Source organism: Oncorhynchus masou, chromosome 31 (genome assembly GCF_036934945.1).
Source record: "Oncorhynchus masou masou isolate Uvic2021 chromosome 31, UVic_Omas_1.1, whole genome shotgun sequence".
In the NCBI taxonomy this organism is placed as follows: domain Eukaryota; kingdom Metazoa; phylum Chordata; class Actinopteri; order Salmoniformes; family Salmonidae; genus Oncorhynchus; species Oncorhynchus masou.
This window is the reverse complement of record NC_088242.1, coordinates 74,092,751-74,381,108: the sequence shown is the minus strand read 5'-3', so window position 1 is coordinate 74,381,108 and position 288,358 is coordinate 74,092,751. Positions and strand designations below refer to the sequence as shown.

Sequence of the window (288,358 nt, the reverse complement as noted above, 5' to 3'; positions counted from 1 at the left end):
TAAGGGTAGAGCTCGAAAGTTCAAGCCCCTTTGGGTGCTACCATAGAGATAGATTAGAAGTGCCCATCCAAGAAGGCTCAAGGTCATTGGCCACAGATAAAATTGTCAAATCATGTGATATCTACAGTAGCTAGGATAGGACTGATCATGTCAAATCAAACTTTATTTGTCACATGCGCCAAATACAACAAGTGTAGACCTTACCATGTAATGCTTACTTACGAGCCCTTAACCAACAGTGCAGTTCAAGAAGAGTTAAGAAAATATTTACCAAATAAACTAAAGTAAAAAATATAATAAAATTATAAAAAGTCACACAATAACAAGGCTATATACACAGGGTACCGGTACCGAGTCAGTGTGCGGGAGTACAGGTTAGTTGAGGTAACTTGTACATGTAGGTAGGGTGAAGTGACTATGCGTAGATAATAAACAGTGAGTAGCAGCAGTGTACAAAAGAAATGGGAGGGGGGGGGAGTGGTCAATGTAATAGTCCGGTAACTATTTGATTAATTGTTCAGCAGTCTTATGGCTTGGGGGTAGAGCTTGGGGCTTCGGTATTACAGACTCAGTCAGGGAGAGTTTGAAAATGTCAGTGAAAACACTTGCCAGTTGGTCAGCACATGCTTTGAGTACACGTCCTGGTAATCCATCTGGCCCTGCGGCTTTGTGAATGTTGACCTGTTTAAAGATCTTACTCACATCGGCTGTGGAGAGCGTTATCACACAGTCATCCAGAACAGCTGGTGCTCTTGTGCATGCTTAAGTGTTGCTTGCCTTGATGAGAGCATAAAAGGCATTTAGCTCGTCTGGTAGGCTCCCGTCACTGAGCAGCTCGCCTCTGGGTTTCCCTTTGTGGTCCGTAATAGTTTTCAAGCCCTGCCACATCCGATGAGCGTCAGAGCTGGTGTAGTAGGATTCAATCTTAATCCTGTATTGATGCTTTGCTTTTTGATGGTTAATCTGAGGGCATAGCGGGATTTCTTATAAGCATCCGGATTAGTGTTCTGCTCCTTGAAAGCGGCAGCTCCAGCCTTTAGCTTGAAACAGATGTTGCCTGTAATCCATGGCTTCTGGTTGGGATATGTACGTACAGTCACTGTGAGGAAAACGTCGTCGATGCACTTATTGATGAAGCTGATGACTGAGGTGGTATACTCCTCAATGCCATTGGATGAATCCCAGAACATATTCCAGTCTGTGCAAGCAAATCAGTCCTGTAGCGTTGCATCCGCGTTATGTGACCACTTCCGTATTGAGCGAGTCACTGGTACTTCCTGATTTGCCAAATGGAGGGCGGGGGAGAGATTTGTATGCATCTCTGTGTGTGGAGTGAAGGTGGTCTAGAGTTTTTTTCTCTCTTGTTGCACTTGTGACATGCTGGTAAACATTTGGTAAAACTGATTTGTTTGCCTGCATTAAAGTCCCTGACCACTAGGAGTGCCGCTTCTGGATGAGCATTTTCTTGTTTGCTTATGGCCTTATAGAGTTGGTTGAGTGCGGTCTTAGTGCCAGCATCGGTCTGTGGTGGTAAATAGACAGCTACGAATAATATAGATGGGAACTGTCTTGGTAGATAGTGTGTTCTACAACTTATCACGAGGTACTCTACCTCAGGCGAGCAATACCTTGAGACTTCTTTAGTATTAGACATTGCGCACCAGCTATTATTCACAAAAAGACACACCCCCACCCATCGTCTTACCAGACGTAGCATCTCTGTTCTGCGGGTACATGGAAAATCCCGCCAGCTCTATATTATCCGTGTTGTCGTTCAGCCACGACTCGGTGAAACATAAGATATTACAGTTCTTAATGTCCCGTTGGTAGGATAATCGTAATCGTAGGTCATCAATTTTATTTTCTAATGACTGCATGTTAGCAGGGTAGAATGGATGGCAGAGGGAGTTTACTCACTCGCCTACGGATTCTCTATACGGGCTCAAGGCGAGACCCAGATGCAGACACACGAGGCAGATGGTTAGAGTCTTTGTAGTTTATTTATAATCCAAAAGGAGTAGGCGAGAGAATGGTCGTGGACAGGCAAAAGTTCAGGAGCACGGGAACAACACGCTGGTTAACTTGAAAACATAAAAGACGAACTGGCACAGAGAGACAGGAATGACGGCAAATGGCGGTGATTTGGGCATGTTCCCGTGAGAGCAGTATATACTTCTCATCAGACTCGTTAAAGGAAAAAGCTTCTTCATGTTCGTGGTGAGTAATCGCTGTTCTGATGTCCAGAAGTTATTTTTAGTCATAAGAGACAGTAGCAGCAACATTATGTACAAAATAAGTTTTAAAAAAGGCTAAAAAACAAACAAAATGGCACAATTGGTCAGGAGCCTGTAAAACGGCAGCCATCCTCTTCGGGGCCATCTTAGTCAACATCATACTTTCAAAATTCAAAAGGCACTCGCACATCTGAGCTACCTTTTGTTGCAGGTGCATGGTAACAGTTGAATAAAAAGAGAAAAAATAGGTAAATAGGTTAATAGGTAAAGCCTATTAAAGAGCAGTAATACTATCGGCCTCACGGCCTTCGACAGAGCTTTTGTCATTTTTATTAATTAGCACCCTTATGTAGACCTAGCCCCACCCACATCTGTTCGATGCATCGAATGGGGTAGGAGTCGAGGGAAAACAAATAAGTGCTACCAAATATAACAATATGCATTTCATAAATATTTTAATAAAGTGTGCATATAAAACGTATTAAATACACATGTAAAACCACAATGAGGACATCGACCTACCAAGAAACATCTTATTTAAAAAAATCTTACCTCGCAGTCATCATCGTGAATCAAGTCGACAATCTACTGTCAAATCCTTTTTAATCCTTGTCATATGAAGAGAAATAATGAAGAGAAATTATAGATAAATGAATCAGTGCTCATTGGCCCTTGGACATAAACCTTACACAACAAGTTGAAAATTCAACAATGAGTGGTTTGGAAGGAATCAGTTGCTAACTGCAAGCACTGCAAAGCAATCATTAGTTTGCTATTCAGTGGAGTCTAAGATTAAGGGTCTCTTTTCCTAGTTTAAAATGATAAACATTCAACATTGACCATGCTGTCAATGAAGCATGATTTGTGCTGCACTCAAAACAACTGTTAACTCGGAACTGCAAAATCTAACTTTAGTGAGTTCAAGACAACTGGGAACTCTGGAGAACTGGGAAAATACAACTCAGAATTGTAAATCCAGAACTCGAGCCTCTTTCTAGAACTACGACCTGAAGATCACTGACGTCATCATGATTCAACCTTTTTTTGTGAGTTCCCAGTTGTCTTGAAAGTGCCGTAAATCCAGAGAATGGCAGACTTTGATGACAAAGTTTGATGACAAATTTGCCCACAAAGGACCGCTGCGCCACCTTCCTGTTCAAGTGAGCACAGCACAACAAGGTGAGTCCAAAATGTCTTGTATGCTGCTGCATAAATGATGTAATATGCCAGGGAGATATATATACTGTAGCTAAGAAAGTAATACTAAGTGTATGTTGTGTAGTAAGCTGTTAGTAGTCCATGTGCCTCACCCTGATAATTTGGTATATTTTCACCTCTTAATTTCGCCTACTGTTCTGACTTGGTGGTGCACAAGTAGCCTATAACCTGTTTTTGAGAAATGTAATCATCGAATATTGTAAGAGCTTTCATTGTCTTGCTTATATGCCCCCTTCATTTACGTTTCTGACTTTGTGTACAGTGAGAACACTGCAAGATCGGCCCATGTTCTGAATTCTGTTGCTGTACATTTCAAAAGTGATGAACAAGTAGGTATATTGACTACGTCTGTCCTAGCTCGCTCATTAATGTGTTCTCAGCTGATGTAAGAAGGGCTTTATAAATAGATTTGATTTGATTAATCAAAATTACGGATTGCTTCTTATCCGCTTCTCGTCCCCTTATGCCATAGTTTGTACATCTCAATTGTCAGTAGAAACCAGATTTGTTTAAAGCAAGTCAGCCAAATCAGCTATTTTTTTTTTTAACTGTTTCGCTGCCAGACAAGGCTCCGCTGATAGCCAGGTGTAGCAGTGGTAAGGTGTTGGGACTCTGCTATTGGGATAGCTTTATGTAGGCCCTAACAGTTTGTGGGCAGCGTTTGTCACCATTATAGTGCAATGAATGTATTGTTTAGTGTTGTCTAGTGGCTTTGCTGGCATGCATCCCACTTTTTTTTTGTAGCCCCACCAAGATTTACATGCGAAAATCACCACTGTACTGCGTTGCGTTATGGGCTACCAACTCAGTTCCATTTGCATCTGAAACTTGATATAGAGACATTGACATAAAGCTTAAAATGAATTTACTTTTTTTTTTTTAGTTAGTTATAGTGCCCCCCCCACCCAGTGGTCAAATCTGGGGTGATTCCACATCTATATCTTTTGAGGGTACATACTGTACATCTACCTCTGCAAAATTTGGTGCTTATATCACAAAGTCCACTTTTGAGCCAACATTTTCACCACTAGTATATAAAAGCAAAAAAATAAATTCCTCCATATTAACATTGAAATCATGGTATTTTGTAGGGGGGTTTGTCAGTAAATAGTTGTGCTTTTAGGGTTAAGTGATTTACACTGCTCAAAAAAATTAAGGGAACACTTAAACAACACAATGTAACTCCAGTCAATCACACTTCTGTGAAATCAAACTGTCCACTTAGGAAGCAACATTGATTGACAATCAATTTCACATGATGTTGTGCAAATGGAATAGGCAACAGGTGGAACTGATAGGCAATTAGCAAGACACTCCCAACAAAGGAGTGGTTCTGCAGGTGATAACCACAGACCACTTCTCAGTTCCTATGCTTCCTGGCTGATGTTTTGGTCACTTTTGAATGCTGGCGGTGCTTTCACTCTAGTGGTAGCATGGGACGGAGTCTACAACCCACACAAGTGGCTCAGGTAGTGCAGCTCATCTAGGATGGGACATCAATGCGAGCTGTGGCAAGAAGGTTTGCTGTGTCTGTCAGCGTAGTGTCCAGAGCATGGAGGCGCTACCAGGAGACAGGCCAGTACATCAGAAGACGTGGAGGAGGCCGTAGGAGGGCAACAACCCAGCAGCAGGACCGCTACCTCCGCCTTTGTGCAAGGAGGAGCAGGAGGAGCACTGCCAGAGCCCTGCAAAATGACCTCCAGCAGGCCACAAATGTGCATGTGTCTGCTCAAACGGTCAGAAACAGACTACATGAGGGTGGTATGAGGGCCTGACGTCCACAGGTGGGGGTTGTGCTTACAGCCCAACACCGTGCAGGACGTTTGGCATTTGCCAGAGAACACCAAGATTGGCAAATTCGCCACTGGCGCCCTGTGCTCTTCACAGATGAAAGCAGGTTCACACTGAGCACATGTGACAGTCTGGAGACACCGTGGAGAACGTTCTGCTGCCTGCAACATCCTCCAGCATGACCGGTTTGGTGGTGGGTCAGTCATAGTGTGGGGTGGCATTTCTTTGGGAGGCCGCACAGCCCTCCATGTGCTCGCCAGAGGTAGCCTGACTGCCATTAGGTACCGAGATGAGATCCTCAGACCCCTTGTGAAACCATATGCTGGTGTGGTTGGTCCAGGGTTCCTCCTAATGCAAGACAATGCTAGACCTCATGTGGCTGGAGTGTGTCAGCAGTTTCTGCAAGAGGAAGGCATTGATGCTATGGACTGGCCCGCCCGTTCCCCAGATTTGAATCCAATTGAGCACATCTGGGACATCATGTCTCGCTCCATCCACCAACGCCACGTTGCACCACAGACTGTCCGGGAGTTGGCGGATGCTTTAGTCCAGGTCTGGGAGGAGATACCTCAGGAGACCATCCGCCACCTCATCAGGAGCATGTCCAGGCGTTGTAGGGAGGTAATACAGGCACGTGGAGGCCACACACACTACTGAGCCTCATTTTGACTTGTTTTAAGGACATTACATCAAAGTTGGATCAGCCTGTAGTGTGGTTTTCCACTTTCATTTTGAGTGTGACTCCAAATCCAAACCACCACGGGTTGATAAATTTGATTTCCATTGATAATTTTTGTGTGATTTTGTTGTCAGCACATTCACCTATGTAAAGAAAAAAGTATTTATTAAGAATATTTCATTCATTCAGATCTAGGATGTGTTATTTTAGTGTTCCCTTTTTGAGCAGTGTATATAGTATATTTTAATTTACTACTGTTTGTTTGAGTGATTATGCCTCGGACCTCTCCCTATAGACGAAAGAGAGGAATGACAGGAAGAAACTCACATATTCACAGAGGATGGTTCCCATAAAATTTTAGTTCAGTGCCCTTGCTTTGCTTGGAAGTTTAAATTAGGGCAGAAGAGCGATCAGCCCAAAAAATGCTCCTCTGTTCCTCTGTCTGCTTCGCAAGGGAAGTCGCCAGTGCCATTGGACAGGACAGGAAATAGGATTGGAGAGCAGAAATAGAAGCACACACACCACAATGAGATGAGGGGAAGACAGAAGATGACCAAATCTACCAACTCTGTCTCATATTCATTATATTCCTAGTGCTGTCCAATTGCCAAAAGACAGATACACAGAGTAAGAATGATCATCATGAAAATAATTGAGCGAGAGACAAAGAGTCAGTTGAGCTTTTAATATAGCTGCTTCTCTATCCATGTTGATAAATAATGCAAAGGAGTCAGCAAATTCGGATTTAACGGATGATATTGACCTTTTTGGAGTGGAGGGGAGTGGTATAGACAGAGGGAGAGGGAGGAAGTCAGAGCAAGACGGGGGAGGATGTGGTGGTCTGGTGGACATTGCTATGCAGGAGAGGGAACAGGAGTGGTCAATACTTTTGGGATTGAGCAAAGAATCTTTGTCAGGCGGACAGGAGCAATCAATCAGAATTTTAAAACTGTAAACCATCCATCTATTATTCAGGTCTCTGACCACATCAGAACCTGAGAAACACCAGGGAAAAAAACAGGGTAAACTATTCACTCTCTCTCTCTCTCTCTCTCTCTGCAGGATGCTGTATGGGTTAAGATAGGACATTTATCGTTAGGGACTGCAGTCTCATTTCTAATGTCACATCAGATTGTTTGTGCCCTTTAACAGGCTGTTTGTCAGTGCCGATGGTTTACCACAAGTCCAACACAATTCATAACATTCATTGACCCTATAAAAATATAGGCTTTGCATTGCCTTACCCAGTTGGATGGGAAATTGTTTATCCAAAAGTCACTCATGTAGCCAGTTGAACAACAGCTCAGCAAAAAGCGTGAAGTATAAAAAAATCTTTAATTTCATCCTAAATGTTTAATAGGAAAACCACAGATGAAGGTTTAGTTACCATACTCTTTGGGAAAACCTTTAGCGATAGTGGTCTCAACCTAATGTAGCACATGTATATAGCGCCATTCTGTGGATCTGTCTGGTAAAATTAAAAACCATAGCAATGTTATTAGGTTATAATTCCCAATAAGCCTAATCAACATGTCGGCTTAGCTAACCTATTCTGGTTTTGTTGTGCAACATTCGGAGTTATAGGCTATAGGTCTTTACACCAGATCACATTTCAAGTAGCTGTGACATTTTAGGTCCTGTGTGGCTCAGTCGGTAGAGCATGGCGCTTGCAACGCCAAGCGTCGTGGGTTCGATTCCCGCTGGGGCCACCCATATGTAAAAGTAGTGGCCCCAGCCGACTTGTAAGTCGCTTTGGACAAAAGCGTCTGCTAAATGGGATATATTTATTATATTATTATATTACATAGACCTTGCAGCATGAAGAGAAAACAAAATTCAGAAATAAATGGAATTACCCACATCAACACTTAATAATGTAAAATATTATAAGAGTTAGTTAGCAAGACAAGAACTTCAGGTATGCCTCTGTAATTTAAGAGCTATTTATTATAAATTACCATATCCACTGAGTGTACAAAACATTCAAAGCTCTTTCCATGATAGACTGACCAGGTGAATCCTGTTGAAAGATATGATTCCTTATTAATGTTAAATCCACTTCAGTGTAGATGAAGGGGAGGAGACAGGTCAAAGAAATATTTTTATGCCTTGAGACGGATTGTGTATGTGTGCCATTAAGTGGGCAAGACAAAATATTGAAGTGCCTTTAAACGGGGTATGGTAGTAGGTGCCAGGCACACAGGTTTCAGTGTGTCAAGAACTGCAACGCTGCTGGGTATTTCACGCTCAACAGTTTCCCGTGTTTATCAAGAATGGTCCACCATCCAAAGGACATCCAGCCAACTTGACACAACTGTGGAAAGCATTGGAGTCAACATGGGCAAGCATCCCTGTGGAACGCTTGACAAGTCCATTCCTCGACAAATGAAGGCTGTTATGAGGGCAGAGGGGGGTGCAACTCAATATTAGGAAGGTGTTCCTAATGTTATGTACACTCAGTGTATAGAGCTTTTCAAGGATCCAAAGTCGGTTTACAATCGTGATTTACATTTTAAAAAACAGGAGTCAAAACAAAACAACATCAGACTGAACAACAACATGAACAAAAAGAGGTGTGGGCTCAAAGAAGGGAAAGAGTGTGATGTATCAGTGTATGGGGAGGGGAGGGTTGGGGTTTGGATACGAACCTGGTTTAGGGTAAGGGGCGATATTGGGGTTAGGATACCAACCCGGTTTAGGGAAAGGGGTAGGGTAAGGGTTTGGGTTAGGTGGTGCTCAGTATGGTGCAGAGAAGAGAGTCTTTGTAGTGTATTGCTTTGCTTCTATGTGTGTGTTTGTGTGAGGGTGCTGGGGACTCAGGGTCACGGATAGATGGAGGAAGGGACTTCCTGAGTGTAGGAGCAACCTTGGAGAAGAAACTGTCGCCGAAGGTCCGAAGCGTCATACTGGGGATGACAAGGTGGCCTGCTGTAATGAAACGGAGTGCACGTGTGGCTTGGTAGGGGAGAAGAAGGTCAGAGGTAAGGGGGGGGGGTGGTGAAGGGCTTTGCAGGTCAGAAGGAGGATCTTCTAATCAATACGTTAGGAAACAGGGAGCCAGTGGAGTTCACAGAGGATAGGGTTGATGTGCTGCCAGGACTTAGTGAGGGTGAGGAGTTGGGCTGCTGAGTTTTGAACTATTTGGAGCTTATAGAGGGAGCTTGAGTTGAAGCCGCTAGAGAAGTGAGTTGCGGTAGTCAGTAGCGACCGTGGATTTGGTGCCTATGAGGAGGTGTTCACTTTTTATCACTGTTGAGCTTGAGGAAGTTTTGTTGCAATCTTGTTTTTATTGCAGAAAGGCAAGATTCAATGTGGGTTAGAGGTGGTTTGAGGGGGGATTTGGTGCATCTGGGAGTCATTGGCTTCCCTTTTTCCACACTTTGTTAAGTTACAGCCTTATTCTAAAATGGATTAAATAAAAAAATCCTCATCAATCTAAACACAATAACCCATAATGACAAAGCGAAAACATTTTTTTTTATACCCTTTTCTCCCAATTGGACCCCCTTTTATCCCCAATTTCGTGGTATCCAATTAGTAGTAATTACTGTCTTGTCTCATCGCTCCAACTCCCGTACGGACTCGGGAGAAGGTGAAGGTCGAGAGCCATGCGTCCTCGAAACACAACCCAACCAAGTCGTACTGCTTCTTAACACAGCGCACATCCAACCCGGAAGCCAGCCGCACCAATGTGTCGGAGGAAACACCCGGGACTGACCCGGTCAGCGTGCACTGCGCCCGGCCCACCACAGGAGTCGCTTGTGCGCGATGAGACAAGGAAATCCCTGCCGGGCCAGTCCCTCCCTAACCTGGACGATGCTGGGCCAATTGTGCGTCGCCCCATGATCCTCCCAGTCGCGGCCGGCTGCGGCAGAGCCTAGGCTCGAACCCAGAATCTCTGGTGGCACAGCTAGTACTGCGATGCAGTGCCTTAGACAGTTTTTTAAATAAAAAAAAACGAAACCCCTTATTTACAGAAGTATTCAGACCCTTTGCTATGAGATAATAAAAAATAATATATATATATATATATATATATATATATATATAAATTATGGAATAAGGTTGTAATGTAACAAAATGTGGAAAAAGTCAAGGGGTCTGAATACTTTCCGAATGCACTGTATAGGATATGTTTCTTTATGTGTAGCATTGTGTGGCAATTTCCCTCTATCCATATGGCGGAGATCAGCACTGCGTGGCAAACGGAAAACATGTAGCTTGCATTTGTCCAAGCACTTTTGATATGGCTTAATGTATATTTTTTTTACACAAAAGCATTGAAAAGATGGACAAAGTGCTGTTGTTTAGATTGATTTGCTTCATGATTTGTCTACTCGTGCACAATTAATCTGTCCTTCAGTCTGATTAACTGTAGCAACCACAGCTTCAGATAGCCTAGAGAAGCCTATGCACTCTAATCCCCTCTGGCCAGAGGAAACAAAACAGTAACGCCATGTATTTAAAGCCTAAACTATGTATTTCTAATCTAAAATGGGCCCATTTATTTGTTTTACACAGGATCATGGTAGCTACCAGGTTTTCCGTCTACTCTGGCCACACCCTTCCCTGGCTAATTACTGCACCTGTTCCCACTGAACTAATTGACATTCCTGAACTATTTTGGCTGCAGTTTTCCCCTTAGCTTTCAGTTTTGCTGGTGATTCCATGGGGTGGCCATCTTGCCTTTGTTGCACGACTGACCAAGTAACTGCCTTATCACAGAATGTAGACTGTTTGGTATGCTGCTGTCATCCTTAGCACACTTTCCTTATTGCAAGTACAGTTTGCAGTACATGTGTACATGTGTTTCTTAGCCTTTACATTTCAGTTAATTATCTTATATAGTTTGGCACGGTCAGTCAATCAATCAAATGTATTTATAAAGCCCTTTTTACATCAGAAGATGTCACAAAGTGCTATACAAAAACCCAGCCTAAAACCCCAAATAGCAAGCAATGCAGATGTAGAAGCACGGTTGTAGATGTAGAAGCCATGCTTGTATGCAGTGTTGTGTTCGAGACCACCTATAGAAAATCGAGTCAGAGTCAAGACCAAGACCGGAGGGGGGTGAGACCAGTAAAGACCGAGACAGGGAGGGGGACAAGGGGTCCGAGGCCAAGTCAAGACAGAGACCAGAAAAAGTCAAATTCAAGACCATGATTGTAATTTTGTCAAATCACCACCATAATAAGAGGTGAAAATGTCCAGTATTTCTGTGTACATATTTCAGAACAACATATGGATTCTTTAAACATTCAGAACAGTGACAAAATGCATGCTGAGGGAAAATAGAGCCACTCTACAAATTATTACTAACCCAAACACAGTGGGGAACAGTGGGCCTTCTACACCTTAAGAGAAGGGCTAAGGATTTTTAAAATAATTATTATAATAATGATAATTATATTATAATTTTCAATGATGTTCTGATTTAATCTCTTCAGTTTTTGTTGGAAAGGAAAGGGTTAACACGGAAGAGAAAAAAGATCCAATCAGGATTTTTCTTTGCTAGTCTCTGTGGAGATAAATCGAGCTGGCTAAATCCGCCATTAGCTCGGCCATCAGAAGATAGATAAAGGCGTCTGCCATTCAACTGTATTAGGGCAACATTTCTGAGTGACAGTGGAATCAACCAATCTCATTTTGACTTAAAGGTTGGGACCGTTTTTACAAAAACGAATGGAAACTTCTGCCTTCTAGAAGGCCTACAGATCACTGTGCAATAGCGAACAGTAGTTTCCCCACGGGTCTAGCTAGCTAGCTTTTGTTGCACCTGATACAATTGCAATCAGTCGATATAATTGACAACTATCATCAGAAATCAAGCAATATGAATCAGACAGTGGGGCGCCATCTGACCCACTAGTGGATCAGAAGGTTCAAATCAACGTTTCATATCGTGGTATAGATGTACTGTAGATCGAATTGCACTAAAGAAATGTTCTTCCCTACTATGGGTCATATTAGCAGGCTATCCCGGGGTAAAAACACTTTTAAAAATCCATTACGCACCTTTGACAAAGGGAAAGGGCATCAGAAGATCTTCTAGTTTCAGTTATAGCACAATATAAATCATCGTTACCGCCTACTCGGAAATAAGATATGAAACGTTGATTTGAACCTTCTGACTAACTAGTGGGTCAGGCGGCAGCCCACTGTCTGATTCATATCGCGGGATTTTTGATGATTGTTCTCGATTATATCGACTGAATGGTTCTGTATGGGGTGTTTTGTCGTCGGCTAGTTTGCAGTTGCTTCAGCAGGTGTTATCAAAAAGGATGTTGTTGCTAATTTGTTAGCTTCTTCCTTTTCAAGAATAACTTTCAACAAGAAATTGAGTTTCAAATTATCATCATCTGGGGAGTGGAACTGTGTTTTTTTTATTGCAACATGCTTGCTGTTGTTAGCCATCTCTTTGAAAATTACTTGTGTGTGAAACATTATTGCATTTAAAGTGGAACTGACAGCATTTTAGCAACATGAAATGTTATTAATATCTGTTAATATACACCCCCAGGAAGAATATTACACTTTTTAAAACATTTTCTGACGAGCGACTACTTAGATATGGTCAATTTCATATTTTAATAAATTCTTTGAATATTTGGGAATTATTTACACTAAGGCATTTGTGAAAATTCTGTAGCAATATAGAATAGGAAAGCGGCCGTGCGTTTGGACAATTAATAGACACTGCGGTAAATAAAACCATCCAGGATCGGTGTACATGCTATAGCCAATCAGAGCTACAGTAGGCCTTTATACAAACAAGCCATTTCCCACATGGGCCTGCCATCCTTCACTATAAACTGGACTGTGTGTTTACAGGCAGTTGCAACAGTGTGACTTAAGATCATTAGAACACATACTCCAAAAGCCACAAAATACACCTGAATAGATTTCTGCAAATATGTAAACACCACAGGAGTCATCTTACATTTGGGAACTTTACAGCCCTATTGATCAAACAACCCTGAAAAGGTAAGCTCTCTCTCCCTCAGCTATGAACATCAAGATCAACAACTAATGCTTTGTGATTGTGTAGGCTACTTTGTGCATGATTTCTCTTTTGATAAATTGAGTAATGGTATACCTCCACTAAACGACTTTGATACGCATCAGTCGAGATTAAGAAGTGAGTATACGCAATGCCCACTGAAAAAAAAGTTTATACTTGTGTATTGCCTCCACTACACCACTGACCCTTTGTGTTTTACAAAGAGTGCACTTTCTTACATGAGTACGCTGGTATTATGGTTCCTGTTCTTTCAGAATTCACAACCTGTCACACACTAGAGGCCTATAGGTTCACTACTGCGCAAACATGTCTATAATAGATGTGAAGGCTGTTAAGCTACTGTTTCATTATTTTTTAAATTAATGTTTCAAGAAAGGAGTGTAGATATTTATGTGCTGACTGAATGGAGAGTACATATGTATCAGGCACCAAAACAAGACCGAGACACCCTATGAGCTCTCCAGACCTAATACAACACTGCTTGTATACTAATGTCTGTCTCCCTTGTGTCAAAACCACAATTCCATAACCTCCAAACAACCCAATGGACTCTGTATCTGTGCGTGTGTAATAAAATCAAGTATTGGGTTTCTGCTCCACCTCCTCATTCCTCTAACATTCTGACTGATATACCATAGCGGTAGCAACAGTCCTGAGCCTAACTTACAGTCCAACTTAGGTTAATCCTTTTCTTCATGGTCCTTCATCGTGGATAAGACTGCTGCCATGGAAGCAAACAACCTACCAGATGTATATGTAGGATTCCCCCCCAAATGCCTTCAAAACACACGCAGATCAGAGGTATGAAGAACTCTTCACCCTCTTTCAATACCAGCTACTGCTAGAGATGTTAACAGACATCAAAAGTAACATACGACAAGACCCAGCATGCAAGCAACCAGATAATACAGGCAAACAACACAAGCCTACAGAAAAATGGCGACTTACTGGAGTAGCAGGTACAGTGGCCATCACCCCCATCAAGTTCCCATCCTGTTTAGCCTTTGGTTCCTCCCAGCCCCCCTCATGTAGCCAGCGAACCAAACTCTACCAAGCATGATTCTCTTGCACCGATCCAGGGAGCCACCAATCTGGGCCACCTATCAATGTCCGGTCTAAGATGTCATCCCAGCTCCAGCAACCAAGCAACCCCCTTTAGTGGCCAGAGAGCCATGACCTCCAGGCCTTTCTCCTGTGGCAAGAGTGCCACCAACTCCAGGTCTACCAGCGTGCCACCTCCGGTCCTCCACTCTCCAGTGGTCAGCATGCCACGCCCTGGCCTTTCCTCTACAGTGACCAGTGTGCCCTTCAGGCTCCTCTCCTGTGGCAAGTGCGCAACCTCCAAGATGCCCTCTAGTGGCCAGCATGACAACCCAGGCCTTCCTCCTCCTGCTGGCAAGACAAACGCTTCACCTTCCTTCTCCTGTGAACATTGGAGCATGCCGCCCTACACCGGAACCTCCACCCTTGATGTTTTGTGGGACAGCCAGGGACTATCGACCAACTCTCCCTACGGCTCCCTGATGGGGTGGCCTTTATAGCCTTAGACCCGGTAACCAAGACTTCCTACCCCATGTCCGCCCAGTGGCTCACCTGCTCCGTCTTCGAATCCATCCCAGACCTTCCATCCACCCTCGGTTCCATGACCCTTCTATAAATAAGGCCTGACCTCTGCGATTTCCCTTCAAAAATAAAAGTCCTGCAATGAAGATGGTAAATTGTACAAATCGTCGAAATTCATAACATTTTGTTAGCAGTCTTAGAATTTTATTTAACAATATCAAAAAAGGAATAAAAGTTAATAGGCTTAATGACAAAAATAATATTATAGCATTGATTATATTTTTAACAGTGTTAAAAGTAATGTTAATTTTAGATGATAGCTCCTTGAATCTCTCAATTAATCAGAGACGATTACTGCTGGCAGGCAGCACTGCCGCAAAAAAAAAGATGTTGGCTCTTATATGGCAATTACTTCACTCTCTCCCAATTCACTAGGGGATACAAGTAGTATTACACGTTATAACGTTAGAATTAGACAATGAGAATGAATGGTGCTAGTCAAGGAAAAACTGAGGACAAATACACTTGACTCTAAAGTATAATCTCAGCTAAAGCCCAAAACATACAAATCAACAACCTATAAATGTACTGATAAAAGTTAGTTTGTCCTAGAGAGATTTAAACAGTTATCAAAACGTCACGCCAGGGTAAGCCTACACGAAAGTGTTTCTAAAATTCCCAATGGGAAAAATGAATGGTGTAAAAACTATTGGAACCATTTCCCTGTTTGACTGCTAGGTTTTACGGATATTATGACTCATAATGTGGTACTCTATAGGCCGTTGTCATTAAAAAATAATGATAATAACAATAATCTAATGATAATAATATTAACAGTCATAACCATATTCATAATAGTCTTATTATTATCTTTAGAAAGCACATTTAAATTCCATTGTTATTTACCCCATTCGTATTGCATGATGTTCTGTACGTTTTTCATATTGGACATAATTGCCTGTACATTGTATCGCATACTCAGGAGCACTTCTAGTTTCCAAATCCACAGAGTTTACACCCGGAGGAGCGCCGCTGCTCATTTCGTGCCCCTTAAAGAGTGGCCAATCAGCTTAAATCCAATCATTTTTTCAAATTGGACATACATATTACACCGTACACAATTTTCTGTACGTTGTGTCACAGTAAAAGGGGGTCCATTCTACTCAGGAGCACTTCAAGTTGTCAAATCCACAAAGTTTACACCCTTACAGAGTGGTCAATCAGCTTCAATGCAGTAAATGTTTCATATTGGACATAAATATTGCACCGTACATAATCAATTGTATGTCTATAAAACCAGGGTCCAGCCTATTTACTAGAGTCCCTAGCATACAAAACAGATGAGTTTGAACAAAACGTTTGCTTGGGGCCCCTGGACGCTATATCCCTGGACACTATGGTACAAATACAGCATTCTACAGGAAAAACTATTGATTGTGTCCATAAAACCAAGGTCCAGTCTGCACTTTTGTACTGTCTGTCACTTTAAGTCTCTGCTGAATGACTAATTCAGGACTATATCATAATTAATTACAAAGGAATAAATTAAATATTTTAGCTTGCTCTTTGTTTTCTTCCAGTAGTAAATAAAACGCCATTGCATACCAGGCTTGCACTCTTGGCTTGGCCTATTATAGAGGTGCCATAATACCAGGTGATTAGGCACAAAACTAAATGCAAAACAAAGGAAACAATGTGACCAGTAGTGTTATTAACTGACCGGCATGGCTATAAATGACCTAAATGATCATAATGACTATGAGCAGGCAACCACGTGACGCAAAATAACAGAGTAAACGCGATTGGTCGACAGTCTGCTGGGCGGCACGCTAATACATGATATGTTTCTCCATTCATTTCCCGCTGGGATTCTTATCTCCTCCTTTTCTAACATCTCTGCTTGATTCTACCCGAGGTAACGCGGTTGCTAAACTAGTCGTCACGCAATGGAGTCGAGAAAACGGCCCATTTTTCTCGAAAGTACGTAATGTCACGATTTGAACGCTAAACACTATATTACAGAGTACAAGTTAATTATCTAAAATCCTGGAAAATATTTGTATTGTTGAGTTTTTTTTGTTCATGTTGGGTTTTTGTGCTAACTCAATTTGACTCCTTGAAGGAGCGCTTTCCTTGTCGGTGTGTACCCAGAATGCATCGCGTATTCCATTGACAGTGTACGGGCAACATACACAGTGTGCGTTATTAGGATTCCCAATCTCCTGTTGCAACCTGGTCTCAACAGTATTTCGTATTGTTCTGTAAATCGGAGATGCCTAAATTCGTACGATATGTTACGTTTCGTATGGTGTATATATTATTTGTGGGTATACATCACCCATTTCATATGATACTTTTGGTCATGTAGTGTATGTGGACACCTGATCGTCGAACATCTCATTCCTAAATCATGGGCATTAATATGGAGTTGGTCCCCCCTTTGCTGCTATAACAGCCTCCACTCTTCTGGGAAGGCTTTCCACTAGATGTTGGAACGTTGCTGTGGGGACTTTGTGCACGGGGGCATTGTCATGCTGAAACAGGAAAAGGCCTTCCCCAAACTGTTACCACAAGGTTGTAAGCACAGAATCATCTACAATGTCATTGTATGCTGTTTTAAGATTTCCCTTCACTGGAACTAAGGTGCCTAACCCGAACCATGAAAAACAGCCCCAGACCATTATTCCTCTTCCATCAAACTTTACAGTTGGCCCTATGCATTCTGGCAGGTAACTTTCTCCTGGCATCTGCCAAACCCAGATTTGTCTGTCGGACTGCCAGATGGTGAAGTGTGATTCATCACTCCAGAGAATGCATTTCCACTGCTCCAGAGTCTAATGGTAGTGGGCTTTACACCATACTCCAGCCAACGCTTGACATTGCGCATGGTGATCCATTCTGTGAGCTTGTGTGGCCTACCACTTCACGCCGCTGTTGCTCCTAGACGTTTCCACTTCACAATAACGGCACATACAGGCCTCTCAAGCTCACAATGGATCACCATGCGCAATGCCAAGCGTCAGCTGGAGTGGTGTAAAGCTCACTCCAGCTAGGCTCCTTATTCCATAAAAAATCTGCAGTTTCCAGCTACAATAGTCATTTACAACATTAACAATGTCTACACTATATTTCTGATCAATTTTGTTATTTTAATGGACAAGAAATGTGCTTTTCTTTCAAAAACAAGGACATTTCTAAGTGACCCCAAACTTTTGAACGGTAGTGTATCTGGGATCTAACCCAGATCTGTAGTTTATGCCTATAGCACTGCGATGCAGTGCGTTGTGCCACATTGAAAGTTACTGAGCTCTTCAGTAAGGCCATTCTACTGTCAATGTTTCTCTATGGCGATTGCATGGCTGTGTGGTTGATTTTATACGCCTGTCAGCAACGGGTGTGCCTGAAATAGCCAAATCCACTAATTTTAAGGTGTGTCCACATACTTTTGCATATATGTTGTATGTTACGAATTACATTTTGTATTAGATTTTGCTAAATGTATGATATGTTACGAATTCTAGCTAGGTGGCTAACATTAGCTAGCTTGCTAACATTAGCTAGGCTCGGGGTTAGGATTATGTTTAATAGTTGGCTAAAAGGGTTAGGGTTAGCTAACATGCTAAGTAGTTGCAAAGTAGCTAATTATCTAAAATGCTGAAGTTGTCCATGATGAGATTCAAACTCGCAATTTTCGGGTTACTTTTAAATTTCCCGGAATTACTTTAGTATACTACGTTTAGTCTATGAGACCAGGCTGCCTCCAAAGTATATCTGAAACAAGCCGAGGAGGTCGTACTTACAAAGAAGTTTACAGGGGGAAAAGGTGGTCCCACAAAAAAAAAAAACAGTTTTATGAAGCAAACTACCGAGCACTTCAATCTGCTGTTTTGCCACCGCCTTTACCCGCGAAATAAAGCCATAAACTTGTTTCAATTTACTCCGAATGTTATCAGAGACAGACGATTGAGCAGTATGCTATGTTTATTATCAACTGGATTCAACTTTGAAAAATCCGAACCAAAAAAATGGAGAGAACAGCTGAGTCCTGTTGTGGAGTCTTGCTGTCGTGTGTAGCTAGCTAGCTAACTTGGATATAGCTACGGTGAGATTTTGTTGTTTTGATGCTTCAGAGTCCAGAACAATATGAAATGTAGTAATACATGGGTTTTGTTAACCAACAGTTTATGATAAAGGATAAATGTCCCTTTTTAAAACAATCGATCAAGATAAAGTGGCATGGCTGTCAACTTTCTCTCGACCTTTTATCTCGCAAATTGTTTAGATTCCTACCACAAAAAAAATGTACTAAAACAAAACTTTTCGGCCTATAGTTTTAGGTTATTCTACAGAGGAATAGGCAACTATCGTCGGCATTTAGGTTTGCTACATTCATCATGGCCGACAAAGTAACCTTGTTGGCTACACCGCCCCAAATTATACAATGCTGCCACAAACTGCAACAATGTAACATTTTCTCAAATTGGGTTGGATTATAGATTTTATATATGGCGGCTGTTGCCAATGGCACTATTTTCCTAGTTCGCAAGGCCAGTATATGATGTAGCCAGGCCATAGAGAAAGCTAGAAGACTCTGGTGCCCAGAAGCTGTAGGAACCTAATATGCCACAAATTACTTTTTAATTTCAATGACAGTTATATGTATGAATCTGCTTTTTATATTAAACACATGTATTTATAGGGTTATGTATTAGTTTCTAGGGAACAACGTGCTTCAGAAGTAGCTAAAATTCATATAGGCTGTTTCTCAATCATTTTTAAAAATCAGATTTTCTGGTACTCCTAAATTGTATGTTGTGCTTTTTAACGTTGGGAGCACCAGTGCTACATATGAAAAATGTCCATTTAGAGCCCTGCTCGTGAGTAAACCATCCATAACTGCAGATGGCAGTAAATCGCCAACCTTGGCTTTATACCTGTTCGAAGAACACACTACAGGTGTCAGTATGCACCCGTTCAGTTTGTTTGTCAACTCATTGAAGTAGTAGAAGAAGAAAATGTACTACTTCAAAATCGAGATGTCCTCAATGGCGCTGCCGTGCTCTTACAGATGCTATAGTGGGACAGATCCAATAATGTGACGTCTGAGACAAACCTAAAGCATAAATGTAAATTAAGCTGGGGGGGCCAGTTGGTGGGATGCCTGAACCGTTATTTAGCCGTATGTCAATACATGTATGCAGACTTTCTTATCGACATTCTTGGTATGCCCAATTTTTATTTAGAATCTTTACCAGAAAAGAGTTGATTCTACTAACATAATTCTTCTTTTTTTTCTTTATTTTACCCCGTTTTCTCCCCAATTTCGTGGTATCCAATTGTTTAGTAGCTACTATCTTGTCTCATCGCTACAACTCCCGTACGGGCTCGGGAGAGACGAAGGTTGAAAGGCATGCGTCCTCCGATACACAACACAACCAAGCCGCACTGCTTCTTAACACAGTGCGCATCCAACCCTGGCAACCTTGGTTAGCGCACACTGCGCCCGGCCCGCCACAGGAGTCGCTGGTGTGCGATGAGACAAGGATATCCCTACCGGCCAACCCCTCCCTAACCCGGACGACGCTAGGCCAATTGTACGCCGCCCCACTGACCTCCCGGTCGCGGCCGGTTATGACAGAGCCTGGGCGCAAACCCAGAGTCTCTGGTGGTACAGCGCCCTTAACCACTGCGCCACCTGGGAGGCCCTAACATAATTCTTGATTTAATTTTTCATGCCACACCACTTCTCAGTTTAGGTAGGAAATGTGATGCAATTCCACAGCACACAGAATAGGCCTATGTGCTAGGCCTATATGCTACTAGGCTATATTTGGTCAAATCAGTCATCTTTTAGGGTGTTGAACTTGGTATTGAACAATGATTTATTTAAAATGTATCATAAAAAATATATTTTACTTTGTATTCTTTCTTTCAGAATTTCCCCATTTTCATCAGTCCACTTCTGTGTGGAGAAGCTATTTCTGAGTGGCCTGCCACACTGATTGCCATTGATAAAGTTGGTTCAGTGGGCTACTGCAGAATTTTGTCAAGAGCATTGGCTGTCTGCTGTGTCTTGATGCTCTTCAGTGCCTGGTTGTTACATGGGTGATGAGGATGTCCTGCTGGTCAGGATTGTGATATGATGGGGTGCAGGACGAGCAAGGTCCTCCCTGAGCCACCTGGAGATGTCCAGCTCGACTTGGTCAAAAAGGTGGAGCCTCCTGAGACCGACATCTACAAACATTTCATCCGAGACGACGGCAGTGGGAGTAAAATGGGAGGGGAGAAAACAGGCTCTCTCTCTCCACAGGCCCAGGCAGCTTTCCCAGCTACCCGGGCATCCCCGGGTACAGGCCAACCAGAGGCCTCAGACCCACGCAGAAACAAGGTAGCCAAGTACAGAGCCAAGTTTGACCCACGGGTCACAGCCAAATATGACATTAAGGCCCTGATAGGTCGCGGTAGCTTCAGCCGGGTGGTGCGAGTGGAGCACAAGAGCACACGTCAGCCCTACGCTATCAAGATGATAGAGACGCGCTATAGAGAGGGACGTGAGGTATGCGAGTCAGAGCTGTGTGTCCTGCGTCGTGTACGCCACACTAACATCATCCAGCTGATGGAGGTGTTTGAGACAGCTGAGAGAGTGTACATGGTGATGGAGCTGGCTACAGGAGGAGAGCTTTTTGACCGTATCATCGCCCGTGGCTCTTTCACAGAGCGTGATGCTACACGTGTCCTACAGATGGTACTGGACGGGGTCAAGTATCTCCATACACTTGGCATCACCCACCGTGACCTCAAGCCCGAGAACCTGCTCTACTATCACCCTGGGGCGGACTCAAAAATTATGATCACTGACTTTGGGCTGGCCAGCACTCGTAAAAAGGGGGATGAGTGCTTGATGAAGACCACTTGTGGGACACCAGAGTACATTGCCCCAGAGATCCTGGTACGGAAGCCATACACTAATGCTGTAGACATGTGGGCTCTGGGTGTCATTTCCTACATTCTGCTGAGTGGAACCATGCCCTTTGAGGATGACAACCGCATGCGACTCTACCGCCAGATCCTCAAAGGGAAGTACAGCTTCTCTGGGGAGGTAAGCATCTATGACCTCACACACTCTCTTCATCCATTTAGTTTCTGATTCTTACTAATTTGCTGTCCTCTCTGCTTCTCAATAATTCTACAACCCCTATCGAGCACTCCTCCCTTGATGTGTTGAGTGCACACTATCTCTCAAAAACCCCTCCTTTTCAGCGGTTACATTTGCTTACGGTTGGCTCCATGTGAACTATAATTCTGATGCTGTGTTTTAACGTTTAGAAACGTCAATAGTCATTCCTTTCAAACTGGTTTTCGAAACAAATGTTGATATTCGGTTATTTGTTGGTTTGTAATTATTTGAATTCCATTTTTTTCTGTGGGATAAATGCACAGTTTATTTAGAGATAAATCGGATCAAGACGGAACTGTGCGGAATATGGCTGAGCGAGCACATGGATAATATACAGTTGGCTGGGTTTTCCGTGCATTAGCAAGACAGAACAGCTACCTCCGGTAAGACGAGGGGTGGTGGTCTGTGTCTATTTGTCAACAACAGCTGCTGCGCAATCTCTAATATTAAGGAAGTCTCCACACTATTTACCAAGAGAGTTTTCATCTATATTTTTCGTAACTGTCTATTTACCACCACAAACTGATGCAGGCACTAAGACCGCACTCAACAATGCTGTATAAGGACACAAACAAACAAGAGAATGCTCACCCAGAAACAGTGCTCCTAGTGGCCGGGGACTTTAATGCAGGGAAACTTAAATCCATTTTTACATCATTTCTACCACAGGAAGAAAAAAAACTCCATACCATCTTTACTCCACACATAGAGATGTGTACAAAGCTCTCCCTTACCCTCCATTTGGCAGATCTGCATAATTCTATGCTCCTGATTCCTGCTTACAAGCAAAAACTGAAGCAGAAAGTACCAGTGACTCGCTCTATACAGAAGTGTTCTGATGACGTGGAAGCTAAGCTACAGAACTGTTTTGCTAGCACAGACTGGAATATGTTCTGGGATTTATCCGATGGTATTGATGAGTAACACCACATCAGTCTCCGATTTCATCAATAAGTGCATTAAAGATGTCGTCCCCACAGTGACTGTACGTACATATCCTAACCAGAAGCCATGGATTACAGACAACATCCTCACTGAGTTAAAGGCTAGAGCTGCCGCTTTCAAGGAGCAGGACATTAAGACATGGGACATTAAGACATCCCGCTATGCCCTCTGACAAACCATCAAACAGGCAAAGCGTCAACACAGGACTAAGATTTAATCGTACTACACCGGTTTTGATGCTCATCGAATGTGGCAGCCCTTGCAAACGATTACGGATTACAAAGGGAATCCCAGCCGCGAGCTGCCCAGTGACATGAGCTTACCAGACGAGCTAAATGCCTTCTATGCTAGCTTCGAGGCAAGCATCACTGAACCATGCATGAGAGCACCAGCTGTTCCAGATGAGTGTGTGATCCTGCTCTCTGTAGCCGATGTGAGTTAGACATTTTAAACAGGTCAACATTCACAAGACTGCAGGGCCAGATGGATTATAAGGACGCATACTCCGAGCATGCACACATACCACCCCAACCAATCCACAGATGACGGAATCTTTATTGCACTCCACACTGCCCTTTCCCACCTGGACAAAAGGAACACCTATGTGAGAATGCTGTTTGTTGACTACAGCTCAGCGTTCAACACCGTAGTGCCCTCAAAGCTCCTCACTAAGCTAAGGACCCTGGGACTAAACACCTCCCTCTGCAACTGGATCCTGGACTTCCTGACAAGCCGCCCCCAGGTGGTAAGGGTAGCCAACAACATCTGCCACACCTCAACACGGGGGCTCCTTTGGGGTGCGTCCTCTCCTGTAATCCCCATTCACTCACAACTGCGTGGCTACGCACGACTCCCAACACCATGAAGTTTGCCGATATCACAGCGGTGGTAGTCCTGATCACTGATAACGATGAGACAGCCTACAGGGAGTTTGTCTTAAACCTAGCAGTGTGGTGCCAGGACAACAACCTCTCCCTCAACATGAGCCAGACAAAAGAGCTGATCATGGACTACAGGAAAAAGGGGGCCGAGCACGCCCCCATTCACATCAACGGGCTGTACTGGAGCGGGTCGAGGACTTCAAGTTCTTGGGCGTCCAAATCACTAACAAACTATCATTCCCCCTCAGGAGACTGAAAAGATTTAGCATGGATCCTCAGATCCTCAAAGTTCTAAAGCTGCAGCATCAAGAGCTTCCTGACTGGTTGCATCACCGCTTGGTATGGCAACTGGTTGGCATCTGATCGCAAGGCGCTACAGAGGGTAGTACATATGGCACACTACATCACTGGGGCCAAGCTTACTTTCATCCATGACCTCTATACCAGGTGGTGTTAGAGGGAGGCCCATAAAATTGTCAGACTCCAACCACCCTAGTCATAGACTGTTCTCTCTGCTACTGCATGGCAAGCGGTACCGTAGTGCCAAGTCTAGGTCCAAAAGCCTCCCTATTAGCTTCTACCCCCAAGCCATTTGACTGTAAACAGTTATTCAAATGGCCACCCGGACAATTTGCATTGACACCCTTTTTTACAGTGCTGCTACTCCCTGTTTATTGTCTATAGTCACTTTACACCTACGTCCATGTGTGTGTATGCATATATATATATATATATATATATATGGAGCACATTGACTCTGTACCGGTTACCCCCTGTATATAGCCTTGTTATTTTATTGTTACTTTTTTCTTACCTTAATTTATTTTTCAAATTTAGCAAATATTTTCCTCCACATGGAGCCTCTGAATGAGTCCTTTGCTGCTATAACAGCCTCCACTCTTCTGGGAAGGCTTTCCACTAGATGCCACGAGCATTAGTGAGGTCGGGCACTCATGTTCTGGCCGATTAGGCCTGGCTCACAGTCAGCGTTTCATTTCATCCCAAAGGTGTTCGATTGGGTTGATGTCAGAGCTCTGTGCAGGACAGTCCAGTTTTTCCACACTGATCTCGACAAACCATTTCTGTATGGACCTCGCTTTGTGCCCGGGGACATTATCATGCTGAAACAGGGAATAAATCCATTAGACTGTCATTGTATGCTGTAGTGTGCAGATGTTTCTTCACTGGAACTAACAGGCCTAGCCCGAACCATGAAAAACAGCCCCAGACTATTATTCCTCCTCCACCAAACTTTACAGTTGGCACTATGTATTCGGGCAGGTAGTGTTTGAAGGGGTGTTCACATGCATACATATATGTATATATGTAGATAATTTAGTGCCTAAAATACGCGGTTAAATACATTTAAAATAATAATCCTAATCTTTTGCATCTCTCAAATATTGGACAAAAACTTCAGAACAAACTTCCTTTGTAAAACGTTTTCTTTTTTACTATATGTTGTTTTATGTAGTGGACCTGTTTTTCAATGCGTTTCTATGGGCTAATAGCAGTAATGCCAAATTCAATTATTTATTTGTTTATACCTTAAGGGGTCTTACAATTCCAAATCAAATAATTTGGTATGACCATCTTAAAACAATTCCATTTGATATAGTATTTCTCGCTGATATGAAAGATACGTTCCTTTTGTTTCCAAAACCGAATCGATTGTAATGCGTTAAAACGTTCTGAACGAGCGTCTGGGATCTTAACAATACTCGCCGACCACTGTTGTTCAATTCATACTGGATGCATTGCATACAGTTGCTAATGTTTTAGCCTGGGTTTCATTTGAATCGAAAACATGTCTATGTGTTTCTGGACTGTGCACAATTATTTCAAAACAAACCCCCAACGTTTCTTTGTGATGTGAGGCTGGAGTTCCTGGCAGCAACTGCAGTATGCTCAATGTGTGTGCGCGTAAGGGCCTTCTTTGAATCAGACAAGTTCAGCTTCTCCCAGTGGGGGTAACATACATGGGTGTAGCTATGCTTCATTTTATAAAGGCCAAACTTTAATACACATAAGTGAATTTGTCCCAGTACTATTGGTCCCCTAAAATGGTACAAAAAGTGCTGTAATTTCTAAACGGTTCACCCGATATGGATGAAAATACTCTCAAATTAAAGCTGAGTCTGCAATTTAACCTCACTTTAACCTAATTCTATAATTTCAAATCTAAAGTGCTGGAGTACAGAGCCAAAACCAACAAAACATGTGTCACAGTCCCAATACCTTTGAAGCTCACTGTATAACTATGTTGTATGATTTATGAATGGCAAGGATATATGAGATCGACTTTTCATTCAGTTCGACACCTTTTGTAAACAAGTCAAGCTTGCTGTTCGTCAGTCAAAGCACAGTAAATAATCTATGCGCCACCACTCCGTGGCTGCATATCAAACATGGCAAGGTCCAATGGTAGCCTTTTTTTCTCGCTGGCCCACTACTGGCTCAGACATGGTGTAGTTCTTAAATGCAATGGGGTCATGCAGTGCCGATAGGTTGGCACGCTTTCTCTATATATTTGGTTATTAGGATATGTATTAAAAAGTATGGATGGGCGCGTTCATTCAAAAATCTGAACGGACATTAGTATTCATTTTTTAGAAGAAATACAAAATATAGGACTATTCTAACAATGAAAAGGCTTTGTCTAAAATGTAAAACAATTATGTGACATTGCTACATAGCCTACAACAATAGACTATTCCATTCCACATTTTTATAAAACAACAGTTTTATGACAGTTTATTATGAGTAGCCTACACACGTTTTGCAGGGTATGGCTTGTTATTGTCGGTCAGTCATTGCAGCACTACAGTCAGATGCTACATGTGTAGCAGTTAAGTGGGAGATCTATAATCAATGCAAAATGGAATTAAAATTCCGGAATTAAATTGGCTAAATGAGAATGTGTAGTCTTCAATGATCAACCAACGGTTAGGCTGTTTAATGTGAATGGAGTTGTTGTAGACAAGGATGGGGAGTGCAGCAAAATAGCCTCAATTAGCTAGCCTAGCCTAATCTAAGATCTAAAGAGGAATCAACTGGCACGGGTTACTAATATAGCTAGGATTATACCTTTGGCTGCTGGACAATAAAATAAAGTTGATTTGATAACCAATGTAACATGAGAAAAATGCTGTTTTCAATGACATATTAAAAGTGTTTATAAAATCATTCCCTCAACATGTATATGGTTGTATTTTGGCTAGGCTACTTTGAAACGAGTTAAGACGTGCTTCATGGTTAACTAGTTTCAAAATGCTGACCACCTCCGCTCAGGTTCAAGGATGAGTGGTGTGCGGAACAGGCATGGTCCTTCGCTCTCCACTCTTGTGACCATTTGAGCTGAACGAACTGTGCATAGAGTATGTCGACAGAATCAAGCCTTTAGATGTTAATATTTATTATCTTTTGTTATAATTGTCAAAAATGACTGGCGTTTAGCCTATATTAATGTAATTAAAAGTCTCATTAAAGTTTGGCTCCATTGTCTGGCGCCTCCCTCATGTCAGCATAAGTTTGGACATAAGTAGGTAAAATGCGCACATAGGCTTTTTATTTATTTCATTTTAATAGTTATAAGAACAAATTCTTATTTACAATGATGGCCTACCCCGGGCCAAACCAGGACAGCACTGAGCCAATTGTGCACTGCCCTATGGGACTCCCAATCACAGCCGGATGTGATACAGCCTGGATTCGAACCAGGGACTGTAGTGACGCCTCTTGCACTGAGATTCTGTGCCTTAGACCGCTGCGCCACTCAGGAGCATTTTGTGACTTAAAAAAAAAATACAAAATGTACTTGTCCATTTGGACATCTTATATCTATATTCTTCTTGTCCAACAATGTATTTTACTTGTCCCGGACAAGCGTTATTGTCGAGCCCTGTTATGGGACATGGAAATGTATGCTCTATCCCACCGTGTAAAGAAATTTGACTGCTCATACACTCAGATACAGAGGTACTGAGCGGCGGGACAGACAGCAGACTTCCCTGTCATTGCTCACTTTGTTACTGATAGGCGCCTGTCCTCCTATCAATAGAACACTAGAAGATGCATATTGTTCATTCTAGCGGGGGAAGGCTCCACATTCTTTTTTCTGACTACCGAATTGAAAAGTAGCATAGTTCATTTAAGTAGAAAAACTGGCGAGTCGGCTGTAAAGCCAACAGCCGGCGCTAGTGGAAAACACTGCGTACAGTATAGCAATGTTCAACCGCAGCTGCTTTACATTCTGTTGCCCTCCTGTATGTATTGTTCGTTATAGTTATGTCCTAAAATTCAGCAGGTATCCACAAGTGTGCTAGAGAAATGGACTCTGCCACTTGATTACTTTCACTGAAAATGGATTTGACCCCCCACCAGTGCATCATATAAAGCCTTAATTCAAACCATAACAAATTTTGCAGTTCCTCAACATTTAAAGCTCTTTTTCCGTCTCTTCCTCCCTGCTCAGCCATGGCCCAGTGTGTCCAACCTGGCGAAGGACTTCATTGACCGTGTGCTGACAGTGGACCCCAGCGAGAGGTTGACTGCAGGCCAGGCTCTGAAGCACCCCTGGGTCGTCAGCATGGCTGCTTCATCCTCCATGAAGAACCTGCAGCGCTCTATCTCCCAGAACCTCCTGAAGAGGGCCTCATCACGCTGCCACAGCACCAAGTCTGCCCAGTCCACACGCTCCAGCCGCTCCACCAAGTCCAACAAGGCACGCCGTGCTCGGGAGAAAGAGCTGCGTGAGCTCAACCGCCGCTACCAACAACAATACAATGGCTGAGTAATAGTTACTTGGGCTGTAATTTTGACAAACTCGTAATGTTGCAGGTCTCATTGAGACCACAAGCAGGGACTTATCAGCAGCGGCCTAGAACAGCACTTCAGCTCAGCAATAACTTCAACATCCATCCTAGGCCATTGTGCCACAGGCAGTAAACAAAACATCCTCAGATTTCACTATTTTTTCCAAGATTCCTATTTCCTCAAGTTTCTTTCCTGTCCTTGTGTGTCTCCTCATATTTATTTATTGTTGTCATGATTATATTGTTTCCGTAGAAATGGTCACTTGAAGCTGTCCATCTAAACGGATCTGTTGAACAGAATTCAAGGTAATGAAGGTTTAGGAAGGGATGTTGAAATGCTTTTCCAACACTGATTCCTGATTATTTGCTGTGAATTTATTATGTTACAAGAACAGTGAGTTACTTGTTTTGGTGGAGATCTATATCTGATTATATCTTGATTTGGACAAAAAATACGATGATACTTTGTGCTAAAACACAAGTATGTCAATGAAGGCCAAAATAAACATTGTTTATTTAATTTTGGTTTAGAAGTCGTATATCCAATCTTATTGTATTCCGACCAGTTGCTTTCATGGATTGCAAATTAAGTCTCTTTCTTGCCAGGATTCAGATTTTACAACCTGTCCATTTATGATGTTTTTTCCCAATTCGTTCTGGGATTCTTTTTTAACTGTGAGCTTGAAAGGCTGAGGGAGGTTGACTGGAAACTAAATAAGGACAGATGATCCAGCGCTTTTGCATCTGTCGTCGTGAGGATTGATTAGGCTGAAACCTAGTCCTGTCTCTGCACTCTCCTGCTCCTGCTGTCTGAGATGGACAGCATTGTTGTAATGAAGTATACACGTCAAGTGATGTGTAATTTAACAAACTGATGGAGAATAGTCCAATGGTTGAAAGCTCAGTATTCATTTAATTTGTTGTATCAAATATTTCTTTCCAATTTGTTCTGAGTAATGCAGACATCTCATGGTTGTACTGTATTTTTTATTTTTTCAAAATATTTTTATTGAACAAACCGTGTAGTTTGACGACAACTAAATTTGTGCTGTGGTGGATGCTTTGCCAGTCGTAAAACCCACAGACGGCTGTTGGGAGGAGAGACCAATTCAAATCTGGCCTTTCTTAATCAAGAAAAATGACCATAAAATTATAGGATTGAAAATAAATCTTATAACTATTGCTTTAGTCTTTTAAATGGAACTGTTCAATGTTTCAGATATTTTATTATTTTCAGTGTACCTTGTTGTAGCCTGTGAATGAACTTATTTAAGTGGTGGTTCAAGGGACTGATCTCATTTAACCCACAGTACCATTTTGAGGGGTCATCCAATAGTGTTTTGAAGTGATTAAACAAAATACTTATACCTCTGTTTTTTTGTTGACAGGCTTAATTGTAGGTTTTGTATATTAATTACACATGCTCTTGTTAGTTAGCTCCTTTTGTAGTTATCTTTTTGTACTCCCCAACCAAGACACCCATAGTAAGCGATGGGTTTGATTTTGTCATATAGACTATGTACTTTTGAGCAATTTCCGGTGAGAAGCGCTGGTATTTTAAAGTGAATTTTTCAAAGATACTGGAAATCCAACAGAGCCGTATCAGTTTACCTCAATCTCTCATTTGGTAATTCTATAATGTTACATTATTCTCCATCTTCACTCAATCGGTCCTACTGCTGTTATTGTTTTTTAAAATTGTTGCACAGTAATGTGCAGTGGTGTCTTCCCCCCACATACTTGGCCAACTGCACCCTCCCCCTCCCCCCTTTTGTCCTCTGAACAGCCTCAAGTTGTCATGGCATGGACTCTAAAAGGTGTTGAAAGCATTCCACAGGGATGCTGGCCCATGGTGACTCCAATGCTTCCCACAGTTGTGTCAAGTTGGGTGGGTGTACTTTGGGTGGTGGACCATTCTTGATACACAAGGGAAACTGTTGAGCATGAAAAACCCGGCAGCGTTGCAGTTCTTGACACAAACCAGTGCGCCTGGCACCTACTACCATACCCTGTTCAAAGGCACTTAAATCTCTTGTTATGCTTATTCACCCTCTGAATGGCACACATACACAATCCATGTCTCAAGGCTTCAAAATCCTTCATTCACCTGTCTCCTCTTCATCTACACCAATTTAAGTGGATTTAGCAAGCATCATCAATAACGGATCAAAGCATTCACCTGGTCAGTCTAATGGAAAGAGCAGGTGTTATTAATGTTTTGTACACTCAGTGTATGTGAACTGCAGCATACATTGGTACCATGCATTTTCAACCCCACAGAACGAATAATGCCATGGTTTCAGTCACTTGTTGATTGATTGTTTTTGTAACATCAATGCCTTTTATTTTTAACAAAGGTTTGGTTTTAATGCAAACATGGAATTCAAAATTCCTTTTACATCCTGAAAAACTGTCTCGGCCTGAAGAGAATATATTACATTTTTTAAAATGGAGCAAATTGTAAAGTGTGTAATGTGTGCCAAGTCAATGATTAACCAAATAGTATTTGCAAGAGATCTTGCGGAATGTAAACATATTTTCCGAAAGTGTTTTCTTTCACCTGTTCTATCTGTATGACACATGCTGTTGTCTTTTTCGGAAGTAGCCAATTCAACACTGTTTCCCGAATGCAATTGATTTTTATGTATTTTTTTTATGTTGTTCATTTGTGTTTAAATGAGTGATAACACAATGATTCTTGTACATTCACTTTTTAAATGGTGAACTGGTTCAGTGAGTCGTCATGTTTTATTTGAATATGACAAATAAACAAACTCGAACCTGACAACTTTTTTTGTACTAATTTAAAATAAAGTTTCAGCTCTAATGATCATTCTTAGTGATACATCCTTTCAAAAAGTACCAGCCATATGTTCATACCAATTTGAAAGGAAAGGTCCCTTTTTTCCACTGTGTATCATATGCTTTGTCATGTTTCCCAGTGTTTTGATAGATTTGGCATCATTATAGTCTTTCCCCTATGTGAGTCCTATGCATTTTTTGTTTGGAAGTCCTAGTAAAATACGCTACATGACCAAAAGTATGTGGACACCTGCTTGTCGAAAACAGCCCCAGACCATTATTCCTCCTCCACCAAACTTTAAAGTTGCCACTATGCATTCGGGCTGGTAGCTTTCTCCTGGCATCCGCCAAACCCAGATTCGTCCGTCGGACTGCCAGATGGTGAAGCGTGATTCATCACTCCAGAAAACACATTTCCACTGCTCCAGAGTTCAATGGCGGCAAGCTTTACACCACTCCAGCCGCCGCTTGGCATTGCGCATGGTGAACTTATGCTTGTGTGCGGCTACTCTGCCATGAAAACCCATTGCATGAAGCTCCCGACGAACAGTTCTTGTGCTAATGTTGCTTCCAGAGGCAGTTTGGAACTTGGTAGTGAGTGTTGCAACTGAGGACAGACGATCTTCAATAACAGAACTTACAGTTGATCCGGGGCAGCAAATTTGACGAACTGACTTGTTTGAAAGGTAGCATCCTATGACTGTGCCACATTGAAAGTCACTGAGCTCTTCGGTATGGGCCATTCTACTGCAAGTGTTTGTCTATGAAGGTTGCATGGCTGTCTGCTCGATTCTATACACCTGTCAGCAACGGGTGTGGCTGAAGTTGCCGAATCCACTCATTTGAATGGGTGTCCACATACTTTTGTACACACAGTATAGTGTAAATGCCACCAATATGACAAAAGGGTTTTGCTGCAAAGTATGAGTAAGTGTTTTCCTTATGTGTGGGTCTTGTTACATGCTTAATTCAATTAACTGAGCATTTTAAATACTTTTCACAGACACCAGGTTCTGTTTTCATTTATCCAGTTGTGTTGATGGGTATCGTATTTGGTAAAGATATTTTACAAACGGGCTCCACCACAGTCAATAGGCTGCTTACAGTGCAGGAAATTGAGCCACTGGTGTGTTTAAAGAGGACAGACTATAGACTCTGGTAACTTGTTATTCAACAACCCTGTCCTTAGATAGCCTTCTAATCAGGTCAGATTTAACACCTACTGTCTCTTACTCAATTCCAATCCATGCACTATTGAGAGAATTCTGTCTAGCTGCATCACCGTCTGGTAAAACGATGACATGCCCTTGACCGTAAGGCTCTACAGATGGTGGTGCGGACGGCACAGCACAGCCATCGAGGACGTCTACATCAGGCAGTGTCTGAGGAAGGCCAGGAAAATCTGCAAAGACTTCAGCCAGCCCAGCCATGGACTGTTCTGCCCACTACTGTCGGTACCGGAGCATCAGGTCTCAAACTAACAGGCTCTGAGACAGCTTCTACTTCCAAGCAATAGGACTATGAACAGCTCATCAAGAGCTGACTACCTCACCCATCTGTACTGACTACCTGCACTGACTATATACACACTACCCACACATCCACAAACACATATACTGATACTCCCGCACCCCTCTCCACACACATATACTGATACTCCCACACCCCTCTACACACACACACAGGACTACATTACACAAATGCCACCAGAATCCCTTTCATTGATTGGTCCTGATACTGACCTTGCATATAGTGTATATTCTAACATGTATTTATTGTATTCTCATGTGTACTTTTTAATTGTGTGTATTTCTTTTATATGACTTAGTATAACTGGATTGTTGAGGATCATTGCATCTAAAAATCCAAGATGCTGTGAAATTGTGAAACTGCTTTTATCTCATTTACCAGTTGCTGTGAATCATGCTGCATGTTAACTTGATAGACTAGTGTTGATAAGTAGTTTAAATGTAGCCAATAAATAATTTCGATACTGTATGTGATGGTGGTGGACTCTGCATTCTGCATCCCTGATCCCATCGAATATGCATAAATAGTATACAGCTGTAGCCCCGCTGCAGTCTGTGACTAGAACTAGCCTGTCCCGAATATCATGGATATATTGGAACTAGTGGATATATGGAGGCTTAAATAAACTGACCTAGTGAGATATACATGGCGGAGGCTCAATCACGCTCGTCATCTCGACTACTTTCTTATGTCATTCTCGCCGGTATCAAACGTTTAAAAGTGTTAACAGGGGACAAAATGCGGTTGGACCATCAAATAATTGGCATATACATTACGCTTACAGAATTTTTACATGGGAGAGGATATTGAAAATGTAATCAAAGCCTATTGGATGATAACTTGTTTTTAAGAAACACATATGGAACGGATCTCGTCGGAATGAGAGGACCAAAGCGCAGCGTGGTAAGTGTTCATGATTCTTAATTTACTCAGAAGACAAAACAAAAGACTAACGACCGTCACGTTCTGCAGGCTTCACAGAGCTAACAAAAAAAAACAAGAGCCCAACAAACACCAAAAGGAGAATGACAACTTATATGTGATCCCAATCAGAGACAACGATAAACAGCTGCGTCTGGTTGGGAACCACACTCGGCAAAAACAAAGAAATAGAAAACATAGAAATAAAGAAACTAGAATGCCCACCCCAGTCACACCCTGGCCGAACAAAAATAGAGAATAAAAGCCTCTCTATGGCCAGGGCGTGACAACATAAGAATAACTGACTTTTTCCAACATAACATAGGTACAGCAGATCCCCTTATTGTATGGGACAATTGTGCCTTTAGAGGCCATGCAATTCAATACTCATCTTTAAAACAAAAGCAATTTTGGTCAAAAGAGTTCATATTAACAAAAGAAATAGAAGGACTAACAGTACAGATACAGTAGATCACAATAAAAACTGTGCCATAGAGGCACAGAATAAGTTAGAGGGAAAACAAAAACAAATGGAGGAACATATTCAAGAAAGATCAAGTGTAATATCTTATTCAAATAAAATGAACTGGATGGAATATGGGGGAAAATGCACCAAATAGTTTTTTAATCTTCAACAAAGATATGGCACCCAAACATTATTTATAGAAACTTGTTACAAATGATGGAGTCACTCATGATTCACCAAACAATATTTTGAAAGAGTACTTGAAGCATATATTTTTCGTGAATTGTATGAATTTTTTTCTATTTATAATGTAAAATTAATATCTGTACAGAAAGACTCATGTGAAGGTCAAAACTCCAGGGTTGGATGGCATACAAGTTGAGGTGTTCCAAACCTTTTTTGATGTACTTAGAGGACCGTTATTAGCATTTTAACCACTCCTATAAACATTTTAGATGATCAGATACTCAACAAGAAGGTCTGATTTCTTTACGACTGAAACCGGACCCAAGTGGTAAATATAAAGACCCATTTAAAAAATTGGAGGCTCCTTACACTTCAGTGTTGTGATGCAAAAAAATCTGGCAAAATGCATAGCGCATGGAATTAAAAAGGTACAGTATTGTCGGATATTATTCATCCTAATCAGGCAGTTTTTTTTGCATGGACGATACATTGAAGATAGTATACGACAAGTACTGGAAACAATAGAACACTATGAAAAATCCAGGAAACCAGGCCTGGTATTCATAGCTGACTTTGAAAAGGCTTTTGATAAAGTACAACTGGAATGTATTTATAAATGTCTGGAATATTTCAAATTTGAAGTTATGTATAGTAACCCTAGATGTAAAATATTAGTATTCAACTGTCAAGAGGAGTAAAACAAGGTTGTTCACTATCGGCATATATATTTATTATGGCCATCGATATGTTAGCTATTAAACTCAGATCTAACAATAATATCAAGGGGCTAGAAATTCAGGGCTTAAAAACAAAGGTGCCATTGTACGCTGATGATTCATGTTTTCTTTTAAATCCACAATTTGTATCCTCCCACAGTCTCATAGAGTATCTAGATACTTTTTCTAATGTCTCTGGATTAAAACAAATGTTATGACAAGTGTACTATATTACATATTGGATCACAAAAAAATAACACTTTTACATTACCATGTAGTGAAAGAAAGAAATGATTTCACTATAATACATTTTAATAGAAAGTTTGATACCATCTTGATACCACCTTGCTACGGTGGAAAGGAAAATACCTGTTTATTTGTGGAAAAATCACCCTGATTAACTCTTTAGTCATATCCCAGTTAACCTATTTGCTTATGGCCTTGACTACACCTAGCAACTTGTTTTCTAAATTATATTTTGAACGGCAAGCCAGACAAAACTAAACGGGCCTATTTATGTAATGAATATGAGTTTGGAAAGTAGAAATTATTAAATATTAAAGCATTAGACCTCTCACTAAAGGCTTCAGTCATACAAAAATGATACGTTATAACTTTTGTAGCATATTAGTAAGAATGTCTCACCCCTTGTTCAATAATTACCTTTTTTCCTCTATTCAGATGCGAACCTCTCACTTTCGGTTATTTGAAAATGAAATAATCTCGAAAATAACACTGTTATTTAGAAGGCCAGCATCCCGGAGTTGCATCTTCACTGTTGACGTTGAGACTTGTGTTTTATGGGTACTATTTAATGAAGCTGGCAGTTGAAGACTTGTGAGGCGTCTGTTTCTCAAACTAGACACTCTAATGTACTTGTCCTCTTGCTTAGTTGTGCACCGGGGCCTCCCACTGCTATTTCTATTCTGGTTAGAGCCAGTTTGCTAGGCCAATAAAGAGTGATACAAATGTGTGCTTCAGTTAAAATTGGCATCTTAGCATTCATTCCCATGGTTAACAACTGTACTGCAGAAATATAACTTAGATCACAGAGAATAGGTGTGGTGGTGGTAATATATCATAATATAATAATAATATAATAATATATCCCATTTAGCAGACGCTTTTGTCCAAAGCGACTTACAAGTCGGCTGGGGCCACTACTTTTACATATGGGTGGCCCTAGCGGGAATCGAACCCACGACGCTTGGCGTTGCAAGCGCCATGCTCTACCGACTGAGCCACACAGGACAGGTATCTGCAGAGAAGGTTCTATTGCAGAAGAGTAACAAAGTGTGTTGAGCAAAGAGTCCCTTCCCCCCAGGCATTCAGCCTGGAGTAGGATCAGTTAGGGTCAAAGAAGTGGAATGGGGTGGTGTTTTTTATTTAAATTTTGTATTTTTATCAAATAGTGGTATATAGGCGTAGGGTTAGTTGGTGGTGCAATAGCCCCCCTACACATTTTGTTTTTGTATCACAAAATGTAACGTGATCGACCACACACTCCCGCACAGTAGGTGGCAACATGCACAAACAAATGTGCGAACGCCATGATGTGTTGTTGCAGAATGACGATGGTTAGCTAGCGGAAAAAAGATGGTTAGCTAGCTAGCTGAACGTTAGTGTTCTGCGGCCGTGAAGTTATTGGTTTTGTTTGAGACCAAGCTAGCTACCTCACCACAACACGTCATACAAGATTATATGAAATTGCATTATTCATGCTGGCGTCAAGCACGTTAAAGGTGAGAAGCTATATCTGTCTGCCAGGTAAAATGATATCTAAGCTAGCAGGATACTGTCTGGCGTACGCATGTGTTGACATGTAACGTTAATAGCTAGTCTTTTAACGTTAGGTTAGCTGCGTTTCACAATACGAGATAAACAGTGGTGTGTTGACACTGTCGGCTACTGTGGCTAGACAACTTGCTAGTTAGTAATCTAATAATTGCGAACAAGCTAGGCAATTTGAGGTATTTTATCAACATGCTACAATAGCTGACTAGCTATACAGCATAACACTACCAATAGCGTGTTTTTTAACGAGTGCGTTTAGCTAGCTAACGTTAACTGGCTAGTTGCTTTGTTAGCTAACTAGCTAGCTTTTTGGGGGAGGGGGCTGTCTTGAACAGTACCATTATTAGCCAGCTATCCATTATCATGATGCTAACTAACGATGATGCTAATAGAGCTAGCTAATAAACAACAACAAAATATAGCTAGATAGCCTGTGTTGCTTAACAATATATTAAGGAAATCTCCCAAAACGTTTGAACTAGACAAACAACACATTGTTTGCTAGCCTAATGTTAGTTATACTCACACTTGCCACTTTTTATTTACATCTGCTTCTTGTTATAGCTAGCTCGCTAGTATATCAAAGATTGACGTTGATACAGGTAACATATAAAATGTCATCACATTGGAAAATGCTCAACTAAGCTGTACGTTACTAGTTGCCCCTCAATGTAGCAATCCATTTTTTTTTATCGAACAACTTCACCATAGTTATGTTGTTGAAAATAAGATTGGTGTCCCGGTTCATTTGCTAAGTAAAGTTCGGAGTCATATGGTTTATATATATATATATATATTATACACACACATTTCTTTTTGGTCACCATGTTAGAGGGGGTTGATGTGCTGTCCAGAGAGGTTTGGTGGCGTTTTCTCATGTCAACGTTATGTTGACACAAGTGGTCCTGTCAGACTTTACAGCCCTAATTTACATCCGCAGACCATGTTCCCAGTCGGAGTCAGAACTAGTGGTTTGGTTTGGATCTCAGAAAGGCCCGTGGTGTGCACAATGGGAGGGAGCTGTCCATATTTTTCTGGAAGAGAGGCTACCTTAGTGGCACTATCTAACTGGCGTGTATTCATTACGGAAAACGTTGGGCCAGTTACTGGCGTTGGGCAAGTAACCGAAAGGTTGCTGGATCGAAACCCCAAGCTGACAAGGTACAAGTCTGTCTTTCTGCCCCTGAACAAGGCAGTTAACCCACTATTCCCCGGTAGGCCGCCATTGTAAATAAGAATTTGTTCTTAACTAACTAAATAAAGGTTCAATTTAAGAACCAAATGTTAGCAAACAGAGTGAAACGAGAGTTTCTATGGGACAAATTCAGGTGGAAACCTGACATTGAATTGCATAGAATTCTACATCGGTCAGAAATGAGATTTTTATAGGTCGACCTCTACAAGCCAGAATGTTGAATAATGTACACAATATAAAAATAAATGCATGCATACTTGTTTTTACATGGTTTCTGTGCAAGCTTATAAATCTGAATGCGCTTTGAAAAGTTGATGTAATTATACTTTCCTGTGGATATATTGTCTCACATTCCTACCGCCAAAGGAACAACTGCACGGAAAAGAGGTGAAATATACTCTTATTCAACATTCAGGCTTGTAGAGATCATGAGAGGAAACTTTCCTGATTCAAATGCTCATTTCTGCCTGATGTAGAATTCAATGCTATTCAAGATAGGTTTTCAGGCAAGATCTCTCTTTGTTGAGTTCCTTGTTTCCTTTTAAGAAATGTTTTGCAACAGAATCTGCTGAATGAATACACCACTGGTCCATGCCTCAGGCCGTCGAAAGGAAATTATACCCCACCTGTCCAGGGTCTGTTATTGATGGGGTGGGGTTTTAAGGCTGCCCCTGACCTATCCCAATGATGGCTGATTTTCCCCCTTGGGGCCAAGCCTTTGTGGCTGAGTTTGCGTGTTTCGGCATTCCTCCAGATTTATAGTAGACTCTGTGCGAGAGTGGAGGTCCTCTCCCTGAAAACGGCAGTGAAAATGGTTAAGGTCCATTTGACCAACCCATTCTGAATTTATGTTGCCTTGTAACTCAATACTGAAATTACATTGTAGATGCTACTTACCTTCCAAAACGACATAGAATTGAAGTAGATGGATTTGATTGGGGAAGGGAAAGCATCAAGTTGCTGAAGTATGTGTGCGTTAGGCTAGATTTGATTGTCTTGTTAATACTACAGTGTCTTCCATTTCGTTCCAGATATTTGAGTAAAATATCTGCAGTGGAACTCTAAGCCAAACACCCACCTTCCTCATCAGCCTTTGGATCTCCTCAGTGTGTAAAAATGTATCCTTTGATAGTCGCCTGGCTGAAGGACTGATCTACACGCTGGACTTCAAAGATGGAGAGGAAACGCAGAAAGAAATGAAAAGATCAGGCCGTGTGCAATGAAGACATCTGTGAGCTTTGGGCACGAACTGCTCTGTTGATGGATGATTGCCATATCAGCGTTATTTTTGTCTTGTCATATGATAAACAATTGCCCCTGGCTGCTAGGAAGCCTGCTCTGGGCTTGGAGGGATAAAGACTATTTCTGATGGGTGGTGAACAGAAAATAACTGCTTGGACCATGACCCTGGTGCGTATATGTTTCACGCTACTAGTGGCCCTGCTATGTGGCAGGTTGCCTCTAGTGGGGACAGAGGGAGGAGATGGGACCGCATCCACCTCCACTTCATCTCCCAACCCTGATGGGAATCACAGTTCCAACTGCTCAAGTCTCACTGTGAAGCTGGAATTCTCCACCAAAGTAGTTGAACATGGTAAGTGCTGTTGTCTATTTGTATTTATCAAGCTTTTACTAGAACACATTTAAAGCATTGTGAAAGTGTAAACAATAATTGAAACAGACTGATGAATGCATATTTCCTCTGTCAGCCACATTATGTTTGAGAGATTTTCAGGTCACATATGATTTGTTTAAGATGATTGCCATTTATGACATGCAAGTCAAGTGTATTTTTCTCTTTTATGGTGTTTGTGTTTAATGAATTGCCACCCATTGACCATAGACCAACAACACAATGTGAGCCTTTGCAGGACGATCACAGTCAAGCTTTTCTACACTACTCTACCTGGCTGGAGATTCCAGGCTTGGCAGGCAAACAGTATTGGGGTATTCAATGGCTGTTGTCCCAACACCCCTTTTCCCCTCCTTCCTCTTAAAGGTCCAGTCAGAGTAGTCTGTCTGGATGCTTGTCTTTGCAGCCCTGCTGTGGACAAGGCTGACAAAACGCCATGCCAGAATATAACGTGATAGTTATTGTCCCCTTAATATTGGCCTGCGGCTGAATGTGTCCTTTGTGCTACAGCCCTTTTTACGAATTCCTAGTGACCCAGTGAGAGCAGTGCATTGTGAAACAGGGCGAGAGGTCATCATGACAGAGTGGTGGGGCTAAGGGGTCAAGATTATTTGAAGGACCTTGTGCAGAGTCAATAAGGAATTGTTTTATGTCTCTGCTGTGCCAACATACAGTACCAGTCAAAGGTTTGGACACACCTACGCATTGCATGGTTTTTCTTTTCTTTTTTTAACAATTTTCTACATTGTTGAATAATAACGTAGACATCAAAACAATGAATCATGTAGTAACCACAAAAGTTTATTTTATATTTAAGATTCTTCAAAGTAGCCACACTTTGCCTTGATGACAGCTTTGCACACTCTTGGCATTCTCTGAACCAGCTTCATGAGGTAGTCACCTGGAAAGCATTTCAATTAACAGGTGTGCCGTAACCTGTGAAACCCCGTTCCGCTAGCGGAACCCCTTGCCAACAGCCAGTGAAATTGCAGGGCGGCAAATTCAAACAACAAATCACATAAATCAAATTTCTCAAACATACAAGTATTAGGCACCATTTTAAAGATACAATTCTCATTAATCCAGCCACAGTGTCTGATTTCAAAAAGGCTTTACAGTGAAAGCTCCACAAACAATTGTTAGGTCACCACCAAGTCACAGAAAAACACAGCCATTTTTCCAGCCAAAGAGAGGAGTCACAAAAAGCAGGAATATAGATAAAAATGAATCACTATCCTTTGATCTTCATTAGATGACACTCATAGGACTTCATGTTACACAATACATGTATGTTTTGTTCGATAAACTGCATATTTATTAGAGGTTGACCGATTTTAATCGGATTTCAAGTTTTCATAACAATCGGAAATCGGTATTTTTGGGCACCTATTATTATTATTATTATTTTTTTTTTTACACCTTTATTTAACGAGGCAAGTCAGTTAAGAACACATTCTTATTTTCAATGACTGCCTAAGAACGGTGGGTTAACTGCCTTGTTCAGGGGCAGAACGACAGATTTTTACCTTGTCAGCTCTGGGATTCAATCTTGCAACCCTACGGTTAACGCGTCCAACGCTCTGACCACCTGCCTCTCATTGCACTCCACGAGGAGACTGCCTGTTACGTGAACGCAGTAGAAGCCAAGGTAAGTTGCTAGCTAGCATTAAACTTCTCTTATAAAAAACAATCAATCAATCAATCAATCATAATCACTAGTCAATCATAATCACTACAACACATGGTTGATATTACTAGTTTATCTAGCGTGTCCTGCGTTGCATTTAATTGATGCAACGCTGGGGGATGATTTAACAAAACCGTATTTGCGAAAAAAGCACAATCGTTGCACGGCTGTACCTAACCATAAACACCAATGCCTTTCTTAAAATCAATACACAGAAGTATATATTTTTAAACCTGCATATTTAGCTAAAAGAAATCTAGGTTAGCAGGCAATATTAACCAGGTGAAATTGTCACTTCTCTTGCGTTCATTGCACGCAGAGTCAGGGTACATGCAACAGTTTGGGCAGCCTGGCTCATTGCGAACTAATTTACCAGAATTGTACGTAATTATGACATAACATTGAAGGTTGTACAATGTAACAAGAATGTTTAGACTTACGAATGCCAACCGAACAGTTCCGTATGTCACTGAAATAATGAACATTTTGTTTTCGAAATTATTGTGTCCGGATTCGACCATATTAATGACCAAAGGCTCGTATTTCTGCGTGTTATGTTATAATTAAAGTCTATGATTTGATAGAGCAGTCTGACTGAGCGATGGTAGGCAGCTGCAGGCTCTTAAGCATTCATTCCAACAGCAGTTTTGTGCGTTTTGCCAGCAGCTCTTCGCAAGCACAGCGCTGTTTATGACTTCAAGCCTATCAGCCTAATGGCTTGTGTAACCGATGTCAAATCAAATTTTATTTGTCACATACACATGGTTAGCAGATGTTAATGCGAGTGTAGCGAAATGCTTGTTCTTCTAGTTCCGACAATGCAGTAATAACCAACAAGCAATCTAACTAACAATTCCAAAACTACTACCTTATAGACACAAGTGTAAGGGGATAAAGAATATGTACATAAAGATATATGAATGAGTGATGGTACAGAGCGGCATAGGCAAGATACAGTAGATGGCATCGAGTACAGTATATACATATGAGATGAGTATGTAAACAAAGTGGCATAGTTAAAGTGGCTAGTGATACATGTATTACATAAAGATGCAGTAGATGATATAGAGTACAGTATACGTATACATATGAGATGAATAATGTAGGGTATGTAAACATTATATTAGGTAGCATTGTTTAAAGTGGCTAGTGATATATTTTACATTTCCCATCAATTCCCATTATTAAAGTGGCTGGAGTTGAGTCAGTGTCAGTGTGTTGGCAGCAGCCACTCAATGTTAGTGGTGACTGTTTAACAGTCTGATGGCCTTGAGATAGAAGCTGTTTTTCAGTCTCTCGGTCCCAGCTTTGATGCACCTGTACTGACCTCGCCTTCTGGATGATAGCGGGGTGAACAGGCAGTGGCTCGGGTGGTTGTTGTCCTTGATGATCTTTTGACGACCCTCCCACTCTGTCTGCCGTATTCTGTCTTTGTTCTTGTTTCCTTATTAGGATGCCGGTGGGCGGAGTTTGGGAGGGTCGTCAGCTACATGGGAAACACCTGGGCCAGGTGTGTCCCAGGATAAATAGACCTCTTCCACATTCATGGAGGAGACTCTCTCCATGCAGACACCTTTGTAGATTGTGTTGTGGTTCTTGGTGGCCTTTTGTTTGTTTGCATTGGCACCTTTCAACACCCTGCATTATCACATTCATGCATGCAAAACACTCACTTACATTACTGATTACACACACCATTGTATATTTTCCTTAGTTGCTTTGGTTAATAAATATATATTTTGTTACTCCTTATCTCCACGTTGTCTCCCTTTGTTACGGGCTTTGAGCCGGTTTGTGACAATCTTTATGGCCTTCCTTTGACATCGGGTGGTGTAGGTGTCCTGGAGGGCAGGTAGTTTGCCCCCGGTGATGCGTTGTGCAGACCTCACTACCCTCTGGAGAGCCTTACGGTTGTGGGCGGAGCAGTTGCCGTACCAGGCGGTGATACAGCCCGCCAGGATGCTCTCGATTGTGCATCTGTAGAAGTTTGTGAGTGCTTTTGGTGACAAGCCGAATTTCTTCAGCCTCCTGAGGTTGCAGAGACGCTGCTGCGCCTTCTTCACGATGCTGTCTGTGTGGGTGGACCAATTCAGTGTGTCTGTGATGTGTACGCCGAGGAACTTAACTTGCTACCCTCTCCACTACTGTTCCATCGACGTGGATAGGGGGGTGTTCCCTCTGCTGTTTCCTGAAGTCCACAGTCCTCTCCTTAGTTTTGTTGACGTTGAGTGTGAGTTTATTTTCCTGACACCACATTCCGAGGGCCCTCACCTCCTCCCTGTAGGCCGTCTCGTCGTTGTTGGTAATCAAGCCTACCACTGTTGTGTCGTCCGCAAACTTGATGATTGAGTTGGAGACGTGCGTGGCCACGTAGTCGTGGGTGAACAGGGAGTACAGGAGAGGGCTCAGAACGCACCCTTGTGGGGCCCCAGTGTTGAGGATCAGTGGGGTGGAGATGTTGTTGCCTACCCTCACCACCTGGGGGCGGCCCGTCAGGAAGTCCAGTACCCAGTTGTACAGGGCGGGGTCGAGACCCAGGGTCTCGAGCTTGATGACGAGCTTGGAGGGCACTATGGTGTTAAATGCCGAGCTGTAGTCAATGAACAGCATTCTCACATAGGTATTCCTCTTGTCCAGATGGGTTAGGGCAGTGTGGTTGAGATTGTATCGTCTGTGGACCTATTTGGGCGGTAAGCAAATTGGAGTGGGTCTAGGGTGTCAGGTAGGGTGGAGGTGATATGGTCCTTGACTAGTCTCTCAAAGCACTTCATGATGACGGAAGTGAGTGCTACGGGACGGTAGTCGTTTAGCTCAGTTACCTTAGCTTTCTTGGGAACAGGAACGATGGTGGCCCTCTTGAATCATGTGGGAACAACAGACTGGGATATGGATTGATTGAATATGTCCGTAAACCCACCAGCCAGCTGGTCTGTGCATGCTCTGAGGGCGTGGCTGGGGATGCCGTCTGGGCCTGCAGCCTTGTCGAGGGTTGACACGTTTAAATGTTTTCCTCACGTCGGCTGCAGTGAAGGAGAGTCCGCATGTTTTGGTTGCAGGCCGTGTCAGTGGCACTGTATTGTCCTCAAAGCGGGCAAAAAAGTTATTTAGTCTGCCTGGGAGCAATACATCCTGGTCCGTGACGGGGCTGGTTTTCTTTTTGTAATCCGTGATTGACTGTAGACCCTGCCACATACCTCTTGTGTCTGAGCCGTTGAATTGAGATTCTACTTTGTCTCTATACTGACGCTTAGCTTGTTTGATTGCCTTGCGGAGGCAATAGCTACACTGTTTGTATTCGGTCATGTTTCCGGTCACCTTGCCCTGATTAAAAGCAGTGGTTTGCGCTTTCAGTTTCACGTGAATGCTGCCATCAATCCACGGTTTCTGCTTTGGGAATGTTTTAATCGTTGCTATGGGAACGACATCTTCAACGCACGTTCTAATGAACTCGCTCACCGAATAAGCGTATTCGTCAATGTTGTTGTTTGATGCAATACGAAACATCCCAGTCCACATGATGGAAGCAGTCTTGTAGTGTAGAATCAGATTGGTCGGACCAGCGTTGAACAGACCTCAGTGCGGGAGCTTCTTGTTTTAGTTTCTGTCTGTATGCAGGGAGCAACAAAATGGAGTCGTGGTCAGCTTTTCCGAAAGGAGAGCGGTGCAGGGCCTTATATTCGTCGCGGAAGTTAGAATAGCAATGATCCAAGGTTTTTCCAGCCCTGGTTGCGCAATCGATATGCTGATACAATTTGGTACAATTCAATTTCCAAACCCCCCCAAAATACTGTTTTTTTTGGGAGGGGACTCAAATCAGTTACTGTAGAATACACAAGATGCAATTTTGAAATTTGGATGTGTATCAGCAGTTTCTCTCATATCATTCACTGATGGTCACTTATTTAGCCCATGTCAGCTAAACATTTTTAGATTGGTCAGTTAGTGTAGCCAGCTATCTAACCTTTTAGTAATCATGGTTGAATTACGGATTGGGGCGTCCCCATTGATTTTGTAAAGGTGTCTGCAAGCTTCCCAGCCGGAAGAGTTCGTGCATATATTATGACAACATTTTGATGTTTTTGTTCGTTTTTCTGGAGGCACCCTGAAGTCTGGAGCCAAAGTCTACGCCCCTTTGTCAGTGATTGGTCAACAGTAGGGATTCTTCAATAAAGTCTGTCATTCAACGAGAGATGACTTGTTTTTGTAAAATTGTGCCACTAAGATCTCCTCTGCAAAAAACGTCAAAATTAATGACAGATTTCTTGAGTTATCTTAGATTAATTCTGACCATTTTGAGGAAGTGTATGCTGGCTATGGCGTCTCAATTGACAAACGGTAGTATTGCCACTTTTTCTCGTGTTTCAAGCGAATGTCTTTTGACTCTAGAACCGCCTGGCCTTTCAGCCTATAAGTACCCACTAGAGAACGTTCCTGCATATCCATCAGATGCATATCAACCTGCAAGGTGTAGCAAATCTAAGCATCAATGCTTGATAAATGGTGCATGAACTATTATAAAAGATTAATTACATATTTGTGGAAATGTATAAATAACAATAGTTATTTGTTTCAATAGTCAAGGTTTGGTTTTGTATAATTCTACGAAGTCCTAGAAAAAAAAGCCTATAGCCTATTTTAATTCCGCTTACAATAAAAACATTACAGTGTAATTAATTTGATCAACTTTATTTGTGGGTTTGATTTAGTAATTAAAGTCCAGTTTCAGCTTCTTTTGACAAAGTAGAAATGAAAAAGATATGATCAGCCAGGTGCGTAGGTGAAATTATTTTCTGTATTCCTAAAACAAAGGCACCAGTGCATGAACAATTGTAAAGGATGAATTGTGTAAATAAATAGCATATTTTAAATATGTTACTAGTTTTTGCTTAGTAGCTAGAGCGATGCTGCTGCACGAGTGGTCATGTGCTGAATTGATGGACAGCACTGATATTCTTGGAAAAAGTCAAATTTGGAAATAGAGCTGCACCTCTTGAATTCAGTTATTTGACAAAGGTAGGTGTAACAAACTGCACAATATACTATTTCTGAGACCTATATAGAAATCTAAATTTTACCTGCATGTGACCTGAAGGAGGATTTGATAAAAGTCCTTTCCCTGCATCTGTAAATTACAAGGTGCGCTCGCCCATCTCTTCATGTACAATTTAAGAACTGAGGCCTAATATTGTCACTCAACAGATTGTCAATTTATTCTTGTCTATAGGCTAACTTGTATGTGTGAGATTAGTTCCAGTGTAGTCTCGATGGGCCTGCTGAGTCAAGGATATGTTTTGCGTTATTCTGAAGGCCTTTTGCAACACAGCATGTTTGTTTTTCCATTACAATACATTCCATTAGTAAGAGTTACAGTAAATAGAACAGTTCTGTAACAGCTTCTTTTTACATAGTAAAACATAAAAGAGAATGGTATCAACCTCCAAAGCGCACGGTCAAATGAACAAGCGCAACGCTGATAGGCATAACACAAACTCATCATTACACTGTCTTTCTAAATTGACTTAACCTCTTCACCCTCCTTATCATTCAGTTAGGCCTAAATTTAAATACAATTTTGAAGTACGGTGCACAATTTTCGACCATTTGTCAGAGAGAGACACATTAGCGCCTGGCTGGGTACTTACATCCTACAGCACATTGTCTTGACGGGTTAAGTTTGGAGTAGGTGTGAAAAAACAGCTAAAGACTCTAAATACTTGTGATTTGAAAAATTCTGACATGAGCAGTGTAAAATACAAACATTTAGGAATAGTCAGGAAAAGAACAGGACAGCTTTTTTGAGGTGGGCTGATTTAAATGTTATTTTATTTACAAAATCAAATGTCAGTGGCCAATGCTGATTCTAGTGTTAAGGGAGTATGCGAGCACACTCGTTCGGTTCAGCTAGCTGACTTCGGCTAGGTGCCAGCCAATCTGAAGCATGTTGACGCCTTAAGTCTATCTCACTCCGATATCATATTAATATGGCATAAGTAATGGCAAAATGTGTAGAATTGCAAGGAATTAGTTTTAAAAAATGGCAATCTTCTCGCCGCCCTATGGCAAAATTTGTACAATTGTGTTAACCTTGTTTTAAAAAGGCAACATTTTCTCTATGGGGGGGCCAAAAGGCTTGGGCAGGCCCTGACTGCATGTGTAGGTACACAGCCCTGTGAGCCACTGGTGAGTAGAGATTTTTTTTTTGTGGCCCCCGCCGCCATCAAAGTTGCTCATCACTGTTCTAGAGACAAGAATATTACTGTGATTGCAATGTACAAAAATCTCAGGGACTGCCAAGTTAAACCAATGGCGTTATTCCAGCTTTACCTTTATCTCTCTCCCCAAATGGCAATGCCACATATAAATCTGTTGACATGGAATCTCCCACAGCCGAAAGCGCAACTGCCATGGAGATACTTAACGGTTACCATGTTCTCTCCTCTTTCTACAGAATACATTGTGGCGTTTAATGGCTACTTTACAGCCAAGGCACGCAGCCACTTCATCAGCAGTGCTCTGAAGAGCTCCGAGGCCCTGGACTGGCGCATTGTGCCCCGGAAGAACCCAGCCAGTGACTTCCCTAGTGACTTTGAGGTGGTGCAGATCCGCCAGGCCTCTCACAGCAGCCTGCTCACCCTGGAGGACCACCCTTACATCAAGAGGGTCACGCCCCAGCGCAAGGTGTTCCGCACACTCAATTATACACCCGACTGTGAGTCTCTGTCTTTGCCTCTTATAGTCAAATATTTCCACATGTTTTGCTCAGCCCTGCTTTTCTTGTTTTAACTGATCCACATATTTTATGCTTTTGTCTTCTAGATGGGTTGGGTGTTTAGAAACAAACCCGACACATGCGCAACTATGGGGCAAAACAGACAGGACTGGCTTAGATTGTAAACTATATTTTGCCTCCAATGTTTATTGAAAACATAAATAAAGTTGTGCAATAAGCACTTGTCTCTCAAATACATCGTTAGACATTGGTTAGCCAGCTAGCAAATTTTTGCCTTATTAGCATATGTGACATCAGTCAAAACACCTCAAAACAAGACATGGATCAAATGAGCTGAAACGAGCCACTTATTATTCACCACATGGCAGTTTCTTGTCATCGTTGCTAGCTATCAGACCATTCAGAACCATAACACACGGCCTTCTGCCCTTTGGAAGTGTGCATATAATTTTTTTGCCGTTGTCAGCTAACCAGTCTCTGGACCATCTCCATATCCCCATACGTGTGTGTCATATCGTATAGCTGCCTTTCAGTCACGTTTGACCACTCCCCCCACTCTCTCCCCCTTGTAAACTCACCATCTTATTGTCCCTCGATTGAAACTGTTTCATGAAACTGTTTGATCTCACACACGTCTGCTCACCAAACTGAACCCCACACACTGACTGCTTTGTCAGAGGTAAATGTAGGTGAATATTTTATCCCCGCTACACAATAGCTGTAGTTTAGTCAGTGTGTCTTTGTAGTGTTCCAGACCGTTTCAGTGCTCTGTTCTGTCCTTCTGTGTTGTTTGGACGCGTTAGACGCTTAGTAGGGATCATATATCTTGCAACACATACCCCCTGAGTACTAACCAGCAGTAGGGCAGCTCCAGACTGGTGGGGGGCTGGCAGAAAGGAGAGCTCTGTTTGTGCCTGCGGGTTGGTAGAAGTCTCTCTGCTAGGATGAAAGAGTGCTATGTCTGGGCACTTTGGAGCCCCCCCTCCACCCCAGAGTATTTTTTGTTTAACTAGGCAAGTCGGTTAAGAACACATTTTTATTTAAAACATACGGCCTACACCGGCCAAACCAGGACGACGCTGGGCCAATTGTGCGCCGCCCTACCAATAGTACCACTCACTGCCACCAATTTAAACATTATCTAATTGATTTGGGGTATTGGAAATTAACTAACTTAAAATTATCTGAATTTTACAGCTTGACTGCCCGGCTTCATTTGGAGGTGGTAATAAATATGATTGGCCATCACTATTGGAGTGACTGTAGGAGAATCGCGGAGTTTAATGTACACTGATCAAAAATGTAAATGCAACATGTAAGGTGTTGGTTTCATGATCTGAATTAAAAGATCCCAGAAATTTTACATACGCACAAAAAGCTTTCTCTTATTTTGTACACAAATTTGTTTATATCCCTGCTAGTGAGCATTTTTCCTCTGCTATAAGACAATCCATCCACCTGACAGGTGTCATATAAAGAAGCTTATTCAACAGTGCGATTGTTACACAGGTACATCTTGTGCTGGGGACAATAAAAGGCCACTCTAAAATGTGCAGTGTTGTCACAACACTGCCACAGATGTCTCAAGTTTTGAGGGAGTGTACAATTGGCATGCTGACTGCAGGAATGTCCACCAGAGCTGTTGCCAGAGAATTGAATGTTAAATTATCTACCATAAGCCACCTCCAATGTTGTTTTAGGGAATTTGGCTGTACGTCCAACCGGGCTCACAGCTGCAGACCACGTGTAACCAGACCAGGACAGGACCTCCACATCAGGTCTGAGACCATCCACCCAGACAGCTGATTAAAATGTGGGTTTACACAACCGAAGAACGTCAACGTTGTGAACAGAGTGCCCCATGGTGGGGTTATGGTATGGGCAGGCATAAGCTACAGACAAGGAAGACCATTGCATTTTATCAATGGCAATTTGAATGCACAGAGATACCACGACGAGAACCTGAGGCCCATTGTCGTGCCATTCATCTGCCGCCATCACTTCATGTTTCGGCATAATAACGCACAGCCCAATGCTGCAAGGATCTATACACAATTCCTGGAAGCTGAAAAATTCCCAGTTCTTCCATGGCCTGTATACTCACCAGACATGTCACCCATTGTGCATGTTAGGGGATGCTCTGGATCGATGCTCCGCCAATATCCACCAACTTCGCACAGTCATTAAAGTGGGGCAACATTCCACAGGCCACAATCAACTCTGGTGGTCACACCAGATACTGACTAGTTTTCTGGTCCACACCCCTACCTTTTTTTTAAGGTGTCTGTGACCAACTGATGCATATCTGTATTCCCAGACATGTGAAATACATAGATTAGGCCCTAATTTATTTATTTCAATTGACTGATTTCCTTATGAATTGTTGCATGTTGTTAATTTTTGTCAATGTAATTAGACTTCATAGAGGAGCCATCAGCATCTGCATCTGTCAGTGTCACTGAGCAGTTGCCAGCGAGAAGAGGACTAACTTACTGCCGTAGGGCCATTTCACATGATTAGATCAGCGGTGCTTGTTAATTGCCCACCACCATCACCCTTCTCTTGACTCTGATTATTGTAGTGGTCTGGTCGCTGTTGAGTGAGCTATCTGCTTTTGAACCCAATCATGTTCAACAACCTCATGTATTCTGCATGATAAACTCAGTACAGTAGCTAATCATCATCCAGATTCAGTCGGAAATCACGGTTTGGCGTATTCTGTAGATCTTTGATTTGAAATGAAAACAGCAGATTGCTTCACTGCATACAGAATCAAGATATTACACATCACATTGGGAGCTATCCATCTCTCTCAATATTGAGCACACACCAATGTATAACTGAATGTTTGTTTTGCGCTCCTGGGCTTTTCATTGATTGTGTTTTTTAAAGATCTTGTTCTTGATGTTTTCCTCTCGTCATCCCTTCTTTTCAGTGCCGGATCCTGGGGCAACCTGCAACAACGACACCCGCTGGACCCAGAAGTGGCAGTCGTGGCAGTCGTCCCGTCCGCTGCGCCGGACCAGCCTGTCTCTGGCCTTCGGCTTCTGGCACGCCACGGGCCGTCACTCCAGCCGGAGGCTTCTGAGGGCTATCCCCCGACACGTGGCCCAGATATTGCAGGCAGATGTCCTCTGGCAGATGGGATACACCGGTGAGGACAGACACTGTGTGTTTATTTAGTTGTCTATTAGTGTATAAACACTTGTGGACTGCAGGTAGCCTAGTGGTTAGAGCGAAAGGTTGCTGGATCGAATCCCCGAGCTGACAAGGTAAAAATCTGTTGTTCTGCCTCTGAGCAAGGCAGTTCGACAGGTGCCCACTGTTCCCTGGGCGCCAAAGACGTGGATGTCGATTTATGGCAGCCCCCCGCACTTCTCTGATTCAGAAGGGTTGGGTTAAGTGCAGAAGACACGTTTCAGTTGAAGGCATTCAGTTGTACAACTGTACAACTGAATGTACAACTGTACAACTGACCTTTCCCTTGTGTGTTTCTGGGTTTACACTAACATGTCTACTGTAGCCTGCATGTTTCTAAATATCTGTATTCTTTGTGTGTAGGTTCCGGGGTGAAGGTGGCCGTTTTTGACACAGGACTCAGTGAGAAACATCCACATTTTAAGAATGTGAAGGAGAGAACCAACTGGACCAATGAAAAGACACTTGATGATGGTAAGATAATGCTCTGGTCAAGATTTCTGGTAGTGCTTAGTGATGGGATCTGCTTTTGAGGAGGAGTGGATGGCTATTTGTGCTACATTGCACTACACTACATTTGGTATCTTTCTCTCTGCAGGGCTGGGTCATGGTACCTTTGTAGCAGGGGTCATTGCCAGCATGAGAGAGTGTCAGGGCTTTGCCCCAGACTCTGAGCTTCACATCTTCAGAGTGTTCACCAACAATCAGGTGTCATACACCTCTTGGTTCTTGGATGCCTTTAACTATGCCATTCTGAAGAAGATTGATGTCTTAAACCTCAGCATCGGCGGTCCAGACTTCATGGACCACCCCTTTGTTGATAAGGTGATTAAAAGAAGATGTCTGAATCTGTCCGAAGCCGTTAACGTGTTTCCCACTCTGAATTTATCAAAATGTGTGTTTGTGTGTGCCAGGTTTGGGAGCTGACTGCTAACAGGGTTATCATGGTCTCTGCCATTGGGAACGATGGGCCACTTTATGGGTATGTTCTGACCTTGGGAGGAGAGGTGATGGCCTAGAGGACGTAGTATTGATTGGTGCAAGATACTGATTAGTTTGAAGAGCTATTATGAACCAAATATATGTAATCATAGAGTTTTTACTGATGATACTTTATCCCTGTGTATCCTAGCACCCTCAACAACCCAGCGGATCAGATGGATGTGATTGGGGTCGGTGGGATTGATTTTGAGGACAACATTGCCAGGTTCTCCTCCCGGGGGATGACCACTTGGGTACGTCTCCATCACAACCCACAGCATAACCCAGAGTACCTTCTCACATGTCTATCTCAGTGTATTCTTACTTTTCCCAGTCAGAGTAAACTGAACTCTGTTCCCCAGCCTTCCTGTTATCAGTCCCAGACTAGACATCTAACCCTTGATCTGCAGCCCCCGTCTCTGCCATAGAAAAACACTGAGATGGAGGAGTTCAATGTGCTCTGTGCTCAGACCTTGAAGCATGTGGCACTTCATAGCCTGTATTTTGTGGGACATATACTGTAAATGAGGAATGCAAACATTGTAGGATTTGTCCCATGTTCTCCTCTGTCACTCTTTCTCCTATACTGCCTCTCTCCCACTCTTTATTCAACATGATTCTGTCTTGTGTTTTAGGAGCTGCCTGGGGGGTATGGCAGAGTGAAGCCTGACATTGTGACCTATGGCTCTGGGGTGAGGGGTTCAGGGATGAAGGAGGGCTGTCGCTCTCTCTCAGGGACTAGCGTAGCGTCACCTGTGGTGGCAGGAGCTGTAACCCTACTGGTGAGGTAAGTCATTTCAATGACTACCCTTACAGCTGCATCAGCGTTGTTAAAAAATATATATATTCCATCAGTCACCTAAGCCATATGACTCTGCTTTTGAAATGGAAGGAGCAAAGGACCCAGTTCCCAGGATGGCTGTGGAGGTGCAATGTTTACATAACCAGCAAATGTGTAACCTTGAGAAAACTGTGTTGTTGCTTGCTCTAACTCCACCACCCTTCCTGGCTGTCTACACCTCCCTTTTCCCCTGGCCTCTCCCTATCATATGGTCTTATCTCACCTCCTACACAAGCACGCACACGCACTCACTGGAGATAACACTGTTGTTCCAGATGTTTTTCATGGTCTTAATCTCAGCCATCTTTGAGAGAGTTTCTGCTTTTTATCTGGGAGCAGAATAACGTCACCCCATAAATTACACACCTGATACGGTCTGCCTCAGGTATGGAACTCTCAAAGTAATTTGCTGTCTTAAGGATTGGCTGTTGCCATTATTACTTTAAGTGAAATGCTGAGACCTGGCCAAAGGGTGAACATTCTTCTGTAGTCTGCCAGCAGTTTACTGTTATGTTGAACAATAATTACCATTAAGACGTACATATCTCAATGGGTTTTCATACATTTTCTGTGTTCAAACATTAGCTAGCTTCAGCCCAGTAGCATTAAAGCATCCAATTGATAAGGTGGTCTAGTTCTGCAGTTTCTGAAATAGACCTTACTCAGCAGCATTTTTCTAAGAGACCATGAAAACCTAATTTGCAGTGTTAGTGACAGACTAAGAGTCCGGAAGGGCTGATAAATTGCAATAGTCTTCAGGTTCGATATGCAGTTACAGTTTAACGGCCAGACTGTACTGTCTGTGTATAAGTGGTCTGATGCTGTTGTGTTTCCCGTGGACTCTGGGATAAATGAAACGTCAATAGATATCCTTCACTTCAAAACAAGGACACAGACATTTAACAATCTACTTTCCCTCCAGGAAAGGAGCTGACACACTTTCACTTTCTCTCTACACTTTTTATGTAGGTCTCTCTTAAGATCCAGACAGAGTTTAATCCAGACTTCTCACGTCTCTTACAAATTGGTTTATTACACCTATCTCCATCTCTCTCTAAAACATCATCATCCCTCTCTCTTTCTCATAGCAAGCTGTTGAGTCAGATGGTCGCTCTTGCTTCATATGTCCTATCTTCATTGAATCATAATGTAAAGCTAATGTAATAGTTAACCCAGCCGTGTCCCTCCTACAGCACGGTGTTGAACAGAGAGCTGGTGAACCCAGCCAGTATGAAGCAGGCTCTGATCGCCTCAGCACGGAGGCTCCCTGGAGTCAACATGTTTGAACAGGGCCACGGAAAACTGGACCTCATCAGAGCCTACCAGATCCTCAATAGCTACAAACCCCAGGCCAGGTATTACACACACTCTGCACGCTCGTCATCATAACACGCACACTCTGCACGCTCGTCATCATAACACGCACACTCTGCACGCTTGTCATCATAACACGCACACTGCACGCTCATCATCATAACACGCACACTCTGCACGCTTGTCATCATAACACGCACACTCTGCACGCTTGTCATCATAACACGCACACTCTGCACTCTTGTCATCATAACACGCACACTCTGCACTCTTGTCATCATAACACGCACACTCTGCACGCTCGTCATCATAACACGCACACTCTGCATCATAACACGCACACTCTGCACGCTCGTCATCATAACACGCACACTCTAACACGCTCTGTCATCATAACACGCACACTCTGCACGCTTGTCATCATAACACGCACACTCTGCACGCTTGTCATCATAACACGCACACTCTGCACGCTTGTCATCATAACACGCACACTCTGCACGCTTGTCATCATAACACGCACACTCTGCACGCTTGTCATCATAACACGCACACTCTGCACGCTTGTCATCATAACACGCACACTCTGCACGCTTGTCATCATAACACGCACACTCTGCATAACACGCTTGTCATCATAACACGCACACTCTGCACGCTTGTCATCATAACACGCACACTCTGCACGCTTGTCATCATAACACGCACACTCTGCACGCTTGTCATCATAACACGCACACTCTGCACGCTTGTCATCATAACACGCACACTCTGCACGCTTGTCATCATAACACGCACACTCTGCACGCTTGTCATCATAACACGCACACTCTGCACGCTTGTCATCATAACACGCACACTCTGCACGCTTGTCATCATAACACGCACACTCTGCACGCTTGTCATCATAACACGCACATAACTCTGCACGCTTGTCATCATAACACGCACACTCTGCACGCTTGTCATCATAACACGCACACTCTGCACGCTTGTCATCATAACACGCACACTCTGCACGCTTGTCATCATAACACGCACACTCTGCACGCTTGTCATCATAACACGCACACTCTGCACGCTTGTCATCATAACACGCACACTCTGCACGCTTGTCATCATAACACGCACACTGTCATCATAACACGCACGCTTGTCATCATAACACGCACACTCTGCACGCTTGTCATCATAACACGCACACTCTGCACGCTTGTCATCATAACACGCACACTCTGCACGCTTGTCATCATAACACGCACACTCTGCACGCTTGTCATCATAACACGCACACTCTGCACGCTTGTCATCATAACACGCACACTCTGCAAGCTTGCATCATAACACGCACACTGTCATCATAACATAACACGCACACTCTGCACGCTTGTCATCATAACACGCACACTCTGCACGCTTGTCATCATAACACGCACACTCTGCACGCTTGTCATCATAACACGCACACTCTGCACGCTTGTCATCATAACACGCACACTCTGCACGCTTGTCATCATAACACGCACACTCTGCACGCTTGTCATCATAACACGCACACTCTGCACGCTTGTCATCATAACACGCATAACACTCTGCACGCTTGTCATCATAACACGCACACTCTGCACGCTTGTCATCATAACACGCACACTCTGCACGCTTGTCATCATAACACGCACACTCTGCACGCTTGTCATCATAACACGCACACTCTGCACGCTTGTCATCATAACACGCACATCTCTGTCATCATAACACGCACACTCTGCACGCTTGTCATCATAACACGCACTCTGCACTCTGCACGCTTGTCATCATAACATCTGCACACTCTGCACATCATAACTGCACGCTTGTCATCATAACACGCACACTCTGCACGCTTGTCATCATAACACGCACACTCTGCACGCTAGTCATCATAACACGCACACTCTGCACGCTTGTCATACTGCACGCTTGTCATCATAACACGCACACTCTGCACGCTTGTCATCATAACACGCACACTCTGCACGCTTGTCATCATAACACGCACACTCTGCACGCTCGTCATCATAACACGCACACTCTGCACGCTCGTCATCATAACACGCACACTCTGCACGCTCGTCATCATAACACGCACACTCTGCACGCTCGTCATCATAACACGCACACTCTGCACGCTCGTCATCATAACACGCACACTCTGCACGCTCGTCATCATAACACGCACACTCTGCACGCTCGTCATCATAACACGCACACTCTGCACGCTCGTCATCATAACACGCACACTCTGCATCATCATAACACGCACACTCTGCACGCTCGTCATCATAACACGCACACTCTGCACGCTCGTCATCATAACACGCACACTCTGCACGCTCGTCATCATAACACGCACACTCTGCACGCTCGCCATCATAACACGCACACTCTGCACGCTCGTCATCATAACACGCACACTCTGCACGCTCGTCATCATAACACGCACTCACTTTACATAGTATTCACTTTACAGTCAAGTCACATCTAATGTTAAATGTTCACTCTTTTTTTACTTTGAAAGGTTCTAGCAATGTCCAATAATCAGAACTCTAACCTGATCTCATGTTGATTTGATCCTGTTTTGTCTTTAGTCTCAGTCCCAGCTACATCGACCTGACTGAGTGCCCCTACATGTGGCCCTACTGCTCCCAGCCCATCTACTACGGTGGCATGCCCACCATCGTCAACGTCACCATCCTCAATGGCATGGGTGTGACTGGCAGAATTTTGGACAAGGTACTTTTATATAGAAGGCTTTGTGTCTCATGTCAAAACATGAATATACATTTATCTGACATGCTGTTTCTTTCTTGTGCTCTCCAGCCCATCTGGCAGCCTTACCTACCGCAGAATGGTGACCACATTGATGTTGCCGTCTCCTATTCGCCAGTCCTCTGGCCCTGGGCTGGATACCTGGCCGTCTCCATCTCTGTCGCCAAGAAAGCTGCATCATGGGAAGGGATTGCCCAGGGTCATGTGATGGTAACCGTGGCCTCGCCTGCTGGGAATAATGTGAGTAACAACAAGGATCTGTTTCACATAGTTACCTTCTCACCTTTCACTGTTTTTATGGGATTTCTGTAATATCACACTGACATCCTCTTATGTAGATTTGTAACCAGAGAGCATCATACAGTTAAAAAAAAAAAAGCTATATTTGGATACTACTGTTAGAGTTAGCATGTGTCCGGGGTCAAAGGTCAATGTTCTGACCCTCATTATTTTCTAATTCCTCAGTCTGAGGTGGGTGGGGAGATGACCTCTACGGTTAAACTACCAGTCAAGGTGAAAATAGTCCCCACTCCTCCTCGTAGTAAGAGGGTTCTGTGGGACCAGTACCACAACCTGCGCTATCCGCCTGGCTACTTCCCTCGCGATAACTTGCGCATGAAGAATGACCCGTTGGACTGGTGAGTTCTTCGGACAACTATTTACCTCAGTATCATTTTAGTTTTAAGAAAGAAGATTAGGCTATTTCAGGTGTACTGGCTGTTTGGGGTAAGATGCCGTCTGTAGTGCAACTCTTAAAACGTGCCATAAGAGCAATTGGTGTCTTGATGTTGGTTTTGTCTGAATCATTTGTAGGAATGGAGATCACATTCACACCAACTTCAGGGACATGTACCAGCACCTGAGGAGTATGGGTTATTTTGTGGAGGTCCTGGGTGCACCCATCACCTGCTTTGATGCTAGTCAATATGGTGAGAGTATTTTTGCTCTTTGTCAGTTGTTTCTAATCTAAAAACAAGTTAGATTGGGATATGGGAGAGCAGCACATGAATAAATGGCTTTTCTGTCATTGCTTACAGCAATAACTCTAGTGTCTCTGCATGCATAGCTTATTGTTTTTCTCTGTCTGGTCTCGGCTGACATCTCCTGTGTGTTTAGGGACATTCATGATGGTGGACAGTGAAGAAGAGTACTTTCCAGAGGAGATAACCAAGCTGCGGCGAGACATTGATAAGGGACTGTCTCTCATTGTCTTCAGTGACTGGTACAACACCTCTGTCATGAGGAAAGTCAAGTTCTATGATGAAAACACCAGGTAGGTATTTCAACCCCACTGTGTAGCTCCTATTATATCCCCCTCCTGATCTAAATTCGTCATTCAAACATCAATGGACAGATGGGGCATCATGCCTTGTGACTATAGGGGGAGGCAGCAGGCTTGAGATTAGAGAAGTGGACCAGCAATTTGAGGGTTGCCGGTTCAAATCTCAGTGGGATTCGGCCACCCACTGTCGATGTTCCCTTGTGCAAGGAACTTACCCCCTAAACTTCTCATTGGGTGCTGCCCTCTGCTCTTGCCTCTGCAACCTATTGTGTGTTAGTGATGCGTGGGTTGACTCATAACCCACAGTCCCTGTAGTTATAGTATTTCAACCACATAAAATATTCCCCTCAGGCAATGGTGGATGCCAGACACAGGGGGCGCCAATGTGCCAGCTCTGAATGACCTGATCTCTGTATGGGGGATGGCCTTCAGTGATGGGCTCTATGAGGGAGACTTCACCATGGCAGACCACGACAGTAAGAACACACTCTGACACTCTTACACACCCTCATTCACTTGCTGTGTCACTCATTTTGAAATACATTGTGTAAATCTAGAAATTAATCAGATTAGATGGATTAATTCATGATATGTTATTTAGTGTAATGTTTAAACTCTTCTCTCTCAGTGTATTATGCATCAGGGTGCAGTATTGCAAAGTTTCCAGAGGATGGGATTGTGATTGCCAAGACCCTAAAGGATCAAGGTATATAACACACACTCACTGCCACAACACACCTGGCAGCTGTTACCATGAGGATGTTGCTGAATATTCCCCCACCCCTCCGCTCTCAGGGTTGGAGGTCTTGAAGCAGGAGACTGCAGTTGTGGAGGGCGTTCCCATACTGGGAATGTACCAAACACCATCTGAAGGGGGAGGTCGGATAGCCCTTTATGGAGACTCAAACTGTATAGATGACAGTCACAGGCAGAAAGGTAGAGAATCCACCTGCTGTTTTCCTTGTTCTCTATAAAACTGTTTCTGAAATAAAGGTTTGAACTCCTCTTCTGTGATCAGTTCGTGTCTGATTTTGACCGTTGATGTGTGTTCCCCCCCATAGACTGCTTCTGGCTGCTGGATGCTCTTCTGCAGTACACCTCTTACAGCATGACTCCTCCCAGCCTCATCCACTCCAACAGCAGGGTGACTCCTCCCACTGGCACCGACCGTCCCTTGCCAGAGAGACTGGAGGGTAAAGGCTAACACTAGAGCTTTAGTCATTATAAATAAGAATTTGTTCTTAACTGACTTGCCTAGTTAAGTAAAATTAAAACTAAATTGCTATGATGGCTAATACAGTACCTTTATTCCTCTCTTCCACAGGTAATCACCTATATCGCTACTCAAAGGTATTAGAAGCTCACTTGGGAGACCCAAAGCCCCGCCCACTCCCTGCCTGCCCTCACCTGTCATGGTCCAAGCCACAGCCACTCAATGAGACTGCACCCAGGTGTGTGCCAAATCACCTGTCAAAGTCCCTAACTCCTGTAGTGTTAATTTCCTTCTCCCGACTTTCCTCTCATTCTCTATCAAACAGATGGAGAGATTATGTTGAATAATGCCACTCTTTCTTAACTGGTAATCTCCTCAATAATGTTTAACCATGTATTTGTACTTTCCCTGGTTCTATTTGTTATCAGTAACCTATGGAAGCACCAGAAGCTGCTATCTATTGACATGGACAAAGTGGTGCTGCCTAACGTCAGAAACTATAGACCCCAGGTCCGGCCTTTGTCCCCTGGGGAGAGTGGAGCCTGGGATATCCCTGGAGGTAAGAATATATACCAATCAGAATGATCACTGACTCCAAATCACCTTACTGACCCAGTTTGTTTAAAGGGGAAGTGCAGTTAAAAAGGTGATTTTTCTTGTTTTTTATACTTTTTTTCACACCGAGGTCGAAGTAATACTTAGAAATTGTGAAAATGATTATGCCCTTTTTGTGTAAGAGCTGTTTGAAGAAGGTGCCTGGAATTTCAGCCTGTTCAGGCGGGATGGATCATGACATCCCAATCTGATCTGGTTATTCTGACCAATGACCAGTAGTCTTTTATATCCATATGTATCCTTCTACTTTGGAGGGGTAGGCAGTCTGTACCACCAACGGAATTTTGCGCTGCCCGGAGTACTCCTGAAGTACCCAATCATGTGCATTTTACCAGTAGACCTATGGTCTCATGAGTCTTCTCAAGTACCTCCTGTGGATAGGCCAAGTACCCCCAGGGGTCCTAGTACCTCTGGTTGGGAACAGCTCAGACAATCCTATCCACCAATCAGGGCTGTGTTTGTAAATGTATTTAAATGTAGAAAAGTAGGCTCAGGAAAATAACAAATTAATTTGCAGTTATTTTCATGAAATAAACAGTGATTCATTAGACATAGTGATGATTTTGTTAAATAAAATGAGACTGCACAGGGGCTAAAATGCACACACAAACAGTTCAAATGTCTGAGGTCTGTTTCTTCAGTCTTGTCACTGTTAATCATTTTTGACAATCATTATGTACCGCGTGATGCCTCTGTGTGACTGACACTCCTGTTTTCTCCCCAGGTATAATGCCAGGCCGCTACAACCAGGAAGTGGGCCAGACCATCCCCATGTTTGCCTTCCTGGGAGCCATGGTTGTGCTGTCCTTCTTTGTGGTGCAGCTCACCAAATCCAAGAACAAGCCCAAACGACGGAAACCAAGAGTCAAACGTCCAACGTACCTCCAGCAGCAACAGCAGCAACAATTGGCACCAACAGGCAAAAATCCTACAGTGTGAGGCTGCCTTCCCAACCACCACAGACTATTGGGCCACAGCACACAAGGCCCAGAACTCTGGAAGACTAGCCTCCACTGAGGTGTTGACTGCATGTGTGCTTCTGCCTTTGAGTTGGGGCTGGTAGATGGCTGATTTAATGAGCAGTGTTTGTCTGACTTTGAAATATGCAGCCCACAAAACAGACAAGGATGTTTCCCACGGGACCTCACCTCTTTCGCCTCTACTTTTCACAAGAGCTTTTCATTCCACTGACCAAATGGAGTTTGAATGAAACGTGTCTGTCCACTTTTTGTATTTATTGAATCTGTGCGTCATCCCCTGATTGGTTTCATCTTCCTCAAGGTCTTTTGAAGTCAGATTAGATTAACTGGATTGAAAACAAATTCTGATGGTTTGAAATACTTATTTGGAACTTGCTTTTTTCTCTTTCTGTTCAGGTGATTAAGGGTTGCTTAATTTGTTAATTCTTTGTTTTTATATTTTATATAATGAGCCCTGGTGAGGCATTCTGTTAAAGTCCAACTGTCATTGAAGTAGCTTTGGCAAACTTTTTCAAATATATCATCAATTAAAAAGCGTTAGCCTTGGGTCCCTTGTTTATTGTTGTATTGTGTGCCATGCAAAAAACACACAGCTTTCTCCATACTCTTCTAATGTAATTAATCTGTTAAAGTATATTGTGGAAAGCCACGGCATGCAAGACGATATGTCTAAATCTAGCAGGCGTCAGGCTTTCAACAGTGTTCTAATGTCGAGATGACCCACACCATCTATTGCCTTCACCCCAAATGAATGGGAAAAATAGGCAGCATCTGAAATGATAATTCGATGGTGTATATCTTTCACATTCATTTGGGATTGAGCCGTGTAGCTGGGTGACTAGGATCTAATGTAGCATACAACAGATGGCTATGGACCGGGACCAGGCTTCACACTTGGGGTGAACTATTACACATTTGTGGCAACTGAAGATTTATTTGGGACGCTGTTGTTGATGGAACTGTTCTACAGCTAAAACACAGGATTAGCATGAGTGGTTCAGAAACTAACCTGATCAAATAGAGGTATTCTAAAGTGGAATATTCTTGATCAATGATCATATCAAATATTTTACCTTAAAGTAAGTCATAGTCAGACACTATTCAAAGGATAACTCAAGTTGGGGTCATTGTTAGATATGAAAAGAGTGAATTCACCTGTTCTGACTTTCTACAGTGCTGCATTTTGATGAGTGTTTCTCATATCAGAATTTCAGTGTATGATCTTAGCAGTTTAATGGTATGGTAGTAATGTCATACAAGAGTTCCCACTATAGCCTCCCTCAAATTCAATTAGTTTTCTGAGGATCAGTCTCCTTGTCGACCATTTTGTCACCTCCTTGGTTGTGAAGTGAAATAAATCCATAAAAGGTGAGGGCCGAGCGGTCCTGCTAAAGACCCAGCCTGATCCACTTTTTAATGGGGGTGAACAGCCTGTGAAAATGTCACTGATCCTTCTGATGACAGACCACAATGTATGCTAATTGCCTGGAGAACATGGGAACTGACCCTGTTACCAGTTATCTGTGGTTAAATGGATTTTTTAAATATTTTCTTCAACGAGGTCACATGCCCTCTTTTCCCTTGGAAAGTTCCCAGCAGCCAGGAAAAGGAGCCAACGATTTCTCCTCCTGACATTGCCGAATGTGACAGTCAGCAAACCTGTACCTACAGGCTTCACCACCACCACAGACCTGGCTACCCACACCCACCCTAGTGATGTATGTTAGGGAGAGTGGGGTAAGTTGAGCCATCTCTAGTTTCTAGGAAACTATACAAACTGTATGTGACCTAATATTTAGGAAACCATCGCATGAAGTCTGAATGAAACCACATGGAAAAAGTGGTAAGCAATTTGGGGCCAAAGATCGGATTTTCACAAAGTCAAATGAATTTGGGTTATAGGTTTCATGATGCTTGTCTATTTTTATTTAACCTTAATTTAACTAGGCAAGTCAGTTAAGAACAAAATCTTATTTTACAATAATGGCCTATACCGGCCAAACCTTCCCCTAACCATTTATTTAATTTCACCTTTATTTAACCAGGTAGGCCAGTTGAGAACAAGTTCTCATTTACAACTGCGACCTGGCCAAGATAAAGCAAAGCAGTTCGACACACAGCGACACAGTTACACATGGAGTAAAACAAACATACAGTCAATAATACAGTAGAAACAAGTCTATACGATGTGAGCAAATGAGTTAAGGGAGGTAAAGGCAAAAAAGGCCATGGTGGAAAAATAAATACAATATAAATCAAATCAAAATCAAATCAAATGTATTTATATAGCCCTTCATACATCAGCTGATATCTCAAAGTGCTGTACAGAAACCCAGCCTAAAACCCCAAACAGCAAGCAATGCAGGTGTAGAAGCACGGTGGTTAGGAAAAACTCCCTAGAAAGGCCAAAACCTAGGAAGAAACCTAGAGAGGAACCAGGCTATGTGGGGTGGCCAGTCCTCTTCTGGCTGTGCCTGGTAGAGATTATAACAACATGGCCAAGATGTTCAAATGTTCATAAATGACCAGCATGGTCGAATAATAATAAGGCAGAACAGTTGAAACTGGAGCAGCAGCACGGCCAGGTGGACTGGGGACAGCAAGGAGTCATCATGTCAGATGGTCCTAGGGCTCAGGTCCTCCGAGAGAGAGAAAGAAAGAGAATTAGAGAGAGCATATGTGGGGTGGCCAGTCCTCTTCCGGCTGTGCCGGGTGGAGATTATAACAGAACATGGCCAAGATGTTCAAATGTTCATAAATGACCAGCATGGTCGAATAATAATAAGGCAGAACAGTTGAAACTGGAGCAGCAGCACGGCCAGGTGGACTGGGGACAGCAAGGAGTCATCATGTCAGGTAGTCCTGGGGCATGGTCCTAGGGCTCAGGTCCTCCGAGAGAGAGAAGGAGAGAATTAGAGAACGCACACTTAGATTCACACAGGACACCGAATTGGACAGGAGAAGTACTCCAGATATAACAAACTGACCCCAGCCCCCCGACACATAAACTACTGCAGCATAAATACTGGAGGCTGAGACAGGAGGGGTCAGGAGACACTGTGGCCCCATCCGAGGACACCCCCGGACTGGGCCAAACAGGAAGGATATAACCCCACCCACTTTGCCAAAGCACAGCCCCCACACCACTAGAGGGAAATCTTCAACCACCAACTTACCATCCTGAGACAGAGCTGAGTATAGCCCACAAAGATCTCCGCCATGGCACAACCCAGGGGGAGGGCCAACCCAGACAGGATGACCACATCAGTGAATCAACCCACTCAGGTGACGCACCCCTTCCAGGGACGGCATGAGAGAGCCCCAGTAAGTCAGTGACTCAGCCCCTGTAATAGGGTTAGAGGCAGAGAATCCCAGTGGAAAGAGGGGAACCGGCCAGGCAGAAACAGCAAGGGTGGTTCGTTGCTCCAGAGCCCTTCCGTTCACCTTCCCACTCCTGGGCCAGACTACACTCAATCATATGACCCACTGAAGAGATGAGTCTTCAGTAAAGACTTAAAGGTTGAGACCGAGTTTGCGTCTCTGACATGGGTAGGCAGACCGTTCCATAAAAATGGAGCACCTTAGGAGAAAGCCCTGCCTCCAGCTGTTTGCTTAGAAATTCTAGGGACAATTAGGAGGCCTGCGTCTTGTGACCGTAGCGTACGTGTAGGTATGTACGGCAGGATATAGTGAAAACAATAGTGGTCCTAAAACGGAACCTTGTGGAACACCGAAGTTTACAGTTGATTTGTCAGAGGACAAACCATTCACAGAGATAAGATCTAAACCAGGCCAGAACTTGTCCGTGTAGACCAATTTGGGTTTCCAATCTCTCTAAAAGAATGTGGTGATCGATGGTATCAAAAGCAGCACTAAGGTCTAGGAGCACGAGGACAGATGCAGAGCCTCGGTCCGATGCCATTAAAATGTCATTTACCACCTTCACAAGTGCCGTCTCAGTGCTATGATGGGGTCTAAAACCAGACTGAAGCATTTTGTATACATTGTTTGTCTTCAGGTAGGCAGTGAGTTGCTGCGCAACAGCCTTTTCTAAGATTTTTGAGAGGAATGGAAGATTCGATTTAGGCCGATAGTTTTTTATATTTTCTGGGTCAAGGTTTGGCTTTTTCAAGAGAGGCTTTATTACTGCCACTTTTAGTGAGTTTGGTACACATCCGGTGGATAGAAAGCCGTTTATTATGTGCAACATAGGAGAGCCAAGCACAGGAAGCAACTCTTTCAGTAGTTTAGTTGGAATAGGGTCCAGTATGCAGCTTGAAGGTTTAGAGGCCATGATTATTTTCATCATTGTGTCAAGAGATATAGTACTAAAACACTTGAGCGTCTCTCTTGATCCTAGGTCCAGGCAGAGTTGTGCAGACTCAGGACAACTGAGCTTTGAAGGAATATGCAGATTTAAAGAGGAGTCTGTAATTTGCTTTCTAATAATCATAATTTTTTCCTCAAAGAAGTTCATGAATTTATCACTGCTAAAGTGAAAGTCATCCTCTCTTGGGAATGCTGCTTTTTAGTTAGCTTTGTGACAGTATCAAAAAGGAATTTCGGATTGTTCTTATTTTCCTCAATTAAGTTAGAAAAATAGGATGATCGAGCAGCAGTAAGGGCTCTTCGGTACTGCACGGTACTGTCTTTCCAAGCTAGACGGAAGACTTCCAGTTTGGTGTGGCGCCATTTCCGTTCCAATTTTCTGGAAGCTTGCTTCAGAGCTCGGGTATTTTCTGTGTACCAGGGAGCTAGTTTCTTATGAGAAATGTTTTTAGTTTTTAGGGGTGCAACTGCATCTAGGGTATTGTGCAAGGTTAAATTGAGTTCCTCAGTTAGGTGGTTAACTGATTTTTGTCCTCTGGCGTCATTGGGTAGACAGAGGGAATCTGGAAGGACATCAAGGAATCTTTGTGTTGTCTGTGAATTTATAGCACGACTTTTGATGTTCCTTGGTTGGGGTCTGAGCAGATTATTTGTTGCAATTGCAAACGTAATAAAATGGTGGTCCGATAGTCCAGGATTATGAGGAAAAACATTAAGATCCACAACATTTATTCCATGGGACAAAACTAGGTCCAGCGTATGACTGTGACAGTGAGTGGGTCCAGAGACATGTTGGACAAAACCCACTGAGTCGATGATGGCTCCGAAAGCCTTTTGGAGTGGGTCTGTGGACTTTTCCATGTGAATATTAAAGTCACCAAAGATTAGAATATTATCTGCTATGACTACAAGGTCCGATAGGAATTCATGGAACTCAGTGTGGAACGCTGTATATGGCCCAGGAGGCCTGTAAACAGTAACTATAAAAAGTGATTGAGTAGGCTGCATAGATTTCATGACTAGAAGCTCAAAAGATGAAAACGTCATTTTTTTTTGTAAATTGAAAATTGCTATCGTAAATGTTAGCAACACCTCCGCCTTTTCGGGATGCACGGGGGATATGGTCACTAGTGTAGCCAGGAGGTGAGGCCTCATTTAACACAGTAAATTCATCAGGCTTAAGCCATGTTTCAGTCAGGCCAATCACATCAAGATTATGTTCAGTGATTAGTTCATTGACTATAATTGCCTTTGAAGTAAGGGATCTAACATTAAGTAGCCCTATTTTGTGATGTGAGGTATCATGATCTCTTTCAATAATGACAGGAATGGAGGTGGTCTTTATCCTAGTGAGATTGCTAAAGCGAACACCGCCATGTTTAGTTTTGCCCAACCTAGGTCGAGGCACAGACACGGTCTCAATGGTGATAGCTGAGCTGACTACACTGACTGTGCTAGTGGCAGACTCCACTATGCTGGCAGGCTGGCTAACAGCCTGCTGCCTGGCCTGCACCCTATTTCATTGTGGAGCTAGATGAGTTAGAGCCCTGTCTATGTTGGTAGATAAGATGAGAGCACCCCTCCAGCTTGGATGGAGTCCGTCACTCCTCAGCAGGTCAGGCTTGGTCCTGTTTGTGGTGAGTCCCAGAAAGAGGGCCAATTATCTACAAATTCTAACTTTTGGGAGGGGCAGAAAACAGTTTTCAACCAGCGATTGAGTTGTGAGACTCTGCTGTAGAGCTCATCACTCCCCCTAACTGGGAGGGGGCCAGAGACAATTACTCGATGCCGACACATCTTTCTAGCTGATTTACACGCAGAAGCTATGTTGCGCTTGGTGATCTCTGACTGTTTCATCCTAACATCGTTGGTGCCGACGTGGATAACAATATCTCTATACTTGCCAGTTTTAGCTTTAGCCAGCACCATCTTCAGATTAGCCTTAACGTCGGTAGCCCTGCCCCCGGTAAACAGTGTATGATCGCTGGATGATTCGTTTTAAGTCTAATACTGCGGGTAATGGAGTCGCCAATGACTAGAGTTTTCAATTTGTCAGAGCTAATGGTGGGAAGCTTCGGCGTCTCAGACCCCGTAACGGGAGGAGTAGAGACCAGAGAAGGCTCGGCCTCTGACTCGCTGCTTAATGGGGAAAACCGGTTGAAAGTTTCTGTTGGCTGAATGAGCGACACCGGTTGAGCGTTCCTACAGCATTTCCTTCCAGAAACTGTGAGAAAGTTGTCCGGCTGCGGGGACTGTGCCAGGGGATTTATACTACTATCTGTACTTACTGGTGGCACAGACGCTGTTTCATCCTTTCCTACACTGAAATTACCCTTGCCTAACGATTGCATCTGAAGCTGGGCTTGTAGCACAGCTATCCTCGCCGTAAGGCGAGTACAGCGACTGCAATTAGAAGGCATCATGTTAATGTTACTACTTAGCTTCGGCTGTTGGAGGTCCTGACGAATCGTGTCCAGATAAAGCTTCCGGAGTGAAAAAGTTGGGAGGGGGAAAATATATATATATATACAGTGCCTTGCGAAAGTATTCGGCCCCCTTGAACTTTGCGACCTTTTGCCACATTTCAGGCTTCAAACATAAAGATATAAAACTGTATTTTTTTGTGAAGAATCAACAACAAGTGGGACACAATCATGAAGTGGAACGACATTTATTGGATATTTCAAACTTTTTTAACAAATCAAAAACTGAAAAATTGGGCGTGCAAAATTATTCAGCCCCTTTACTTTCAGTGCAGCAAACTCTCTCCAGAAGTTCAGTGAGGATCTCTGAATGATCCAATGTTGACATATCTTTATGTTTGAAGCCTGAAATGTGGCAAAAGGTCGCAAAGTTCAAGGGGGCCGAATACTTTCGCAAGGCACTGTATATATATATAAACAGTAATTAAAAAGTAAAAACCGTAAAGTTGTCAGGTAGCAAAATAGGTTGGCAACAAAATGCACAGCACAGCAACTCGAAAACAAGTCTGCAATATAGCAAGTAAAACACTGGAATGGTAGATTTGCAGTGGAAGAATGCAAAGTAGAAATAAAAAGAGTGGAGTGCAAATAAAATAAATACAGTAGGTAAAGAGGTAGTTGTTTGGGCAAAATTATAGATGGGCTATGTACAGGTGCATTAATCTGTGAGCTGCTCTGACAGCTGGTGATTAAAGCTAGTGAGGGAGATAAGTGTTTCCAGTTTCAGAGATTTTTGTAGTTTGTTGCAGTCATTGGCAGCAGAGAACTGGAAGGAGAGGTGGCCAAAGAAAGAATTGGTTTTGGGGGTGACCAGAGAGATATACCTGCTGGAGCGCGTGCTACAGGTGGGTGATGCTATGGCCAGCGAGCTGAGATAAGGGGGGGCTTTACCTAGCAGGGTCTTGTAGATGACATGGAGCCAGTGGGTTTGGCGACGAGTATGAAGCGAGGGCCAGCCAACGAGAGCGTACAGGTCGCAATGATGGGTAGTATATGGGGCTTTGGTGACAAAACGGATGGCACTGTGATAGACTGCATCCAATTTGTTGAGTAGGGTATTGGAGGCTATTTTGTAAATGACATCGCCGAAGTTAAGGATTGGTAGGATGGTCAGATTTACAAGGTTAATTTTGGCAGCATGAGTGAAGGATGCTTTGTTGCGAAATAGGAAGCCAATTCTAGATTTAACTTTGGTTTGGAGATGTTTGATGTGGGTCTGGAAGGAGAGTTTACAGTCTAACCACACACCTAGGTATTTGTAGTTGTCCACGTATTCTAAGTCGGAGCCGTCCAGAGTAGTGATGTTGGACAAGCGGGCAGAGGCAGGCAGCGATCGGTTGAAGAGCATGCATTTAGTTTTACTTGTATTTAAGAGCAATTGGAGGCCATGGAAGGAGAGTTGTATGGCATTGAAGCTTGCCTGGAGGGTTGTTAACACAGTGTCCAAAGAAGGGCCAGAAGTATACAGAATGGTGTCGTCTGTGTAGAGGTGGATCAGAAACTCACCAGCAGCAAGAGCGACATCATTGATGTATACAGAGAAGAGAGTCGGTCCAATAATTGAACCCTGTGGCACCCCCATAGAGACTGCCAGAGGTCCGGACAGCAAACCCTCCGATTTGACACACTGAACTTTATCAGAGTAACCTAGATGATGCTGGGTCAATTTTTCGCCGCCCTATGGGACTCCTGATCACGTCCGGTTGTGATACAGCCCGGGATTGAACCAGGGTCTGTAGTGACGCCTCTAGCACTGAGATGCAGTGCCTTAGACTGTTGTGCTACTCGGTAGCATACAAAACCAAATTAGATCGTTTTAAGATTGTTTTTACATAATTTGGGGTCTATAGAACCAGGTATAAACAGAGCTTTAACATGCATCCTTTGTCCTGATCTTATCCACATTCTGATTGTGCCCACATTTTCAGACCGGTGTGGTCACATTTTCGCCGACCAGTTTCTTGGGCTTAGTAGCCTCATGCAGAGAACTTGTCTACCAATTGGCACATCGAAACAACATCCTTGTCCCAGACATCTGGTCATCTAATGGAAGACAAAAGGATATTGAACAGAGATCTACTGTATATATCCGAATCAGTGGAGGCTGTTGAGGGGAGGACGGCTCATAATAATGACTGGAACGGAGCGAATGGAATGGCATCAAACTGTTTGAATTTGATACCATTCCACTGATTCCGCTCCAGCCATTACCACAAGCCCGTCCTCCCCAATTAAGGTGCCACCAACCTCCTATGATCTGAATGTAGGCATACATTTAAGATATACAATATATCACACCCATATTCCATTAATTAAACTTTGACCTACCAGCACTTACCCCAAAGCCACTTACCCTGCCTCTATGCTCAACTTACCACATACCCGGGATAAGTTAACCTCTTTTTCCAGGGGGGACAAGCTATGTTTTCATAACTGTTATGAATTCTGATTATTTTCAGGGATACACAACATCCTGAAATATACACTATCTTTGTTAGAATAAATACTGTATTTCCCTAGTCATAGTGACGCTAAATGCAAAAAATGGCTCACTGTCCCCTGTCTGTAGTGCTCAAGGACAGGACTTACATTCCATGAGAGCAACATTACTTTTTAAACCATGATTTGAAGCTATACAGTTAAACAAAAGCATGATATTTATAAGTAATTCTTCAAAATCAAGGAGCATATACTTTACTGGACAAATTACTGGATATATTAGACTGGCTGTAAGATCATCACAACTTTACAACATTTGGTTATAGTTTTGTATTTTGAAAAACATCATGGGCTACTTGTTGCTGCCTTGATTTACTTGAGGCCACCATTGCAGGTCATCTTGGGTCACTCAGGTCAACAAGCTCTAAATTAGATGTTTATTCATTCTTCTCCAAATATATAATTTTGAAGTTGCTCCAAATGTGAAATGTCAGTGTTTTTTGACACCCCGGGTTGACAAATGTTTTTAAAACAAGTGTCCACCACTGGGATCAAATATACAGCCTTCTGGGATTACACCCATTCACCCTCCCCACACATAACGCCCTATCGAAACCCAAACCTACTTGATGGTAATAGTGCTCACTGTTGCTCCTTGTGGAATTTCCCGACGTCCTCCGGATGTGAATAGGCGTCCAATTTCGAAGTCACTCTTGAGCCGATCTACCTGACTCATATCACCTATCTGAATGAAGTAATGAATATTGAGCGTTGACAGTTTGTTCACGTGGTAATTCATAAAGGGTAGACTCTTTTGAAATTGGAAACAAGTGGAGCATGGTTATCATTGGTTTGAAAACTTGGGAGACACCTCCACTTTCAACCCTCCCTGCTCCAGCCTACTTTCCAGTTCATGTTGAGCATATTCATGTGAATACCACCTGGTACGAGTTGCATAGGTTTTTCAAAGAGTTTGGAGCAAATCTGACCAAGCATGGAAGAGTTGGCAAGAGAAAGCATCAACTTGCTGGCCAAGCCCATGCTCGATACAGACGGCCCAAGACTTGCATGTATGGGAGCAGTGTTCCTCATGCTCAAATCTGCGCTTGGTGCGGGACTTCTCAATTTCCCTTGGGCTTTCGAGAAAGCCAAGGGAATTCACACTGCAGTCGCTGTGGAAATGGTTAGTGACTTTAGTGACCCCAACCTGGTTTCAGAGCATTTCGTATTATTCTGTACGTAAATCCGAGACATTGTATTTTGTAAGATATGTTAAGTTTGATATGGTTACATAAGACAAAACGTTACTTAAGGCAAAAATGAAAGTAGGGTGGTTGGATGGGTGGGCGTATAACACGAACGTCTAGCAACCCAAAGATTGCAAGTTCAAATTTAATCGCAGAGAACTTTAGACTGTTACCTAATTAAGAACTTTATAACTACTTACTACTTTTTACCTACTTTCCAACTACTTAGCATGTTAGCTAACCCTAACCCTTTAACCTAACTCATAAACTTATATTGTATGTTTTAAAAATTTGTAACATATAATTCGAATTGTAATTCGTAACATATCATATGAAATGGGTGATGGACATCCACAAATTAATACATACCATACGAAACGTAACATATCATATCATACTAAATGTACTGTCTCAGATTTACATACAGAATAATAATAAATGCTCTGAGACCAAGTTGCTGAACCTGGTAAACAAAACATGTATAGCCTATATTCCTGTTCTTTAACTCATTTACAACCATCACTAACCATTTCCTCCTGTTTTTAAACTTAATTCAAACCAATTTAAACAATCCAATCTACTCTATCTCTACTAAATCCCAATGACTTACTTGACATGTAATTTAATGCGCTGGTGAACCTTCTGAAATTGGGTGTAGGTGATTATTTTTGGGAAAGGTCAAATGATTTCCAGTTTTTGCATTTTATATAGAATCAATATAAAGAACGCCAGTCATTCTTTAGACTAGTGTAGTAACTGATATTCACCTCTGACATTCCCTCTGGTTATCCCTTCCTCTCATCACTTTTATCCTTCATAGGCCTACTCTCTAATTCACTGATCAATAACATCTCTCTTCTCCCACTGAGCAACCTCTTGATTGTATTTTTATCCCTCCTCTGACCCTGGTGTCCCCGGTTTTCCTCATCAGTGGCCTGGTAATCCTGGGCTATTCCTCCTCCATCAGTGGTCATAACACATACCAAGCCGTGGTGAAGGATGTGTGTGGGCATGCGATCGGGAAACTCTGTGAGGTCATGTTCTCTTCAACATCTTCATGATCTCTGTGGCTTTCCTGGTCATAGTAACGGACCAGCTGGAGAAATGTGAGTCGTCTCCGTGACCACATGACTCCCTGAGATCTCTTGCTGAATTATGTTATAGAAATTCCTTCCTGAACTATTTCTTCTGGAGCCTTTGAAATCATCTGAGTTTGTTTTCCCCCATCCTTCTCATTATGTAATGATGCTCATAGGAAATGGGTTATTGATATAGATTGTCAACATTATATTCTGATACATGTTTCATGATGTCATTTATGTGTTTGTGTTGATAACTGGATTGCACGAAGCAGACATGCCGTTCCACTGCTAAACAGACCCTCATTTTATCCTCATCCTCCTGTGTGTCTTCCTCATCCTCCCTCTCTCCATCCCTAAAGCGATCAGTATTCAGAAGTACATCAGGTGAGGTATTTATGGGCAGTTTAATACGGCATTGCAAAGACTACTTGGTGCATAACATTGCAATATTGACATGTCTGTTGCTGCCATATTCAAAATCATGTTATACTCAAGCCTTTCCCCCTCTTTGAAGTATTTTAGGTACTCTGGCCGCTACATACCTAACAGTGGCCATCGTTCTGAAATATCACACAAGAGAGGAACGTGAGGTGCACATATCCACCCTCTACAGTAGTGGGTGAGTGCTTGTAATCCCAATTAATATGAGTCATTTCTATCTTTGTTATATAATCTGAGGTGAACAATAGATAGGAGTTTATGATAGGCCTCTATGATAGGTCTATGTGCTAGGTAGAAAAATGCTGTCAAAGTTAAATGTAGCCTTTTATGCATCTAGGTCTGTGAGATCAGGATATAAGATGATCTTTTAATAAAAGTAACTTCTAAACATTCTGCTCTTATTACAGTTAGTTTAATTTTCAACAACATTTTGACTGATTGGGATTGAAGTCATGGCCATCAGCCGCCCACACATTGTAATTTGTCAGTGTGATTGACACACGAACTGTAAAAGACTGACATTGCCTCAAAGGTCAGACCAGGTACTTCAGAAAAAGCCTTTCCATTGTTTTGTTGTTGGCTCTCTGTAGAATAAGCTCTATGCCTTCGATGTTCAGCGTTATCCCGACCATCTGCTTTGGCTTTCAGGTGAGTACTGCTTAAATCATGTCTGGTTTTCAATGAGGTTACTAGTGAGGTTAGATTATTTTCTTTATGAAGCCAATGTTTAAAGGTCTGGCATTTACCACAAATTCTGGTCAATTGAGGAGCTGTCTGGAGACCCATCACAGTCCAGTCGAGCCTCAGGCTATCCTGCTCTTTAAAATGGCTAAGGAGAGATGGTTCTCTGTTCAATATTTGAAGATTGAAAATAAGTGTTATTTTCCACTTTTCTTCCAGAGGTAGTTTTTTTGTAATCTTTTGAGTAACCAAGGGAACACAGGAGGATGATCAGAAATGCAATTAAAGGGCAGTGGGAGAGAGAACTAGTGTTGTACGAACCATCCTGATCTCTCAAGCTTACATTCTGTTTAGCTATCCGTTTAGCGAAACAGAACTTAAGCTTGCGAGATCAGGATGGTTCATACGAAGCTCAAAGAGGCCCACAAAGCCCAGCCAGCTGAGCCCCTGCACCCTCAGGCTGATTGATTACTTAGCTGGAGAAGAAAAAGGAATGATGGAGATCCTGAAGGAAGGTGGGATGGAGGAATGTTGGAGGAACATATTGATGAAACCTGGGAGAACTTTGCTTATGCAATGTTGAATTGGAAGCTTGTCTCAGCTCATGACAAAGGCTCTGACGTTCTATGAGCATTAACAGCTTTGGAGCCTCATACTATTGATTGCTTCTCTGGCTCTTACATTGAGACTAACTGGACACCAGAATGATTCAAAGGATTAAGTGTTGGGGCTCTTTCTGCTGTGAGAACTGTCTGTGAAAATTAGAGCTATATGAGTGACACAAGTCTCAGTCTCAGGTCTATGTAGCCATGTTTATCTGTGCTTTGCATTCTGAATCTGCCATGTCCTGTTCTGTATCATTCTGTGCTCCAGTGTCCCGAGGCTTGCACAGCCATCTACAGCAGCATGCAGCAGCATGGAGAACAAAAGCCTGTCCCACTGGGTGTTCATCTCTGTGTTGTCCGTGTTCTTCTGCCTGGTCATCTACTCCCTAACTTGTGAGGCTCATCCTTTCAATACTCTATCTGATAGCACCAAGTGATTGTAGTGAACACAACAACTATACAACTGCACATTCTTAGAAAAAAGGGTTCCATAGTAGAACTCTTTTTGGTTTCAGGTAGAACCCTTTTGGTCTCCATGTAGAACCCCCTGTGGAAACGGTTCTACCTGGAACCAAAAAGGGTTCTTCAAAGAGTTTTCCTATAGACCCAGTCGGTATTAGATATAACGTTGCGGCACTGCCCGCCTGTGGGGAAAACAACCTGTGGTTACCTAGGTTACTAATTTGACTCACAGCAAAAACATGACCTTTTTCAAACTCAATTTTCTTGTTGTCTAATTGTTTTACTAAATTACAAAACTACATTTTAGAGAAGTACCACATATCTAAAGGTTACTTTTCAACATTTCCTACTCCCTCCTGTTCTCGCCACTTAGAAAAAGGTAATATTGTAGGGCTTCCCTCATGCCCCTTTTCATGATAATGCTAACAGCCAAGTGAGTGAGTAAAAACAGTTTATGCAAAAAGGTTCAATGCAGATGTGGGTAGCTATTTCGTTAACATCTTTAGCAGTTGTATGGTTTGGGGTTAGATGCTGTTCAGGGTTCTGTTGGTTCTAGACTTGGAGCAATTAGGGTTAAGTGCCTTGCTCAAAGGCACATCAATAGATCTTTTTTTTACCTAGTCGACTGGGATTCTTAACAGCGACCTTTCGGTTACTGGCCTTCTGTGAACAGTATATCGATATTCATCATTGTATTGACATGTTTGTCAGAAGTTTAAAAAAAAGAAAGTTTAATAGGAAATATGCAGGGGCACTTGTTTCGCTTGTCTTCATACATGTCGACTGCATGCTTTCCCAGAAATGTAAAGCAATCAAGCAACAGATTCATGGTTTATTTCAGTATTACCATTTTATTGAGTTGCATCACTCTACATTATCTAGAATTTCAACAACGTTAAGACTAAATATAGTACTTGCATCCCTGGAATAAGTCTCTACACTCAAAGAGAGAAAGCCATTTTACTGAAACATATAAGTAAGTATAAGAATTAGTATTTCATTAAACATTGCCATAAAAGTGAATGTTCATTCTGTATGGCATTTTCTATTCATATATATTTTAGTTTCGTCTGTCCTTTATAGGAATACTATAAAAGAAAAATAAGAAACGCACAAAACCCATTGAAAATAGCATGGCTAAATACTACAGCAAATAAGTTACTGGACATTCATTTGAACATGCACGCAAGTGAGGGATAAGGAGAGAAAAAATTGATTGCACAGTTTAGGGAACAGCCAGGAATGTTATAGAAATAGTATTGGCATTTTTTTTGTCTGGCTGGCTCTGACCTGTTCATACAGAACCCAACAGAAACAATGGATAAATAGAAAAGCTTTCCAGTAGAATTTCCCCATGTCTGTCAACAAGGGATCCATGCACTTGCTCCATTCTGTAATACTGATGCTGAGGCTAATATAAAACCCAAGGCGTGCTATTCATTATTGATTAATATCACAGGTGCATTAACACTGAGAAGTCCAGGGTTCTCTCAAGGTAAAGTGTAATGTGGCCTAGCACCAGAGATTGAACTGGACATGAGTTCATTCCATTTCAGTGGTGGTCCTAGTTATGATCAAAGGCAAGTAAACAAACCGTTTGATTTATTTTACAGTGCACAAGGACAGTATTTGTTATTACTTGATATTATCTGAGAATGTTATCCTGGGGAGGGAGAGTTTGATATTCCCCCATTGGTTAAGGACAGGCTTGCCATGACCTTCATGTGTTTACAGGACAAACAAAAAAAATTCAATGGCGAAGTAGGTGAAATATTCCGCCCTCTAAAGGTTGATCAAGATGAGTGATTCATACATTATTCTTTATAGATAACATTCATATTTTAATCATTTCTAATACTCTCATACTTTATATATCTTAATCGCTATATTCCATTTATGTACATTGTGGTTTTTGACTAGGTCTCTGTTTGATCATGTTGATTTCAGGTTGGTGAAATTGGGGTTGGACAAAGTCGTCATGGTCCTAGATGTGCACAAGAGGTTCTTCTCTAACTGGGCTGGTGGGTGAACATTCTGATATATTTCTGTTACTATCATTTTGCTTGATAGGTGTGTAAACATCTCCTTTTTGCTCAATTGCAATGAACATTGTGATTGTAAGATGGGGCTGTGCGTTAGATGTTTAAAATCTAATTAGTGTGTGTTTATGGGAAATCCTACCTAGGTACCCACTTACAACCTCAACCATATGTTGATGTTTAAGGCTTGAGATTGTGTTGGTCAAAAAGGGAACTGCTGCAGCAAACCAAGTTTTGCTACTTTTGTAGTAATTACTTTTTCTTCATAATTTTGCACTGTATCACGAAAGACATCAATACAAATATAATTATAATATAACATTTTTTTCATATAATTTTACTAGACTTTAACAGCTAATATATTCAGTGCTGATTCATACATGTACTTTTAACACAACGGGAAAAAACAACCTTAACTGCTTGATAGAGACGAATGTTGAGCGTTCTATTAGTCTACCATTAGCAGTAGCAGGTTCATGTCTTTAGTCAAAATGGATGACATGCACGAGAGCCCCAAAAGCAGGTTAACAGTTCACGTCATTTCTACCATGACTTGAGGGTGAATGATATGATGAAGAAATGCATTGGATGGAGGTAATCTCGCTTTAATGCACTGTTCAATATTCACTGCAATTGACGCATTCCATTTTGCCTCAATATCAAACAGACACTGTGTAAACATGTACTTACAAAAGAGAGAAAGAGAGGGGTTGTGAGGGTGAGAGAGAGAGGGTGAGGAAGGTTAAGGGGGAGCTAAGGATGGTGGGTGTTGCAGACTCAGGCAATCTGGCCCCACCCCCGTCAGTCTCTGCTCAGGCTGCACCAGGCGGCTGCAGGGAGAGAGACAGAGGGGGAGTTCAGTTAAGACACAAGCAGCTCAGGAATACAAAAAAACAAGTCTATCATTAACACACTCACACATTGACACTCACATCTACTGTTTCTCTGCTCAAATGTGATAATACACTGCGTAATATAATTCAAATTTAATGTCATACATTTTTAGGTTTGTCTGGGGTAAGTCTATGACATAAGGCCTTATGCATTCATGCCAATAACAATAAGTCCACAACAATAAATATCAAGGTATGTGCTTTCCCTGACTGTTCCTGCTCTACATTGAACATATCTCTCCCCAGTAGGTTCCCTTGCATTAAGGGCTCCCCATCCATCCCAGACACATGGCACTATGCCAGCATCCCTCTCCAACCTGGACTCAGAGCATTTCGTATTATTCCTACGTATATCCAAGACACTCCATTTAGTACAATATGCTACGTTTTGTGTGGTATGTATTCATTTGTGGATGTCCATCACCAATTTCATATGATTACAATTCGTATGATATGTTACGGATAATAGCCAGGTGGCTAATGTTAGCTGGGTTAGAGTTAGGGTTCAGTTTAGGAGTTAGGTTAAACGGTTAGGGGAAGCGTTAGCTAAAAGGGTTAGCTTTAGGTGAAGGGTTAGCTAAAATAGTTAACGTTAGGAAAAGGGTTAGCTAACATGCTAAGTAGTTGGAAAGTAGCAAAAAAGTAGTACCGTAATTGCTGGACTATTAAGCGCACCTGAATATATACCGCACCCACTGAATTATTCAAAAATTTGTATTTTGTACATAAATAAGCCGCACATGTCTATAAGCCGCAGGTGCCTACCGGTACATTGAAACAAATGAACTTGGTCACTATCTTCCTCCTCCTGTGCACTGAAACCACTGAAGTCATCTCCTTCGGTGTCGGAGTTGAATAGCCTCAGAATTGCTTCATCCGATGTTGGATCGTTTTCATTGTCGCTCTCGTCACTTTCATCCGGAGGCAAATACCCCGCTGAGCTCATGCTGCCCCTTCAACACACGCAGCAGTCCAGCCTTTCGAAACCCGTTGATGATAGTGGATTTTTTTGACAATGCTCCACGCTGTCAGGACCCACTGGCAGACTTGACCATAAGTTGCTCATCGCATGCAGCCCGTTTTAGTGAAGGATTTCTCCCCACTTGTCATCCAAGCCTCCCACTGAACAAGGAGCGCCACCTTAAATGCACGATTTACACTGATGTCGAGTGGCTGCAAATACTTTGGGCCATCTGCTTTTCTTCCCTCTGAAAGCTTTTGTTGTCTTTTTGCACTGAGTCAGTTCCTCACGCTGCTGTTTCCAACGTCTTATCATCAACTCATTAAGGCCAAGCTCCCGTGCAGCAGCTCTATTTCCTTTTCCAACAGCCAGATCAATCGCCTTCAACTTGAAAGCTGCATCATATGCATTTCTCAGTGTCTTTGCCATGATGAGGGTGACAAAATTACTACCGTAATAAGAATGATGGGAAGTTTGAGCGCGCTCGATTTACGTCACATTATGTGACGGTGCTCTGTTTTTTGGCGACATGAATCTTGTGAAAGCGGGAAAAATCCATAAATTAGCCGCGTCATTGTATAAACCACGAGGTTCAAAGCGTGGGAATAAAGTAGCGGTTTATAGTCCGGAAATTATGGTAAGTAAGCTAAAATGCTAAAGTTGTCTGTGATGAGATTCGAACTAGCAACTCTTGTGTTACTATGCCCACCCATCTACCCCGACCAACCACCCTCCTTTTGTTTTGCCTTATGTAAGCATCTGGCTTATGTAACCATAGCAAACATAACATATCATACTAAATCGAGTGTCTCAGATTTATGTACAGAACAATATGAAATTCTCTGAAACCTGGTTGCCCTCTCAGGAGACTAACCTGGCACAGCGACAGCGGACACAGCCTCGGGCTGGCAGAGAGTGTCCACTTTAACATGTTGAAAGGCCTTGGAAGATGCAGTCTGGAGGTGTCTGAGGACAGAGGTGGAGGGCATAAGATCACACAAAGACAGATGAGGACATATGCACGCTCACTCACTTCTTCAGTATGCCCCATAGATTATATTGTGATTGTGAGCAGTAAAATATTAATGAGAACATACAAGATAAAGACGCATTACAGCCTCAGCACATCCCTAAAATCATCAGTAAGTAATTATGTCAGCCTTATTCTAGCTGTAGCTAGATTACGCTACTGCTACTCTCTGTTCATCATATATGCATAGTCACTTTAACCATATCTACATGTACATACTACCTCAATCAGCCTGACTAACCAGTGTCTGTATGTAGCCTCGCTACGTTTACAGCCTCGCTACTGTATATAGCTTGTCTTTTTTACTGTTGTTTTATTTCTTTACTTACCTATTGTTCACCTAATACCTTTTTTGCACTATTGGTTTGAGCCCATAAGTAAGCATTTCACTGTAAGTATACCTGTTGTATTCGGCGCACGTGACAAATATACTGATTTTAATTGATTCTTGCTGCTGTAGAGTCACATACTGTACATCTGGTGGTCTGTGCCGTTTAAGATGAGGGAGGACGATTCTTTTTTGTTTTTATTACAGCATATTGGATGACTGTCATTCATATTCCATTCACCCAGCTCAATGTAATGTCGATAGGTTTAGGCTACTACATTATATTCAAATTTTCCCAATAGCCATCATGAGGTTGTTACAACCTAGCCTATGAATGAAAGTTTACAATATACTGTAGGTGCACACATGTCAAGATAATTTTTTTAAGTGACAGACAGTGACACATGGACAGACAGTGACATATTCAATACTGCCTGGCACACTCTTTCTTGCCTGCATCTAGCTGATCTAGGGTGTAATCATTAGTACAACCATTGCAAACTAGAGTTTCTATTGGACAAATTCAGGTATATTTATCCCTGTTTCATTCTGTTTGCTTCTGTTTAAGAAACGTTTTTCAACAGAATTGGCAGAATGAATACACCCCTGATCACACGTAAACACAGTTCACTTTCATAGCAGCCATGTTGTATTCCTTCTCGCATTTACGCACACTCCTCCTCTCACCTTTTCCCTTCACTTTTGGACTTCAATGCACAACACATCAGCTGCATGTGACCAAGCGAAAAAACCTTTCCAAGCCAAACCATATAATAACCGCTACACACAGCCTACATTGTTGTCACCATATTAGCTAAAGTAACGTCATAGTCAACATAGCTAATGGAATTCATGTGTTACTAAACATGTTACAGTCATTTGTAGAGTATACAGTTAGTAAGCAGTTTAGCAGTTACACCGGTGGGCCCCGGTGACAATAAATGAATAAAACCAAAAGCTTACCCTGACTTGGAAAAATCATAGTATTGTGTTGGATAGTCATAGTTAGCTAGCTAACATACATCGCTCTGTTTGAGCCGGGTGTTTGTGTAGGCTAAACTGTTTAGCTGCATTTGCTAGCTAAGTAAGTGAAAGTGAAAAAAAAGACTAAATGTCTCTCTCTTGCTTCTCCTTCATTTTTTCAGAAATTAATTACTGTTTTTCTCTCTCTTTGAGTCAACTACTCACCACATTTCATGCACTGCAGTGATAGCTAGCTGTAGCTTATGCTTTCAGTACTAGATTCATTCTCTGATCCTTTGATTGGGTGGACAACATATCAGATCATGCTGAAAGAGCTCTGATAGGTTAGTGGATGTCCTCTGGGAAGTTGTCATAATTACTGTGTAAGTCTATGGAAGGGGGTGAGAACCATGAGCCTCCTAGGTTTTGTATTGCAGTCAATGTACCCAGAGGAGGATGTAAGCTAGCTGTCCTCTGGCTACACCATGGTGCTACCATACAGACTGCTCGTTTTTTCAGTGTTTATCTTCTTCTATTTAACCATTATTTAACTAGGCAAGTCAGTTAAGAACAAATTCTTATTTACAATGACGGCATAGGAACAGTGGGTTAACTGCCTTGTTCAGGGGAAGAATGACAGATTTTTACCTTGTCAGCCATTGAGGCTACTGTAGACTGGAATAGCAGAACAGTGTATTTTATCAGTTATTTTGTGACGTGAATATATTTAATATAGTTTTATCTAAAAATGATATCTTTTTAAATGTTTCACTATTTTTATTTTTATAAAATTCACTGAGGATGGTCATCCCCTTCCTCCTCTGAAGTCTCCACTGACCTCTACTTAACCAAAGACTGACTCCAGATGTTACCTTAGTATGAACAACAAAAACACTAAGCAACGATGGCTCTTCTGTATTCCTCTACCCAATCATGTAAGAAATACAGACACAGGGCATAGTGAGTCTACACATCCCTTGCACAGTCTTCAAATTTCACTGCCTTAAAATAAAAAATAAATAATAATTAGGTTTTTGTACTCCACACTTCCAAAGTTTTAAAAAAGTACAGGATATTTTCCAAATTAATGATTTACATATTTTTTTAAAGGATGACTTGATTGCATATGTCTTCACACCCCAGAGTTAATACCTGGTGGAAGCACCTTTGGCAGCCATTACAGCTGCGAAACATTTTGAATAAGATTCTACCAACTTTGGGTGGTGGACAATTCCTGATACACATGGGAAACTGTTGAGCGTGAAAAACCCAGCAGCGTTGCAGTTCTTGATGCAAACCGGTGTGCCAGGCTACCATACCCTTTTCAAAGGTACTTAAATATTTTGTCCTGACCATTCACCCTCTGAATGGCACACATACACAATCCATGTCCCAATTCTCTCAAGGCTTAAAAATCATTTTTTAACCTGTCTCCTCCCCTTCATCTATACTTATTTGAAGTGGAATAAACAACTGACATTAATAAGGGACCATAATGTAGATTTCATCTGGATTCACCTGGTCAGTTTATGTCATTGAAAGGGCGGTGTTCATAATGTTTTGTACACTCGGTGTATATCTATTGTTTTTGTCAAAATTGTTCAAGGTCAGTAAATTTGTTTGGGAGTCGTTGATGGATAGAAATATTCAAACCTTGTCTCTGGAATGAGACTGGACCATTCAGGAACACACAACACCTATTGGAAAGCCATTCCAGTGTGTCTTTGGCATTAAAATGTGTGTAATTATCACGCTAAAAAAGAAAACTATCCCAGGGGATAGGTATCTAGAAGTCTGAGGCAGGGCTTCCTCTAACCTTTTTATCTGGCCTTTGCTCCTTTGATATGTATTTCAATCCTGACACCCCCCCCCAACCCCCCAGTCCCTGCTGGGACTGGGGGGTTGTCCCTGGTGACAAGCATACCCATAACATTATGCTGCCACCACAATACTTGAAAATACATAGGATAAAAAACATTCCATTCATGCCATATTCATGCCAAATATTACATATTTGTCTGTATGACAAAGTGAAAATAATTAAGCCTGTAAAAAATAAAATAAACAACAAAGTCATCCATTCTGTTTCCAACAAGGCCGCTAAGTAATACTGCAAAACAACCCGGCAAAGACACTTTTTGGCCTAAATTAAAAACCGCAGGCTTGGGGCACATCCAATACAACTGCATTTTCCAGTATTGTGGTGACAGCATCACGTTACGGGTATGCATGTCACCTGCCGGGATTGGGGAGTTTGTCAGGATCTAAAGAAATATGAAAGCAGCAAAGCCTAGTCAAAACATTAGAGGAAAACCCGCCTCTGTCTTCTAATGCCAAAGACAAACCAGAATGGCTTTTCCAAGAGGTGTTGAGTGTTCATGAGTAGTCCAGTCTCAGTCCTGACTTAAAATCTGCTTGAAAGTCAGAGACAAGGTTTGAATATCCATCATTCATCAATGCGCTTGAGCAATTTTGACAAAAACAGTGGATAAATGTTGCCCTAAGAGTTGTGCAAAGTTGGTCAAATCTTATTCACAATGATTCACAGATGTTATGGCTGCCAAAATATTAACTCTGGGGTGTGAAGACATACACAATCAAAACGTCTTTGTTTTGTTATATTTATTCCTTGTTTAATGTTTAATACTTTTTCTTTAACTTTGAAAGTGTGTAGTAGGTTGTGTAGATCGGTAGAATTTTTGTATTTATTTTTTTATCCCTTTTGAGATTAAGTTTTAAAGCAGAAAAATGTGAAGACTGAAGGGCTGTGTAGACTTTCACTAGAGACTGTATCTCATAAAATAACCGTGCATACAAAATAGTTATTCACTAATTCAGATTGGATGGAGATAATGATACAAATATATCAAATTATTGTGCATTATTGATTCCATATTTTCTGGGAATTGGACCTATGGGATTATAAGAACACCAATGAGTCAAGGTTCAGGAGATGTGGGAGAGAGAGGAACGAGGTCAAATCTGACACATATCTAGGTCTTACTTTTTCCACTCCTCCTCTCCATCCCAGAACTCATACACCACGAAGGAGAGTCCATCTGGCAGCCGCACTGCAGTCACACTGAGAAAGAAAGGAATAAAAAAAGAAAGAGAGTAAGACAATAATCAATAAAAAAAGTCAATAATGGGCAGTGGACATTGGAGGACTATGAAATATTCTAATATAGTTAATTGCCAATAAGCATATGTGGTAGTAGTTATGTGTGGTAGTTAAGCAAAGAAACACTTTCACACCACATAAACCATAGCAGTAGACACCCATAGTCACTTGGCTTCAGCTCCACTCACTTCCCACCCATTATCTTCCACTGGGGGGCAGTAGTGGTTCAGATGGATGAGTTGTGCCTCGGATTTAGTGCAGTAGAACAGTTCTACTGTATGAGCTGGGTTTTATAATGGCTTCCATCACAGTGGAGCTCACAACTCCACTGGAGAGACTCCTGACATGTCTTGTTGACCCGCTGAATGCTTCCATTATGGCTAGCAGCTCTCTGTTGGAGTTAACATCTATATTAGACCACTACATTGTTTCATTTGACGGGCAGATGCTGTGCAAGGCTCAACAATCACATTAATCAAACCAAAGAAACATTATGTCCAAGTCAGTGTGTGTCCATCTAAAACAAAGCTGTGGACAGTGGGAGGTTGATTGAGTATGCGTCTGTGCATTCATTTGTGTGCTGCCTTCCCATAACTTTGCCAGCGTTTGTGTGTATCTGAGACTGTGAGTTAAATGACTAAAAAGGAGGACATATTCTTATGGAGTTTGACAGGATGTATTAGTACCATATATAAGCACTTATAGGAACCAAGAGTAAAGAGATGAGAGGGAGGAAAAGAAAGTGTCAGACCTAGATTGTGGTGGTGTGAGTGAGACTAGAAAAGAGACAAGAAAATAGCCTATTCAGCAACAGCAGTAGAAGCAGTACAGACTCAGAGCCCAATTCCTCAGTGATAAATTATTCACCGTCCCTACGTGCATTATGATGAGATTACAAAACGCTGCTGACAACATGCGGCCCATTTCCTGGACTTGGCTCCAGGGAGTCGCTCTGAAACGAACTGTAGAGGAACTAGTCCTTTTGAACGGCCTAAGAATCTGCTGCTACATTGATTAGCATGATAGGAAATAAGATACATTTGTACATTTGAAGTCGGAAGTTTACATACACCTTAGCCAAATACATTTAAACTCAGTTTTTCACAATTCCTGACATTTAATCCTCATAAAAATTCCCTGTCTTAGGTCTGTTAGGACCACCACTTTATTTTAAGAATGTGAAGTGTCAGAATAATAGTAGAGAAAATGATTTATTTCAGCCCATTTGCGACCAAGCTTTAACTTCCTGAATGATGTCTTGAGATTTTGCTTCAATATATCCACATAATTTTCCTTACTCATGATGCCATCTATTTTGTTAAGTGCTCCAGTCCCTTATGCAGCAAAGCACCCCCACAAAATGATGCTGCCAACCCTGTGCTTCACGGTTGGGATGGTGTTCTTCGGCTTGCAAGCCTCCCCCTTTTCCTCCAAACATAACGATGGTCATTATGGCCAAACAGTTCTATTTTTGTTTCATCAAACCAAAGGACATTTCTCCAAAACGTATGATCTTTGTCCCCATATGTGCAGTTGCAAACCGTAGTCTGGCTTTTTTATGGCGGTTTTGGAGCAGTGCCTCCTTCCTTGCTGAGCGGCCTTTTAGGTTATGTCAAGGTACTTTTGTACCTGTTTCCTCAAGCATCTTCACAAGGTCCTTTACTGTTGTTCTGGGATTGATTTGCACTTTTCGCACCAAAGTACATTCATCTCTAGGAGACAGAACGCGTCTCCTTCCTGAGCGGTATGACGGCTGCGTGGTCCCATGGTGTTTATACTTAAGGTACTATTGTTTGTACAGATGAATGGGGTACCTTCAGGCATTTGTAAATTGCTCCCAAGGATGAACCAGACTTGTGGAGGTCTACAATTATTTTCCTGAGGTCTTGGCTGATTTCATTTGATTTTCCCATGACGTCAAGCAAAGAGGCACTGAGTTTGAAGGTAGGCCTTGCAATACATCCACAGGTACACCTCCAACTGACTCAAATTATGTCAATTAGCCTAAAGCCATGACATAATTTTCTGGAATTTTCCAAGCTGTTAAAAGGCACAGTCAACTTATTGTATGTAAACTTCTGACCCACTGGAATTGTGATACAGTGAATTATAAGTGAAATAATCTGTCTGTAAACAATTGATGGGAAAATTACTTGTGTCATGCACAAAGTAGATATCCTAACCGACTTGCCAAAACTATAGTTTGTTAACAAGAAATTTGTGGAGTGGTTGAAAAACTAGTTTTAATGACTCCAACCTAAGTGTATGTAAACTTCTGACTTCAACTGTACATGTCATCTTCTCAACAAAGCAGTTATTGATAAAGAAATATCCTCACTATGACAGCAGTGCTGTAGTGTACTTGGAGGTTTTGTAGTAGGCTTCCTCAGAGCAAAAGATCAGAGGCTCTGTCCAACTAAACCCAGCTTTCTCTAATCTGCTCAACCCTATTTTCCACTCCATGGTCCCTTGTCACATGGAGATTCCTCCTGGTTGATGATGGTTGTGGCGAGGCAGAGGAGAATAGCGTGTCTAACAGGTTTATCCAGCGGCCAGACACCTTTCCCAGGTCTGATTGCCTCTTCAGCCCATATGCAGCACATCCTTTCTCTGTCAGATGGATTCTCAACCATTACTAACCTGCACACACCAGCACTCATCTCCCTCAACCAAGGTCACTGTAATGTTGACTTATTTGTCCTCTTTATTTCCTCATATCTATTCATGTTCTCTCCCCTGAGCTTCCTGCCATTATACCGGGGGATGGGTTTAGTACCTTGCTGAGCATTGTGACAAAACAAGCATTCTGAAGGCACAGCCCATCACTCCAGAGATGAATATGAGGATTTGTAAAGACATGACACAATCGTGTTAATAGAGAAATGTGTCAGTGCAGAAGTCACTAGAGTCAAGAATCAGTCTCGCATATTAAATTGTGTATTGAGGATTGCTAAAGTACTTGAGCAGGGTTCCACAAATAACCAGTTAGGTTGGGAATAGATCAGCCATAAATAAAACACACACAGCAGACAAAAGCCAACTATTATGAAAGATTGACAATGACAGATAAAGGGAAATAGGTGGACCCACTGGAAGCAGTCTCTTTGGGCAGAGACATTCTTCAGGTACTGCTTCAGGGCCTCGCAGAACTCTCCCAGCTGCTTCTGGGATACCGCCATCTCCTGACGAATCAGGTATAGGGACTGGGAAAGAGAAAGACAACGGAAGAGAGAGGGGTTGAGAAAAAGAGGTAGATAAAAACAGAGAGAGGTAACAAAATCCATTATACCGTGTGATGGGAATGCTTTATGGAGTGCTTGCAGTGTGCCATATAACCATGGTATTGCAGATTACCATTTTTGCCAGGTCAGTTGCCAAAAGAAAGTAATGTTTAAGGCTAATCCAGCAATATCAAGTAGGATATTCCCACTGAATATCAGCATTAGGAAAGAGTTTAGGCATATGAAAGATAACTGATTATTGTCATACCCCTCTCTTACTGTATAAACAAAACTAATTTCCATAATGTTTGTGCTATCTTCAGGTTTAATATGTTATATCTAGGGACAGTTCATAATTTACTGGGGTGAGTGGGGTCCAAAATAGGGGAGGGTTGTCTAATATCCGGGTTTGCTGATAGCTAATTTATTGATGAAAAGTGTACTTACTTTGCCAGTAATATTTGGTTGTCCCACCTAGCTATCTTTTTTTATTTATGGGATCAGCAGTTTAATACAGGTATTCAAGTGTTGTACAGTTTGTCCACAGTAAAGGAACTCCTCACTACTCCTCTTTGATTGATATTGTCTCTGACAACAAGCTGCTGCTGTTGAAGCTGGTTGCCATGGAGTCATTTCCGGGGTCAGCAAGGCTGGATAGGGTAAGGGTCAGCGTGGCTGAGGTCTTAGAGGCCTGTTGGTACAGCTGGATCTTCTTGGTAATCTTTCTCTCCTTGGCTCACCTGTTCTGGAACCAGATCTGTACCTGTCTCTCTGAGAGGCTGAGGCCCAGGGCCAGCTCTGTCTTCCTCCTGGTGGTGATGTAGCGGCTGTTCTGGAACCAGATCTGTACCTGTCTCTCTGAGAGGCTGAAGCCCAGGGCCAGCTCTGTCTTCCTCCTGATGGTGATGTAGCGGCTGTTCTGGAACCAGATCTGTACCTGTCTCTCTGAAAGGCTGAGTCCCAGGGCCAGCTCTGTCTTCCTCCTGGTGGTGATGTAGCGGCTGTTCTGGAACCAGATCTGTACCTGTCTCTCTGAGAGGCTGAGGCCCAGGGCTAGCTCTGTCTTCCTCCCGATGGTGATGTAGCAGCTGTTCTGGAACCAGATCTGTACCTGTCTCTCTGAGAGGCTGAAGCCCAGGGCCAGCTCTGTCTTCCTCCTGATGGTGATGTAGCGGCTGTTCTGGAACCAGATCTGTACCTGTCTCTCTGAGAGGCTGAGGCCCAGGGCCAGCTCTGTCTTCCTCCTGATGGTGATGTAGCAGCTGTTCTGGAACCAGATCTGTACCTGTCTCTCTGAGAGGCTGAAGCCCAGGGCCAGCTCTGTCTTCCTCCTGATGGTGATGTAGCAGCTGTTCTGGAACCAGATCTGTACCTGTCTCTCTGAGAGGCTGAGGCCCAGGGCCAGCTCTGTCTTCCTCCTGATGGTGATGTAGCAGCTGTTCTGGAACCAGATCTGTACCTGTCTCTCTGAGAGGCTGAAGCCCAGGGCCAGCTCTGTCTTCCTCCTGATGGTGATGTAGCAGCTGTTCTGGAACCAGATCTGTACCTGTCTCTCTGAGAGGCTGAGGCCCAGGGCCAGCTCTGTCTTCCTCCTGATGGTGATGTAGCAGCTGTTCTGGAACCAGATCTGTACCTGTCTCTCTGAGAGGCTGAGGCCCAGGGCCAGCTCTGTCTTCCTCCTGATGGTGATGTAGCAGCTGTTCTGGAACCAGATCTGTACCTGTCTCTCTGAGAGGCTGAAGCCCAGGGCCAGCTCTGTCTTCCTCCTGATGGTGATGTAGCAGCTGTTCTGGAACCAGATCTGTACCTGTCTCTCTGAGAGGCTGAGGCCCAGGGCCAGCTCTGTCTTCCTCCTGATGGTGATGTAGCAGCTGTTCTGGAACCAGATCTGTACCTGTCTCTCTGAGAGGCTGAGGCCCAGGGCCAGCTCTGTCTTCCTCCTGATGGTGATGTAGCAGCTGTTCTGGAACCAGATCTGTACCTGTCTCTCTGAGAGGCTGAGGCCCAGGGCCAGCTCTGTCTTCCTCCTGATGGTGATGTAGCAGCTGTTCTGGAACCAGATCTGTACCTGTCTCTCTGAGAGGCTGAGGCCCAGGGCCAGCTCTGTCTTCCTCCTGATGGTGATGTAGCAGCTGTTCTGGAACCAGATCTGTACCTGTCTCTCTGAGAGGTTGAGGCCCAGGGCCAGCTCTGTCTTCCTCCTGATGGTGATGTAGCGGCTGTACTGCCACTCCTTCTCTAGCTCTAGGCACTGCTGGTCTGTGTACACCACACTGTACTTTCCTTGCTGGGCGTCTTCCCTCCTGTACTGGATGAATGTACATTGTGTCTGATTCAGCCGTACGAGTTTCTTCTCGTGAGTTGAGTGATGGAAGAGCTCCCGGCCCCGGAGGCAGGATGGATGTCAGATCTGGGGAACCACACGGTGACCACTTCTCCAGTGGAGATGCGAAGTAAGTGGATTTCCCCACTTCCCTGTCGTCTGGGAATGCGGGTCATTGATGAATGTGACGTCATGATAACCACTGAAATCTGTATATTGCATTAAGTTCTGACTGTTCAGCATTTGAGTTGGGTGTGTCACAGAATTTGAGTACTTTCCTGTGTCTTTATCCAGCAAGTAACTCATGTACATCTCAATGAATGAACTCCTCTGCGCATGGTAGTCAAAAACATTATAACACCAATTCTTTCGAAATTCCTAGAAATCTATCTATGCGACTTGACCTCCTGTAACCTACGACACACCTGTTGACGCACCTTACCCCACTTTTAATTATTATTATTATTTATTTTTTAAACAACTAGTGGGTGGATCAGCTTTAATATTGTAAATAGATTGTGGCTTCTATCAATGTAATTGTCTGCATAATTTCAAATGATTTGATTTGATATATTTATATACAGTACCAGTCAAAAGTTTTGGTTTTTCTTTATTTGGACTATTTTCTACATTGTAGAATAATAGTGAAGACATCAAAAAGACGAAATAACACATGGAATCATGCACTAACCAAAAAAGTGTTAAACAAATCGACATCTATTTTAGATTTGAGATTCTTCAAAGTAGCCACCCTTTGCATTGATGACAGCTTTGCACACTCTTGGCATTCTCTCAACCAGCTTCATGAGGTAGTCACCTGGAATACATTTCAATTAACAGGTGTGCCTTTGTAACGGATGTGAAATGGCTAGCTAGTTAGCGGTGGTGCGCGCTAATAGCATTTCAATCGGTGACGTCACTCGCTTTGAGACCTTGAAGTAGTGGTTCCCCTTGCTCTGCAAGGGCCGCAGCTTTTGTGGAGCGATGGGTAACGATGCTTCGTGGGTGTCAGTTGTTGATGTGTGCAGAGGGTCCCTGGTTCGAGCCCGGGTATGGGCGAGGGGACGGACTAAAGTTATACTGTTACACCTTGTTAAAAGTTAATTTGTGGAAATTCTTTCCTTCTTAATGCATTTGAGCCAATCAGTTGTGGTGTGACAAGGAAGGGGTGGTATACAGAAGAAAGCCCTATTTGGTAAAAGACCCAGTCCATATTTTGTCATGAACAGCTCAAATAAGCAAAGAGAAACGACAGTCCATATCATTACTTTAGGTAATGAAGGTCAGTTAACATGGAAAACTTTGAAAGTTTCTTCAAGTGCAGTCTCAAAAACCATCAAGTGCTATGATGAATTTGGCTCTCATGAGGTTCGCTACAGGAAAGGAAGACCCAGAGTCACCTCTGCTGCAGAAGATAAGTTCATTAGAGTTACCAGCCTCAGAAAATGCAGCCCAAATAAATGCTTCACAGAGTTTAAGTAACAGACACATCCCAACATCAACTGTTCAGATGAAACTGCGTGAATCAGGCCTTGGTCGAATTGCTACAAAGAAACCACTACTTAATGAAAATAGCGCAGACAGAGAGGGCTGCCTCGCTTCTAGTCCTTAGGAAACTTTGCAGTATTTCTTTTTTTTACATTGTTAGCCCAGAAAATCTTGTGTTATTACATACAACCGGGAAGATCTATTGGATAGCAGAGTGGCGTCAACTTACCAGCACTACGACCAGGAATAGGACTGACCTACAAGTCCTCAAAGAGGAGTCTTGTTCGCACCACCCAGGGCATTTGAACTGATTCCAGAAGCCGACCTAAAACAATGCCGCTGGAGGAGAGGGAGTCGTTTCGGTCTTCTAGTCAGACGTCGCTTCCGAGTATATTACTCGCTAATGTCCAGTCCTTAGATAACAAAGTTGACAAAATCAAGGCACGGATTGCTTTCCATAGAGACATCAGAGATTGTAACATACTCTGTTTCACGGAAACATGGCTTTCTCAGGATATGCTGTCGGAGTCGGTACAGCCTCCGGGATTCTCAGTACATCGCGCTGACAGGAATAAAAATCTTCCTGGGAAGAAGAAGGGCATGGGTGTATGTTTCATGATTAACGACTCATGGTGTTATTGTAACAACACCTGACCTGCAATTCCTTACAATCAAATGCCGACCATATTATCTCCCAAGAGAATTCTATTAGTTTATTGTCCCAGCCGTGTATATCGCCCCTCAAGCCGATACCAAGACAGCCCCCAAGGAACTTCACTGGACTTTATGCAAACTGGAAACCATAAACAGTTGAAGTCTGAAGTTTTTTAATTTATAATTTTACCTTTATTTACAGTGCCTTGCGAAAGTATTCGGCCCCCTTGAACTTTGCGATCTTTTGCCACATTTCAGGCTTCAAACATAAAGATATAAAACTGTATTTTTTTGTGAAGAATCAACAACAAGTGGGACACAATCATGAAGTGGAATGACATTTATTGGATATTTCAAACTTTTTTAACAAATTAAAAACTGAAAAATTGGGCGTGCAAAATTATTCAGCCCCCTTAAGTTAATACTTTGTAGCGTCACCTTTTGCTGCGATTACAGCTGTAAGTCACTTGGGGTATGTCTCTATCAGTTTTGCACATCGAGAGACTGAAATGTTTTCCCATTCCTCCTTGCAAAACAGCTTGAGCTCAGTGAGAATGGATGGAGAGCATGAGCTGAAAGTTTAGAGGGACGGCCAGGTCTTGGTAGATTTGCAGTGGTCTGATACTCCTTCCATTTCAATATTATCTCTTGCACAGTGCTCCTTGGGATGTTTAAAGCTTGGGAAATCGTTTTGTATCCAAATCCGGCTTTAAACTTCTTCACAACAGTATCTCGGACCTGTCTGGTGTGTTCCTTGTTCTTCATGATGCTCTCTGCGCTTTTAACGGACCTCTGAGACTATCACAGTGCAGGTGCATTTATACAGAGACTTGATTACACACAGGTGGATTGTATTTATCATCATTAGTCATTTAGGTCAACATTGGATCATTCAGAGATCCTCACTGAACTTCTGGAGAGAGTTTGCTGTGAGTCCAGTGAAGGTCCTTGGGGGCTGTCTTGGTATCGGCTTGAGGGGCGATATACACGGCTGTGACAATAAACTAATAGAATTCTCTTGGGAGATAATATGGTCGGCATTTGATTGTAAGGAATTGCAGGTCAGGTGTTGTTACAATAACACCATGAGTCGTTAATCATGAAACATACACCCATGCCCTTCTTCTTCCCAGGAAGATTTTTATTCCTGTCAGCGCGATGTACTGAGAATCCCGGAGGCTGTACCGACTCCGACAGCATATCCTGAGAAAGCCATGTTTCCGTGAAACAGAGTATGTTACAATCTCTCAGTTTTATATCTTTATGTTTGAAGCCTGAAATGTGGCAAAAGGTCGCAAAGTTCAAGGGGGCCGAATACTTTCGCAAGGCACTGTAACTAGGCAAGTCAGTTAAGAAAAAATTATTTACAATAAGGGCCTAGGAACAGTGACTTGTTCAGGGGCAGAATGACAGAACTTGACCTTGTCAGCTAAGGGATTTGATCTAGCAACCTTTCAGTTACTGGCCCAACAACTAGGCTATCTGCCACTTAGGTTGGAGTCATTAAAACTTGTTTTTCAACCACTCCACAAATTTCTTGTTAACAATCTATAAAGTTTTGGCAAGTCGGTTAGGACATCTACTTTGTGCATGACACAAGTAATTTTCCCATCAATTGTTTACAGACAGATTATTTCACTTATAATACACTGTATCACAATTCCCGTGGGTCAGAAGTTTACATACACTAAGATGACTGTGCCTTTAAACAGCTTGTAAAATTCCAGAAAATTATGTTATGGCTTTAGAAGCTTCTGATAGGGTAATTGACATAATTTGAGTCAGTTGGAGGTGTACCTATGCATGTATTGCAAAGCCTACCTTCAAACTCTTTGCCTCTTTGCTTGACATCATGGGAAAATCAAAAGAAATCAGCTAAGACCTCAGGAAAGGAATTTTAGACCTCCACAAGTCTGGTTCATCCCTGGGAGCAATTTCCAAATGCCTGAAGGTACCCCGTTCATCTGTACAAACAATAGTACCTTAAGTATAAACACCATGGGACCACGCAGCCGTCATACCGCTCAGGAAGGAGACACGTGCTGTCTCCTAGAGATGAATATACTTTGGTGCGAAAAGTGCAAATCAATCCCAGAACAACAGCAGAGGACCCTGTGAAGATGCTGGAGGAAACAAAAGTATCTATATCCAAAGTAAAACGAGTCCTATATCGACATAACCTGAAAGGCCGCTCAGCAAGGAATAATCCACTCCAAAACCGCCGTAAAAAAAGACAGACTACGGTTTGCAACTGCACATGGGGACAAAGATCATACTTTTTGGAGAAATGTCCTCTGGTCTGATGAAACAAAAATAGAACTGTTTGGCCATAATGACCCTAGTTTAGTTTGGAGGAAAAATGGTGAGGCTTGCAAGCCGAAGAACACCATCCCAACCGTGACGCATGGGGTTGGCAGCATCATGTTGTGGGGGTGCTTTGCTGCAGGAGGGACTGGTGCACTTCACAAAATAGATGGCAACATGAGGAAAGGAAAATTAAGTGGATATATTGAAGCAACATCTCAAGACATCAATCAGGAACTTGAAGCTTCCCAAAAATGGGACTTCCGAATGGACAATGACCCCAAGCATACTTCCAAATTTGTTGCAAAATGGCTTAAGGACAACAAAGTCAAGGTATTGGAGTGGCCATCACAAAGTCCTGACCTCAATCCTATAGAAAATGTGTGGGCAGAACTGAAAAAGTGCGTGCAAGCAAGGTGGCCTACAATCCTGATTCAGTTACACCAGCTCTGTCAGGAGGAATGGGCCAAAAGGCTACCCGAAATGTTTGACCCAAGTTAAACAATTTAAAGGCAATGCTACCAAATACTAATTGAGTATATGTCAACTTTTGACACACTCGGAATGTGATGAAAGAAATAAAAGCTGAAATAAATCATTCTCTCTACTATTATTCTGACATTTCACATTCTTAAAATGAAGTGGTGATCCGAACTGACCTAAGACAGGGATTTGTTACTAGGATTAAATGTCAGCTATTGTGAAAAACTGAGTTTAAATGTATTTGGCTAAGGTGCATGTAAACTTCCGACTTCAACTGTATCCTGAGGCTGCAATTATTGTAGCTGGGGTTTTTAACAAAGCAAATTGTGTCCTCAGAGCATGCGCAGGCCAGCTGGCTGGTGTGTTTACGGACATATTCAATCTCTCGCTATCCCAGTCTGCTGTCCCCAAATGCTTCAAGATGGCCACCTTTGTTCCTGTACCCAAGAATGCAAAGGTAACTAGTCAAGAGAGACTAGTCAAGGATCATATCACCTTCACCTTACCTGTCACCCTAGACCCACTTCAATTTGCTTACGGCCCGAACAGGTCCACAGACGATGCAATCGCCATCACACTGCCCTATCCCATCTGGACAAGAGGAATACCTATGTTAGAATGCTGTTCATTGACTATAGCTCAGCATTCAACACCATAGTACCATCCAAGCTCATCATTAAGCTTGAGGCTCTGGGTCTGAACCCCGCCCTGTGCAACTGGGTCCTGGACTTCCTGACGGGCTGCCCCCAGGTGGTGAATGTAGGAAACAACATCTCCACTTCGCTGATCCTCAACACTGGGGCCCCACAAGGGTGTGTGCTCAGCCCCCTCCTGTACTCCCTGTTCACCCACGACTGTATGTCCATGCACGCCTCCAACTCAATCATCAAGTTAGCATACAACACAACGGTAGTGGGCTTGATTACCAACAACGACGAGACAGCCTATAGGGAGGAGGTGATGGCTCTCAGAATGTGGTGTCAGGAAAATAACCTCTCACTCAACAAAACAAAGGAGATGATCGTGGACTTCAGGAAACACCAGAGGGTAGCACCCCCTTGTCCACAGACAGGTCAGCAGTGGAGAAGGTGGGGAGTTTTATGTTCCTCGGTGTGCATATCACTGACAAACTGAAATGGTGCACCCACACAGACAGTGTGGTGAAGAAGGCGCAACAGCGCCTCTTCAACCTTAGGAGGCTGAAGAAATTTGCCTTGTCACCTAAAACTCACAAACTTTTACAGATGCACTATTGAGAGCATCCGGTTGGGCTATATCACCGCCTGGTACAGCAACTGCACTCCCCACAACCTCAAGGCTCTCCAGAGGGTGGTGAGATGTGCACAACACATCACCAGGGGCAAACTACCAGCCCTCCAAGATACCTAAATCACCCGATGTCACAGGAAGGCCAAAAGTATATAAGGACAACAACCACCCGAGCCACTGCCTGTTCAACCCGCTACCATCCAGAAGGTGAGGTCATTACAGGTGCATCAAAGCTGTGACTGAGAGACTGAAAAACAGCTTCTATCTCAAGGCCATCAGACTCAAAGCCATCACTAGCACAGAGAGGCTGCTGGCGACATACAGACTTGTAACCATTGGCCACTTTAATAAATGGAACACTAGTCACTTTAGCAATGTTTACATATCTTGCATTACTCATCTCATATGTATATACTGTATTCTATACGATCTATTACATCTTAGCCTATGCCGCACTGACATTGCTCATCAATATATTTACAGTGCCTTGCGAAAGTATTCGGCCCCCTTGAACTTTGCGACCTTTTGCCACATTTCAGGCTTCAAACATAAAGATATAAAACTGTATTTTTTTGTGAAGAATCAACAACAAGTGGGACACAATCATGAAGTGGAACGACATTTATTGGATATTTCAAACTTTTTTAACAAATCAAAAACTGAAAAATTGGGCGTGCAAAATTATTCAGCCCCCTTAAGTTAATACTTTGTAGCGCCACCTTTTGCTGCGATTACAGCTGTAAGTCGCTTGGGGTATGTCTCTATCAGTTTTGCACATCGAGAGACTGACATCTTTCCCATTCCTCCTTGCAAAACAGCTTGAGCTCAGTGAGGTTGGATGGAGAGCATTTGTGAACAGCAGTTTTCAGTTCTTTCCACAGATTCTCGATTGGATTCAGGTCTGGACTTTGACTTGGCCATTCTAACACATGGATATGTTTATTTTTGAACCATTCCATTGTAGATTTTGCTTTGTTTTGGATCATTGTCTTGTTGGAAGACAAATCTCCATCCCAGTCTCAGGTCTTTTGCAGACTCCATCAGATTTTCTTCCAGAATGGTCCTGTATTTGGCTCCATCCATCTTCCCATCAATTTTAAACATTTTCCCTGTCCCTGCTGAAGAAAAGCAGGCCCAAACCATGATGCTGCCACCACCATGTTTGACAGTGGGGATGGTGTGATCAGGGTGATGAGCTGTGTTGCTTTTACGCCAAACATAACGTTTTGCATTGTTGCCAAAAAGTTCAATTTTGGTTTCATCTGACCAGAGCACCTTCTGCCACATGTTTGGTGTGTCTCCCACGTGGCTTGTGGCAAACTTTAAACAACACCTTTTATGGATATCTTTAAGAAATGGCTTTCTTCTTGCCACTCTTCCATAAAGGCCAGATTTGTGCAATATACGACTGATTGTTGTCCTATGGACAGAGTCTCCCACCTCAGCTGTAGATCTCTGCAGTTCATCCAGAGTGATCATGGGCCTCTTGGCTGCATCTCTGATCAGTCTTCTCCTTGTATGAGCTGAATGTTTAGAGGGACGGCCAGGTCTTGGTAGATTTGCAGTGGTCTGATACTCCTTCCATTTCAATATTATCGCTTGCACAGTGCTCCTTGGGATGTTTAAAGCTTGGGAAATCTTTCTGTATCCAAATCCGGCCTTAAACTTCTTCACAACAGTATCTCGGACCTGCCTGGTGTGTTCCTTGTTCTTCATGATGCTCTCTACGCTTTTAACGGACCTCTGAGACTATCACAGTGCAGGTGCATTTATACGGAGACTTGATTACACACAGGTGGATTGTATTTATCATCATTAGTCATTTAGGTCAACATTGGATCATTCAGAGATCCTCACTGAACTGAATAATTTTTAATAATTTTGCACGCCCAATTTTTAAGTTTTTGATTTGTTAAAAAAGTTTGAAATATCCAATAAATGTCGTTCCACTTCATGATTGTGTCCCACTTGTTGTTGATTCTTCACAAAAAAATACAGTTTTATATCTTTATGTTTGAAGCCTGAAATGTGGCAAAAGGTCGCAAAGTTCAAGGGGGCCGAATACTTTCGCAAGGCACTGTATATATTCTTATTCCAGTTCTTATTTAGATATGGTATTAGGTATTTATTGTGGAATTGTTAGATATTGCTGCACTGTTGGAACTAGAAGCACAAGCATTTCGCTACACTCGCAATAACATCTGCTAATCATGTGTATGTGACAAATAATTGATTTGAGTTGATTTACTAAAGGACACCAATATGAAGAAGAGACTTGCTTGGGCCACGAAACACAAGCAATGGACATTAGAGCGGTGGAAATGTGTCCTTTGTTCTGATGAACCAAATTTGAGATTTTGGGTTCCAACCGCCGTGTCTTTGTGAGACGCAGAGCAGGTAAACGAATGATCTCCGCATGTGTGGTTCCTACCGTGAAGCATGGAGGAGGTGTGATGGTGTGGGGGTTCTTTGCTGGTGACACTGTCTTGTGATTTATTTAGAATTCAAGGCCCACTTAACCAGCATGGCTGCCACAGAATTCTGCAGCGATACACCATCCCATCTGTTTTGCGCTTAGTGGGACTACCATTTGTTTTTCAGCAGTACAATGACTCAAAATACACCTCCAGGCTGTGCAAAGGCTATTTGACAAAGGAGAGTGATGGAGTGGTGCATTAGATGACCTGGCCTCCACAATCTCCCAATCCAATTGAGATGGTTTGGGATGATTGGACCGTAGAGTGAAGGAAAAGCAGCCAACAAGTCTTCAGCATACGTGGGAACTTCAAGACTGTTGAAAAATCATTCCTCATGAAGTTGGTTGGGAGAACGCCAAGAGTGTGCAAAGCTGTCATCAAGGCAAAGGGTGGCTACTTTGAAGAATCTAAAATATATTTTGATTGTTTAAAACTTTTTTAGTTACTACACGATTCCATATGTGTTATTTCGTGGTTTTGATGTCTTCACTATTATTCTACAATAAGAAAAACAAAAGAAAAACGCTGGAATGAGTAGGTGTGTCCAAACTTTTGACTGGTACTGTATATGCAAAGGTATGTGGACACCCCTTCAAATTAGTGGATTCGGCTATTTCAGACACACCCGTTGCTGACAAGTGTATAAATCGAGCACACACAAAGACAAACTTCGGCAGTAGAATGGCCTTGCTGAAGAGCTCATTGACTTTCAACATGGCACCGTCATAGGACCTGTCCAACAAGTCAGTTCATCAAATTTCTGCCCTGCTAGAGCTGCTCCTGTAAACTGTAAGTGCTGTTATTGAGAAGTGGAAACATCTTTGAGAAGTGAAACCTTTGTTCCCGGTTGCAACACTCATTATCGAGTTACAAACTGCCTCTGGAAGAAATGTCAGCACAAGAACTGTTCGTCAAGGGCTTCATGAAATGGGTTTCCATGACCGAGCAGCCGCACACAAGCCTAAGATCACCATGTGCAATGCCATCACGCTACACCATCTGGCAGTCTGATGGACAGATCTGGGTTTGGTGGATGCCAGAAGAATGCTACTTGCCCCAATGCATAGTGCCAACTGTAAAGTTAGGTTGAGGAGGAATAATGGTCTGGGGCTGTTTTTCATGTTTTCGGGCTAGGCCCCTTAGTTCCATTGAAGGAACATCTTAACGCTACAGCATACAATTACATTCTAGATGATTCTGTGCTGATAACTTTGTGGCAACAGTTTGGAGAATGCCTTTTCCTGTTTCAACATGACAATGCACCCCGTATACAAAGCGAGGTCCATACAGAAATGGCTTGTCAAGATCAGTGTAGAAGAACTTGTCTGGCCTGCACAGAGCCCTGACTTCAACCCAATCGAACACCTTTGGGATAAATTGGAACGCCAACTGAGAGCTAGGCCTAATCTCCCAACATCAGTGCCCGACCTCACTAATGCTATTGTGGCTGAATGGAAGCAAGTCCCCGCAGCAATGTTCCAACATCTAGTGGAAAGCCTTCCCAGAAGAGTGGAGGCTGTTATAGCAGCAAAGGGGGGACCAACTCCATATTAATGTCCATGATTTTGGAATGAGATGTTCGACTAGCAGATGTCCACATACTTTTGGTCATGTAGGTTATTAACACAAGAAATGCTGGGCATCTAGAAATCCTGTTCTGAGCCAATGCATTCTCACAGTCAATAAATACATTTAATATAAATTGCCTTCAGACAGTATTCACACCTCTTTGTTATGGCAAGCCTAAAATGTGCTTAACAAATCACATAATAAGTTGCACAAACTGCAATAATCGTGTATAACATGATTTGTTAATGACTAACTAATCTCTGTATGCCACACATAATTATCTGCAAGGTGAATTTCAAACACAGATTTAACTACAAAGACCAGGAAGGTTTTCCAATGCCTCGCAAAGAAGGGCACCTATAGGTAGATGGGTAAAAATGTAAAAAGCTGACACTTAATATCCGTTTGAGCATGGTGATGTTATTACCGTCACTTTAGATGGTGTGTCAATACACCCAGTCACTACAAAGATACTGGCATCCTTCCTAATTCAGTTGCTGGAGAGGAAGGAAACCGCTCAGGGATTTCTCCATGAGGTCAATGGTGACGTTGAAACAGTTACAGAGTTTAATGGCTGTGATAGGAGAAAACTGAGTTTGGATCAACAACGTTGTAGCTACTGCACAATACTAACCTAAATGACAGCGTGAAAAGAAGGAAACCTGTACAGAATAAAACAAATATTCCTAAACATGAATCCTGTTTGAAGGCCAGCATCCTGGAGTCGCATCTTCACTATTGACGTTGAGACTGGTGTTTTGCGGGTACTATTTAATGAAGCTGCCAGTTGAGGACTTGTGAAGCTTCTGTTTCTCAAACTAGACCCTCTAATGTACTTGTCCTCTTGCTCAGTTGTGCACCGGGGCCTCCCACTCCTCTTCCTATTCTGGTTAGAGACAGTTTGCACTGTTCTGTGAAGGGAGTAGTACACAGCGTTGTACGAGATCTTCATTTTCTTGGCAATTTCTTGCATGGAATAGCCTTCATTTCTCAGAACAAGAATAGACTGACGAGTTTCAGGAGGAAGTTCTTTCTTTCTGGCCATTTTGAGCCTGTAATCAAACCCACAAATGCTGATGCTCCAGATACTCAACTAGTCGAAAGAAGGCCAGTTTTATTGCTTCTTTAATCACCACAACAGTTTTCAGCTGTGCTAACATAATTACAAAAGGATTTTCTAATGACCAATTAGCCTTTTAAAATGATAAACTTGGATTAGCTAACACAAAGTGCCATTGGAACATAGGAGTGATGGTTGCTGATAATGGGCCTCTGACGCCTATGATGTTATTTTAATGGACAAAAAAATGTATTTATTCTATTTCAAAAACAAAGACATTTCTAAGTGACCACAAACTTTTGAACGGTAGTGTATGTATTGGAATGTGTCATCCATAGGGTATGGAATATGATGGGGGTGGGGGAGAACTCAGAGGGAAATTACAAAATTACACCGTTACCATGGAATCTGGGGAATACCCCCCCACCCCTTTTCAGGCCTCCATCTCCCCTTTCTCAGCTAGCCTTGCTCCCTTATCGATATCCCTCACTGTAATCCAGCTCAGTAAATCATTCCTTAATTTATTCACACACATTTGCATATATTTTTTATTCAGCTTTTCTTAAAACCAGATTAAAAGGCTCTGTCTTGGAGTGTTGATAAAGGAATCATACAGTGCCTAGAGGGACGATTCCCTTCATGCAGTGGTACATCCCTTCCCACCATACTACACTCCAAATGAGCAAGGAGAGCTCTCTCTCTCACTGTCTCTTTCTCTCTCTCCCTGTGTCTTTCTCTCCATCCCTCATGGCACAGTGGTTATATCGACAAGGGCCATGATTTATATTCAGGTCTGCCAATCTGAAATAACGTTGTGTGTGGTCTAGGAGACTATTAACAACTGTGAATCAGCATTCTAAACCCTTAAACTTCTGACAATACACAAGAGCAACGAAGCATTCATTCTGACTCTCTCCAGGTGGAGATAGTGTATGAGCACTGGTCACTCCCACAGTGAGCAATAACTACAGCTCACTCCCTCCAATGCTCCGATCCCTCACCACATTGCTGTTTAGTTTCACATTCTAGACCAAACAACTGGAGAGTGGATGAAAACGTTTATTACCCTGCTGCACTCAAGATTAAATAGGTCTGTCAGAAGTAACAGTAGTGCTACACACAATGTCCATTGTGCTGGCTAAAGTCAGGTCAGATAACTCTGGTCTGCAGCACTGGTCTGTCCCAGGTACATTATATCACTGAACTGGGTAATGGAACAAAAAAATAAGTGTGCTCTGTTCTGTCAGGTTAGGCTATAGACTGGCCTTGGTTTTCCTCTCTGTAAAATCAGATAAACCCGTAAGTAATGAGGTTACTGTATGCGTTACCGAGTGCTACTTGAGGGCATGCACCCCTCCATTTTATGTCAATCAATGTTTTACCACATTGCCACCCACTCTAGGATAACATATATAATACTTAGCAGTTTCTCAAGCAGGCAATCCATTTGTAAAATGGGAATGTTTGTCTCGTTCAGAAAACAGCAAGAAAACTAGGCCAGAGCATCATTAGCTGTAGCACAGTAAGTTGGAAGCTAGCATTTTATTAAATAGGGACTAAGGCATGTCAAAGAGGTAATAATCAGACCCCAGTCTCATATATGTGTGACCTGGGTGCTGGAGAGGAGGGGGTAATTACTGGAATCATTCTGTTTTTACAGGGGATGGATTTGCATTAAGAAACATTGCATAATACACGTACAGTAATGGTACCATATCAGTATCAAAATGACATACAAAACTCCAGCACCTCCGCTGTACATGCTTTTGTAAAAAACAATACTCTCGGCACTATCTTTCTATTCTTGATCGTATGCTGAGCTGATGGTTCACTTTCAGTAATGTTCACAGCACTAAGAGAAATCCTGCTGAGAGTACAGTGGGTCAAAAGGTTCAGTCTTCTCTCCCACTTTAAGAATACCCATTGGGCTACCAATGTGCCCCTATTGAGCTTTGGGCGCACGGGCGCAGATGCAGCCCCACACCAATCAGACCGTCCAGCTGACAGGTGAAGCCTGCTCTAATCCTGTTTGTCAGTGCAAATGATAGCTCTAGACGCTAACAAGATTAATGGGTGAAAAGGAATAATTAAATTTGCTCTGATCCCTCAAGCATCAATAAGGCAGAAGACATTCAGAGGTAGGTTACGGGTGTCTTGGTTCAGAATCAGAGCAGGAGCTGCCAGTGCACTGCTGCAGTAAGACCCTAGGAGCGAGAGGAGGCCGGGGAGCTGCACTGATGCTCAGTTAGACACACCAGACCATGTATTTTTCATCAGATCCATCAGACCTATGATTGTCCCTGTGTGAACTGCCATCTCTCCATCTTACCCGTACTGTCAGCTCTACAGGCCACTGCCTCCACATCTCATACAGTCATGCTGCTGAGGGAGATATTTTTTTATTTTACCTTTATTTAACTAGGCAAGTCAGTTAAGAACAAATTCTTATTTTCAATGACGGCCTAGGAACAGTGGGTTAACTGCCTGTTCAGGGGCAGAACGACAGATTTGTACCTTGTCAGCTCGGGGGTTCGAACTTCCAACCTTCCGGTTACTAGTCCAATGCTCTAACCACTAGGCTACCCTGCCGCCCCAATATATATATTAAGAGAAACTTTGGCCTCTTTAATCAAAGAAAAATTATGAAAGGGTCATAAGAGCATAATACCATTTGGCATTTGGAGAGTATGCTTGTCGCAGACTACACAAACTGTAAATAAACATTTGAGTCTTTTTGATTTTGGTGAAGTATTTTATTTGATATAAAGAAGTTAGCTATACTGCAGGAAACAGTCCAGATTGTTTAGCAATTGTTTATATGGAAGCATAAGGCCATGCCAACAATATGAACAGACTGTGTGCTTGCCCTAAGGTTGCAGTGTAAAAGAACCCCCCCAATGGGAGACACTTAAAATACATATTTTGAACTGAAGCACTGAATCTGACTACGGTAAATTGATAGCAAAAAATAAATGACATGCACTCATGCTCTTCATTCATGGAGACGAAAAGCAACTTTTAGACATGATTGAAATGGGAAATAAATTTGAGATGTTGAATTTGATGTTGGCTGCTTTCTGCTGGAGAGGAGTTGGATATGAGATCCCAGTGATTCCCTGTGCATGCGGGAAAATTCAGAATGGAGATGTGTCTATGGGGGGTTGTGAGGAGTAGAGAGGGATGGAGCAGCGAGTCCTCCACAGTGTCACTGCTGTACAGTGCTCCCCTAATAGGTTCTCAAGCATAAAGATGCTACTTACTGCGCTGGCTGTGCCATCAGTGTCTGTTAGCCTCTGATGCAGGTCAAACCAAACTGTCTGCAATAAGAACCAAAACACAAGAACCACAATTGCATTAGCGTTAACCCTAAGCAGCACTGGAACAGGGGAACAGAACCCTACTCTGCACTGCATAAACCCCTTTGGGCAGGTTTTTCACCTCACATTTCTTGTTTGCACCTGTACAGAAAAAAAATGATTTTCATCCAGTGATTTCCTCTCTAGACTGTCACAACAGACTGAAGACTTGCTTTCATACTGTTCTGATGACTGACCCCGTCTCTCTCGCTCTCTAGAATCTCCACAGTAGCCACCAGTTGCATTGATGACCGCTTGGAAACATTCTTGGAATTCTCTCAACCAGCTTCATGAGGTAGTCACCTGGAATGCATTTCAATTAGCAGGTGTGCCTTGTTAAAAGTCCATAATATGGCAAGAACTGGTCAGAAGAGACTGTGCGAATCAGGCCTTCTTGGTCGAATTACTGCAAAGAAACCACTACTAAAGGACACCAATAATAAGAAGAGACTTCCTTGGGCCAAGAAACACGAGCAATGGACATGAGAGCAGTGGAAATTTGAGATTTTGGGTTCTAACTGCTGTGTCTTTGTGAGACGCAGAGTAGGTGAACGGATGATGTCTGCTTGTGTGGTTCCCACCATGAAGCATGGAGGAGGAGGTGTGATGGTGTGGGGGTGCTTTGTTGTTGACACTGTCAGTGATTTATTTAGAATTCAAGGAACACTTAACCAACATGTATTGCTGCAGAATGCTTTGGTAGACACCATCCCATCAGATTTGTGCTTATTGGGACTATAATTTGTTTTTCAACAGGACAATGACCCAACACACCTCCAGGCTGTGTAAGGGCTATTTGACCAAGAAGGAGAGTGATGGAGTGCTGCATCAGATGACCTGGCCTCCACAATCACCCAACCTCAACCCATTTGAGATGGTTTGGGATGAGTTGGACCGCAGAGTGAAGGAAAAGCAGCCAATAAGTGCTCAGCATATGTGGGAACTCCTTCAAGACTGTTCGAAAATCATTCCAGATGAAGCTGATTGAGAGAATGCCAAGAGTGTGCAAAGCTGTCATCAAGGCAAAGGGTGGCTACTTTGAAGAATCTAAAATCTAAAATATATTTTGATTTGCTTCATACTTTTTTGGTTACTATATGATTCCATATGTGTTATTTCATAGTTTTGATGTCTTCACTATTATTCTACATTGTAGAAAATAGTAAAAATAAAGAAAAATCCTTGAATGAGTAGGTGTGTCCAAACTTTTGACTGGTGCTGTTATATATATTTTTTTATAATATACATGTGGCAGATGACAAAATTGAGAAAAAATATAAAGAAATTCAACAATACACTCCTGGAATACATAAACACATAATCACTATATTGCTCATAAACCATGAGCAATATATTCATCTGGTTAGGAAGTGAATACAAACTGCAGTACCTAAGGTACAGTGCCTTGCGAAAGTATTCGGCCCCCTTGAACTTTGCGACCTTTTGCCACATTTCAGGCTTCAAACATAAAGATATAAAACTGTATTTTTTGTGAAGAATCAACAACAAGTGGGACACAATCATGAAGTGGAACGACATTTATTGGATATTTCAAACTTTTTTAACAAATCAAAAACTGAAAAATTGGGTGTGCAAAATTATTCAGCCCCTTTACTTTCAGTGCAGCAAACTCTCTCCAGAAGTTCAGTGAGGAGCTCTGAATGATCCAATGTTGACCTAAATGACTAATGATGATAAATACAATCCACCTGTGTGTAATCAAGTCTCCGTATAAATGCACCTGCACTGTGATAGTCTCAGAGGTCCGTTAAAAGCGCAGAGAGCATCATGAAGAACAAAGAACACACCAGGCAGGTCCGAGATACAGTTGTGAAGAAGTTTAAAGCCGGATTTGGATACAAAAAGATTTCCCAAGCTTTAAACATCCCAAGGAGCACTGTGCAAGCGATCATATTGAAATGGAAGGAGTATCAGACCACTGCAAATCTACCAAGACCTGGCCGTCCCTCTAAACTTTCAGCTCATACAAGGAGAAGACTGATCAGAGATGCAGCCAAGAGGCCCATGATCACTCTGGATGAACTGCAGAGATCTAAAGCTGAGGTGGGAGACTCTGTTCATAGGAAAACAATCAGTCGTATATTGCACAAATCTGGCTTTTATGGAAGAGTTGCAAGAAGAAAGCCATTTCTTAAAGATATCCATAAAGTGTCATTTAAAGTTTGCCACCAGCCACCTGGGAGACACACCAAACATGTGGAAGAAGGTGCTCTGGTCAGATGAAACCAAAATTTAACTTTTTGGCAACAATGCAAAACGTTATGTTTGGCGTAAAAGCAACACAGCTCATCACCCTGAACACACCATCCCCACTGTCAAACATGGTGGTGGCAGCATCATGGTTTGGGCCTGCTTTTCTTCAGCAGGGACAGGGAAGATGGTTAAAATTGATGGGAAGATGGATGGAGCCAAATACAGGACCATTCTGGAAGAAAACCTGATGGAGTCTGCATAAGACCTGAGACTGGGACGGAGATTTGTCTTCCAACAAGACAATGATCCAAAACATAAAGCAAAATCTACAATGGAATGGTTCAAAAATAAACATATCCAGGTGTTAGAATGGCCAAGTCAAAGTCCAGACCTGAATCCAATCGAGAATCTGTGGAAAGAACTGAAAACTGCTGTTCACAAATGCTCTCCATCCAACCTCACTGAGCTTGAGCTGTTTTGCAAGGAGGAATGGGAAAAAATTTCAGTCTCTCGATGTGCAAAACTGATAGAGACATACCCCAAGCGACTTACAGCTGTAATCGCAGCAAAAGGTGACGCTACAAAGTATTAACTTAAGGGGGCTGAATAATTTTGCACGCCCAATTTTTCAGTTTTTGATTTGTTAAAAAAGTTTGAAATATCCAATAAATGTTGTTCCACTTCATGATTGTGTCCCACTTGTTGTTGATTCTTCACAAAAAAATACAGTTTTATATCTTTATGTTTGAAGCCTGAAATATGGCAAAAGGTCGCAAAGTTCAAGGGAGCCGAATACTTTCGCAAGGCACTGTAGTCATGAATTATACTTTTATTGCTGCTTTATGACCCCTTCATTACAGTTAACAATGGAGTTCCCTTCAAACCGTCAAGCTACACCCCCGCCCCTATAATGGATTGTCGCTGTAATGAGAGAAAGGCTTGCTTTCTATTTGAACAGACATCTGACTTGAATAATGTGACATGCTATATCGTTTAGCAAGCTAATATACTCACATAACTGTAGAGGAAAATGTTACACTGCAGAGGGTAGTTATCACAAAAGAAAATGAGGAAGGGCCTTTAAGATAAAATTGCATGTGTTGACACTACATTTAATATTGCATGTGTTGGTTGACATTAGCGATCAAGAGCTCAAACAATCACAGAGATCTTAATCAGAGATATAAAGCCCAGAAAAGGCACCACTGTATTGGAAAGCTATATTTCCCATCTCCCAGTCTTAAATCCAATCCAAAGTAGTGATAGGAGAACATGAGCTGGATCAACTGAGTCAAGTAACAATGGCATGAGCAATGCAGTCACTCTGTGTCCTATTATTCTGAAGTCTACAGCAGGTCGCATACGGACCACAACTATTGAAAACTGAGAAAATGTCACATTCTGTGGTGTTTCTGAAGTTACTCTCTGCTTTCCGGTGGGAGTGGAGTGAAACACTGTATTGTATAGCAGAATCCTTCCCACAAATGTTTTACTGAGTGCATAATGGTGCATGATGACTCGACGCAGATGTGTCTCAATGTGAGTTTGAGATCCTGGAATTTTCTTTCATACAGAACCAAATACTGTAGCAATACGAGGGCTGCTTGTGGAAGAAAGCGGGCTGGTGCTCCAGTTGCCACGGTAATTGAGGCCTTTATAATGACACAATGGGAAAAGGAAATTATGCTTCTTGAAGCAGCAGGCAGGCATTCTAGACAAGAGCACATCTGGGATGGGCCTGAGGTCACCTCTGGGTAAAATCATCCTGCAGATAATATACAATGACTAGATGGGACATGGCTATGAAAATCAGGGCCTTCAGTGTGTGCAAATTAGGCACATTGTTTAGGACTAGCAATTTAAAGCATATGTCTGCTTGTATGAGAAATCAAACCAAAAAAGTACATTCACTTGTATAAGATTGGGTTTTTCCGTATGGAGATAGCACACAGAGATAGCTGAGGGAATTACTACCTTGATCTCATGAGGCAGTAGACAACTTCATTTGTGTGATGCATGTTAGTCATAACTGCATCCAGTAAACAAAATTCTCGCTCTGTTCTAAACCATTTTGTAATAATTGTTTTCACACCCGGGAATTTGAACAGTCCCTCTCCTATAACATGGATAATAAGCACTTGTGGCAAACAGCCCCGCCCACTGCTAATACATAGCACTGTGACTCAGAGGGTCTGCCTGGGAAGACTCAGAAATCCTCCCATTTAGGAATCTTTACTGGGATCTGACAGCTCCTTCCCTGTTCTCTAAGGGGTGCTTCATCGAGCGTGGAATAAACCTGTTCAGCTATTCTTAGCTGCAATAAGAACTTGCCTGCCTGCCAGAGACAACAGAATTAACTGGGGACTCCATTAGTCTACCATGCTCACTGCCTACAAGACATGGGCAATGGGGAGAGACAAAGAGCAGAGCAGAGAGAGATGGATAGATAAAGAAAGAACAGAGAATGAGAGAGAGAGAGAGAGGGAGACAGAGAGAGCATGAGGAAAAGAGTAGGGGGAGGGCGAGAGGGAGGTGTGAGAGGGAGGGAGGGAGGGATAGGTGAAATAAATAGCTAAACATATTGCAATAGTTCGTCAAGGCTCAATAATTCCTTCCTTTGTTTTTTTCTTTCACATCCCCCACTGGGGGAGAGAGAACAGTAATAACCAAAGGAGAGATTACTGGATTTACAGTAATGCTTTCCCCAACACAACCTGAATCTCATCTCAGGTCCCTGGGTTTTTCTCAGCATAATTACTGGGAGGTACAGATGAGATGTGTTGTTGGAGATGTGCTAAAGAGGCACCATTGTATTTGACATTTTAGTAATTTAATGAGTTACAGGAGCAATTTAGGGTTTAGTGCCTTGCTCAAGGGCACATCGATAAATTTGAACCAGCAACCTTTCAGTTACTGGCCCAACGCTCTTAAGCCCTAGGCTACCTGCCACCCTGAAATGTGCTAGAGATCGGCCAGCCCTGTATTCTGAACATTCTACAGCGCAAGTTGCGCCAAGTATCTTATCTATTGTGTGGTGTTATTACTGCTAATGACCTTTGTTGGGAGACACATATTGATAAAGCAGATTTTGATACGGCAGAGGTGAGTTAACTAGCTGAGGACCGAGGCTGTGTTGAAGAAGCCAGTCATGACATCAATGAAAAGTGTGACCACACCACATGTGACCACTTACCAAAGCCAGGACAGATTACCTTTGTACCTGAATTAATGTAGAGTAGAGTGGGGGGTTCTTACCTTGTTCTCAAGGCGTCCAATCAGCTCAGCCAGTCGGTTGATCTGTGCCTCCAGAGTCTCTTTCCTCACCTCCACCACCCCTGATTAAGCAGAGCACACAACACCTGACGCCAACACACTCCCAGCATTCAACACATTTTATGATCGCAATCATTATACAGATCCTTTTCTCCATAGTATATGAATATTTGACGGAAATAAAGAGTTCCAACCAGGTCTGATAAATAGGTAACTGCATTTGTTAATCAGGAAAAATCATGTCTATTCATGGTTTGAAGTTGAAATATATTCACAGTGCCTCAGAAGAGAAGGGTCTTTATTGCTTTTCAGCTCTGTTTAGAAAGCAATAATACATTGTATTCTAGCGCACCTGGCTCTAGTCATTAGCTTTGCCGTTTTAAGTCACCCTGGATAGAAGTGTGTGCTGTAAAGGCCAGTAGAGTCAAATACACTTAGAAGCCCTGGAATAGGAGGCTTCATTGAGGCATAAATAAATATGAGACAACAATATTAATCATTCCATTCTTCTCCCTTCTATGTGATGCCACACAGCCAATTAGTGGTGGAAAATGGGCTTCCTGCTCTTTAAAATCATCACCTCTCGAGGTGCCAAGGCAATTAGAGGATGACACTTCCCCCTGTGTTGATGAGCCTACCAGAGAACCACACAGCTGAGGGGGGCTGCTGTGTTTTGGAACCTACCAGCTGTAACCATAGAGACATTTGAAGCAGGCACATTGCAGGCACATTTGGTCAGTTGGGCTTGAATGGCAGTCCACGCTATTTGAGCATGGTCTTTGTCAAATGCAGGAGAGCAGTCATTAGTCCTGACTAGCCATGCTAACAACAGACAGCCGTCTCCATGTGCAGCTGTCTCAGCATACTGTCTAACATATGGCACAGTTGCAGATAAGCTGTGAGCAAGGAAAATGTGCATGACTCAGGCTAGGCTGGTGCCTGCACAAACAGACACACACTCTTGTCAAAATGCATGGGGGAGTGTTCCTTGCCTCAGGTAGCATTGCACAATGAACAATGGCTCATTTAAAAATAACTTTTCACCCAAGGTGTCAAATACTCCTGCAGATACAAAACTGAATGTTTACATTTAGCATTTTCACTGGCAAAGTATTCTCTGATCAGTAAACAGAGGGCAGAGGCAGATTCTGCTACCAGAATGTATTGCCTGCCATGATAAAAAAAAAGATATATAGCAAAAGAAACAGTAGGACAAACAGCAAGAATAAATATATTTGACAAAAGTGTGAATGGGAGAATGAGAATGAGAGAGGGTGGTAGTGAGAGAAGAACAAGTGAATGTGAGAGTGAGAAACAGAGAGAGTCGGCATAGGGAGGTATTGATCAATATTTTCTTTCTGGTGTTCTCAAATGACAGGCCAGACAAAGCTGGATCCAATCAAGGTCCTCTCCCCAGCCTCTGACAGCTGTAACACTGGCTTTTATGGCCCAAACAGGACAATTTAAACTGGTGTCAGACTTAAGTGTTAATTTAACTGCAGTACAATTCTATAAAGACTGTTCCCTCTGGGCACCAAAGTCAGTTCAATGTCAACTAAAGTTAATTTAACGTGAAATTAACAAACAAAAAAATCACATCACAGGATTTAGGTTAAAAGTTGGGTGATAGAAATGTTGGTTATGTTGTCTTTTTGCAAATCCAATCAGTTTTCCAAGTTGATTCAAAGACATCACATTTAATTATTTTGTTCAAATGATGTGGAAACAACATTGGTTCAACCAATTCTTGCCCGGTGGGTTACCAAAGGAGAGCAATTTTGACTATTGGTTTTTAATTAATTGTTACAACTTGGCCAATGGAATATTTTCTTGTCAAGTAGAGTACAATATCAGGAAAGCCGCATAAGGCCATGTGTGAAAAGGCTAGCCTGACGGCTCACACTAAATTGTCCTCTTCTCTGTTGTTTGCTACATACTTTAGTCTGAGACTGCCATCGTTGAAGTCATTTGTGGTGACGAGAGGCACGAGGGGTGTTGTAAAAAACAAAGTAATACGCAAATTGGATTGTCTTTAACCAATCTGAGTATCAAAGCCAATGACACATTTTCAAACTGCTGCTTTACCCACTAGTGTTCTGGCTCTGGCCCAACCCATTAGTTTTTTAGACCAATCAGACGGACCCAAAAGTGTTCGTTTTTGTTGAAGGGTTGGGCAAGTACTCAGATCCAGACTTATTGTGGAGAAGAAACTAACATCCATGGGAGTGGCGTAGCGTTTGTCCGGAGCAAGGAGTCTGGGTAGCACAGGAAATGAAATGGCTACTTCATGATATACTGCTAATCAATCTCATAGCCCTCCTTCTCAATGCGTGTCATTCCTAAATCAATTAAGTCACTGAATACCTCTCAAAACCCTTCAAAAGTGGCACTTCTTACAACATATCATTTGTTACAGCAAGTGAGTGGAGGGAGTATCAATAGCCTATGAGTATTCACAGTATGTGACTCAGTGTTAAGAAGCTATCTGAGGGTTTCATTACACATGGAGAGAGATGGAATCTATAGCAGGGAGGAAGAGAGGAGAGAGGTAGAGAGAGGCGATGGGTAGAAAACACTGCTGAACTTCAAAGGGAATTATTGGCCTCTATCTGTGTCACAAAAGAAATGGAATTAATTTGTGAGGCCATAGGCAGAAGCTCCAGCTTTGCAGTGGAGCCGTGCTCTAATTGAAATACAGGAATGGATTCAGGGAAATAGGGATTATTTATCCCCATTGAAAAGTTACCGTTTTCAGCACTTATGATCTACTTCCAAACCACTGGATACTTACGTAATGCTTATCTACTGCATGCATGATGACGGGGCACTCTTTGTTTATGGCTTCTGTAACTGCTCTGAATGCTGTACGTTATGCAATCTGATTTAAATGGATTGATTCCAGAATCGTCTTTGAGACAGAAGCACCATGAAACAGCTTACATTTCATTGTGGTTCCAAATTAAGGAAAACTCAAAAAAAATGATGGTGTCTGGCACATACAATGGTTTTAGAAGACCATTTTGTTATTGCTACTGATAGCCATAAATATACTAGCTGTTTGTGGTTAAACCTTCTCTACAGTGTCTTGCCTCCGAACCGAAGTGAGGGCTGCAGTGCAGAATATATATGCCTATTTGATTGATCTGTGTCATTGTATAGCCCCTCCCTCCTTTTTTCTCCCCCCCTCCCTCGGCCTGCCTCCCTTGCTCTGCCTCCCTGCCTCCCTCACTCTGCCTCCCTCGCTCTGCCTCCCACCCTCACTTCCTCCCTCACTTCCTCCCTCTCTCTGCCTCCCTCCCTCCCTTCTACTTCTCTCCTCTGTGGGAGGGCTAGAGCTGCCAGGCACATCTCCATGTTTCTGTTGATGATTGATTGAGATTGAGATAGAAAATGGGAAATAAATCACTCTGCCTGAAGAGAATAGAGTTTTTGATTTCCATTGCACTTGATTAATGCTCCCATGCTTCTCTTCAAGCTAATCACAAATGCAACCAACAAATGTGTCACACTTCATCCAGAAAACATTTACATTGCATTTGGTTGAGGTGACAAGGCTACATTATGCTTAAATGTGATGTGTCTCTGGGGAGACTAAAGGAGAAAAAAGTTAATAGTACATCACTTAAATGAATCTTCAGATTGAAGAAGCGGCTGGACAATCGACTGCAATCAATAGAAACCTACGTCAATGAGAGATGTACATCAGTGTAGCATGTGCGTGACACATGGCAGAGGTCTGACCTGTAGCAGTGTTGATGTTCCTTGGGGCAACATCCTTGGCAGTACGGACTCTGTTGTTAGGAGGGTAGTCAGGCACTGGTTTTTCATAACGTTTCTCTGGAACCCGTGGACTGACCTTAGTGGGATACCTTCACATAGAGAGAGAGGGATGAGAGACAGAGAGATAAAGAGAGAGAGGCATGGTAACGGAGGAACACAGTAAGTACAGCAGGCACATACACTATACAGTGCCTTGCGAAAGTATTCGGCCCCCTTGAACTTTGCGACCTTTTGCCACATTTCAGGCTTCAAACATAAAGATATAAAACTGTATTTTTTTGTGAAGAATCAACAACAAGTGGGACACAATCATGAAGTGGAACGACATTTATTGGATATTTCAAACTTTTTTAACAAATCAAAAACTGAAAAAATTGGGCGTGCAAAATTATTCAGCCCCCTTAAGTTAATACTTTGTAGCGCCACCTTTTGCTGCGATTACAGCTGTAAGTCACTTGGGGTATGTCTCTATCAGTTTTGCACATCGAGAGACTGAAATTTTTTCCCATTCCTCCTTGCAAAACAGCTCGAGCTCAGTGAGGTTGGATGGAGAGCATTTGAACAGCAGTTTTCAGTTCTTTCCACAGATTCTCGATTGGATTCAGGTTTGGACGTTGACTTGGCCATTCTAACACCTGGATATGTTTATTTTTGAACCATTCCATTGTAGATTTTGCTTTATGTTTTGGATCATTGTCTTGTTGGAAGACAAATCTCCATCCCAGTCTCAGGTCTTATGCAGACTCCATCAGGTTTTCTTCCAGAATGGTCCTGTATTTGGCTCCATCCATCTTCCCATCAATTTTAACCATCTTCCCTGTCCCTGCTGAAGAAAAGCAGGCCCAAACCATGATGCTGCCACCACCATGTTAGACAGTGGGGATGGTGTGTTCAGGGTGATGAGCTGTGTTGCTTTTACGCCAAACATAACGTTTTGCATTGTTGCCAAAAAGCAAAATTTTGGTTTCATCTGACCAGAGCACCTTCTTCCACATGTTTGGTGTGTCTCCCAGGTGGCTGGTGGCAAACTTTAAATGACACTTTTTATGGATATCTTTAAGAAATGGCTTTCTTCTTGCAACTCTTCCATAAAGGCCAGATTTGTGCAATATACAACTGATTGTTGTCCTATGGACAGAGTCTCCCCCCTCAGCTTTAGATCTCTGCAGTTCATCCAGAGTGATCATAGGCCTCTTGGCTGCATCTCTGATCAGTCTTCTCCTTGTATGAGCTGAAAGTTTAGAGGGACGGCCAGGTCTTGGTAGATTTGCAGTGGTCTGATACTCCTTCCATTTCAATATGATCGCTTGCACAGTGCTCCTTGGGATGTTTAAAGCTTGGGAAATCTTTTTGTATGCAAATCCGGCTTTAAACTTCTTCACAACAGTATCTCGGACCTGCCTGGTGTGTTCCTTGTTCTTCATGATGCTCTCTGCGCTTTTAACAGACCTCTGAGACTATCACAGTGCAGGTGCATTTATACGGAGACTTGATTACACACAGGTGGATTGTATTTATCATCATTAGTCATTTAGGTCAACATTGGATCATTCAGAGATCCTCACTGAACTTCTGGAGAGAGTTTGCTGCACTGAAAGTAAAGGGGCTGAATAATTTTGCACGCCCAATCTTTCAGTTTTTGATTTGTTAAAAAAGTTTGAAATATCCAATAAATGTCGTTCCACTTCATGATTGTGTCCCACTTGTTGTTGATTCTTCACAAAAAAATACAGTTTTATATCTTTATGTTTGAAGCCTGAAATGTGGCAAAAGGTTGCAAAGTTCAAGGGGGCCGAATACTTTCGCAAGGCACTGTATATACAAAGTATGTGGACATTCTTTGAAATTAGTAGATTTGGCTATTTCAGCCACACTCGTTGCTGACAGGTGACATTGTCAGTAGAATGGCCTTACTGAAGAGCTCAGTGACTTTCAACATGGCACCGCCATAGGATGCCACCTTTAACAAGTCAGTTCGTCAAATTTCTGCCCTGCTAGCCCTGGCCCGTTCAACTGTAAGTGCCGTTATTGTAAAGTGGAAACTTTTACGATCAACAACGGCTCAGCCGTGAAGTGGTAGGCCACACAAGCTCACAGAACGGGACCGCTGAGTGCTCAAGCGTGTAGCGCATAAAAATCAGCTCTCCTCATTTGCAACACTCACTACAGAGTTCCAAACTGCCTTTTGAAGCAACATCAGCACAATAATGGTTTGTTGCGAGCTTCATGAAATGGGATTCCATGGCTGAGCAGCCGTAAACAAGCCTAAAATCACTATGCACAATGCCAAGCATCGGCTGGAGTGGTGTAAATCAAACCGCCATTGGACTCTGGAGCAGTGAAAACGTGTTCTCTGTAGTAATGAATCACGCTTCACCATCTGGCAGTCTGACGGACTAATCTGGGGTTGGTGGATGCCAGATGAACACTACGTGTCCAAATGCATAGTGCCCACTGTCAAGTTTGGTGGAGGAGGAATAATGGTCTGGGGCTGCTTTTCATGTTTTTGGGCTAGGCCCCTTAGTTCCAGTGAAGGGAAATCTTAATGCTACAGCATACAATGACATTCTTGACGATTCTGTGGTTTTAACTTTGTGGCAACGGTTTGGAGAAGGCCAGTTCCTGTTTCAGCATGACAATGCATCTGTGCACAAAGCGAGGACCATACAGAAATGTTTTTTCAAGATCGGTGTGGAAGAACTTGATTGTCCTGCACAGAGCGCTGACCTCAACCCCATCAAACACCTTTGGGATTAATTGGAACACCGACTGCGAGCCAAGCCTAATCGCCCAACATCAGTGCCTGACCTCACAAATGCTCTTGTGGCTGAATGGAAGCAAGTCCCCGCAGCAAAATTCCAACATCTAGTGGAAAGCCTTCCCAGAAGAGTGGAAGCTGTTATAGCAGCAAACGGGTGAACAACTCCATATTAATGCCCATGATTTTGGAATGAGATGTTCGATATGCCAGTGTCCACATACTTTTGGTAATGTAGTGTAGCTAGGAACCAGAGTGACTTTTGATTTGGGGAACTGCCAATCTCAATTTCACACATAATGACATGACACCGCAGTGACGTCCTGTCAAGGACGATTAAGGCAGCCCCCTACACCTCTCTGATTCAGAGGGGTTGGGTTAAATGCGGAAGACACATTTCAGTTGAAGGCATTCAGTTGTACAACTGACTAGGTATCCCCTTTTCCCTTTCCCTCCTCCCTCGACGACTCACCCTGATTGGCTACAATGCTGCTCGTCAATAGCATCCACAGCACTTTCCACCGAGTTTAGCAGAGACTGGATCTGATTTGCTGATTCCTTCAACAGGAAGCGAGTAACAAATTGCTCCACGTTGGTCCCTCGCTCGTACACCTGGGGAGAGAAGAGATAGAGAATGAGAGAAGCCTTGGCACCTTTCTGCACATCTCCTGAACACATATCAGGTAAGTCCCCCTTTATGTCTTTCACTGCCTATGAAAGCTTCCCTCCTGCAGAGTGCTTTTTGGCAAATGCACATTTCAAAGTTCCTGAGTGTTTAAGGGTTTGTCAAAGTTGAAGACAGACACTTTCACTAAGGTTAAGAGAAAAATACTAAAAATAGGGTGATAACATTTAAGGAGTTTATAACCTGGCTCAGAACTGTACAGACAGACAGATCTAAGGACAGTTTCTGTTTCAAAGGCAGTAGTCAGCTAGGATGCAGCCTTGGCCATACTCATCTATTGTCAGGTTAATTTAACTGGTTGAAATAATCAATATTCTTTCTGCTTTGTCATTGTGGGGAAATGGTCCGTGCTGTCAAACAAGCTTTATATTATTTGCGATAAACTTAATTGTCAGCTCTTGTAAGCAGACACACACTAAGATTATTGAGATAATTGGAACACTTTGTTACATGAGACTGATCATTTCTTATGACAGAAAAACAGGCCAAGAAAACAGAAAGTGAATATCGAATACCATTATCTCAGCAAATGTTGGCTGTAGGTTCAGAAACAGTTTTCATACTGGTATGAAAAGAAAAAGTGAGGCAACGTGCTGAATCTTTGTATTGGTGTATCTGGTGATTGAATATCAAATAATTTATATTTGTCACGCCCTGACCATAGTTTGCTTTGTATGTTTATAGGTTTTGTTTGGTCAGGGTGTGATCTGAGTGGGCATTCTATGTTGTATGTCTAGTTTGTCTGTTTCTGTGTTTGGCCTGATATGGTTCTCAATCAGAGGCAGGTGTTAGTCGTTGTCTCTGATTGGGAACCATATTTAGGTAGCCTGTTTTGTCGTTGTAGGTTGTGGGTGATTGTCTATGTTAGTTGCTTGTGTCAGCACATTTGGTATATAGCGTCACGGTCGTTGTTCATTTATTGTTTTGTTCAGTTTACATCGTGTTTTCATCATCTATTAAAATTATGCATTCACACCACACTGCGCTTTGGTCCGCTTCTTACGACGATCGTGACAATATTATTCCAAGTCTGATCATCAAATATGAAATATGTATTTAAATGTGACATTAGAGAAGCTACTGAAGCAGTCTAATAGAACAGTTATAAATGTGTACTCTATTTGCACACTATGGACATTGCGGAGCTGGTATAGTAAAGATGCAGACAGAATAGAATGGGCCTATGCATATATGTGAACAACAGCTGGTGCACGATATCTAAGGAAGTCTCGAGGTTTTGCTCGCCTGAGGTAGAGTATCTCATGATAAGCTGTAGACCACACTATCTACCTAGAGAGTGTTCATCTGTATTTTTCGTAGCTGTCTACATACCACCACAGACCGATGCTGGCACTAAAACTGCACTCAATGAGCTGTATACCACACGTATACCGCCATAAGCGAACAGGAAAATGCTCATCCAGAGGAGGCACTCCTAGTGGCCTGGGACTTCAATGCAGGGAAACATATCAGTTTTACCTCATTTCTATCAGCATGTTAAATGTGCAACCAGAGGAAAGACAATTCTAGACCACCTTCACTCCACACACAGAGACACGTACAAAGCTCTCCCTTGCCCTCCATTTGGCAAATCTGACCATAATTCTATCATCCTGATTCCTGCTTACAAGCACAAATTAAAGCAGGAAGCACCAGTGACTCGGTCTATAAAAAAAAGTGGTCAAATGAAGCAGATGCTAAACTACAGGACTGCTTTGCTAGCACAGACTGGAATATTTTCAGGGATTATTACGATGTCATTGAGGAGTACACCACATTCGTCCTCCCTACAGTGGATTACAGGCAACATTCACACTGAGCTAAAGGGTAGAGCTGCTGCTTTCAAGGAGCGGGACACTAACCCGGAAGATTATAAGAAATCCCGCTATGCTCTCTGACGAACCATCAAACAGGCAAAGCGTCAATATAGGACTAAGTGGCAGGGTTTGTACATACCCTAACCAGAAGCCATGGATTACAGGCAACATTCACACTGGGCTAAAGGGTAGAGCTGCTGCTTTCAAGGAGCGGGACGCTAACCCGGAAGCTTATAAGAAATCCCGCTATGCCCTCTGAAGAACCATCAAACAGGCAAAGCGTCAATACAGGACTAAGTGGCATGGTTTGCAAACTATTACAGACTATAAAGGGAAGCACAGCTGAGAGCTGCCCAGTGATACGAGCCTACCAGACGAGCTAAATATCTTCTATGCTTGCTTTGAGACAAGTAACACTGAAACATGCATGAGAGCATCAGCTGTTTTGGATGACTATGTGATCACGCTCTCCGCAGCCGATGTGAGTAAGACCTTCAAACAGGTCAACATTCACAAGGCCCCAGGGCCAGATGGATTACCAGAATGTGTATTCTGAGCATGCGTTGACCAACTGGCATGTATCTTCACTGAAATGTTCAACCTTTCCCTGTTTGAGTCTGCAATACCAACATGTTTCAAGCAGACCACCATAGTCCCTGTGCCCAAGAAAACAAAGGTAGCCTGCCTAAATGACTACCGACCCGTATCACTCACGTCTGTAGCCATGAAATGCTTTGAAAGGCTGGTCATGGCTCACATCAACAACACCATTATCCCAGAAACCCTAGACCCACTCCAATATGCATACCGCACCCTCAGATCCACAGATTGCACTCCACAATGCCCTTTCACACCTGGACAAAAGGAACACCTATGTGAGAATGCTATTCATTGACTACAACTCAGCGTTCAACACCATATTACCCTCAAAGCTCCTCACTGAGCTAAGTACCCTGGAACTAAGCACCTCCCTCTGCAACTGGGTCCGAAACCTCCTAACGGGCTGCCCCAGATGATATGGGTAAATAACAACACATCCTCCACGTTGATCGTCAACATGGGGGCCCCTCAGGGCTGCGTGCTCAGCCCCCTCCTGTACTCCATGTTCACTCATGACTGCACGGCCAGGCACGACTCCAACACCATCATTAAGTTTGTTGATGACACAACAGTGCTAGGTCTGATCACCGACAACAATGAGACAGCCTATAGGGAGGAAGTCAGAGACCTGACCGTGTGGTGCCAGGACAACAACCTCTCCCTCAAGGTGATCAAGACAAAGGAGATGATTGTGGACTACAGGAAAAGGAGGACCGAGCACGCCCCATTCTCATCGACGGGGCTGTAGTGGAGCAGGTTGAGAGCTTCAAGTCCCTTGGCGTCCACATCACCAACAAACTAACACGGTCCAAGCACACCAAGACAGTCGTGAAGAGTGCACGACAAAACATATTCAGGAGACTGAAAATATTTGGTTTTACAGCTGCACCATCGAGAGCATCCTGATGGGTTGCATCACTGCCTGGTATGGCAACTGCTCGGACTCCGACCACAAGGCACTACTGAGAGTAGTGTGTATGGCCCAGAACATCACTGAGGCCAAGCTTCCTGTCATCTAGGACCTCTATACTAGTCATAGACTGTTCTCTCTGCATGGAAAGTGGTACCGGAGCGCCAAGTCTAGGTCCAAGAGGGTCCTAAATAGCTTCTACCCCCAAACAATAAGACTCCTGAACAGCTAATCAAATGGCAACCCAAACTATTTGCATTGCCCCCCCCCCCCCGGAAAGCTGCTGCTACTCTCTGTTATTATCTATGCATAGTCACTTTAATAACTCTACCTACATGTGAATATTACCTTGACACCGGTACCCCCGCACATTGACATTGGCTCTGTGCCGGTACCCCCTGTATATAGCCCCGCTATTGTTATTTACTGCTGCTCTTTAATTATTTGTTATTCTTATCTCTTACTTTTTTGGGAGGGGGGGTATTTTCATACTGCATTGTTGGTTAAGGGCTTGTAAGTAAGCATTTCACTGTAAGGTCTACTACACCTGCTTTATTCGCCGCTTGTGACAAATACAATTTGATTATACTAAATGGCGTGAGAAATAGCAGCAGCTTTACGGGCGCCCAACCAATTGTGCTATTATGTGTTTTTTTCGCTTTATTTGCAACTTATTTTGTACATAATGTTTCTGCAACCGTATCTTACTGCAAAAAAGAGCTTCTGGATATCAGGACAGCGATCACTCACCACGGATTAGACAAAGATTTTTTCTTCAACAAACAAGACGCACAAGACATTCTTCAAACACCCGACAGGGCCAACATCCCCATTATTTGCAAGAGGAACACCTGCTCTCTCCATGACATAGACTGACCAGGTTAATCCAGGTGAAAGCTATGATCCCTTATTGGTCACCTATTAAATGCACTTCAAATCAATGTAGATTGAAGGGGAGTATACAGGTTAAATAATGATTTTTAAGCCTTGAGACATGGATTGTGCATGTGTGCCATTCAGAAGGTGAATAGGCAAGACAGAATATTTAAATGCCTTTCAACAGGGTATGGTAGTAGGTGCCAGGTGCACTGGTTTGAGTGTGTCAAGAACTGCAACACTGCTGGGTCACGCTCAACAGTTTCCCACGTGTAGCTACTCTTCCTGGGGTCCAGAAAAATGAAGGCAATTATACCATTTTAAAAACATTACAATGCATTCAACAGATTTCCCAACACTAAGTGTGTGCCCTCAGGCCCCTACTCCACTACCACATATCAACACAAACTCCAGGTGTACATGTGTGTATAGTGCATAGTGTATGTTAATTGAAGCTGTCTGAGGGCAAAGGGTGGGTGGAGGGGTGCAACTCAATATTGAGAAGGGGTTGCTAATGTTTGGTATACTCTGGTATACTATATTTCATGCACAGACAGAGACTATTTGACTGATCTAAGCAAAATGAGACACAAGTAGAGCAAAATATGATACGTGAAAGGAGGGTGCTTATCTTGCAATTCTATCTGCGTGTGGTTGCCCTTGTGTACTGCACTAATGGTCAGCCTGCTGAACGGTCCTCTAGGGAAGACAGACAGAGAGGTCCATTAGTAGTGTAATAGTAACACAGGCAGGGGGAATACTACAGTGTTGGCTCACAGGCCCATATTCTATTACACAGAGGTCATCTAGCACACTCAGGGAAGTGTGTGTGTGCAGAGTGCAGACTGTTATTAAAGAATGTGGGTTCAAAACCGTGCACAGTTAACAAGTTACGAGGTTCCTAGCTCTATGCGAGGGTTGAGGAAAATGACATGCATCTGGAGAACTGATTATTCAAATGGCAGGCTTGGAGAAATAGCCTCTAAATGCATGTGAATACTGTAGGGCTCATTTCACAAAATCTCTAATACAGTTCAGAGCCATCCATAAGGTATATCTTGTGTTGGGTGTACCTGTAAAATGAGTGAAAGAGGTGGGTAAACCAGTCAAGGTTTTGTTTTAACTAATGGGATTGTTAAATATTAAATATTAGTGTGCAGTGAGTAGCAGGTAGCACCTGAGACAAAGCCCAGCCAGCTACTGATCCTATCACACAGGGAGAGAGAGATAATTAATAGATAACATTAAGCCTGGCTGCTGTGGGCTGATTAATGATGATGAGCAGTGATAGAGGTCTAATTGCTGCTCTGTGTGTGTTAGCTGAAGAGCCTGGTGAGGACTATGGTCTCTTTATTAACAGGGTCTCCATCCAGGGACAGATACAGACATAGACAGGAAAGGTCTAAGAGTCACTGTGTGAGAAATACTGAGGGTTGAATGTGGTATGAGACAGAGAGAGAGAGCTCGATTGAGTTGAGTGATATTTGTTACTTTTATCCATTTCTAGACATAACCTCCTGGAAACCCATATTTTTACGACTTCTAAGACGACGTTGCCTGACGATTCCTTAATGATAATGTGTGAGCCATAGCCTTGGCATCGTCAAATACTTTATTGGAAGGCCTAGCTTAAATATAATTTTTGCATATGTAAATGGTGTTGCTGAGAAACATATTGACTACTGATGTTAGGATACTATTAATTGGTTCAAGTCAGCTAACAGCGACTTTGGAGTCTGTAACTAGGAATGTAAGTCGCTCTGGATAAGAGCGTCTGCTAAATGACTTAAATGTAAATGTAATGAATGTTTAAACCTCAAAATAGTTAAAAACACAAGTTATCTTTGCATATTTATCTCCCAACAGTGATCACACCTTTGTCGGTAGGTTTACATACCAGCTGGACTGTGGAGAGAGCGGCAAGACTGAGGGAGGCTTTTTCTGTAGAATAGGCTCTGCATAAGACTGAAAATGTTTAAGCAAAATCAATATCAATATTAAAGAATATTTCATTACAACCTGATGTCTGTTGTGTACTTAATCATTGCAAAACATCGTAATCATAACCTGAAATTGACGGATATATGGGAAGTTAGGCAAGGACGAATTTGGACAATGTATTTCATCTACTGTATCATGAGGGAAAGTTCACAGGTACAGAGTGTTACACTTTCACACTATCACGTTATCGAGTGGCTGAAGAAAGGTTTGTCATGTTCTCTGGGTTTAAACTCATTCCCTGCATGCTGGAGTCTGAACAGTGACAGACGGGTAAAGGTGCTGTGCTGCCTGCATCAGTAGAACTTATCTGGTCCTGCTGCAGACCCAGTTAGACAAAGCTTCCGAGAAAATGAAAGAAAAGATTCAATCTCAATCGCATTAGCCAGGCTTAAAAGCAGGACTCAGGACATAATCCAGTTATTCAGGCACTGATACAACCATTCAGCGGCTGCTGGATCTATGTTGTAGAGACTTTACAAGACTGGGATTAGATCTACTGCTGGAGAAAATGAACGGAGGAGATGAGGAGCCTCCTGTCAAAGAAGCCAATCATTAAACTGTGTCTCTTCTATTGTGTGTGTGTGTGTGTTTGTGTATGTGAATCCACAATGTGAAATGAAGTCTCTGTTTTCTTCATCCACTTGCTGCAGATGTCTGTCATTCCATGGCTGTGTGAGTTTCTGCAGGAGGTCAGGCTGACCCTGTCTTGGGGAGTTGGGGAATAATGGATTACATGTAATAATGTATGGGATTACAACAACAAAAACATGGTAACTGTAATCTGTTACAAGATTACAGATACATTTGAAAAACTAGATGATTACTTTGAGGATTACTTTTAAAATCAGAAAGGATATTTGTGAAAAACAATTCTCACTGACATTCAAATCAGCATTGAAAATATTTTGTTCCACCATAGCGAGTTTGACCACAAATCAGAGACCACTATGATGACACACCAGATGTGTTTGATGCAAAAAAGCGCAGGAATAGGCTTTTGTAGGCTAAAGTTGTAAGCTTATTGTAAAAGATTATCCAACTTGAATGAACACTTGGAAGTAAGGATGAGAGCAGTGGTGTAGTCTACGGATATCTACGGATATCACTTATTATTGATATCGACATTGCGCATTGATGTGAATCACACTGCTGCTCTCTCATTTAGCTATTTACGCCTTACGTACTGTGGTTGCTGTGGAGGGTTGTTCACAAATCTAAATGTGTATTTGAACCTAATAATGGTTGAATTCGAGAAGTTTAAGCTGCCTATCAATCATTGTTTTTGAAACCAGTGGACAGCCAGTGAAAAATGTGATCTTGTAACAGCTGCACAGTGAGGATCCAAGCCTATGGAAGAAAGTGGGGCTTTTATTGCTCAATCTAATTAATGCTGATTTTTTTCAAGTCCATAGGCCTAATGGACACATGCTCAAACTTGTCCACTTTTGATATATTTAAAGGGAAAATCTGTAGTTGCTACATACATTTTTTGGGTCACTTTTCGGCCATTAAAATAACATAAAATCGATCAGAAATACAGGGTAGACATTGTTAATGTTGTAAATAACTATTGTAGCTGGAAACGGAAGATTTTTTATGGAATATCTACATAGGTGTACAGAGGCCAATTACAGTTGAAGTCGGAAGTTTACATACACCTTAGCCAAATACATTTAAACTCAGTTTTTCACAATTCCTGACATTTAATCATAGTAAAAAAAATCCCTGTCTCAGGTCAGTTAGGATCACCAATTTGTTTTAAGAATGTGAAATGTCAGAAAAATAGTAGAGAGAATGATTTATTTCAGCTTTTATTTCTTTCACCACATTCCAGTGTGTCAGCAGTTTACATACACTCAATTAGTATTTGGTAGCATTGTCTTTAAATTGTTTAACTTGGGTCAAACGCTTCGGGTAGCCTTCCACAAGCTTCCCACAATAAGTTGGGTGAATTTTGGCCCATTCCTCCTGACTGAGCTGGCGTAACTGAGTCAGGTTTGTAGGCCTCCTTAGTGGGCAGAACGCTTTTTCAGTTCTGCCCACTAATTTTCTATGGGAGGGCTTTGTGATGGCCACTCCAAAACCTTGACTTTGTTGACCTTAAACCATTTTGCCACAACTTTGGAAGTATGCTTGGGATTATTGTCCATTTGGAAGACCCATTTGCGACCAAACTTTAACTTCCTGACTGATGTCCTGAGATGTTGCTTCAATATATCCACATAATTTTGCTTCCTCATGTTGCCATCTATTTTGTGAAGTGAACCAGTCCCTCCTGCAGCAAAGCACCCCCACAAAATGATGCAGCCACCCCCGTTCTTCATGGTTGGGATGGTGTTCTTCGGCTTGCAAGCCTCCCCATTATTCCTCCAAACATAACGATGGTCATTATGGCAAAACAGTTCTATGTTTGTTTCATCAGACCAGAGGATATTTCTCCAAAAAGTATGATCTTTGTCACCATGTGCAGTTGCAAACCGTAGTCTGGCTTTTTTATGACAGTTTTGGAGCAGTGGCTTCTTCCTTGCTGAGCGGCCTTTCAGGTTATGTCGATATAGGACTTGTTGTGGATATAGATACTTTTGTACCTGTTTCCTCCAGCATCTTCATAAGGTCCTTTGCTCTTGTTCTGGGATTGATTTGCACCAAAGTACGTTCATCTCTAAGAGACAGAACACGTCTCCTTGAGCGGTATGATGGCTGTGTGGTTCCGTGCTGTTTATACTTGCGTACTATTGTTTGTACAGATGAACGTGGTACCTTCAGGTGTTTGGAAATTGCTCCCAAGGATGAACCAAACTTGTGGAGGTCTACAACTTTTTTCCTGAGGTCTTGGCTGATTTCTTTTGATTTTCCCATGACGTCAAGCAAAGAGGCACTGAGTTTGAAGGTAGGCCTTGCAATACATCCACAGGTCCACCTCCAATTGAATCAAATGATGTCAATTAGCCTATCAGAAGCTTCTAAAGCCATGGCATCATTTTCTGGAATTTCACCAAGCTGTTTAAACGCAGGCTGTTTAAACTTAGTGTATGTAAACTTCTTACCCACTGGAATTTGTAATACAGTGAATTATAAGTGAAATAATCTGTCTGTAAACAATTGTTGGAAAAATTACTTGTGTCATGCACAAAGTAGATGTCCTAACCGACTTGCCAAAACTATAGTTTGTTAACAAGAAATTTGTGGAGTGGTTGAAAAACTAGTTTTAATGACTCCAACCTAGGTGTATGTAAACTTCTGACTTCAACTGAATCAGCAACCATCACTCCTGTGGTCCAATGGCACGTTATGTTACCTAATCCAAGTTTATAATTTGAAAAGGCTAATTTATCATTAGAAAATCCTTTTGCAATTATGTTAGCACAGCTGAAAACTGTTGTGTTGATTAAAGAAGCAATAAAACTGGCCTTCTTTAGACTAATTGAGTACAGTGCGGCAAAAAAGTATTTAGTCAGCCACCAATTGTTCAAGTTCTCCCACTTAAAAAGATGAGAGAGGCCTGTAATTTTCATCATAGGTACACTTCAACTATGACAGACAAAATGAGGAAAAAAATCCAGAAAATCACATTGTAGGATTTTTATTAATTTATTTGCAAATGCTGGTGGAAAATAAGTATTTGGTCAATATCAAAAGTTTATCTCAATACTTTGTTTTATACCCTTTGTTGGCAATGACAGAGGTCAAATGTTTTCTGTAAGTCTTCACAAGGTTTTCACACACTGTTGCTGGTATTTTGGCCCATTCCTCCATGCAGATCTCCTCTAGAGCAGTGATGTTTTGGGGCTGTTGCTGGGCAACACAGACTTTCAACTTTTTTGCCCCACTGTATCTGGAGCATCAGTGGGTGGGTTCGATTACAGGCTCAAAATGGCCAGAAACAAAGACTTTCTAATGAAACTCATCAGTCTATTCTTGTTCTGAGAAATTAAGGCTATTCCATTTGAGAAATTGCCAAGAAACTGAAGATCTCGTACAACGCTGTGTACTACTCCCTTCACAGAACAGTGCAAACTGGCTCTAACAGAATAGAAAGAGGAGTGGGAGGTCCCAGTGCACAACTGAGCAAGACGACAAGTACATTAAATTGTCTAATAAACAATACGCCTATAGGTAAACAATAGGCCGATAGAAAATGCAGCATATGGCATTCATTTTTCACATGTAAATAGCACTTTTCTGTAGTGCACAGAGCATGCTATTTCATGAGCACAGCATTTATTTTTCAAATTGAATCAATGAGTCCTCCATGACAACAAAATCATAAACAACAGAGTAGGGCTGGCTAATAACTCCTTAGCTCAGGTAAAACAATTTGGCGAACCTAAACTTCCAAGTCCTATTCTTGAAGATTAAGGGGTATAACATTTATTGGAATGACTGGAATTCTGATAGACTTCGGTTTTCAATGTAAATTATCAGGAAATCGTATTATATGTAGTAGAAAGAGATGGGTTAGAAGAAGCCAACATAACCAACCCATAAAGTAAAATGTAACATCCATATATGGCCAGCTATGTAAACTTTAACATTGATTTATCCTGCAATACATGTTGTTCAATTGGTAACATAGATTTTTGTCTTCTTCTAATGCCTCTTAATGGGAAAGTAATCTAAAAGTAAATAAATGTACTCAGATGAAGTTACTGAGTTTGGGTAATCAAAAAGTAACGTTACTGATTACAATTTTGGGCAGGTAACTAGTAACCGTAACGGATTACATTTAGAAAGTAACCTACCCAACCAAGCTTGTTGTTAACTTGAGCCTCAGTGACCTCAGAACACGGAGAGAAACCATAGGGGGGCTTTTATCATCCCCTTCTACTCTACAGAAGCAGCAGTTCTACCAGAAAGGCAAGGGAGTAGTGCTGCCAGTGTGCAAGGGATTTCAATTTGAGATTACAAGGAGCTGGTCAAAATATTTCTGGAAAATAATTTGTGAAGCTGAATCAGTGTCCCACAAGATCGCATAATGATGACCCACTGGGCACACACTGTTTGAGTCAATGTCGTTTCCACGTCATTTCAATGAAATTGCATTGAACCAACGTGAAATAGACATTGAATTGACTTCCGTGACAAGTGGGTAATTAGTATTTCACAAACAGATTTTATGATGGTTAGCTGAAGCTGAATAGTCACATTTATTTTCTCAGGTGACCAAATCTCAACAGCGTGCACCACTAAGCAGGATGTATGCTTCGATTGAAACAAAATACAAGAAAGACTAATAGCTTGTTAACACCATCTGCTCTAATTTGCCCACAAAACAGTAATTCAAGAAAATCTAAATGCATTTTCCCGTGAAACTGATTGAGATCAATCAAATGATTTGCATTGAGATGCAAACTTTCACTGGTAAGACTTGAATAATTATTATTTGGAAATGAGGTAGCCTAACTTGGTGTTTGAGGGTATTAAAAATATAAACACGTATTGAGATAATGCATGTGGGCATAAGCAGACGTTGCAAATGTAACCACTCTCAAATTATTAGACAGAGGTTGGATGCAGGTACTGAACATCCAGGATATCAAAATGATAGTTTCAAGCATGTTTTGAGGCTATACAGTGTTTGTTTACATTTACAATGTTTACAAACATTGGAGTAAAAGAGGCGTATGCTATTTTGGGTTCTGATGGTATACAACAGTTACACTAAGCTCATTAAATATTTTCAAGGTATATTCTTCCTGAATCAATGGGTATATATCCAAAAATGGATGTAGCAACGGCAGATTGTCCCTTTAAGGGATATGACAGAAATTCTAGAAATGTTTGAAGCAATGTAGATATTTGGTACTCAAAGATTTTACCTCTAGGATAGAGTCATATAGTGTAATTTCCAAATAAACTATTCAATAAGAAAAGGCTAAACCTTTGACTGTCAATATGGGAAAATGACATACTGTACAGGTGTGGATCAAAGTACTGTAGAAAGACTGCCAATTCACCAGAGGGGGATTCCAATAATTTACAAGCCAGGCCTAGAAAAACATTAAGAACACTACAGGCTCTCTTGACATTATCTCCACATCCATCCCTGATTCTGATGAATACACAATCAATAAACTAAAGCACTGCCCAAGCATGAGTCAAATACATAAATAGCTACCTGTCAATCGAGCCACAGCAAAAACAGTGAAAGCAGTAGCATTAAAAGTAATAGTAAAAAAACTGTGAAAGAGAGGTAGTTCTGCAGTTCTCTGTGTGAGGTTGGGACTGATAGTTTAGCAGGTGCAGAGTGGTCTCCAGCTGGGTGTACCTCTCTCCCAGTGAAGACCTTATAACCCACCATCAAGGCAGCAGGAGGTAATGACAAACAATGGCCCCAAATACCACCAAATGAGTCCTGTCCAGCGCCTAATTATAATCGCTGCTCACCTCCCTTTTTCCAGGCAATTTTAATCAGGCAGGGTTATTTGGAGGAATCACCATTAAAAAGGCCTGGGATTGTGTAATGATAAGGCTTTTGTTAGGACAGTGGTGAAGGCTGGAAAACAAATCATTCTCTATGGGGGCTTTTTTCTATCGCCTTTGATTAAGACATGATGCAGCGCAGCTGTATCTCTGGATCTAGCCTGTGTTTCATGTGTGCCTACTGTACCCCCTGCCACAGAAGAAGGGTTACTGATGAGGCACACTGTAGATTGGCTAACTTATTGTCATTGCCGTAGTTCTTTTGTCAAGCCAATGAAATAATGGAATGTAATGATGCAGAAGGACTGCATTCAGTAAATTTACTGAACTGACCAACTGCCTCTTCAAAAGGGAATAACGAGACAATATTTTATGATTGCATGAAAGGAGCTCTCCACTGCAGTGTGGTAAGTAAAGGAAGAAAGTCCATAAAAGTCCTACATGTGCACGGGCAAACTCCTCTGACAGTCTCCTCCAATTCACATGATGTGTATATTTCAGACAGGGATCACTTCAGGGGAATAACTGCCCACGTTTCAGACAGCTAACCAGTCTGCAGGATGCCAAACATGCTCCTGCAGCATAACTGAAGATGGGTGGAGAGAGTGAAGGAGTCTGTCTTGCTGACTGCAGCCTGCAGCCATATAGAAAAGCCCCAGAGAGATTTACTGTTGAGCAGGAGGCCCCCAGGCTTAATGAAAGAGCTGTGGCAGAACTTTCCCTCCTCTATTAGCCAGGGATGGGCCGACCCACATAGTGCTGCTGTCCACCACATACATCCTCACCCTCCACTCCAGCCACTTTAATAATGGGAATTGATGTAAAATATATCACTAGCCACTTTAAACAATGCTACTTAATATAATGTTTACATACCCTACATTATTTATCTCATATGTACACGTATATACTGTACTCTATATCATCTACTGCATCTTTATGTAATACGTGTATCACTCGCCACTTTAAACTATGCCACTTTGTTTACATACTCATCTCATATGTATATACTGTACTCGATACCATCTACTGCATCTTGCCTATGCCGCTCTGTACCATCACTCATTCATATATCTTTATGTACATATTCTTTATCCCTTTACACTTGTGTGTATAAGGTAGTAGTTTTGGAATTGTTAGTTAGATTACTCGTTGGTTATTACTGCATTGTCGGAACCAGAAGCACAAGCATTTCGCTACACTCGCATTAACATCTGCTAACCACGTGTATGTGACAAATAAAATTTGATTTGCTGCTCTACCACATACATCCTCACCCTTCACATCCTGCTGCTGCTGTACCACATACATCCCCACCCTCCACATCCTGCTGCTGCTCTACCACATACATCCTCACCCTCCACATCCTGCTGCTGCTCTACCACATACATCTTCACCCTCCACATCCTGCTACTGCTCTACCACATACATCCTCACCCTCCACATCCTGCTGCTGCTCTACCACATACATCCTCACCCTCCACATCCTGCTGCTGCTCTACCACATACATCCTCACCCTCCAGATCCTGCTGCTGCTCTACCACATACATCCTCACCCTCCACACCCCAAAAGATATCTCTCGTCCACACTACCAACATCTCTCTACTCCACTTTCCCCTCCTGCCTACAGTACATTGCACATCCTCACTACACCTATCCACCAACTCTCCCAACTTCCCTATGACCCTCCCCCCCACATACCCCTCACCCACACTGTCCCATCCTCCCTACACCTGGCTTACCCATGTTCCCTACACCCCTTCCCCCCATCCTCCAGACATACCACCTACCTCAGTCTCTCATTGTCCCAACTCCATTTTCCACTTTTCTATTCTGAGGCAGACAGCAGCAGTGATGTTAGATGTTAGACAGTGATGTTTAATGGACTAGCACTCTCAGTGCCCACTCCATGTTGATTTTATTTTAAACCTTTATTTAACTAGGCAAGTCAGTTAATGTCTGGGAACGAGCGGAACCCCCACCAACAGCCAATGAAATTGCAGGGTGCCAAATGTAAATCAACAGAAATCTCATATATTAAATTTCTCAAACATACACGTATTAGGCACCATTTTAAAGATAAAATTCTCATTAATCCAGCCACAGTGTCTGATTTAAAAAAATGCTTCACAGCGAAAGCTCCACAAACGATTATGTTAGGTCACCATCAAGTCACAGAAAAACCCAGCCATTTTTCCAGCCAAAGAGAGGAGTCACAAAAAGCACAAATAGAGATAAAATGTATCACTAACCTTTGATGATCTTCATTGATGACACTCATAGGACTTCATGTTACACAATACATGTATGTTTTGTTCGATAAAGTGCAAATTTATATGCAAAAATCAAATTTTACATTGGTGTGTTATGTTCAGTAGTTCCAAAACATGCGGTGATTTTGCAGAGAGCCACATCAATTCACAGAAATACATATTATAAAAATTCAAGTGTTATGCATGGAACTTTAGATAAACTTCTCCTTCTCCTTATGGCAACCACTGTGTCAGATTTCAAAGAAACTTTACGGAAAAAGCATACCATGCAATAATCTGAGTACGGAGCTCAGAGCCCAAACCAGCCAAAAGAAATATCCGCCATGTTGCGCAGTCAACATTAGTCAGAAATAGCATTATAAATATACACTTACCTTTGATGATCTTCATCAGAATGCACTCCCATGAATCCCAGTTCCACAATAAATGTTTGATTTGTTCGATAAAGTTCATTTATGTCCATATTCCTCCTTTTGTTAGGGCGTTTGTTAAACAAATTGAAACGTGTGCGTGCAAGTCCAGCGGAAAGGTCGGACGGAAATTCCCAAAAATTACATTACTGGCCGTAGAAACATATCAAACTGTGTATAGAATCAATCTTTAGGATGTTTTTATCATAGATTTTCAACAATGTTCCAACCAGAGAATTCCATTGTCTGTAGAAAAGCAATGGAAATAGAGCTACCTCTCATGTGAAATGCACGTGACCAGCGCGTGACTGCTGGCAGACCTCTGACTCATTCCCCTCTCATTCAGCCCCCCTTCATAGTAGAAGCCTCAAACACCGTTCTAAAGACGGTTGACATCTAGTGGAAGCCTTAGGAAGTGCAACATAACCAATATCCCACTGTGTATTTGAAAGGGGCTGAGTTAAAAAAAAAATACAAACCTCAGATTTCCCACTTCCTGTTTGGATTTTTTTTCTCAGGTTTTTGCCTGCCATATGAGTTCTGTTATACTCACAGACATCATTCAAACAGTTTAAGAAACTTCAGAGTGTTCTATATCCAATACTGATAATAATATGCATATATTAGCCTCTGGGACTGAGTAGGAGGCAGTTTACTCTGGCCACGCTTTTCATCCAAAACTGAAAATGGTGCCCCCTATCCCAAATAAGTTTTAAGAACAAATTCTTATGTACAATGACTGCCTACCCTGGCCAAACCCTAACCCGTACGACTCAGGGCCAATTGTGCACCACTCTATGGGACTCCCAATCACGGCTAGTTGTGATACAGCCTGGAATTCAACCAGGGTCTGTAGTGACACCTCTGGCACTGAGATGCAGTGCCTTAGACTACTGTGCCACTCGGGAGCCCCGAGTGATACTTCAACAGAAGTTACTACATCACACTCTTGTTGGATAGGGGCGCTCAAACTACAAATAAAGGTGAGTACAACAAGTGATGAAGAGACAGAGAGAGAATCCTTGACAACCTGACCTATTTCAAACTGATTAAATGTAATAATAAACACACAAAGTGCCAGTTAAGCTATGTCCTATTCTCTCCCTTCTCTCTCTGGTGAAGAAAAGAGTTGAGAAGAGCAAAGATTATTCTAATCTTATTATTCAATTCACTAGTACTATTCATCAAGCAGTAACAATCCAGTCATCATTATCATGGGCTGTAATTGGACCATATTGAAGATAAAGATAGTGAGTGGTGAAATCTAATCATTAATCAGTCCATGTTAAAAGCACTGCAGATGAATTGGCTGGCTGATTCAGTACCCGATGGCCGTTGCTGATATACTGTAGCACTTAAATTCACAGGTTATGTTAAAATCAGAACACTGAAAAAGTATTCATCTTAAATGCATAGGTATGGAAATTAGATTCAAGTAGATTACATTACTGCATTTCACTATTGGGTGATAGAGTTTGTAGACTAGAGTGTCCTAGCAGTGTGCTAGCAGCACAACAGCCCAACCACAACAGGGGGTGAGGAGTGCCATGAAAACAAAGCAAATCAACATCCCAGATAGAGGGGGCGATGCAGTGACTCTCCAGAGGTCACTGACCTCAATGAATTATAGATTACAGGATTTAATCTTTTTTGGTTTCTATTCCCAAAAGGAAATGGGTTCTTTCTCTCTTGAACAGGGGGGTGTGATAGGAACTGATGGAGAGAGAGGGATGGAGATAGAGGGTAACTGTGGGGTGCCCCTAAACAAATACAATACAGCCCGCAGCTTTATGGCTAGGCTGTAGAGAGAATTCAAACAGAATTCTTTATTAAAGGTAGCGGGTAGGATTATGTGTTGTCGTGTATGGTTTATTTTTACATTCACACGAGATACACACTATCAATAAGGTAATCTACAGGACTAAAGAAAGCTAAGTTAGTTATAAACCTAACCTCTATATCCAACTTTAAAACAAATTCTGCTAGAAATGGGCACATGACTCATTCATTAATCATTCATTAATGGTCTGCTGTTGCTAAATTTGGTGACATACTGTAGTAATGAACTTGATAAATAAATACATCTTTGATTTCCTGTGTATCCTATCTCTCCATGCTCTGTGATCAGACAGGACTAGATTTATTTAACTAGTCAAGTCAGTTAAGAACAAATTCTTATTTTACAATGACGGCCTACCCCAGCCAAACCCTCCCCTATTAACCCGGACTCCCGATCACGGCCGGTTGTGACACAGCCTGGGATCAAACCAGGGTCTGTAGTGTAGCCTCTAGCACTGAGATGCAGTGTCTTAGACTGCTGCCCCACTCTGGAGTGCATAACTACCTGCATCATTAGGCTAGGTCCTCGATTTTGCTTTCATCAATCCTATCTAAGAAGTTAATAAGGATATATGATATAAGGATAAACATGTACTATAATGTATGTATCTCAATGGCTCATTGAGACACATACATTATAGTGGGTGTTCGATGGCACATTCAGACCCTCAACATTCTCCTTGCAGAATCATACATGTGCTATTCACTGATGATCCAGGAATTCTAGATATGGTTTCATGCCATTCTCCATGCCAAGAGCTCAAAGTCATGTCAGATGCTGATGAATATTCAAATTACATGTTTGCTTGTTGGTTTAGTTCTGAATCCGGGTACAGATGGACCATGACTGTTTAAGGTGTGATGATGGTACGATGACAGTCTAAAACATCTAAAACATAAGGCGCCTTTAGATATGATGCCAGGTTCATTAGCACTAAACATAGCTCCTAGTAGTCACTGGCAACAATCAATATATATTCCATGCTGCTCTCCACATAAATAGGTATGAGTTCTGACCAATTATTTATATATACACTAGATGACTGATAGGAGGCGCTGTTTTAAAGCCAACACGCCTCCATCTTGGCACTCCCCCACCGTTGTAAAAATAATTTGGAAGCTATAGAAAGGAATTTATTAATGTCTACATTTGTTTTTGCCACATTTATTCTGTTACAGACACATTAATGCATAATTTTTTATTATATTCTGTGAGATAAACATAGAAATAAAAAATGAAAACATATATAAAACCATTTTCCTTAAAGTGTAATTTTTTGAAAGTTCTAGTGATACTGTCCCCACTACAACAACAAAAATAAATACATTCTGTCATTTAAACATTTAATTGAAATACTGTAGAATGCCATTCATTCCTATGGACGACTGCTCCTTCTGGGCAGTGGCAATATGGCCGCCTAGTGGCTTCAAAGCCTCTCTCACTGGCCAGTACATAGCATCAGCAATCCAGGTTTTATATACATCATTGATTCTGTCAGAGAGCAGAAGAAGCAGCAATCTACCCCAATAGAATGGGCAGTATTGGAGGTGATGAATCTTGCTATGGTTTATTCCAGGGTGTTTGAGTGAATCCCTCATAGAGTTACTGCTCAGCTATGTCTCTGTCTACTTCATATGGCACTGGCCACCACTCCCATCCTCCATGGAAGGGTACCGGGACAATCTCAACCCCATCTATATAATATGAAACCATGGAGGAAATGACCTGAACATGTTCTAGTTGGGAGTGACAGACATTACTCATGCATACCTTATTTGTCTCTCAGATGTACCTCTCATTCCCTCTAACTAGAACAAAAAATCAATTGAGTGGAGAAAAGAAAGTAATGAGTGGAGTAGAGAAACAGGATATACTATTGGTGGTACCAACCGTCAAACTAGTTAAGGGAGCAACAAAAGCTTCTGTCTATTCTGTACATACAACAAATTAGCCAACAGCATACCTAGCATACTAGAACAGTAACCTGTCATCTGTAGACTTATATTCAAATCTAACACTCACCACTAACTCTGTAATCTATATAGAAATTCAAATGAGCTCCCAATTAGATTATTCAGACGTAGACAGATCTGTGAGAGCCCTGTGCACCACAGCAGCAGCACGTTCCCGAGGAAAGAGAAGGAATGAGAGAGAGATTCTTCTGGATGTGCCCTCCCATGAGAAACACACTAACCCTGCCTTGAAGTCTAGCTTCCTCACTCCTTCCTCCCTCTATTTGCTCTCACTTTTACATTCCAGTACATTATTCATTTACTGGGTGGAACTTTATTACTCAGAGAGCCAGGCTTAGACAGACACACACGGGGACCTTTGCTGATAAACAGATGTTAATGTGACAGTTGGTTGCATGACCTACCCATCAAACGACTTTCATGACAAAATCATTTACACACTGCTAATGAAATATGTCCAGAGCCTGAAGGATAAGGTCAAAACAGAGGCACTGTAAGGATCAATCCCTTGGCTTTCCCCTCCAACAACTCTAGTTTACAGCAAGGCCAGCCAGTGCTTCTTGATGGGTGCCTCCTCTGTTACCGTGGTTACACAGTAACCCTAGTCACCAGGTTTGATTATGCGAGAGGAAAGGAGAGCAGGTGCTGCTAGAGTGCACACAGGGCCATGGTTAATATCACATCACTGCTACACAAACCAAAACACTCTGACTTCAACAGTAAACATAAAATAAGCAAGGTGCAGTTGAGAATGTTATTTTCAGGAAACCTTATTTAGCACTATTTATGATCTTATCCAAGGAAAAGTAGTTGGAAAACTAAAACAGAAGCACTGAAGTGGACTTATCGCTGGGTTTGACCTGTGTGTCAGCATTGAAAACACACTGAAGCTACACTGTCCCTCATTTAAAAAAGCATAAAACACTGAAGAAAAGATTGAGCATATATATATATATATATATATATATATATATATATATATATATATATATATATATATATATATATATATATATATATAAATACAGCAGCATACCACCCTGCATACCACTGCTGGCTTGCTTCTGAAGCTCAGCAGGGTTGGTCCTAGCCAGTCTCAGTAGGAGGCACTCTTTCCTCTGGTCTAAAAAATATCCCAATAGCCCTGTGCAGTGCTTGGGGACACTGCCCTGTGAAGGGTGCCATCCTTCGGATGGGACGTTAAATGGGTGTCCTGACTCTCTGAGGTCATCAAAGATCCCATGGCACTTATCATAAGAGTAGTGGTGTTAACCCCGGTGTCCTGGATAAATTCCCAATCTGTCCCTCATACCATCATGGTCACCTAATAATCCCCAGTTTACGATTGGCTCATTCATCCCCCTCCTCTCCCCTGTAACTATTCCCCAGGTTGTTGCTGTAAATGAGAACGTGTTCTCAGTCAACTTACCTGGTAAAATAACAGATTAATAATAAAAAATAACATACGCACTTCAATAGGGTTGTATAGCAATATGCTCTAACTATTGCCCCAATACAGCTATTTTTGTTTGACACTCAAAGAGTGAGGGAAGAACGGGGTTGGTTGTCTCACGGGTTGGTTGTCACAGTGATTATTACTCCCAATCTAAATGTGTAATAATTGTAGGTTTAAAATGTGTGAATTCTTTGAAAGGACTCATTCACCTGGTCATGTTAGCGTGACAAAACAATGAGGTAAAGGGAATTCATGTTTCTTTCATAGGTGAAAGTAAAAAAATAGATATCTTGGTATTTTCTTTGTAAATTTTTGAGTTATGTTAGTATCCATGAATATTATGTTTGCTGAAAAGAGGAAAGGGAGAGATATATTTCAAACAAATTTCTGAATTTCTAGGTCAAGCCATGTGGTAACTAGCATTTTAATTAACATTGGGGGGAGTTGTTGGGGATGGCTGTCACATGAACTGTGAGATTGGTCGTCACTATCAACTTTACCACTGCCAATATACAATATATCACAACACACGCACACATGCATGTGCAAACACACACACACACACACACACACACACACACACAAATTTACAAAAAAGGTACAATTATTTTCACAAGGCATAAAATTCAGAAATCTGTTTGATCAAAGAAAGGCTATTTCTAAGACTCTGTTTGCTATATTGCTCTGTTTCCTGTTACAAAATAAATAAGTTACTAGCAAACATTGAGACACCCAACCCCACACTCTGTGACATCCAACCCTGCGATGGGGCTGGTTGTCACAAGTGGACAGAATGTGTTTAATGGCTAATAACTCCATGTTGGAATAAGATTTAAGGATAAAGGGTCCCCATTTCAACCCACGACCTTGGTCTTTCTCCTCATATTGAAAATAGTCTTGTAAGATATAATGATGCTGAGAAATACACACAAGAGTAAAAACTGTGACAACAACACTGGTCTCACCTACATTAGCAATGTTTTGGAATAGACTGGATAGTAGCTGACAGGTATCAGCTCAGGGCATGGGAGTGGAGGAATACGACCTACCACATCAGTCAACTAACTCACAGAGATAAACATCAACTACAAAACAATTCAGAAATAACTCCCCTGCTGTGCAACCATGTCAGAGAGAGGGGCGCATTTATACATATGAAGTTTTGGGGAGATGACTATAGATACACTGGAGCTGCATGAATAGGAACCTAGATCAATGAGACATGACTGGAGGAGATACAGTGCCTTCAGAAAATATTACTTTTTCCACATTTTGTTGTATTACAGCCTGAATTTAAAATGATATTAAATTTAGATTTTGTGTCGCTGGCCCCATAATGTCAAAGTGGAATTATGATTTTAGGAATGTTTACAAATTAATAAAAAATTAAAAGCTGGAATGTCTTCAGTCAATAAGTCTTCAAACCCAACACAACAAATTCCGTTGTCATGGCAAGCCTAAATTAGTTCAGGAATAACAATTTCCTTGACAAGTCACATATTAAGTTGCATGGACTCAGTCTGTGTGCAATAATAGCGTTTAACAGGATTTTTGAATGACTACCTCATCTCTGTACCCCACACATACAATTATCTGTAAAGTCCCTCAGTCGAGCAGTGAATTTCAAACACGGATTCAACCACAAAGACCAAGGAGGTTTTCCAATACTTTGCAAAAAAGGACACCTATTGGTAGATAGGTAAGAATAAATGTAGACACTTAATATCCCTTTGAGCATGGTGAAGTTATTAATTACACTTTGGAAGGTGTATCAATACACCCAGCCACTACAAAGATACAGACACCCTTCCCTAATGGAAGGAAACCACTCAAGGATTTCACCCTGAGGCCAATGGTGACTTTAAAACTGTTACAGACTTTAATAGCTGTGATAGGAGAAAACTGAGGACGGATCAACAAGTTACTCCATAATACTAACCTAAAAGACAGAGTGAAAAGAAGGAAGCCTGTACAGAATAAAAATATTCTAAAACATAAATAATGTTGGCAATAAGATACCAAAAAATGTGGCAAAGACATAAACTTTATGTCCTGAATACAAAGCATCATGTTTGGGGTAAAATCCAACACAACAAAGTACCAGTTCATATTTTCAAGCATGGTGGTTGCTGCATCATGTTATGAGTATACTTGTCATCAGCAAGGACCAGGGAGTTTATTAGGATGAAAACAAACGATATAGAGCTAAAACACAGGCAAAATCCTAGAGGAAAACCTGGTTCAGTCTGCTTTCCAGCAGACAATGGGAGACAAATGTACCTTTCAGCAGGACAATAACCTAAAACACAAGCCCAAATATACAAATATACACAAATAAATGACATCGAGTTTGGACTTAAATTGGCTTGACAGTCTATGGCAGGACTTGAAAATGGATGTCTAGCAATGATCAACAACCAAGTTGACAGAGCTTGAAGAATTTAAAAAAGAATAATGTGCAAATATTGTACAATCCGGGTGTACAAAGCTCTTAGAAACTTACCCAGAAGGACTCACAGCTGTAACTGCGCCAAAGGTGATTCTAACATGTATTGACACAGGTGTGAATTCTTATTCAAATGAGATATTCTGTATTTCATATTCAGTAAATGTGCTATAATTTCTAGAAACATGTTGTCACTTTGTCATTATGGGGTATTGTGTGTAGATAGGAGAGAAAAAACATCAATTTAATCCATTTAAAATTTAGGCTGTAACTACAAAATGTGGAGTGAGTCAAACGGTATGAATACTTTCTGAATGCACTGTAGATATTTTATTTTTTATTTTTTTATTTTACTAGGCAAGTCAGTTAAGAACAAAATCTTATTTTCAATGATGGCCTAGGAACAGTGGGTTAGCTGCCTGTTCAGGGGCAGAACAACAGATTTGTACCTTGTCAGCTCGTGGATTCTGAACTTGCAACCTTGCGGTTGCTATTCCAACGCCCTAACCACCAGGCTACCCCGCCGCACCAGGCTACCCCGCCGCACCAGGCTACCCCGCCGCACCAGGCTACCCCGCCGCACCAGGCTACCCCGCCGCTCCAGGCTACCCCGCCGCCCCAGGTATATGTCAGGAGGAGCTGGTTCAAAGGGCTGCTACACCAGCTCTGCAGCTTTAAACGAGTCTCTCTACATTGCCATTTTAAACAATAGCTTAACCTCACCCTGCACGTCTATGACATTGCCATAAAAAAAACACAAAAATAAATAATCCCCATCTCTCAAGACGGTGAGGGGAGGGGAGGGGTGGAGAATAGAGAGGAGAAGATGAAAGTGGTGCACACGAAAGGAAAGAAAGGACAGAAAATCGAAAAAAAGAACATCAACAGGCCAGTGGAATAAATGTACTATTGGAAAACCTGCTGAACTTGGATGGTCACTTAGCAATATTAAACATTGTCCTGAGTGGATTCAGAAATAGAGTGTGTTTGTGTGTGTGTGTTTTTGTGTGCTGGGTCAAGGCTTGAATAAATAAGAGGATAATTACAGTAGCTCATTAAACAGTATGTGTGCAGGACAGACAGGAGAAGATGAGATGTGTTTAATGAATTCTCAGTTTAATTTTACTCATATCCTCTCCCAATGGGAGTGTCCATTAGTTATTTCCACCTGCTAAAGAGCCAATTAAAAATGTTATGGAATCATTTCAGGCTTTCTTATTAGTATAACTGCTTTAAAAATACAGGTGTTGGAATAGTCAACACACGTGTATTTATTTGGGTACATATTTGTATGTTGTCTATTTGGTTGTCATGGAGTCTGACTGTCATATGGGGATGTAAACTTTTACCCAAAGGAGTTACTGTATCTTTAGCTCATCATCTCGTCCCACCAGAGCCAAACCCATTCCCTGCCATTCAGATAATTACAGTGAATCCTTGTGGTCCAGTGCTGGGTCAGTATGTCAGCTGCAGGGTGAGGAATGACTGATCCCTGTTGGGGAGAGAGCTACCAATCTTTTCTTAATGACAGACCTTGACTGACCCACAGCCTCCTACCAGCTCTGAGGGAAGGATACAGACAGACACAGAAAAGAATCACATCACAGCAGTCTGACTGTACAGGGATGAGAGCAATCATTGTGACCTGCTTGTCATCAGCAGCAATTCAGCCCAGCAGTTACAATCCCATATGGTGTCGGCTCCCCACACTGCTACTGACATGTTCACAGGCAGCTCTAGAACATCAAGAGGCTAGGGATACATACAGGTATGTATAGCAGCTACATTTGGATATGGCTCAAAACACTTCACTGACATTTCCATCTGTCTACTCCTTCGTGAAGTGGATTAAACTAACAACAATAAAGAATACATAAGAGATAACATGAACATTGCAGTGACGTCAGTATCTATACAATTAAAAACCAAATAACATGTTTTAAGTGAGAGTAGGCATTGGTTTGAAGCCAAAAAAGAAAGGAAACTCACATGAGCTCCACAATGCCTTTTCCACCCATGCTCAAGGTTTTCCAGCGCACAGCTCTGACCTACCACAGTAGCAATGTTGGCATTGTACTTCAAACTATGTGTAGGCAGGTTGCTTAGGATTCAAACCTTTTCAAACAGACTAATTCATACTCTTAGAGGTGGTGCTTCCACAATATGTGATTTGTACTGCATGCAAGTTAAAGTATTGGATTCTTCACACACCACTGTAAGACATTATCCCATTACACTACCTTTTCATGCTTTTTGTGAAAGCAAGCTTTGCTTTTATACTTGCAAGACCATCAGTCTTGATTGAGCTGTGTCGTGTCTTTGGCTATGCCGGATTAAGTGATATGACATGCTATTCTATAAAAAAATGTATCCGTAATTAATATCACCTGATTGAGCTAATCATGTAAATGTCATAAACTAGAGAGTCGGGCACCACAAAATAATATTTATAGAGCTGTTATCGTCCGAATAAACTCTTAAAGACCTAGTAATATTTTACATCAATAGCAGTCAATATCAATCGTTGTCTTAATTCAGTCTCATCTGAAAGTTGTAAATTCTTGGCTAACAATTTGAATCAGCAATACAAAATTGGGTTTAATTATTTATTTACTAAATACCTAAACAATCACACAGAAATACACATACACATCATTAAATCATAACTTGATTACAAATTACGTCATAAAGGAAAACGTCCCTAGCGGGCGGAACAGATATTACAGCTTGTTACACAAAAGAAAAGGGGCTGGGTTTGAGTGAAAGAGCGGGAAGACTGAGGAACAAAGGGAAAAAGCTGTGCTATCGTAAATACAGTATCTTATGCATTCTAAATTACCGCCCATTTGAAAAAGGAAAACGCAATAAATATTTACTCTGAGCTGCGCTTCGGTAAGTTGGTGGTAGATGGAAGGCCGTGTTGCCAAACCGAGTCCTTTGAAGAATGTCTCTGGTTGTCAATTGAATACGTTGTAGTAACGTCGTTGGGTGATAGACGGGATACTCTGTCTGTTCCTTCCTAACCCTCGTTGCATCTGCTGTTGCTTACTCAACGGCTAGGAGGTATCACTTCTGTAGTGAATAAGAGTACAAAGTTCATACCAATCGCAACCAAAGCTCACACTGATGTTGGCTTCGTTCTGTAGTTATTATCTGAACTATTCTGACATAGGACTGTCGTCTTACATCCTCAGAACAGGAAGTTATATTGTCGTCAAGAGCTTATATAGGAAGGGAGAGGAGGGCGTGTTTGAAAAGTTTTATAGCCCATGTCCCTTCACAGGGGAGGGCCACTGATTGAGCAGAGCCATATCTTTATGAAAACCCAAATCTCACATTTTAGAAGCTAAAATCCCATTTCATCCCATCACGAATAATTTAATATTCAAACATTTAAATTGAACAACAATTCCATGTGAATCCGATAACTCTGATGTGTAGACTTTCCACTGTAGAGTTTATGTCATCTTATCATTGATGAGAATGTCTCAGATGACAACCGAACTGACATCATATTCATTAAGTACCACCGCATATGTTCAATTGTTCGGATTACCAGAATAGAGTTCATTTCCCCCACCTACTGATGTTCCCAGAATCTCTATGTTAACCAAGGTTTTTGCAAATGTAACCTTAGTAGGGCAGAGAGAGGAAAAGGGGGAAAGAGGTATTTATGACTGTCATAAACCTAACCCCCAGGCCAACGTCATGACAGCTGTTTTGTCTAGTAGTAATGTGGTTGTTAAAGGGATTTTTTTTATCAATGATGACTAATTATGTATATATTTCAATCAGGACTGACTAGTCCAAATGCTATTATGTACTGTACATATATGAATTTTCTCTCTTGCTCCCATTCCCAATTGTATATAATATAGTCAGGAGTTTAGAACAGTGCCTTGGTACAAATGAATGAACTATCTCCAGATGGCAGGGACGGACTATCTCTCGACTGTCTAGAATGCTATCTACACTGACTGACCTTGGCTACAGGTGAGGAGGGAAGGCTCGAGAACTATAGGGCCTCTCTACCGGTGTCATGAAGAGATAGAACATTTAGAAAACGCTGACGTCATTTTCAGTTTATAACCTGTGGAAAAATGTGTATATACCAGTACTCTCTTGAATTAAACGCTGTTACCTGACTTTTAAGATCGGGGCTCTGTCCAGTCTTATAAAAATATAGGGTCTTACAAACCCTTCGAATGCATTGACAGAGTATTTAATTCTGATTGGGAAATAATACAGAGGAATTTAGAATTCCACCAACAATTGGTCCTTCGAGCCGGATCTAAAAATCCGTCTCTGCCATCTGGAGGTCGTACGCCGGAAAAAATTGTGCACGTTATTAATGACCTGACCCCGGAATGGAGGTTAAAAACAGGCCTGTATACACTCCAGATAGGGTGACAGATTCAAACGAACAGTGCTTTTCCCAGTCGGCAGCAGGTCAGTAGCCTTTATTCTCGAATTTGGGAGGGATTATTTAGGATATTTATTGATTAAAATGTTATAAAGGAGTTGAATTTGATCAATAATAGGTGCTTGAATATTCTGAACAAATAAAATGGGTTTCTACCTTGGGTTTTAACCAAAATCAATAGGAAGGAAACAGGTCTGAAATTGACCTGTGGTAAGGTGCACTACCATAAATAAACTAGAGCTTAATAAATCCTGGTTTTGCAAGCCAGAAGGTTATTAAGTAGAGATATAGTACGCATTGGAGAATTAGGACGCTTGTTCTGTACAAATAGGATAGCCATTAATTCAAAAAACATACCTAAATAAAGTTTGATGCTGAGTAGTCTATCTGTATATGGGAAGTAGTCTGACTATCAAGAAGTAGCAGATAAGATATATATATATAACAGGTGAGGATAAATTAGGCTTGGTGAGAAGGCAGGGTAATTCTAGGCGAACAGAATAATTGAACCTGTACAATGCTGAAAGAAATCAATATCAAAGGATGAGGTTAACTTAGTCTAGAGTAGTGAGATATGAGACATTAACGTTGAAAGTCCCAAAAAGAATATCCTATGGGTGAAATGTAAATGTCCGATCAAAAGTCTTCTATGGACGCGGTTCACAGGAAGGAAAATACATGCTGATTATTTTTAAAGAGGCACACACATAGTCAGACAGAAAAGCACTAAAAGTAACTAAGTAACGGTAAATTGCAAATTTGTAGAAAGATACGCACATAGAATTTAAAATCACTTATAAAAAAGGCATAGATGAGTGATTAAATACCATAGCTACTAGTAACGGTAAGGATTAAGAAAGGGTGGAAATGCCTCAAAAGACGCCCCGGAACTAACGGGAGACGAGCGTTATATGGAACAGAAAGACAAGAGAAACATCGATTTCGGTCTAAGATGGAGAAAGAAATACGATTTTGATGGCCTTCTAAATGTAGAAAAGATGGAATCCCTTATAAAACAGATACATAAGGAATGTGGAAATAATGTGAAAAAGCAGAATAAACAGGGGTTATACACAGCCAGAGTTTGGCTTTCGGAAGCAAAAAAGAGAATTGGACGCGCAGGAAAAAAGGTTAAATCTGACAAGACTCGAGAGGCGCTGCCCTCCGCTCCCGCAGATGAAAAAGTTAACCAATTGGGTGGAGGTGAGGGTAACAAACTATATCTTCCTTGATTATACCAACAATACAGAGATAATCCAGTCGACAAAATAGTGGTTATAAGAATACGGCTGCAGGAGCTACCTGTGAAATTACCACCCAAGTATGTGGATCCTGCTGAAGCCGAGGGAGGTATAATGGAGTTAGAGAAGGGAATAAAGTCGAGAAAAGTGGATAAGGTGAGTCAAAAGAAAAATATAAGATGTTTTAATTGTAACGAAATTGGACATTTCGCCCAGGAGTGTAACAGTCCCTGCAAACGTCGTCAACAAGGTTGTAATTTAACTGTGGGGAAAGTCAGAGGCGACAATCGGTAAAAAAAAAGACGTGTCGGAAACTAGCGGGAGATTACCGTTATAGGAGAACAAAGAGAGCGGGGAAACACAACCATTTTAATAGCGGGACACCAAGGTACAGTATTTCAGAGAGGCAGGCAGATTTGTGGCGTCGTTTTCTGAAAAGATGCTACAGCCAACAACGGAATTGCTAGACACTCAAAAGGGGCTGTATAGTGCAACGCTTTGGACTATAAAATAGGTAAGAATTGTTTAATCGTAAAAAGTTGTTTTTGTTTTTCCATTTTGGAAAAATGACTTGTGTCATGCACAAAGTAGATGTCCTAACCGACTTGCCAAAACTATATAGTTTGTTAACAAGAAATTTGTGGAGTGGTTGAAAAACAGGTTTTAATGACGTCAACCTAAGTGTATGTAAACTTCCGACATTTAATTGTATTTGTAGACGTTCACATCGGGGCTCTCAAGCAAGAAAGCCTGGCAGAAACCTTGCGTCATTGTGGCTGAACTACACTACTATTAGGACTGTATTGATGTTCTTCGGCGTGCCAGAGGATTTGGACCACTTTGATGCAACGGAGCACTCGTCTCTATCTACCCAGACTATGCCCCCAGCGTTACTTATGACCGTGCCGCTTTCAACTATGTCAAGAGTCTGCTCCGTGGACAGACCGACATTCGGTATGGTGTGTCTTTTCCTGCCAGACTCCGTATAACATATTTCCAAGATCCCCATAAGGCGATGGCCTTCGTAAAGGCGAACATTCAAGCAAATGGCTGAATGTTCACCTATTTGGCGATTAGGGTAATGGACGAATGTGTCTACCACTGCATGCTCAGTCTCTCTTTTGTAGATACTATATAGTGTTGCCAATGGAATCAGTTGATATTGTAATTATTAGGTTACGTTAGTGCCTTATTTCTGGTGAGTCAATTCTCCTTTTGTTTTAACGTTTTATTCTATTTATCGATGGTACCCGTATCCAGGGTAGACAAAGCACAGTTCTATTATTAGGTTACGTCATTTCTTTAAAGATGTAGCTGCTACAAGCATTTCGCTACACTCACATTAACATCTGCTAACCATGTGTATGTAACCATTTCAATTTAATTGCTTATTTAGTGGTATTGCTGTAAGATGTGATTTATAAAATTATTTATACTTTCTTTTAAAACAGCCTAGTTTGGGGTTGTAAGTAAGTATTTCTTATTGATTTATTATGCATAACTTGTTTTAAATCCTATTTCAGCAGGGCTCTCTACTCGATAGGTTTAGTGTTCCCCACGACAAGCACATTATGTGCGGATATCTTTGTTTGGGGATTATCGGTTAACTTGTTCAGGTGACCTGACCAGGGTGGGTTCTCTTTTTCATACCAGACTTCAGAGTTTTTTAAATGTTTTTAATTCCCTCTTCAACTGACACTCCAGAGATATTGTTATCACTTGATGCTGAGAAGGCATTTGATCAGGTGCAGTTTGATTATCTATTTTATACTCTCAAACAATTTGGATTCGGTCCCAATTTTATGCCCTGGATCAAAGTCCTTTACTCTTCCCCTATGGCTGCAGTGCACACAAATAATAATCTTCCATCCTATTTCCAACTTCAACGTGGGACAAGACATGGTTGTCCTCTATACCGTCAGCTGTTTGCCACCGCAATTGAGCCTTTCGCCATAGCAATACGTAATAACACCACCATCAAAGGTATTCGAAGTGGGGTCTTAGAAAATATAGTTTCACTCTATGTGGATGTCATGCTATTATATATGTCTGACCCTTTAACTTTTCTTCCAGAGATCCAGGTTCTACTAAAGACATTTGGTCATTCACAATTTCAAAGATCTCTATAAAGCCAATTTCCCTCCCTTGATTGTTGTCTGAAACAGGATCTAGAATACTGGGATTTACTTTCTCTTACCTTGGGAGGAAGAATTAACACTGTTTAAATGAATGTATTACGTACAATTTCATACTTATTTCAATGTATTCCTATCTTTCTGACAAAGTATTTTTTATCTCCATAGATAAACTGATATCCTCTTTTATCTGGAACAAGAAAAACTCTTGGATATGTAAGAGCACATTGCAGAGATCTCGTCCCCAGGGTGGTATAGCACTTACAAACTTTTAATATTATTACTGGCCAGCTAATATGAGAATCATTCTATATTGGATGACACAAATCCAAAAAGGTAGCACATTATTGTTTCTTAATGGACAAAAATGTACACGAGAGAGCATTCAATTATACAATTAATAAAAACTGTTGCCCCTACAAATTTAGTCAATCTGATATTTCTTCAATCCAATGGTCACTTTATGGACACTATAGTCTTATTTTAATCCAATGTCTAGAATTTTAGCTAGGTTGGCGCAATAAATAGTCTTCAAATTCAATTTCTAAAGACCCTGTTAAAAAAATCAGAATTCTGGTTCTCGGTAAAGGATGGATGACTAGAGGCGTGTGTTGTGTACCTCCAATCAAGTTGATTTGCATATTTTCATTGTGATTGGTGTCATATTGTCTTAGATATGATGGTAGGGAGAGCTTCATCCAATGCCTAATATAGACGTGACTATCTATAACCAATAAAACCAAGGAAAGGCAATCTGTTTTGACGTATGATTTCTTTTTACTCCCATACATTGGGCGTGTAAACAAAGGAGAGGAGAGATGGAGAGGAGGAAAAGAAAGGAGTAGAGGAGGAGAGTGCTGAGGAGCTCTGACGTGAGAGCTCTCTTATTGGGATCATTTGTTGGGGAATTTGTCAATGGTAGCTCTGGTGTTCAGCATGCAGCTGGGAACGGAACAGCACCCGCCCTGGGTACACCAAACAAACACTGTTTCTGACTGACTGTCTCAATAGTCAACTGTCTCCATAGTAAATTCTGCACTCATTACAGCACCGCCGAGACTTAAGTTGGGACTTGCATGTAATACCCAGGAGATCAGGAGTTTTACAAATGAATGATCCTTTGGTATTTTATTAGGATCCCCATTAGCTGTTGTGAAAGCAGCAGCTAGTCTTCCTGAAAAGAACAGCTCAAGGACAGAACTACATCAATATTAAAAAAGCCCACATAGCCTACGTTGTATCTCCATCTCTTCATTCAAAGACTCAATTATGGACACTCTTACTGACAGTTGTGGCTGATTTGCTTGTTGCCTCTACCTCCTTGCCCTTTGTGCTGTTGTCTGTGCCCAATAATGTTTGTACCATGTTTTCTGATGCTGCCGTGTTGTGCTGCTGCCTCAATGCTGTGCTGCCTCCTCAATGCTGTGCCGCCTCCTCGATGCTGTGCCGCCGCCTCGATGCTGTGCCGCCGCCTCGATGCCGTGCCGCCGCCTCGATGCCGTGCCGCCGCCTCGATGCCGTGCCGCCGCCTCGATGCCGTGCCGCCGCCTCAATGCCGTGCCGCCTCCTCAATGCTGTGCCGCCTCCTCAATGCTGTGCCGCCGCCTCAATGCTGTGCTGCCATGTGTTGCTGCCTTGCTATGTTGTCGTCTTAGGACTCTCTTTATGTAGTGTTGTCTCTCTCATCGGGATGTGTGTGTGTTCTCCTATATTTGTATGAATTTATTTTGATTTTAAATCCCAGCCCCTGTCCCCGCAGGAGGCCTTTTTGGTAGGACCGTCATTTTAAATAATAATTTGTTCTTAATTTCTACTAGGGCAAGTCAGTTAAGGTTAAATAAAACATGAATTCAAAAGGAATCAACAAGTGTATCACCACCAGATCTTTAATAAGGAAGGTGTTTCGCGATGTTTATCATCGAAGTGCAACACCTGCTCACGGAATTCAGACATGTTTTCCCTCAGTGTGGAAGGCTGTGGATTGGTCTTGTGAAATGACCGCTTGTGACTTGTTCGTTGATGGTTTTTACCCTTTGTGGGAAACAGGGGCTTCGTTTTTTTCAAAGGTCCCTTTGCCAGTTTTCCTGCAAACGTCAGTATTTATAAATGTTGAACTTGACGGGAAAGTGTGCGTATGTGTCCACGCAAATCTCAAACCGTACGTGCGCACAACCTCTGGGGGGTTGATCAATTGTAATTGCAAGTGAATGGGCTTATTGATCGATTCTGGTGAAATAGGTGTTTGATGCATGCGAATTATAACAATGGTATTAAAAAACGTTGGCCATGTTGCGTGCGACAATTTGGATAAATCCCAATATAAATAATATCAATACCAATAAATCCTATAATCTCCACATCCGGGCAGAATTTAGTATCAAATTGTATGCGTTGTTGATAAATGAGGCACCAGAAGGATCGTGAAACAAGGGGATATTTTACCGGTCCCCAGACTCCCCACGAGGATAAAGGCTATTCTAGGTTTACGTTTAGCTGTACAGGCTGTACAGGCTCTGATCAGGCCCTACACCCAAACAAGGGCACTGTGTTCATCCACCTCTGGCCTGCTCGCCTCCCTACCACTGAGGAAGTACAGTTCCCGCTCAGCCCAGTCAAAACTGTTCGCTGCTCTGGCCCCCCAATGGTGGAACAAACTCCCTCACGACGCCAGGACAGCGGAGTCAATCACCACCTTCCGGAGACACCTGAAACCCCACCTCTTCAAGGAATACCTAGGATAGGATAAAGCAATCCTTCTCACCCCCCTTAAATGATTTAGATGCACTATTGTAAAGTGGCTGTTCCACTGATGTCAGAAGGTGAATTCACCAATTTGTAAGTCGCTCTGGATAAGAGCGTCTGCTAAATGACTTAAATGTAAATGTAATATCAATACATACACACAAACTGACTAGGTCAAATAACTCACGTTGAGTTATTGCTGTATCTGTTTTTTAAACCGGAGTTCCATGCAATAATGGCTCAACATAATGCTGTACGCTTTCTTGATAAAAAAATGTAACCTTTATTTAACTAGGCAAGTCAGTTCAGAACAGATTCTTATTTACAATGACGGCCTACCCTAGCCAAACCCTAACCCGGACGACGCTGGGCCAATTGTGCGCCGCCCTATGGTTTAAGTTGACTATGCAAACAATTTTGGGATTTTCAACACATTAAGTGATGCAGTCAGTTTCTCAACAACTCTTAGCCAAGAGAGACTGGCATGCATAGTATTTAACCACATGAGTAATCTTGCAGCTTGACAAAGACAAGGTGTTAAAACTACTGTCCCACTACCACTAGAAGGCAGAGATGTAAATCACTCTCTACTTTCCCATTAAACACAACTTCATTATTCTTATTTACCAAAGATTTGTGTGAAAGGTTAGGATGCATCATTTCAAGCTCCTGTTTATAAGTTACTTAATAACCACTTTTGAGAATTGTTTTGCATATTTCATTTCCATTCTAAAAAGGGATTACAACTGTCCCTCTAATTGACGCGCAGACTGTCGCAGGATTCATATTTAATGAAGTGAATGTAAATATCACATTTACATGAATTATTGGTGGTGTGTCCCTTGAGATGTGAAGGATAGACAGTGAGTGATGGGACTCTCAATAGCTTATTCTATAAACCAGTCAGGCGATCATGCAAACACCACATGGATTTGAGCCTGGGTTGTTCGATTAGCCAACATCAAATACACATCAATCTCCTGGGCTTTATTCGTCAGTGAGGCGAGAGAGAACACCTGACACACTCTCCAGCAGAAACGGCAAAATTGACATGATTGCAATCAAACTCAAGTGATGTGGAACTCAATTGTGCGTCCAAAGTTCAAAGGTAGAAAGCAGAACACAGCTGCTTAATTCAAAGGGAGGGGTTAATGTCAGTCATTGAAGCCTGTCTAGAGGGTACACACTCAGAGGTTGGTGCCCAAATTGATGACGTACAGTATGTCGTGAGGCTGAGAGTTGAGTTAGGAGACGAATGGATTCGGTTCAGTCAGTGATGATGAGCCTTTCCCAGCTAGCTAGTTTATGCTGGCAACAACAGCAGCATGGCGCTAGTTAAAACTTGGAAAAGAAAGTGATGTTTATTTCAACAAAGTAGGCCTATTGATCAACATCTGGATGTCACCGTGACATGCCAATTAGCAAATATATCGTCAAGCCGGTGCGAATGACCACTACAACAATGTGTTGTATTGAGGTGGTTGCCGATGTGAGTTGCTACCCACTGGGCATTAGTTGAGTGGGAAGCAAGAAATAACTTGTAATATTGGTGGTAACCATCTGGATGTCACCGTGATACAGCCTACTAAATGGGTAGAGTTGGTGCTGCAAGCCAGCCACACAACAAAACGGGGCACGGTGTCGTTTGCTGCTACTTGCTGCAGTATACTGTATATCAGGCCAGGGTGACCGCGATTTTCCTTGAAAATGTACAACTACGGCAATAATGTCTGCATTTTTGTGAAAAACAAAACAACTACTCCGATAAACGGGATGATTCTGAACACTCTCTCAAGTCCCAACGTTGGCAGACAAGGTTCAAATTCTCAATGAAGTTTCTAGCCACAAACATAAACTAGCTAGCTGGGAAGGGCTCATCAGGACGACTGAATGAACTGACTGAACCGAATTCGTTCATCTCCACTCAACTCTCGCAGTGCGACCATACTTCATCCATAGGGGCACCAGGCTTGTCCATATAGCCTTTACGATACTCAGGAGAGAGAGAAAACAAGGAAGTGTAAAATGTCAGCAAGCAACAGGATTGTGCTGCAAACCATGAGGCAGACATTTTAAGCATTATTTAATTTTCTCTTTACCCTGGAGAATTTCACACTCCGTAAAGATAGAAACATCAGCGCATAGTAGTCTGTGCTGCAAGAGAAGAGAGAAGAACAGGAACAACTGCTGTGAGAGAAGGAAAAATAACTAAAAGAGAGAATGAGAAGATATACAGTATCAGTCAAAAGTTTGGACACACCTACTCATTCAAGGGTTTTTATTTTATTTGTACTATTCTCTACATTGTAGAAGAATAGTGAAGACATCGAAACTATGAAATAACACATGATGAATCATGTAGTAACAAAAAAGGGTTAAACAAATCAAAATATTTGTTATACTTGAGATTCTTCAAAGTAGCCAACCATGACCTTGAAGACAGCTTTGCACACTCTTGGCATTATCTCAACCAGCTTCACCTGGAATGCTTTTCCAACAGTCTTGCAAGGCACTTGCTTTTCCTTCACTCCGCGGTCCAATCACCCCAAACCATCTCAATTAGGTTGAGGTCGGGTGATTGTGGATGCCAGGTCATCTGATGCAGCACTCCATCACTCTCCTTCTGGTTCAAATAGCTATTTTACAACGTGGAAGTGTGTTGGGTCATTGTCCTGCTGAAAAACAAATGATAGTCCCACTAAGCGCAAACCCGATGGGATGTCGTATTGCTGCAGAATTCTGTGGTAGCCATGCTGGTTAAGTGTGCCTTGAATTCTAAATAAATCAACAGACAGTGTCACCAGCAAAGCAACCCCACACCATCACACATCTTCCTCCATGCTTCACGGTGGGAACTACACATGCGGAGATCACCTGTTCACCTACTATCGTCTCACAAAGACACGGTGGGTGGAACCAAAAATCAAAACATTTGGACTCATCAGACCAAAGGACAGATTTCCACCGGTTTAATGTCCATTGCTTGTGTTTCTTGGCCCAAGCAAGTCTCTTCTTATTATTGGTGTCCTTTAGTAGTGGTTTCTTTGCAGCAATTCGACCATGAAGGCCTGATTCATGCAGTACTCTAAGAACAGTTGATGTTGAGATGTGTCTTACTTGAACTCTGTGAAGCATTTATGTGATTAGAGCCAGTTTCATCATAGTGCTTGATGGTTTTTGCGACTGCACTTGAAGAAACTTTCAAAGTTCTTTAAATTTTCCGCATTGACTAACTTTCAAGTCTTAAAGAAATGATGGACTGTCATTTCTCTTTGCTTATTGTGCTGTTCTTGCCATAATATGGACTTGGTCTTTTACCAAATAGGGCTATCTTCTGTATACCACCCTTGCCTTGACACAACTGATTGGCTCAAACGCCAGAAGGAAGAAGAAGAAGGAAAGAAATTCCACAAATTAATTTTTAACAAGGCACACCTGTTGATTGAAATGCATTCCAGGTGAATAACTCATGAAGCTGGTTGAAAGAATTTCATATCTCAAATATAAAATATATTTAGATTAATTTAACACTGTTTTGGTTACTACATGATACCATATGTGCTATTTCATAGTTTTGATGTCTTCACTATTATTTTATAATGTAGAAAATGGTAAAAAATAAAGAAAAACCCTTGAATGAGTATGTGTGTCCAAACTTCTGGCGGTGTGGTGGATAAAAGGGTGGAAGAAGAGAAGGAGGAGGAGGACATGACAGTGGTGGAGAAATGTTTTCTATATTATCGAAGGTGTTCTTGTTGGTAATCATTCGGCTGCATTTAAACATTAGTGGTTTTCACCCGAAGCTCCGTGTCTCTCCTCCTATAAGTCCTGAGAGGCCACTGCAGCACAGCCAACCTTGTGAACACAGCAGCAGAAGCACCGCAACACCGTAAAAGGGGCCATACTGTGCATCTGGAACGTTTTCAGACCCCTTGAATTTTTTCACATTTTGTTACATTACATCTTATTCTACAATTGATCACTTTCAGCAATCTACACACAATACACCATAATAACAAAGTGAAACAGTTTTTTTAGAAATGTTTGCGAATATATTAAAAAGAAAAAACAGAAATACCTTATTTACATAAGTATTCAGACTCGAAATTGAGCTCAGGTGCATCCTGTTTCCATTGATCATCCTTCAGATGTTTCTACAACTTGATTGGAGTCCACCTGTGGTCAAGTCAATTGATTGGACATGATTTGGAAAGGCACAAACCTGTCGAAATAAGGTCCCACAGTTGACAGTGCATGTCAGAGCAAAAAGCCATGATGTCGAAGGGATTGTCCGCAGAGCTCCGAGACAGGATTATGTCAAGGCACAGATCTAGGGAAGGGTACCAAAAATAATTCTGCTGCATTGAAGGTCCCCAAGAACACAGTAGCCTCCATCATGCTTAAATGGAAGAAGTTTAGAACCACCAAGGATCTTCCGAGAGGTGGCCGTCCGGCCAAACTGAGCAATCGGGGGAGAAGGGCCTTGGTCAGTGAGTTGACCAAGAACCGATGGATACTCTGACAGAGTTCCTCTGTGGAGATGGGAGAACCTGTGGAGATGGGAGAACCTTCCAGAAGGATAATCATCTCTGCAGCACTCCACCAATCAGGCCTGTATGGTACAGTGGCCAGACGGAAACCACTCCTCAGTAAAAGGCGCATGGCAGCCAAAAGGCAGCTAAAGACTCTCAGACCATGAGAAACCAGATTTTCTGGTCTGATATAACCAAGATTGAATTCTTTGGCCTGACTGTCAAGCGTCACTTCTGACGGAGTAAAGCTGGTATCATCTCTACAGTGAAACATGGTGTTGGCAGCAGAGTACAGAGAAAGAGATCCTTGATGAAATCCTGCTCCAGAGCGCTCAGGACCTTAAAATTGATTGGGGCAAAGGTTCACCTTCCAACAGGACAACGACCCAACAGGACAAATCCAAGACAATGCAGGAGTGACTTTGGGTCTCTGAATGCCCTTGAGGGGCCCACCCAGAGCCTGGACTTGAACCCAATCAAACATCTCTGGAAAGACCTGAAAATAGTTGTGCAGCAATGCTCCCCATCCAACCTGACAGAGATTAAGAGGATCTGTGGAGAAGAATGGGGAAAATTCCCTAAATATAGGTGTGCCAAGCTTGCAGCGACTTACCCAAGAAGACTCAATGCTATAATCGCTGTCAAAGGTGCTTCAACAAAGTACTGAGTAAAGGATCTGAATACTTATGCATATGTGATATTTCCGTTTTTTAGTTTTAAGAAATTAGCTAGAAATTCTAAAAACCTGTTTTTGCTTTGCGTTATCGGTTATTGTGTGTAGATTGATTAATTTAAAAAACAATCCAATCAATTTTAGAATAAGGCTGTAACGTAACAAAATGTGGAAAAAGTCAGGGGGCCTGAATACTTTCCGAAGGCACCGTAAATATTTAAAGAGTAAACTCAGCTTGTGTACGTATATAGTTTACAACAGTCATTAATTCCATCAACTCTTTATGGACTCTAACCTGCAGTACTTATATATAGCTTGGCAAGCCCTGTCCTAGTCCTTGATGCCACCCTAGGCAAACAAAACAAATTGCTGCTTTCCTCCCACGCAAAACTAGAATAGTGTAGCTGACACTATCAGCTCGCCATATAATATTATGAATGCCCATCCATGTGGTCGGCCTACCGTTTGTAAAACAAGCAGTTGCATTGGGTTTATTAGTCCTGATTCCTGTGACTAATCATTTTGGCTATTTAGGCTCTGCATCAGCTACCCAACCTTATCAGGAGTTATCCTGAATCTACAGTGCCTTCAGAAAGTTTTCACACACCTTAACAGGCATCCTTCTTAACTCAGTTGCCAGAGAGGAAGGAAGCCACTTAGGGATTTCTCCATGAGGCCATTGGTGACTAAAACAGTTACATAGTTTAATGGCTGTGATAGGAGAAAACTGAGGATGTATCAACAACATTGTAGTTACTCCACAATACTAACCTAAATGACAGAGTGAAAAGAAGGAAGCTTGTACAGAATACAAAATATTCCAAAACATGCATCCTGTTTGCAGTAAGGCACTAAACTACAAAAACTGTGGCAAAGAAATGTACTTTGTCCTGAATACAAAGCGTTATGTTTGGGGCAAATCCAACACAACACATCACTGAGTACTGCTTTTCATATTTTCAAGCATGGTGGTAGGTGGTAGCTGCATCATGTTATGGGTATACTTGTTTATGGGTGTGTTTATTTTCGGCAAGGACTAGAACGTTTTTCTAGGATAAAAATAAACGGAAAAGAGCTAAGTACTGGCAAAATCCTAGATATCCAAAATCCTGCTTTCCAACAGACACTGGAAGACAAATTCACCTTTCAGCAAGACAATAACCTAAAACACAAGGCCAAATTTACACTTAGTGTAGAAAACTTTAGGTACACCTTAATATTCAGTTGCACCCCCTTTTGCCCTCGGAACAGCCTCAATTCGTCGGAACATGGACTCTACAAGGTTTCAAGCATTCCACAGGGATGCTGGCCCACGTTGAGTCCAATGCTTCCCAAGGTTGTGCCAAGTTGTTTGGATGTATTTTGGGTTGTGGACCATTTTTGATACACACTGGAAACTGTTCAGTGTAATAAATAAAAAAACAGCAGCGTTGCAGTTCTTGACACACTCAAACCGGTGAGCCGGGCACATACTACCATACCTCGTTCAAAGGCACTTAAATCTTGTTCCTTTCCCATTCAACCTATTTTTATTATTATTTCTTTAACCTGTATTTAAATACGCAAGTCAATTAAGAACACATTCTTATTTACAATGATGGTCTACCCTGGCCAAACCCGGATGACGCTGGGCCAATTGTGCGCCGTCCTATGGGACTCCCAATCACGGACGGATGTGATACAACCTGGATGGCACACATACACAATCCATGTCTCAATTGTCTCAAGGCTTAGAAATCCTTAATTTTAACTGATTGAAGTGGATTTAACAAGTGACATCAATAAAGTACCATAGCTTTCACCTGGGTTCACCTGGTCAGTCTATGTCATGGAAAGGGCAGGTGTTCCTAAGGTTTTGTACATTCACTGGAGTTACTTACCAAGACAACATTGAAAGTTTCCGAGTGGCCTAGTTACAACTAACTTGACACAGCTTGAAGAATTTAAAAAATAATGTGCAAATATTGTACAATCCAGTTGTGCAAAGCTCTTAGAGGCTTACCCAGAAAGACTCACAGCTGTAATTGCTACCAAAGGCCATTCTAACATTTATTGACTCAGAGGTGTGAATAGATATGTAAAAGAGATATTTCTGCATTTAATTTTCAATCAATTTGACAAAATGTCTAAAAACATGTTCAAATCCCCGAGCTGACAAGGTACAAATGTGTCGTTCTGCCCCTGAACTGGCAGTTAACCCACTGTTCCTAGGCAGTCATTAAAAATAAGAATTTGTTCTTTAACTGACTTGCCTAGTTAAATAAAGGTAAATATATATATATATATATATATATATATATATATATATATATATATATATATATTGAATTCAGGCAGTAACACAACAAAGTGGGTATGAATACACAATAAGGGGCATGAATACTTTCTTAAGCCACTGTATTTGCGAAGAGAATCCATGTGTTTGCAGGAAATGCAGAAGTATTTTATTTTTTCACTATTATGCAGCTTGTCATAAATTAAGGAATACAAACTTAAAATCACTGATTATCATGACAATTTAGCCCAGAGGGTAAACTCCCGGACAGCAGTTGTGAGTAGCTTGATTTTTCATTCCATATTCTCCATTTTACTTGGACCTGTCCTGTTTTAGGTATATTGTTTGATATAGGATATATTGTTTGATATAGGATATATTGTTTGATATAGGATATGTTGTTTGATACAGCATATATTGTTGATATGTCATCTTCACATTGAAGTACATGTTTTTATTTGATTGAGTGCCAGGTTAGGCTATTTGATCTGAGAAACGTGCATGATGTAACATGTGTCTCATGACAGGCTACAGAAAACGCCACATACCCATTCTACCATAGGCTACAGGATACGTGATTTATGTTCGATCATTTTGTGACGAAACAATGATGGAACGCTGCAGCGGTGTGTCCCTCCAACAGCACCCTGGAGAGACGCACTGGGCATGGACATGCTAAATATTTTGCGCCCCTGCCTTTGACAAAGTGGGCACTGCTTGTCACGGGGTGATATCAACGCTCACCTAAATAGCCCATATGCCACTGGGTGAGAGAGATTGTCATTGTTTTTTGGGAATAATTATGTGAGGTGTTGTCTTGGTCAGTTTAGCTTGGAATTTGCTGCCCTCGTCAATCTGCCGCGCTAGGCGGTTGCCTAATCCTGCCTAATGGGCGGGCTGGCGGCCCTGTAGCTTGGCTCCATTAATGACAAGGACTGTAAACTGCACAGTATGCCCTGGAGAAAGAGGGCAGTGGTGAGAGCTGATACATAAAACAGCAGTTGTTCATTATAATGAGGAGAGGTAACTAGCTGCTGGCTTTGCGTCGCTGGATGCCCTGGAGCTCAGAGCTACAGAGTGGAATCATTAGGTTGAACCCAGACACAATGCTAATTAGAAGCCAGGAACAAACAGAATATGGAAGTGAAGCTCTGAAACGACAGGCTATATATAGCCCCTATCTGAGCTGCTGCCACACTAACACATTAGTTTACCACACACATCTACTGTAACTCCCAGTCCTATCTGCAGCACATGGGCTTTACTTTAGATTACTGGTGGAAAGAGGAGCTTTCAGCCCCCTATTGCTAGTATTTGTCTATAAGAACGAACATCCTCATCTTAAGTAGGCTCAGCTCCAAAGAAATGTTTTGGGTGAGATGAGTCCCCACCTTGCAATGTAAACCACATTGAAAACTCATGCAAATTAATAATACATATAGTAGTACAGACAGGACAAACAAGCAAGACAGACATGCCTACACACATCTAACAGCGTAGCATACCGGGTTGACACTCACCTTCTTGGTGAAGTCCATGGCTCTGAGGATGGACAGGTTGAGAGTCTCCAGGGAGGCCAGTACACCCTCATAGTCACCCATGTGTTTGACAAAGTAGTCTGGAAGGACAGGGGAAAAGACAGAGGTAAGAGGGGTACACACTAGAGCCTGATCGAAATATTGGTTTACCGACATTATCGGCAGACATTGGCCTTTTACGGCTATATCGGAATCAGATGGTAATTCCACAATAGCCGGTATTCAACAAAAAAGGATGAAAAAAGGGAATCTCAATCTTATCTGAACACTTGCTGCAGTTCTCATGATGTGTCATTATTGTCACAATGTATGAAATCAACATCTGAAGCATAGTTATTGGACAATTGCTCTTTTGGATGAGAATTCATGAGAATTCAGTTTGGGGAAATTACAGATTTATCGGTAAATTGTGTCCCCCAAAAATCGGAATCATATCGGACCCCAAAAAACATATAGGTCTGACTCTAGTACACACAAATACAAATGCATACAGGCACACACACACTTAGGAGACTACCAACTAGCTACATGATTAATCAAGTCTTCGTTTGAATACTACAAAATCAGATATTCTACTGGGAGGTTTGGGATTATTGTGAACCTAGAAAACTATACATGGCATATTGACTTCACAGATTGATTTGGTCATACATTCACATCTACAATACATCCAAAGACACACACAAACAGAAGTAAAGCTCACAAATACACACACAGATGAATCTGTTAATACTTACCACAGAGTTCCTTAGTGTCAACATTACTAACACACCACAGGTTAGTTAGGAGCAGCGTAGGGAGAGAGAGAGAGAGAGAGAGAGAGAGAGAGAGAGAGGGAAAAGGCAGTGGGAGAATGTGGTAAGAAACAGGCAAGGCTTGCATGCAACACAACATGATCTATAACCATCTATATCTATATTGCTCCATCAGGGGGGAGCAGCAGGTCCACAATAATTTGACAAAACCCTAACCTAAATCTGTTCTCATGAATTCAGCTTCAGGTTATTAAATCTTCATTTGTTTTGTATCTTATTATTCTTTGGCATAGAAGATGCTGCTATAAATCACTGATAAAAAAAATCTCTACAAAGGCGCAGTGTAGGAACCAGATTGATGAGGAGCAGGAATAAGGAAAACAGTTCAAGTTCATCTTTGCTTGCTGTGGTCTGGGCAGTCGATAAATCAGATTGGCATTAAATATTGTTAGGTTCTTATTTTTCAGAGTAAATAACTCACGGACACTAGAGAAGCTTAACCAAGTTTAATTATTCCCAAAGGGTCGACACAGCTGTATTCAGACATCACATTTCACACAAGCACTGATATTTAACCCTTTCTACTAGGCTGAGTCTCCTCCTCCACACTGAACAGCCAATGCATCTCTGTTGCTAGACAGAACCTTAGTGATATCTGTTCTTCATCACTTCATCTGACCTGACCTCTGCCCCAAAGTGCTCATTCCTCCCCAACTCCAAGGCTGTCATGGTTATTGAAACCAGACAGTGTCTCTTCACCTCCCAGAGGATCCCTGGTGGCTAATAATCACATATCCTGACATAATGTAAACGTTATGCATCACCCTCTGTCCCTCAGTGACATTGTTTGTTTCTAAGATCTCCACCCGTCTCCCCTACACATTCCAGAGACATCTGACTCCTACAGATAACCATTAACTTCTGATGTAATAACCATTCACTATCATCCCTCAGATACCATACTTCTGATCTATCATCTCTCTAGTATAGTAATGTTCAAAGTTGACCCAGAATCCAACAATATCAAATGCTTACATTGTAATTTAACGTTTTAAACAGGCCAATCAATTATCTCCCAACAGTAACTGGTTATACTTCTGAGTAACGAAGGGAAAGAAAATCTTCGGATAAAATCGAAATATATATGACATAAAAATAATTTATTCATGATGAAAGAGAAATTGAGCGGAACGATCTTTTTTTCAATCAATATTCTAAAGAGAGAACGCATTTAGTGTCTGAAAATAACAAGGCTGATGACATGGACGGTCAGGAGTACTGTAAAATGCCAGCCGGAAGGACAGTGAAAGAAGGTGAAAGAGAAAAAGGAAGGAGGGAGGAGATAAGAGGACGAGACCACAGGTAACACAGGAACTGGAGGACTGTCCTTACTCTGCAATTCTTTCATCATCCTCTCTCTCTCTTCCCTGGTGTTTCATCTTTCTCTTCATCATTCTCTTTTTCACGTTTTAATCTAGAGGTGTCATCAACAAAGGCCTGTCAGCTAAAGGTCACACCAAATCATATCAAAAGATCTTGAAAAGGTGGATATGACATTTATGAGTACAGATAAATTGTATACTTTGCAAGCAAACATATACACACACACACTCTCAGACCAGTGACATTTCCCCCTAAATGTAACACACTTTATTAGAACAGTCCTGATCATAACTAGAAAGCAGATTATGATCTACATATTGAAGATAATATAGATAGATAACACATACTATTTGAGATAGATCATGTAAAAAAAATAGTGCATACTGTCTGACATACTCTAGGGTTATTCAAAGGGTTCTCCTATGGGGACAGCCAAATAACCCTTTTAGGTTCTAGATAGCACCTTTGTTTCTAAGAGTGACCCCATCCACCCAATTCCACCCTACTACTGCCATCCCTGTCTTATTCCTTTTTCCCTCTCATCTCCTCTCCTCTCTGTTCCCTCCCCTCCTCCCTTCTGCTCCTTGCTAAGGCATTGTTCACGGCTGGCTGTGCTGGTTCATTATTTAATGAGAGGGAAGCGCTAGACCTGGCAAACAGGGACTTGAGCTCAGCAGCTGCACTCGTCTCCTCCCTTTTACATAATTCAATCTGAAATGTGATTAAAGACAATGCACACAGTGGAGCAGCATACCCTCCTGAGGCAGCCTGACACTGAGCGGGGGAGAACTGTGGCAAAATACACACAGGCAGGGCTGGCCTACTAAACAGTACTGCATATATAATATATGCACACCCCGGTAGGATAGATCCATTTGCTCACATATGCAGACACAAACACACACGCACGCACACATGCACACATGCACACATGCACATCCTCTTTAGCCCTTATGTTAGTGAATAGGCTCCTGGCATGAAAAGAGGGACATAAAGGTCCTGGGATGCCTCAGCTGTGGACAAAAGTAGACCGAAACTAGAGGATGACTTGTGATCGTTTCATATATCTCAATGCTATCTCCTCCCTGCACTTCAGACCCAAATGGGCAGGTCAATACCTCTGCTTCAGCAGTGTGATGATGCTCTCACCTTGTGTTATCTGAGTCAATGGAGTGAAACAGATTCTCCAGCTCCTCCTCATTCAGCGTTCCGTCGGAGAAGAACGCCTGGAACTCGTCCAGAGACAGCTTCCCATCATCTGCAGGAGAAGAGGAGGAGAAGAGGAGAGGTGGAGACATCGATCAGGTTAACAGCGGATATAAACCATGCAGCTACACACCATGATCACCGTCATTACCACTAGGCTCATTGTGATAATATGTATACACACAGTGTTCAATGAACATGGTCTTTATCATGATATCATCATCGCCATTATCACCGGAATCATTACCAACAATGTCATATAATAGCCATAATCATCATCGCCATAATAATGATAATCATCATCATCGTCATCTTCCTCCTCCGCATCGTGATATATCACAATCACCCTGCAGTCTTCCATCAATTCTGAACCATTATAGATTATGGTAAAGAATTTACACAATGCTCTGGGCATTTGCAAGCTGTAAGATCAACAAAGTGAAAATCATTTGAGAGGCCACCACTTGCAGAGCTTTTGTTACAGACCGGTCAGCTCTCTGCGGATCAGTAATTATTGATTCCAGAATGATGTACAGTACTACTACAAGGCCTGAACAGGTATCTGGACCTGGAGAGAGCTGGCTCCTGATCCATCAGGCTCCCACTGAGCCACTCTGGACTCAGTGAGAGGCCCTGCACCCAAGATCAGAACTAGAATTAGACTAAGACCCCAGAACCAGGCCAGGTCCTAGCCCTTAAACTTAGCCCTAGGGCCCAGCCCCAGGAACCAGACTCCAGGCCCAGTCAAAGGAACCAGACTCCAGGCCCAGCCCGAGGAACCAGACTCCAAGGCCCAGCCCCAGCCAGGAGGACTCCAGTCAGCATTATTAGGACTACAGGAGTCTGTGGAGCCATGCTGTGGCCGGGCGCACCACGCCCTTGAAGCTGTTCAACTGGACTTTTGGCTATTGGAGCCATTGTAGGCTCTAATCTCCAGTGTAAGAAAATGACTAACGTGCAAGCCAAAATAAAGAGAGTGGTTTTCGTTATTGCCACCTAACAGAACTATTGGGACATTGAAATGGAAAAGCTTTTGAACCTGGTCCTTTGAATTAAAACTGGTCCTCATTCTTGGCTGCAGCAGCAGCACGTTCCTCTCTCTCTTTCTCCCTCCATCTCTCTCTTATCATCTCTTTATTTCAGCCCTCCTCTCTATCCTATTGATATCCCTCCCCTGTTCTTTCTCTTCTCTCTACCTTCATCATTGCTCTTTCTGTCCCCCTCTCTCTCCTCTCCTCTCTCCACTGTCACTGTCATTTATCTCTTATTTGCGCCTGAGAGACAGGCATAGGCACTTAAGAGCTGAGTGAACTGCTGGAACAGAGGAGAAACATCTTTCTACTAAACACAGGCTCATCTCCACCTCTCTTCTGTGTCCCCCTGTCTTACCCTGTTTCCATATGAGGCAGTAGAGTCTCAGAACAGCACAACTGTACCAGCAGTTAATTAAACACTGACCCACTTTTACCGCAGTACTCCCACTAAGGAATACCATGTGCATGAAGAAGCACGCCAGCCCTATCTTCTCCAAATTAGAGTGTGCTGGAGGATATGGCCACTACTGCAGCTCAGTGGGTACAGTGGGATATGGGCTGGACATCAGGTTCTGATGTGGGCAGATCTCTGGTTTCAGTGTTTATCTCTGTTCACCAACGGGAAAGGGAATAACATTCTCCGTGTTCCAGGCTGATAGGTGGACTATAACTCATACAGTATGCAAGAATCAGGATCTGATAAAGACACAGTATAAACCCCAAACTGCATGAAAAGCTCTGCTCAGATGGTCACATTTTTCCGATAGAGTTCAGATTAGATTCAAAGCAATGAAAAGACTTCATATCCAGTGGTGTTATTTTGTAATAAAATGTGATGTGCGTGTGGGGAAGAAGTGTGGGGAGTTAGTGAGGACAGACAGGGGTACATCAGACCGATGAGAACGGTTCTGCTAATGTGTCTGAGTGGGCAGACGCAATACGGATGATACTATGCAGACCTCGCTGCTACAGATAAAAGGGATGCAATTAGCACTTTTACTTCCAGCAGGGCTCTCACATCCTGCACTCTTCTAAGAATAAGAACAGACATAGACTCTGTATTTAATTTCTATCCTTTATCATATAATTGTTGGGGTGCTGGGCTTCCTGGTTGTCATGGCAACCATACTCCATGTGCATCTCTCCCCCTTTCCTCTATTCGCCATCTTCCTCATTTCTAATGACCCAATCCAGGAAAAGGGTGTAGAGACCCACTTTCAGTGACCCATCTTTTCTCTCTTTACAATTCCTTTTTTAGTCCTAGACTAATAAAGGACCTTTTTACAGCTTTTATCTCCTGCCTGAGATGGTCTGTGCCAGTGATCCAGCAATTCAGAACAGGAGAATAGCCCCTTGCCAAGCAAGATTACCACACACGGGAATATCTTCCTCTGATGGATTGACAGAACATTTCATTAGAAACAAAGCTGTGGTTGGGAGTGTCTGAAAGTGAAGGTGTGTGTGTGTGTGTGTGTGTGTGTGTGTGTGTGTGTGTGTGTGTGTGTGTGTGTGTGTGTGTGTGTGTGTGTGTGTGTGTGTGTGTGTGTGTGTGTGTGTGTGTGTGTGTGTGTGTGTGTGTGTGTGTGTGTGTGTGTGTGTGACAGATGAATCAACGGTAGCTAAAATGGGGAGAGGTCTGTCTGTGATAAAGTGCTGCTCTGCTTTCTTGACATCACAATCAACAAAACAAGTCCTACAGGTTTTATCACACCTGGACTACTGCCCAGTTATATGGTGAAGTGCCATAAAGCAAGACATCGGCAAATTACAGTCAGAACAGGGCAGCACGGCTGGCCCTTAAATGTACACCGAGGGCTAATATCAATAATACGCATGTCAATCTCTCCTGGCTCAAAGAAGACAAGAGAGTGACTGCATCATTACTTGTCTTTGTGAGAGGTGTTGACATGTTGAAAGCAGCAAGCTGTCTGTTCAAACGACTAGCACACAGCTCAGACACCCGTACCTTACCCCACAAGCGCTGACACCAGGGGTCTCTTCACAGTCCGGAACGGACTCTGGGAAATGCACAGTACTACATAGAGCCACGACTACATGGATCTCTTCCACATGAAGTAACTTGAAGTTACTCTTCCACATGAAGTAACAGAGAGAGAGAGAGAGAGAAAGAGAGTCTGAAAATGATAGCGTGTGTGCACGCACAACGAGGACCGGCCCCACACAGAGCCAGGGCCGGTCCCAGAGACCTGTTTTGTCTGATAAAGGAGGAACACAAGTGGCTCTCACAAGGCTGTCAGCTTTCCTTATTGCCGTCCATCAAATCAGCACAGCCAAACCTGCCCTGTCTGCCACGATAAAGAAATACACCAAACTCCTCGCAGGACAGATGCTTACCAACAGATGATACCACATAAAATAATTTAGCGTAGGGGTGTGAAGCATACATCAACATACTGTATCATTAGTGGTTTTATTAAGTGTTGATACTGCAGACTCCTACAGTACAGAGCTTGGTAGAGACAGAGATTGAGTTATCTATAGTATAAGTCCCATGTCTCCTCTGAGTGGCTACCATCTGTCATGATGGGAACAGGGGGAGCGCAACCCTCATTACTGCATCCCATCCCTACCCTGCATCATTATGATCAGCAGCGTCACTGACAGGATCAATTCATTAACAATAACCCAATATTATGCAGATGTAATCTACACTACCCATACTACATGTTCTCAGAGTGGCCTGGATGAGGCTGTGGTGAACGGATTAAACTGAACACCTCTGAACAGTAGCACACAGCACAGGCAACCTGCTAATAGAAGCTGAGCACACACAGCTCTCCTAACCAATCGGATCCTAATATACTTACTAAGAAGTCAAACCAATCAATTCGCAACATACAAAATCAGTCACCCCCAAAATCATAACAAAGGACACTGTGCTCAGACTTCCAATGGGAAATGTAACATGATCAAAGACAATAACTTAACTTACCTTAACTTACCTCATTTGCACTCACTGTATATAGACTGTTTGTTTTCTTTTGTTGTACTGTATTATTGACTGTGTGTTTAGTTTATTCCATGTGTAACTCTGTGTTGTTGTATGTGTCGAATTGCTAAGCTTTATCTTGGCCAGGTCGCAGTTGCAAATGAGAACTTGTTCTCAACTAGCCTACCTGGTTAAATAAAGGTGAAATTAAACAATTGAAAAAAAATAATCCAGTACATTAAGGCTTTTTATGGAGATATGATGGGTGAAGAAGCTTTAATAAATTATCACCATTTACTCTTATTCATCAGCTAAGAGCTGATTCAAATGGCACAAACTTTCATGTAATTATCATCAATCAAGTAGATTAACAAGAGTTACTGTCCAGTACAAATTGTGCATGTGTGCACACGCGCAGCGTATGTGTGTATGTGCATGCAAATGTCCATAATGCTGTTTTAAGTAATTATGCTTTATAGTCAAAAATAGCAATGTGTCAAGTTGATGAAGATTCATGCAGCGATGGGAGAAGGACTCTGATGGTCCCTAACACCATTCCATGGTCAGGAGAGATTTCATTTTCACGAATGTCTCATGGTCATTATGGTCAGTTATAATGTCTCATGGTCAATAATGTGACTTTACAGTGCATTCGGAAAGTATTCAGACCCCTTCACTTTTTCCACATACTGTTACGTTACAGCCTCATTCTAAAACTGATTAAATTGTTGTTTATTTCACTCATCAATCTACACACAATACCCCATAATGACAAAGTAAAAACAGGTTTTAAAATGTTTTCCTCCAGATGTGACGCTTGGCATTCAGGCCAAAGAGTTCGATCTTGGTTTCATCAGACCAGAGAATCTTGTTTCTCATGGTATGAGAGACTTTTAGGTGCCTTTTGGAAAACTTCAAGCGGGCTGTCATGTGCCTTTTACTGAGGAGTGGCTTCAGTCTGGCTTCCACTCTACCATAAAGGCCTGATTGGTGCAGTGCTGCAGAGATGGTTGTCCTTCTGGAAGGTTCTCCCATCTCCACAGAGGAACTCTGGAGCTCTGTCAGAGTGACCATCGGGTTCTTGGTCACCTCCCTGACCAAGGCCCTTCTCCCCCGATTGCTCAGTTTGGCCGGGCGACCAGCTCTAGGAAGAGTCTTGGTGGTTCCAAACTTCTTCCATTTAAGAATGATGGAAGCCACTGTGTTCTTGAGGACCTTCAATGCTGCACAACGCATCACCGGGGGCAAACTACCTTCCCTCCAGGACACCTACACCACCCGATGTCACAGGAAGGCCATAAAGATCATCAAGGACAAAAACCACCCAAGCCACTGCCTGTTCAACCTGCTATCATCCAGAAGGTGAGGTCAGTACAGGTGCATCAAAGCAAGGGCCGAGAGACTGAAAAACAGCTTCTATCTCAAGGCCATCAGACTGTTAAACAACCACTACTAACATTGAGTGGCTGCTGCCATACATGTAAAAAATGTATCACTAGCCACTTTAAACAATGCCACTTAATATAATGTTTACATACCCTACATTACTCATCTCATATGTTTATACTGTACTCGATACCATCTACTGCATCTTGCCTATGCCGTTCTGTACCATCACTCATTGTTATATCTTTATGTACATATTCTTCATCCCTTTACACTTGTGTGTATAAGGTAGCTGTTGTGAAATTGTTAGGTTAGATTACTCGTTGGTTATTACTGCATTGTCGGAACTAGAAGCACACGCATTTCACTACACTTGCATTAACATCTGCTAACCATGTGTATGTGACCAATACAATTTGATTTGATTTGCTGCAGAAATGTTTTGGTACACTTCCCCAGATCTGTTCAACAATTCCTTCAACCTCATGGCTTGGTTTTTGTTCTGACATAGACTGCCAACTGTGGGACCTTATATAGACAGGTGTATGCCTTTCCAAATCATGTCTAATCAATTGAATTTACCACAGGTGGACTCCAATCAATCAATGTCAAGGATGATCAATGGAAACAGGATGCACCTGAGCTCAATTTCCAGTCTCCTAGCAAAAGGTCTAAATACTTACTGTATGTTAATAAGGTACTTCTGTTTTGAATTTTCTATAAATGAGCAACAACAAAAAAATCATGTGTTGTGTTTTGTCATTATGGGGTTTTATGTGTAGATTGATGAGGATTTTCTTTTAAGTTTATCCATTCTAGAATAAGGTTGTGACGTCTCAAAATGTGGAAGAAGTCAAGGGGTCTGAATGCACTGTATGTTGAGTAATTATGTTATATATTTAATAATATAATATAGAATGTTGAGGGCACAAAGGAGGTCGTATGGTGGTAGTTTTGCTGCATTATGGTCGTTTGCTGTTAAAAAACGTATTTCACAACCAGAAGGTTTTTTTCCTCCGCAAGTTAAATTAAGTCTCTAAATGGCCTTTAGAATTGGCAATATGGAGGCATCTAAATATTGTACTAGAAATGACACTTGGAAGTTGGAACATTACAGACCAAGGAGGGGGTAAAAGACAGAAAAAGAAGAAAGGAGGAAGGGGGTGTAAATGGAGAGAATTTAATAGCCCATCAATACACTGGACTGTAGACAATAATAACATCCCACGTTCTACTCCCACTCACTCAGAGGAGCACTAATCTAATAAGACACTTTTATTTCCTCAGAGGATGAAACATTTTCAATTATTTTTTGGTTCATGCTGTGCGGTGAAAACCCTTAGTCTGTGAAGCAGTGAAAGCATTTGAATACATTGGACTGGACATGCACTTTGAAACCAAAAGACATGAAGAAAAATCCCTGGAAGGAACCATTTAATTAAACCAGGCTACTGTTCAATGGCAGGTCTTCCATGAGGCAAGGGGAAGGATCGTTACACGGTTAATGAACATTCTGAATAAAACAATGTAGGATGTGCTACTCAATCAACAGATACAAACCTCTATGGAGATATAATACACATGAGATAAGGCCAGGATCTGACCTTGGATTGGATTTTCATTTCATTAAAGCATTCAGCCATCTGGAGATACAGTATGCAATTTTAGAGGGATGAATGTGACACCATGGTAACAGCGAGCTGAATGGCCTCATGGGAGAAGAAGGATTCCAGAGTGCTGTAACTAGGGGCAACTGGGCACTGGGAGGTTGGTGGGGAGTGGACATTCTAATAAAGTCAATTGAAAAGTTTCAAAGCTCTTCTACAAGCTGTCATTTCACCCTCAGACCTCACAGTGTTCTTACTGCAATCCTCGATATGAGATTGACATCTTCAACAACCAGGGTCAGACTACTTTCTTGTTATCACTGTTGCATCATGCACTGTACTGTGCCAGTTTAAATTCTAAACTCTTCATAGTCAGAGAGAAAAATAAGTCTGAGAAAGCAACCGAGGCAACACAACATATACAGTACAAAATTGGCAATGACATTGGTCTGTGGATAACGTACTACAGACATAAAGTATGTTTACCCCCTTCCACCACCATAATTGCCAATTCTGTGCCAATGCTGTTGACAACCCTCCCCGTGCCTCCCTCTGCCATTTTGTTGGCTGAAACTATACACCCTACTTGACCACTAGATGCACTTGGAATAAAGCGGGGAGTCCCCTCAAAGTCATTGTCTAGAGCAGGTGTTCTGACACTTTTTCAGCTCGAGACCCAAATGAGAAATTCACCGTCCTCCCCCAAATGAAGAAGAAATTGTGCGTGATTATAGATATAGTCTCATAACCCATGACCCAGAGACCGCTTTGGGTCCCGACCCATAGTTTATGAAACCCTGGACTATAGAAAGGGTACAGCTGCTGCAATGAGTTCTTTCAACTTGATTACAGGCTGCCACTGCTGTACTCCTGTCTCCTGTAGATGTCAAGGCAATTACCGTTTGTTAGGTCAAGGTCTCTACATGCTGGGGGGCATCATTTGGAGGGACAAAAGTCTCCTTCAGTGATAAAAGTTGCTCCTGAACAACAGTGGTCATGGCCATGGGAGAAAAAGAGAGAGAGGAAGAGGTGGAGGGCTGTTTTTCCTCTAAGGCTCGAACTATGATTTTTGTTTTTACCATTCTCAAAGGTTTAATTTTGTAACATTACACAGAATTCTGAGACACACACACACACACACACACACACACACACACACACACACACACACACACACACACACACACACACACACACACACACACACACACACACACACACACACACACAATGTTGTGATATTACACAGAGTTCTGAGACACACACACACAAACAAACACACAGCAAGGCAGCCTGGTTAATTACCAGGCATCCAAATGTCATTTGGACAGAGACCCTGCTGAGCCCTGGCGCAGAGAAGCGCATCACATCCAGCCATCCCCCATGTCATGTGATTGACACCATCATGACCGCAGCTCATTAGTGAGAGCACAGAAAGGGCAGTCATTAACAGAAACACACAGATAGATTACCCTCAGGATGATTTACATACCTCGCCAAGAACAAACAAAGATAATCTCAACACTCTGGCCACTTACCAGGCATGTCAAACATATTATTTATATTTCAAGTCTTCCTTAATGTCATCATCTCATGTTAGCACTTCATTGACTGTCACCAACCCCTGTGCTCTAAAATAAATGTGAAGGATAGAGAGAAAGAGCTGATGATGATGAAATTGCATGCACCCAAATCGACCAAGGCTAATTCTAACCGCCACCTTCAGTCTAACTCAGCCACCCTGTCGCCTATCCTCTTCCATCCTGCTACCTGACACCCTTGGTCGATTTGGGTGCAGACTGTAAGCAGTGGTGTAAAGTACTTAAGTAGTACTTTCAAGTATTTTTACTTAAGTCATTTTTTGGAGGTATCTGTACTTTACTATTCATATTTTTAGCAACTTTTACTTCACTACATTCCTAAATAAAATGATGTACTTTTTACTCCATACATTTTCCCTGACACCCAAAAGTACTCATTACATTTTGACAGGACAATTGTCCAATTCACACACTTATCAAGCGAACATGCCTGGTCATCCCTACTGCATCTGATTTGGCAGACTCACTAAACATACATGCTTGGTTTGTAAATGATGTCAGAGTGTGGTAGTGTGCCCCTGGCTGTCCATCAAATAAAAAAAACAAGAAAATGGTGATGTCTGGTTTGAGTAATAAGGAATTTGAAATGATTTAACTTTTACATTTTTATACTTAAGCACATTTTAGTAATTGCATTTACTTTTGATACTTAGGTATTTTTAAAACCAAATACTTTTACTCAAGTAGTATTTTACTGGCTGACTTTCACTTTTACTTGAGTCATTTCTATTAAGGTATCTTTACTTTTACTCAAGTAAGTATTTAGTACTGTTTCCACCACTGACTGTAAGTCGCTTTGGATAAAAGTGTCTGCTAAATGGCATATATACTGTAATCTATGCCAGGACACACAGTGCAGTGCTGTAATCATGTCGTATTGAGTGGTTTGTTTGTTCTGGTTAGTATGGTCAGAGAGACTATCTGTCTGTTTCTAAGAGGCTTTGAGCAGAAAGGTCCCATTGATGATTCACTCCTACACCTCACAGGAAATTGGATGGACAACTGGGATCTATTGCTTAATTTGAGTATGAAAGTAAAATATAATAATAATACTACAGGCAAGCACTTATTTTGCTGGTATGCATGTTCTTATGCATTGACAGTGTGCATTCACTGTGTGTACTGTATATCTCAGACTGTATGCTGCATGAACCTGTGTTCAGCACAGTCCCCCCACAGCAACAACCAAATGGCTTCAACAACAGTTTTGCTGAATCTCGTTATTTCATAACGTCTCCCCTGCTGGCAGTCCTCATTCTCTTCCAATTAAAAAAGCACATAATTAAATGGAGAATCGTGATCCTTGCTGTGAGCGATCGCTGGAGAGGAGTTTTGGATAGGGCGGTCTCTGCCCACTCCCTCCCCCAGGCTGCCGGTGACAGTACTGCCAGTAGGATGGCATATGATAGTGGTGTTAGGCTACGTAAATACTGTATATCCACCCTGCAGGAGGCAGAGGAAGACATTCTGAGATCACTGGTGAGACACAGGCATTTTACTGCAATATGAAAATGTCCTCAAGATACTATAAAAGGTTATATTCACATCAATGCATTTGAGATAAATTGCTCTGAGAATCTCAGTCACTTGTCTCAGTGGACACATACTACTATACTTGTGGATACTTATAGGGCTATACTATACACTGCCACATGTATACAACTCTCTTGCTACAGCTGGCAACCAAGCTTGCTACAGTAGGATGGTACAGCTGAGAGAGAGAGGCATAAGACACAGGTTAGAGAGAGAAAATAGCATTAGTTATGATGGTTGAGTAGCAAATTCCATGAACCTTACTGAAAGCCACAAGAGCAAACATTTAAAGAGGCAGGCCTAAATGGGCCACCTACAAAACAGCACACTTGAGAGAACATCCTTAATGTCTTTATTTCTACATACAGTACAAGTCAAACGTTTGGACACCAACTCATTTTTTTTATTTGACTATTTTCTACATTGTAGAATAATAGTGAAGACATCAAAACTATGAAATAACACATGTGGTATCATGAAGTAAGCAAAAAAATGTGTTAATTAATTAACACCTGTTAAGGCTCTGGACAATACTGCCCCCTTTGGATGAATTGCGTGCCCATAGTAAACTGAAAAGAAATCTGTCCAAAATTGCTAATATATGTATATAATAATAATTATTGAATAGAAAACACTCTAAAGCTTCTAAAACTGTTTGAATTATGTCTGTATGTATAGCAGAACTCACAGGGCAGCCAATCTCCCAAACTAGTTTTCTCATTCAGAAAGTTGGGCCAACTTTGATATCATCGCCCCCACCCTTCCCAACCAGCTATGGATCTGGTAACAGTGACTATGTCTTCCGCGAGATGTCTTCTATCAGTAGAGCGTTTAATTGTTTAATTTAATTGCGTTTAAATATTGGGTGTCGCGAGAAAATAGATGCGCGTTCTGGCGCGAATTGTACACAGTCATTCCTCCGTTACAGATTGTCTGAGAGGAATTGCTTTTGTCCGGTTGAATCGCCAATTGTTTTGTACGTTAATAACATCCTAAAGCTTGATTCTGCACTTAGTTTGACCAGTTTAGTCGACATATAATATGTAATTTTGAAGTTTTGATGCGCAACTGTTCGGGACCAGAAGTAATTTTAGATGCATTTCAGCTGGAACTTGTCGCATATGCTAATACAAGGACACACGACTTGAAACCAAACGCTGTTTTGGGTAAGTATGACTCCTTCCACTACATTCTGATCGAAGACCATCAAAGCTAAGGGAATATTTATGTTGTAATTTTGTGTTTCTGTTGACTCCAACATAGCGGCGAAATATTGCTTATGTCTGAGCGCCGTCTCAGATTATTGAATTGTAAACGATTTCTGTAACGTTAAAAAGAAATGTGACAAAGCGATTGCATTAAGAAGCAGTGTATCTTTCTAACTATATGTAGAACATGTATATTTAGTCAAAGTTTATGATGTGTATTGCTGTTATCTGGCGGAGTTATCTATAATTTCTCATTTTTTAGCATTTTCTGAACACGGCGTCAATGTAAACGGAGATTTATGGATATAAATTGCATATTATTAAAAAAACTGTACTGTGTAACATGTACTATTACTGTCATCTGATGAAGATTTTCAAAAGGTTAGTGAATTATTTTTCTTTTAATCCTGCGTTTGTGATTGCATCTTTTGTTCGACAAAATGGCTACATATCGTCTGTGTCTTTGTGGTGGTTTGACATACATACACATTCGCCGTAAAACATTTTAGAAATCTGACTCGCCGGGTAGATGAACAAAGTGTTTATCTTTCATTTGAGCTATTGGACTTGTTAATGTGTGGAGGTTAAGTATTTCTAAGAATATTTTTGCATTCTGTGCGCCACTTTTTGAGTTGAGGGGGTGGGGGGGTGCCCTTGGGGAACGTGTAGCGTGAACACGTTTTAAACAAATCAAAATATATTTTATATTTGAGATTCCTCAAAGTAGCCACCCTTTGCCTTGATGACAGCTTTGCACACTCTTGGCATTCTCTCAACCAGCTTCATGAGGTAGTCACCTGGAATGCATTTCAATTAACAGGTGTGCCTTGTTAAAAGTTAATTTGTGGAATTTCTTTCCTTCTTAATGCGTTTGAGCCAATCAGTTGTGTTGTGACAAGGTAGGGGTGGTATACAGAAGATAGCCCTATTTGGTAAAATACCAAGTCCATATTATGGTAAGAACAGCTCAAATAAGCAAAGAGAAACGACAGTCCTTCATTACATTAAGACATGAAGGTCAGTCAATACGGAAAATGTCAAGAACTTTGAAAATGTCTTCAAGTGCAGTAGCAAAAATCAAATCAAATCAAATTTTATTTGTCACATACACATGGTTAGCAGATGTTAATGCAAGTGTAGCGAAATGCTTGTGCTTCTAGTTCCGACAAACCATTAAGCGCTATGATGAATTCTGCTCTCATGAGGACTGCCACAGGAATGGAAGACCCAGAGTTACCTCTGCTGCAGAGGATAAGGCCATTAGAGTTACTCGCCTTGGAAATTGTAGCCCAAATAAATGCTTCACAGAGTTCAAGTAACAGACACATCTCAACGTCAGCTGTTCAGAGGAGATTGCATGAATCATGCCTTCATGGTTGAATTGCTGCCAAGAAACCATTACTACAGGACACCAATAAGTAGAAGACACTTGCTTGGGCCAAGAAACACGAGCAATGGACATTAGACCGGTGGTAATCTGTCCTTTGGTATCATGAGTCCAAATTTGACATTTTTGGTTCCTACCACTGTGTCTTTATGAGACGCAGAGTAGGTGAACGGATGATTTTCACATGAGTGGTTCCCACCATGAAGCATGGAGGAGGAGGTGTGATGGTGTGGGGGTGCTTTGTTGGTGACACTGTCAGTGATTTATTTAAAATTCAAAGCACACTTAACCAGCATGGCTACCACAGCATTCTGCAGCGATACGACATCCCATCTGGTTTGCACTTAGTGGGACTATAATTTGTTTTTCAACAGAACAGTGACCCAAAACACACCTCCAGGCTGTGTAAGGGCTATTTGACCAAGGAGAGTAATGGAGTTCTGCATCAGATGACCTGGCCTCCACAAATACCCGACCTCAACCCAATTGAGATGGCTTGGGATGAGTTGGACCGCAGAGTGAAGGAAAAGCAGCCAACAAGTGCTCAACATATGTGGGAACTCCTTCAAGGCTGTTGGAAAAGCATTCCTCATGAAGCTGGTTGAGAGAATGCCAAGAGTGTGCAAAGCTGTCATCAAGGCAAAGGGTGGCTACTTTGAAGAATCTAAAATCTAAAATATATTTGGATTTGTTTAACACTTTTTTGGTTACTACATGATTCCTTATGTGTTATTCCATAGTTTTGATGTCTTCACTATTATTCTACAATGTAGAAAATAGTAAAATAAACAAAAACCCTGCAATGGGTAGGTGTTTCCAAACATTTGACTGGTACTGTATATATATTTTTTGCTCAGAAGACTTGGGGGGGTGCGAATATGCCAAATTGAAATAAATTGAGATTCTGTAATTAATAGAGCAGCGGTATCCAACTCCTACCCTACGAGGTCCGGAGCCTGCTGGTTTTCTGTTCTACTTGATGATTAATTGCACCCACCTGGTGTCCCAGGTCTAAAATCAGTTCCTGATTAGAGGGTAACAATGAAAAAAAGGAGAGGAACTGGCTTTGGGAGTTGATTTTGAGGGTGATAGACAATGGTAGTTCCCAATCAGATAATTACTGTAAAACAAATTAGTTTTCATCAGCGCAATGGTGAATGCATGGCTTTGTTTTGTCCTCAGTCCTCCTTTAAATGCTGTGTGTACTGATTCAGTGCTAAACAGCCATCTTCGATTCCATCCTCACCTCCTTGATCACCGCAACAGATTGTCTGGGCTTCTGTGAGGGTCATTAGCTGCCACCTACCCTCCATCAATCTCCTGCGCGACTCCAGGGCAAGGAAGCATGCAGGAAAGACCATCGCCGACCCCTTCCACCCCCTCTTCCACAGACCAAAACCTCCCGCCACCTGAACAGTTCCTTCCCCTGCACCGTGGCCCCCACCGTCCGGCCACCTGTTCCACGATGGTCTTCTCATCCATGGACTTTGCACTATGCACTATTCATCCACAGACCATGCACCCTGCACTATCACCACAGAACTGCACATTATTCTTTGCACATGTCTTGCATAATTTAAAATGTTGCTTATGGCTTTCATAGTGTAGTCTACAGTTTTTAGCTTAGTGTTCATAGTGTATGTGGATCTGTGGAAATTCTGTGTCTATATATTTTGTCAGTATATTCTGTTTATCGTCTTTCTGTATATTCTGTTTATTTTGCTAACACCATTTCAGAGTCAAATTCCTGTACATGCAAATGTATTTGGCGAATAAAGCTGATTCTGACATGTTAACCTGAGTTTAGCAGGTTTATCATATGTCAGTTTACATTCTATTATTTGGGACTGTTTATTTACTGTATGAACTGTAGCAGCAGATTATCCTCAGATTATTGTCTTCATATAATTAAAAATCCCCATGTGCTGTTCGTGTGTGTGTTTTTGGGCTTAATACCTTAAATATTGGATCCTGCCTTCAATGAGTGGACTCGTTTTATGGTGTTTGCTAGAGCTGACTGTCTGCTTTTCGTTTGACAGACAAACGTTTCTGGTTAACAAGTAATTAGCTCGCTAACTTTAGCAAGTAGATTCCACTCAAATCAAGGTATAGTACACCTATTTGAATTTATTTCCCAATTAATTTGTCTATCAAGCTGCTGGGTTTCCCCAAGCCGTTCAGTGCTAACTGCTCATGCCGGCTAGAAAGCTTAACAGACGGCTCTGCAGTGCATCTATTTGGGGGCCAAAAAACAGAAGGCTCAACCAACCAACACGACGGGTTTCAGGCAGCGTAATAGCCAATCACAACACTGGAATGGCCAGGGGCAGGAATTTGTTAGTTTGTCCTTCACGCCAGTGAAAGTGATCGATCTAAGGTTTATAGACAAGCACCCGCTTTTAAGCCTGCCCCCCATCTGCCAGAAATCCAAACCCAAAAGGTGCCAAGACTTGAGAGAGAGAGCAATTTGTGACTATTGCTGGTTGACAATTTAATGTGTTCAAGTGTATCCACTCTCAACTGGCCTGTGCACTCGCAGGACCGTCCTCGGATTCCCTCAACCACATTTCTTCTCTCTCAACTTGTGCAATGATGTTTCATCTTGCTGGTACGCACCAACTCGCGCCCGTTCAACCTTTGAATCGGATTTGACTCCATACTAGCCAATATTGAGTCATATCATGAATGCTCAGAGAATGGATGTTACAGCTCACAGGGGGATGGATGGCAAAGCCTTCTTCTCAGTGCTAAGCTTTTCAGCACCTTAAGAAGGTTCAAGTAGAGAAAAAATCTTCAAAAGGGCATCTTAATTTTGAGCCTTTGATCCAAAATCCATCCATAAAACCAAGACATTTCATGAAAATATCAGACTCTTTTAGTCTCTTCACTCCAATCAAAGCCTAACACATTTTCAGAATGTGGTAGGATGTATCATTGAGTAATAATGTATGTTATACTGTATATACAGTAGCTATAAAACAGAGATAAGCAATCTGCAAGGCAAGGCTGCTATAGAGTCTAGATAGGGAGAACCTGGATCTATTGCCTCGTATAAGAGTATAGGTACTGATGAAAACTTAAAGGCTGCATGATGATTTTTCCCTCTCATTTAAACAGGGACTGTGGTCCGTAGACACTAAATGGAAAATAAATAAACCATGGTGCTGACCTAAGGTCTTGTCCATTTCCAGCATCAATCCCCTTCAGAAACACCAAGCAGCTCCCAGCCATCTAATCACTCCGCTGTCTCTCCTCTTCCCTGGTGTGGTCTGATGGGACTGCGGCCATTAAATCCCCTAGAGTATGTATGCGCAGCACAGCTCCTGGATGGCTCTGGCTCACTCCCATAGGCATTTACTGAGAGAGGTACCACCAACGCATCAGTCAAAAATCCAAATTTCTCCAAAGTCCTTAAGGATGTTGGGTGTGCCTGAAAACACTGATTTGGGTTGCTCTTGATGTTCTGCATGGTTTCAGGGCATTGTGATTCAGGGTTTCTCTGTGTGTGATAAAACACTGCTGGGAGATAGACAGCTTTGGAGGAAAGTCAGAAACACACACTCTATTTGCCCAGTAGGCCTATCCACATCCCCCACTGAACACTGTGCTTATCACAAACCCAAACATTCCTGCTTACCGTTTTTTGATACTTCTACATTCAAAAACAGCAGAGCTCTGTTGCTTATTCTGAGAAAAAAAATCTAGGCCTAATTAATCTGGATAGAGTACTGGAGAGAAGGGGGGGGGAAACAGAACAATATTAAATGGGAACAAACCCAAAGCTCTTTGCTTGAGGCCCAAAGTGTGTTTTAATTAGCCATCAATTCCCTCGGCATTGGGTAGTGAGACTTCAACAGACCTGCGGATGCCAAAATCATTTTCAAACACTTTAAAAGATTCCTGCTGATTTTTGATCTTTCACAGTTGTTAGGTTCTGCTGCTGCATTGTCACAAGAGCTGTGTTTGAATATTCATACTAACCTCACTAACCTTACTATTTGTGACGTAAATTGAGTATGTAGTATGCTTATTGGTCATAGTATGTATATAGTTAGTATGCCAAAAGTTCCCGGATGTCGTACCACATTCGCCAAAATTCTAAAGTATACAAACTGTGGACACCAATTCTGTGCTCTAGGGCCCGTATTGCAATTCTTACAAAAATGTGCGTGGTTTCACAACATTTTCAGAATTGAAGAAAATGGCGGAAAATATGCAGCCGAAGTTTGACGAGAGCGGATACAAATATAAGTACAAAAAGTAACTATTAATTGCTTTAACTAATTATGATAAATGTTATGAAAATGTTGAGCAATGTAATAAAAAGTAATGACTTTTTAAATAAGTTATGCTACACGTTATGTTGGCCGACAATTTGTTTTGCTACACTAGCCTTACAAACAGCAGAGCATATAATTACAGGAATTGCTTGTATGTACCGGTATGTTAGTTAATAACAACTACCTAATGTTAGTTGGCTACTAATACATCGAACTTGCCAGTATATTAACTAGATTCTATCTAACTAACTACCCAACTAACTACCTAACTACCCAACGTTTAAGTGGTATAGTCATTGTTCGTTCTCAATGGACATTGTTAATAAAGTCGTAAGATGTCTAGCTAGTAATTTGTTAGGCTAACAAGCTAGCAAGAAGTTGAATAGCAACAGCATCGACTTCCAGTACACAGGTGAAGCGCTAGTACACTCAACTTAAAGGATACCTTTAGTTTACAGTATACTAAAATGAACTAATAGTATGTAGTATATACTCATTAAGTACAGTATGTAGTATACAGTAGGTTAGTATGGGTATTTGAACACAGCTAAGGTGTTTTTTGTTTCCTTCATTTGCTGGACGTCTTGGTTTTCGCCGAGCACTAAACTTCAGTGCCATAGCTCTCCCTCCCCACTGACAATGTATACCATTGACAATGTATACAGGACAGATTAGCTTTCAGATCAGCTTTCTCTATTTAAATTTAAACTTAACATTAGAATTATTTCTCAATACTGACGACGGATCAGCTTCTAGAGCGATATTACCACCTCTGGCTGCAAATATTGCCTAACCAAAAAAAATGCACTAAACCACCGATTTGGCACATCATTGCGCACGTTAGTCCACACATAATTAAATATATTGAGACACATTAGACAGTAGTCTATAAGTAGCAAAATAGAACTCAATTAATTGAACATGAGATGTATTTCAAAATGATTGAAATAAGCCTTTAGCTTACTGTATATATTATAATGCAGTCATATCTTGGTTTTTATTTGAAGCATATTTTTATACTTCGCTTGTTTGTACTGTATAATTGCAAAGACGTTGGCAACTTTGTATTAGTAGTCAACTTTGTTCTGAAGCTATCGGCGGTCACAGAGAGACAGATAACCATGTGATTCAATATTTAGCAGAGATCCTATTTGTATAAAGTGAAATGGGAGGGATATTTTTTTATCTAACGACGCACTTAGTTGTTCTACGAGTGTTCTGAGGCAGGCGTTATATTATGTGCGTTTTCAAGTGCAACGTTAACAATGGTTTTGGGATACATCTTGGAGATTTAACGATGCTCCTACAAAGGTTCTAACGATGAGCTTAGCCTTAAGATGCTTTTGGGAAACCGGGCCCTGGTCTGGTCAGGGGGAAGAGAATGGTCTATCTGAGGCTCAAGGTCAGTGAGCAGATTTTATCATGCTGGGTGTTGATGCTGAATAAACCATGAGCACCCTGCGCTTCTCTTCCATAGTCTCCTCTCTCTCCTCTCTCCAGCCCTTTCCACTCTTAAGCACTCTCCCCAGCCTGACTGCAGGTTAATTAATAAATTAGCAAGGTTGGGACTGGCTGTTAGAAGAACACATGTTTACAAGTGTTCACAGAGGTAATGCTGCTCATTTAGATCCACCAATCACCATTACAACCACCATTCACCCTAGCCCAATACTGAAACCACTATGTAGGCAGAAGTAGAGAATATTGGATAAACAAACATCCCTAAATGACTGTTGTCTTCTTATCACCGTGAGTTACAATAATTATCTCAAGCTAAATGAGTCAGAAATCTACGGAGCATCACAAACAATAATTAAACCCCCAAAAAGAGGAACAAGACAAGGGCACCAGGCAGCAGGCAGCGTAGAGACAGAAATTTATCCTGCTGAAAGGAGAGGTGTCTGACAGGTATTCACACAGGGATGATGACAAACACATACAAGAGGGAAAGTCACTGAGAGCGAAGGAGAGCGAGAGAGTGTGTGTGTGTGTGTACACTTTGTGTATATCTTTGTTTATACAGTACACTTTATGGTAACTTTGAGAGAGAAAGACAGACACAGAGTGAGCGAGAGAGCGGCAGGTAGACAGAGAGAGAGAGAGAGAGAGAGAGAGAGAGAGAAAGAGGGAGAGGATAATGGATGAGGTAGAAATGCATGGGTACGTGTGTATGCGCACTGTCCTTTCCTGACACTGGCGACAGCCCTGGTTCAGATGATGTTCTAACTCCCAAAGAGGCCCCTGAATAATAGATGATGCTGAACAGAGGACAAGACAGGGAGGAGAGTAGCAGCTCTATCTGTTCACTTCATCAGCTTCCAGCTCACCTGTGCAGCTCCCCAGCCTCTTCTGTCCTGATTCCTGTCCTATCTGTGGCCAGGGAAAGTAAGCGCTGTGATGGGGCAGAAGGGAATGTGATCAGCCTACCCTGCAGTGAGGTGGCAAGTATAGAGGTCACCATGTAGGGACAGAGACCACTGCTAACAGAGATAACCAGGGCATGTACACAGCACAAACAACAGCAAATAGAGCAGACTTCAAGGTCACCTCTGTTAGCATTCTGTGCAGTTTCCCTTACTGCTGGGATAGAGGACTCACTCTATGGGCACATTTCTATCAGTAGGCTGGAACTAGACCAAATGCCGTTCTCTAAGTAACATGGCAACATGGCAACTGTAACTTACGATGTTCCTCAAGGTTCCATTATAGGACCACTATTGTTTTCACTATATATTTTACCTCATGGTGAAGTCATTTGGAAACATAATTTTCACTGCTATGCGGATAACACACAGCTGTACATTTCAATGAAACATGGTGAAGCCCCAAAATTGCCCTCATTGGAAGCCTGTGTTTCAGACATAAGGAAGTGGATGGCTGCAAATATTCTACTTTTAAACTCGGACAAAACAGAGATTCTTGTTCTAGGTCCCAAGAAACAATGAGATCTTCTGTTGAATCTGACAATTAGTCTTGATGGTTGTACAGTCGTCTCAAATAAAACTGTGAAGGACCTCGGCATTACTCTGGACCCTGATCTCTCTTTTGACAAACATATCAAGACTGTTTCAAGGACAGCTTTTTTCCATCTATACCACATTGCAAAAATCTGAATCTTTCTGTCCAAAAATGATGCAGAAAAATGTATCCATGCTTTTGTCACTTCTAGGTTAGACTATAGCAATGCTACTTTCCGGCTACCCGGATAAAGCACTAAATAAACTTTAGTTAGTGCTAAACATGGCTGCTAGAATCTTGATTAGAACCAAAAGATTTGATCATATTACTCCAGTGCTTGCCTCTCTACACTGGCTTCCTGTTAAGGCCAGGGCTGATTTCAAGGTTTTACTGCTAACCTACAAAGCATTACATGGGCTTGCTCCTACCTATCTTTCCGATTTGGTCCTGCTGTACATACCTACACGTACGCTATGGTCACAAGACGCAAACCTCCTTACTGTCCCTAGAATTTCTAAGCAAACAGCGGGAGGCAGGGCTTTCTCCTATAGAGCTCCATTTTTATGGAATGGTATGCCTACCCATGTGAGAGACGCAGACTCGGTCTCAACCTTCAAGTCTTTATGGAAGACTCATCTCTTCAGTAGGTCCTATGATTGAGTGTAGTCTGGCCCAGGAGTGTAAAGGTGAACGGAAAGGCACTGGAGCAACAAACCACCCTTGCTGTCTCTGCCTGGCCAGTTCCCCTCTCTCCACTGAGATTCTCTGCCTCTAACCCTATTACAGGGGCTGAGACACTGGCTTACTGGTGCTCTTCCATGCCGTAACCTAAGAGGGGTGCGTCGCTTGAGTGGGTTGAGTCACTGACGTGATCTTCCTGTCCGGGTTGACGCCCCCCCTTTGTTTGTGCCATGTCGGAGATCTTTGTGGGCTATACTCAACCTTGTCTCAGGATGGTAAGTTGGTGGTTGAAGATATCCCTCTAGTGGTGTGGGGGCTGTGCTTTGGCAAAGTGGGTGGGGTTATATCCTGCCTGTTTAGCCCTGTCCGGGGGTATCGTCGGATGGGGCCACAGTGTCTCCTGACCCCTCCTGTCTCAGCCTCCAGTATTTATGCTGCAGTAGTTGACGTGTCAGGGGGCTAGGGTCAGTCTGTTATATCTGGAGTATTTCTTATCCGGTGTCCTGTGTGAATTTAAGTATGCTCTCTCTAATTCTGTCTCTCTTTCTCTCTTTTTCTCTTTTTCTTTCTCTCTCGGAGGACCTGAGCCCTAGGACCATGCCTCAGGATACCTGGCCTGATGACTCCTTGCTGTCCCCAGTCCACATGGCCGTGCTGCTGTTCCAGTTTCAACTGTTCTGCCTGCGGCTATGGAACCCTGACCTGTTCACCGGACGTGCTACCTGTCCCAGGCCTGCTGTTTTCAACTCTCTAGAGATAGCAGGAGCGGTAGAGATACTCTGAATGATCGGCTATGAAAAGCCAACTGACATTTACTCCTGAGGTGCTGACCTGTTGCACCCTCGACAACCACTGTGATTATTATTTGACCATACAGGTCATTTATGAACATTTGAACATCTTGGCCATGTTCTGTTATAATCTCTACCCGGCACAGACAGAAGAGGACTGGCCACCCCTCATAGCCTGGTTCCTCTCTAGGTTTCTTCCTAGGTTCTGACCTTTCTAGGGAGTTTTTCCTATCCACCGTGTTTCTACACCTGCATTGCTTGCTGTTTGGGGTTTTCGGCTGGGGGTCTGTACAGCACTTTGTGACATCAGTAAGGGCTTTATAAATAAATTTGATTGATTGAACACTCCTGAGCGAGGCACAGGAGCCAAAATACTGGAATAAAGAGGGGAACAAAAAGAGCATTATAGCAGAGGAAGAAGTGTTGGGTTAGCGGGTCAGATTCATGCTGCACTCTGTGGGGTTGTGAGAGGGACTTTCCCTGCAGTCTGCCCATGGAGAAGAGAAGAGGAAAATAGGGCAAGAAGAAACCTTTGTGAATCCACCACTCTAGAGTTCTCTCCACTTCCCAAAGAGCAGCACTCACACTCTCTCTGCTTCTTTCTTCTTTTCTCTCACTCAATTTCTCATTATCTCTCTCTCATTCTCTCATTTCCTTCTCTTCCTCTCACCGTTTCCATCTTCACTCTCTCATGAAAATGTCAGTAGCCTGTCACTTTGAAGCAGAACACTTCCTTCCACTCCGTCAGCAGAGTGATCTGTCTCACTAGATCTGTTCAGACGAGAGGAGACAAAACGCTGAGAGGCAACACACAGCTATACTAGCCAATGGCACAAATACTTTTCACCCTAGGATATAACAAACATTCCACTCACACTGAAACCTAAGGCAACACTAGGATCAAACCTCTTAGAAAACAATTACTTCAACACTAAATCTAGTGACTCAACGGCTGAAATTTGCAAACATTTCCTCATTGTGCTTCAATAAAAGAACATTTCTGAAAACTTTCTGGAAAACGATTATATGATAGGCAGTGGGATACTCTCTGCAAGCCAGTCAAAAAAAAGAAAAGAATTACAGCTCCACAACGATCTAGGCATGTAAATCACTAATCAGGTACACATGCTTACACTCTCCCACAAACTATCGGTGCTGTTACAGCTTTTTCCTGTAATGCTGGATGGGAAACACTCACGCACCACCTGAGCAGTTTCGGGAATGGAGCATAGAATAAATAGCATTGGCAGCTGTGCTCAGAATTTAAAGTGGGAGAAAGAAGCCAATTACATTTCCATTACCACCCACTGTCTATAATTACTGATACCTCTCTTTCTCTCAGGGAAGCGTTTCGCTTACAGGACTTCCACATTTAAAGGGGCGTGATGCGTCCCACCCTCTGACGGTGGGCCCAGAAGCATTACCCTGCAGGGTCAGAACCTCTAATCAGGGCCCGGCAAGCAGAGCTCGTCTGGAGCCATAAAAGTTCCAGGGCCAAAGGAGCATGTCAGCTAAGCTATAAAACACACACTAATGATTACCGTTCTCACTGCAGCTGCGTTATTAACGCTTGGAGACATGTAGGGGCAATTCCATGGTAACGTAATTATGCATATATTTCACTTTAAAATGTATGCCAAACAACAAAAAAATGATTTAAAAGTTTAACAAACCATACAAACCATTCCCGGACCTGCTGTTTTCGAATCTCTCTCTACCGCATCTGCTGTCTCGAACTCTGAATGATCGGCTATAAAAAGCCAACTAACATTTATTCCTGAGGTGCTGACCTGTTGCACCCTCTGTGATTATTATTATTTGACCCTGATGGTCATCTATGAACGTTTGAACATCTTGTCCATGTACTGTTATAATCGGCACAGCCAGAAGAGGACTGGCCACACCTCAGAGCCTGGTTCCTCTCTAGGTTTCTTCCTAGGTTCCGGCCTTTCTAGGGAGTTTTTCCTAGCCACCGTGCTTCAACATCTGTATTGCTTGCTGTTTGGGGTTTTAGGCTGGGTTTCTGTACAGCACTTTGTGACATCGGCTGATGTATACATTTGATTGATTTGAACTATATGCACAATGACTACTTTGAACAATTTACACAGAGAATTTCACAAAAACACATTTACTGGAAGAACTGTGCAGATGTAAAGTTTGGCAACAGAATTACAGTAAAATCTCCCTCAATTTTTTTAATGTGATCACGTTTTCCAAAAACTCTACTCCACAGAAAGAATGGGGTGTCAGATATGACATGACACCTTGAGTTTGAAAAATATCTTGGTTATTGAACTACTGTAAGTGAAGTGCATAACCCAGTAAAATAATTACGGTAACGGAATTATTTCCTGGGTCCCTGATCTGTACTACACAGAAATGCATAATTATCAGTCATTCTCCTCATGCTGATGTATCCTGAATAGGTACACAAAGGTAGAAATAGAGTGCCTTCAGAAAGTATTCAGACATTTTCCACATTTGTTATGTTACAGCCTTATTCTAAGATTGATAAATAAAACATCCCTCATCAATCTACACACAATAAACCATAATGACAAATCCAAAACCATTTTTGATTGTTTTGCAAATTTAGAAAAACAAAAACAAAATTATAATCACATTTACATAAGTATTCAGACCCTTTGCTCAGTACTTTGTTGAAGCACCTATGGCAGCGATTACAGCCTCGGGTCTTCTTGGGTATGATGCTACAAGCTTGTCACACCTGTATTTGGGAAGTTTCTTCCATTCTTCTCTGCAGATCCTCTCAATCTCTGTCAGGTTGGATGGGGAGTGTCGCTGCACAACTATTTTCAGGTCTCTTTAGAGGTGTTCGATCGGGTTCAAGTACCGGGCTCTGGCTGGGTCCACTCAAGAACATTCATAGACTTGTCCCAAAGCCACTCCTATGTTGTCTTGGCTGTGTACTTAGGGTCGTTGTCCTGTTGGAAGGTGAACCTTCACCCCAGTCTGAAGTCCTGAGCACTCTGGAGCAGGTTTTCATCAAGGATCTCTCTGTACTTTGCTCCATTCATCTTTCCCTCATTCCTGACTAGTCTCCCAGTCCCTGACTCTGAAAAACATCCACAATGTTTTGGTACCCTTCCCCAGATCTGTGCTTCGACACAATCCTGCCTCGGCACTCTACGGACAATTTCTTTGACCTCATGGCTTGGTTTGTGCACTGTCAACTGTGGGACCTTATATAGACAGCAGTGTGCCTTTCAAAATAATGTCCAGTCAATTGAATTTATCACAGGTAGACTCCAAGTTGTAGAAAAATCTCCAGAATGATCAATGGAAGCAGGATGCAGCTGAGCTCAATTTCAAGTCTCATACCAAAGGGTCTGAATACTTATGTAAATTAGGTATTTCAGTATTATTTTAAATACATTTTTAAAAATGTCTAAAAACCTGTTTTCGCTTTCTTATCATGGGCTATTCTGTGTAGATTGATGAGGATTTTTTTTTAAATGTAATCAATTTTAGAATAAGGCTGTAACGTAACAAAAAAAGTCATGGGGTTTGAATACTTTCCGAATGCACTGTATGCAACCTCATCCTTTGCATATATGAGTATTATTCTACACACCGGCTATTATTCCCAAACAAGACCAAATTTGGTTGGGCCGGACCAAATCTGAACCGATCATAGACGTCTATGTTTCACAAGTTTGAACATCACAGAGTAGCACAGTAGAGTACAGTACAGCACATCACAGTAGAGTTCAGTACAGTACAGTATAGTACATTATACTGTACTCTAGTGTGCACTACTGTACTGAACTATACAGTACGTTTCTGTACTGTACTGTGCTGTACAGTACTGTACTGTACTGTACTGTACTGTGCTGTACAGTACTGTACTGTACTGTGCTGTCCAAACTTGTGAAACATAGACATCTATGATTGGTTCAGATTTGGTCCGGTCATGAACGTCTATGATTGGGCCAAATCATTGCCGGTAATAAACTGTAGACGTTGAAATCATGGCTGGTCCGGACTTGCCCAAAAAACAACGTCTGTGGATGTTGAAATCAAGGCCAGGGTGGGCTAACCAAGTTTCAAACACCAACTGTGGATTGTGGCTACTTTGATTTCCCATTGTAGTCAATTCAACTGCAGTAATTACCTTACAGATTTTTCTGTAATTGTTGTTACCAATTTGGTAACAGAATTACAAGTTTTAAGAAACATTGTCTTGTGCCTTGTAATTATGTTACCTGTCTTTTAAGATATGTTCTAATTTCTCTCACTCATGAAGAGGGAGAATAATGAACGTTCATAGAAGTAACAAGGGAAGATAGACCTACCAATTAGTTATAGTGTTTTTACTGATATACATATCTGTTTATTAATTATTATAAGCTGCGTAGTTCGAGCCCTGAATGCTGATCAGCTGAAAGCTGTGGTATACGTATCAGACCGTATACCACAGGTATGACAATGATGTTGGTAACCAGTTTATAATAGCAATAAAGCACTATGGTGTTTTGTGGTATACTGTATTTAACTAGGCAATCAGTTTCAGAACAAATTCTTATTTACATTGACGGCCTTCCGGAGAACAGTGGGTTAGCTTCCTTGTTCAGGGCAGAACGACAGATTTTTACCTTGTCAGCTCGGGGATTCAATCCAGCAACCGTTCAGTTACTGGCCCAATGCTCTAACCACTAGGATACCTGCAGCCCCAAAATGGCCAATATAGCACCGCTAAGTCTGTATCCAGGCACTCCGTTGCGACATGCTTAAAAACAGCCCTTTGCCGTGGTATATTGGCAATATACCACAACCTCTCTTACCTTATTGCTTAATTAATAAGGATTGGCATTCCGTCAACGGGACAGTTGTAAATCATGCAGCAAGTTACGTCAAGATTGCAGATTTGAGAGAAACAACAAATGTCGGTACATATAAGTGTCTTATATCGGCTGAAAGCTTAAATTCTTGTTAATATAACTACACTGTCCAATTAACAGTAACTATTACTGAGAATAAAAATGCCATGCTATTGTTTGAGGAGAGCTCCTAACCACAAAACACTTTTTTTCTTCGCGATAGGTTTGATAAATTCACCTCTGAAGGTGAAATGTGTACTTACATTCTGATATCTTGCTCTGATTTATCATCCAAAGGGTCCCAGAGATAACATGAAGTGTTAGTTTTGTTAGATAAAATCCTTTTAAATATATCCTAAAAAGATCCATATAGCATGCACGATCGATTTTGTATTTCCACTCATTCAATTTGCAAAGAATAGAATCTGTGAAAATCTCACCCTAAATGTTGTTTCAATGAGTCAAATCACTTTCATATGTATTCCTCAGAGTTCCTAGAAGGTAACAAGACTTCACTATTTAATTAGGGGTGTAGTATATCCTATAGGACACCATATTTGGTCAGAGAGTGACGCCTTCAAGACACGTCGATGACGCGAGCGGCCATCACTTGAACAACTGTATCTTTGTCAAATGTATGTCGTAAAATGTAGCAACTAACCTTGTACGACAGCATGCCTTTTCATTTTGGACAAAAATTATAAGGATATTCAGAGTTATGAAGTTATAAAAACTGGTTATTTTGCAAATGTTGAACTTATAATATGGCTACTAATACTTGAAAAGCTAAAAGTCCAAGTAAACAGATTTGACGATATTCTTGCAGAAAAATGGAATATGAATGCGAATCTCTCCTCCATGATTTGTCCAAATGTACCTGGGGACTTCACACTAAAAGTCTTGTTGTTCATTCATTTTTCAAGTTATCCATCTGAAACTTTGCACATACACTGCTGCCATCATGAGGATACTATTAGAATTACAAGCAGAGTGAAGGCTATAAACTATGACCTTTCTCTTTGCATTTCAAAGATGGTGATAGAAAAAAAAATGTTGATTTTTTTCTTTGTATTTTCTTCTACCAGATCTATTGTGTTATATTCTCCTACATTAAATTCACATTTCCACAAACCTCAAAGTGTTTCCTTTCAAATACTACCAAGAATATGCATATAATTTCTTCAGGGCCCGAGCTACAGGCAGTTAGATTTGGGTATGTCATTTAGGCAAATTTTTTATTTATTTTTTAAATAGGGCTATCCCTAAGTTAAACTTACAGAAGGTAGAGAAATGTCTCCAAAAATAAATATGTGTTGATATTAGTTGTCAGGGGTCTTTGCTTCAACATTATTGTGTTTTGATGTATTTCTAATACCTTTTTCTGGAAGATGTTTTCCAAGACTCCTTTTCCATCTGTTTGATCAGAAATCAAAGCCATTACTTATGTCACATTTCTAAGATGTTTGTTATTATATTTTTTTATCATTTCCCAAAATTATAGACTCTTAGCTATCATTTGACACCCAATTTGATATGCTCCGATGAACTTCACATGTTGGTGCTCATGGAAATGATCATAGGCTTCATTAGCAGGTGCCTTTTTGGAGGTGGGCAGGAAGGGAGAGGCAATACAACCTCTGACCCTTGTTGATCCATACATGGATTCTATTGAGAAGAGCTAAGGATTCTCTCTCTCCCCCTCTCTTTCCCTAAGATACAGTACCCTCCCATATGTAACGGATTACAAAACAAACTGTAATCCATTATGTTACCAGCTAAAATATTGTAATAAGATTACAGATACTTTGAAAAACTAGATGATTACTTTTAAATTCAGAAAGGATGTTTGCTGTTTTCTCAATGACATTCAAATGTGCAATAAATGACCATAGGTCAGAGACCCCTATGATGACACTAAATGTGTTTGATGGATTGTGGTAAAAGAGCAGGAATTGGCCTTTGTAGGCTACAGCCCAGGCTGTCTTCCAGTGGTGCGACTGCTGTCGGCATCCAAAGATTATCCAATTTAAATAAAAGCTTGGAGGTAAGGACAACAGCAGATATATAACTTATTATTGATATCTAGGACACATAGCACATTGATGAGACTCACACTTCTGCTTTCTCATTTAGCTATTTTGCTATATTGTGGTTGTTGTTGTTGTTCACAAATGTAGTCCTATACTGTAGGTCAGTGCCGGTCAGTGCCATTTAAGTTTAGGGAGGACACTTTTTCTTAATGAACATGGCCTTATTCCTATTACAGCATATTGGATGACTGTCATTCATAATCCATTCAACTAGCTCAAACGTAACATGCTACAAACTAGCCTTCAAATTAAAGTTTATAACATAGGTGCACAGGTCGAGGGACAAATTGGTGTATTCAAGGTGACAGACAATGATACATTCAATACCGCCGAGGGTGTAATCATTAGTCCAAACAGTTGCAAACAAGAGTTTCTATTGGACAAATGTAGGTAGGTTAATCCCCGTTTGGTTAGGTAGGTTAATCCCTGTTTGGTTACGTTTATAACAAACGTTTTCAACAGATTCGGCAGAATGTATACACCCATAATCACCCGAACACAGTTCACTTTAATAGCAGCCACAAACAAACAGCATCATCACTTTGCTCGTTGTATAATTCCTTCTCTGCTCACATTTTCCCTTCACTTATGGACTTCAGTGCACAACACAACAGATGCCTGTGGCCAGGCAAAAAAAAAACGTTCCAAGCCAAACATTCATACCATAACCTCTAACCGCTACACATAGCCTATATCGTTCTCACCATATTAGGTAACGTCATAGTCAACATAGTCAACAGCTAGTAGAACTAACACATTAGTAAACCCGCTACAATCATGTTACAGTGTACAGTCAGCAAGCAGTTTAGCAGTTACACCAGTGGGCCCCGGTGGCAATATATTAATAAAACCTAAAGCTTACCTTGATTTGAAAGTGTTCCAGTGTTGGATAGGCTTAGCCAGCTAGCTAACATAAATGGCATTCCTCTCTGTTTGAGCTGGGTTTTGGAGTAGGCTAAATTAGCTAGCTGCAATAGCTAGCTAAGTAAGTGAAAGTGAAAAAAATGCAACAAAATAGAGCTAACTCTTTCTTTTTCTGCTGCTTCCCCTTAATTGTTGACTAAATTAATTTGTTCAAAACTGTTCAACTATTGTCATTCTCTCTCTGAGTCAACTACTCACCACATTTTATGCACTGCAGTGCTAGATAGAAGAAGTTTATTAAGCTGCCCATCAATCAATGTTTTTGCCACGAGGGATGTATTCATTACAGAAATTGTTTACCATTTAAGAACCAAACGGAAGCAAACAGAGCAAAACAGAAGTTTCTATTGGACCAATTCAGGTAGATCCCTCCCCATTTCGTTCAGTTCACTTCCGCTTAAGAAACTTTTGCAAAAGAATCGGCATAATGAATAGGCTATGCCGCAGTGGACAGCCAGTGAAAAATGCGCTCTTGCAACAGCTGTATAGAGTGGATCCCAGCCTGTGGAATACAAGTTTGAGGGAGTTACTTCTTTCTAAATCTAATTCGTGCTGATAAAAAAACTAGAATAATCCATAGGCCTAACGGACATATGCTGAAACACTCACACTTTTTATAGACTTAAACAGCTGCAAATTATCAAGCTTCACCAACAAAAATGTAAACAATAGGCCTATAGCAAATGGAGCATATGCAGCATACATTTCGGTAGTGCTCAAAGCATGAAATTCCCAGAGCAGCATTTCTTCAACTTGAAGCAGTCCTCCATGACAACAAAATCATAAACAACAGAGTAGGCTAATTAGGTCTTAGTTTTTGGGTTATGCTCAGGTAATACAATTTGGCAAATCTATATTTCCATGTCCTATTCTTGAATATCAAGGGGTATTAATTGAATCGGAATGATTGGAAATCTGACAGACTGTTGTTTTTAATGTAATGATATAGCCTAATCATATTATTATCTGTAGTAGAAAGTAATGGGTTAGAAGACACCTAAACTCGGCTAAAAAATAAATGTCATTTTTTCAGGACCCTGTCTTTCAAAGATAATTTGTAAAAATCCAAATAACTTCACAGATCTTCATTGTAAAACATTGTTTCCCATGATTACAGAGGGTAGGGTAAGCAATTAAGGTCACAGTTAAAACTTAGGACACTTAAGAGGCCTTTCTACTGACTCTGAAAAACACCAAAAGAAAGATGCCCAGTGTCCTTGCTCATCTGCGTGAACGTGCCTTAGGCATGCTGCAAGGAGGCATGAGGACTGCAGATTTGGCCAGGGCAATACATTTCAATGTCTGTATTGTGAGACGCCTAAGACAGCGTTACAGGGAGACAGGACGGACAGCTGATCGTCCTCGCAGTGGCAGTCCACGAGTAACAACACCTGCACAGGATCGGTACATCCGAACATCACACCTGCGGGACAGGTACAGGATGGCAACAACAACTGCCCGAGTTACAACAGGAACGCACAATCCCTCCATCAGTGCTCAGACTGTCTGCAATAGGCTGAGAGAGGCTGGACTGAGGGCTTGTAGGCATGTTGTAAGGCAGGTCGTCACCAGACATCACCGGCAACAACATCGCCTATGGGGACAAACCCACCGTAGCTGGACCAGACATTACTGGCAAAAATTGCTCTTCACTGACGAATAGCGGGTGATGGTCAGATTTGCGTTCATCGCCGAAGGAATGACCGTTACACCGAGGCCTGTACTTTGGATCGATTTGGAAGTGGAGGGAAGCGGAGGGTCCATCATGGTCTGGCGTGGTGTGTCACAGCATCATCGGACTGAGCTTGTTGTCATTGCAGGCAATCTCAACGCTGTGCGTTACAGGGAACACATCCTCCTCCCTCATGTGCTATCCTTCCTACAGGCTCATCCTGACATGACCCTCCAGCATGACAATGCCACCAGCCATTACTGCTCGTTCTGTTCGTGATTTCCTGCAAGACAGGAATGTCAGTGTTCTGCATTGGCCAGCAAAGAGCCCAGATCTCAATCCCATTGAGCACGTCTGGGACCTGTTGGATTGGAGGGTGAGGACTAGGGCCATTCCCCTCAGAAATGTCCGGGAACTTGCAGGTGCCTTGGTAGAAGAGTGGGGTAACATCTCACAGCAAGAACTGGCAAATCTGGTGCAGTCCATGAGGAGGAGATGCACTGCAGTACTTAATGCAGCTGGTGGCCACACCAGATACTGACAGTTACTTTGGATTTGACCCCCCCCCCCTTTGTTCAGGGACACATTATTCTATTCATGTTAGTCACATGTCTGTAGAACCTGTTCAATTTGTGTCTCAGTTGTTGAATCTTGTTATGTTCATAAAAATATTTACACATGTTAAGTTTGCTGGAAAAAAACGCAGTTGACAGTGAGAGGACGTTTCTTTTTTGTTGAGTTTATATAACCAAACCCATAAAGTAAAATGCAACATATATTTATTGCCAGCTATGTATAAACTGTAACATTGATTTATCCTGCAATATGTCGTTCAATTGGTCATATTCATTTTTGTCTTGTATTGCTTCTTCATAAGCAAGATTAATTTATTTGGATGAGTGATGTCTTCGCTAGATGCAAAGTAAAAATGGATTATATTGTAAAAATGTATGAATGTTCTTTTACAATTTTTGTCTTAATGGAAATATTCACCAATTTTGAATGTTATATTGTGTTAGTGCATCTCTGAGAGATGTTCTATTGATTCCCAGGGTAATTTCATGTTTTCATGTCTTCATGTGTATCTGTTCAAGCAGGCAGAAATCCGTCCAGTATGATATGGCACCGTGATAAAGTCTCTCTCACTACACAGAAAGTTAATATGAATATGACTTTTAGATCTCAAAAACGTCTATCATACATGTCTGATTTCAATACTGGCCGATGTCATAACGTAGGAGGTTGTCTTCTCTCGAATGAGCCATTGACCATATTTTTTCCAACCTCGAGAAATGTGTAGTTTTAACAGAAAATCCACCACATTTCTCCTATTTGTCTGCCTCTTCAGTCCAAGGTGCATTGCATGGTGCCGTTCTATGGCCATTGTGAATGTCAGACTCCACTCTGTGAGGCACATCGATCTGCAGGTTGAACATGTTAAGATTGTAGACTCCAAAATTGATAATGCAGTTTGTTTAGGCGATTTTACAGCTACTGTAGCTACTTCACATGCTGATATTTACTTTGGTATTAATGTGTGTAGCTAACTACCATAGAGAGAGCATTTCATTATGGGTTCTGTAGTCGACTTGAGCTGGAACAGATTTCCACCAAGATTTTTACATGTTGCTACCAACTTTATTATAACGACAAAATTAAACATTTGTTCACAAGAAAGATTGTTCTCACATATTAGTGTTAGCAGTGTGTAGCAGATTACATTTAGAAAGTCATCTCTCTCTCTCTCTATGTGTGTGTTTAGCATCTCTCTCTCGTTAAAACAGCCACAGAGCATTTCCCAGGAGAGGAGGATAAAAATAGCACAAACTGAGCTTGTTCCATACATCAAATAACAAGGATTCTCTTTAACTATGTGCTTTTGGCAGCTGTGGTCCTTTTCACAGTGATTAGCTGTTTTTCCCTTTGAAAAATAAATAGTTAGATTTCACCATTGCGCAGCTTACTCATGAACCCACAGGAAAAAGCCCATATTCCTCTGAGTAAAACAAAACCAAGGACAAATCACTGGTTTTAGAACAGCAAATTATTTGGTAAATCTAAAGGGAACTTGCATTTACAGGATTGTTGGGTGTCCATGCAAAAGGGTTACACACTGCAAGAGATACAATTAACTTTGGTGTATTGACCATGTAGTGTATCTACTGTGTTAGAAACAAACATACACACCGAATAGTTAACTATTTTTTATATTTAAATATGAAAGATTCTAACAACTCATTGATTGAGAGAATGAGGGAAAATTGCAATAGTTATCTGTCCCAAAACACAGGCACTCATCCTGCTTGCTAACTGTATGCTCACACACACACGCACACACACACACACACACACACACACACACACACACACACACACACACACACACACACACACACACACACACACACACACACACACACACACACACACACACACACACACACACACACACACACACACACACACACACACACACACACACACATCAGAGAATACAAGAAGATGGCCATCTGGCTGATATGAAAACTGAGCTTTTTAAGTTGTCTCCTTGTTCGTTTTCTTCTGTCTTGTCAAAGGCTCCAAGAGACGACAGCTGAACAAACAAGTGACAGAGGGAATGAGGGAAGCGCTGGCACCAAACAAAACGCTGTACTAGCCTGGAAATTAACCAACACCCAAATAACCCACAACACTGGACAGGGTGGCTACCTTACTGAGAGGGCACAGACAACATGATAACAGATCAGTTTAACAAACAAAAACACACTTACCATCCTTATCAGCTCTCCGGAAAATCTGTTAAGACAAAATAGGAGCTCTGCATTAGCGAAGGGACTAGTCACGTGAAAAGTGTCAAGACATGAAACATGATAAAACATGGCAAAAAAGGTCAATGATACCATAACGCCTAAAAAGATACTAGCCACAGACACGGAGACAGTAAATAAGCCTGTCTGAATGGCTAGTTAAGAGTAAGTGAAAACCCATTGTAGTCTTGTTTAAAAAGCCTGACCACATTGTGCACTCATGTGTGTAATAGCACAGTTAAGGCTGCAGGGTAGAGTAAGAAAAAGCATTCGTTTGTCACTGGAAAAGCAGTATTCACACCAGTTTAAAACACTAATACATTTTCTGTAACCATTGTTATAACTGGTGGGGGAAACATATTCATGTGTTGTTTCTTTCTATGCTTTTGAAAGCGGTGAGTGCATTTCATCCATGAATGAGCTTAACAGTATAAAATACTGTGTATACTGTAGGTGTTTGTCCTTCGTGCGTTTATTGATACTATCTATTTGCTTCACCAGATTGATGAGCACTTGAGTAGTTTTAATAAAACAAATCAGGGGTAAATAATTGACCATGGAAATGGACATGTGACTTAGAGAACACAACATACATTACTACGGCTTTATTATGTGACTGCAGATGTTTGAAGCCTTTATAACGAGTCTGTGCCATGTTTATCTTTGGCATCTGAGGGTGAAGTAAGCTGAGCAAAACGTCTTGGGAACCATTTCAGATCAATACCACAATCTTCCACTCCACCCGAAAGGCACTGCTAGAGCACTATTGAAATCATTTAGAAGTGATGGTGTTTGCTGAGCTTAATCGTTTATATCTTCTGCTATCGGAGAATTTCTTTGCGATACAAAGATAAGGGAAAGGAGATCATTTTGAGATGGATGAAATAGTCAGGTTTGATGAAATAGTCAGGTTTGAGAGAGAGAGGGAGAGGAGAGAGAGAGAGAGAGAGAGAGAGAGAGAGAGAGAGAGAGGGAGAGAGAGAGGGAGAGAGAGAGAGAGAGAGAGAGAGAGAGAAATAAGGATTGGGGAAATTAGATGGGGAGAGAGAAAGAATTGCAGGTTGACATTTATTGGGATGAGTCTTGTCCTGGAGGCAGAACTGAGAGATTAACGCTAGATGGGCCAACTGCTAAATCAAAATTGGCTTCATTTTAGATTAGGGTTAGGCATTAGGGTTAGCAGTGTGGTTAATGTTAGGGTTAAGGTTAGGTTTAAAATCAGATTTTATGACTTTGTGGCTGTGCCAGTTAGTGACCACTCTGCAGAGCTGCCCCAAGAACAAGATCCATGATGTAAAACACTAATGTGCAAAATAAATACAGGTACCTACTCTCCAGAAAGACTCATCCTCACTGACACGATTAGAAAAGGTGCATTAAAATATTACATATCATGCAAAATGTAAAGCACAATTAAAGCAACAGAAGTGGGGAATAATATGATAAAGGTGGCAGATGTTTGTGTATAGAATTGGCCAATTTGGTGTTGAGGGGCTTGTCTGATCATCCATTTGTCAGGCCTACCAGCATGGTGTCACATAATGTAGGTGACCCAATTTCACTTCGTTTCAGATAAAAAAAGCATATTTGACAAAAAAAGGGGACAAACACCAAATGCACACACTGCTCCTCTGAAATATATAGAATGAAAACGACATCAAAGAGTATCACTTACTAAGACAAGTATAAAACAACTAGAGCAGCTCAGTTCCCAGGGGCCAGGGTGTGGTTTGCTACTGTTATCCAGCGGTTGGAACTGGTTCAGGGAACAGAACTGAAAACCGTAAAATATTTTTTACAGAGGAACAGAACCGAGAATGAAAGTGATCAATACTGTTCAAGAACAGAATGGTTATTATGCAGCCAACTTAGCCTACTCAATCACTTTTTATAGCTACTGTTAGTACAGGCCCCCTGGGCCATATACAGCATTCCTCACTGAGTTCTCTGAAATCCTATCGGACCTTGTAGTCATGGAAGATAATATTCCAATATTTGGTGCCTTCAATATTCACATGGAAAAGTGCACAGAACCAATCCAAAAGGCTTTCAGAGCCACCATCGACTCAGTGGGTTTTGTCCAACTTGTCTTCGAACCTACTCATTGCCACAGTCATACCCTGAAATAAATATTGTGGATCTAAATGTTTTTCCTCATATTCCTGGACTATCGGAACACCATCTTATTACGTTTGCAATCGCAAGAAATAATCTGCTCAGACCCCAACCAAGGATTATAAAAAGCTGCACTTTAAATTCTCGGACAACCCAAAGATTCCTAGATGCCCTTCCAGACTTCTCCCACCTACCCAAGGACGTTGGAGTTAAAAAATCAGTTAACCTCCTAACAAAGGATCTAAATTTAACCTTGTGTAATATCCTCTAAAAAAAACATTTATCACAAGAAATGAGCTCCCTGGTATACAGAAAATACCCGAGCCCTGAAGCAAGCTCCCAGAAAATACCCGAGCCCTGAAGCAAGCTCCCAGAAAATACCCGAGCCCTGAAGCAAGCTCCCAGAAAATACCCGAGCCCTGAAGCAAGCTCCCAGAAAATACCAGAGCCCTGAAGCAAGCTCCCAGAAAATACCCGAGCCCTGAAGCAAGCTCCCAGAAAATACCAGAGCCCTGAAGCAAGCTGCCAGAAAATACCCGAGCCCTGAAGCAAGCTCCCAGAAAATACCCGAGCCCTGAAGCAAGCTCCCAGAAAATACCAGAGCCCTGAAGCAAGCTCCCAGAAAATACCCGAGCCCTGAAGCAAGCTCCCAGAAAATACCCGAGCCCTGAAGCAAGCTCCCAGAAAATAACCGAGCCCTGAAGCAAGCTCCCAGAAAATACCCGAGCCCTGAAGCAAGCTCCCAGAAAATATCCGAGCCCTGAAGCAAGCTCCCAGAAAATTGGAACGGAAATGACGCTGAATAAAAACAATCCAAAATGTATTTTTGATACAGTCGCAAAGCTAACTAAAAAGCAGCATTACCCAAGTCCAAGAGAAGATGGCCTTCACCTTTACAGTGATGTATTCATGAACTTCTTCGATGAAAATATCATGATCATTAGAAAGCAAATTGCAGATTCCTCTTTGAATTTGCGTATTTCTCCAAAACGCAGTTGTCTTGAGTTTACACAGAACTGCCAGGACCTAAGATAAAGGGAGACACTCAAGTTTTTTAAATCCTGTATCTCTTGACACATTCACAAACCTTCTAGTTGCCTACTGGACCCGATTCCAACTAAACCACTGAAAGAGTTACTTCCTGTTCTTGACCCTCCTCTGTTGAACATAATAAACGCCTCCCTATCTTCCGGGTGTGTATCAAACTCACTAAAAGTGGCAGTAATAAAGCCTCTCATGAGAAAGCCAAACCATGACCTGGAAAATTAAAAGGTAATAATGAGAGACAGAGGAAAATAATGAGAGATATGACAAACAATAAGCAAGAACATTTGTGAGAAAGAGCGAGGCACAGAATGGTGGGAACAGGGCGAGAGAGAGAGAGAGAGGCAGCGTTCTCCCTGACTTTTTTCCTCATTAAGAATGGATGGATCTGTTTTCCCTAGGCAGTCACTGCTGTGTGGAGTAGGGGTGTGGAGGAGAGAAGAAAGGAGAATAATGGGGCTGTAAGAAATACTGTACAAAGAACAGATACTGTGAGTTTTCTCTTCTAATCAGATGGGTTTTCAATACTCACATACCTTTAAATATACAGTAGGTCCTGGAAGTCTCAGGTTTTTGCTATAACGAGTTAGAATACCTAATGATAAGCTGTAGACCATATTACTACCAAGAGAGTTGTCATCTATATTTTTCGTAGCTGCCCACCACAAACCAATGCTGCCATTAAGACCACACTCAACACAAGCAATAAGCAAACAAGAACATGTACATTCAGAGGAAGGGTTTCTCATGGCTGGGGATTTTAATGCAGGGAAACTGAAATCTATTTTACCTCATTTTTTACCAGCATGTCACCTGTGCAACCAGAGGTGACAAACTCTAGATTACCTTTCTCCACACACAGAAACACATACAGAAACCCTCCCTTTGGAAAATCAGACCATAACTCTATCCTCCTGCTTACAAGCAAAAACTCAAAACAGGTAGTACCAGTAACTATCTTGCACTGACTCTATGCACACTCACTGGACTCTGCTCACAAACTCACACATACTTACACTTACACCCCAACACACACCCTACATATGGCCACACACACATAACATGTGCAAACATGCATACTGACACCACATGCACTTTCACACTCACCACATACCATGCATTCAGACCCCTTGACCTTTTCCACATTTTGTTAGGTTACAGCTTTATTCCATGTATAAAATTATTTTTTTCTTCATCAATCTACACACAATACCTCATAATGACAAAGCGAAAACAGGTTTTTAGAAATATTATTTATATTTATTATTTACATTTACATAAGTATTCAGACCATTTGCTATGAGACTTGAAATTGAGCTCAGGTGCATCCTTTCCATTGATCATCCAATAGATGTTTCTTCACCTTGATTGTCGTCCACCTGTGGTAAATTCAATTGATTGGACATGATTTTGAAAGGCACACACAGAGAAAAAACCAAACCACGAGGTCGAACAAATTGTCCGTAGAGCTCCGAGACAGGATTGTGTCGAGGCACAGATCTGGGGAAGGGTACCAAAAAATATCTGCAGCATTGAAGGTCCCCAAGAACACAGTGGCCTCCATCATTCTTAAATTGAAGAAGTTTGGAACCACCAAGACTCTTCCTAAAGTTCCTCTGTGGAGATGGGAGAACCTTCCAGAAGGACAACCATCTCAGCAGCACTCCACCAATCAGGCCTTTATGGTTGTGACCAGACAGAAGCCAAGTCTCTGATTGTCCTTGAGCCTGGACTTAAACCCGATTGAACATCTCTGGAGAGACCTGAAAATAGCTATGCAGATCTGCAGAGAAGACTGGGCGAAACTCCCTGAATACAGGTGTGCCAAGGTGTGTCATGCCCAAGAAGACCCAAGGCTGTAATCTCTGCCAAAGATGCTTCAACAAAGTACGGAGTAAAGGGTCTGATTACTTATGTAAATGTGATATTTCAGTTTTTTTTTATATTTCTAAAAACCTGTTTTTGCATTGTCATTATGGGGTATTGTGTGTAGATTGCTGAGGATTTAAAAAATAATCTATTTTAGAAAAAGGCTGCAATGTAAAAAAATGTGGAAAAAGTCAAGGGGTCTGAATACTTTCCAAATGCACTCTCCACTGCTGCTACTGTCTATTAACTATCCTGTTCACTTTATCCCTACCTATATGTACATAAAATAGCTACCTCAATTACCACGTACCCCTGCACATTGACTCGGTAGTGGTATTCCCTGTAAATAGCCACGTTATTTTATTTTTTACTCATTATTGTTATTCACTGTGTATTTATTCCTCATATTTTGTTTTTTTATCTTTAACTCTACATTGTTGGAAAATAACACGTAAGTAAGCATTTCACTGTTCTACACCAGCATGTGACAAATAACTTATTTTTTTTTAAACCCTGGCACAGAGCAAGCAATAAATAATATTAATTAATACCATATGTTTGTCCTTCAAAAAGAGATAACATGCAATTAAAGCAAGTAGTAAAGTCTGGTATGGCTGAGGCTAAAAATGGTGCAAATGACAACAACATTTACATTTCATGGCCAATAATCCAACTAAAATCTTCTGTAAATGTCACTTGCTGGATCTATATGGACAGTTTAATTAAAAACCTTAAATCATCACCTCTAAGTCACTCACAGAGCTAGAATGTCCTAGAGCAATACACTACATCGACAGGCAAATGCAGAAGCAAACTACATTGCTAATACTGTATATCTAGTATACTGTATGATGCTGCATTGTCATTCAGTGTATACTAGGTGCAGTCAAGACTTTATACAGTATCAGCTGTGCAATTTATTGTGAACTTAAAAGTGGGCTCAGCAGAGAATGTCTTATCTGGTTTTAAATGGCCACCCTGTACAACTCTGTCTCTCTCACTTTCATATACTGAGTACTCTCTCTCCCCTCACCTCACTCTCTTTTTCTCTTGCTCTCTCTCATGCGCGTACACACGCACACACACACACACACACACCACAGTCACACACACACACACACCACAGTCACACACACACCACAGTCACACACACACCACAGTCACACACATACACACCCACTAGGATACTTCTACCCCTCTGGTCTCCTAAAATCAGTTTCCATGCACCACTTCTTTATCATCTTATCTGGGTCTGGGTCTTAGTCTAAAAGTGAACTAGTTTCTCTCACTCTCAGGTTTGTTTTATCCATTAAAGCAATATGTAGATCCCTAGAGAAACGAGCATCAGATACACATTAGGCAATTATGACTAATACTATGGCAACACTTTGACCTATTAAATCAACACTGCTGAGACCAGCTTCAGCAGCCTACCCCACAGTGTAGGCTAATTGCTGGGTACACTGCAAAAGCATAATAAATTATAAAAAATAAGATATGATGTGCTAGTGCAAGGTAAAGACAAGGTGTCTGACTATCAGTCATATATTAATCTATAGCTCTTTATAAGATTTTTAATTAAGACAACATTTAAAGATGCACTATGCAGAAATCCATTTCCTGGTTGTTAAATTTCTAATAGTTTGCCTAATTTCAGTTTGTGACCAAACAAGCAAGTATAGATTAAAGAACCATTGCACCTAAACCTCTGTCAAATATTTTTTTCACGACTAAAAATATTGTATTTTCAGCTGTTTGAAGCTGGTGTACAAAACTGAAGGTAAAAGACCAAAAACGTAACCTAAGAACAAGAAGCATAGAAATAGCGCCCCTATAACATATCTACCGCTTCTTAAACTTGATTTCAATAAGAATGACAAATCTATAAATCCCATTTCTATGTGAATTTGTCCGGGTCTCTCAAACAGTTGCTTATTGTAGCTTTAAATTACTGTATATGCATGCTGTGGAATCAAAGGCCAATTATGTAACAAACTGAACACATGTAGGAGAATTTACATCTATTGATATCAATTTGGAGCATGGATAAAAACCTTTTTATTTTTTATTTAAATGTAACCTTTATTTAACTAGGCAACTAAATTAATAACAATTTCTAATTTACAATGACGACCTACCCCGGCCAAACCTGGACGACGTTGGGCCAATTGTGCGCCGCCCTACGGGACTCCCAATCACTGTCGGATGTGATACATATTCTAGGATGTATAGCCTATAAAACACCACTCAAAACCAATATGGGGGACGTAACTCTGAGTAGCCTATTTGATTTGTTTATGGGTGCTTATCATTAGTCCAATATTTATGGAAAATATGGGCCAGATAGGCCTACTGATTACAGAGAAACTTTATTTTCAAGATATTTATAGTGAGTGCATGTTTATTCAGAGAAGCTAGAATTAATGTACAGTATTTGCACAACATTGAGGATGATCTTTGAGCGTAAGTGCGCACTGAATTAAAATGGGACTTTCTCCCGCCATCTATTCCACCTCAGCTACCATATTAACGAATCATGTGCAGGTAAGATATCTGGTAACAATACAATCAAGTTAGCGATACCTACATCCAATATAACAGAGATGCCTTTCCGTGGCTCTGGTGCGAAGAACTGCTCTTGGGCAACCGACGCCTCCTCCTTCGCGTATTCCCGGGTAGAGATGCTTTTGTTGTCGCTCATCTTGGTGACTATCCAGCGGACGAGCCCGTCAATTGCACCGGGCTGGGCGCCGCTGTTTCCGGACTGTGCAGCCGTTGCTGACTCGCTGTCCTGGTCCACGGGTTTTGGTTGCTCTTTGCTGTCCTGAGCCCGGAGTTTCGGTTGTTCTTTTTGGAGCAGTTTGTGGACACCGTCCCTGCAGTAGCGCGCTGCTTGCTCACACATCCTTTTGCACCGGAGCGTTCATGCTGAGCGCTATGGGGCCAATCCCTCCCTCCTCTCTTACATCATCATCGACCCTCCGAACATCTCCGAAAACACACCTCTCCTCAACATCACTTCAAACTTTAAGAGGGTTCGTGGACTATTCCAGGTGACTGTCTATTGATGCCTTGGCAATATTCGATTAGACTAGTCAGCATCTTGCCTGATACAGGTCTACTTGCTTAAATATATGAGAAGTTATTGTATATGTAGAGGTTATTGTAAAGAAATTTAAGTAAACGTGTTGAGAGACATTGTACAAAGTGAACTGAAGCACCGTGAACTAAGTTAAAGAAAAGTATATGAGTCCTTACAACACTACCTCTAACAGATCTCTATCAGTTGTGGGGCAAATTAATCAAGTCACTAGCTAACTACGTTTCCATTAGGATAGTGGCATGGTTGAGTGGGGTGGTGTCACCCAGTGTATGTGGTTCATTAATTAAACCACTGATTAGGCCCCCTGTTGCATTCATAATCTCTGCTAGATGAAAAGTTTGGCTGATGATGATCAGAGACATTGGGCCTCACCATAGAGCGCAGAATTCCCCACCTACATGTTTCATCTGAGCCCCTCTAAATTTTGAGGAATGTCCCTCATTACTAGTGTGTGATGTGTGCAACTATAAAGGCCCATGCAGGATAACCTTTGTGAGTTGAAAGACTCCCTGGTCCTGCCCTTTTCAGAGAGGTGATTAAGTCATTCCAGGCCCCTCTCTTTAATTAGCCAAATCCACCAGAGTAGGAAGAATGCTCTGCCTTTAGAAATATTTAGATATAATTATTGCCATTTTAATGTGTGGCATAAAACTGCATATGGACATCCTCCACAGCAGTTGAGGAGGAACCCATTCTTAGAGGAAGTCTTGCCTCAGGCGACTAGAAGTGCATCCATCCGCCTCTGGTCTCTTGACAGAAGGCCTGATGCCCAGCAGAGCACAGCCAGTCAGACCTGGCTGGGTTACACTAAATGGATCTCAACAGGACTTCTGTTTATGTGACTCTGGTTACTTGAGCTTCATCTGCCTCATTGCTACCCTACACAGATCAGGCAAACAAGCCCAGTACAGGCAGCCCAGCATAGACAGGCCACTCCTGTGGTCAGGCCCAGATAGATGTGATGCCCCTTAGCAAAGAGCTCGGAGCGTTCCATAGAGGAGAGAGAGAGCTCCTTCACTGGATCATCTTATCTGTCTACTCTGATTACAGTTCAGCTGCATCATAACTGCTAGCCAGTTTCAAACCGACAATCATAAACACAACACATGTCCTTTCTGTCAAAACTGTTCATCCTCTTCTGGTCACCGTCTTCTATTGAGACCGCACAAGATAGGGGTATCAAGAACAATCTGATCATATAACAAGTCCATCAAATAGACCCACAGGCTATGCAGTTGGGGTGGGAGGGAGACATACAGTGGGAAAGTGGTGGTTATGCCATCCATCCCTATTGAGCCGATAGCCTACACAGCACAGCTCACAGTACTAAGTTAGTTCTGGCAGAGGGACTGCTTGACATGGCAGCAAAGAAACAGGGGATTCATGATCCTGTGAAAAATGAAAGAACAATTTGAATTCCGTGGTTAGGAAAAAGAGCCAATATATGTACGTGTGTCTGTACAATGCCCTCCCACTCCCTCATTAAAGCTCTCCTACTCACCAGATTAAAAGCTCTGCCAGGAGACTTCAAACCCCTGCGCAATATTTAAATATGAAAGAATTTAACAACTCATTGATTGAGAGAATGAGGGAAAATTGCAATAGTTATCTGTCCCAAAACACAGGCACTCATCCTGCTTGCTAACTGTATGCTCACACACACACACACACACACACTCACACTCACTCTCTCTCATTCTGACACACCTATTCAACTGCTGTTTATGCAAATTGAAACTCTTTTTATATTTCATGCATCTTGAACACCCATCCTGTTCCCACAAATGAATGTAGGAAGTCACTGGTGCTGACACAATGATTGCTATTTGGAGGAGTAAGTGCTCTCCCTAGTGGCTCTGAGAGGGACATGATCTAGAAGAGATAAAATCCAACAGAGCTGATACGATAGACCCTTTCTGCTATAAATATATTTATTATTTAGTCTCACAATGTATAAATCTCCTAAGGCTTTATAAATAGGACAACAACACATTCTTATTTGTAAAATCAATAACTAAATGCGATTACTGTAGCCTACTGATTTAAAACACATTCAACAAATACGATTCTGTGCTAAAAGTACAAATGTAAGTGCAACGGAAGAAAAACACCCATCTATATGACATTTATTAGCTTGACATTTGCTTATAACTATATCAGTGTGGAGTAAACATATTGTAGTATCAACCACATTGGACTGTGGATACTGTATAGAAGAGGTTCACCCTCCTCTAGGAGGTCTTGTCCCTCTGGGCCAGCTCAGGGTAGTAGCCCTTCAGGTAGAAGACCCAGGAGATGCTCTGGCCGTGGCCCTCGGAGCGCGGGCTGGAGATGGTCAGCTTACCACTGCAGGGCCCTCGGGAGCCAAGGGGAGGCCCCTCGAACATAACAAGAATGTTATGGGTCTTCTTGGACCGGATGGTCTCCACGCCCTTCACAGTGAAGGATGGGCTGTCCACCTGGAAGGAGAAGGCTGTGGTCTGGACAAACACATTCTTAAAGGGGATGGACACGCTGGATCCGGCGCGGATGGTGAAGGGGCCCTGGGCTTTGGGAGGTGTGCAGCACCCAAAGAGAGGGAACATGTATTCTCCTCCAAACCCTGAGGAAAGGGTGAGCATGCCACGGATCTCTCCCAACTGACAGGGCTCAAAGTAAACCTCCAGGCTGATGTCTGTGCCTGCCTGGTAGCCAGCTGCAGCGTTGATGTTCTTCTCCACAATGAAATCAGGACTGTCCGTCTAAGAGAGATATCATATCATCAGAGACATCATTTTATGATCATGCATTCCCCGAGATAATTAATTAAATCTATAATGGAAATGCTATAGCTTGTATTGTCCAACGTCTACAAGATATTCTATAAAAGGTACAATTTGTAGAGAAAGGCAGTAAGACAACAGATTTCCAGGTAACAGTGGTCATCAAGCATGAGCAGTGTGCCTGGATGTGTGGGTAAATGATTGCAGGTGGATCCAGTACCTTGCAGGCATACTCTGCCTTGACGCGGGAGTAGTTGGTAAACTTGGCAGAGACGGAGTGTCCGCTGCCCAGCGGAGCACGGAAGTAGAGCGGTTTCTCATGAGACGCTGGCAGGGCTTTCAGCAACAGCTCATAGTGGAAGTAGCCCAACTCTCCATTATGAAGAATGAGACGAGCAGTGGATTCGCCCGCACGCAGTGGCTGGTACTCAAATGAAAGAGTGGCCTGCGATTTAAATAAAACCAAACAAAAATGGAACAATCAAGCATTGGTTTGATACAGTATATGCTTAGGAAAAGCAATCATAGTCAAGATAATAGATGAAGTCAGATGCGTGTAGACCCACCTTGGACAGTGCAGGCGTGGAGAGCTGTGGAGGCACACTGACGTCTGGGCTGCGGCACTCAGCACTGAAGAACAGGCTAATGGGGAGGGGGTTCTCCACCCTGACAGAGGCAGAGGCTGTCTGGCGCACCGGAGTCATCATTTCTATGGTGCTGATGACACCCGGCGCTGTGGCCTTGAAGTTCAGGTAGTAGAAAAGGTACTCCCCTGTAGACTCATTACGGAATGTCACCTGGAGGGCAGGAAGTAGAGGAGGACAGGACACATATGGTTAAATACAAAGTCAACTTGGAAAACAGCAGACTTTGGCATTCTTCATCTATGTGTAGGTAGCAGGGTAGAGTAATGATCTGGGTTTTGCAATCTAAACATACAGTACCTGAAGATAGATAGCATTCTCCTGTATGCATTTATAATGTAGATCTCCACTCACCTTGGCGTTGTACTGGCCCTCCTTGTAGGTGAAGAAGGAGACCTTGTAGTCCCTCTTGGCCAGAGCTGGTACATCCAGATAGTCCAGGCCCTTCAGCGACACAGTGCTGTCTGGCCTCTCTGGCTTCATGATCTCCACTACAGCACGGAACCTGCACACAGAACAGCTTAACACTGGCAGCTAACAAAATTGTGGCAACGTATTAGGAGTGTAGTGTGACAGTGGTAGAATCAGTAAGAATCAGATAGACGTCCTGCTAAAGTAGTAGAATGGTGCTACCTCTGAGGTTTGGAGAGCCAGTTCTGGACGGGAACCATCTCAGTGTACTGGGTCTTGGAGGGCATCTCGTGGGTGATGGTGGCTACAGCCTTGGGGGCCTCAGCAGTGCCATGCAGAGTGTAGAGCATGCCTGTCCCATCTGGAAAGGAGAAGAATACAGAGCCCTGGAAGAGGCGCAGGAGGACAGTAGGGTCAAGCAACAGAAACAAATCACAGGATGCATCTATAATACATAAAGCATTAATATGCTGTATCATATGAACATACTATTTGACTAAAACTAAAATATGTTAATTGTCGGCAACAATAATAATTTGCCATCCTATTCAAGGTTCTTCACACTACAAATATGCTCAGTCTGTTCTAGAGCCAAGAAAGCGCTGCAGTGAAAGTGTCTCACCAGGTGCTTCTTGCCATCGGCGGTCGTGACCATGGGTTTGTATGTGATCTCGTAGGCCTTGTTCTGCTGGTAGGGCTCAATGATGAAGGAGGGAGGGCCACTCCAGTGCTCCCCCTCCATCACAGGCTTCAGAGTCCAGCGCTGGTTGGTGCGGTTGGACAGGGTCAGTGACTGGATGTGCTGACAGCGCACCTGACACACAAAATGCAACACCTGTGAAGAATGAGACGGGTAGAGAAAGGGGAACAAACGATAGGGAACAATCATTATTAAACACAGGTCTCATTTTCTATGCAGATTTTGTGTTTATATTGTGCACATGCGTTGTATTAAAGAGATTTCCAAGCAGCCTTACCTCTTTGGTGACCGGGGGTAGGATACAGGAGCCTGCCAGGGTGAGTTTGATGGGCTTGGCTCCTTCTATAGAGCAGGGCAGGTCATCATATCTCAGCTCATGGCTCAGCTCCACAGGGGAAAAGGTCACCTCAAAAGGCACCTCCATGCCGGGGCAGATGTAGCCTTCTACAGGGGTGATGGAGAAGTCTCTGCCAAACCTCTTCATTTCCCACTGGAACCTGACACAGTCACAAGGATGGATACATCAATACAACGGATGCTAGATAATGGCCATTATTACCTATTGTATAAGTATGTAGCGGTAACATAGCATACTTTACATTTTTATGACCATCAATAATAGGAGAGCATACAGTATCTAATAAAGTATTCAACTTTATCATTGACTGACATCGGTTCAATTATTTGAATTCCATTTATTTCGGGGGTTTCTGAGCTCAATGCGCAGTTTCTCTACAGAAATCAGATCAAGCCCCAACTGAAGGATGTAATATGGGGTTGAAGTTTCAAACAGGCCAATATTCTACATAGTTTAGTGCAGAAAACGTGGTAATTAAGTACATAATCCATTACGTGCCTACTTGTCCGGTCTGTGTGGGCCCAGAGATGGAGAGATGAGAGAAAAACGTGCGCTCCAGAGGCATAGAGAGCAGTTGCCTCGCTAGGTACACTACATGACCAAAAGTATGTGGACACCTGCTCGTCGAACATCTCATTCCAAAATCATGGGCATTAATATGGAGATGGTCACCAGTTTGCTGCTTTAACAGCCTCCATTCTTCTGGGAAGGCTTTCCACTAGATGTTGGAACTTTGCTGCTGGGACTTGCTTCCATTCAGCCACAAGAGCATAAGTGAGGTCGTGCACTGATGTTGGGAGATTAAGCCTGGCTCGCAGTCGGCGTTTCAATTAATCCCAAAGGTGTTCGATGGGGTTGAGGTCAGGGCTCTGTGCAGTTCCTGATTCATCACTCCAGAGAATGAGTTTCCACTGCTCCAGAGTCCAAAGGCGGCGAGCTTTACACCATTCCATCCGACACTGGGCATTGCACATGGTCATCTTAGGCTTGTGTGCGGCAGCTCGGCCATGGAAACCCATTTCATGAAGCTCCCAAAGAACAGTTCTTGTGCTGACGTTGTTTTCAGAGGCAGCTTGGAAATCGGTAGGGAGTGTTGCAACTGAGGACAGACTAATTTTACACACTACGCACTTCAGCACTCGCCGGTCTGGTTCTGTGAACTTGTGTGGCCTACTACTTCGCGGCTGAGCTGTTGTTGCTTCTAGATGTTTCCACTTCACAATAACAGCCCTTACAGTTGACCGGGGCAGCTCTAGCAGGGCAGAGATTTGACGAATTGACTTGTTGGAAAGGTGGCATTGAGCTCTTCAGTAAGGCCATTCTACTGCCAATGTTTGTCTATGGAGATTGCATGTCTGTGTGCTCGATTTTATACAGCTGTCAGAAATGGGTGTGGCCTAAAATAGCTAAATTCACTCATTTAAAGGGGTGTCCACATACCTTTATATATATAGTGTATCTCTGCCTGAAAATACATGATCTAACTGATTGATAGTTGGTATTCAGCAGTCATATACACTGAGTATACCATTAGTAACACATTCTTAATATTGAGTTGCATTCTCCCGTTTGCGTCCTTAGGGTTTGGCCAGGGTAGGCCGTCATTGTATATAAGAATTTGTTATTAACTGACTTGCCTAGTTAAATAAAGGTTAAATAAAAATAAAATAAATATACGCAATCCATATCTCAATTGTCTCAAGGCTTAAAAATCCTTCTTTAACCTGTCTCCTCCCCATCATTTACACTGATTGAAGTGGATTTAACAAGTGACATCAATAAGGGATCATAACTTTCACCTGGATTCACCTGGTCAGTCTATGTCATGGAAACAGCAGGTGTTCTTCATGTTTTATAAGTATGCCTTATTTACTTAGAAGAACTGTTAAAATAGTGATGTCAGACCGCATAGAAAGAAGCTCTAGACATGAGATGACTTAGAATGAAATAATAAAGTCATCAAATAAAACAAATGTAATATACTCAACTGAAATATTTTATTAAAGTAAAGTAATGTGAATAAATTATGGTTATTAAGTGATAAGTAGTAATAGTCAGTCACTACGATCATGGGACACATTTTGTTAATGCTGTGTTGTTACAGAATTCAACCCAGATAGTGCATAGTGCAAAACTAAAAAAAATAAACCGTGATTGTTTTTTAATAATTGAATCGAAACCGAATGAACCTCAAAAAGCACTAATCACTCAGTATTAATGTCAGAGTACCTACCTGGCTCCGATGTCTCCAGTGTTCTGCATGATGATGCGTCTTGTGACCTTGCAGCGCTGAGCGACAGCTCCAAAGGGCAGGTAGTCCTGGTCCAGCTTGACCTCCACTCCCTGACAGCAGCCCTTCAGTACCAGCAGGGGGCGAACCGTGCCCAGACACTCAAACTGCAGCTCTGACGTGAAGGGAGCCATGCGCTGCCTGGGAGAGAACAGCACCTCCACCAGACAGCGGCCCCCAAACGGCTTCAGGGTCACCTCACCTGGCGGGTTCACAGACAGCACCTACGGTACAGGAGAGGAACACGTCTCATCACACTCACATCTAGAATGACAACCCCATGAAAAGGAACAGTCTTTTTGGCTCAACTGTGTTCTCTTTATCGATTAATTCTGAGCAAAATATACATTAATCTAGCAACTGTACTATTGTGTGTCAGTGAGAGGGAATAGTGTCAGTGGTGTGGAGCTGGCTGTGAGGCGTACCCTGGAGTCCAGCAGAGTGTGTACAGTAGAGCTGAGTAGCAGGGAGAAAGTTAGAGAGGAGTGGCTGTTGTTCACCAGGGGAATCACCCTCCTGATCTTCTGACCAATCTGCAGAGCCCCCAGATTCACCAGCTTGTGTCTGGGGTCCTCAAAGTCAACCTGGTAGCAGGAAGTTCACAGGGGAGGTATGCATAAAGACACACACAAGCATGAACACACACATACGCAAGCTCCCACACACGCACTCCTCACCTTCATCTCAATGCCTTGACCTAGGATCTCGACCATCTGCTTGGCACAGTCATTGATCTCGAAGACCACTCTTTCATGGTAGCGCATGGCCTCCCGTGGGTAAAAGGTGATGGGCACCTCCATGGACCCACCAGGGGACAGCACCTCTGGCTGGAAGCCCACCTCCAGGAATGGGGTGTTGGAGAACTGACAATCTAGACTGGAGAGGACAATAACCTGCTATGGCAGCTCCCTCAATGAGAAACACTGATATATAAAGTATGCCTTTCCCTGTCAGTGCAGTGAGGCCTTTTTCATTACATTTCATTTGGTAGTTTGAGAGGAAATTAAATGGTCTGACAGCAAGCCTGATAATGGAAAAATACTGTTTTGTTTAGGTTTTGAAGTTGTCGCTCAAACACAGGCAAAGTGCCAGACAACCTGTCAGCTGGTACCTGATCCCTCTCTCTCCCTTGTTGCTTATGATCAGTGTATGTGTGGCTGGCACCATCCCTGCACAGTAGATAAAGTTCATTCCAAAGTTGTGTTTCGAGAAGGAGAAATCCAGGCCAGGGGCAACCGCTGAACCCAGGATGGAGCAGCTGAACACAGGCCCGTTCTTAATCTGAAGAGAAGTGAGAGAGAGAAAGAGAGACAGAATCATTCATAGATTGTAATCATACACACAGTAGATATAAGGAGGAAAAGGGAGAGCAATGATGCTAAGATCACCTTGATGTTGAGGCCCACGTCTTTGAGCACACACTTCTGCAGGGGGAAGAATGTGACAATACAGCGGCTTTGTCTGCCCACCTCAACACTCCCCTTGTCTGTCTCCACCTTTAGGTGGCGCTGCATCTCCGCCGAGCCCCATAACTCATACTGAACATCCAGACTGAACTTCCCCAGGTTGGACACGAAGAAGGTACACAATGTTGTATCACTGAGCTCCACCTGAACAAGGACAAAAAGCAAAAGGAAGAGAACAAAATGTAATTATAAAACTCAAACAGGGCAAAGGGGAGAAAGTACCTCTGAATTTGCATGAGTTTTGTACTTCACACAACAAAGGCTTAAGGGGAGTTCGTTGTATAATTAGCCTTTCTGTCTGAGCCTTAAGCTTTGAAGTGGACATTTCTCACTTGTTTGAAGTCCACCTGATGATAAGAGTTGCCTGGAGACAGCTCGGTGACGCCTCCCTCGGGGCTCTCACACTGCACACAGGCATTCATGCTGTAACCCTCTGCCTTGATGTTCATATTGAGGGGCTGGACCTTCCCTTTCACCTGGACCAGCAGGTTAAAGGTCACTACTCCATCTTGTGTCGGGGTGAAAGACACAAACACAGGGAACCTGCAAGACACCAGGAGAGAGAGGATGTTTTGTGTCAAGGGTATCACTCTGACAATATAGTAACTATAACTACAGACAGTCCCTCTTAGGCTGATACACCATTCTATTAAATTAGATTCAGGTGTATCACCGATGAAGTTGAGTTACACACCTGTCTTTAGGTGGCACAACCCCCTCCATGGGCTCCAGCTGCAGGCTGTCCAGGAAGGCCTCTGAGTAACGGGATGTTTCCTTAATGAAGAACTGAAAGGGCTGATTCTCTCCATTCAGCAGATACACTGTTTGGTGAGCCTTGTGTCCTACAGAGACATATTCACAGAAACATGTTGTCACAACAAATGTTCACAGGTTAAGACTGATGTTGTGTTTAGGATAATGTTATTAAGAATTATCTCATATGATAATGATTCTAGTGCAGTGGGTATTTTCTACCTTAGTTGCTTTATTGCACTTACCCACTAGCAGGTTTCCCAGGTTAAGATGGGCATGGTCCATGTAGACAACAGGCTCACTAGCTGTTCCAACGAGCAGGAAGGGCACAGACAGGTTCTGATCTGGGATCAGGAAGGTCCAGAATGACTCCACTGTATCTGGCTCCTGGGCCTGGAACTCAAAAGATACCTGCAGCGGGAAGAATTAGAGATTTTACAGCTGACATTTTCTCCCAGTAAAATAGTAAAATAGCAGAGAACAGGGTTCGCTGGAGCTGCACTAAAAGCAGCAAGAGTAGCGGACATTTTATCAGTGATCAAGGACCTCAAAGTGAAGCACAATATACACAAGCCATACCTCTACTTTTTTCCCAGGCTGAATGGAGGTATTGGGTGTGAGACATTGGAAAGGGGAGGCACCTGCATCCTCACATCTCCAGATAAAGGAGTAAGGCTTGTTGGTGGGGTTTACAATGCTGAACTGCCTGTATGGGGGGAAAAGATACAATGAAATATACTATTCAAAAGTAGTGAACATGTTCTTGGCATGAGTGATCAAGCTACAACCCACCTAAGGATGGAGGAGCCAATGCCCACAGATCTGAACTCTATGACCCTAGTGTTGGGGTCCAGGGGGGCCCTGGGCAGGGCCCCATGAGGACCACGCAGTTCTGGGTTACGTCTGTTTCCACTGATGTAGTCTGAGTCCTCCAGGTGGAAGTGGCAGTAGGGCAGTAAACTGCGACCACACACCACCATGGTGGGGCTCTGCTCGTCTTTCAGGTTTGGGATGCTGTCATAAAACACACACATAAATACAATATTTGAGATGATGAAAGTGCGAAAGCACACATCAAAAATTTACTCCGCCTTGATTTGTAAGTGTGTGTCTATGTTCCTAATCCTGACCTGCAGACCAGCCTGGCCTCACACTCTGCTACCTCGAAGGGGGAGAACTTGATCCTGAAGGTCTGGGTGGCTCCAGGGCTGATGATACCCACACTGGGCTCCACGGAGAAGGGTGGCAGGTCTGGGTCACCCAGCATCAGGCATGACACGCTCTCCAAAGAGCTGGCAGGTCTCACCCCTAATCTACTGCTCTGACAGGAGCGAGGGCTAACGTCTGGAAATATAGAGCACAGATCATGTCAGTTACAAGGTCTGCTGATATACAGTACATACAGTATATTGATAGCATATTTCTACATTTTCCCTCAAAACCAGAAGGCAGTGTCTGAAAGTTACCTCCATGATCAAAGTTGACACCTTTTCCATATCTGTCCATTAGGACCTGCCATGAGTACTCCAGCTTCACACTGCCTTTGTTCACCATCTGGAGCCTGCACACCATGGGACATGATGAAAATTAGAGGAACTAAAATTACATAATTTTGATTTCTGACTTACATATGAAAGGCACAGAAACCCAAATAGACATTAACTTACTGGAACATTCTGGTCTGATAGAGCAGTGTGTCCTTGAAGCGGATGGTCTCTGCGTTGCAGGTGAACTTAGCATAATCACACACAGCACTGATGCGCAGCTCCGTCTCCCTGAATGACTTCTCTACTACAGAATGGACTGGCTCTGGGTCTGTCTCAATCACCTGGGGACAGACAGGACACACAATTTAATATTGAGCTCTTTATCAGTGTTTAAATTGAATTGCCTCTCATTCCTTCATGGGTCATTATACACATAAATACAGTGCAAGTAAAGCTTCTGGATAAATAAAATGTGTTTCCATTTTATAAATAAAAAAAATATCATGAAAGATTCTGCTTTATCCCAGCTGTTTTATGACTGGGTGGTCAGTCACAGATATTTTGATGACTTCACCTTCTTCTTTGTAGGCTGTTGACTGCCCACTTGTTTTCCAGAGTCGACCCACTTGACGGTCCTGAGACGGTCATCCCAGTCTGGCACCTGGTCCACTGGCTGCTGGAACACCACTCTGCACAGCTTACACTTCACAGGCTGGGCGATCAGCATCACGGGCTGCTCTGAACAGAAGGTCACGGTCACCTCCTTGGCACAGCCTGCATGGAGGTGGCCCACCTGGGGGGAGAAGGAGACTTGGGGGCCATCGGCGGGCCACTCGAACCTCAGCACGTTATTGCTGCTCAGGTTGGTCATGGTGAAGGTCTCCTGGTAGGGCCTGGACACGTCACAGTCTCCAAAGAACAGCAGGTCCCCCTTACCTGGGTACAAAATACAAGGGAGGGACACATATTCAACGAAGGGCCTGAAGTAGTGGAAAACATGCACACCTTTGCTGTATCATTCTAAAAAGCTTTGAGGCCTTACCATCTGGTGAGTACTCCTTTTGCTGAGCCTTGCTGTTGATGTTGTCCAAGGAGATGACGTCATGGTAGCCCTCCCCCAGCAGCCGCACCACTGTCTCCTCATACTGGTTGTCCACCACTAGGAGGCGCATGTTGGCCTCGAAGCTCTGGGCCACCACGGGACTAAACTCCACCTCAAACTCCGCCTGCTGACCGCCTAACAGCACCAACGAGGCAGTGTGCGCCATCTGTCTCTCTAAGGGGAGAGGAAGGATGGATAGGATGAACTTTACAGTTGAAACAATCGTATTACTATACAGTGTCTCTACACAGTGTCTCTGCTGGTTTTCTCATGGACCAGTTGTATACTGTACCAACCTGTCCCGACCTCTGCATCTATCTGTGATGAGGAGATGTTGCTGCAAATGGTGTTGGGAGCAGCTCTCAAAGTGAACACCCCCATCTTATCCAGAAGATCAATGTGAATCTGCAAAGCAGTCAAATAAAGCCAATGTATAAACAGCACTGTTCCAAAAACGTAATATAAACAGAGGATGTTCTCACCTGAGCGGGTACATTGACATCATTCTTCAGCACCAGGGGCAGGGTCTGGGCCCGGCCCACCAGCAGCCGTTTGAACTGCAGAAGAGGGTGTCCACGGCTGGTCCTCAGGACTGGTCTCAGAATAGTCACACTGGGCAGATTGCCATCACCCATCAGATCAAACACCAACACCTTGGACTTGGCCATGGGTTGCAGACTAGGAAATACAGGAGAGTGAATGATGAGAGAACAGTTTACCCACACATACAGGTATGCACACACACACACACACACACACACACACACACGCAAACTGAGGTATGTACCTGGTAGCTCCCTCCAGGGTGGCCTCAAACACAGCATGGTAGGTCTGCATGGTCTGAGGGGCGAAGGTGATGATGGCAAAGGCATGAGAGTGACTGGGTATAGAAAGCCTGCCAGGCGTCAACTCAAACACCTCCGTGCTACGCACTGATATCTGTAATAGACAAACAGTCACTGTTCGCCCTGCTGCCTTACAGCCTACAAACACAATCAATCTCTGTTTCATAAACATGTTCATCAGAAAACCACCCATACCTTCGTAAGGACAGGTTTAACTGCGAGGCTCAGCTCGCAGGGCACCTTGCCGTTGTTGGTGAGGCGGAAGCGTGCTTTGGCCGGGCGACCCACCAGAACATTATTGAAAACAAATTTGTTCTCATCCTGGATATAGATGCCCATGGAATCACGGAATTGCTCACAGTACAACATGGTGCTGGTCTTGCAGATACGGTGCTCCTCAAAAATAGAGGCAATGTCTTTGTATGCAATCCCTGTAGAAAAAAACAGACATTTGGAAAGTGAGTCGCAATTTCAACATAAGCACTCAGGGCCAGGACTAAAGTTACATCACATTTCCTTCTCAACCATTGCTAACTCATATAGACACCTGACATGCAGACTTCAGCCACAAGCCGGTAGGGGATACCGCCTGGATTGTCTGAGGGGTCTCGGTCAGTGATGTCCAGGGCCAGGCACTCCTGCCAGCGTCCTGCCTGCTCTGCCACACAGTCTACCGTGACCACCTGGTGAGCGCCCGGCGCCAAGGTACCAAAACCAGGCACCAATGAGAACACGCCCATGGTGAAACGGGCCTGCACACCGGAGAAGAGAGGGGGGCATGGGGATGGGGCAGTGGTGGATTATGGATACATATTCAAATGTTTCTCTTCATTAAGGTCATTTACATCTGCTGAAGTTAGTTTCTAGGTATGTTGTAAAACTAGGAGGAACTCTTACCAGAGTGGACATGCCCATGTCCTTCTGGATGGATTCAGTTCGCCGCACTTTGTTTCCAGTGAGGGGTTTAGCAGAGTGGTTCTCACGTGATGTTCTCTTCCCCACAATGCTGCAGTGAGACATAAAGAGGCATTCCATGACTTTGGGTTATACAGAGAAAGTGCTAAAATAGAGGAAGTATTAGGAGTGAGATACAGTAAGGTTAGAGTTCATAGTGGTGGTCATACCCTCTCCTCTGGGCAGGCTGTGGCAGGTCTTTACACATCCTGCTGATGTTGAAGCGGATCTCAAAGTCTCCTTTGTTCTCTATGGTGAAGGTTTGTGTCTTGCGGCAGCCGTAGACTAGTGGGCCAAAGTTAATGTCACTGGAGGGCATGATGTTGTATTTCGAGAAGAGGGACTGGACTGAAACTTTGATGGGAATGATGGCAATGGTCTCTCCACCCTCTGCAATATTTGGCTCAATCACCTTTGGGAAAAAGCAGACACCTGTAAGGCACCAGTGGATACTGAGACTGAAACAGCACACTGCTGAAACTCTTCACAAGTTTTATTGGTTGAGTCTACTAACTTGACAGCGCAGAATTGGTTGCTCTCGGATGGACACCTCCTTGTTGTGGCGGAACACAAACTGGACGCATGTGGGCCGGTCGTTGGGGTTGAGGGAGCCCTTCTGTGGGGTGATGGTGAAGATCTGGTTCAGGTCTGGCACGGCTGGGTCTGTGGCCTCCAGGATAAACCTGGGAAAGTGGAGGCAAAGGGAGGGCTGGTGGATAATGTGCTTAATATGGTAAAAAAATGACATGATTAGCAGTTAGCTTTAGTATAGTGTATGTTTATTGATACTCACTTGAAAGCTATTTCATATTTGCCCTTGTTTTTCATGTTCACAGAAAGCTTGACCTCCTCAGATACTTTGATGGTTCCAAAGTCTAGACCGCCGTCAGCCCCTAAAAAACAAACACACGTATGGTAGATCAAGGGAAACACCATTGTTTTCCCTTTCACAAACAGGAAAAGGAATTCATCCAAATCAAAGGGAGCTGGTAAAATGATGCATGTGTGAAAGAAACAAGCGTATCTGTCTGTGAGAACTCCTGTAAAGACCTTTAGGGAAGGTGATGTCCAGAGCCACGTCGTAGGCCTCAGCAAGGATCTGAATGTTCTCTGTATGGACAATACCCAGGATGTTCTCCACATCGGACACCTAACACACACAGCAACACACAGACAGAAAGTCACACAACAACAATATGAGATAAACAGGAATAATGCAACATGATGATACCAATCATCAAATTAATTATCACCCAGTACTGTACCTCGAGGCGAATGGCTCTCTTCAGGTTTATGGGCTTCATGGCTCTGAAATGCATCTGCAAGCAGAACTCAGAGTGTGGCAGGATGATGCCCTGGTCCTGAGACACACTGAACTCATCCCCCAGCACCTCCAGCCCACTCAGCCTCCAGGCTGCAGGCAGCAGCGTGTTGTTACGCAGGCACAGATTCCTTGTGTCCTTCCTGAGATTTACAACCAGCACAGGGAGAATGGAGTATAGTGGCGAAAGGAAAATCAACAGAAAACTACCATGACAAAAACAAATTCCTCTACTTTGAAACTGACACGTTAAAAAGCACTACAGTAGTTCTGTGCAATGTGGACTACAGCATTAATTAATTCCCTGACCTGTGCAGTAGAATCTTATCAAAATGCAGCTGCTTGCGTTCGATCTCGAGCTCGGGCCGGACCCCGCGACAGGAGAAGCGGAAGATGGCTGGCTCTGGGTTCTCTTTAATACAGCACACCACACTGTCCTCTATCTGCCCCGGGCTCGTAGGGTATGCCCACACTGTCAGCTCCTGCAAGGGCACAACATGGATAAGTGGTACTCTGTGATTACCATACAAAGTCTCATAACAAAATGTGGTTATTACAGTTGTATACTGATAACATGAAAAATGTATGGATGTGAAACTGTTCATTGATAATATTAGTGACAATGACACCTTCCTGGTATGTTTGACTACATTCAACTATGTTATGAGTAGTTCTGATTGGCTACTTGTCTCTCGTTGGGCTTGAGGGTCATGTTGGGAGGGTCCAATAGGTAGGTGGTAGCCTTGGTGTCATGCTGGAAGCAGAAGTGAATCTCTGCATCCAGTGGGGAGTTATTGTGTATCACCAGCCTTTCCATGTTCTCTGGATACTTCCTCTCTTTATACCTATGGCGCAGACAGGTAACACACAGGCATACATCACACATGTTGTCCTCTATGGAGTTACAGTGAATAAACTCACAGAGTAGGTAGTGGAAAATAATCCTCTTACCTATCTCTGGTCTTCCCACAGAGCAGCGGGCCAAACTCATAGAGGCCAGAGCGGATGATGTAGGTCTTCTGCAGAACCTCATCAGACTGAAGGACCCTCTTACTGTGGGCAAACACCATCCTGGGAGAGACCAAATGACACACACTCAACACATAATTTACAGTGATAATAAAACATATATCTATAATAAAACTTAGAACAGCTCTGACAAAATTCAGTTAAAGGCCCAGCGCAGTCAAAAATGTGATTTTCATGTGTTTTTTATATATATATAAATTTCCACTCAATGAAGTTGGAATAATACTGTGAAATTGTGAAAATTATGATAATTCCCTTTTAGTGTAAGAGCTGTTTGAAAAGACAGCCTGAAATTTCAGCATGTTTCGGTGGGATGGAGTTTTGGAGTCTGGTGACATCACCAGGCAGTAAATTAGCTAATAGACCAATAAGAAAGAGAGTTCCAAACCTCTCTGCCAATAACAGCTAGTTTTCCATTTTACACTCCCACTCAGACCACTCCCAGACAGTCCTAGCAAAATTCTTATGTGAGAAATTGATCTTTGCTAAGCTATTTTTGTTTCTTTTTGACCATTTTAATTGAAAACTATCACAGTAAGATACTTAATTGTTACTCTGGCATTTTTTGTTATTGAGATAAAAACAGCTGCATTGGAAAAGCTGCAATTGTAACGGCTTTCTTCTACCTCCTTCTCTGACGAAGAGGTGGAATAAGGATCGGACCAAAATGCAACGTGGTTCGTTCAATACATCTTTAATTATGACGAAACACAAACAATACAAAACAAACGTCGAAAACCGAAACAGCCCTGACTGGTGCAACAAACACAGAGACAGGATCAATCACCCACAAACACACAGTGAAACCCAGGCTACCTAAATAGGGTTCCCAATCAGAGACAACGATAATCACCTGACTCTGATTGAGAACCGCCTCAGGCAGCCATGGACTAATCTATACACCCCACACAACCCCAAGACGAAACACACTACAAATAAACCCATGTCACACCCTGGCCTGACTCAATAAATGAAGATAACATAATAAATATAGACCAGGGCGTGACAGCAATATGTAACTTTCTGGGTGACCTGACCAAATTCACATAGACATGTGTGTTATAGATCTCTCATTCTAATTGAAAGCAAGTCTAAGAAGTGCTAGATCTTTTCTATGTGTGCTATTTCTATGCTCCCCATTCTTAAAATTTGTTTTTTAGTCTTTTACTGTCGGTTTTGTACACCAGCTTCAAACATCTGAAAATACAATATTTTTGTTTTATGGAAAATATATTTCACACCGGTTTAGATAGTAAAAAGATTCTCTATACTATACTTGCTTGTTTTGTCACATAAACTGAAATTAGGCTAAATATTAGCAACCAGGAAATGGGGCAACTTCTGCATAGTGCATCTTTAAGTATAGAAATTGGTTCTATTTCACAAATGTCTTCTAGAAACAAATAACAATACTCACTTTACATCTTTGCTGATGGATGGATATGCACAGATGCCCCTACAGTACATTTGGTACCGTCTCTTTGTACCCAACAACTCAAAGTTCAGGGTTTGGTCAAACTTGCCAGGCAATTGGGAGTGGAACCAGATCTTCAGCGTCACCTCTCCATTGGGTGGGACATTCCAGCGGAATGTGGTGAGCCTATAGAAAACAACACATTTAAGTCACATTTATGCACATTAGTGTATATTCTTATGTAGTGTATAGTTGATCTCACCGCTGGTTGCGCTCCTGCTGGGACTCCTGTTGGCAATGCTCAGTGTCAGATAAGGGAGTCACAGCGTTGAGAGGAGGGGAGCGAGAGTCATTGGACCTAGCCCCCTTTTTGGCTGGGGTGCGTCTCTTGTCTTTCTGACTCTCTCTGCCTGTGTCTGCCTTCTTCCCCCGTCCTTTGGTAGGGGTCACCACTTCTTCCTGTAAGACCCATTCAGTTAGACCCGGCTATGATGAATAGCTTCATTAATTAAACCAAGAGAGGCTGCAGTGGTTCGCAGGTCTGTGTACCCACATCCATACCAACATGCAAATTTGTGAGCAAAACATTTAAGCAGTTTTAGAGTTAATTTCCTGCAATTCTACACATTCTTCCATGGGGCGTAGAGAAGATTCAGCAATTTTATAACACATTTCTTGCAATTCTACACATTCTGCCATAGGGTGGAGAGAAATGTTTGCTGTTTTTAATATGATATCTAAGTGAGAGTAACTGACAAAAATCAATGGGGGTCCCCCGGGCGGTAATTCAACCATTAATAGCTTAGTTTAGATAGCTGGCCGCTATACTTACTTACCAATCTAAAAACAAATAGCTGACATGGGCAAATTGAGTGACTGTAAGTGACTGACATAAGAGAACAACTGCTGATGCACAACCAAATTTTGAAATTGCAGCTTGTGTATTCTACTATTCTAACTCTCAACAGTAAGTTGAGATCCCTACTGAGTTGGGCCGCCAGTTGTCCATCCCTGCTCTTGACATAGTGTTATTACTGTATCATCAATGGTGTTTTTTAAAGTGGGCAAGAAGTTTAAAAAAATAAACGAGTGAATATGGTGGCAATAGTGGTTTGATGTGTGAGGTTATGCTATTTTCCATGGAGGACCAATTATACCTTGACTGAGCCTTGAGCTTCAGCCTCCATGTCTGTATCCTTCTTCTCCCCTGTTGGATCCTCTGGAACTGAGGGCACCATGAAGGTGAAGCAACTAGTGATCTGCTGTGCACTGGGCACAGGCCTCTTCTTAGGGTAGGGGATGACAGAGAAGATAGTGGAGGGGGGGATAGGAGGGCCCTTGGGTCCCAGCCCTAAACCATCCAACACCTGAGGAACAGAGTAAGTTGACATCATGTAAAGCTTTTTTATCAAAGATCGTCATAGGGATAAAATATAAAATGAAGGGAGAGTATTACTGCAAGTATCTACTGTACCTCTTCAAGAGGGGGCAGTTTGTTGCTCTTCAGGATCTCTATTCCGCTAAGATAGTCCCTCCCAGTAACAGAAAGGAGGATGTGGGGCACAGTCTCAGGTGCAGCCTCCCTGTCCCCTCCCTCAGACCCCTCCACTGCTAGAAGGGCCTGGCTAGGGGCTGGAGACACCAGCTTCACATCTGTGGCATCTGCCTTCAACTTCTCCTTCTCCAAGCGCTCCTTCTCCTTCTCCACCTTCTCCTTCTCCCGCTCTTTCTTGGTCTTCTTGCCAGAGGGGGCCTGTCTCTCAGGGACTACTTCCTCTGGCTCCTGGATGTTGTCTTCAGAGAACAGGGGCTGGAGGAGTTGACCCTGGGCTCGGTCCCAGAACTGTAGGATGTGGAGAAGCTGGGGCTGGCTCTGCTCATAGAGCCTGAACCGAGACAGCAGCAGTCGGTCACCCTCACTAGACTACAGGGAACAGAAGGAGTAGGGGAGTTTCAATTACAGGCCAGTTAAACAGCTATTAAATATGTTTTATTCATCTGGGTGTCAGCTATTGTTTAAACAATATGAGGTACAATCGTAAAAGGAGGAAAGGAACTAGTTCATATTCAAAATATGTTTGTCACGTAATGGCTGTGCGTTCTTATGCTTCACTTGGTATTTATGAGGGGAACATACCAGCTCTCTCTCTGGGTCCTCGCTTGGTAATGGAGACTCATCCTGACCCCCTGCCTTGCCTTCTTTTGGCTTCTTCTTCTTGGGTCCCTCCTCTGGTTCCCTAGTGCCCTCTGTGGGAGAGTCTTTATACTCCTTGCCGTCAGCACAGGAGGACATTTTTCTCCCATCTTTCACCGGCTGGTCCAGTTTTGTCTCTGAACGTAGGGCACTTGCAGACTGTCAGTGTAAAGTGGAAATAAGGGAGGAACACATTAAGAAATGTAATTTATTATGCTACCACTTCTCCTATGCTCCTATTTTAAAAACATTTTTATTAGTTCTAAATAGGACAATCAACAATTACAGAAATACTATTATCCCCCCCAACTCAAAGATAAAGACAAAAACATAACAACAATCAAACATTAACAACAGAAAAAAGTGCTCACATTCCCAATAATAAAAATAAATAACGATTATAATATGTAGTCACAGATAATGCAGATTACACTTCAACTATAGCCAATATTCACACAAAATAATAGAGAATATACAGATTTACAGTTCCAATGCTTCTATAATACCGTGTGACACAGTTGGCTGATCTGACGAAACACTGACCTGTTTTCCTCCAAGCTGACTCTTCTTCCCTGATGAGTCGTCCTTGGCAGGCTCCTTCTTGCCTTTCTTGTTTTTCTTTTTCATCTCCTCTTCTTCTCTCACTCTCTCTAGCTCCTCTTGTTGTCTCCTCTCCTCCTGTTCCCTTTCTGCCCGCTCTTGTTCCCTATCACATTCACATACATTAACATTAACATAAACTCTACAATTACATACATAATTATTCACATTCCAGTCTGTTTAAACCATTCTCTCTAAGTCAGACACATTGCTATACCTAATATGTGCATAAGCATTTTTCATCCAATACCTGCGCTTTCGTTCTCTCAGTGCCACAAGGTGTCTGAGATCGATGCTCTCTTTCTCCTCCTCTGGCAGGGCATCATACTCCTCCTCATCCATTTCTTGCAAGCGCAGCTTCTCCTTCTCAGCGTGCTCCCTCTGTAAGACCTCTGTGACGGAAGGAGTGTTATTACCAGTCACCGTAGTAATTACCTCAAACTATTGTTTAGTTTAGCACAGCTCCCAGCTCCTTTGGCCTAGCTTGTCCTCACCCTCTGCCTCTCTCTGTGCCCTCTCCTTGGCCTTGAAGGCATAGTAGTTGTTGGAGAGATTGACCATGTAGATGAAGGATCTGTTGTTGAAGGCCTTGAGGATGATCTGTAGGGTGCTGCTGGGAGAGAGGCTGTACAGCGTCTCCAGCCCATCCATCACAACACCCCGGTGACAGTCACTCAGCTGCCAGGGGACAACACATACATCCCATTCATCATCAACACTCTCGAGGATCACACAGGAGATTCATTGAGGGTCCATCCCAGACCAAGGACTGGGAGGCCCATATAGGCTCTGTGTCTCTCAGTACTGTATGTCACCTGCAGTCTCTCTGAGAGGATGTCCACTAGCAGTTGTTCTGGTAGCAGGCAGCTCATCAGGCCCAGCTCTCCCACCTGGCTCACACTGATGCTGAGCTGCCGGTGGATAGGGCCACCACCCTGCACAGAAAGCATGCACTAATAAGAGGCATTACAAACTGTGTCCTAGCTTTGATATAGTAATACACACTATTGTGACGATCAGGGTACCATTGAGGGGGCGGTGGGCTGTGATCCGTCGATCCTCTTCCCTCCCACAACACTGTTCTTGTTACGTGTAGAGATGGAAGAGGCTGGAGCTTTGGGGTCAATGACTTGACTGCCCTCAGCTGTGTGTTTGGCTACAGCCTCCACACTCAGAGTACCAGCACCCTGACCAGCAGGCCCCATCACCTCCACCACAGCCTGGGCTGTACACACACACACACACACACACACACACACACACACACACACAAACATTACACCTACAGTTAGACAATTACAAACAAAGCATATAGCCTAGTTCGTCCACAGATAGTTTGCTGTTAGGCGTTAATGCAATAAATGACCATTTGTTTGATACAGTTATCATTGGCTGAGAGAGTGAGACACACCAAAAACGTCCTATCCATCAAGCTGAGACTCACCGGCCTCCTCCACCCTCTTCTGAGCATGCTCCATAGCAGCCTTGGCACACAGCTCTCGGGCCCGCAGGCCAGCAGAGGTCATCCCTGAGGACAGTGCCTCCAGCACTACAGCATCAATGTTCAGACACGCTGCACCATAGTATTTGGCCAGAGTCACTGCTGTGCCTGTTTTACCTGCACAGAGATATGTGCAAATGGTTGAAAGAACAAACTGAGTGTTGAAAGTGTTGAAATCTTTTGGTGGATGTGCCACTCTTTACCTGAGAGGGGAGCCCCATGCACAATGATTGCGATGCCCCGGCGGTTTCGTGCAGCCTGGCCCTCAGGTGACAGGTCAATGCCCATGTGGCGTGCAATAGCTCTGGACACTGGGTTGACCTCCAGGTCCCCCACACTGGCAGTCCTGCTTTCCACTGTGTCTTTGATCAGGTCTGTGACAGAATGCAACATGATACCTGCTGTCTTTGATCTCTATAACTATTATAGTGTCTGGGGTATCCTGTGGCAATGTTGTGTACTGTAGCGCAGTGTGAGAGCTGTTCAGCTATTCTGTCTGTTTCTTCAAGGTAATCTGTACTGTTCTGAGTGTTGTGATGTTAACGTTATATATTTGGTCTTGTTCAGTACCTCCACATGGAGTCCCATCCTTGGAGGGAGCTGCCTCTTTCTCCTCCTCCACGAGTCGTTCTGGAAGGGGTGGGGTGGCTAGCTCCTCCTCCTGCTCTCCCTTGTCCCCTGCCTCAGATGCCTCCTCATCTTTAGGGTAGCCAGCCTTGGACTCTGGGGAACCAGACAAAGCTCTGAGTCAGTGAGAACTTCCATTACAGATGATCCCAGATCAAATCAAAGCTTACACTGCAGCTCAAACTAGGCCATTTACACAGTAAGTCCCAGATCTCACCCCTATGGATTATACATGACCTCTAAATAAGTAAGCCATCAGTAAATATTAATCTACTGCTCTGCAGAGGCTCCCATTTTGTAGATATGTCTTATCCACCCTGATAAGAGATAATTGAACAGTCTGGTTGAAGAATGAGAGTGTGGTTCCACTGCAGAGCAGACCTACCATCCTCCTCTTCACAGTTATGTTCATTGTAATAGTCGATTATCTCAGGAGGTAGTGACTCTCCCGGGGCGCGTGGGGGCAACAGCAGGACGTTCTGGACATCATAGCCCTTCATCATACGCAGAATCTTAAGAGAGAGGGAGAAATTAAATCCAAACATTCTTTCTTAGTGCTTGAAAGGTACAAAAACAGAAACGGAACAAAGGAGATAACTTAATGAGTTAAAAGAACCATGTCTTCCAGAGTGCACCATTAGAGGCAGTCAATTGATTTCACCTTATCTTCCTCCAGGTATTTCTTGTCAAACTCCAGGGAGTAGAACTCAATGGGAAAGGGGCAGGGGTTCCGTACGATCACTTCAGCCTCCTCTCCAGCACTGAATGGCAGGGTGGGTCCCAGCTCCAGCACAGAGGAGGAGAACTCCAGCTGGGGCTCCTCTCCCTGCCCCTGGGCCAGCAGCAACATCCTCTGGGTGCTTTGGGCCACTGACACCACCAGCCTCTGGCTGTACGCCCTCTATGGCGAACAACACAGCCAAGATGACAGTTACAGTACATCCCAAGGAAGCAACCAGACACCATCTGCAGCCCAGCCAACAGTCTCTCTCGCAGTATTCCCTGTGGTGTGTCTCTCCCGGACTCTAGAACATTACTTAGACCAACAAGTCATGTACTGTAGAGGCTTCAGCAAGCTTTTAGTTTAGTTCAGCTAATCTCCATGAGACACCATCAAGACTCTAAGGCAGCAGACCTGTCATTGGGGTGTGTGGTGTGTGTGTATCTGATGGAGGAGATCCATACTGCAGCAGAGAGAGATAATGCCCTCTGTGAGTCTAGTCTCTTATCTGTGTCTCCCAGCTCAACCTGACTCCATCATTCATGAGAAAGATGAGCTCTGGAAATATTGTGCAAATGTGAACATGCAGTGTTAACAGAACAGACAAGAGACACGGTCAAACTGTTTCTGTCATTATAAGAGAACAGTGTTCCTTGTAGTCATGACAGCTTAAATATATTGAAATGTTATGGGCCCCTGGTTTTCCTTACCCCCTCGGCTGGGCTGAATTTGACCTGGACGTTGACTCTATCTCCAGGATACAGCACGCCTGTTGAAGGTAGCATTTCAAATACCACTGGAGGAGGACACTGTTCCAATCTGGCCTTCCGTCTCAGGTGGAGGGGGACATGCTTGTCAATCTACACACAGGCCATAACCACATATTCCTTGAGTTTTTAACAATTATTAACAGGTCATAAATAACAGAGATACAATATCTATACCCTAGACTAATTAGAGAATCCCAAATGAATAACTATGTGGATAACTTCATTACTGAAGAGGAATATATGTATCATGATGTCAGTATTATCTGTAATACTAGGACGTCTTATTGGTAAAGATAAAGCCCAAAATATGAATGAGATGAGCTTGACTGCCCCTCATTAGACTCCGTGTGGGGCCTGGGGTTTATAATTATCCTCTGAAGACACAAGACAAGAAGAAAAATGAGCCAAAGCCTTGCAGCTAATGCCCTTAATATCCCATTTTAAAAGCTTTAATCCATCATAAAACACGAGATAATGAACAAAAATGCACTTAATTAGCTATTTGTGTTAACGGTAAAAGCACATCATTTAGGTTAAACACACTCTATTTGAAGGTCATGTTCTTTTTTACTCTACAGTGTTGCTGCCTACTGTTTGACTTTTCCTGCAGTCAAATGACCAAATCGCCCTCTAGTGGCCTCACAGGTGGAATGTTTTTAATATGTTGTATTAATAAAATACAACTCTGAAAATCCGATGTTTCTATTTAAACGGTTTTGTTACATTTCAGTATTCTGTGATGTATATAAAGTGTAATATTGGGATGCAAACTCAAAATGTAACACATTTCAACTCTGTATCTGACATGGTACTTGTCTTCTTTTTCTAAGTCCATAACCATGTGTGTGAGGCGTATACTTTTGCTTCAAAGTAGAGTTTAAGACTACCAAGAAGCACTCTGTGTGACCCTGATTTAGCCCACTGCAGTAAAAGGTTCAAAAGCACAAGTATCTAAAATAGCAGGAGGCAATAGAGTACAGTATATTGGTGCATAAGTTGGGTAGTGTACCTTCTTCCTGGGCCGTTGCTCCTCTGCGATGCTCCACTCACAGGGGACAGGCTCGGGGTTGAACAGCTGGACAGTGGTTACCTGACACAGCCCACACTGGATGCTGTCAAACTGCAGCGTATCCGTGGAGACTGTGAGGGAGGGCATGGTAACTACGGCACACAGATGGACCTGCACTGCAGGGCCCCCAACCACCTGGTAATCACAACACACAGCATAATGATACCATGGCACATTCAGCCTGTTTGACCTTAAAAAAGATAGGTCTAAATATTTAATGTGGTGGAAAAACAATAAACTTCAAATACACTCAATAAGCTAAAGAAAATAAATAGGATATAATGAAGTAGAGAACTAAAGGTACAGTTTCCCTGCTGTACCTGTATAGGCATGACAGTGTTGATCTCCCCTAAATTCAGATTTGCTCCACGTGGGTCAAACTTCACTTCAAAGGTCTCAGTCTCACAATATGGCAGATTCTTTACTCTATCCAGCTCTACAACAAATCCTGGAGAAAAAACAAATCTATTGTTAAAAATGATCCATAATATTTCCCAAACAGCCACACAGCTCCATATGTAGCTACTTTCAGGAATACTGGAGAACCTACCTGTGCCTGTGAGTGGGCGGCGGTCAGCCCGGAAGGACACAGACATGGGTCCAGTGTTTGTCACTTTGACTATGTGGTTAGGAACACTACCATGGATCACATAGCCAAAATCCAGTGTGTACTCCGGTAGGAGGAATCTAAACATGAGACACAATGAGATCCCACTTTCAGTAATGAGTCACATATACAGTATCCATAGCCATGGAGGAGAGATGGGGCATTTGCATGTGAGCCTACCTGCTAAGCTTCTTGCGCCACTTGCTAGTAGACGCAGGTGTGTCTCTATTATCCACTTGTCTGTTCTCAACAGCCATGGCATTCTGTTTCACCAAGAGCCTCTCTACCTCCATCTGCAGCAGGGTATCATACTGCACACAGAGAGACAGAAATACATTTTCACACACATCTGTCCACACAGCACAGGTATCATGTCTGCCATACAAACCGAACACATTAGCTTTGTTTTGTCTTATGAAGACAATCATAATGGTGACATCTATGTTAAAAAAAACAACATTTTAATACATTTTAGAATAAGGCGATAATGTAACAAAATGTGGAAAAAGTCAAGGGTCTGAATACTTTCCAAATGCACTGTACATGAATCAAGGTGAAAGTGCTGAGTGATTGTGATACAGTAGGTACTGACTGTAGGGATGTAGTCCTTGTCTGACAGGAGGCCATTTTCAGTAGCAGGCCGGCTGATGCCCACATCCCTCCTGTCCTCCTCCAGAGCCTCCTTGGCCTCCTTCACCACTGCAGTATACCTCTCATCATCTACACAATACAAGAATAGCGAGTTACACACTGCAACAAAACAGTTTTAGAGTATCGCGATAGACCTCCACAATGACCAAAGGCACATACTGAGCTCTCTGGGTAGGTCCAGGCACACCCTGGGGAAGATGCCCTCTCCTCTGAGAGTGAGGCTCTCTGGCTCAAAGAAAGCCACCTGCAGCTGGAAAGTCTTGTGGAAGACCTCAGGGACCCCAGGAAGATAGTACACTGAAAGCTTCTGCTCTGCATTCGCCTCGATGTAACCCTTTGAGTAATGAGAGACAAACAAAGGGTTACATAAAATACATAAAAATGGTATCCACAAGTTCATCTGGCTCTGCCAAAATCCCTTGAAAGTAACTACATAAAGGGTGTATGGAGTTACACTAAAGGATTGGTATAGAAAGCAGACTGTAAAAGGGAGGGATCCCCTGTGCTGTGGGCTGTCTCACCATTCTGGGGATGACCAGGGGATGTCCAGGCCGAGGGTCCTCACACACATCCTTCTCCCCCAACAGAGCACTGAACTGAAAGCCCACCTTCCCTGTGTTCCTCAGGGTGATCTCTGCCTCGGCCACATGGTCAAACAACTGCAGGAGAAAGAAGGGAAGCAGAAGAAGAGCGGGAATGGATCCAAACAATGTATGCTGAACCCGCAAGGATAAGATTCTGCTGATTCACTCCTTTAAAAATAAAAAAATCAATAAGTCCTTGTTTGAATATCAATGACAATTGCCTTGAATGCATTCATTGCATACCCAAACAGGGACGAATGAAAAACACAAGCAAAGAAAGCCAACACAGATATCTCTATCCTTCACAAGTGAACTGGACTCAACTAACACAGCCTCAGGGTGACCATAGTACAAATACCTGAAGGCCAAAGTCTATCTCTGTTCTGTTCAGGCTGTAGGTGACTAGTGAAGCCTCTCCTTTGAGTGTGATTTCATATGTGGGGCCCTCCTCGACCTCACACAGAGCCAGAACCTGACCACTGATGTCAGCATGACCGTAAAAGGAGAAGGACACCAGCTGGCTTTCACCTGGCTGCAGCACCCCATATATAGGTAGGATATCAAACACCTGCATCAAGGAGAGAGGAGGAGAGACATATAAGGAGGTATACAGTAGGTCAGAACAATGATAGACCGATTGAGAAAGGCAAGGACATATGGATAGAACAATAGTGGGAGGGTAGGGGATGCACAAAGGAATAGTTGATAAGAGGTGAGAAACTTTGATTCAATACTGTAATTCAATTCAACAATGTTCTCTGTTGGTCCAATGCAGCCATTTTATCTCAATATTAAATCATTTCTGAGTAACAATTAAGTACCTTACTGTGACTGATTTCAATTAAAATGGTGAAAAATAAATGAAAATAGCTTCTTAGCAAAGATCAATTTCTCAAACAAGAATTCTGCTAGGACTGTCTGGTCTGGGTGGGGAGGGAAGGGAAGGGGAAAACTGAAAACTAGCTGTTATTGGCAGAGAGGTTCGGAACTCGTATTGGTCTATTAATTAATGTACCACCTGGTGATGTCACCATGGAAGGCCAAAACTCCATCCTACCAAAACAGAGAAGAAAGCTTATCAGCTGGGCACCTGATAGTGTGTACTGTACCTCCTCCACTCCAACACTGGGGTGGTCCTTTGTAGTGCGGCTTGCTGTGCCTGTGTTCTGATCAGTACTGTCTGGCCACTGTGCTGGTGAGGTCCTGTTGATCTCCTGTTTGCTGGGGTTGTAGCTGCCTCGCCCCTGGCTCTGCCTCTCCTCTGTGATGAGAGTGAGGGTGACTGGAGCTGACAGGGGATCTTTGGGAGAGACTTTACCCTCCTTAGTCTCATTCTCTTGGTCTCCCTTCTCGTCCTCCACCTTCTCATCCAGGAACAGTTTGGGAACCTCAATTTCCCTGAAGAATAAGTATATAATGTGTTATGTTATATCTATAGTATTGAACTGTAATAAAGACAACTCACTGGACATTTAATCTTGGATCAAGTAAGGGATCCAAGTAACAGACACATTAACAAAGTAAAAAATAACGTTTCATTAGCCTATTAAAATGACCAATAAAATAAATCAGTGAAGGAACTCACACTAGCCCAGTAAGTCCTCTCAGAAGCTTCTTGATCCTCCCCCGACAACACGCTCTCCCCCCCCCCCACACTTGGTACATCCATGAGGTTAATTAATTACAGAATGCTAATTAATTAATGCCATTTTAATAGAAATGCTCCAATGGACTGAAAACATATTTCGCAAGAAAGGGGACCGGACAGATGTTGCCAGATAATAAACGAGAGACAGACATGCACATTGACAGGAATGTAGTGAAATGGCGACATAGAGAAACACACAGATACATACAGAGATACAAAATACAAGGAGACATGGTGATGAAAGAGACAAAGCAGGTCGTGCCTGCAGACTCTAGTAAGATTAGGTGTTCTGGGGAGTAACAGCAGGGGGCAGTGTTGTATGGGGAATTCTATGGCAGTTCGTGCCACCAGCAAAGATAAAGATAAGGTTAAATTAATATACTCCAGAGGACCACTGTCAGGAGGAACCACCATATTTTGTCTCACTATACAATATAGGATTTTAAGCTTTCTATCTTGTCCCATTGCTCTCATTTGTAAGCATTTGTGTGCGTGTGTGTGTGTGTGCGTGTGCGTGTGTGTGCACATGTATGTGCATGTGTGTGTCTGTGCACGAGTGTGTGTATGTGCTGACATTCCATCACACTAATCCCCAGACACCTCAGAAGTCTCTGGAACAAATAACATTTCAATTACACAAAACTGTCAGCAGAGAGAGAAAAGTAGATTTTTTTTTATTTTTATATCGTTAATGTAGCCCACGAAGCCCAATGCCTTTTCAAAGATTGTCTGAAGTGAAGACCCTCATGGGAGATGCCTGAAATTATTATTCTCTGCTATAATTGGGCTAGATGCTGACAATCCAGTTCTTCAACCATTTGGAATTATTTCCAGTTAATGTAAAGTTAAAAAAATTGGATTCCATATGCGGCCACTATCGTATGGAATAAGCCTGCTGTGAATCTCTGATCTCAAATATCTCTCTACATGTTGGCATGATATAAATACATTATATTGCTCATTCTATTCAGATACAGGGTGCAAGTGCTGGAGCTTGGTGAACGGCAGGATCAGACCTGTTTGAGTCCACTCTGATGTCAATGTTTCTATTTTTGGACAGGTCCCATCGCGTATCCCTCTCCTCCTCATGTGTGGTCACTCTTCCCTCACTCACGTTGGTCTGCTCAGGAAACCTGGGGAAGTGAAATATATCAGCACCAAATCAGAAATGGACAGCAAGGCAAACTGTCCTTCAGAAACATATACACCATAAATCAGTTAGCTAAGCAGATGAAAATGGTGCAATAATAATAGCAGGATCACCAATGATTGAATTACTGATAGGTATTTAATTAGCAGGTTGGCCTATGTATTGTGTAAACCAAGTGAATATTGATAGGAAGGGTCATCCAATTCTAAGGGGGTGGGTCTGGAGAAATGAAAAGCAGGAGGCTGAGTGATAAATCTTCACTGGCCTGCACTTTAGCCCCACGTACAGCACTATTGATTCCTCTGAGGCAGGACATGGCAGCAGCTGAAGAACAATTAAAAACTATAAAAACTCAACAATACGCTGCCAGAGATTGGAGCTGTATTGACAGCTCAGATTTAACATCAGAGCCAACATGGGCATTGACTACTTTGAGTGCTTAGAGTGTAATATTTTTTATTTTCTAGTTAACTTATAATAATTTCTACAATCAAATTATTTTGCAGAAAATCTGTTATCTGTACACACTACAGAAACCCTACTGTGATCACAAAAAGCAGGACATCATTGATATAGAGTCTATATATCTCGGTGCATAATGAACTGATATCTACTGAAGGCAACTCCATATTGTGGAGCTGCTTGAGGTTCATATTCCCTCAAAATAGATAGCTTGAAATAGTAGCCAAAGAGTTGTAGTGTAACAGATTGGATCCCTTCTTGACTGGTGTGAGGAGATTAAGGGAGTGTGGTGCTGAGTAGCCACTTCCAAGGACAGGCTTTTGGACTGGTTTACATTGTGTTCTCAAGATGGATCCAAGGAATGGCTGCCAAGGTAGAGATGTAGATGAAAATAGCAATACGTGTGCACCGTCAGTAGATCAAACTTTTTATTGAAGCGTCTCAGATACATTTTTTCCTGTTGGTTTCCTTAGAGAATGGCTGGATTTGGCTTTACTAAAGGTGCAATCATCTTGCTTTTCCCATCTCAGACAACTTTAAATCCATAATCCCAGAGGTGGCCACTCCAGTATAGTACAGTATGGTATGTGCTTACACATTTCAAACACACAGTTTACAGGAGTGGAACTTCGTATCAGCCTCTTAGGAGGAAGAAAAGTGGCTTGATGAGCAGTCTGATGCTCAGCATCTTTTCAGTTGAAGGGGAAATGAACAGCTTGATTAAATGGAGTCTTAATAAGGAGTTCCTTTCCTCGGCTATGCCAGCAGCTTCTGCACCATCTGTCCCCTCCTGGAACTACATGAAAACTGGAGCCCTCCTATGCCTCAATAGAATCTCAAATAAACAGTGGAACCACAATAAACAATATCCCCAACCATTTATAACAATATGCCATCCAATATAGGGAAGGTAATGAAGTGTTTAGGAATACACATACAAAGGTCAGGGATATTCTCTGCTTAAATCTTGAGTTTTCTTTCCCAGGGATGGTGGCTAAACAAGTCTAACAGTGACGTTGTTGAGGTGGACTAGGCTCTCTACCTGATATTGTACTGTTGCTGGTCGACCAGGAAGGCCCAGTGGTAGGACACAGACAGAGGGCTGCAGTTGGTCATGGTGAGCTGTCGCTGAACCTCGGTGTGGTTCAGTACACAGCCAAAGTCCAGAGCCGCACTTGAGAAGTGCAGGTTGGGGAAGTGGACCTCTCCCCTCAGGCCCACCGTGTCCTGCTGAGGATGGTCTGAGTAGCGCACCTCCAGCACCTCCTCAGCCACCCGCGTCATACTGTCCTGGCGGTATAAGGGATCGAAGCGTACCCATTGCTCCGTCTGCACTCCTACAGCCAGTACCAAAGTCTACCAACACAGAGACATGGACATAATATGGTACCTGCCCCTCAATACTAGGTACAGATAACCACCTAAAAAAATTAAATAATCAAACGTGTCAGATTATGTTAAATATGAACCAAGGCTATAATCCCTGCAATGTATTGTACAAGTATTGCCTGCAGAAGGATGTACCTTAGAAGTGACACATGTGTGATCACCATCGTGGTCAGACAGACCAAAGGGCTCAGCCAGAGTGAGCTGCAGAGAGAGGGCCAGAGATGACACATTCCTCAAGAGCAGCTTTTGGTAGAGAGGAAGCAGAGAGACACCTGGAGCCTGCAGTGGGGGCACCAACAGTCACACGTTTAGAATTCTAACACACAAACACACACACACATTAGAAAAGGAAAGACATTAGAAAAGGAAAGATAAGACTGATTGGGAAGATGAATTAAATAAGTTAAGAGTAATTACCGGTATTCAATACAGTAAACTCTAGAGACTGGAAGTCAATTGACTATAATGCCCATATAAAAGCTGCCCTGTAGTTAATAACTTCTTAAAGGTTAAGCAAAGCAGAAATAACTCAATCTATAATCTCTATCTATCACTTTCTTGTGTGGGCAACACAATTTACAGCAGGCCTTATACATCTGCAATTCATTCTCAGCCTCTCTCCCTCCTCCTCTCAAATCTACTGCATTTCTTATCCCTTTATTTCTTGCTGTCTCTCCTTACCCATTCCTTTCCCCCCCTCTCCCTCTCCATTCCTTCCCCCATTCCATTTCCCTCTCTCTAATTGCTTTATCCCGGAGAGGTCTGCTGCACAAGCAGCCTGTAAATCTAGAGGAAAGGCTGTCAACACATAGATGAATGGGACAAAGTCAGATAAAAGAATTCCACTGAAATAAATTATTATTTTTATTTCTGAAAGGCTGATCAGCAACAGAACCTGAAAGCAGCTTCCAGGAGATGTTAGGTATGTGTAAAAATATGCACAGGTTCAGCATGAAAAGGGGCGTTAATACAAACATTGCGATAGAGTTTGTGCTAGTGATAATAAAAGTAAAATAGGGGGGACAGGAAATAATTTCATTATGATGATAGAGGTGACGCCTCATTCTTTCTCTCATTCAGAATTCAATAATTCTGATGATATGAGATGGAGAGTGCAAAGTGCTTTTTGCTATCCCCATAGAATCCTTGAAAATAGCTTAAACCCAAGTTCATCTTCCAATAGGCATAATGTGTATTCAGGTTTAAGCATACTGCAATAAGTGGACTAATTTTGGATTTGAGCCGAACCCCTCTGGTCAACAACTTCCTCTCATGTCCACTGGGTCCATATACTATTGGTTACACTAACATAATCTGGGACAAAGCTTTGTGCTCTGTCAGAACCATTGCCATCTTCACATCATAAATCATGAACAAACTGGTGCAGAAGTATACAGTTTAATTTCTTAGGAGATAATCACTATGATCCAGCTTCATGGAGCAATGGACTCCTGACACTGGAGCTGAAGAACATCGAATAAACACAATGTCTCAACAGAACTCAATCATTGATCTGCTGAACACTGAATGCCTTCAATGAACAAATGACTGATGTGAGGTCTAATGTTTCAAGCCAGTGTTTCCCATAGGATTTTTTTCAGCAGCGGTGGCAGAGTTAGTAGGGGGGATGGGTCTTCCTGCGGGGCGGCGGACGGGGTCATCCTGTGGCATACATCTATACAGCTACATTATATATAAAATATTTTTTACAGTGGCGGCCATGATTTAGCAGTGATGGTACGCCGCTGCTAAATGCATATAGGGGAAACACTGCAAGCATTATGAAATATGTGTCATTGGGCATGGATGGTTACACCATGACTGTAGAAGCTTATGAGAAGAATTCCATGCACTAAGGCTTCAATGCACTTGCATTGTGAGCAGAGAGGCAGCAAATGTGGTTGTTGGGTGATTGGTGTCACACACCTTCTCCACATAGAAGCTGAGCTGCTGGGAGGAGATGTCCAGGATGGGTGAGACAAACCGACATGTGACGTCCACCGTCATAATGCGCTCCTTCCCACTCTGGTGACCTAGGATGGCGTGACACACCAGCCTCTCTCGGACCACCTGGGTTAGAAACACAGGTATTCAGTTCACACATCCCATTAACTCAAGACAACTGTAAGAATATTTTAAGATAATACACAACACAGTGGACTAGAGGTCAATAGGGAATTAACGATAAATGGAAATAGTTGTTTTTCAGTTCAACATCTGTTTAGAATCTGTGTAGGGGTTTCAGTCCTGGACTCATAGCTACATGAGGCAAGTTCTCATTGGTTCGAATTGTCTATACATTCAACCTGAAACAGGATACTTGGTACTTGACCATTGGCCCAATTTTACTGCAAGGAATTCTAATTAGTTAACCACAAGGTTAACCACCTGAGGACAGGGAAGAAAGAACAACTGTCATCTACTTCCCAACATAACAACTTTGATTTTTTTCTCTTTGAATAAACCTATTTTTCTACCACTGATTTGCTTTGGGGCCTGTGTTATTGAAGAATAACATCAACTGCTAACACAACCTTTATACCGGCAGATACTGTATGTTTCTAGATCTCAACTGAATATCTAGGTTGTGTCTGACAGAGGAGTGTTTCCAACCATTGTCTCATCTTCCCACCTTGGGAGAGTCAGAGGAGCCCTCCAGCACCATGTCGGCAGTGTGTCCCGGGGCCAGCTCCATACGCATGGGGTGCAGGCTGAAGACTGGCCCATCTACAGGTGGGGGTACCAGGGAGCTGCGACCCTTTCCCTCCCTGGTTGTGTTGGCGGATGGGGGAACTCTTCGGCGAAACTGGGGGTACCCATCCGTTGTCCAGTACAGCTGGTGGGAGCGGCGACCTCGGTTGGTCACTCTAAAATGGTACTGACATGGACCAGAGCTGGGGATGAGAAGACAAGGTTTCAGGGGGAAAGAATAAAACGGATTTGAATGACTGACTTGATTGAATATGTAAAGTATGCACTTTCAGTATTTCCTCACTCGTAGCTATGCCTACCTGAAATGGGCTCCCAAGTCCAGACTGGGGGCAAAAGGGCGGTTGGTGACAATAGTAGTGCCCTTGCCAGTAGCAGAAAAAGGGATGGTGTGTGTTTCACTATTCTGGATGGACAGGTGCAGCTTGTCCTGGAAATGCAGGGTGTCATCCAGGTGAGCCACTAGCCTCAGCTCCAGCTTCCCCTGGGGTGGAACCTCTCCCTCACTTGGCTCCACCCGCCACAGAGACCTGCTGCGCACCTGGAAAAATACAGTGGACTTCTGTTACATAGGTTCTAACATTTGAGGTGGTAATAGAAAAAGAATACAGTATAAAGTATGAAGTGAGCCAAAACAAATGCACGATAGATTCACTGAGGGGCTTTGTAAGAGTATGTTTGTAATTTTGATTAAACATCCTCAGGTTAGCCAAACATCCAGGAGGTTAGCCAAAGGCAACAACAGGCATTGAACCCTTTTATGATTAGGCCAATAGAGATCATATGTTCTATTAAACTCTTTTATTGGCCCATTCTTACAGTGTCTGAGTGCTTTAGATTGAGAAATAAAACGAGGGCAGCACACAAGAAGCAATTTGACACCTTTAGCAGAACCTTATCTGTCTCTAGAGCCATGCAGTGTTTTACAATGAGAGGCCATGTAGTAATAGCATGTCCGGGCTCCCTCCAGTCTCTTCCCTACTTATACTGTCTTATCTGTGGGCCTCTTGGTAGCCTGGTGGAGGCAGAGGAAGGCTGCAGTGGGGAAGCTCACTCGTCTATCAGTTTTACAGAGAATGTGAAGCTGCTAATTGAAACAATAACAGACAGGCTGAGGTTTTAACAGATCAACGGCCTAAAAGCTGTGTTGATATAGATACAAGGATCACCCCGCTGTGCTTGTTTTTCACTAATAGCCTTCCTTCCAATTCAGTTTGAGAATTGGATCCTTATCTGAAAGTATGTTTCATCTAAAGAACAAAAGATGAGAAACCTACTTTCCCCATCCTATTCTGCTCCATTCCAGATTTATGATCGATTTGAATCAATCTACATTCAATAAGGAACTCATCTAAAAAGAAGACACATTAATCTTCTCTACAACCACATCTTCAGCCTTGTTCACATCAGGAGATAAGCCCAAAGTGCACCAGCAGCTCTCTATATCTTAGCTATTAGCTGAAAGAGGACTAAAATCAATTCTCCATGCAGCAGCATCCTGATTGATACACAAAGGGCTTTAATTGGGATATTCTGACTGAATCCAGCTCTGGGACACTGGATTGGGCTTTCTGATTGCTGATGCTTTATTTCACCACCACACTGGAGGCATCATCCAACAATCTGGATGCTTCCATGGACGAAGCAGAATCATCACAATTGACAGCCATCATGACGTTTGCTTTTGAACAGCAACCAAAGAACCTGAATGAGCTCAGTGTTTGCAGGGGCCTTATCTTATCTAACAAACTCGCTAGTCTACAAACTAGATAAGCAAGGGCAGTAATACTCACTTTTTTTACAACATGCAACTTCCTTACACTGACATTGTGCAATGCACTGGATTTAATTGGAGTTTCAGTGTGTGTTGGAGTGTGGAGGAGACCTTATTGAACAGAGCATGGTCTGCTGGAGACAGAAGATCTTAATGTTACTAGCAGTCATGTAGAACCAACCGATCATTCAGACATAAACATATTCTGTCAGCCTGTAAGACAGAATGAGGGTATATTTTTAGGAATATGTCTAGTCATAATGAATATATTCTAATAGACTCTCTACACTATTTTGGAACCCACAAAAAATGGTTCCAAAAGGGTTCTTCGGCTGCCCCATAGGAGAACCATTTTTGGTTCCGGGTAGAACAGTTTTGGGTTTCATGTTGAACCCTCTGTAGAAAGGATTGGACATGGAACACCTGCAACCAAAAATGATTATTCAAAGGGTTCTCCTATGGGGACAGCCAAAGAAGCCTTTTAGGTTCTACATAGCACCTTTTTTTTCTAAGAGCGTACACTACAGTGTATTTCATATTCACTTGCAGTTCAAAGTAGGATGTCAGCTCAGATAGACACAACAGATACAGATAGACCTGCAGAGAAAGGGGAGTAAACTGCCCTTGAAACAATGATCCACTACACCTCACATAGAAGACACACGCTAAACATCCATGTGAGCGTTGTGTGAATTCTGGAGTCATCAGATGTTTTCCATGGCTGATATGATTGGTCAAAAGACCAATTAGTGAAAGACACATCAGAATTGGGCTGCCTGTGTAAACACTGCCTGAGCGTCATAGTTCACTTTCTCAGGCTTTATGTGGCAGAGAGCTAGTGAGAGATGAGCCGCCGGTCGATACAAAGGTGATCATGGAGGGGTGTCTTCGCTGAGAGGGGGAACTGAGTGAAGAACAACCCAGCTAAAATTTCAATAATCAGATCAGACTTGCATTAGAGAGGCTTAATAAAATTGATTGTTTTGAACCATGGCATGTCAAATGCTGCGTTTACACAGGCAGCCCAATTCTGATCTTTTTTTCACTATTTGGTATTTTGACCACGCAGATCAGCTCTGAAAAAGATCTGATGTGAAAGATCTAATGTGATTGGGAAAAAGATCAGAATTGGGCTGCCTGTGTAAACACAGCCAATGAGGTTTAGAATGGAATCCCCTCAAAACTCAGTAGATTGAACAGTATAGTGCCATCATGAACAGTCTAGAATATACTAATGACAAAGTACAAATAGAATGTATACTTTGTTTTTAAATCTTTCACATTATTTTGCTATCCAGTATTACTTCCCACTGGGCAAAGACTGGTTGAATCAATGTTGTTTCCATGTTATTTTAGCAAATACATTCAATGTGATGACATTGATCGGTTTAAAAAAAAGTAATCAATGTAAAGGAATTTCGTATTTCTTTTCACCCAACTTTGAATCTTAAGCCAATGACATGATGACAAATTTTTTGATTTCCTGTTGGATTCACGCTAGTTGACAACTCAACCAAATGTAAATCAAAACTAGATGGTGAACTGAGCCTACTGTGCCCAGTAGGCTGGCTCTTTGCCATGCTATCGATCGACTCTAATATAATTCTAGAAGAATCACCAACGATTGATGCTTGAAATTGCTCTATAAAATGCCTGCCTTATCAACACACAGCTCTTTAGCCTTGGAGGACAAAAGAGTGTTCGCTCATTTCCACAGCACTGCACTTTAAGGATTTAAGCGCAATCCAAGATACCATGTGTGTGTGTGTGTGTGTGTGTGTGTGTGTGTGTGTGTGTGTGTGTGTGTGTGTGTGTGTGTGTGTGTGTGTGTGTGTGTTTGTGTTTGTGTAGACTGCAGTACTAGAAGGCCCCAGCATAGCAGGGTTCCAATCAAAAAAGAGGCATCAAACAGAAATAGAGACAGAGCAAACACTATACTCAGTGGATTCATTAGTAACACAATGTACAGTATGTGTAATAGAACAAACCCACATTACTGTGTAAAACATCTTAGGGCGAGAGTAAACAAAGCCCCATCTATAGCAAAAGGTCTGCAGAATTAATGAATTGAAGACGATGAAATTCTGATTGTTATGTCTCTAATTTGTGCCTATTGGTAAAGACTATGAAGATTTAGGAGGAGAGATGTAACATGGTAATAAAGGAAGGGCCATGGAGTAAATGTAAAAGTCTGATGAGTTGCTATTGGGATTAGATTGCACTGGCAGCCTGATATCCAGAAAGCTAACAAAGAATTGAACCAATTAACTAATTATTTACACAATGAATTAGGTTAGAAACGAATCAGAGGCAGCATGTAGCAGAAAATGAGCAGAGGTAAACAGAGCCAATGGGAGAGAGAATTTAAGGGAGAGAGAATTTCCCCTTGTTAAGTTTGACCCACCATTTGAGCCACAAAGCGTGCTGGTATCGGGGACTGGTTTGAGAGCTGCAGTGTTCTGGAGACATCGGTCAGAACTGGTATGCTGCCAAATGCCACCTCTGTGGTCATCACATGGACTACCGGACCCTCCCCAATGCAGGACAGTTGCAGGTTCTATGGAATTCCAAGAAATTAGAGGGACCAGGGGCATAAATGCAAGGCTACACACACACACACACACACACACACACACACACACACACACACACACTGGCACAGACATGATCTCACCAGAGGAGGCTCCTTCTTCCCAAATATAGCAATCTGTGCAGTTTGTTGAAGCCTGCCAACAGTCTTAGCCTGCAGAGCCAGGGGGATGTCCACAGCACTATGGGGCTGAATGACCCCTCGTGGGTGGGCACTGGAGTAGAGCAGAGACGGGTACTCCTCATACTCCTGGAGAGAGGGACCACAGACACAGTGTTAGAGAAATGCCTGAAGCACTGAAACACCCAAACAGTAAGTGGCCTGATAAACTTGTCTGTCAAAGACAATAGAATGGCCCCTTGAGAGTGATCAAGGGAAGCCAAGCGTAGAGCAAAAACAAATGGATGGTGGAGAGACCAGAAAGTCAGAGACACTGAAACATTATAAAACAGTAACACTTCAAATCTAACCTGGAACAGAAGGCCATAGCATGCAGGCAGGTCACTGTCATTAGTAAGCTTCACTGACTGCTCGTAAGGGTAACTCAGGAAACATCTCTGGAACTGTAGTACTGGGGTATCCAGAAGAACATTTGGTATAACACACCTACGGACACAGACATTTACCCAAGCTTAATACACCATTCACCTTTTAGGTTACACACATATTGGCCTGCACAGTGGAATAAGTATCCTATTGTGCTTACAGCTCTACATTGATGTGTTGAGGTTATGAAGTAGTTTTCTATAAGGGGTCTCTGACATTGAAATGAATGAAAGGACTATTAATCATCTTCTCTGAATGTGGAGTTCCCCCCCTGATCATAAATCAGGACATTATTGTAGCTAAGAAGTGTGTTTTGACCCTGGATCTAGACCTCTAACCTGGCATTGATGGGTAGGGCCAGCACATCCTCCCCAACCCCTTGTACGTCCACTACTAAAGCCAGGCTGTAGCGCTGCACACTGTTGGAGCACAGAGTCACCTACAGATGGAGGTACACAGCAGACATACTGGTTAAACAGTCAAACATAACCATGACATAACCATGGCACCTCTACTGTGCTTGTTTGGCAAATCAGGGTTCTCCCCAAAGAATGTAAGAGAGGCGCTTGCTCCAACTTGTGGACTGGCTGCGCCACTATGTAAACATTTTTTTTTTAACTTATGTGTTATCATATAAGACCACTTTTTGCTCTTGATGGCAGTTACAGGTGTTCATAAACTTCCGCCCTCTGGGCCTTCCCCCGGCCGTACTCAGCAGCACCACCTTCTTCCAATATCTGGGGGAGAACCCTGCAAATATATTTACAGTTTACACTACTTTTTTAATTTGCAATAATTTGCAATCATGTTCCTTTTGTTTTTTCTTTACACTTCTTGACATAGCCTGTACTACATACAGTAGAACCCTACTAAGCTACTTTCATCAGAGGAATTAGAGTAGACTGCATGGTCAAAGGTGCCTGCATATGGGGAGAAACAGTTATCTCTGCACCATCCATCCATGAGTAACTTCCTATACTTTGAAAGGTTAGCCAGGGCCCATTTTCTGGTCTAGGTGATGAAGATTATCTCCCTCCAGGACATTTGACTTCCTACATACATTATTCTGGTCTTGTAAGAGATCTCATTAGAGCCCCGGAGTGCCACTGTGCTGTCACTAGGCTGGAGAGCAGAGCAGCATGCTGCAGACAGCCAAAGGGAGGACGGCAGACAGGAGACACCCTATACAAAGCACCGAAGACAGCTGCACAGATTCCCTGATATGCCCACGGCAGGGCTGCTGACAGCTTAAAGTGATGGGAAAAGACCAAACAGTCTCCCATTGATAGGAAAAGACCAGCGTATGACACTCAGTAACCAGAGGCAACCAGAGCAGGCTGATGTAATAATCAGAGCTCTGCAGAGCCACAAGGAGAAAGGCAGCTTCTATCTGCAACAGATCTTTTTTTATATTCAACTTCTCCACAGGATGATAACAATTACGCTCTGCCCCCCTCAGGGGCTATCATTGATTAAATTCGTTTCGATCAGAGGTAATTAATCGAATGATTAGTTTATTCTAAATCTCAAATGAAAAACCTACAGCATACACTTTAGCACTAATTGGAAAGCAAGCTGACTCAGCATGACCCAACAGCACCTACATTTAATAACATAATTAAATGGTACTCTTCTACAGTGAGTACATAAGCACATTTTCATTTGAATAATGTTTGATTACTTTCTGGTAATGCTCCCTGCTCCCCTAACACACCTGGATGTCAACCAGTCCCTGAGGACGCACAGTTCCTGAGTTGGGTGTCAGGGTGAACTCAATGGGCCGGTCTGGTACAGTACTGGAGCTCCACTCTGTCCTACTCAGGTCTGACACCTGGGAGACACTAGTGATGCTGGAAGGGCCACTGCCATCCCCTGGAACCCTCAGCCCAAAGTTGATAGGAACCAGAGAAGTATTGTTCAGACTACAGGTCAGTGTGTGAGGGAAACCTGTAGGAAAGGAGGGATAAGGAATGAAACAGATAGCAAGCAATGTTACAGTTCTAAGGGTTAGTGCAGAGATAATTCCAAACACTGTTATCTGATATACAGCTGCAATGCCAAAGGGCAACTCATAATCGGGACTTTGATTTATCTGTAAGGTTTTAAAATGTATGGTTAGTGTGGGGAGAATTGCCACACAAATAACCACTGAGATTAAAAAAGTGTCATAGTATACTTAAATATTATCTGTCTGCAAAGACCTTTGCTGTTATTGATCACAAGAAAAATGTGCATTCTACCATGGCTAATAGTGTGTTAGTCTCATTCTACAGTAAGCCATTTGGAAGCCATGCACATGCATGATGCATTGCAGGCAGAGAATTGAGTGGACCATAAAAATGTAGGAGAGATAGGCCTGCTCAAAATACATCCAATGCCAAATGTATCAACTTGGACAATTTTTGGAAGGGTCAAATAGTGTGTAAGGCCTATTTTAGGAGATCCAAAAGGACAACTTTGCAGTGAAGAGTGGGAGTAAATGTGTGCAGTAATTGTTGCAAGAAGGTATAGTGTGCCAATACTGTTTGTATGGGACTGTTACTGCAAAACAATACACATTGCCAATTATAAACTGGGTGGTTCGAGCCCTAAATGCTGATTGGCTGAAAGCCGTAGTATATCAGACCATATACCACAAGCATGACAAAACATTTATTTTTACAGCTCTAATTACATTGGTAACCAGTTTATAATAGCAATAACGCACCTCGACGGTGTGTGATATATGGCTAATATACCAGAGTTAAGGGCTGTGTCATTGCGCCGTGTGTAAGAACAGCCCTTAGCCGTGGTATATTGGCCATCTACCACACCCCACGGGCCTTATTGCTTAATTATACACTGAGTGTACAAAATATTAGGGACACCTGTTCTTTCCATGACATAGACTGACCAGGTGAATCCAGGTGAAAGCTTTGATACCTTTTTGATGTCACTTGTTAAATCCACTTCAATCAGTGTAGATGAAAGGGAGGAGACGGGTTAAAGAAGGATTTGTAAGACTTGAGACAATTGAGACATGGACTGTGTAGGTGTGCCATTCAGAAGGTGTGTGCCTTTGAACAGGGTATGGTAGTAGGTGCCAGGCACACCGGTTTGAGTGTGTCAAGAACTACTACGCTGCTGGGTTTTTCACGCTCAAAAGTTTCCTGTGTGTATCAAGAATGGTCCACCATCCAAAGGACATCCAGCTAACTTGACACAACTGTGGGAAGCATTGGCATCAGCATGGGCCAGCATACCTGTAGAACGCTTTTGACACCTTTTAGAGTCCATAACTGACGAATTGAAGCTGTTCTGAGGGCAAAAGGAGGTGCAACTCAATATTAGGAAGGTGTTCCTAATGTTTTGTACACTCAGTGTATATTGTGGGCTTCATCTATTTCGTAGACTTGCAGTAATGGTTGTTTATTTGCATCTGTCATTCATTGTTATGCTTGTGCTTTATACTGTAAATACAAAGCAGTAGGTATTATCAGTGTGTCTCAAATGCACTGTTAAATCTACCCCCAAGCCTAACACAAGCATCTAGTGTGAGTAACAGGCATTATCAATGAGGATTAATGAAAAACAAACCATAGCTTAACTCACCAAAGGACACATCCCCAAAGTTGAGCTCTGAAACGCTGAAGTGAAAAGTGGGGCCTATTACGCAACCCCTACAAGAGATAAAAGAGACAGGAAATACAGAATACATTTGTGCTGACCAGCAAGCATGAAGGTCACTGGGTAATGCATAATAATTACACTGGGTTGGGCAAGTATAGAGCAACTGAAGAAAAAAACAAGATCAGTCAATTTCTTGGTTGACAGCGTGGAAGGGTAATTCTGTAGTTTAAACACAATGTTAAGGGAGTCATTTACTCAAACCTAGAGTATAAAAATGTGCTAATCAAACATGTAAGTCAGGGAGAGCAAATATTCAAGCGTTCAGGAGATGAAGCATTCGGTGGATTAATGTAGGTCATTTGGTCATTCTCATGAAACTGTGATTTTTCATTAAATTTCCTCTTGGATCACTGAGATTAGGATCTGTAGTAATTTATTTAATAATTATTATTATTTATTTTTTTATCAGATATTATGTATTTTACCACAATTTCCACAAATACTGTAACAATGCAAAAATTCTCATTACCACAACAGTTTTCAAAGTCTAATGAAAAGACCTAAGTTAAACATAACTCTGAAAATAAGAATATTTACAAATAAATTATTAACATTTATTTTGTAATTTATCTCATTACCTTTAACACATAACCTTTTTAGAATATTTTTTGTCATAATCACGTGTGTATGTATGCATGTTATTTATGCATTTTATTTATGCACACATATTTGGATAAAGAACAAGAATCACACAATCCGAGTTAAGCCAAAATTGCTAAATTACAATTTTTCTTAATATTTCCCAAATATTGGTGCATTACGGTAATGATAAGCAGGTTTCGGAGATGAGACTACATGTTTTGATAATGAGTGCTGCATCGTTTAGCAAAATTTGACTGATCTCTATCAGAGATTCAGTAAGCCAGCAAATCATCAAAGTGTGCCATTTGTTAATCCCAAATGACTTGCATGATACTAAAATCAGTGATCTCAATGCAATTTACTAAAATACCCCTTATTTCAATATAAGTAATGTAAGTACATGCACGTACAGTATTTTCAAAAGTCAAAAGTAGACTAAAACGTAACAAAGTGACAAAAAAAATATCCAAGGTCTTTACATGTAATGTTGGTGTATTAGTACGTGGATATTTATGGTTGTAAAGAATTTTATATATATTTCTGGATTGAATGGGTTCCTATGGGCAAAAAGCATAACACAATATGCCTATAAAGTACCTACTGTAAATACGTGCGATATGGACCAACATTTTTCTTGGGACATCAAACAACAACAGTATTTTTAGGCTCCCGAGTGGAGCAGCACTCTAAGGCACTGCATCTCAGTGCTAGAGGCGTCACTACAGACCCTGGTTCAATCCTGGGTTGTATCACAACCGGCTGTGATCGGGGCCCGCCATAGGGAGATGCACAATAGGCCCAGCGTTGTCTGGGTTAGGGGGGGGATTTGGCCGGGGTAGGCCGTCATTGTAAAATAAGAATTTGTTCTTAACTGACTTGCCTAGTTAAATCAATTAAAAATAAAAATACATTGAGTGTACAAAACATTAGGAACATCTGCTCTTTCCATGACCTAGACTGACCAGGTGAATCCAGGTGAAAGGTATGATCCCTTATTGATAAATCCACTTCAATTTGTGTAGATGAAGGGGAGGAGACAGGTTAAAGAACGATTTTTAAGCCTTGAGACAATTGATACATGGATTGTGTATGTGTGCCATTCAGGGGGTGAATGGGCAAGACAAAATATTTAAGTGCCTTTCAACGGGGTATGGTAGTAGGTGCCAGGCTCACTGGTTTGAGTGTGCCAAAAACTGCAATGCTGCTGGGTTTTTCACACTCGTTGCTGCTGGGTTTTTCACACTCAACAGTTTCCTGTGTGTATCAACAATGGTCCACCACCCAAAGGACATCTAGCCAACTTGACACAACTGTGGGAAGCATTGGAGTCAACATGGGCCAGCATCCCTGTAGAACACTTTTGTAGAGTCCATGTTCCGACAAATTGAGGCTGTTCTGAGGGTAAAAGGGAGTGCAACTCAATATTAGGTAGGTGTTCCTCATTTTGTACACTTAGTGTACTTAAGTGTGAAAATAGGTACACATGTCACAATGGGGGATATCCTCCTTTAAGTAGTGGGGTAAACTCTTTGCTGAAACACAAATTGCAGATTGTGGCTTAAAGTAAGTTAAATGGGGTTTAAACATCCCATATTTCTTGACAAACCCTACTTAGTCAAATAACTGTTGTTTTATTAAAAATCTATACAATAGGTATTAGTGTTCTTAGTAAATAAATAAAGTTACCAGCACAGCACACCCATTGACTATACATTACAATTAGCATATAATCAATACAGAAATTAAGGTTCTCATTACCGAAACGGCCCCAAAAATGACACGGTAATGAGACATTTGTGTTTCGGTAATGAGAGGACCTTAGCTTAATCTGCAAGTAATAGGAGACAGCTGTAATGAGTGAGCAAGCAATTGACCACATCACTATGCCCATTCATACACTCCATGTTGGTAAGGTAATGGTTCTCTGACTTTTTCCCAATTTGAGCTTTTTAGACATTTTGGTCATGAGAAGGCACAGATGGGTAAATGGGGCTTTTGAGAATAAGAACATCATTTTGAAGGCGGCACACAATTGGCCCAGCGTCTTTAGGGTTTGGCCGGGGTAGGCCGTCATTGTAAATAATAATTTTTCTTAACTGGCTTGCCTAGCTAAATAAAAAAAATTGTTGAATAAAACTTCAATTAAAGTTTTTTCAGGAACTTGAAAAGGTGGTATAGTAATGAGGCACATGTCCACAGACACTGTGTTTTTACATAGTAAATATTATTGTTTAATGTAAACTTCAACTAGTATACTATTTGTAATATTTATGGTTAAACTACAGTAACATATACCATGGCATTGGTATTCTAGAGTGTAAATTATTTCCCTAATAACACATGGTATATTTGGACAGAAGAATTCAATGGCAAAGTTCCTTCTTCCACGTTGTGTTTGAGCTGCTTTTGAAAGCAAAAGTCGAATTGAAAATGTTATTGGCATTGTTGAATTCGATTTTTATCGTGGCAAGCTAGGACTGATGGTTTGGTAAACCAAGTCTGTTTGTTTGGTTACCTTGGAAACTACTGGAGCTATCTAGTAAACTTGCTAGCTACTTCAGTGGATGTTGAACACATTTCTACCGGCAAACGGCAAATGTGTTTAATTATAGCCATTGTAAAAAAGGGATAATCAACTCGGGGCTCTAAGCGTTCTATGGAAAATAATGCAACTCCGTGGAAGTTCAGTTCTACTCCACTAGCGTGTCGTGGAACACACCTTCCACGTCATTAATGATGTTCCATATAATGCATAACCCCTCATTTATTATGTGTTACATATTTTTTGTTTTATTCAAATAAGTTGTGTAAAATTGTGTAAAATTATCCGAGAATTTAATCCGGACAAATGTTGGTAATGAGAATTTGGGGTGAAGATTTTCTAAATTCTGGTGAAAATGTAAAATGTATTTAAAATTAGACAATTTGCCAAACACTAGACATCTTAGTCTTTCGAATGATATTTGATTTTTGCAGATGCTTCATTGTTTTGTAACAGACATATTTCAAACTGGTTTCATGAGAATCACCCAGCTGCTGCGGTATGGGGTGATATATGTGTCTGGACATGCTCGTCAATGCTTTATCTACCGCAGTGGTGATGTACTGTACAGACCCTCTAAACAAGACAATGATGGAGAGGTTGAGGACTGTGCTGGGATGGATGAGAGGGGTGATTGGGCGAGTGTTACCTAAACGTGAGGCTGATAGGTTGTGGGTTTCCCCCCACAGTGAAGATGAACTCCTCAGAGAAGACCCCCAGGGTGCTGGAGGAGAAGCAGACCTCCATGGCTTGGCAAGCCCCAGCGGGAACCATCCCCTCAGTAGGGCTGAAGGAGAAACACTGGCCAAACCCTGAGCTGGGAGGCACCAGCTTGAAGGTGGCCTCGATGAGCCCATTATTAGACAGAAGCACCTGAGAAGAGAGTGCATGGATGGATAGTGGAGTCAAATCAGGTTTAAACAGGGCGAGGGGACATTTGTAGGGAAAACCAAACTATGTAAATGTAGAATTTGATTAACCAAGCACTGTTTTCTATGTGTTTATATTCTCACTTTTTTATTTAGCCTAATCAGAATTAATGTGTATTGTGACTGCAGTGTATATTCCATGGTCTTATCTATACTTGTTTGCTGGCTTTGGAAAGCTAGCAATACGCTAACAATGCATGATCCAACAGTCTTGTTCTGTGGGAACCAGTATCACAGTGTTTTACAGCAAGGCTGCCATGAATGCCCTAAAAACAAAAGGGGCTGACTGGGTAGGCATACCTTAAATAATTAATCTAACAGTGAATTCATAGAGAGCCTGCCATGTCCTGTTCTATTATAAGACTAACAGATATAACAATTATACTTCAATTACTCAATTACTCAAAAGTTTGGGTATATGCAGACTACCAGCAGCAATAATGTGATTTATTTTCATGTGAGACACATCTTATTACAGGGGATAATCACAGTGCTGTTATTTCTAGTACATCTCTATTTCCTGTCTAACTCTTCTGCACCTCCAACAGCTGGGACCTTGCACATTATGAGTCTCACTTGTTGGGAGGGCTGATAATTTGGAACAAAGGTGTAAAACAAAACTCTGTAACTCTCATTCAGTGTAAGTGTAGAAATATTTGTGTCTTAGCTTTGTTTAATATTGTTAGTACATCTCCTAACTAAGGTTAAGTACCTCATAGCTGTGTTTGGAGCCAATAAAGATGGTACCCATGTCAAGGAGGTCAAAGTTGAATTGTAATTTGGGGCCTAACCCCTCCCCCTTTATCCGTAGTGGTAGGCGAGACTCACGGCCTAATGTGGATAACAAAGAGCACAAAGGCAGAGAATACAAAGACGGAATTAAATAAACAAACTGAATATATGTAAACAAATGAGCATGAATCAAGCACATCTGCAGAACACAGGTGTGTAATGAAAACATCTAGACATACTGTACATTGCCCTTTAGGCAAAAATCAACTCTCTATGACTTGTGTTATTGAGGTCACCACCTGCCCATGAAACTCTGTCAGTCATGGAAATTAATGGAAATCTAACCTCCGGCACCGGAAATATAGATGGATACCAAATGCAAATCAAACAACAACTGCTTTGTCAGTATGAGATGATAGAATTATAATTGTGAAGTAACACATGTTTTTTGCCTTATGGCTTGTAGGCTATATGATTTGACTATAATACCAGAAAACACCTTTTACGAAATGCATAAATATAATACATTTTCAGGCATTGTCACTTTTGATCAAATCCAAGGTGGGGCTTTCTCATCAATGCACCATTTTATTTCTGTTCATCATACTTCTGTTTGTAACATCAAACACAACTTAGCTAATACTGTAGTAAATGCATGAGCCCTCATCAAATGACATCAAACTTCACCTGTGATGTCGCAATAGACCGTCTGTTGATAAATCTTTGCCTCCTGTGGTTTGAAAATTATGTTGACCTCTGAGGTGGTGTTTGGCCAAATGTCCCCCTCCTGCAGGTAACACAAAGGCAACAGAGGAGGCAACTTTAAACAATGTGCATCTTACAGTAGCAACAGGATTACTGAAATCCTGCTGGAGGAGAAAGTGGTACAGTCCATCATGTGTCAAATGTGTCAAGACAGTGTAGAGTAGCTAAATTATATACTTTTGATATATAATTAAAAATTATATATTATAATACTTCCCCTTATACAGTTGTGAATATGCAAGAGCAAAGACAACTCAACACTGATGAAAGATATGTATAAAGCTTCTGTCTAAATTATAGTGTCTGTCAAATAGATAAAGTCATCAAGTGGAAAATAAAAGCAGCTGAGCGCTAATGGATGTAGTACTTATCAGTTAGAACTAAACACTAATGCAATCATAATCAGCAGAGCTCTGGAGAGCAGACGGAAAAGTTTGCCTAAGGGTAACGGTGGGGTTCTGGCCTCACTCTGTGCTGATGGAGCACAGCTCTTCAAGGTGCTTTACAGAATATTTGGGTGCAGAGTTTGTCCCTGGAAAGCAATGCTTTTTTGGATGCCTTGATTTTTTTTTGGTAGGGGGGGTTGAGTTTGTTTTCCCCTGTTTTCCATCTCTCTGACGTTGAGGCATCAAGGTCAAATGATTGTGAGAGTTCCCTTGGGACCTAGTGTGCTTAACAGATGCCTAGGGCGAGTTGGGTTTCGTCAGGATGGATGAGAATTTGTGGCTGTCTCCCCAGGGGCGTCTCAGCCCATCGGTCAGACTCCGAGACAGCAGGTGAAATCAGGTTAGAGACTAATTAGATCCACGTGGCCATGCCTCTGACTCAGCAGGCAGTCTCCACAGTGTTTGGGAACACTGATACTTCTCACACACACAATAACACATGGCCCCTCATAAGTGCATTGCCACAAACACAAATGGGGTTGAAGAATATGAAATTAAATATAGGAATATTCATGGGACTTCTATAGCTGCTGTGGAGCAGTGACTCACTGCTCGGTGGCAGAATTATAAGCAGAGCATTTTAAATGTGCTTTAAAGGCTGTGGATTGTCTTCCACCACAGCTGAGTAATCCACAGAGCCAGATCTGTCACTGTCACCTGAGGCTGGAGGTGTGAGCAGACACCACACTGGGTTATAGTGTTTGGTACAGAATACTAGTACATGGTGTGGTGTAATAAAGTGCATCCATTAATTTAGTGTATCAAGTTTCCTTAGGCATTGCAATGCAAACCAATGATTATTGAGGATTTTGGCATGCAAGTTGGCATGGCTACTGCTGTATAAGAAAATATGATGATATTTGAGAAAACTGTATCTTCAATGCACTGCACTTCGTGACTCAACACATACTGTAGGTTTCCTAGAGGAGGATCACCAGGAGTGATTATATCATGTAATTCCTCTTTTGTTTGACTGTGTATGTGCACAAAGTCCTGTATGACAGGAAAATTGGACTCTACAGTGTATATCAAAACATTTGCTATCAGTACACAGTAAATTCCCCTCCCTCCACCCCCACTCTACATCACACACCAGAGGTTCCACTGTGATGTAGTTGTCTGAGAAGGACAGGCGTTCCTCCTTCAGCTGCCTGCGTCGGTCCTGGAAGGTGCGTGAGAGCAGGGAGAGACGGTCACGTAGAGTGGGGTCTGCGTCACACTCTGTCAGGAACTGATCCATGTCATCCTCCTCCTCCCGCTGCAGTTCGGAACAGAACCTAGAGCAGAGCAGAGATACACACAGAGAGAGAGAGTATGGGGATGAGGTGGGGGATGGGGAACAGAGGAGCATCTGAACAGGCTACATAAAACAGCATTGATGTGGACTGATACTCACATTTTTACGATGATCCATTAGCTAAGGGTCACTTCAGATGTTTGTTTACAGGAAATCAATGTCTGTTGATGTGTTGACCATGTTTATATTATGTACATCATGGAGATGAGCATGAACAGACATCCCACCTTAGCTTCTGCTGCTCTTCCTCCTCTTTAGTGGCCAAGCTCTTCCACTGGTAGTGGACTAGAGTATCACTCCTGTTCACTATGGAGACTGAACGTTGGTTGGCCATGGAGATGTAGGTTTTCTCCACTATGACAGAGTTCCTGTCCAGCCTCACATTCACGTCTGCAGATGCTCCATACAGACTGATGCCAACATCCTCCCCTTAGGAGAAACAACAAAGCCCAGACACAAACAGCAACTGAATTATTCAAGAGCACTGTAGCTGTCCAATATATTTATAGAAAGTCAAAAGTACATGTGGGTAGTTCTAAAATACAGGCTTTTCCATTTATTTATTTTATTTTTCAGGACTTTATGGCAAAGCCCCAAAATGTGATGCTATAGCCTAGTCAGTGTGCTACTATTGGTCAGTGCTTCATAATTGGTCATGGAGATGGCGCTGTTGGATTAGCATGACATGTAGACTATACTGTCTGAGCCATCCACAACAATAACAAAGCCTCTCTGGGACTCAGTGACATTAGCACAAGTCACATGTTTCCCACTGGAGCAGCCAACAGAATGAAAAAAAAAATACAATGCAAAATCATTGCATAAATCAGCATGTGGAATATGTAAATACCTTTGGCTTTTCGTTTGGCTAGTTTGGTTACATTCAAAGCAGAGTCATGGTGCTTTAGATGAGATCCTGACCTGACCCTAATGAGTGAACCGAGCAAAAATTTAACCCAAAATGAAATAGGCTGGTATTCAAATTGCATCCTGAGTTTTAAACAGGCAGTAAGCACCAGGCAGCCATCAAACTTCATTAAGCAAAAACATGGTTCATGTTAAATTCAGAGTAATACACCACAAGTAAATACAATGTGACACGGTGGATCATTACCCAATAAGGTGTATTATTCTAACAATTTTTCCACAACAGTATAGCGGTACATTACATTATTCGTATTTTCATCAAAACTTTTACAGAATGCTTAAATCAATTCAATCTAACCTCAGAAGAAGGCAGAATATCTATATTTAAAATGAATATATTGCCACAGATTAATTTCTGTAGTTCTATGCTTCCCTTGTCTCCCCATTCTGGCTATAGGGATAAATCCATAGTGTGGTTTCGAAATACATATGGTTATATATATGGCAAAGTAAGTGACCCTGGATAAAAACTTACAATGAGGGAGAGATGTAGGAGGACTATGTGTACCAAACTTTAAATTGTATTTCCAGGAACTAGCATTTTGTCCCATCCTAATTTGCTTTAGACGGGATTTTTCCACTCTCTGGCTGAGTATATAGCGAAAAATGGTGTATCTTATTCCGGTGGAAGAGGTGGTCTACACTGATACTGTATATCCCTTAAACAATGTAAACTACGCTTTGGTCCTGTTATTGCTCACACAATTTTTATGTGGCGCAAAATTGAAAAACAATGTAACTGGGAATCAAAATGGCGTGCCTTGCGATCTGGAGGGCAGCCTTTTCCATCCCCCCAGTGGTCCAAATTTGGAATCCTTACCCTTGCCGATATCATGGACAGTAATGGTTTGAGAACATTCTAAGATTTGAAAGACATATACACATTAACAGCTATGCTGGCATATGGATTCCCTTGGGAAACCCAACTACCAAACCATCCAATGTTGGGATTTATAAATAAATGATCTGGGCTCCCAAAAGGACTGATCTCTATAATATATAAACAACTTTTGGAAAGCTCATTGTCACCCCCTGGTCTAAGTATTTTGTGTTTTTCTTCATGTATTGGGTCAGGCCAGGGTGTGGCATGGAGTTTTTGTATTGTGGTGTGTTTTGTCTTGGGGTTTTGGTGTGTATGTATTTGGGATTGTAGCTAGTGGGGTTATCTAGCAAAGTCTATGGCTGTCTGGAGTGGTTCTCAATCAGAGGCAGGTGCGTATCGTTGTCTCTGGTGTGTTTTGTCTTGGGGTTTTGGTGTGTATGTATTTGGGATTGTAGCTAGTGGGGTTATCTAGCAAAGTCTATGGCTGTCTGGAGTGGTTCTCAATCAGAGGCAGGTGCGTATCGTTGTCTCTGATTGGGAACCATATTTAGGCAGCCATATTCTTTGAGTTTGTCGTGGGTGATTGTCCTGAGTGTCTTGATGTCATTAGTCTGTGTTAGTTTGCACCAGGTAAGGCTGTTTCGGTTTTCACTACGTTTATTGTTTTGTAGAGTTTGTGTTTTGGATTTGTGTTATGTTGTGTAAATAAACATGGATCAAAATATACGCGCTGCAGTTTGGTCCGACTCTCCTTCACCATTAGAAAACCGTGACAGAATCACCCACCATAAACGGACCAAGCAGCGTGTCAACAGGCAGGAGCAGCCCAAAGAGGAGCTGCGTATTAAGGATTTCTGGACATGGGAGGAAATCCTTGACGGGAGAGGACCCTGGGCTAAACCAGGGGAGTGTAGCCGCCCAAAGGTGCAGCAGGAGAAGAGGAAACAGGAGCCACAGGAGAGGCAACAGAAGCAGCTTCAGTGGGAGAGGCTACACCACTTGGAGAATTGGACATGGGAGGAAGAACTGGACGGAAAAGGACCCTGGGCTCAGTCTGGTGAATATCGCCGCCCCAAGGAGGAACTAGAGGCGGACAAAGCGGAGAGGCGCTGGTAGGAGGAGGCAGCACGGCGACGTGGATGGAAGCCCGGGAATCAGCCCCAAAAATTTCTTGGGGGGGGGGGGCTATCAGGGAGTATGGCTACGCCAGGTAGGAGACCTGCGCAAACTCCCTGTGCTTACCGGGGGCTAGAGAGACCGGGCAGGCACCGTATTATGCAGTGGTGCGCACGGTGTCCCCAGTGCGGGTGCATAGCCCGGTGCGGTATATTTCAGCTCCGCGTATCGGCCGGGCTAGATTGAGCGTCGAGCCAAATGCCATGAAGCCGGCTCTACGCATCTGGTCCCCAGTGCGTCTCCTTGGGCCGGCTTACATGGCACCAGCCTTGCGCTCGGTGTCTCCGGTTCGCCTACATAGCCCAGTGCGGGCTATTCCACCTCGCAGCACTGGCAGGGCAACCGAGTATTCAACCAGGTAAGGTTGGGCAGGCTCGGTGCTCAAGAGCTCCAGTGCGCCTGCACGGTCCGGTCTATCCAGTACCACCTCCACACCCCAGCCCTCCGGTAGCAGCTCCCCGCACCAGGCTTCCTGTGCGTGTCCTCGGCCCAATACCACCAGTGCCAGCACCACGCATCAGGCCTACAGTGCGCCTCGCCTCTCCTGCCCTGTCGGAGCCTTTCTCCTCTCCAGCGCTGCCGGAGCCTCCTGCCTGTTTGGAGCAGCTAGAGCTGCCAGTCTGCATGGAGCAGCTAGAGCTGCCAGTCTGCATGGAGCAGCTAGAGCTGCCAGTCTGCATGGAGCAGCTAGAGCTGCCAGTCTGCATGGAGCAGCTAGAGCTGTCAGTCTGCATGGAGCAGCTAGAGCTGTCAGTCTGCATGGAGCTGCCAGTCTGCATGGAGCTGCCAGTCTGCAAGGAGCTGCCAGTCTGCATGGAGCTGCCAGTCTGCATGGAGCAGCCAGAGCTGCCAGTCTGCAAGGAGCTGCCAGTCTGCAAGGAGCTGCCAGTCTGCAAGGAGCTGCCAGTCTGCCCAGCGTCGCCAGTCTGCCCAGCGCCGCCAGTCTGTCCAGATCTGCCAGACTCTTCCAGATCTGCCAGACAGCCAGACTCTTCCAGATCTGCCAGTCAGCCAGACTCTTCCAGATCTGCCAGTCAGCCAGACTCTTCCAGATCTGCCAGTCAGCCAGGCTCTTCCAGATCTGCCAGTCAGCCAGGCTCTTCCAGATCTGCCAGTCAGCCAGACTCTTCCAGATCTGCCAGTCAGCCAGACTCTTCCAGATCTGCTATTCAGCCAGACTCTTCCAGATCTGCCAGTCAACCAGACTCTTCCAGATCCGCCAGTCAGCCAGGATCCGCCAGTCAGCCAGGATCTGCCGGAACCACCAGCAAGCTAGGATCTGGTAGATCCATCAACCTGCCTGAGCTTCCTCTCACTCCTGAGCTTCCTCTCACTCCTGAGCTTCCTCTCACTCCTGAGCTTCCTCTCACTCCTGAGCTTCCTCTCACTCCTGAGCTTCCTCTCACTCCCGAGCTTTCTCTCACTCCCGAGCTTCCCCTCAGTCCCGAGCTGTCCTTCAGTCCCGATCTGCTCCTCAGTCCAGTGGGGTTCTGGGTGAGGACTACTAGGCCATGGTCGGCGGCGAGGGTGGTCTATCCAGGGACGCGAGGAGAGGGGACTAAGACATTGACTGAGTGGGTTCCACGTCCCGCGCCGGAGCCGCCACCATGGACAGACGCCCACCCGGACCCTCCCTATTGTTTTGAGGTGCGTTCGGGAGTCCGCACCTTAGGGGGGGGTTCTGTCACGCCCTGGTCTAAGTATTTTGTGTTTTTCTTCATGTATTGGGTCAGGCCAGGGTGTGGCATGGAGTTTTTGTATTGTGGTGTGTTTTGTCTTGGGGTTTTGGTGTGTATGTATTTGGGATTGTAGCTAGTGGGGTTATCTAGCAAAGTCTATAGCTGTCTGGAGTGGTTCTCAATCAGAGGCAGGTGCTTATCGTTGTCTCTGATTGGGAACCATATTTAGGCAGCCATATTCTTTGAGTTTGTCGTGGGTGATTGTCCTGAGTGTCTTGATGTCCTTAGTCTGTGTTAGTTTGCACCAGTTAAGGCTGTTTCGGTTTTCACTACGTTTATTGTTTTGTAGAGTTTGTGTTTTGGATTCGTGTTACGTTGTGTAAATAAACATGGATGAAAATATACGCGCTGCAGTTTGGTCCGACTCTCCTTCACCATTAGAAAACCGTGACACTCATATTCTGAGCTAGCCATTAAAAAAGTATGGGCCACAGAGCTAAATGAATCTGAACAACCCTTTAAGTGGAACAAAATATGGAAAAATATAACTTTGGCATCCTGTAATCCGAACCATCAACTTTGTTTTGTTCACAGACTGTAAAACCAAGGAAATGTGTAGGATGAAATTGGCCCAAACTCCCAACTGTTCACTCTGTCCCCTAAAACAGATGGGCACATTCCTTCATATGACGTGGACGTGCCCTGCAGTTAAATGCTTCTGGGACAAAGTTACAACATTCATTACGAAGTGCAAATGTAAATATTTAAGGTGTTGCATCTACTATGTTAATTAACGATGATAGCTTCTTAAATCTCTCAGTCAATCAGAGATGATTACTGCTGGCAGGCAGAACTGCTGCTGCAAAAAAGATGTTGGTCCTTAGAGGGCAATCACCCCACTCTCTCTCAATTTGCCAGTAGATACAGACACTATTAGAAGTTAAAAGGTTTGAATTATAGACAGTAAGAATTAATGCTAGTCAAGGAACAATTGAGGCCAGGACAAATACGCCTGACTCCGTAAAGAATAATCTCAACTAAAGCCCAAAACATACAAACAAACAATCCATGAAGCCCAGCACATACATACAAACAACATTTTAAATATTTTTTTTCTTTCTTTTCTTTCCAGTAGCTTGATACTGGGTAGCCTGGGTACCAGTCTCTTTAGCTAAAATTATACTCCTTGCCACTCGTCATTGCGAAATAGACTGGCTTTCCGGCAATCTTCAAATAACATTCTATCATTAATGAGTTCTAGGATATCAGAGTACGTGATCCTGATTCAATAACCTATCATCCAATCACAATGTTTATGCAAATACACTGTATATACACTACACTATAAACACAATGTAGAAAATAGTAAAAATAAAGAAAAACCCTTGAATGAGTAGATGTTCTGTCACGTTCTGACCTTTATTTCCTTTGTTTTGTCTTTATTTATTATGGTCAGGGCGTGAGTTGTTCTATGTTGGGGTTTTGAGTTCAGCCTAGTATGGTTCTCAATCAGAGGCAGGTGTCGTTGTCTGACTGAGAATCATACTTAGGTAGCCTGGGTTTCACTTTTGGTTTGTGGGTGTTTGTTTTCCGTGTGTGTATTTGTTGCCACACGGTACTTTTTCGGGTTCATTCATGTTCACGTTTATTGTTTTGTATTTTCATAGTGTTCAGTTTATATCCTAAAATAAAACTTTATGGACACTTACCACGCTGCGCATTGGTCCTCCGATCCTTCTGGCTTCTCCTCCTCAGAAGAGAAGGAGGAATGCCGTTACATGTTCTAAAACTGTTGACCAGTAGTGTATACGTATATATAGACGCTACAAGCTTGGAGCACCTGTATTTGTGCAGTTTCTCCCATTCTTCTATGCAGGACATCTCAAGCTCTGTCAGGTTGGATGGGGAGCACCGCTGCACAGTTATTTTCGGTCTCTCAAGAAATGTTCGATCGGGTTCAAGTCCGGGCTTTGCGCTGGGCCACTCAAGGAAATTCAGAGACTACTACTGCGTTGTCTTGGCTGTGTGCTTAGGGTCGTTGTCCTGTTGGAAGGTGAACCTTCGCCCCAGTATGAGGTCCTGAGCGCTCTGGAGCAGGTTTTCATCAAGGATCTCTCTTTACTTTGCTCCGTTCATCTTTCCCTTCGATCCTTACTAGTCTCCCAGTCCCTGCCACTGAAAAATATCCCCACAGCATGATGCAGCTACAACCATGCTTCACCGTAGGGATGGTGCCAGGTTTCCTCCAGATGTGACGCTTGGCAATCAGGCTAAAGAGTTCAATCTTGGTTGCATCAGACCAGAGAAACATTTTTTTCTCATGGTCCGAGAGTCTACAGGTGCCTTTTGGAAAACCCATCTCCACAGAGGAACTCTGGAGCTCTGTCAGAGTGACCCTTGTGTTCTTGGTCACCACCCTGCAGTCTCTTTGGCAAATGACAGGAGTGGCAAGGAGTGTTAGCTAAAAAGACTGGTACCCAGGCTAGCCTGGTACTACAGTAAGTCCAATGCTGGAAAACAGTCGGTCTCTATCAAATAAGTATGTATACAGTACTCTACCTCTTCAAAAGATTAGTCGAAGAAAGATAGATGCACATAAACCATTATATAGGCCTCCTGTAACCATACATCCTTTATTAGGGATGTGGATTAGGCTCTACAGTACTGTACAATAATCACATTACAAAATCACTTCAAAGACCTTACTATAAAGGATTGGCTTGACAGTATGCCTCTTAAATAGGTGTTGCAGATAAAGTCAAAGTAAATAAGTCTTCATCAAAGTAAGATGAAGTACAGGGAAATAAGCTTTTTCTTTAAGACATGAATATCAATGTCACAACCTCATAAATCTATCCACTTTTCCTTTTATCCACCGATTTCTCTTGTGGAACACCAAGTAGACCTATTACAGTGGTGTGACTGTGATATCTCGGTGAACGGCACTCTTTTGGGACCATGGGACAACGCAAGGTGGGTGAGCATGCTCACTAAGGTAGTTGCTGCCCAGTTAAAGAACCTAATGTTGTCTCAGGAGGAACCGTAGATGATTAGCAGCATCACCAAAGCAAAGATACACTTAAAACCAGCACATATTAATGATGACAATCCTGTCATGTGCAATAAAGCTGTAAGATGTGTCCTACAAAAAAAGAAAGAATAGAAAATAGGGGAAAATGGAGGGACCATAATTATCGCTGAGATCCTGATGCTATGACAACGGTTGATGGGCAAGAAAAATGTGCCTCTCTCCCCCACTGGTCGAGCCAATATCATGCTTTCATCATCTAATTTCCTCAAGAGATTAATTCTGCACTGCCATCAGTTTCCAGGCTACGCAGAGGACATTTTAACCTCAGCCGATACTGCTGTTGGAAGTTCTCCCTTTGATTGCCCATGCTGCATTTGACAGGAGACTTGAGCCCTCAGTGAACAGCTCTTGAAAAATTTCTGAAGACTCTGCTGGAGTGCTGCTGGTGAGGAGAGGGTGAGCAGAGCTAAGGGGTTAGGTTTATGGTTAGAGATACAATTAGGATTAGGGTTAGAATTATGGTTAGGTTTAGGGTAAGGAGTTAGAGATTTGGCGTTGAGGATACTAAAACAGATAGTCAAGGCAAAGGCAGAGTCTAGGGTAAACTCACCAAGGAACTGTCTCTTTGCTCCTAAATACGACAGCAGCTAAAGGCCTATTACTAATTCATTATTTTCAGTAGCAAAGGAAGCCTATCTTAAACACACTGATGGCATTTCTCACCATAATTGACTTTGAGGGTGTTTTCTGTGTGAACATTGTTCCCCAATAGGCAGCAAAATTGGCCCAAGCGTGATTTTATTTGGCCCCTCAAGTAATTTTTTAAAAATAAAATTGTATTTTCTTTCATTTAGGAAATCTGTTCCCAAGTATTCCCATGCATAAATAGAGAGGCATACAGTATGTGATCGTATCCCAATGTAATCAAGGTTTGAAATTATTCTGTTTTTGTCAGATACTATATCTGTTTGCATTCAATTTGCAGTGTATAAAATATTTATAACTATATTCTGCCCTCCCGACCATCCACTCAAGGAAAAACCGGCCCACGGCTGAATGTAATTGGGGACCCCTGATCTAGCACTTCAAGAACGAGAGAGAGTACGTAGCACTTCTTGTCTCCTGTCAAGTAGAAGCCGAGTATCCAGGCAGGAGCAATGAAAGAAACCTGACATCTGTTTGCATTATTGTGTTAATTTTAGGAAATGACATAGCAGTGACTGGGGAGCTGGATTCATATATAGCTATTTAGTTGTCATATTGAATCTCAGTATTAGCAGTCACACCCTTGAGCAAAGGAACCTAATTTGTCACGCTTCGGCTATTATCCAATAAAATATACAATATGTAAATGTGTCCTAGATGAAGGCTACTAAAGGGCAAATGAATACATCAACAGATGGATTGATTAGAATAGGTGGACACTGTATGTAGAGTAGAATCACTGCTTAACCACCCCTGCAAGAATTTGACCATGTTTGAAATGACATGTTCATGGGTCAAAAATGTACAGTACTACTTGACAAGATACTCATGATTTGCTGCGTTCACTGGTTCCAGAGGGTAACGTCCAGAGCAGCTTCATCTGATGCATACATGAGAAGGAAACAGGGAAAGGTGCTGAATTAAAAATGATACAACCCTGATGGGCTTACAGTGAGTGGTCTTTTTAGAGTAGAGCACATTATAAAATGTTAATGCTGCTGCCCTTCACTAGACCTGTGTGTGTATGTAGTGAGACAGCAGACCACCAAGCACCACCTGAGCCAAACACACACACATGCGTTTACACGCACACAAACACGCATGCACGCACGGATGCACACGCACACACACACACACACAAGCACACAGTTAAACATGCACACACACACACTCAGATACTCCTCTGGCTCTTAATTGGTTTACTGTATCTCACACAGATATAGTTCTCCATCACATTGCAAATTCACCTTTTATTAACTTACAATTCTACCATAGGCTTGTCAAAATAATTAAGTGATAAAGGGGTCTACTCTAAATCCTCCATCAAATCTGGATTTCACCACAGCATAAAAACACTTTTATCAATCTTTAACACTGCAATCACCTTGGAATCCTATAAGGTCCCTTTGCCAGCACTACCCATCATCACAATCACAAACGAGGGACAGTTTAAGATCTTGAATTGAGCCAAAAATAATTGCACATCCGCTTACATTCCAAAAAGAAAACATATTGGGGTTTCCAATGGAGTTCTATCAATATCTCAAACCATTAGCTGGTATAATCACACAAACAAAACAAGACAGACGTGTCTCCAGGGGCTGTCCATTCTAACTGGGCTGACCACACTGCTATAGGCAACAGATAACACCAGCACACCCAGCCATCCACACTCATACATCTGTTAATAGGATATATGCTAATTAGGGTGTTTTCCCTATACGCTAGGTGCAACCTGTGTGAAAGAGCAGAGATTAAAGACTGTGAATAAATGCCCCTGAAATGATTAACACTGTTTTACCATTCCTGCTGCAGGGTCATTACGAAGGGGATATTTTATTATTGTGTTCACAGTGAATGTATGGTAAACAGATTCATCCTTTTAGTTCCACTCCATTTGATGTAGTTGATTATTTTATGCAAAAAATGTATGTAATGTGAATGTGTGCATGCATCTGTTTCTATGAAGTACCTTACTGGTGTAGAGCAAGTTCTTGTGTGCTCGCGTAATGCAAAGTGAGTGGGTCTATCAGTGGGGACTCTGGGGAGACATGTACACTGAGTGTACAAAACGTTAAGAACTCCTGCTCTTTCCATGACATAGAATGACCAGGTGAATCCAGGTGAAAGCTACGATCCCTTATTGATGTCACTTGTTAACTCCACTTCAATCAGTGTAGATGAAGGGGAGGAGACAGGTTAAAGAATCATTTTGAAGCCTTGAAACAATTGAGACATGGATTGTGTATGTGTTCCATTCAAAGGTTGAATGGGCAAGACAAAAGATTTGTGTCTTTGAACAGGGTATGGTAGTAGGTGCCAGGCACACCGGTTTGTCAAGAACTGAAACGCTGATGGGTTTTTCATGCTCAACGGTATCCCGTGTTTATCAAGAAACGTCCACCACCCACAGGACATCCAGCCATCTTGACACAACTGTGGAAAGCATTGGAGTCAACATGGGCCATCATCCATGTGGAACGCTTTTGACACCTTGTAGAGTCCATTTCCCAACTAATTGAGGCTGTTCTGAGGGCAAAATGGGAGGGTGCATCTCAATATTAGGAAGGTGTTCCTAATGTTTTATACACTGGGGGTATATTGTATATGGTTTGTCCTTTGTGGGGGGAATTTTGGATGTACATGATTGTAGAGTATAGATGCATGTGTACCATCTGTATAATGGTGACCATAAAGCTCCAAGGATACTGAATCTTGTCTAGCCAGACCTGTGCAGTGTAGCTGCTGCTTTATAGTTATGGTCTTGCACCTGTATGGTAGTGAAGAAACAGATCCTGTCTGTGATCTCCTGCAGTCTTGGGTAGAAAGTCAACTGTCACCTGCATGCTCTCTCCAACTCCAATAGTTCCAAGAGGGGGCTCCACTGAAAAAGGTCTTGACAGAACAAAGGCATGGACAGGTAGAAATGGATGGTTTAGCATAGAGTACTTGGGCTAGAACAGACTAAAGGCTAGAACAGACTCCTATCATAGATCATCTCTCACCTGTGTGTGCTTAGCTGAAACTTGGCCTCACAGTTGCCAATGTTGCGCACCAGCAGGGTCTTCTGTGAGGAGCATTTCACAGGGCACAGAGAGAAGTGCAGGTGGTCAGGGAAGTCTAGGATGGCCCGCGCCCCAATCGCCCGGATAGGAACCTCAAACCTCTCCCTCTCTGTCACACAGATGAGCCTGTGGATGTAGTCCTGGGAGATGGGGGAGGAGAGGTTACTTTATGAAGTTCACAAGGACAGGACAGCACAGAGGTAGACTTCAGATTCAACTTGATCAGTTTCTTATTGGATTCTGTCTCATGTGGTGCATGAAGGACATGTCCTGATCAACAATGTCTTGGAACTATAACACATGCATAACCAAAGGTTCACTACTGCTCCAAATGTTCACATCTTGTCAAGTATGTTGTTTTTTCAGGGGTCTGTCATCCAAACAGTCATCTCTCCCTATTGTCTCCATACAGATGAGTTGGCTCCAGGCCTGATTATGTTGCCAAGGGCCCTGAATCTCTCTAACAACTGCACTCTGTATTACTGTGCAAGCAGAGCAAAGCAGATTACCATGCCATATTAGAGCCTGGAGAATGGCAGCAAATGGAATGAGAGTAGGCTTATGGTGGAAACATTCCCTGTCATGCCCATGCTCTTCAAAGCACACTCTCTGATAGAATTACAGTGCAGAGGCGCATTAACAAGGAATATGAGCTTTGACATTGATGTTTTACCGTGTTGTCATTACTGAAGAGGAAAACCTGAAGCATTGAAATCTTTCCTTCAGACCAAGGGTAATGAATGAGACTGGTTTCATAACTAGGCCAACATTCCTTTCAGTAATTTTCAGAACATAGGAAAGCTGTATTCTTTTGAAATCAGAAAGAGGAAATTTCATGAACAGATTGAATAAAGTTGGAATAAAGTTGGAAACACTTGTTTGCTTTGATCCATAGCATTAAAAGAAAATGTAATAGTTTATTGCACATTACAGTGTTCCAACTGTTTGTTAAGTGTGTTGCCATATCATTTTTATTTGATTTGTGTTGACAGTACCTTGTTCTCCTGAGGTGTAAAGAGGACACTGAATGTGGACGCCATCCCCGGGGCCACTTTGCTACATACATCCACTGGACTGACCACTTTAAAATATAGAGAGTCTCCCTCCACCACCTTCACCAGCCGTGGGATCTAAAGACCAGAAAGACACACACACACACACACACATATGCACATGCACGCACGCACGCATGTGAAACAAAGAGAGAGACAAAGAAAAAGAGAGAAAGAGAGAGAGAGGGACATAATGACTAACTCTCCACTATCTTTGCAACATCCTTACTCCCTACTCTCCTAAGCCCCAAAAGAAGCTCAAAGACAACGAACATATTTAAGAGAAATAACTGCAAGAATAACATAAGAAATTATATTCCTTTCCTTTGTTTTAAAAATATATATATTTCAACAGCTGGTGGCAGTTTGGCAGACCATACTAAGGTACAGAACTGTGTTTACTTTGGCAGCTATTTTAGATTTAGTATTAGTCTCAGTGACATTTTAGTCATTTCATCCTTCTTTGTTTTAGTTATTATCAGTCGACTTAAACTCAGGACAATTTTAGTGTAGTTTTAGTCACAGTCATTTTTGTCAAATATTCGTCAGTGCATTTTTTTCCATTAAATAATTTACTTGTAACTTCCATCATGTGCACATTAAGATAACCTACTATCCCCTCATATAGCTGGCACATTGCTATTGTGGAAGATAGTAACCAATGCCAGCTATGACTTACCATAGGCTACAAAGCCTTGGCAACAGGTTAAACAATTTAAGCGTACAGCTCTTTTCTTCCAATCATAACCTTGGGATGGGGCTAAATAACAGTGACTCGTATTTGCCGGCTGCAAGAGCAGCAACACAGATGAATAACAGCACACATGGGAAAATGGAGCATGTGATGTGATCAAAGCGAAAATAGCCAACATGAAAGTAAGAGAGTAAACATTATAGTTTTTAGTTGAGGTTAGTTACAATTAAAGTGTCCTGGTTCGCTGACTGTGCATCAGTTCAAAATATTTCCGAGTGACTGAAGTGACTGCTCGGAAGCTGTGTGACTGAAAAGCCGCTAATTCTGCCAATGAGAGGATTGCATTAAATATTCTGCAAAGATATGAATGCTTATGATTGGACAAAAAATATTAATGTCTAATTGAATGTCCATTAGTCTCATGTGGAATTCTAGTCTCGTCACATTTTCGTCAACTAAAATGAAAACGAATGTGTTACTAAAGTTATTGTGTTTTTCATGGCATCTCGTCTCGCTATCGTCATTAGTTTTCGTGAGGAAAAATAAGTTGTTGACAAATATTTTTCATCATACGTAGTTATTGTTGACGAAATTAACACTGGAACAAAACAGTGCCTCACCAAATGCATCAATGTAAAAGTTCACTTGTGTAACTTCTGTTTGATATAAAAATCAGCCAAATGCAATACATCCTAAAAAAGAGTTTGGGGTTTGGACAGGCATGCAACATAGTATATTTAGAAATTCAGGATTTAAATGGCCAATAAATAAGAGGAATTGTAGCTTTGACTCTACTGCCAATAACTTTTTCTAGGCCTATCTATTTGCCATCAACATGGGACTGCAGTGAGAAAGTGAGACATTTGACTACGAAGCTAAATCTTTCATGTATTTTCTCCTTGCATTTTAAATCCAACTACTGTATGCATTACAGCTTCAATGTGGTCATGAATAAATTAAATAAAGAGGTTGTTTTTCCATGTAATTAATATACATATTTATTACAGTATGTCTACCCCATCTCACTGAAAGGTAAATGGTTGGGAGAAAATATGTAGGTTGTAGACTACCAAATCAGTTGACACTATATAATCCTTTCATCACAATGCTTTTTGCTCAAACTAAAAAAAGACCTATTTAAAAAACACATAATGTAGTTACTAATGAGTTTCACTGTTCTGAAAGGATGAAACCTGTAGAAATAGTTGGTATTTGAAAGGATGAGTGTAGGGGAAAGGGAGGTATGTTATTGTGTGAGGAATATTGCGAATGCACTGTAGCCTATAAGAAAAGGGGTAATAATGCACTGTAGCCTATAAGAAAAGGGGTAATAATACACTGTAGCCTATAAGAAAAATGGTAATAATGCACTGTAGCCTATAAGAAAAATGGTAATAATGCACTGTAGCCTATAAGAAAAATGGTAATAATACACTGTAGCCTAAAAAAAATGAAAATACACTGGGTAATAATGCACTGTAGCCTATAAGAAAAATGGTAATAATGCACTGTAGCCTATAAGAAAAAGGGTAATAATGCACTGTAGCCTATAAGAAAAAGGGTAATAATGCACTGTAGCCTATAAGAAAAAGGGTAATAATGCACTGTAGCCTATAAGAAAAAGGGTAATAATGCACTGTAGCCTATACGAAAAAGGGTAATAATGCACTGTAGCCTATAAGAAAAAGGGTAATAATGCACTGTAGCCTATAAGAAAAAGGGTAATAATGCACTGTAGCCTATAAGAAAAAGGGTAATAATGCACTGTAGCCTATAAGAAAAAGGGTAATAATGCACAATGCACATAGCTGGGCCAGAGATTTTATTATGTTGGGAATTACTATTGCATTACATAGTAAAATTACTGTACCTCTGTGACTTCCACAATGCATTATCAACATGTGAAAGAAGAGACATAACATCATCATTGATCAATGGTAACATAACTGAGTGGCAAGTTAAAAGCATATCAATCATTGTAGAGTTGTAAAAAGATTGTTATGCCTTTTCATGTGTCGAAAACAGAACTTCTCCAGATTTCATGCACTTACACCTTTTTATAATGGACTGACAGTTACATTTGGATATTTCTTCTAAATCCTAGGTAAGTTATGCATTAAATGTATAGGCTACGCCTAACAATATATTTCCTTGACTTATCTCTGACACCATTACAGGGTTTTAGGAGAGACATATTTTCTAACTGTAATCGAGCCCATTTAAATGATAGATCCATGCATGATTCAGCCCTTTCATCTGATTAATTACAGTTTATTGAGTGTTTGCAGTGGAGCACTTTTTAATTGAGAATCCAATCACATATTGGTGTGGCACATATGGGGTTGTAACTAATGACCAGTGGGCATTGTGTCCTAATAACGTACGCCATACAATTATCACTGGGAATTCAGATGGATCAAGAAAATCTCCAGAACTACCCACTCTCCACATGGCTGCTCGCTCAGCCAGGTATTGGCAATCTAATGTCCACATCAACCTTCCACGCTTCCCTGGTACCCAAACCCGCCCTGCCCTACCTTGTCATTGTTACGGAGAATCAGTGAAATCTCATAGGTCTCTGAGGGCGTATAATTCTGGAACACAATCTCCGAGGGGTATGGCTGGAACATGGCCTGGTCCACATCAATGGTAGAGAACTGAGAACAGCACAGAGGAAAAGTAAAAAAGACAGGATTCTTAGGGTAGGAACAATAACATACTTTTTTGAGCAAGCCACATTGTGCCTTTAGTAACACACATATTACAAAATAATATTACATAATAATTGTAGACAATTGCAATTGTTTAAGTCACATTAGATGGCCTTTACTACTACAGTAGGAGGTCACATCAGACAATGCTGACGAAGGGAAGGCTGCTTACAGGCCTGGTTCATAAACTTAATATCAATTCTGTCAAAATGACCTTCATCTTATAATGATGATGCATTCTGTATTCTGCAACTGTGTAAATTTACTCCACACAATCGGCCAGCTTGTAAGTGAAAAAGAGAATTCCTTGATTTGAACCCCCTTCATCCTATTTGATTTAATTTTGTATACAATTTCAGAAGATGGGCTCTGATATAAGGACAAGCTGGTTGGCTTATATTAGCTAACATTAGTATTACAGAGGCAAGAAAACGCTGGAGGTAGAAAGGGGCAAAGAGAGAGAGAGAGAGAGAGAGAGAGAGAGAGAGAGAGAGAGAGATGTGCAGAGAGCAGATGCTTTATAAGATTTTTTCCTTCAATCGAGTGATCGTGGCATGCAACTATGGTTTTCCTTCACAGAAAATACAATCGAGTGATTGTGGCGTGTAACTATGGTTTTCCTTCACAAAAAATTAGTACAACACATTCGACAGACAATATCTTAATTTTCATCAGATGATAACAGAAGTGCAATGCTATTTGGCTAGCAGCCACGCAAGTAAATGAGCTTACAATGAAAAAGCAAGGTATTTTTTTCAAAAACGTTGCATGGCCATCATATTTCTAATGTTTATCTTAGAATGAATGTAGCCAGCTACATTTCCTAATGTTTTTCTGAAAGTTAATCTTGCACCAAAAGTACAGGAGAAAGGTAGCTACACATCTGCTCATAGAATGCCTGTTCATGAATTCTCATCAGAGTGGGAAAAAAATTACATTGATCTGATGACGAGCATAAATTACAATAAGAAGCATTTTAGATCTGCCTTTACAAAACACTTCAAGATATTAATTCCCCCCCCCTTCTTTTACCGCTTTTTCTCCCCAATTGGTAGTTACAGTCTTGTCTCATCGCTGCAACTCCCGTACAGACTCAACCGAAGGTCGTGAGCCGTGCGTCCTCCGAAACACAACCCAACCAAGAGACTGCACTGCTTCTTGACACAATGCCCACTTAACCCAGAAGCCAGCCACACCAACGTGTCAGAGGAAACACGGTACACCTAGCGACTGTGTCAGTGTGCACTGCACCCGGCCCGCCACAGGAGTCACTAGTGCGCGATGGGACAAGGACATCCCTGCCAGCTAAACCCTCCCCTAACCCGGATGACGATGAGCCAATTGTGCGCCGCCCCTTGGGTCTCCCGGTCGCAGCCGGCTGTGACAGAGTCTTGACTCAAACCCAGAATCTCTAGTGGCACAACTAGCACTGCGATTCAGTGCCTTAGACCACTGGGCCACTCGGGAGGCCAGTAAGATAATTCTTATGCGTTTTATATATTTTGTTCTATGTGTAAAACTAAATTCTGCATTAACGTGACCCCTGAGCCTAAACATATATAATATTGGACTAAACATGATCATTTCATACCTTGCTTACAATTGTATACAATCACATATACTGTATCTTTCTAGTATGTGTGGGAATACTTTGGAAATGTATTTATTTTTGCTCAGAAAACTTGTAGATTCACCCGCGAGCCAAACTCGGCCTGCTGGCCGCGAGTTGGGAAATCCTGTTGTCGTGCATTTGCATAGACTTTACCTTCTGGTGAGTGGTCTCAGTCATGTCTATCAGCTCTAGAATGCGTGGTGGGTGCATCGCATGTGTATTTGCCAGACGCTCCTCCGTAGATTGAGACATCTCTTGTGCAAAAGCAGATGGTGTCAGCTAGATTGAGAAAGGGAATTCAATTAACAGAATCCATGAGTGATCATTAAATAAAAATGTCCATCCTTGACCACAGACATATTCCTGGAATGTTATTATTCTCCCCTTTTAGAATAGGTCAACTCAAACACATATTCTGCTTAATTTCCCCCATAATAACATCTCTCCATCAGTTCGTTCATCAATAGGTAAACATAGAACTGCACTCATTTCAAGGTCAGGGACACATTTTTATATATATAAATGAATAATGAAGTAGGAGGATATATTCAATAATAGCTGCAAGTCATGTGTATATTAAAAACATACACTCCATATGAATGTACTCACTTTTTTAGGCATATCCTCTCTTCTAACTAGTTTGGGATTCCTGGGTGCCACCACTTTGCTCTTGAATCCCTCGGGTATTTTCAGAGGCAGACATGCCTGAACCTTGGAGGTGGGCATTGCAAAGTTGGATCTTTCTTTGTTTAATTCATTTGAGAATACTGCGGATCCTGTTGAATATGAACAAATTCATTTATTTAGAAATCAACAAGACAGACTCACTAAGAGTCTTTATTCTAGTAGATACACTACCCTTCAAAAGTTTGGGGTTACTTAGTGTCACGAGAATTTTCAATCCCAATGATAATAACTGACAATCAATAGCTCTGACCAATCCCCGAGATCTGTAAGACCATGGGTTTAATAACAATTAGTCAAAGACTCAGCTTATGCAAAAAGATAGTACAGTTTATTCACGAGAATGTTCTGAAGTCCATTATACAAAGACATCCATTTTATAGCTACGCACATACTTCCACACAAACAGTAGGTATCCTACGCACATTCTGTACATACACACAAACAGTAGGTATCCTACGCACATACTGTACATACACACAAACAGTAGGTGAGTTTTATCCTTCTCCATAGTTCTCACCACTGTTCTTCTGTGTTTTCTTAGGCACACACACATTTATCTCTCTCCCAGTCCAACCTAATTCGACTTATGTTTAATACTTTAAGTATTCCTTATACATGCAACATAAACTATACTCTCTAATGGTTACGTTTCAGGGTAGAGTTATTTAATCATTATCTTTAAACATATCAATTATTTTATCACTTTATCACTCATTTTTTTGTCCATTAAAATAACATAAAATTGATCAGAAATACAGTGTAGACATTGTTAATGTTGTAAATGACTATTGTAGCTAAAAACTGAAGATTTTTAATAGAATATCTACATAGTGCAGAGGCCCATTATCAGCAACCATCACCACTGTGTTCCAATGGCACGTTGTGTTAGATAATCCAAGTTTATCATGTAAAAGGCTAATTGATCATTAGAAAACCCTTTTGCAATTATGTTAGCACAGCTGAAAACTGTTGTGGTGATTAAAGCAGCAATAAAACTGGCCTTCTTTAGACTAGTTGAGTATCTGGAGCATCAGCATTTGTGAGTTTGATTACAGGGTCAAAATGGCCAGAAACAAATACCTTTTTTTCTGAAACAACGCTGTGTTCTTTAGACTAGTAGAATATCTGGAGCATTTGCATTTGTGGGTTAAATTACAGGCTCAAAATGGGCAGAAACAAAGACCTTTCTTCATACAATGCTGTGTACTACTCCCTTCACTGAACAGCGTAAACTGGCTCTAACCAGAATAGAAAGAGGAGTGGGAGGCCCCGGTGCACAACTGAGCAAGAGGACAAGTACATTAGAGTGTCTAGTTTGAGAAACAGACCTCTCACAAGTCCTCAACTGGCAGGTTCATGAAATAGTACCCGCAAAACACCAGTCTCAAAATCAACAGTGAAGATGATGGCCTTCTAGGCAGAGTTCCTCTGTCCAGTGTCTGTGTTATTTTGCCCATCTTAATCTTTTATTTTTATTGGCCAGTCTGAGATATGGCTTTATCTTTGCAACTCTGCCTAGAAGGCCAGCATCCTGGAGTCGCCTCTTCACTGTTGAGTTGAGACTGGCGGGGGCGGGACACGGGCGCCCCGTGATGCGGGCACTGAAGGGGGGTTCGCCCAGGGCGCCATATAAACTAGAACCGCCACATACACTTGAAACAAATCTCCAAACCAAAAACTGCAGCCAAAAATGCTTTCTGCTACTTAGATCAGTGAAATGTAAGCTAAACTGACAACGGAGTGAAGCGCAGAAATCTCAACTAGCAAGCAAGCAAGTCGCAGCAATGAAGAACGCGAAGGGTGGAGAATTCAGGCATTGGGGAGATTTTCGGCACAACACCTGGATGTCTCGTATCCTACTTATATCAGTACACTCGTAACAACTTAAGCATTACGAAACTTCTATTCGATCAAATAAACCTCAATAACTTAGCAAATAAACCATTCATTTTTTGTTGACCAAATTCACCACTCTCTCATTAATCGCCATACAAAAGAACGAATTAATTGTGGGCGAAAAAACTAAACCTGCTTGAATGAGAGATTTCCCGCGGAGTTTGGCCTCCCTTTTCCTCCCTGCTGAAGTTATGTTACTTGGCAAGTCTGGTGGTAAACAGTGCTCAAAAGTAATTTATTTCGTGTTTTGGATCAATTACAGCCTGTGCGCAGAGATAACAGTTCTTCAGCACTGTAGCTAGAATCGTCTTTACTTTGGCTGAGTAATTTATTATTATTGGTAACGAAGGTATATTGAATCCATCCAAATGTGTCAATATTTCGTCTGGCGTTCAAATCTGCAAACAGTACAATAACGTTATACTAGCAACCAACTAACGTTAGCAACTAGCTAACGTTAGCTATAAACTTCAGTAAATGTGTCTCCATTATCAAGCCTGTTCAAACATTTTATACTCAGCTCTATGTTATTTATATTCCTAGTAACCAGGCATTGGCATTTGTTTTGAAACTTACAGAGTAGTCACCAATAGTTGTCCCTCTCTTTCTCTCCTTTCAGTTTGTAGCGCATTTAGCCGTTACCATGGCACCGACTCTACGGGCGTGCTGGTTACTTGTCAATGGTCACGTGGTCCTCATTGATCGTTGGTCACGTGTCCAAAGCGGGAATAAAAGGGTGGGTTTCGGGGAGGCAACAATCAGAAACAATATATCCAAATGGACCTCAGAGACGACCCAACCCCCACCCATACTCTCTTATTAGAGTGACCAGTCTTCTATCTAGCCGCCTATGTTAAGCCCATTAAGTAAATAATTGATTTCAATAGATATGATCAAAGTTAATAATTCTAATTGGGTATCAAGATGACAAATGTTAGATTTATCTAACTAGGCTTCATTAGTAGGCTATGCATGCATTCCTTTCTGAGCACTCAAACTATATGTGAAACAGTTTGGAAGTCTTGTTAGATAATATGTATGCTACATTTGGGGTATTAATCTCTAAATTGTGGTGCCAGCATATTTGTAATGTTTGCTATCAAAAATGTTTAATGTTTCTTTAACAGTTATTTTATCCCAATAGACATATGCATGAGTATGCACTAGGTAGTAGAACGTGTGAAAGATCATGAATAATAGAGTAGCAGACTATTTTGTCCTGAAGACCCTGATACCAGGGGATCAAAATACACATGCCTATTCTGCATCACCAAAACATTACAGTATGAGTCCAGGCCTAACTCCCTATGCCACATTCATTGATAAGATATCATATGTCAGGTTGAGTTAGAACATTACAACAGTGTAGGGGATTGACTTCAGCAAAAGGGCCGAGAAAGACCTTGTAGTAGCCTGCAAACTGCAATATTTCTCAATGTAGTTCTACACAACCAGGCCAAAACCTGACGTCTAACCACGCCTTTTGCATTTCACATGAGTCAGAGCACATGGAGACATTCAAAAGAGTGGGCATATTTTATTATATTTATATTTTTGGGGGGGGGGGGATTTCCCCCCAGCCCAAATGTAAGTTGACTAATTGAGGTCTCTGCTCTGAGTGTTAACCAAACTATTAACGTGGGTATTTCCAGTGTGAGAGCGTGGTTTCAGGTAGACAAAAGTTCCCCTTCATGCACCTTCACTGTCAGTAAATCATTGTTTTGTGGTTAAGCTTTAATGTAGAGTTATGTATGATTTGTTCTGGTTTAGTCATAGGATCCTTTCAGTTCCCTATGTTGTCAACGGCTAGCCCGTCAGTGTCATTCCTCAAGGTTTATTGCGCGGGTCAGTGAGCGCCCCAGTCTGTTAGGCAATTGGATTAGAACAACGAGACCTTTCAGAGGAACCGCAAGTCCAACGACTCCTCCTCCGTCACGCCACCCTCCCATCACTGACCTTGTCCTACGAGTACCGTTTGTCGCTAAACGCTGTGGCTCACGAACGAACCATTTCTACTGTAGCTTTACCTCATCGTCAGCAATGAACAAGTCATCCTCAAACAAATGCAGGTAAGATAACATATTGGTGTATATCGAAGTAAAACGAAGTGAACGGTTGTCCTCCTGATAGGCTACACAGTAGAGCCTATAATAATTTTCACAGTAACCCATGAAAGTTCTGCCAAAATGCCAGTTTAGGTCAGTAAAATCGTCATATCGTAGGTAACAATGTGTCGGTGGATTAGGCTACATGAAATAGGCATATTTTCACATATGGCAAGAGATTATCGTGGCTCTATTTGATAGATATCAATACAAATGCTTGATTTACATATCGAAATGTATATTGTTTATAAGGTTATCAATATTTAAGCTTTTTATCTTCCTATCGTTGTAGTAACTAGGCTGCCTACATCCTCATACGTAGATACACGTTAGCGTGGGCAGCACTTAAAGAAACATGCTTCCTTTTCATGCAAACTCTTATGCAAAATGAATTCAAGCATTGAAAGTAGCCCTAGCTTTTGCCAGCTCATTTGAAAGGAAAGGGACTCGCCGTTGTCTGTCAATAAATACAAAATGAGTGGCCATTGTGCGTGTTCATTGTGCGTCTGGTTCAGTAGGAGTGTGCAGTCGCGCGGCTCTGTGGACCATCCTGAATGGAATGCGCTGATCCCGCAGCAGGCAGCAGCACCACGGACAGCTCCGCACTGCGCTGCCACTGAATCATCCAATCCTGCTGCTTATTTCACTTGCTCACTGAGCCTTTGTAGCTCCCACCATTTTACTACAGCGAGCAGAAGGTTGAATTGCCACTATTTTCCGTTTTAAATCCAGCTTTATTATGAAGCGTATTACAACCCATAAAACATGGCCTGCCGATATAAAAGTGTATAGTGACTGGAGGTTTATTGCTAACATCGAATATGAGGATGATATTTATTTTTTTATTAGCAGAACTCAAACTGCCTTGTGCAACTAATGTTTGTTAGAGTGACCTCTGGTCAAGTGATCTAATTGGGTTTATGGTAACTTATAAAAGCTGTGTAAGCCTGCGTTTAAATTACAGGACTTGCAATCAATCATTCACCCCGATGAGTTTGCCGACAACAGTGATGTGTCTCAAATGAAGTCGATGTGCTTGTAGAGTTTGAATGTGTAGAAGTTAATTACATTTTGTTGAACTCACGATTCAATTTATTTCAAGTAGATAAACTCTCTCTCTCTCTCTCTCTCACACACACACACACACACACACACACACACACACACACACACACACACACACACACACACACACACACACACACACACACACACACACACACACACACACACTACCAAGAGAGGGGGTTACAGGGTGTGTTGTGTCTGTGATTCAAATCAAATCAAATTTTATTTGTCACATACACAGGGTTAGCAGATGTTAATGCGAGAGTAGCAAAATGCTTGTGCTTCTAGTTCCGACAATGCAGTAATAACCAACAAGTAATCTAACTAACAATTCCAAAACTACTGTCTTATACACACAAGTGTAAGGGGATAAAGAATATGTACATAAAGATATATGAATGAGTGATGGTACAGAGCAGCATAGGCAAGATACAGTAGATGGTATCGAGTACAGTATATACATATGAGATGAGTATGTAAACAAAGTGGCATAGTTAAAGTGGCTAGTGATATATGTATTACATAAAGATGCAGTAGATGATATAGAGTACAGTATATACGTATACATATGAGATGAATAATGTAGGGTATGTAAACATTATATTAGGTAGCATTGTTTAAAGTGGCTAGTGATATATTTTACATCATTTCCCATCAATTCCCATTATTAAAGTGGCTGGAGTTGAGTCAGTGTGTTGGCAGCAGCCACTCAATGTTAGTGGTGGCTGTTTAACAGTCTGATGGCCTTGAGATTGAAAAACAGCTTCGGTCTCTCGGTCCCAGCTTTGATGCACCTGTACTGACCTCGCCTTCTGGATGATAGCTGGGTGAACAGGCAGTGGCTCGGGTGGTTGTTGTCCTTGATGATCTTTATGGCCTTCCTGTAACATCGGGTGGTGTAGGTGTCTGCTAAATGACTTAAATGTAATGTAAATGTGTCCTGGAGGGCAGGTAGTTTGCCCCCAGTGATGCGTTGTGCAGACCTCACTACCCTCTGGAGAGCCTTACGGTTGTGGGCGGAGCAGTTGCCGTACCAGGCGGTGATACAGCCCGCCAGGATGCCCTCGATTGTGCATCTGTAGAAGTTTGTGAGTGCTTTTGGTGACAAGCCGAATTTCTTCAGCCTCCTGAGGTTGCAGAGGCGCTGCTGCGCCTTCTTCACGATGCTGTCTGTGTGGGTGGACCAATTCAGTTTGTCTGTGATGTGTATGCCAAGGAACTTAAAACTTACTACCCTCTCCACTACTGTGCCATCGATGTGGATAGGGGGGTGTTTCCTCTGCTGTTTCCTGAAGTCCACAATCATCTCCTTAGTTTTGTTGACGTTGTTACCAGCTGTAGAAGTTGCTAAGATACTTTTGAAGATCACCTTTCTGTAATTGACAGGTTGAGGTCATCAACTAAGAAAAGTTCCTATTGGTTGTGTTCAGATGAAAGGTATATAGTAACCTATCTCCGCTGAAACACAGATTATCTTTGATGATTTAAATTAACGTCAGGATTGTGGGTTCGATTCCTGTGACCACCCATATGTAAAAATATATGCACAAATTAATGTAAGTCACTTTGGATAGAAGCTTCCGCTGAATGGCATATATTATTATTATATTTCACTGAATAGCATGCACTTACTATGTTTCTTTCCTCAGTTACAAATATGAGGATTATAGGGAAACAGCTGATTGGTTGCTGTCCCACACTGAGCAGAGGCCTAAAGTAGCCATCATCTGTGGCTCTGGCCTGGGCGGCCTGGCTGACCTGCTGGACAACAAGACTGTGTTTCCCTACAAGGACATCCCATGCTTCCCCAACAGCACAGGTCAGACAATATCCATATCCTGTACTGTCCCACCGGAAAATGTACAGCATCACGCTGTCTTCAGTTTGTACATGCATCATTACATCATCCTGTAGACATTACATACTATCTTACAGTGTTATGCTTAGTGAACACTTGACCAAAGCTCAATATACGCTATAATGATCATTGATAACTTATGCATGTAATCATTTAATGTTAGATAAGAAATGTTTAGGTGGATGTTTTGAAAGTTGAAGTAAGAACACCAGTCTTTCACTGTGACCCAGAACCAGACCTTCACCCAATGCTGGCTGTAGCTTCCTGTCCTTGGGACCTGACTGAAATATTTACATTCAGTAATTCTATAAAAATGCTCCACCTTTTTTTCTTGTTGCACCACTGCAGTACAAGGACATGCCAGTCAGCTGGTCTTTGGGGAGCTGCAGGGGAAGCAGTGTGTCTGCATGCAGGGCCGCTTCCACTTCTACGAAGGCTACAACATTGCCACAGTGAGCTCCACTCTCTCCACCCACCAGAGCCATATCCTCATTATATTTTAATGCATGCTGTGGAAGTGTATTGAAATGCTTGTATATCCCATGGTAAACCTGACACCTGTTTTATGGGGTGATATTTAATTTTAAATGCAGCTACTATATTCTTTCAAATGAGTAGTGAGGATACTCAATGATACTTCACCAGTTTGTACTTTTATGAAGAACATAAGTGCCATAATGTTAGAATAACACAGTTAGTGTCTTGAGTTAGCTTTTAACCTCTGTAAAAGTAGCAAACCAGGCAATTTGGGTTAACCTTTGACAGTGTGAGTTGAATTTTCATCGTAAATCTTTGGACACTGTCAGGACCCGGTTACGAACCTGGGTCTCCGGAGTGAGAAACAGTCACTTAACCAACTGAGCCACGAATAGTCAGCAGAACCCAGAAGATGAGGCAGACACAGCAGTACTTAAGACGGTGTATTTAATAAAGTAAAAAGGAGAAGTCCTTCAATACAAAAAATGGCAAATCCAAAAGGTGGTAGGAATAGCACAAAAAAGCCTCAAGAGATCCTCGAAAACAAAAACAGAATTCCACAAGAGCATCCACCGGAATCGACACGAATACACAGAACACTAGGGCTGGGTGCTAACATACAAACACAGAGCACAGAACTGAGGGAAACTAAGGGTTTAAATACAATCAGGAAAAACGAGGCACAGGTGCAAATAATAATGGGGAACAAGGGAAAAAACATAAGGTCAAAAAGCACAATGGGGGCATCTAGTGACCAAAACCCGGAACAACCCTGGCCAAATCCTGACAGACACCATATAATCTGCACTCTGACATGATAAGACACACACTCTACACACACCTACACATGGATGTTGTATTGTAAATATGTGATAATGGAGTAGTAGCCTGAGGGAACAAACTAAATGAAAACAGTGCAGGCTTGCTATTAAAAAAGGTTAGTATTGAGCATGTGATCTCTTATCTCTAGTTCTTCTTTCTCTCTAGGTGACATACCCGGTGCGAGTGTTCTTCTTGCTCGGGGTGGAGACCCTGATTGTCACTAATGCTGCTGGGGGACTGAACCCCAACTTTAAAGTCGGTGACATCATGCTGATCAAGGATCACATCAACATGCCAGGCTTTGCAGGCCAGAACCCACTGTGTGGTCACAACGATGAAAGGTGAGCCTTCCATCACTCCTGGTTAGAATAGCAGTCTCTTGATCTTTGGAAGGAAGGGTCATGTTGCATGTTCCTGCTGTCTGAGAAGCCTGATTACTGGCATTATCCAATTTGTAAGTCGCTCTGGATAAGAGCGTCTGCTAAATGACTTAAATGTAAATGTAATTATATTACAGTAAAGCGCATGGGTATTTTACTTGTGGACTTCTTGGATTGTACTTTATCCTTTACTTGACATTGAGGGTCTCTGATATGACACAGGACTTTATGTATCTCTTCAGGTTTGGAGTCCGTTTTCCCTGCATGTCGGACGCCTATGACAAAGACCTTTCTATACTGGCCAAAGAGACTGCTGAGGAGCAGGGCTGTTCCTCCTTCATCCAGCAAGGCGTGTACTGCATGCTGGCAGGTCCCAACTTTGAGACCATCGCAGAGTGCAGAGCTCTCCAGAAACTAGGCGCAGATGCTGTGGGTTAGTATGGTTCATTGGGCTTTATCAATGCCTTGAAATCTTTCAATAGATGTCCATTTCTTCTACAGAACTCTAGTGCTTGTCTTCTTTTTCACCCTCTCTGTGCTCTGTAGGTATGAGTACAGTCCCTGAGGTGGTGGTGGCTCGTCACTGTGGTCTTCGTGTCTTTGGCCTGTCTCTCATCACCAACAAGGTGGTCGCAGACTACGACAGCCAGGAGAAGGCCAACCATGAGGAGGTACTGGATACCACAAGAATGCGCACCCAGGACCTACAGAGGCTGATCAGTAACCTGTTGGCTAAGATGTAGATCAGCCCCAGTCTGTCTGTGTTAACTGCCCAGGAACATAGCTACTGTAAGGTGATGTTATACAGAAAGCACAGATGCATATATTCTAGAGAAATAGCTAGCAGACAGATCATTGCAATCATATGATATACGTAATTTGAAGGAAAGGCTAAATAGCTTTAAATGATGTCTTATTTGTTTACATTTCTCAGCACAGAGGCTAATGCTAGTATTGCTACTTCAGTTTGATTTGACATCTTATAGGCTAGGATTTGTCTTCATTGTGTAATCTCTAAACTGAAGCACTGTAAAGAGGCATACTAACCAAACTCACCTCTTCAAAAAGGGGTTGTCCATATGGCTATAAAGTAATGTAATGACCAGGAAAAAAAGATAGGAGATTATTGTGCATACTTGAAAATAATATATTCCTTTGAATTAAAACAAAACTGAAAATGCATCACACTGAAGTGTAAGATATGTATCCTTCATGTACATTAATGTATTGCACAATTATTAAGTACAAATTAATCTCATGGTCAATGTGATCATGGGATCAAGCACTGAAAGACAAATCAATGGTCTGTATATCACGTGGACCAACAATCATTGTGTTGTTGCTCATTAGTAATGATTAACAATGTATATTTCTTCCTTGTTAGACTTATTATTCTACCTTTCTAGAATCCGACTGCTCCTTGATGGAGAGATCGCCAAAACTCATCATGGTTATAAGAATAATCAAATTTATCAGAGTGATGAGAAGTAAAACTTTTTTTTTTTTAACTATAACATACACTGAATATACCAAACATTAGGAACACCTTCCTAATATTGAGTCGGGGCATGGATTCTACAAGGTGTTTAAAGCGTTCTACAGGGATGCTGGCCCATGTTGACTCCAATGCTTTCCACAGTTGTGTCTAGTTGGCTGGATGTCCTTTGGGTGGTGGATCATTCTTTATACACATGGGAAACTGTTGAGCGTGAAAAACCCATCAGCCTTACAGTTCTTGACACAAACCGGTGCACCTGTCACCTACTACCATACCCCGTTCGAAGGCACATAAATCTTTTGTCTTGCCCATTCACCCTCTGAATGGCACACATACACAATCCATGTCTCAGTTGTCTCAAGGCTTAAAATCCCTTCTTTAACTTGTCTCCTCCCCTTCATCTACACTGATTGAAGTGGAGTTAACAAGTGACATCAATAAGGGATCGTAGCTTTCACCTGGATTCACCTAGTCATTCTATGTCATGGAAAGAGCAGGTGTCCTTAATGTTTTGTATAGTCTGTGTATATTGGGGACCAGTTATTTTCGTAATCATAAAAATGAGACTGTTGTTGTCAGATGTTTTTCACAGTTGAGGAGTAGTAATGTACTGTATGTAGGAGATTAATTTCTTTACTTTTATTTCAGTTGTCCTAAAATCGAATGTATTTTCACATAATATACGGTTTAAAACCAGCAAATTACACTTATAAAATTGTGTACTGTTATTGTGAGAGTCACATGCAGTATAGGCAAAACAATACTGTGTACCTTGAGTAGGAGGTTGTGTGTGTGTGTGTGCTTGCATGAGGTTGTTTGTGCAGGAGCAATGTTAGTGTGAGATTACAGGTAGTGAAAATCCTTTGAATGGAATGGTTTATTACCTCTTGTTTATGTTCATATTGACTCATGAGCAATATGGGAAGAGAACAGTCTTTTAATGTGTTTCATAGAGCAGTACATTTATGTTATGCTTTGTTTTAAAAGGGCAAGTGGGCCTCCCAAGTGGCGCTGTGCCACTAGAGATTCTGGGTTCGAGTCCAGGCTCTGTCGAAGACCGGCCACGACCGGGAGACCCATGGGGCAGTGCACAATTGGCCCAGCGTCGTCCGGGTTTGGGGAGGGTTCGGCCGGCAGGGATGTCTTGTCCCATTGCGTACTAGTGACTCCTGTGGCGGGCCAGGCACAGTGCACGCTGACATGGTTGCCAGGTGTACGCTATTTCCTCTGACACATTGGTGCAGCTGGTTTACGGATTAAGTGGGCATTGTGTCAAGAAGCAGTGCGGCTTGGTTGGGTTGTGTTTCGGGGGACACACGGCTCTCGAGCTTCGCCTCTCCCAAGTCCGTACGGGAGTTGCAGTGACGAGACAAGACTGTAACTACCAATTGGGAAAAAAATAAAAGGGCAAGTGAGATGATTATCATCAATAATGTTGATCAATAAAAAGAAGGAATCTGATGAAATGAGAGAAAAAGACAAGGGGGATACGCCCCCACACAACATCCCTCCTCCCCATCCCTATCAGTATTTTGAAAGAACTGGGTCACAGCACTGAAAACATACAGTTGAAGTCGGAAGTTTACATACACCTTAGCCACCTACATTTAAACTCAGTTTTTCACAATTCCTGACATTTAATCCCAGTAAAAATTCCCTGTCTTAGGTCAGTTAGAATCACCACTTTATTTTAAAAATGTAAAATGTCAGAATAATAGTAGAGAGAATGATTTATTTCAGCTTTTATTTCTTTCATCACATTCCCAGTGGGTTGGAAGTTTACATACACTCAATTAGTATTTGGTAGCATTGCCTTTAAATTGTTTAACTTGCGTCAAATATTTTGGGTAGCCTTCCACAAGCTTCCCACAATAAATTGGGTGAATTTTGGCCCATTCCTCCTGAGAGAGCTGGTGTAACTGAGTGAGGTTTGAAGGCCTCCTTGCTCGCTCACGCTTTTTCAGTTCTGCCCACAAATGTTCTATAGGATTGAGGTCAGATTTATGATGGCCACTCCAATACCTTGACTTTGTTGTCCTTAAGGCATTTTGCCACAACTTCAGAAGTATGCTTCGGGTCATTGTCCATTTGGAAGACCCATTTGTGACCAAGCTTTAACTTCCTGACCAATTTCTTGAGATGTTGCTTCAATATTTCCACATAATTTTCCTCCCTCATGATGCCATCTATTTTGTGAAGTACACCAGTCCCTCCTGGAGCAAAGCACCCCCACAACATGATGCTGCCCCCTTGCTTCACGATTGGGATGGTGTTCTTCGGCTTGCAAGCCTCCCCCTGTTTCCTCCTAACATAACGATGGTCATTATAGCCAAACAGACCTATTTTTATTTATTCAAACCAGAGGGCATTTCTCTAAAAAGTGCAATCTTTGTCCCCATAGTCTGGCTTTTTTATGCCAGTTTTGGAGCACTGGCTTCTTCCTTGGTGAACTGCCTTTCAGATTATGTCGATATTGGACTCGTTTTACTGTGGATATAGATACTTTTGTACATGTTTCCTCCAGCATCTTCACAAGGTCATTTGCTGTTGTTCTGGGATTGATTTGCACTTTTCAAATCAAAGTACGTTCATCTCTAGGAGACAGAACACATCTCCTTCCTGAGCGGTATGGCGGCTGTGTGGTCCCATGGTGTTTATACTTGGTACTATTGTTTGTACAGATGAACGTGGAACCTTCAGGCATTTGGAAATTGCTCCCAAGGATGAACCAGACTTGTGGAGGTCTACATTTTGGAAAGATTACTTGTGTCATGCACAAAGTAAATTTCCTAACCGACTTGCCAAAACTATAGTTTGTTAACAAGAAATTTGTGGAGTGGTTGAACAATGAGTTTTAATGACTCCAGCCTTAGTGTATGTAAACTTCCGACTTCAACTGTAGATATGGACATATCAACATATACACTAAACATGCTCCAAAATGTGAAAAGGAATTTCCCATCCCCAATCCATTACATAATTCAACAGTTCTGCCAACACACTGGAGAAGTGAAGCTGAGATGAAATATTAACACAGTGAGCCTAGTAGCCTGCCACCAGAAATAAAGAAATATCTCCAAAGATGCTTCTATCTATGGCATACCATTGCAAATATGCAACAAAATGAAGACCAAGAAAATAACACTTTTTTAAAATGGTTAAGAACAACATTATGTGTCATACAGAGTACAATCTAAGCTTGATGCCCTCAATCTCACACAAATGATCAATGAACCTACCAGGTACAACCCCAAATCCTTAAACACCGGCACCCTCATAGATATCATCCTAACCAACCTGCCCTCCAAATACACCTCTGCTGTCTTCAACCAGGATCTCAGCGATCACTGACTCATTGCCTGCGTCCATAATGGGTCTGCGGTCAAATGACCGCATCACTGTCAAACACTCCCTAAAACACTTCAGCGAGCAAGCCTTTCTAATCGACCCGGCCCGGGTATTCTGGAAGGATAATGACCTCATTCCGACAGTAGAGGATGCCTGGTTATTCTTTAAAAGTGCTTTCCTCACCATTTTAAATAAGCATGCCCCATTCAAAAAATGTAGAACCAGGAACAGATATAGCCCTTGGTTCACTCCAAACCTGACTGCCCTTGACCAGCACAAAAACATCCTGTGGTGTACTGCATTAGCATCGAATAGCCCCCGCGATATGCAACTTTTCAGGGAAGTTAGGAACCAATATACAGAGGCAGTTAGGAAAGCAAAGGCTAGCTTTTTCAAACAGAAATTTGCATCCTGTAGCACAAACTCCAAAAAGTTCTGGGACACTGTAAAGTCCATGGAGAATAAGAGCACCTCCTCCCAGCTGCCCACTGCACTGAGGCTAGGAAACACTGTCACCACCGACAAATCCATGATAATTGAGAATTTCAATAAGCATTTTTCTACAGCTGGCCATGCTTTCCACCTGGCTACCCCTAACTCGGCCAACAGCCCTGCACCCCCCACAGCAACTTGCCCAAGCCTCCCCCATTTCTCTTTCACCCAAATGCCTTTTACATGCCCTGCAACACCACTTCCAGCACCATCTGGTCTCCCATCCAGGGACTGACCAGGACCAACCGTGCTTAGTTTCAGAGGCAAGCCAGCAGTGGGATGCAGGGTGGTATGATACTGGTAAAATTTTGAGCATAATGGTGCATCGTGGTGCAACCAGTCTGCAGCACCTCTCACATTCTTTGGGGAGAACCCTGCATAAGCATTACTGAATTCCTATCATTCAAATCTATTTGACCACCACACAAAGGTTAGATTAAAAACCACATGTCTGGAACAGTGCTGTGTTATAACAGAGAAAGCAACATTGGCATCGCTATGAGCGATAGTGCTACATCACAGTATTTAATTTAGCCACTTGCAGACGTGTAACTATTGCAGAGCTGTTTGGGCAATCTCATAGTTTATTGCATGATATCATGATGTCTCTGGGAGTAAGCTACGGTAGATACATTGTATTAATCATACATTGCACACTTTGTTCCATTGATCCCAATTCCATTTTGGCTCACTACACATTAATGTCACTGCAACTATGTTCTCTCAGGCCCCATATTTCAGGGACACTTTCCAAGATCTCTATGTGGATAACAGATTTCAGTTAACAGTAAACCCATATGAGTCACTAAACTTGTAAATCAGTCACAATAAAATGAGATAATGATTGATGAACGTGATACTAGTTTGGACAATATGATCTTTCTCTTCTATATAAACACACACCAAGCTAAAAACAAAAAACAGTGCCCATTTTTAGATCAAGAGGCACACTCTCCCTGTCTCTCCTACCCAGATATCTCTTAACAACACAGACACACACATTTTGGTGTAATCAGTAAATAGCAATCCCACTGTTGACGGCGAGACTTTTTTTTACTCTCTTGCATCAAATGTTCGAAGCTACCAGAGGGAGAGTCTGTAAAATACAGTGTAAT

At 42.2% G+C, this 288,358-nt stretch overlaps 5 protein-coding genes and 2 pseudogenes across 6 annotated transcripts; 4 read left to right on the top strand and 3 right to left on the bottom strand.

Annotated features, from left to right (window-relative positions):
• The first annotated feature begins 18,328 nt into the window (after positions 1–18,328).
• Positions 18,329–31,156, top strand: pskh1 (protein serine kinase H1). Its single transcript, XM_064951925.1, has 3 exons — positions 18,329–18,608; positions 20,442–21,605; positions 27,984–31,156. Exons 2-3 carry the CDS (start codon positions 20,646–20,648, stop codon positions 28,299–28,301), a joined length of 1,278 nt encoding a protein of 425 aa, XP_064807997.1. The 5' UTR covers positions 18,329–18,608; positions 20,442–20,645; the 3' UTR covers positions 28,302–31,156.
• Positions 31,157–36,485: 5,329 nt separating this feature from the next.
• On the top strand, positions 36,486–61,762 carry mbtps1 (membrane-bound transcription factor peptidase, site 1). Of its 2 annotated transcripts, none has more exons than XM_064951923.1 (22): positions 36,486–36,686; positions 38,965–39,527; positions 47,702–47,962; positions 50,919–51,137; positions 51,545–51,655; positions 51,780–52,006; positions 52,096–52,163; positions 52,314–52,416; positions 52,798–52,949; positions 54,197–54,358; positions 56,945–57,089; positions 57,177–57,365; positions 57,591–57,763; positions 57,939–58,054; positions 58,242–58,398; positions 58,759–58,883; positions 59,036–59,113; positions 59,203–59,343; positions 59,469–59,600; positions 59,732–59,858; positions 60,049–60,179; positions 60,960–61,762. In XM_064951923.1, the coding sequence occupies exons 2-22, from the start codon at positions 39,302–39,304 to the stop codon at positions 61,172–61,174; spliced, it is 3,258 nt and encodes a 1,085-aa protein (XP_064807995.1). In that variant the 5' UTR covers positions 36,486–36,686; positions 38,965–39,301; the 3' UTR covers positions 61,175–61,762. The 2 variants fall into 2 exon arrangements, with proteins under 2 accessions (XP_064807995.1, XP_064807996.1); XM_064951924.1 differs by having other exon boundaries at positions 36,486–36,711.
• Positions 61,763–71,460: 9,698 nt separating this feature from the next.
• LOC135525012 (putative sodium-coupled neutral amino acid transporter 8) lies at positions 71,461–74,959 on the top strand (annotated as a pseudogene).
• An 856-nt stretch (positions 74,960–75,815) lies between these two features.
• necab2 (N-terminal EF-hand calcium binding protein 2) lies at positions 75,816–204,893 on the bottom strand. The gene is made up of 13 exons (XM_064952992.1): positions 204,532–204,893; positions 196,881–196,905; positions 163,107–163,215; positions 160,557–160,582; positions 159,802–159,899; positions 117,021–117,160; positions 113,752–113,879; positions 109,993–110,072; positions 104,428–104,484; positions 87,410–87,522; positions 84,203–84,280; positions 79,752–79,843; positions 75,816–77,853 (listed from the first exon to the last, which is right to left on the bottom strand). The coding sequence occupies exons 1-13, from the start codon at positions 204,847–204,849 to the stop codon at positions 77,825–77,827; spliced, it is 1,293 nt and encodes a 430-aa protein (XP_064809064.1). The 5' UTR covers positions 204,850–204,893; the 3' UTR covers positions 75,816–77,824.
• Positions 88,103–90,169, bottom strand: LOC135524858 (homeobox protein CDX-1-like; annotated as a pseudogene).
• A 2,067-nt stretch (positions 204,894–206,960) lies between the features above and the next one.
• On the bottom strand, positions 206,961–275,853 carry hydin (HYDIN axonemal central pair apparatus protein). Its single transcript, XM_064951922.1, has 85 exons — positions 275,772–275,853; positions 273,222–273,388; positions 272,766–272,891; positions 270,827–270,946; positions 267,539–267,673; positions 266,484–266,683; positions 266,249–266,373; positions 255,365–255,566; positions 254,934–255,117; positions 253,317–253,416; positions 252,610–252,728; positions 251,618–251,841; positions 247,767–247,834; positions 245,890–246,122; positions 244,514–244,614; positions 244,100–244,235; positions 243,714–243,878; positions 243,444–243,596; positions 239,568–239,806; positions 239,189–239,450; positions 238,483–238,626; positions 236,692–236,835; positions 236,210–236,523; positions 234,572–234,688; positions 233,017–233,305; positions 232,266–232,475; positions 231,845–231,982; positions 231,483–231,657; positions 231,265–231,392; positions 230,853–230,983; positions 230,616–230,752; positions 230,386–230,513; positions 230,006–230,200; positions 228,937–229,086; positions 228,167–228,406; positions 227,891–228,017; positions 227,449–227,601; positions 227,082–227,252; positions 226,822–226,995; positions 226,403–226,602; positions 226,193–226,312; positions 225,872–226,055; positions 225,628–225,769; positions 225,321–225,483; positions 224,721–224,936; positions 224,058–224,507; positions 223,741–223,950; positions 222,846–223,042; positions 222,587–222,769; positions 221,092–221,211; positions 220,826–220,985; positions 220,450–220,622; positions 220,085–220,283; positions 219,870–219,969; positions 219,613–219,712; positions 219,334–219,502; positions 218,990–219,231; positions 218,763–218,871; positions 218,413–218,617; positions 218,061–218,296; positions 217,808–217,959; positions 217,503–217,698; positions 217,317–217,425; positions 216,961–217,194; positions 216,493–216,854; positions 216,099–216,259; positions 215,898–215,992; positions 215,562–215,775; positions 215,224–215,445; positions 215,011–215,137; positions 214,677–214,842; positions 214,373–214,520; positions 214,011–214,221; positions 213,601–213,822; positions 213,324–213,493; positions 212,890–213,088; positions 212,638–212,796; positions 212,156–212,436; positions 209,842–210,061; positions 209,487–209,699; positions 209,087–209,250; positions 208,808–208,958; positions 208,376–208,606; positions 208,030–208,254; positions 206,961–207,788 (listed from the first exon to the last, which is right to left on the bottom strand). Exons 2-85 carry the CDS (start codon positions 273,336–273,338, stop codon positions 207,279–207,281), a joined length of 15,294 nt encoding a protein of 5,097 aa, XP_064807994.1. The 5' UTR covers positions 273,339–273,388; positions 275,772–275,853; the 3' UTR covers positions 206,961–207,278.
• Positions 275,854–277,147: 1,294 nt separating this feature from the next.
• On the top strand, positions 277,148–283,092 carry pnp6 (purine nucleoside phosphorylase 6). Its single transcript, XM_064951920.1, has 6 exons — positions 277,148–277,264; positions 280,018–280,187; positions 280,575–280,678; positions 281,691–281,866; positions 282,148–282,338; positions 282,452–283,092. Exons 1-6 carry the CDS (start codon positions 277,236–277,238, stop codon positions 282,646–282,648), a joined length of 867 nt encoding a protein of 288 aa, XP_064807992.1. The 5' UTR covers positions 277,148–277,235; the 3' UTR covers positions 282,649–283,092.
• Positions 283,093–288,358: the final 5,266 nt, after the last annotated feature.

Bases quoted from the DNA above. Each gene is read 5' to 3' on its own strand.
- pskh1 (XM_064951925.1), top strand. From the start codon at position 20,646: ATGATGGGGTGCAGGACGAGCAAGGTCCTCCCTGAGCCACCTGGAGAT. The intron at 21,606-27,983 runs GTAAGCATCTAT...CTCCCTGCTCAG, and splicing joins AGTACAGCTTCTCTGGGGAG to CCATGGCCCAGTGTGTCCAA.
- mbtps1 (XM_064951923.1), top strand. From the start codon at position 39,302: ATGGGTGGTGAACAGAAAATAACTGCTTGGACCATGACCCTGGTGCGT. The intron at 52,164-52,313 runs GTATGTTCTGAC...TGTGTATCCTAG, and splicing joins AACGATGGGCCACTTTATGG to CACCCTCAACAACCCAGCGG. The intron at 58,055-58,241 runs GTGAGAGTATTT...CTGTGTGTTTAG, and splicing joins CTTTGATGCTAGTCAATATG to GGACATTCATGATGGTGGAC.
- necab2 (XM_064952992.1), bottom strand. From the start codon at position 204,849: ATGTGTGAGCAAGCAGCGCGCTACTGCAGGGACGGTGTCCACAAACTG. The intron at 117,161-159,801 runs GTGAGTGTCAAC...TTCTCTCCCCAG, and splicing joins CCATGGACTTCACCAAGAAG to GTGTACGAGCGAGGGACCAA. The intron at 104,485-109,992 runs GTAAGAACCCCC...TTCTTATTGCAG, and splicing joins TTGGACGCCTTGAGAACAAG to ACAGTTTGGTTTGACCTGCA.
- hydin (XM_064951922.1), bottom strand. From the start codon at position 273,338: ATGCCCACCTCCAAGGTTCAGGCATGTCTGCCTCTGAAAATACCCGAG. The intron at 227,602-227,890 runs GTAGGTCTGCTC...CTGGTTCCCCAG, and splicing joins TAACTGTGAAGAGGAGGATG to AGTCCAAGGCTGGCTACCCT. The intron at 213,089-213,323 runs GTACCAGCTGAC...TGTCCTCTCCAG, and splicing joins AAGGGAGAGAGAGGGATCAG to TCTAGATTGTCAGTTCTCCA.
- pnp6 (XM_064951920.1), top strand. From the start codon at position 277,236: ATGAACAAGTCATCCTCAAACAAATGCAG. The intron at 277,265-280,017 runs GTAAGATAACAT...TTCTTTCCTCAG, and splicing joins TCATCCTCAAACAAATGCAG to TTACAAATATGAGGATTATA. The intron at 282,339-282,451 runs GTTAGTATGGTT...TGTGCTCTGTAG, and splicing joins ACTAGGCGCAGATGCTGTGG to GTATGAGTACAGTCCCTGAG.